The sequence below is a fragment of the Cygnus atratus genome, chromosome 2 (assembly GCF_013377495.2).
Source record: "Cygnus atratus isolate AKBS03 ecotype Queensland, Australia chromosome 2, CAtr_DNAZoo_HiC_assembly, whole genome shotgun sequence".
Taxonomy (NCBI): Eukaryota; Metazoa; Chordata; class Aves; order Anseriformes; family Anatidae; genus Cygnus; species Cygnus atratus.
Window position 1 is genome coordinate 152,018,049 of NC_066363.1, and position 228,670 is coordinate 152,246,718.

Consider the following 228,670-nt stretch of genomic DNA (forward strand, 5'->3'; position numbering starts at 1 on the left):
GGTATTGATTTAAGTTAGTCAGCAGGCTCCTCAAAAGTTCCATGCACAGAGCAAGTCCATAGAGCAAAAAAATGGTGTGCTTGAAGTATCTTTTGTTTTGCAAACAGTTTTCATACCTTACTTGATCTAGCACAATGTTCAAACAGTTCTTACGAATGAACAAAAGTTCTGGAATTGATTCTATTGAACCCAGTTAATCTGAACTCCTGCATATTAGTTTGCTTCACATCATGGAAATCTCTCCCACTTTGTAGTCACACATTTGCTCTGATCTGTGTTGAGACTGATCGAATGCATCATATATTTACCTAATCACAAATTCTATATTGCTTGGAGATCTTCAAAATCTGGGTATGCTTGTCCTTTTAGAAATGTGAGTAAGGAATTCTTCTGAAGCTTTTGCATTAAATGACAGAAAATTGGTTTTGAACTACACTTACAGTTCACCCCAAAATTAGAATAATTTTCTAAGTCAGGCATGGAGGTTTTTTATAACCAAATAAATGAACATTTATTTATCAGTTTTCAAATATGTACCTACTGTTGATTTCTGCTCCGTCAAGTATAAAGTCAAATATTGCATTCATTTTTATTTAAAAATCTTGTAATATTTAATCAGGACATGAGGTTATAAATCTAACAGTTCTAAATATTTATAGTTTACTGTCTGAAATCTCTTACCTGCACTTCAGTCTTACCTGTACTCCAGAGCCCTGAATAACTTTTTTTTTTTTCTCTACATTTTCTTCCTAGTTCCTGTATTACAGAGTACATCTAGAAAAGCTTACCTTGAGGGATATTATTCGAAAGCAGTTGGATGAAAGACAAATGGATTTCAGCAAAGTCAGTACTAAGTGATTTATACCCGCTTGAATATATACCTCACCCATGTGATCACTTCCTTTATCAAACCCACTTCAGCATTTATTAATTAATCCTTCCATGAAGTTCCTAAGAGTCATTATGCCCACAGAGTATTTTAGTAATATAGCTCCAGCCATGTAAAGGATCTATACTGAGAGGTCTTTTCTGCAGGTGCATTCACCGTATAGTAACTTGCCCTAATACTCTGTGGCTGTAATTAAATAACAATCATTTCACTGTTATTAATCACAAAATCTCTGGGGCATGTGAATGTGGCTTAGCAAGAGGTAGTGTTCAGTGACGAAAGATGAGTGAAAATTTATACAGCTTTAAACACTGGCATTCCTCGGGGTTGAGAAGTCTGCTCTTGTCTATCCACTGTGGCTCTGATCCAAAGCTGAGTGAAATCCAGGGGAAGGCCAAGTCAATGAGCTTTGGCTCATTGGCTTATTTGGCTTTTCCTCCTCAGGAAGGTGTGCTTTCTGCCAGGGTCAGACACAGGTACCTTTCAAAAATACCATAGCAAAGCTGAGGTTTTTTATTTGTTTGGTTGGTTGCTTTGTTTGTTTGTTTTTCTCAGAGATGTGTTTTTGGTGAAAGCTAGTTCATCTGTCCTGAACTTCAGCAGGTGGCTGAAGTTGAAGCTGATGAGAAAACTTAAGTCCCAGTCGACATGGATGGTGCTAGTTTTTCACTGCAGATGTCCCATCACACACCCTCTGTGAGATGCACACCTCCAGTACTAACCAAAAGCCCTCCCCAAGGCTTGCTCAAAGCCCTGAAAAAGACGCAGTCTAGACAAAATTCTCCCAAACTGCTGTAGCGAAAAGCAATGTCAACAAGGACTCCCAGAAATGTCGATGTGCCATCCTGATCCTCCCAGGACATAACTTGGCCAAGAGGACACATGCTCAGCAAATTAGGATATCACAGCACTCTTAACTTCAGTTAAGGTACTCTAGGCCAACTGTCTACTGAGCATGGAGAAGTAAAAAGACTAACAAAAGGAGAACTATAAAAATATCTACATGAAGAAAAGGTTTGGCTCCTCCAAGATCCAGTGAACTACACTTGTCTGTATTGGTTCAGTATTGACCTCTTGCCAGGAAAAGGACAAGTATTTCTTGGTCCAGTCATACCAGCTCTGTGACCAGCTCTATCAAGGAACTTTAGAGAAGAAGCAAAATGGCAGAGATTATACCAGAATGATATGAAAATAGATTTCCTACAACCTCCATGAGTTTTGATGCTTCCAGCTGGAGTCCCCAGATAGCTCAGGGATTGTCCATAGTTCATTTTTACTGTCTCGATGAAAAATTTCAATCTGACAAATCAGAGTGGGTTCAAGTGGCCATAATAGTAAACACAAGTCCTTTGAAATTCTGATTTACCCATATGCCACCATCACTTATGGACTTCTGGCAAGGCATTGAGGCTTTGCAGGAATGAAAACCCTAGAATATGGAAACATGTTTTTCTTTGGTTTTTTTTTTTTTTTTGGTGGTGGTTGTTGTTTGTTTATCTATTTATTTATTTATTTATTGTGAGGCTTACTTTTTTTTAATGGAGTCTTGGTTTTTATTCCTTTTCATATTTAGTAGTTTTTTTTTTTTTTTCCCCATTAATTTTCATTATTCTCCTGCGCAAGCCAAGCTGTGAGTCTTAAGCAAGTGTGACAAGAATTCTGTCATTCAGGACAAGTGCCTTTAGATCTTTTCACAAGACACACATAACTACATGTCACCCGGTAATTCTCTCCCCGTGAAACCACTCAGGTGGTAGTTCCCAGCCCTTTCCAGGACCTTAAATTGGAGACAGCTGTGACCTACATGCAGTGCCAGACATGGCTCAGGCATGCCCTGTGGTACCTCATACCTCACACAGGTTAGTTAGCACCCTGCAATAGGACTCATATTATTCCTGCAGGAAAAATGCAGAAGGCAGTGATTTCTTACAAATACAAAAGCTTCCTGTAGCATGGAGACCAGTGCTACAATTCAAATACATTGAAATAATAATAATTTTTAAAAATCTTCTCAAAGGGAAGCTTTTGACAAAAATATTTTTCTTTCAATTACTGAAAAACAGAAAGTCAAACAAAATCATTGCTTTCTTCCTCTCCCACCCTATGTTCATCCTTACATGTCCTTCTTCCTCAATTCTCAGGAAACTTAATGATGAGAATGACTGTAAGAAGCAATATAGATTTACTTTCTTAATCATGTCTTCAGACTTTACAATGTTTTTGTGGGATCTAAAAGCAGCTGTTGCACAAAGGTGTTTTTCACCCAGCCTTTCACAGCAGAACTGATCCTGCCTTGGGTGAGGAGAGGTGTTGCAGTGTGAGATCCCACCACAGCTTTGCAATATCATGGCCATATTTAATACTCCCTCCAATTTATACATCCACTATAACCTCATTCTTATTGCTTTCACTGGCCTACATTGCAATATCAACTGCAGTTGATGATACTCCAGTCTGTCATGATCTTTGATGCGACAGAAAGCTTAATGCTTCCTTTGTGACATTGGGCACAATAAATTAAACTTTTTTTGGGAAAGGACTATCTTTCTCTGGGGTCAGCATTCCCTATGGTGCCACCTTTCTCTTTGGCATTATATTACTTTGAACACAAATTTCTTCAGTGAAACATCAATGCATATCAGCTGTACTGCAAATATTCTTTTGTTGGATATTTTAATGGCTTGATTATGAACTTTGGGTTGACTGAGGAATCATATTGCTGCAGTGCAGCGAAATACAGGATTGTGCATTGTTTGGCTTTTTTTTTTTTTTTTTATTGTCTTTTACTTCACCAGAGGTGCAATTAAGGAAGGAAGGACATGAGTCTTGGTGAGCTCACACAAATGTGTCACAGAGTGAGAGCACCAGAGGTGTGAACATTTCCTTGGCTGAGCTCTTCATGAGATGAGTTGCTGAAGTAGTGGGAGACTCTTGATTCAGAATCATGGACAGTCTGCATGGGCTTAACCCGCGGGAAAAAAAAAATATAAAAATCTTGTCTTTAATATTTCAGCTTGTTTTAAAATTATTTTATATTTGTTCATTTTGATTATTTTATGTTAATTGTAAATTGTACTAGAGGAAAATAATTACATGCACTAACCAACCATATATGAATCCTTTATAAAATACAATTTTAAAAAGCCTTCCAATGTTCTTATTGCAGTTACAACACTTGTATAAAATGCATCTGTTTTTACACATCATTTTTACCTTGCTTTGAGGAAGACAGATTCCTAAGTTAACATCCAATTAATAACTTGTCTTGTTACAAACATTTGTAAATAACATATCACAATCTGATTTTGCTTATGCTGAGTAATGAAAGAGACTACTAAACCTGCCACCGATCTTCTGAATTGCAGTAAAATTCTTCAGTGCTCTAAACTGATTTACAGATGTTTTTAAGGCATTTCTGTTTTAATGCTGGAAGAACAAAAGAAAATTGAAGTCAGAACAGATCTTACAAGGAGTATATTAAAACCATACATGGTTCAATAAATCTCTATTTTAATACCTTAAAAAATCTTCATCGGGAGAAATAGCACTCTGAAGAAAGTCAGCAAATACTCTGTGGGTATCTAAAACTTCTTGTTATATATTCTTAATAAAGTATGTAGAGGTTTAAATAGAAAACATACTTACTGTGGGAGTAAGCAACTCTTTTGACTTGTTCACAGACATAACTTGCATTTTTCAAGAACCAGGAATAGTATTCAACACAGTACCTAAAGAAATAAAGTTAGGAGAGTACTGTCCTGCTATCTTACATAAGCATAGCTGAATGCACTTCATGCTGCTAATATTGCACTTTGAACATAGAAACAAAGAGATTCTGACCTCACCTATGACATTAAATACTGGGAAAAATTCAGCTGAGCAACATTCACCCAGTCTGACAAATGGAGGCCAGATCAGTGCCCTGGGGGCCCATCTGGGACTCAGACAGTAGCCACAGACTCAAAAATAAGCACTGGTGATTGAAAATTGTCATTTTTTTGAAATAGCATGATGGATTATTTTAAGAAGACAGAAGCAAGTGAAACTGCTGTCAGATTTTACCTCATGGCTTCCTTTCTGGAATATTTTCTTCGACCAACACAGAGGCAGAGCTGGAAAAACCTGCACAGCTCCATCACACAAGGATTGATCTTCTGCACTATGACTGTGACAGGAGGTGAGGTCACACGGGACTCTTTGAGGATTGCTTGTGGACACCCTAGGAAAAATATAACTGTGTAATAATTCATAGACTTATCCCATGAAATTCCCTGTAATTACTTATCTGGGCTAAGGGAAATATGCAGATTAAAGAGCTCACGTAGGTATCTTAAAATCAAGTCTGAGTGAGGCAGATAATTGAAAAGAAAGCCACACGCAGTCTGGCAGTTGTTAGACTTATAGCACAAATATTCTTTTCAATTTATTATTTATCATTTCTAGTTAGTTATTAAAATCCATGTTGCTTTTATTTATCACAAATATAAGGAACAACTCTAAAGATGTAATTTATTTATTGTTACTTCTTTAGGTGGAGGTTCAGTTGATGACAGCACCATACACTTATTATATTTGATATTTTCTATATAGATATGATACTTTAATGCAATAGCCATTTCTATTTTCACACTCTTTCCTACACACACCCTCTAAGTCTGAATCCTAGGCTAAATACAACAGAGCTAATAAGCAGTCAGCCTCTCACTGTTCTCTTCATCTCCTTTTTAGCCTCATTAACAAAAGAAACATGATTTATGCAGAGGTTATGGCTTTCTCTCTGTCTATTTCTGCATTTGTCTCCCATTTTCCCCTCTTGTTTCCAGCAAATTGAATCATCAGCTAATTTCAGACAACTTTTTAGAGACAGGTAAAAATCCTCTGGATAAATACTTTCCTACAGGTGTCTTGAAAACTACCAAGAAACTGAAGGAGAAGAGGTCAATTTTTGCCTGCATTGAGAGGAAGGTAGGAATCATTTCTCCATTTTACTCTTGGTCGGCTGCCAGTTGGTTAATCCATGGGTTTTTGTTTGTTTGTTTGTTTTTCCTTCAGGTTACCACTATTATGTTAACTTAAGAAAAATGCAGGAAAATGGTGTAGTGAGGGCTGGACTCCCTCTCCCCTCTCTGAAATCAAATAAAAGGAAAATATCTAGTTTATTCTGTTCATTGAATCTTCTCCAGTCAGCAGTGAGAGAGAAACATTTGTACACCAAACAGTTCACCCCAGCAGGAAATGCACCTGTGCCAGGCTGCAGATAATGTAATAAAACAGAATAGGTGATGGCAGGTTATAAGAATTGCTATGTGGGTGTTTTCCTTTTTTTTCCTTTTTTTTTTTTTTTTTTAGTGTGAAATACAATCTCCTTTCAGCGTCCCTTTCTGTTATAGAAAAGAGAAAACAAAGCAAGGTGAAAATGAGGGAAGCTTAGAAAGGGTAATACAAAACTGCAGCTGCTTTTATATTTTTTTTTTCAGTGTTTTTCTTTACTATATTAAGAGAAAACCTAACATTAGCCATAATCTTGTCTTCTTGAAGCCTTACTCTGGCACGCATCATCTTGAGTCTTTGCCTTTGCTGTTAGTTAAGTTAACTTAGTTAACAGTTGTGTTATGGTAGGTAAAAATCAAACAGCTTGCTAGAAAAAACAAATGCAACATTTAAACTGTGCTGAAAGGCTAGGACATGGCTGAAATAGGCATGTAACCACTTCACCTTAGTGCATTAAATAATGTCACTCTGCAGAGGAGATGCTGTGGGGAGGCACAATTTGGGTCTTGCAGTGTGCAGCTCGTGCTGCCCCCTACGTGCAGCAAGCTTTCCAAAGGTGCTGACCCTGTGCCAGCACTCCAAAAAAATGAGGGACATCCCTGCAAACACCACTCTGGAACTGAAAGAAGATAACCAGGGACCATGCCGGGAGAAGCCATATTTTGCATGACCTGGGTGTTCTTCTCCCTTCCACCCACTGAGTTGGAAGACCCCTAAACTGGGGAGAAAAGGCAGCAGCCATGGGATTGCTGGCTGGCTTTTCCACCCGTGAAACCAGCAGCAGGCTTTGGCCACATGCCTAGATAAACTGTCTTACCTGCAGAGCATAATCCCCTTAGACAGTGTAATTGTATTTCCAGGTTCACATGTCTCACATACTTTATAGCTTTGGGCCATCTTATGTTATGCGATAGGAGAGGTTACGGAGGTTAAATTTGGACTAATGAAGTTCTGTTGAAATAAGACTGAGTTGTCTAGTGCTGACAAGAAGTTTAATATAAAATGGCATCCGTGGGCAGGAGGAAAATAGAGGCACTGCCAAGCTGAAAGAGATTGCTATGAAACAATTTGTCTTCTTCCAGAGCTTGCCCAAGGTAGCAAAAATCATGGAGGAGTAATGGGCAGCCCTTGCAGCTCCCATACTCATGGTCCCCTCTGAAAAAGGACCACTGGCTGTGTGTCACAGACAATGCACTGTAATTAGTCAGTGATGAGCGAGAGGGAGCCCCATTTCCCTCAATCTCAGCAGTTTTGCATGATCGCTAGCACTTGACACATCTTGATTTTTTCCACTTGCTGGCAATTAGAAATGACTGATATCTTGTTTTAACAAACACTCTTCATGTTAATAACTGAACATCAGAGCAAGCAGTGATGAGTTTTTAGTATAAGTTATCCATTAAAAAGGGATGTTATATTTGCTGGGAATAATTACAACTTCCTAAAAGCTGCCCTCCAATGAATCTCAATGTCTCCACCAAAGTAGGTACTCACTATTCCATCTAACAGGTGTTAGTGCTTTGCTCAAGCTGTGCATTCTGCCAGCAGAAATTCAGCTCTATCTAAATGTAAATTGAATGACTGCAATTTCAATGTGGATTCATTTATGTAGGAAAGAGAAGTCAAATAAAAAAGTTGAAAGTTAAACAAATTGCTCTGGTTTTCATTTCTAACAATAATTTCATTTTAAATTGATGTTGTATTTACATAATACTGTATTTAATGCTGATTTTTTTTTCAATTAATGTTAGATTTAATTTTATTTGGATTGGATAGTATACTTGCATGACGGCATTGAAATCAATATTTTCAGTGCTTCATAGTCATTTTTTATCTCATTGTAATAAATTTCTACTGTGAGAGGTTTTTTGTTTTGTTTTGTTTTGGTTTGGTTCCTACAAATTCAGATTGAAGCAAAAAGATTTATATGTAGGAATTTATTTTAAAACTTTCCTTTCTAACATTTTTCTTTTCTAAGAAAATGAGTTAGTACAGGGAAGAGAGCGCAGGAAACTCACTTTCCTATGCAGAGCTTTGCTCTTGCCCTTTTGAAATTACTATGCTACTGTTGCAGGCAGATAAGTGACCAGTTCGTGCTGCACTAAAGAGCCCTTTCCATTAGGAACTGAATATCACCTCTCTTTGACACTTAGATTAAATTTTGCCATCAGCGAAAAGCAATGTTTTGGCTACTGTGAATAATTCAGGCTTACAATATCCCTCTCTGCATGCTATAATATGCACTCAAATATTTTATCAGTTGGCATACTATAAATAAACAAATAAATAAATAGATCCACTTTTGTGATTTAAGAAATGACTTCATGGAATAACGTCTTCCCTTCGCACCATCAAGAGTGTCAAGAAATCAAACTATATTCATGATATTATATCGGTTCATTTTCTTCATGCAATGTATGTCATGGGGGTTAAGATGAGGACTTTTTTTTTTTTTAAGTGAAATGAAAAAAATATCAAAAATTTAACAAAAAATGTTGAAAGGATAACTAGCTCCTTAATATAATGGTTTGAAAGGCCTCTTAACATCAAGAACTGTTTCTTGTCTCACCACCAGTGAGTCTTCTCCTTAGAAGCAGGTCTCAGTAGATAGTGTTTTACTGCAGTTTTCCCAAGCCTCCCAGGCAACAGATTCCTCTCCAGCCTCTTTGCCACTGCCTTTCTTGCAGGTCTCCCCCCATTGTGTTTGTGTGATCACTTGATGCTGTTGTCAAAATCCTTTGTATTCATAATCAGTATTTTTAATTAACTACAATAACATCAATAACATTATTTTCTCCAAGAACGGATGCCCCACTGAGTCCTATGCTCTCAAATGCTTTCTTCTCCTAATAGCATGATTGAAAAGAAAAGAAAAAAAAAGAGAGAAAAAAAAAAAGAGAAAAAAAAAAAAGAGAAAAAAAGACAAACAAACCAACTTCTGCTGGTAAATTCAGCCAACCAGAACTATGAAAAACCTGATCAGAATCACTAAAAGCTACAAAAATTAACAGCAGAGGATGCTATTGTTGGGTTGCTGCAATAGGCAATGACAATAAAACCAAGGTAAAAAGCAGACAACACCAAAGATATAAGATGTTACTTCTCTCCTATTATGTGATTATTCCCAGCAACAGCAAACTGAAGATTTACAAAAGGACTTTTCTTGTCTGACACAACTATGCTTATCCCCTCACCATAATCCTTTGCAAACAGATAAAGGTGTGTTAGAATAATCAGACAGAAGTCAGTATTTAAAATATCATTACAAACTGTGAGATTAGCAGACAATCCAAAGCAAATCTTTGGCTTTAAGCCTCAAAGCAATCTCAGACAAAGACCTGAGGTTTGCCTGCATGGAGCTGGGGAATTGGCTGCATCTCCGATGCTCTGGGTTGGTTCCAGTAGCACAGAAGGAGACCACAAGGATGCAGAGTTTCCCTTCACCTGCTGATGCTCAGTTTTTCACTTTGCCTGTTCTGTTTTGACAGAACAGCAGCAGCTTTCTTGGTCAGACTTATTAGGAATCCATACCAAAGACCCACATTTTCCTTTAACAATATCAGACAGTGCAACTTATCTTTCCATCATCCCCATCAAACTATCACAAGCCATATAATCAGCATTTCTTTTTTTCCATCCTTGCCTACTGCCCTTCTGAATTTGCTGGCCCTACTTTGCTCAGATCATCTTTTTTTTTTTTTTCTTTTCTTTTTTTCTTCTATTTCCTATGTGTTCAAACACACCATCTGAAAAGTGTTATTTGATCGGCATTTTTGTCATTTGGACAAATACAAAATTCTTCTGTTTTTATCTATAATATCAAGACTAAATGATACTGAAGAGCCCCTCCAATTTAGTCTGATATATTACCATTGCACAGCCCAGCATCTATGCTTTTGGCATTAGACAGTCACTGCACAGAAAGATGAGCAGGCAAGGAACAGATTTCCGAAATCCCCTCTGGCAGTCCTCACGACCAAGCAAGACTCATGTTCCTGCTCATCCTCTCCAAGGAACAATCACATGTCTGGTAGCAGCATAGTCAACTTCACCGTGGGGACCAAAGAGCCTCTTCCCAGAGCATCCCATCTGTTTGTAGCTCTGTCACAGCTCTGAGCAGCCAAATAGGTGGATTTGGGGTGAAAGAGGCTGAGAACACAATCCTAACGCCAGGAAACCTTGGAAATGAGCCATATGTTTATTCTGGAAAAGATGGGGACCATTTCTTCCCTTTCTAGTCTTGTTTTCAGCCAGAGACACTGATCCTGAATTAATGTGCTACAGACTGAGCTCAGTGGTAGCTACCAAGTTTCTCTAAAAAGATTATGCTATGCTGAATAGCAGATAATCACAATCCCAGTTTGGAATATAGGCATGTAGATTTTGTCTGGATCCAAGTGCAGGCAGGCTGGATTTTCCCTCCAAATACAATATATGAAATCGTATTTGTAGGGAAATATGAAATATGAATATGAAATATGCAATATGAAATCACAAAAATGCCGAAGTACTTTTCCATGTGAATAACAAAGCTGGACCATGTACCCCAGCATATCCCTCAAATTTACTTTAATTCTATTAATTTACTTCTTTAACTCCATTAATTTAATTCCTTAATTCCATTAGCATTCTATGATTCTATGATTAATTACCAGGTTAGAAGGGAGTGCAATGCTTAATCAAGAGCTGAGATACATGCAACTTCAGTTCTACCTTGCCTGCAGCTCAGCTGGCCACGTGGTTTGGTTTACAGTGTGATCACCGGGAGGAAGGATTCCAGGCTGGGAGTAGAAAGGCCTGGTAGAGGTATTAAAGGTGTCTGCAGACCTGGAGGTATTAGAGGTATCTGCAGGATGAGATGTATTTTACCTAGTTTTAGGTGTTCATGATAGGTCTCATCTCAAATCAGCTACCCAGATCTGGGTAAAAAAATCCTGCCTTAAGCTCTGTTGGCATTAGTCCACTGGAAGAGTTATTATTTATTCCCTGTGATAAACCCATGAAACCCAATTCAGAATTTATATTCTACCATTCTACCACTCTTAGCATTGCTGGAGCAAGTAGAATTTTTTCTTCAGCTCTGTGACTTCTGATTTTGACTTTGATTGGGATTTGAAGCTGAGATTTATTCCCATTGTACTTATGAACTACGCTTCTACTTTGCAAATTTGGGAGTGGGCAGCCTGGACTCATTCATACGCCCAGAATCCAAAGCTGGGGCTGGATTCTCCCAGAGTGCAGACTCCCTTTCTGGCATTTTATTAGGTCCAGTTTTTGAAAGCATATATCCTCTTATTAAATACTTTCATAGAAATGTAATTTTTTTGCCTATATGACTAGATGACACTTATAAGTGGAGTGGCACATCATCATGTATTTACTACACTGAACTCTTAAATTCCAATTATTTTGGAATATAAAAGGAAAATCTGTGTTCTCCTGGAAATCTAGCTGATAACTGTCCTTCTTTAGCCAAAGAGGAACTTTGTAGTATTGAAAATTCGGGGTAATTCTGAAGATTTCATGTGTCAGGGATAGACTTAATCATTTTATTTGTACCAATAGGAGGATTTAAAGCATGACAATTTCTTTTGGAACAAAGGAATTTTAAGATCTCCCAACAGCCAATCCATGTTAAAATTGACACGTGGAGTACATGATTTCATTATATCATAATTTGTATTTTCAGGGTGAGGTTGTGTATGATTCAGAAATATGGAAACAATCCCTTTGACATTTTGTGTGTTTTACATTCATAAAATATACTATCAAGTACATGATACATGCACATTATTTCTGCATAGGAAAATTTGTATATGGGTATACTTTCAAACAGGCTACTATTTTTGCTGTATGCTCAGCTACTACTTACGGGCAATTGAGTGAAGTTTCAGAGTCACACCGGGCCGGTAGGGTGGAGTAGGCAGTACAGAGGAAAGCAAAACTGAAGGAGGAAGAAGAATATAACATGCTTTGACAGAACAGGAAAAAAAAAAAAAAAAAAAAGGAAGTTTGAACAAGAGTAACAAAAACACACTGAAGTCTCAGGCCACTAATAGACACTTCTGTAGATATTGATGCATAAATACCTTCACAGTCTCCTATTTCTATACATATTATTTTTATTTTCATAAATGTGCTGACTGACGCACTTTGCTATTTTCCCAGATCAATCTCACCTGGCTCTGTTTGCATCAGTTTGCTGGCTTCTTGAGGAGGGATGGTCTGCATCCAAAATGCATACGTATCACCTGAGGGAACAGAAGGACACATAACATCATTCAGAAAATTTGTTATTTGTATATTGAGAAGAACATCCTGCTATGTATGAGACTGCTCAACAGACAGGGGTCCTTACCCAATACTTCCAGAGGCTTATAAAAATGGCATAATGAAAAAGGAAGGGCAGAAGCTGTATTTATTAGAACTTGGAAAGTGCATGGGCTAAGGAAAGAGGATTTAAAGAAGATATTTTTAGTAGAGACCTAGAGAATCAGCTCTATTTTATAGTCGGTTTTAGTTTCAGTGTTCCCTACCCCACCCCCGCCCAGGTCTATTCACTGGATTTGGAGCAAAATGTGAGCAAAGAATTGAGTGGCAGATCTGTCCACGAGAAGCAGGACCTGTGTTTTCCCCCAAACAGTAAGAACTGCAGGATGGCTCCTCTACCCTATGTTAGCACCTCTACAGTAAAGAAATCTACTCACTAGAGACCAAGAGTTGGTCTCCCTGAAGGGCCTCCTAACATCCACCTCTGAAACATGGCTTGGGTTGGGCTTTTGGCCAAACTCCATAGCTAGCGGGGTAAAGTAGGTTTTGGTCCTCTGCACAGAACTCACCAGGGCTGGTCTGCAAGGCTGATGATGTGGCCAAGCTCTCCCCAGCAGCCGGAGGGGCTCCAACTGTGCCTCTTGGTCTTGAAGCATCCACGTGCAGTGATGGAAACCCTGATCCCTTCACACCAACCATCTTTGGCCATGGTGGGGACCTTGTGGTGGGGATGTCCTCCCCTTTCAGGGCAAGAGGGGTGCTGGTAGCTGGAGAAGCTGAAGACAGAGGGAAGGCACCATAAATGTCCTGTGAGTGCTGGTGCCCCATGGCAACAGCAAGCATAACATGCTGGGGGACAATACTACCTAAAATACACCCAGAAAATCCCATTTGCTCCTCAAGTGCTTCCGCTGGCGGCTGACATTCAATTTTTCACTTAATTTTATTAATTATGGTTTTTATTTTTTCTTTCCAGGAAAACATGGGAAGTACCACTAAAGTTAGAAACTTTAACTGAGGACATAGAATAATAGAATGGTTTGGATTGGAAGGGACCTTAAAAATCATCTAATTCCAGCCCCACATTCCAATGTCCAAGTGTTCATAAACAAAAAAAGAAAATGTCGTGTTCCTTCAGAGTGTTTTTTTTACATAAATTATTTTTTATTTCCTAGACTTTTTTTACTACAGATGGAAAGATTAAAGCTCTTGTCTATGTGACGGGAAGCAGGCAGGTACTGGAGGGCAGATAGTGGAATTGGAGAACCGATGACATTTTTGTGGCAGGAATGACAACCAGTCACTCACTACTGAAGGTTATATAAAATCAAAGATGTTACCAATTTAAAATCAAAATCAATGTTTTTTTTAATTTTTTTTATTTTTATTTTTTTTAAATTTCAACTATTTTAATTAAATAAAGTACAGAAAAAATGCCAATAAGAAGAAATAAAAAAAACAACAAAACTTTTTCTTGGTTTAAAACAAACATTTTTTTTTCTTTACTTCTCTCTCTCCTTGAGAAATTTTGTAAATAAAACATTAAAAAAAAAATCTGGTAAAAATGCTATTGAGTGCATTACTGGCCTGATCTGAGGACAAACTTTTACCTTACTCTGTAATTGTAGTTTAGCATCACTGATGTGTGCAGCAAAGATAAGCGATCACTTGTTGAGATATTAATCAAGGAGAATATAAAGATCTGGAAATATTAACTCACTTTTAAATGTCCACTTGTGTTCTACTGATGGATCCATGGTTTTGTTTGAGTCTTCCTGTAATTTCATGAAGCTTGAAAAAATTGAATCTAGATCTTTGAGGTATGAGAAGATAATGTTAGTACACTCAGCATCCATAGAATATCATATAATAGAAAGGAAATAAATCAGTTCCTTTTGCACCAGAACCTGATGTCTTTTTAAAAGAAAGTTACTGGCAAAGTGTCTTTATTATTATTATTATTATTATTACTTCTTTTTAAACAGGTGAGAAACTTCCTACAGCTTTCAGTGAAAGTGAACTTGTCAATGATTTCCATGTCTTCCTGTTTTAATCCACGATCCAAAATAAGAAGTAGTCACTGGCAGCAATAAGAGGTCAGCATCTGCAGCCAGCTCAACCTGGCAAAGAAGTTGTGCGTGGAGGAGCCATGCAGCACGCTGTCTATTTGACTCCTTTCTGAAGGTTACTCACATAAATGCAGGTTACTTGTGCTGAGAGCTAAGGGAGATAACCCTTTAGATCAAGAATATTACAGAGCCTTCTCAGCCCAGTGCTGAATCCCGTGAAAGCTCTGATCCCGGGAGCTTTTGTTTGTTCCTCCAACAGAAGACGTCATATTCAATAATTTAAATGTTTGTAAACTTTACTTATTTTTACAAGATGGGAAAGGAGCATTCATTACAAGTGCTACCTGGGCATGGTTTTCACTGTTGTTGCTGTTTCTTTTTATTCCCCAGGATGTACTTACCCAGGTCAGATGATGCGTTACCGGAAAATGTGTAATTAATAACAGGGGACTTCTCCAATATTTTCCAAAAGTCAGACGGATTTCTCCCTGCAAATATACATGATTAAAAATATGAAGACAGACTTGTTTCTAGTATAAAAGTCATCATTGAAAGTAAATAGGACAATATTTTGTGCTAGAATGATTTTTTCATTTACCTGTTTGGCCTGTCATCACACAGATGTAGATACAGTCTGAATCATTGCTCTGACGCACTAAAAGGCAAAAAAAAGTAAAACGGATCATTGTTACTAGTTTTCATTATATGATATTATCTTAAACAGCGAAACACAAACCCGTAATAGTATGTGGCTACTACAATTAGCCAAATATTTTCATTCAGATTTGACTTTGACAAAATCTCAATCCAGCACCAAATCCAAATGCTAATATTTCTAGGAGAAATGTTTCTCCTAGTTTAAAATTTTTAATTTAATTAAAATTCTTAATACAAGCATTTTTACAAGGAAAAAAAAATTCAAAAAAATATAGCACATATCATTCCATAGGGTCATAATTTCCTAAAATACCAGCATTCAATAATAATTCAACACACTGTCAAGTAAAACATATACGTTCATAGAAACATACACACCTCTATATTATATATTAATAATATTAATATATTATTAATATAATATTAATATATTCTTAATATATTATCTATATATTATGTGTGTGCATATATATATACACATATATATACACATATTGTTCCTCTAAGGAGACTGTTTTACAACTGCAGTCATGCTTTACAGCATAAATGCTGCCAAATAAGAGCAATAAGGTTTTATATGCATTTCTATGCTTGTTTCCTTGCCAGAACTAAATCACACAAATAAGACAATGATAAATGTTTAAGAGGAAATGCAAACCTGAGAGAATAGAAGTAGATTTGAAAATTTCTGTGAGATAACTGGTGGAGTTTCCAATTGTATCAACAAGTAAAGCTGTAAAATCTAGACAACAAAATACATAAAGTTTATATTTGAAAACATATTCAACTATCTACATTATCAGAAATCATTTTTCTAACTGATCATATTTTGAATATGTGCTTGTACATTAAAATTATTGAAATATCTAAAAGTTCAGAACTTTTCTGCTGTATAGGAGTAGACTTAGGAAGCCATTGGAATACTCTGTGGAAATACGTGTCAAAGATTGTATGCAAAATAGCACCAATGTGCATAAATGAAAACTTAAATAGAATCTATCTGTTCAAGAGAGCAATTTAAAGTAACACTCTATAAAGGCTGCTTAAATATGGAAGAAGAGCCCAAGCCTGTAGGCTCTGTGGCACTGATTACCTATCTGCCACATGGGACCATGTGGGGACATGTGATTATCCATCTACTCTGAGGTCTGCTTCAGAAAAACAGATGCTGTTAGCTCAAAAAATGGTTAGTGGTGGAGCTATGATTTATTTTATTTTATTTTATTTTATTTTATTTTATTTTTTATTTTTTAACTAACAGGCTCTAGTGGTAACAGGTCAATGTTCTCATTTAGGAGTGACAGACACTACCTCTTGCAGCCTGTGTTGGGCCCACAATTTCCACTGCCTGGGTGGGTGCTCTAACAATTACATTTTGGATTTGGGGCAGGAAGATTTAAGTTTCTGCACCACCCTCCAGTGCAGACTGGGTCATTACACAACAAGGCTTGTGAGCTGTGTGTGCCGAGAAGGAAAAAAAAAAAACAAAACACAAAAACACTGTGTCTCTCTTCGGGGGTCATCACATGCAGTGTACAGGGCATGGGTTCTGGTTCCCAGTTGCTGAGCCACTCCTGATACCTCACATTAAGCAGCCACAGGATTCAATCGCTCCAATCCATCCTGGAATGTTAAATACTGTGAGATCAGGGGTGTGAATCAGGACCATAGGTGAATGATTTGCCCAAATAGCATTTGACACTATTAAACAGCTCAATGCAGGCATTAATCCTTACTTTTCACTCCTGTTTTGCTTATTGAGGTTATTGGATTCTGTTGGTGTAGAGAAACCCTTGTTTTTCTTCTGTGAGTCAACTTAGGAGAGCAAAAGTGGCTAAGATAACGTATTAAAAAATGCCATATTGTCTTTCCTGCACTGCTTTTTGTACTCAGAGAAGGAAAGCAAGGTCCTTCCACCAGGCAAGCCATGCTGCTCACTTGACTGATGGCTCCATCCCAGAGTGGCCAGTTGGGTGCAACCACCTGAGATTTTCATCAAGTTTCCCCAGAGGTTCATAGCAGCACTCACTGTGAGTAATGGCTGCTGACTTCAGTACGGTGATGCTATTTGTACAAAAATAAAAAGCCTGCAGAGCTCAGGCTGCAGCCTTCAGCTCCAAAGGAAATAATTTACCTTAAGCACATTCAATTGCCAACCTCTTTTGTGTACCTACCTGTCAAGTCATTTGTCACGTTGTTTAAACAGTAGCAGTAATGCATAGGAAACTTGCCAGGGTCAACATTTTTCAGGCTAGAAACTGTGGAGAGAGAAGGAGAAAATGGGTATCTTGATGCACATGCCACGTGAGAGGAACCGCTCCTGTGCGGAGCACGCTGAGGCACTCACTGTTATAAACGGTGACTGACACTTTGTGGAAGGCAAACGAGCTGTAAGACGTGACGCTCAGCAAAGAGAAGAGTTTTTTGGTACCTGCAGAAATACATGCCCATGCTATTAGCGGTTGGAACAAATTATGTGAACAGAATGTTTCGGCTCTGCTCATTTGGTTTCTAAAAGACTCCTGAGGTGCTGATGCTATACAGCTGCCTGAGACTCAATTCCTTTTCATTTCCACCGAGGGAAGGATCATTGGTACTACTTTTTTTTTTTTTTTAATTCAAGCAAGCAAATCTGCACTGTGTTATACAGTGCTTTCTAAAGGCATTCCATAAGTAATTATGCTATGCCTATATATAAACACTCTAATTTCTAAATTCTTTTGGGGTAGACAGCTATCTGCATTATAAATGTGCAAGAGTAACTTGCTCTGAGAGTTAATTCTGGAGGCAGAGAGCATGCATTTATGGCTTCTCCTGCTAACACCATCAGTCCTCTATCTCATTCACCGCGGGGCTGACAGCCTGCGTGACCTGCCCAGCCTCTGCAGCATTACCTCTGAGTGCCGTGCTCAGCATGCCGTTCACCAGCTCGGTCAGGTTAAGAGCAGCCAGATCCACAGACTTTGCAGGCAGCTCTGGAAAAGAAAGGGTCTCTGAGCATCTAGAAATGGCTGCTAATCCCGTTTGCATACAGCAGAAAGCTTCCAGAACGGGAAAATGAAATAAGCTGTTTATGTATTGAGGCACACTGAAAGAAACTGTGGTTAGAAAATGAATATTCCGGGAGTGCAGAGAGAAGTTGGGAAAATAACAAGATAGAGCAGGCCGTGCAATGGCAGGCCAAAATTCAGGTAGGGCTCTGTGTCCCCTGCTCCCTTGAGCATGCCCTGCAGCAGGCTGCCAGGAGCAGCACCCAGTCCTGGCGTTTTGGTGCCCCCTCGTGATGGGCAATGTGCATTTTCTTCCGAAAGAAAAGCAGGTCACTCTTCACAGATCACGAATGGAGGTAAAAGTACCTGGGAAATCCCCAGTGCAACATAGAACTGTGATGAAAACACAGATTTTATTTATTTATTTATTTATTTTTGGAGCTACCTTGATGGCTACACTACTACCACAGATTAAATTGACTGCAGCTGAGACGCACGTTTTATTTAAAAAGATATTTTCTTCCCGTTGATGTTGCTTGTCTGTTTTTTCCAAGCTGAACTTTCAAATATGTTATTTTGCCTCCCTCCCACGAAGTCATAAAAGAGTAGAGTGGTATGGTGCCTCTGTGTGTGCGAGGAGGAAGGTCTGTGTCTGCATGACAGAGAGAGAAAAAACAGAGCAGGATGGAAAGAGAAGCACAGAAAGCCAGGACGAGAACAAAATCAAATTTGTGGAGAAATATGATTTTCTAATGATATCAGTATCATTTTTAACCTGTTCCAAACTGAGCGTGTTAAGGCAAGTGATACTGGAAATGACAGCCCGTCTTACAGACCATGGGAAGGGCTCTGGGAGGACAGTAAGGAGAAAGAGAAAATGTCACCTCACATTGCTGGAAGGACAGAGGTTAAAATGGATTAAGCAGGGATTTTCATAGTCCCGAGGAGCTGCCTGTGTTGGGGTGAGGAGCCCTTGCAGCAGTGGTGGCTTTGGGCTCACAGACTCTGCAGGAGAAAGGCCCACCCGCCAACACCTCCACACCTGGCACAATACCTCCCACCCCCTTAACACCCACACACAGGCTCGAGGGGATCCCCATGGGCTGCTTGTTACCTGCGGTAGCCAGCACTGCTGCTTGCTTCTCTCTCTTATTTTCTCTTCTTACGCATGAAGCTGTGAAGTGAAGAAAGAGACTTGAGGAACAGTTTTCCCTGTTGAGCTACCAAGTGGCCCTCAGTTGAGCTCTCCATCACTGTTACTTCACTGCTATTATTCATTGTAACTCAGACACCCATGGACATAAGCACTGCAAAGCAGGACACCAAGTATCTGCAACAGCAGCTGATCAAGTGCCTAGAAATAAGCGTGTCCCAAAAGATCTGTGATGTCCTTCAACTGCCAGCTAAAGGATGAAAACAGATTAAATATCAGAGCTTGCTCCTTTAACTCCAGAATCACAATAAAATATTGGTAACAAACTGCTTTTGCAGTCTGAAACTGGGCTTGCACGCAACACTGATTGCAAGGTACGTAGAGTAAGAAGGCTAAACCAAAAGGGACCTACATGGGCTGTACGCGTGTTTGTAATTTGGAGCAAGTGTTCAATTGAGGGCCACTCTAAAAAGCTGTGGTCTGGGAAACAGATTGGAGTGGGGCTCAGGAGTTTAGGCTCACTTCAATGACCAACAAGAGATGATACAAAGCAGGGATTTAACCATTGCAGGACAGGTTGAAGAGCAGGACTTTGGTATTTAAGCTCCCTATCCCATCACTGGAGAGCTGAGAGCCTCCAAAGGGTAATCCATAAGGCTCCTCAAACGTGCCAGCACTTGCTAACACTAAACTCCAATGTCTTTCTGAAGCTTCAGTGTCTGAGTCCATCCAAGCTCCCCAGTGAGAAGTCCTCTCCTGGGAGCTGGTGCTGAGGGTGGCTAGCCTGGTGAAGCTGGTGATGGCCCTCTCTGCATTATAGCCTAATGGGCAGAGCTATCACTAGAGTGTAGGAAACTTGGGGTCAGTTTCCTCTTCAGCAAGAGTAAAGCTGGAGGAGTGGAAACAGCAGAACAAAGAGGAGATGAGACTGCATAATCTGGTCGTTTTTATCCCAGGTGGGAAACCTGTATGCTTGTCCTTATTCTTACAAAATCTATTCCTTCTACAGAATGGAGTCTCAGGATACACTTCTTATCCTTCTCTCTTTATCGATGAATACATAAAAAGGAAAAATAACCTGTGGATAATCCATGGTACAAGGCCTGTAAATCATGGCTTCTGTTATGGTGCTAATCAGCGTTAATAACAAACTCCCAGACAGTATGAGCTAAATTCAGACTGGCAATCTAGCTGGTAAGAAGTCTTCTAACTCTTCTTTGTCTTTCTGTATAAACCCTTCTGACTCCATATTCAAGGCTTGGAAGCCAAGAATAGACCTTTGCCATCATCTGCCTCGTCCTGCTGTATGGCACCAGTCCTGGAGCCCCAGCCCATCAGTCTTGCCTTTGGAGGAGAAAAGAATAGAGAACCAAATCTGCTACGGATGTGGGAACAGGGAAAGATTTCAGGCTATGGGAGCAACTGGAAAAGATTTTTTTTTTTTTTTTCCCAGGGTAGCACCAAACCATCATCCTTACCTATGTTCCAAACCAGAAAAAGACACAGAAATCCCAGGCTTATCTTCACTGGCACATGCCAGCAGAACCACCGCATTATGAACTCTGACTCCCAGTGGTTTTGGCTGCTCTAGGAGAAAGAAATACTGTTTTGGTATTGTTACTGTTAGTGGTGTTGTGCAGTTTTGCCCAGACCTTGTCCCAGAATGATGTGACCATGAGAGTAATATTAGATTTCTTGGATGCGAAGAAAAGATTGGTGGTATAAATGACAAAGAATCAGAAATCACACAGTCAGTATTTTTTGTGTATGTATGAGTATAGCATATAACTCTTGCTCTTTGAGTCTTAAATAACTGTCTGTTTACTGGGACTTGGTGAGGCTGTCTACACAGTCTTCTCTGGCAGGATGAACTGCACCCAAAGCACACTGACACACTGGGTGCCCACTCTTTTTGTTGTTGCTGTTGTTGTTGAAACAAGACGACATTTATTTAGGTTCAATCAGATATCAATCGAGCTCCTTTTCTGCAGAACTGTTGCTTACCCAATCATACTTAATCTTGTATTTCTATAGTTAATTATTCTCACCCAGCTGTGTCCTATGCTGCCTTATAGATGGCTAGAAAAAAAAAAAAAAAAAAAAAAAAGGAAAAAAAGATGGAAGGTCCTTGCTTCCCTCCATTATTATTATTATTATTTAGAATATTGGAAAATATGAAATAAATATGTAGCCATCAGAAAAGTAGGGGTGTATCAAAATTAAAAAAAAAAACAACCAACACCATCTTTTTTTTATATCATTTATCTCCTCTCTTAGTAGCACACAGTGAACCATTATCTTGAAGATAGCACTGTTTGATTAACAAACTATTACCATCATGTTTAAAATTTTCCTCATATTTAATTCAATGGAGAATTAACACATTCTGAAAATAGTTTTGTACTTAGCAGTGCTAAAGAAACCCTGCCTTGGGATGATGAAATGATACCAAGCTTTTCTGTGTTTGAAACATCTGTGTTTGTTTGTCTGATGAGTTTAAAATGTTTAAGCATTAGCTCTGCAAATTCAAACAAAGCTCTGAAAAGCTTTTTTGGTAGGCCTTATCTATTAGTCTATCTGGCTAATTCTTTCTCCTTGACCCCAAATGTATGTTCATCCACAGTTTCTGCATACCATGTACTGAAGAGTGGGGCTGAGGATGAGAGAAAGCCTTGGTCAAATCTCATTCCCCAGATTTCATACTCCGTCATCTTTATGTGGGCTTAAAAAATTATGCAAAAGCAGAGTCCAGTGTCCAGTGGACACATTTAACATCAAGAATCCTAAGCTTGGTTCTCCGTGTAAAAATGTTCAGGATCTGAGCAACGGGTTGATTACAGACTACGATTGCAGTGCTGGCCTGACACCCAGGGCAGTCTAGCCCTGCTTCCACTATCCAGTACTATGACGCTTAATGGGAATTTCAACAGATTTTTTTTTCTATGGATCTATGGACTCTTTAATCAGGGAAGACTAGCAGGTTTGATCAAGTCTGCTAACATGCTGACGTGATGGAAGCAGTGTGAATGTAGTCTGCACTGAAGTAGGTATAAAACTAATTCAGGCTTCTGGATTATGCTCAGTTGTGTGTCTCCTGTCCCTCCCCTTTTGATTTGACCATATGAAATAGAAAAGAGTTAGCAACGAATACTCAATAGTTGTGCAAAATGTGAAGAACTGTTGCTTTGCAAAGTGGCTGTTGGGGAGAGCAGGCTCCTTTTGGAGCAGGAGGCCTACAGTGGCTGGTGTATGTAGTCAATGGAAATGGCCTGAGAGGTCTTGTCAAGGGGGAGCTGTTGGGCTGTGTGTGTGGCTGAGGTCAGGTATGTTTTACCGGGTTTTTGTTTGTTTTTAAGATAAATTCACAAATTTTTATTCCTGTGCTATGAGAAGTGACTGACACCTTAACTCTGCGAGATCTCCTTTAGGGTAAGTCAAGCTTCACAAAGACAGTTCAGTGTTTATGGGCCATACACCTCCCCCTGAGCATGCTTCTAATGACCCATTCCCTGTACATGGGGTATGACCAGGCTGCATTGCACGTGCTGGCTCTGTGCGTGGTGGCCCAAGGGACACGAAACACAACCAACAGCAGTGCTGCCACTGTATAGCCCCTGTGACATAAGGCTGGTCTTGGCTGGAGGGTCTTTGTTGCTCAGACTGGGAGAAAAGCCCAAACTTCTGCCCTTCATGAGGATTTAGGCTGCGTGGCAAGAGAGAGACCCAAAGCTAGGAGGTGGGAGATAAGGACACCCGATGCTCCACTTCATCTCCCCTGGTAGTTACTGATCAATGTTTTCACTGAAGTGGGAAGACTTCATTTCTAGAACCTGCTTTGAGGAACGTGGGTTCTCCTGGGTCACCATGGAGCTAACCCCAAAGTCCTTGGTGTCCAAAAGAGTATTTTGCAGAATGATGTGCAAGCACAGATGTTTTCTATGAAGATTCACAAGTAAAAGGGGTGATAAGCTATAGATAACTTCATATCAGGGATTTGCCTTCATTACTATTTTATTTAAGCTGTCCCAGAACTGTTCATGGTGGTAGGAGAGGGAAAATCATCCGACAGAGGACTCAGTGCAGCATGAGAGAGCAGGGGCTATATGAAGAACATGTTTCCAAGAGACAGGGCAGGGGCTAACAAACACATTGGAAGAGAGAGAAGGAAAAAAAAAAAAAAGCTGTAAAAAAGAGAAACAAAATAGAGAATGAAGTACAAAGTTGTGCTTAGAAGTATCTCGTGGACATCGAGAGACAATTTCTTGCTCACCTGAATCTGCAGCTCGCTGTTGTCCTCCTGGCTGAACTGCTCCTCAAGGCTCACCACCACAGCCGAGCTTCTCCACATACAACGCTGCTTTGCAGCAGGAATTCAGAGCAGGCATTAGTGTGACCATTGCACCCACACTTAGCTGAGATTACATTCTACAAGCTACAGACTCAATCAAGTAAAATATCTGATGATTGGGACAAAATGCAAACATAACGTTGAAGGACGGATCATAAACCAAATCCTGTCTACTTCTAACATGAAAATATTAAACAATATTGCTATGGAATTAGTGGAAATGTCTCCATTCATGTGAAGGCTTGTTTTGACTGGATGCCAGCTTTAGTGCTGTGGAATCTTCTGCCCATTACAAGCTTCTTAAAAAGAAATTGCAGAGAAACTTTAATACTAACAACAGTGTTTTGGAAAGACTGCCACTAGTGCTCAACAGTTAGGCAGTGGCTTAAATTTGAAGCATTAGGTTTTAGCTGCTTTCCCAGATCTTTTCCGAGCATTACCTCTCTGAACATTTGTGCTGTCCAATTAAATTTTAAAGCCATTTGTGGCAAATATTCCTAGAATTTCTACCTGAAATATCTTATCTCTCAACAGTGTGCATATAAGTAATATTAACTCTTATGATACACGTCATGTTTGCGTTATTCTGGTTATCTGATTTCTAATTTTTAATCTACCAGGGACAAGTCTTTATTACTCTGTAACTGTATCTCTTTCGTTTGCCAACATAAGCGACTCTACTGTGATGACTAAAATACATGTCCAGATTGCAAATATGAAACCCTCCCTGGACTCCAACTCACAATCACTAACAATTTCTTTTGCAAAAGACAGCAAGATTTGCAGGCATTAAAGGAACAGGGGCCACACAACCATGAGCAGACAGATAAATTCCATAAACTGACTTTCAGTGAATATTTTTGTTCCAAACATTTATCTGATACAGGATGTAGGTCAGGCCTTTAGTTACAAATTCCCCTCTGCCACTACTGGATACATTAATACACCTTTTGTGTTGATTTTAAGCTGAACAATATTACTAGAATCCATTTTACTCAGAACCATTGATCCAGAGTTCCCTGAACTGCTGAACTGGAGGGTTTAATCCAGTTCAGACTACCTTTATGCACTCATGAAGACCTCTTATTAAATGCCTCTGTGCTATTCTAGATTATGGGATTAATTAACATGGTTATTAGCTATGCTTCATTTGAAATCATTTTAATGCGGCAGATAACCATGAAGTTTGAATTGTTTTCCTTTTTTTTTATTCCCCCTGTATAAACAACTGTCAAGTAATTTTTCCATATCTTCACTCTAAACAGAGTGGGACAGAATTTAATAGACCAATAATAATAATAATAATAAAAGTCCTTGAGTATTAATTTCCTTACCTTTGTTCAGTCTCACCATCTAAAGGTCACCTCTCATTTTAAGCACACCATGATACACCCGGTCTAAAGAAATATTCCATGTTAATATGAAAATAAGCCTCTGTTACAATTACACACTTCATTAGATTGCTATAACCACTTTTTAAGTTCAGGTTTATTTGTACAAGGATTTAAGAAAACCTCTAATAAAATTACATTTTATTTTCTATATTCTCATTCAGCAATAATAGCACAGACAATATGATTCCCTCCAAGTACATTTGAAATGACTGAGATCTGGAATAATTAATATCAACTTACCCAACTTCTCTTGACAAAGATGATTATCTTCAAAGCCTATATAAAACTGGAGGCTATCGCCAGGTCTTAATAACCACTTAGTGAAAGACTTTGAGTAGATAGGCTTGATAATCTTGCTTTAAAATCCTGTGAAATTTGTCATCCTAATCCCAGAAATACTAACTAAAGGTAACACAATCGTAAGCAAACAAAATACCTGTTGAATCCTTCATGGAATGACTCTGTGGCACAGCAGGTTAGGATTGGAAGCTCCTTTTGGCAGTAGTGACTTGCACTGCAAAGTAGAAAGGATGTTTTTTTTTTCCCCCTTTTAAAGAGACAGCTCATTTTACTGCAATTAGGCCTATGCCACCTTTGACAGGGAGAGGTAGGCCAGGCGAAACCCCTTTGATAAAGTTTTATCCATGCTTGGGGTAGCAGTTTAAACAAGGGGTGTTGAGAGACTATGGAAGAAACTGGTGTGTGTCTTAACTGTAGAAAATCAAAAGGAACAAAATGACAGATTAAATCAGAAAATTGTCTGGCATTGTGTTGAAGTGGCGGGGAAGGAAGAGCGAGCTGGTCACAACAGTGATGTAGAGCAATTTTGGTGGTGTTGAGTGATATTTAGCATAAGCCAAGAGATGATCGTCATTGGAAGCTGTGAGTAAAATTCTGCTTCCATTTGCTCCAATGGCAAGTGATCCCTCTGAAATCAGTGGATTTAAGCACAGCTTGGTTAAAAGCAGATACTTTACCATAAGCCACTGCAACATGTGAGGAATGCAGTCATTCAAAATCTTATGATAATTAAAGAGAGGAAATTAAAAGGAATTTGCGACCAGTCAGTCAATGGACTAAAAGGTGCTTTAAGAACCAGTTTAAAACCTCAGCTGAGGAGTATTCTGACCCCTGCTAGAGGACAAAGAAGACCTGGCAGATGTCATGTATACAAGCTGGCTGTAGGGAATGGTCCCCGGCCTCTCCTCACCTCCCAGATTCGTCCTGGGAAATGTTGAGGCTGCTGGCTGGCCTGGATCAGGAGTATTCCAAGACTTCCTATCAGTATCATGGTCCTATTAATGACACAGGCATTTGGGTTGCAGGGCTGTTCCCCAGCACTACTTAATTTATTATTGCTGACATTGCCTGGTAACTGGTGTGTCATCAGACTTGTTTTGTTTGCACTTTATTTAACTCTCTTCCTTTAATTGCATTGTCTCACTTTTTCACTTCCACTAGTTATATCAAAAAGAGCTGTGCTGTTACCCAAAGACACTTACTGCAATGGCTAAAACACTGCAGCCTGCCAGTGTGTCAGATAAGAGAAAGTGATTTTGCTGGTTTCAGATTTCAGTCATATCCTTTTGGGGTCTTTATTTATGGGTCATGCTATGTGTGTGTTAGGGTGGTGTCTCCTTCTGTACTGCAAGCCCACCTTCACCAAGAATTTCCAAAGCTGGAAGACAACGTATAACTGTTATAGTTGGTAGACATGAACCTTACACATGCGCACACACACACATGCACACTCTTACCTTTATCTTTTTTCACTTTGCCTTTCATGAAAAATGTATTCAGTGTGATGTTATTGCATCTAGACTTATCTGATTCTATCTGGAAGTTACTGATATGACAAAAGGCAAATTTTTGTGAATCGTGACTAAACGCTGCAGCTTGAGGAACTTGGAAACATCTTTTCTTTGACAAGACTTACTTTGCTTTTACTGACTTAATTACCAGTTGCTCAATATCTCATCAACAAGACTGGGATGAAAGTTCTCTCTGTAGCAGCTCACAAAACCAGGTATAGCCAAGAAAATGTGTGTGCTGGGATCTGTTCCAATTGTTTGATGTTTGGCTATGAGGATAATTTGACTTTCAGCAGGTTTTCCCTCATGCTGTGTTTTGCCCTGGGACCCTGTAATTTTAACTTTGCTCAGCTGCAGAGCGATGCTCAGGTAACCGGGGAAGGGGCTATTGTTCAGCCCCAACTTTGACTCTTCAGGACAATGCGGCGTTCTCACTCAGAGCATCACTCTGAGCAAGCAGCTTTCTCAGGAGTATAGTCTTTACGTGTCTTCTTTTTCCAGCATCTCTTTGTGTGGCAGAGCTGTGACCATGACTGGCATCTCAAAATCCAGAACAAGTAAAGAAGTCATTTTTAGTGTGTTCTCAGCAACACGATATAGATGCATAATTCATATAAATTACCATGTAAAAGCATTCATTTGCTGAAAACTACACAGGAGAAGTCCTCCATTAATACAAGTTAAATAAACACACTTTCAAGCCACAAGCCTCTGATTTACCTGTAAGAAAAAAGACTGGGAAGGAGGGAGAAAGCGAAGTCTTTGGTGCTTTATCTCTCTGGGCTGGGAACACAGTGTGGAGGTGATGCACTACTTTTTTCTTGTGACTTTTTGTTAAACGGTTTAAAAACACCGTGCTACATAAGCAGTTACAATGTGTGTGAGTGATGGCAAGGGCTCTAGCAACATGTTCTTGTGACCTGAACTGGAGTCAGCACCGAGCATCCCCTCCCATTCCTACTTTTCAGAAAATCTTAGCACTATTTTTCTAATTATATTTTATTTATTTTTGTACAAATTTCATTAAGTACAGTTCTCAAATGTAATCATGTTTCTTTGTTACTCTTCTTTTGGAAGAGTAAAATAAATTTAATCTCTTAAAAGGAAATTATGTATATATATTAACATCTATTTATTCCTGTCTTTAAAATGCGTTTCCCATTTGGGGAAATTGATTTAGAATTGCAAATATATCCTATTCTTTATAATAGTATCTCTTTAATCTTTTTCATTAAGATTTTGCTAAGATTGGTACTAGCACCACAAAAGTCCCTGAAAAGAACAAGTACTAAAATCTACAGCCATTCAGTTTGAATGTTTCCAGTAAGAAAGTTTTATATATTTGTATGTCTCAAGTAGCTAACGCATTTCTTTAAAATGTTGGATATTGTAAAACTTTTGTGAATTTAAGCATATTCTTAAGGAAGAGAGGAAAGGGAGAGAAACAGGAAGAAAAAGAAGGTGTGAAAACTGTGAAAATATATAGTGACAATAGCAAGAAGTTATTACAACTAATATGGAAAAGGTATAGGAGTTGTTTTTGCCATATTACAAGGCAGAAAAAAAAAACCTCAGCTGGAAAATTAGAAAGGTGTTGTGTCTTGAATACAGTTTTTTTTCCATCTGTACTCTGATTCACTTGGTTAAACAGGCCAAGATTTAGCCACCCAGTATTTTGTCAGCTGAAGACTGCTATTGGTTGTCCCACTGAAGAAGAATTAAATGCATAAGAACTGAGTAGCTGGCAGTATCTGAGTATCTGAGTAGCTGAGTAGTAACTCCATTTCTCAATGAAGTTATTGGCATATTGTGACAAGAAAAAAATATAGCAGAGTCAGCTGCCTCAGTGGGTAGAGCAAAACATATTTACTGAGTTATACTCATTGAACACTCATTAAAAGAACAAAGCTATTGCAAGCATCTTTCTGCAGAGCTCTGCCACCAAATGTTCATTCATAGCGTAAATGTTTCTCCAGAAGAAGCAGAGAGCACAACGGCTGTTGCATTGACTGCATAGTTCTGTTTCCTAGTTTATAATGCAACATGGAAACTACAGGGAATGTACTGAATCTCAAAACAAAGTTCATCTCTGGTGGATTTCTGATGGTTTTGTTTTCGTCTCTGCATGGTATAGAGATTCCACGAGATTTTTACAGACCCATGCAATGTCTTGCATTGCTCCTTTGGGTCTTCTAAAAACAACGTTCAGAGATCGAGCACCACATTTGTAGATCTTGAAACTCATAGGGCTTTGATTATATAAATAGAAGTTTCAGCAGTTAAGAACTTAGAAAATATTTAATGATTTATCCAGTGTTGTTGTTTCTGATATATGTGTCAGACACACAGCTGTTCCCTGCAAACTTACCAAAACATTCACAGCATGTCTTACATCATATTCTCTTTTCATAAGCCCTGGTCTGTGTTTTGCTGACCATCTGTGTCTGACACAAAGAAGAGGACAGAAACTTCAGTGCCGTCCTGAGCCCACTGGGCTAACAGCCATCAGGGCCATATGCCTGAAAAACCTTCTTGGAGTACAACTTCTTTAATGGCAGTCTAGCTCTCCTGCTGGTCTGTGCCATGGGTCTTGGCTGTCTTGACTCCTCCTCTCCTTTGTGGTCCAACAGGATGCTCAACGTTAAAGAGCCTTTTTTTTTTTTTTTTTTTTTCTGAGCTAGTTTTCAAGACTGTGGAAAGAGTGCTTAAAAGTCCCTGATAAGTACCCTGAGAAGAAAGGGAAGGACGCACTTGGAGAAGACTGCACTTGGAGAAGTGAATAAGCCACCACTCCTAACAGCATTGCTTGGGCTATACTGAGGGCATTAATACTGACCCATTATAAAACATTCAGAAGTCTTGGCCTCACTCTGCTCAGGCAGAGGACAATTATATATGGTCTCAGCACTCCTATATAAACATTAGCAGAGTCTGAAGAGGTGGAAATCTCCCTGGCTACAACCTGGGCTCTTATCTGAATATAGTCATCATATTTCGTTCCCATTTTAGAATTCATTTCTTAGAAGATTTCTCTGAGCAACCTGGTCTAGTGGGAGGTGTCCCTTCCCATGGCAGAGGGTTGGAATTAGATCACTTTTAAGGTCCCTTCCAACCCAAACCACTCTATGACTATGATTGTTAGAGCAGAACCAGCGCCTTAGTGAAATCCAGTGATTTGGTGTGCTTGCGTATTTGGGTGACTGCCAAAGGGAAAATTTAATGCAATATCTTTCAGTTCAGGTGAACAAAAGCTGAGTGGTTCACCTATTGTGTCTGTGAAGTACTCATTTAAATGTCATTCCTGCGGCTGTCTGTTTTGCTTTGCAAAAGAATTCTGCTGCATAGGTAGCTGTTCAGTTAGCTGTTCATTGCTAAGTAATGTTAATGCATGGTAATACTGCCTATAAAATGGTGTGAATACATTTGAAATAGCTTTGTGTTTGCTTGGAGAGAAATGCAGAGAATAAAGAAAATGCTTGTGTCACAGTTATTCTTTGAGGAAAACTGAAGCCAAGATATTCACAATTCCATGCTCTGGTTGATTATTATTATTTTTTTTTAAATATTGTCAATCTTTGGAAAATTTGATAAAATTTGTCTGTAAGAGTCTGGCACTGATCCTATTTAAATTTAAGCCTTTTAAAGACAAAGAAACAAAATAAAACATAAATCAGAAACAATTGGATGTTGTGTTACTTTAAGATTTTTTGAATTACTCCCAATTTACAGAAGTGTAGAACTTAGATCACAAACTGGACTAATTGCTGAATAGATTTTTACCTACCACAAAAATTAAAGAAAAATTTTTAGTTAAATTTCAATTTTTAAGCAGAGGTTGGTGAAAATCATGGTGCTTATGACACAGGGAATGCCTTAAAATTATCCCATTGGGTTCAGCCATATTTTGGGAAAAAGTTTATGTGCCATGTGCTCTCCTTCCGTCTTGTTCAGGACAGTTACCTTTCAGCCTTCTCTCTGAACTGACTCTTTGCACATCTCAGTCTTTCCATTTTAGGTTGTACATTAGAAGAAATTTCTTTACTGAAAGGGTTGTGCAGCATTGGAACAGGCTGCCAAGGGAAGTGGTTGAGTCACCATCCCTGAAGGTCTTCAAGAAATGTGCAGATGTAGACCTAAGTAGCATGGTATGGTGGTGGACTTGTCAGTAGTAGGCTGAAGGTTGGATTAGATGATCTTAGAGGTCTTTTCCAACCTGAATGATTCTGTGATTCTATGGTTCTATGAAAAGATATGATTCATCTCACCTAACGTAGCTATCTGAAATATATTTGTGTCTAAGTGGGTCATATTGAATTCTGTGGTTAAGAAAGATGCCGATTAAAGGCAGGCACTGCCTGAGAGAGGCACCACCTGACTCTGGTCCATTTGCAATACGACAGACTGAACCGTCCTCTGAAAAGCACTGTTTTCCATCTATTCATTGCAAAAGGGGTCTAACAAGAATAAAAACTTGTATCTTATTTGTGCATTGAACTGTTACATGACTGTTGTTACTGAGAAAAATCAGACCTGCTGCACCTGATATTTCTGATACTGATGTGTATGAGATTGCAGTTCCTTTTCCTTCCAATCATAGTGTTTTCAGGAAATATTTCCAGCTGAATGTATTTTCCACTAGTTTTCATTTTCCCACACATTTATGACCAAATACGTATATTTTGCATGGCTACTAAATGAAAGGAAGTCATAAATAATTCAATCTACTATGCATTGTATTATAATGGGACTAAGTATGGAGGAAGGATAAAGCTTACTCATAGTAAGATTTACTTATAGACTTTATATAAACTTTATAGAGACTTTATACTTTACTCATTGATAGCTTACTCAGTCCTGCATGGATGATCTTTGCCAGTGTCTGCTGGAAGGACATTTGACATCATGTTCCCTGAACGTGTGAGAATATATCATGCTTTAAATGAAAATAAATTCCTCCACATCATAATTGAAATTTCTATTTATTAATAAGTGGTGCAGTTTTTAAAGACAGAACATAAAAAATCAGTTAAGAAGTATTGTTTGCATAATATATTGAAATAAACATATTAAAGTTGTTCAAATATTGGACAGTGCCAGAATATAAATTACACATACAGTTTAAAAATTACAATAAATAATATTATAAAGAGCACTAAAGGCCACTTGTAAAAAAGTTGTGTTCCCTTGTCAGCCAGAATCTGAAAAGCATCTTTGTAGCATGGAGAAAATTTCAGTGAGCAAGGCACAAATACTAGTAATAATAAGATGCCATAACTAGAAAACAAAATGCAGTTGGCTATGTAACCTTCAATCTCAGCATATTCTGGAGGATGGAGATAGGATCCTGCTTTTTGCTTCACTTTACTTCAGAGGGAAGCTGCCAAAAGCTGAACAGGGAAGGATCAAATCTTACAGCCTAAATAATCAGAAGTAAGAGTGAGATCCAGTGTCTTCATTACCATGGTGCCCAGCTAAAGACACTTGAAAATGGCCCCTTCTTCCACTGCACTTCTGGAAATGGTCTTCGAAAGGCAACACCTGTGTTCAGTTGGCCTTCTGAAAAAGTGATACCACTTCAAATTCATGAGGTGCTGTAGAAAATTTTGGTTTGCTCTTGGCACCTAAAGCTTAGTGGAGGGGTGCAAGGATGTAAGATCTGTCTCTTTCTCACATGCTTTGCACTAAGTGGGACAAATCCAGTTCCTGCAAAAACTGGGCTCCCAGCAGGGATGAATTTGCTTCCTAATCTACATTTTCTGATTGCTTTAGGCTCTGATCCTGCAAACTGATCGGACCACGGTGCTCACCTGAAGGCCACGAGTCAGCCGTCCTGCTACACAAGGGTTCAGACAGGAATTAGTTTACGGCATTTCTGAGCCACAATTTGAAACAGAAAAATATATAACTATTTCCACTCTGAACCGTAACAATGCAGCAAAGTTAGAGATAAGAATCAAATAAATATACTCAAAGTCAGCTCAGGGACAGATACTATCAAAGTCTCCATGTGCGTAGTTCCCATTTATTTTAACAGGAGCCAAACCAATTAATTTAGCACAGGGAAAAGCCAAGGTAAGGACAACAGCCATTACCTGACTAGATTTTTTCTTAAAGGAGCAATTTGCTAAATGGAGCATAAACCACATTTTCTACAACTGTGTACTTAGCCTAGACATTCACTTCTGCATTAATGAAATATTCTTGGTTTGATTTTAAATTGAGGAAGCCTGACTGATGATAATGTTGCAAAGAGAGGTACACAATGTAAACACATATTCACTTTTCCAAAAACTTACAGATAAGCTTCATTTATAGTGACAGAAAAATCAGTGTATAAATATCTGCAAATCATTGAAATTCATAAATAAAGGCAGATTAGGACCTAATTCTGACCTAGCGCATTTGTTTGAGGTTTCTTACTGACTTAAAGGAGAGCGGAGAAAACCCCACACTTGTTAATTATAAAAAACATTTCAAGGCCTGAAATGGATTCTTGGTCACTCATAGGAGTTAAGAGTCAGCAAAGAGCAGATTCCAACAATTAATTGTTTTCGTATGCTAACTATACATAAACAAAGATGCTGGAAAGATTTAACTCCAAGAAGACTAATAGCTGTTAAACTGAAATGCTACACACTGATGGAAGATGGGTATGAAGAGTAATAATGGACCTGGATGACTCTCCCACCTGAAATTGCTAATAATTTTTTCTTTATTTGTGGAAAACCTACTCTGAGAAACGGTCTTAACCTTTTAAATGTTTCCAGGGTTAACAGCCACAGATACTTTATTTTGTTTGTTTTGCCCAGTATCTCTGGCAGACACACAAACTGCAGCTCCTCGGTTGACGCACTTCTTGGACTCAACCTCAAGTGGAGTTTTATTAAGTTTTGGTGCACATCTCAGATCTGGGAAGATTTCCAGGTCTCACCTTACTGGTGATATCTAGACACATTTACATTGCCAACACAAAGAACAGAATGAATGCACTCTGTGTTTTTTTTTTTTTTTTTAATCCAGATGATCTAGGATGACAGTGCTGCTGAGCACATCGCCCTTCTGAAGTGACCAGTGACTGGTTTCAATGGAAATAAGTGTGTTGGGTAACATAAATAATAAAATAAGCTAGTAAGACCATACTTGACCCTCCCCTAGTGTATTTTCCAGAGGACCCAGAGATGCCCACTGTACACAGCCTTAGTGAACTTGCCACCAGCACATTTAGGATGAAGCAGGCCCTAACTGGTCACTTAGCATGTCATTAAATATTTCATGATGTAACTACAGACACCTGGCCCTGTGTTTTTAACCTACTTATGGTAAATTGGTGCTTACAGCCCATTGCAAATGCAAACTTGGAGGCAGTTCAGCTGCTACAGTGCACAGATTTTAGGGTAGCCCAAATCCTGATTTCCCTAGGGCTGCATTTTTGTGTGCAGATAAGACTGATCCAAATCCTTGCCTCTGCTTGGATTTTCTCTTAAAATGAACGTGATTTACAGGTTTTCAGGCAGGTTTAATACTGAGAAAATATTCATTTTATATGACCTGGCATAGGAGAGATTAGAAACCTGAACTGAAGAATTGGAGGGGGAATTGAGCAGAGAACTGCATGGCATAGCCACTGTCAAAGGCCTTCACAAACAAATTTCTCAAATTGCACTTGGCTTTGGGCTGTTTTGATTTTTGAATTCTCATCTCTAGAAAGAATCTTAAGAAGGGCCAAACTCCACTGAAATCAGTAGGAATGTCAGGCACTTGGCATACTAGAAATATGAAACAAGCTTGTCTACCATATACTTACACACAACTTCAGAAGAAGTCTAGCAATGTTAATATAAGTTTTCATTATTTTTCATTCATCACATGAGGGTTAAGTCTTATGAGTCACCATTGATATATATTATTACATTAAAAAGATTACAGCAAGTAAAGTATAGGTATTTCCAAGAATCATTGGTGGCCAAAAGTTTTTTCTCAACATGTCAAATTACAGTGAATTACACTTTCATCAGCTAGTTTTATTCTCTTTGAGTTTAGCCATGAAACTGCAGCAAACACAGACTATTTGTCAATTAACTAATTACCAAAATTGTATCTTGTATTATCATAGTTACTGACCTCAGAATAGCCCCATGGACTCAGCTCAGTCTTCAAAGGCTGTAATTGGTGTGCTTTGTTTACTCAAGTAACTACAGCAATTTCTTCTCCCTAAAGATCTGGGCCACAAGGGTGTATCATGATTTTAGCTAAAAAGCAGATCCAGTCTTAAGAGTACAAAGATCCTAATCCTTTAGATGTCTCTTAAATAGAGAATAAATAATGAAGATGAAGGCAATGCCTACATCTGGAAAAGAACAGAAGATGCCTGGATGGAATACCTGCCATGAGATGTCAAAAGTATGAAAGAATCAACAAACACAAAGTTTACTATAGTGGGAAAAACCCAACAAGGTGTCTTTCACCGAAGCACACTCTATCCAGGCCTGTGCGTTACCCAGTTACAGATACACATGAGAATCCCAGTAGGGTGTATCTCTTTCTTGTGCTCTAACTGCATGTACCAATGGTGCTCAGTTGTATAGCTGCAGTATAACAAACAGTCACTACAGAAAAATCACTTTCTAATGTCTTTTTTGGTCAAATCCTTGTGTCTTTGTTGATCGGTGCTCTAGCCATGGTAGTACTCATTAGACATTTGGAGTGGCAGGGATGATTCTTAACAGGAAGTGGACAGGAGCCATGGTAGAGAGGCTGCACCGTGGATAAAAGGGGTGGAGGTGAGAGCCTCATCCACTGACCGTGGGTGTCTGTGACATGCCTACTTCTAAGGAAATCACCCTCAGCTCCCTTTGAAGTCAGTTGGCAATTGTAGATAATGGAGTTAAAAGTCTGATTAATCCTATCCTAAAGATGATGTATGCTTTGGTTCTTGTACCCTGCGCTCACTGACTGTATTGATTATTTTTCCACAGCTGTAAAGTGCATAGAAATAAAATTTGACATCAGATGGACACTATTTCATGGACTCCTGAACTGAGATCAGATGAATCCTGCATAGGATATTCGGACAGATTGTTTACACTAGCTGTGCAGATACTACATTCCCATTGTGGTGGTGAGATCTCAGATTCATTTTTGCCCGGTGCCCAGTGGGCTGGATGGTTTCCTTGCTCTCCCTCAACACATTTTCCAGTTCTCATGCAAAACGTTTGGCTGAGGCCTAATGAGTATACTTATACCTCTGTTGCTCAGGGACAGGACACAAGAATGGTATTTATTTATTTGTACATTGATGTTAAATATGATACACATACATGGATTTGGAGCAGTCCATTTTGAAGAGAAACTGTAAGCCAAACCCTGGCATCTTCCTGCACTGTGGAACCCCCAGGTAACAAAACAGTGAGACTCTCCACATCTGAGGAGCTCGAAACACTTGACAAATATTAGTGAATTGAGTCTCACAACTTGTATATATGTAAGTATAACTCTGAATTAACAGATGGGAAACTGAAGCACACTTGCATTATGCAGCTTACTTAATATCATGTAAGTCAATAAAAGAGTGGAGAGTAGAAACCTGGAATTTGAAACCTACATTGAATACTATTTTTTTTTTTTTTTTGAACAGAAAGAAACCTTGTCCCCATAAGAAACCAATGGGCTTGGCAAAAGTTTTTTCTACAGAACAGTATTGTAGTCGCACTTCCAGCAATTTTATAACCACTAGTGGAGATTTTCAAAGTAGCTTGAGGAATTTATACAGTAAATAAATATCAATGACTAATCTACCCCTGGTTTCATTTGGCATTGTATTTCATGGGTAGTTGTATAACAGATCACGAGAAACATTTAGTTTACAAAACTGTTTCAGTAATGTTATTTACTTTGACTCAGCTTTTTCCCTTTGAAGATTAGATCCTTTTGCCTAAGTTGGATAGAATTGATTTACTTATATTGGAAAATGGATTCAGACTTCTAATTTCCACAAAAGGATATTGCTCCTGGAACTGTTTTGACTTTGCTGCTCAGTTTACAAAGCGTAGCAAGGACGTCATATCTTGGCTGTTATCAATCCACCTTGTATTGAAGAGTATCAAATAGATATGTATCATAGAAGAAATCAGCTGTACCATTTATATAGGGTAAAGTCATGCAAACCGTGCTCAAAACTAAGCTCCTTAGTTTTGGTAGCATGAAAAAAACTGCATTAGTAAATTGTATGAAATGGTGCAGAATGACTACCACTAATTACACATGCATCTTATGCAGCCATTGGTGTTTTGAACTAGTAAGCTTTGGGTGTAGAGTAAGTGAGATATACAAAGTATGCTTACATTACACGGAGAAGTCAACCAGTGACTAACACCCCACACACTTTTAAACTGGCTTATTTGAAGGGGTCCATATTGAATCTGAAATCCCATCTCCTGTTGAAGACAAAGGCATGGAGCCACTTGGTGTAAAAGGATCGGTGTCTGTGTCTGTTTCTCCCTCTGCTAGGTAACGTTTCTCTCTCATCCATGCAGATCCCCCATTGGGGCCAAAAGGAAAGTCGTCTCTGTCTTGGGAGATACTGAAGCCACTTGGGGAGCGCTCAAGTTCCTCATGGTTGACAGAGAGAAGGGACAATGGCGTATCGCTGTCTCTTGTTAAGCTCCTTCTCTGCCTTGGAGACACTTTGTCTGAGTAAGGGCTTTGCAGGTCTCCTTGGGAGTGGTAGCTAACCTGTGAGTCCATCAACGTAAATATAGGCAAAACTGTTGGCCTTTCTGCATATGAAGTTGAGGAAGGTGTGGCTTGCAGTTTGCCAGAGTTTTGCCCACCCGTTGATAAAGGTTGTGAATGAGTCACATGACCATGTGCTGAGAAACCATAAGGACTGACTTTGTTGACTGGAACCTGCTGAAAGCTGTATGGAGTTTCATGAGCACACTGCTCAGTGTATTTGTATATTATTGTTTTTAATTCAGAATACTTGTTTTCTTCTCTCTTCTCCTTTGCAGGAGAAGCAGTTTCTTTCAATGGACTTATCTCAGCGACTTGTATTTGCAGCTGTTCCATATGATGCATATGCATATCGACAAGAAAATCCAGTTTCTTCCCCATGTCATTAACCTGAAAAATACCAATTTTATCATATTGTCTCAAGTTGGTTATTTAATAAAATAATCAATGCTTCCATAGGTGTACTGCCCCCACAATGATGTGTTGCCATCTTTATTGGTCATGGAGACAATTACAAGATAATCATGAGACAATTGCAAGATAATCATGACTTTTTCTTGGAAGCTGGACTGCAGTGGATGACAGTTTATACGCTAATTGCCTCAGATTAATTGCCTATGAATAGTACCAGCATTTTTTCAGTGTTGCTGGATATTTGTCAATCCACTGTCCAATGGCAGTCTACAACATGATGATCAAAGTTGTGATAGCATACTGTAAATAGCTATTACCAAAATGCAACAGATGGAATTACCTTTGCACACAGACCTCCTCTCTAACTGTTAATAGTTCTACAACATAAGGGTTAAGTATCAGCACTATTTTTCCTTTCTCTTTTGATAGTATATTGCACCTGAACATTTACATTCCATTATAAGATCTGTTGTGAATTATTGCAACTTGCCTCCATCTTAGTTATGTATTTAAAAATGAGAGTGTCATGTTTTTCTAAGCATAGGGTTAAAATGCATAAAGAAGACACAAAATATCCTGTGGAGGCAATACTTTTGAGTGCCAGACCTTGCAAGAGAACATTGTACTCACAGCAAAACACCAGCCATGATAAGTATGGCATTTAAGCATGGAGTGAAAAAGTCCCACTTAAACATGCTGGTATGGGTCTTGCTGCCATACGTAATTATATCCATTCAACAGGTCTCAAAATTTACTCTTCCCAGGTAATTACATTATTTCATGGAAAAGTAATCAGAGAGTTTTGTGATCATTAGTACAAGATCTGTGTGATGCTTGATCACCAGCAGTACAAATCTGCCGGGGTCAGACAAAGAATGACACATAATTGATATCAGTTTATTGTTTCTGTACAAGCACCTCAGTTTCCTTTGTTGTCATGAAATTACATACCTGTCGTTCAACTTTAACAAATTTGCCCATCATACTTTGGTCTTCAGTATCTGCTGTAGATGCTTTGGCTACATATGGATCATTTCTATAAAGAATTAATATATCTATTAGTGTTCCATTTTTTTTGCATCACAGTGAGTAGTTTATATCAGAAAACAGAAATGCCATCTTTGTGGTATATTAACATAGCTATTTGGAACCCCATTTAAGAAAGGATTGGATCTGGTTATTTACAATACAAATGGAATAAAAAGATTACTCTGTGCAATTTCAATGCATTTCTAAAGAATAGATTACTGATTTTGTGTTTAAAATTATTTTGTGTTCAAAATCAAGACTGAGATTAAGGCAAAATAAAAGCAAACAAAAAAGCTCAAAATGGCAGTTAGTGAAATTGATCCAGAGTTGGTGGAAAAATTGCAGATTTGTGAAAAATGTTGCAGTCTATTCTGATAGTAGGTCTACAGATGGACATATGTTTTGAAATCTAATTCTTTCTAATTAGTTTGTGTGAAGACTGAATATGAGTTTCATGGTCGAGTGTTTTTTTTCTCCATTTCATTAAACCAAATAGAAAGTGGCAGAGACTGGAAAAGCTGAAAAGAGAGTCTCGCCTGGATATTTAAAGTAGATTACTGAATACATTTTCTTCTACGTAATTTCCTACTGCTCATCTGTCAGATGGAGTAAGCTCAAGAGATAGGAAGATAATCTCTGCTTAACTAAAGAACCTTGATTTATAACATCATGGGATCTGAGATTGTCATTGTCAAGCTAAATCTTTATCTAAACAGTTCCAAATCAACTTCAGAGGAATTTATGTCTTTCTACAAACTATGTCAAAGTCTAGAAAACTAATTTCTAGGCACCTGTTCTTAAGATGACTTAGAAAAAAATATGTCCTAAAACCTTTGTTTTAACAGGTCCATTTCTTGTCCTCTCTTTCTGGCAAAATTCAAAAATCACAGCTGTGGATATATCTTAAAGCAGAAATTATAACTAAAACATGTCAGATTTTGCAGGTTGGGTTATCACTGATATGGCTTATGCAAATTTTGCAATCTGCTTTGTTTCCAAAATCATCATTGCCTCTTTCCATATATGTAGGGCTCTGTCTTCATATTTTCATGTTTTCGGATTTTTCACTGGGTGGGATAAACCAGATAGAGCCAAGTTAATTTATTTTGTGTACGATTACTTTTGTCCTGAGAAACTGTAACAGCTTTGGGGACAGATTGTTGATGGCTTTGTGTGGTACTTCATGGGTATTTATTGACAGATTGATAGTTGTAAATAACAGAAAAAAAAAAGTCATTTATTATTGAATTTTTGCTACCAGGATTGCAACAATACAATAACATGCTGTAACATTCATACCCAGAAACCTGTTGTTGCAGTTTATTTTCATCAGTTCCCTGTAATCATTGATTTTAAAGCTGCATCATTGAAACTCTGTGTTTGTTATTGGTGGGGGCTATAATGAAACTTTTTTCACTTCAGGAAAGTTTAAGTTTTAAGTTTACCTTAAAACTATTGGCAATTTTTATTGAGTTTTTAACTGTTTTCACTAGTTGAATGCTAGAAATTCAGCACTTCAGCAAGCATAAATACGTATTTCATATAAAATCACATCTGCAAACCACAGAGAAACTGAGGTAGACAATTAAGAAGCCATTAAGTTTAGATTTCCATTATACATCATTCTTAGGGAAGCTAGTCTCATTCTGATTCAACATTTACACATACGTATCTTATAGCATCATATCCGCTTAGTATTGTTACTACAACAGTGTTCTGTCTGGATGAATTAAGTGCATGCTTTTTGGTATGAGCAAACATTTTATTTCTGTTTTGGTCTGTGCAAAATACTAAGCAGAATAATTTCACCTGGGAGACTGTTGTGAAGGGTAAGAAAAAGCTCCTCCCTTTTGGGATTTCTTATGCTTGGGAGTAGATGGAGGTCCAGGTGTAAAAATCATATCTACTCTGAAAAAAAAGAAAAGTGCAACTGCATAAGTCCACCTCTAAATGCTAGCACATGATAGAAATGACTATGGATCTCTGCAGCAAACAGTAACAAAGACTCAAAAGGGAGTTTTGGAAATAGAGCTTAAAAAAGAATAAGGCAAAACTTGCAAAGCTAACTGGATATTTCCTAGGCACCCAAGCATTGCTGGAACACATTGTAGACACAGATTTCTAACATCATGAGCTCTCTTCAAATTTCTGAGCTCAAAAAATATTTTTGTATATGTCAATTTACATCTGAGCAAAGGGGATGTGAAACCTTCCAGGCTAATTTGGTTTTTCACTCATACGACATCTTTCACCAGGCACAGGTCAGCAGAGAATCTATCACAAAGGAAAGCTCTATGTAGTGTAATTACTGCTTTTATTGATTATCTGTGCAAAAGAGAAGGGGGAAAACTTCCCCATAATCAAATGAAGCAATGGTCAAGAAAATTCTCATGATTTTTCATTTCCTTGTTCTAACTATGAGCCAGTGCTCTCTTCTTCTGCAGCTATGCCAGCTAGCTGCTCACTCACCTTTACTCTTTGGGGAAGAGGCTTTCTTATGGAAAGTGCAGAGACGTAGCTTCTGGATGGCCTTGTACACAAATAGACCAACTATGCTTTTGCCAGCACTATACATTTTCCCCACATCCCAGAGGATTCTTACCTTGCCTGAAGATACTTTATTCTGGAAAGCATATCAAGATGCCCTGCTGAGTATTGCTCTATCACATCCTTTACATCATAAGGCCTCAATGTCTCCTTGAATTTTTTTTTATAGAGACGAAACTGTAGTATTCTGTGTAACAAACAGAAAAAAAATACTAAGTTCTTATATAAATTCCATAATGATCATTTGCAGCTTTATTGAATAATTGGTAAATACTCTGTATGTTTGAAAAGTGAACTTGTTCACTAGACAAATACTAGACAATAAAACATAAGCAGAGAATCTCCAATATCATACTATGTTTTTAAACATATAATAGTTGGCTTTTCATAGCTAATAGGCTAGATTTTCCTAAAAATAATTATATACACATGATGTATCTTTTTCAGTACTATCTTCATAACTAGAAATGGTTCAAAGCAACATATTCAGATATGGAACTTGATTTTGAACAGCACAGATCAGAGGAGATGTTGAAGCTGAAGGCATGGTTCAGCATATTATAAAGCTAATTTAGAGTGTATATGTAATGTTGAATCATTTTCAACTTGTTTTTCATTTAGCACCTAGGAAAGTTTTTGATGGGAAATGTTAATTTGTTAGAAATGTGGAAGTTAAGTAGTCAGCAGTTCAAGTTGTGAAGAAAAAGAAAAAAATGTTAGAACTACCTGAAGTGCCCTTGAAAAAGTAGCAGTATAACACTATTATAGTAGTAGTAGTGGTGGTGGTAGTAGTAGCAGTAGTAGTAACAGTGATGATGATATAAATTATTATTAAATGCCCTGGTAAGTAATAACAGAATCATAGATATAATAAGGAAGCATGCTGGCAAGATCACTTGAAAACTGTTTTGCAACCTCTTTTTTTTTTTTTTAATTTTAATTCGTTTCTGTTTATACACTTGTTCACGTGTATCTTGGAAAAATAAACAAATAGACAAAATACATATGTAAAGAAGGAAAGTATTTTATTTTTCGAATATGTCATTGACTTGGAATACACGGATTTGCTTCCTCAGTGTAATCTTCATGTTCTTCTTGGTCTAAATTGTGCAATTGCTTTCATCTGTTAAGGTTCTGACCTGTTTTTTATTCGTTATATTATAAAAATGTATATATGAACTTTCATTTAGCAAAGATAATTCTAGCATGACTTTTAAAAGCTTTTTTGACTATTTAACTCTACTGCTAATAAGTCTTTCAATGTTCAAGATTTCAAAATTTTACCTACGCCTATTCCAGCCAAAATATGTATGATTACACCAAAACTATACTTAAAATAGGAATCACACTCTTAGTGATTTAAATTTAAGATCTTCTTGATCATGACACTGGAAAGTCATTAAGAGGTTTGTCTGAAATAATTACTTCCTATTAACATTCTGGGTCTGGATAAACCGTACAGGGAAAAAAGAAAAGAAGAAAGAAATGAAAAAAAAAAAAAAGCTTGGCAGCTTGGATCATGATTGAGTTTAAGAGGAAATTACATGAATCAATTAGGTTTACACAGATTGTGGGAGAGGAAGTTTTGCAAAAGTAATAATGGAGTCTTATGGAGTCTTAGTCTTATGGAGGAGGGGTCTGTAAATAAAAGGCAGCTGTGTATTCTGTGAAAACAAGCAGATATCAGGGAAGTAAAAAGGGCAAAATTGTGGAGGAATCAAGGATGAAGTAACTTTCAGCAGGAGGGAAGCAGTTGGGTAACATAAGCAAAGCCTGTGGGACGTGGCTTTTGGCATGCTTGAGAAAACTTGAAATTTTAATATCTAGTTTTTCTGCACTCAGCTGGAAAACAAGGAGAAAACAGTGCTAATTTTAATTTTATTTGTAAATAAAGCTCAGATAATGCAGTCTTGGATTATTGGTAAAAATAATAAAATATAAACAAACAGACATCATACTTATACAGAATAAAATAAGTACTGGATTCAGATCACTCATCAGTTATGGAAGCTCAGGTGAGGGCAAAATGGAGTTACAGATAATCACGTTGTGAAAGAAATACCATGTATACAGTGTTTTTCTTTCTCAGCCATTGCCCAGTTATTACAGAGGGAATATATACTGTGGAGGAGAAAAGGAAGAATCTGACATTGGTTTTCAGTTATAATCCAGTTATAATCCACTAACACAACTTGTTAGTATGATATAGCATCCATAAATGGGGAAAAAAATAAAGCTTTTCAGAAGCCATTAATTCAGCTCCTGCAAATGTATATTCTCTGGCAATACAGGACTTACTCTGTGTTACCATCAAATTAAAATATGAAATAAGACCTTTCATCACTTAGTAATTGATTGGAAGTTATTATAGACAGAAATAATCCACACTGAAATGGGGAAGAAGGCAGGTTGACCGAGAGCCCTTGCATGGATTGGGAAAACATACAGTCATAACCAGTGACAATGGGACATTCATCTCATACACCTGCAGCTGATTTATAAACATTTCTAAATGTAGAATACACAATCATGTTCCCTGAACCTTTTTGAAGAAGATAGAGTTTGGGACACTCTAGACTTGAAATTTTTCTACTGGAAGGTGGTAACTCACTGGCCTAAAGCAACTGGCAGAATAAAAAAAAAGTGACTGCAATGAAAACAGAGCATTTTTCCTCTGGGGGCTTTTTTTTTATGTGGGAGTGAAAAATTCTGAGTGGAGAAGTAACAGAGCATCAGTGAACAAATTTCATGTTTTTGATGTTCTAAGCACATTACCAAGCCTTACTAGGAGTTTTTAACCCCAGGGATTATATCTTGTGATGCAAAACTAGAGGTGATGTATGTGACAGGCTGAAGACTGATGAAATGGAGACTTCAGCATCTATTAAAGCATGACAGACAAAAAATATATTGCAGACTCATACAATTGTAAATAAAGAAGAATTGAGTCAGCTGAGTATTTTCTGCTAAACTAGAATTCCAGCTGTACATAAATGCTACAGTCAGTAACTTGGGCAAAATACTATATTTACAGCATGTTTTATAGATAAGCTGTATATTATATTGTTTTATGACAAATATGATCTTGCAAAAAATGGCATGATCAGTATTACTAAAAAATATTTTCCTTTCTGTATATTTTGAAAGAGGACTTGTATAGGATTTGCCTGATGCTTTTCAATTATCTAGAATTATCCAGTCTATTGCATTTATAAAAGCAAGAATAATGACAATGAATCAACATGCAGCAACACAGTGGTGTGCTTTCCTGAAGCACAAACATTCGAAATCAAAGCCAAGCACCGAGGAGAAGTCAAAGACATTTACCTGACAGCTCGGATGGCTGTCTTGAATGTGGGGATCATCTCTTCCATGAGGAAGTCACTACTGTCGCCTCTCTCTTCTCCCATGGGTTCCCCTGTACCTGCATCTGCAAGGCAGGTCAAAAAAAAAAGATGTGTGAACATCTGACTGCATGATATACAGAGGGATAAGTGTAATTCATTAAAGGAACATTTCTTGCAGGTTCCTCTTTCTCTAGTCAACTCTTGAAAGAATTTTCATAATTCTGCTGGAATTGCTGTAAGACATTATTTGAGGCATCTCGTCTCAGATTCCAGCATTTCGAAAACATTGAGAACTTTTCCTCCTTTCAAATGGATTTAGAAGTTCCCACTTTTATGAACTTATATGGTGAAAAGTCTTTACCAATCTTATTTTATATAAGGCTAGAACATCTGTAGAACTACAGGCCAAGTTCTCCCACTTGCACTGCTCTGAGCTCATGTAACTTCACGGAGGAGGATACTCAAGTCCCCAGCGTGGACACCCAAGCTACATCCATGGTAGTATGGATGGATGCACAGAAGCCAGCTGGCACAATAAAGGAGAAACTGTTATTTAGACACCATTTAGACACAACAGACAATAACAGAAAAATGTGTTGAGGGAGAATGAGAGGAAAAAATATCCTATCTTGTTGTATGGACACCAATAAAAGTAAATCTGCCGAGGGGCAGCAGACTTAAGGAAAGTGGGAAGGGAACAGCAGTTCACTCTATAAAACATGGTTTTAAGGGATTTCAGTGAGGAGATATTTGAGATGCCTGGACACAGGCTAATGCAGGCTTGGATACAGTCTAGCAGGGAGCTGCCTTAGCATAGCATCCCTGATAATAAACAGAGCCATGATGGCATGTGCTTTTGGGGGGATATCAGTTCACTGCCCAATGTGCCCTGGTGTTCAAGTTCAAATGGATTGATTCCATCTCTGGCCAAATCCAATACTGACTGCTGTTTTTTGGAGGGCCACTGCCTTATTTCAAGTACTGTGTTGTCTGTACACCAGCATTCATTTCCTGGAGCTTCCCCAAATGTGCCACGTGAAACCAGGAGATGGCAATGCTTGGCCCAGAAAGTCACAAACCTTCAACAGAAGATGCAGAGGAAGAAAGTAAAATGAAGAGAAAAGGGGAGGGATAGAAAGAAATCAACACAGATGGGCTACCTTCTGAGCTTTGCCAAAAAGCGTACGCTTTCATTCGGAATGCAGTGCGAAAACGCTCCTTATTATTCAAGACAACATTCTTAGGCTCTTTTGAAGGACTTTCTTCAATGGCATCTACATTCAGAGGGGTAAATAGCTTTCCTTTAGTATTGGTACCACGAACCCGATCCAAGAGACCCAGCTTTTGGCTACAAAATAAGCAAAAGTAATCATTTTCCTCCTTTGTACACTTTTAACTTGTTTTCACGATGCTTAAAATATATAAGAGGCTAAATAAATGTTTTGTACACAAGGACACTGCTGGGGCTACCGTAATACATCAATGTAAGCAACAGCTAAGCTCCGCATATAATTAACTGCTTTTTATGAGCATTTTTTTGTATCAATGTTGAAAATGTTACCAGAGGGTTTTGCTATCCTCTCTATGTAATGTATCACAGTGCTTCAGCTCCAGTACTATGTCTGAAGCATGAGATTTATTATTAAGAAGAGAAACACTACCACTTAGGCAGTTCTATTATCTAATGACAAGGATGCTTGGCCTTTCCATTTCCTACTGGGTCTGTGGCAGGCCATTAAATGTGCCTACCAGGAGCAGAAGAAAAGTCAGATATGCTGTGAACCAAATAAATTATCAGCAAAACACTGGAAAGGCATTGCCAAGCAATTACTAGGTACATAGTAGGGCAAGCCACACAGTTCTCTCCATTATTCAATTTCAGTCTATTCTATTCTAGAAATTGAGGTGTTGTAGACAAATAGTGGTAAAGTGACATATTTTCTTCCTCTGATGATTCCTTACACTGTCCTCTTATGGATTTATGGATGAAAGACCTTTGCCCTTCAGTGACAACTGCACTGAATTGCAATAGCATCTGCCTGTCATTTTACCAGCATCATTAATCCTTCTCACAGCCCAATGACCATAACAGTCTTAAAGGCAATTACTAATGCCACTGGAAACAGCAGCACAAAAGAATTTGCTGGTTAGTGCATCAGCTTAAATACACTCTGAAAATTTTTTAGGTGAGAGATGATATAAATGGTTTATTTGCTTGTTTATTTTACTACTAAAAATATCTGTTTATTGACCATTTGTTAAAAATATAAATGTGGGGCTAAGCTTTGGGAAGAAAGCCTACTTTTTAACCCAGTCCTGGGCACTGCAATGTGGGACAGCTCTGGGGAGAGATGACTTGTGCACACATGTTAAAGTGGCACTTCTGAGTGGGAGAGCAGGTCAGGAGGGTTGAGCAGGGGGGAGAGAAGAAGCCACAGCACCTGGCAGGTTTCTGAGAGCCACTGCTGGGAGCAGAGTTGAAGGAAGAGTTGCAATGGTGGCCAGAAGAAAGAGATTTCATAGGTATGCAGAGAGGTTTTTGTGTGGTTTGTTCAGCTGAAGCCACTAAACTTGGCTGGCATGAAAGAACAAGGATGGGGAGGGTACACCCTGCAAGGACACAGTGGTCAAAGACAGACTTGTGTGCAGACTGTGCAAGCGAAGGGTCTCACTTACAGAACTTCTTATTCTTTTTTAAGGAGTTACCTTGATCAGATGGCTGACTTTTGTGTTCTACTGATGTCTTTGGAATCTGGGGGTCTCTGGTGCTACTGGTGCACCTCTTTGCCAGAAGGAGTTGTTTCTACCTCAGAGAGGCAGCATCCTGAGGCGGTATCCCACCACAGTGGAAGTTCTTGGAATATTCTTCTTAAAATGGCAAAGGTGGGATACATTTAAAGACATATGATGTCTTTGCAGCTTTCATAACAGTACTGACTCTAGTAAGAGTACTGCAATTTACAGCATACAAAGTTCCTCCTTCATTTGAGCATTGCAGATCACAAATGTTGCAGGGTTTTGTTGTTGTTGTTGTTTCTTGTTTGTTTCTTTGTTTTATTATGAATTAGTGGTGCCATCATCTTTACTATCAGATTCCTATTAATAAATCTTTGACCTAGAAGGTAAGAAAATATGAGCATCTCTGCCTCAAAAGACTGAAGCACTAAACATTTGTGCAGAATGTTTTTTTGCGCTTTCCTAATCTTGTTGCTGACAACATCACAACAGTTGTGAATGCAATTTCTGCAGCCTAGTAAATTCAGATACTTGCACTGTCATTGTGTGTATGAAGTGTGCAGGGGTGTGCAAGTATGGAAGTGGCAGTTAAGAAGGACTTGTGTGAGTATGGAGACACACAGCTAGTCCTGATATATCAGCAGTGCCAGGACTGAAGTCAATGACGTGAGAAAAGAATGGATTTGAGTGAAGAAATAGAGCAGTCTAAGTGAATGGTATTAATATTACCAAGACTTTGTCATAGTGTAGTTTCCTGAGAAATTAATGGCTATGGGGAAGATGCACAAAGTGCAGACAAATGCACACAGCAACAATCAGGGATTGCTTCCTTCTTTGTACAAAAAAATTAAAGATGCTACTTCTTGATAACTGTGGCAAATTAGTCACCACAGAATATGTAGGGTAGTTTAATGTTAAGCCCTAAGCACTTATTTAAAAAGTAGTTTCCATAGTGTTTCCTTTTGGCGTGGACTTTTGATCTGTTTGATCTGCTACAGTGCTCTAAAAGGCTAAACTAATGGTGAGTGCAAGATCCCAACATGTGATTTGCTTTTCATTCAGACAGAGAATCCTGTGATGTCTTTTCTGCATTACTGTCATTTATCTATTCTCTCAGAGGCAGTGTTTGAGAACAGTGCTGCTTTGCAAGACAGATGTCTTAACTCCATGGCACTGCTGTGAAATTTGGACTCTTCAAGCACTCATATATCATACTTAGGAAAAAATATGTACAGGAAAAGAATACAGCTAACTTGAGCAAGTTTTGAAATGGCATGACAAATAAATTTGGGGACAATAAAAGCCAACTGAATGACTTGAGTGGATTTTGGAGGGTAAGGTAGGAAAAACGCTAAAATAGATTTTACTGCAAAGGAAGGCACCAAAAATCTAGTTGAGTGATAACAAAGAGTCACATGGGAAATATAAACTGATGGGCATGAGAATTACAAGGAGTGAGCTTGTGAGGTCATCAATGTGAAGAAAGATAGAGCCATTAAGCATGCTTGGCAAGGCGGTGATCTTTGTAGGCTGAAGGAGACTGTAATGTACACTACAAAGAGGAAGAAACTCAAGAATTTTTAGGATGAGAAGGTCTATCCGGTGATAATAAAATGAAGAATTTTCCTCTAGGTAGGAAACAATTATATGTACAATAGGCTTGTTGTGGATATCAGCTTTTCCTGGTGGGAAGATTAACAGATTACCAATGAATGAACCTCAAATGAAGGTGGGGACTATATTCCACTTATACTTAGGATTTCAAGGTTGAGCATATTAGTTCAGGGGCTTCTGCAAAGACATTCAAGGATGTGAAGGAAGCTCCTAGAAGGATGAAAGCTAAGATTGAAACTCAGATGATTTCAGATTATGAGATAATTTTGTCAAAAGTAAAAGTGGCCACACACAACACATTGCCTTGGAGCAACCTACCAAACTTCACAAGATTTGATTTAGTAACACTACAGAAAAGTTCTAAATGGAAGAATATGTTTACAGCAGAGAACTTCAAAGCCAAAGAAGCAGAAAAATAGGTGAGACAGAGGGTTTCTATTGTCTATAAAAAGCAGTTAAATGTTGTATGGAAAGAAAAAAATTTTCATTACATATGGTCTTTGATTCTCTCCCCAGAAACTTGCTCAGTCCTTCAAAATACATGTCCAGATCTCTCAAAGTTTCTCCCTTAAAATTCCTTTATCAACTGTCTTCTTTACAAAAAGACAAGGAGGCACATAATGTGTTACAAGGTTTCACACAGATCAGATCAGCAGGAAAAGGGTCAGTGGACAATGCAAAGAATCCAACAGATTCATCTTGTAATTTTTCTTTTTTTTTTTTTCCAATGTAGGGCTTAAAATCTCTGCCATGAACTGACCTCAGAATAGGAGTGATTAAGATTTAATATCCTCCTCACAGATCAAAACAGATCAAAATATTCCATTGCATTCAGCACAAAAGGCTACTTATTTGCCTTGGTGTTCTCTATTGCATATCTACTAATCTAGTAACAATTTATTTATTTATTTATTTATTTATTTATTCATTTATTCATTCATGGAGGTAGATAATTTGAACAGAAGGCATTCCTAAATTCTCTTTCTAAGGTAACTTTCCCCATTAACAAGTGTCAGTTCAAGAAGAAACCATTGTCCCAAGACTGTTTGTTGCTCAGGCATCTTAGGTTTAGGAGTTAGAACTCCTAAAGTTTAAAAAGTTAAATTTCTTATCTAAGATTGACCTTCAGACACCTTTTTATGCTCAGTGGGAAGTTATTAACCTACTGAGATCTGTTTCACTTTGGGGTGACTTTTCAACTGGGGGAACTTGTCTGTTAATACTCATTACAGATAGATCTAGAAGAGAATTCATTTTAAAATCAGATTTCTAGTCTCAGCTAAAGTTACATGAGCTGAAGCCTTTATCAATAATTTAATGCTGATAATTAACCCGTAAAGTAACATTCAGACAATATGTTTACACAATAATACAGACAATTGTGTTCATATCCAGGCAGCCAGAGCAGTAGAATACTCAGAAAATCATTAATCAGCTTCACATGAAAAAAATACAACAATATGTTGTATACAAAACAAAACCCAAGCTTCTTTCCAGATAAATGGATAGCTGTCATCAGGGAAACAATGGACTTTATTCTCATTTCCAGGGGACGAAATCTGGGTCTGCTGGGGTTTTTGTTTACATTGTGCTTTTTAAAAACACTTAAGAAACATTTGTTCTCATGACACAATCTCCTTCAATAAATCAGCATGCGCATGGCTCAGTCTCAGAGTATGAAGCATGCGCAGATCACATCATCCTTCAATGAGAGTGGCTAGGACAGTGGTTCCCACCTACAGGTTCACGTACTGCTGCTTATCTTTCAGACTCCTCCTACTGATATGAGCTGCTCTTCCTCTCCTTGGGACAGCTGTCTCACTTCATTTGGCTTCCTCACATTCAGGAAAATATGATTGTGACTTCCATTGCAATTCCAGAATTTGTGGGGAATAACACATCCCAAAATATGCTGATATAACTGCAGAGTATTTTTTCTGACTAGCTTGCGATTGCTTGCCTTGCATGCCATTGCATCTGCTCCCTTGTGTTGGAATAAGTTTTCCCCAAAACTTTGCCTTTAAGGTAGAGTTCAAGGATGAGAACTCCATAACTACGGAAGATACAGACCGTCATAAAGGGGGGAAGACAGATGCATTGCAGACAGTTTGGCTTGAAATCTTCACAGCTAAAGAACAATTCAGCTCTCAGATTCTTGCTCTTCAAGAGCAGTGGGAATTATTTTGGAACATCTGAGAGAAGAATTTGGTTGCTGAATATACAAGAGATGGATGGCTTCTGCAGAAGATGTTTTACCCCTGCTCAGAATAAAGAGTGGGAACCACTGAACTAGAAATACTGTTTCAGAAAAAGTCATGCAAGGAAATAATGCAGTTACATCCCATCATGCAAGCCAGATACTCTCCTCTCTGTTCTTTGCCTAGTATTGGAGTTTCATAAGCAAATGGTACATGTATGAGAAGAAAAATAATGAATTAATAACAAAAATGAATCAAACACAGCCCTCTTCCATGTATTAACCACTTTCACCTCACATGGAGTAATAATATTCTTTCCATATTTTTGCAGTTTAGCTAATCTGTAGGTTTATTTATTCCTGGTCTCAAGCAACTGGAAGGAAAAGAAAGTCATGTTTACTCCAATATTTTTCTACATTATCCGCTGTCCTTATTTGGGTGAACTTAGCTTTGGGAAATCAAATATTCTAAATGAGATTTTCAGAAATATTCTCCTTTGAACTTTTCCCAATGGAAAGTAGCACAAAACTAATATTTTGAGGACAGCAATGAGTCCTGCTGAAAATCTAACCCTCAGAGAATACATTCAACTGATCTCTAAGAGTCCATGTGTTTTCCCAACAAAGAACATTTTGCACTTCCAAAGTACTTGAAAACTTTAGCCAATCAGTTTTCCCTTTTAAGGAAATCAAATAACATTAATTTCTATAGTGAAGAACTCACAAAAATGTTCAACCTTAAAATAGTTGACTCTAACTTCCTGAAAACTAATGCCTTCTTTGAAAAAGCCACTTTGCACCCTGAATCCCAAGGTCTAAATTTACAAGTGTCTGATTTGTAATAGGAAAACATCCAATTTTAGGCAAGGTTTCCTCACTCTCTTGTGTTTTATGTTCTTATTGGTATTTAAGTGTAGGCATAACTCTAAATCCAAACTCACCTACCATTCAAATTATTTGGTCAGAAACATAAGTCCTTACTTAGGCTCATCTTTGATGCCCTTCAGGAAGAGAAAGAGCTGTTGTCCATACTAGAGGCTTTTGCTGAGTCCTTTTTCTCATATGCATTCACTAAAGTGAATGGAAATGGGCAAAAATAAGCAGTATCATGCCAATCCATGGAGAAAATAATCCAAATTCAATTCTTTGTGAAAACAGGATGGCTATTTTTCACCAAAGGATGCAGCCAGAAATGTAAATAGAAACCATGTGGATGCTGACTCACTCTTTACTTTGCAGTGAACATTTCTTCATGTATCAACCACTAGAAGCAAACCAAACTGAAAAAAATCAATGTCTCTCAAATGTTTTGCATGGGCCAATCATTCAATGAAAAATAGAGTGCTTCACTAGCAGCTCTCCAAAAGCTGAAGGGCTTAGGCTAGGAAAGCTGTGTTGTGTGCTGATGATTTCATGTTTGTGGAATGAAGCAGGAATGAGAAGAACAAGCTAAAGTTGAATGATAGGAAGATGTTTGTGCAGGATAAAATAGAATGTTTGACAATTTAGTCGAAATCTTAGTATTTCCAATGGTGTGTCCTTCAGATTTCTGAATTGCTACTAATTATTTCTATGTCCCATTGCAGGAAGATAAAGTTCTTGCCCCACATTTCAGGTCACGGTTCAGCAAGATGTTTAAGCATGTCATTAACTTTATTCAGATGATAAAAATCTTCCACTTGTTTTCCATTTGCTGAACCAGAACCTGTAAATACACATGCAGGGATGTTGATCACTTAAAGTCAAATGCAATGTTACTTCCATGTATTTGTATTGACAGGGTTGGGACTGCAAAAGTAATGGTTTTCATCTCTTACAGAATGTTTTTCAGCCATAGATTTCTGAATGCTTCGCAGAGTAGGTTAGTATCATTTCCATTCTATGAAACAGTGAAAAGCAGTTGTTTCTAAGCAGATCATTGGCAGAGCTAGGACTAGACCCAATGTTTGCTGAACATCAGAACAATGAACTACCTGCAAGGTCATGCAAGTTTCTTTTTATGTTTAAATAATGTTTCAGTCTTATCTCCCGTTACTTTTCATGGTAGTTAGATGAGCTACCGTAGTCAAAACAAAGTGCAGGCAGAGAATGGCATGCAAAAAATATGAAGAGTGAGGCTTGATTGTTACTTGAATGTATATACCTAAGTTTTCTTGTGAGGCTTGATCCAAAGAATGACTCCCTACTAAACATGACATTACTGTAAAGTGAAGAAAAGTTATTAAGATGAGACGTTAATGATTATCCATGAAAAGCTCTATGAAAAAGAATGGGAACATCCTTTTGTTTGTAGTTAGTGTAGTGTACAGATCAGAGTGGCTTTTTTCCCCTTTCTGTTTCGGGAAGTTGTGTTAAGAAGAAATGCTGACAGTGAAATTTTCCAGCCTTGAAAAGTATGATTTTATTTGCATTATGTTGTTACTCCTGGCAATATAAAAATGCACCACATTATATGCATTCTTTTATACTCACAGAGTATGTAGGACTAGTACAGGTTCTGCCACTTAAATATCTCAAAACATCTTTCCAAAGACAGGGATATTATTTATCTTGTAGACATAAGGAAACAAGGATCAATGACTTTTCTGCAATCACGTAATAATGCATCTAGGAATGAACATGTTCTCCTGATGTCTAGTTCTACGGATGGGAAATGTTCTGTGCAGAAATTAAAAACCTGATTAGGAGCAAGGCCCTAGGAGAAAGTTCAAAATCCTTCACTAAAGTGACTGCATGTAAAAGCAATTCAAAATTCACACACTAGTCAAAATCATTGCTAACAGCTGCTAACAGTGCTGAAAAATCAAGGCCACAATTCCAAACAGACATAAAAAGTTGGTTCACTATTAACAACGTGTCCATCCTGTAAAGGCCTGTCCTAAATGTTGGGAAATATGGGTCAGGCACCCAAATATTTGCTGAATGAGAGCACTCAAGCAGATATGAACATTCATGTATCTTTTTATAAATCTTCCTTCTTGTGAGGTAAACAAATACATACAGAAGTGCAACAGCACCGGAGCCTTCAGATAAGTGGGAACAAGAGGTCCTCCTTTCTCTGCAGGTACAATTACTAACTGAGATTCCATGTGCTCGTAGTTTAAGACATCGATCAAGGAAGAAAAAGCTAGTGGCACCTGCAGCATGAGCAGACTCCCCACTAGTAAGCAGTGAAGAGCACAGCCCCAGTTCCTCCTGGTTTGGGAGCCTGTATAGGGGCACCTAGTGAAAGCGCTGTTCTTAACAGAGCAGCATGATATGTACCATGACCCTTCACTGCTTATGTGATCCAGCCTACTGTCTGGGTCAATGTGCTCTTCATCATGTCTCACTTCTTCACAGTTTCAGTTTAAAGTAAGCTTCAGTAAAGCCATGGGCTGTTGCCAAACTTTAATTGGCTTTCTGCTACCGCGAGTCCTTTCTTGAGGCCTTGCCTTGGGTTGCAACTTCTGAAATGGACTCTTCCACACTGTTGTCTCCCCTCTGTTTCTCCCACATGGCTTAAGAACATGGAGTTGTATCTCCGTGACAGTTTGTCATCCCGCTTAGAGGAGAAGTCCTCAAAGGATCTGTCACAGAGTTTGGCTCTATTGAGTTCCTAAAGAGCTTTTGAACTACAGAATAGAAAACCTGACACTCAAAGCATTATCCATCCTGAAATTTTCACACAGCCAGACCTCATTTTTATTAACTAGTTATGTTTTAACTCTTCTGGGAAAGATTTGGACCAATTCTTCTTTCTCCTTTATAAACCACTGTTCAGACAATGAACTTTATTACTACAGCTTGCCCATTGAGTACTGCACTGATGCAAGACCTTGGAGACAGAGTGCACTGATGGGCTGCTCTCTCCAGTAGGACTACATTTCCTTATTGACCTTTTATTTCAGTATAGCCTCCAACACAAACTGCAGCGGAATACAAGTAATACTTTTCACACTTAATCACTGTAGGAAGAAGACTTTTATTTTATTTTTTATTTTTTGAATTACATGGTCTGTAAATAAGAAGTTTATGAGAGATGGGAGGTGGGACTGTCAAAATAACCAGATTTTAGGGCTCAGTCCTATGTCTACTGAAGTCAGTGGATGCTCCCACAAGCACCATCATTTCCCAGTTTACCTGGAGGGCTTTCAATCCCTTTTAGTGAATGCTTATTTCCATAAAAAAGTCTTGCTAAGGCTCCAGTGCAGGATTAATGATGATTTTGCTGAAGGTCATTACTTATATAACAACATAAAAGCAACGTATAAAGTGCTAGAATGAGGGGCCCTGGGATTACAGTTTTAAAGATTCTGTGTTGAGAGTCATAATTTTCATGTTTTAATCCACTGCATCAATGTTAAATGGCTTCCACTAACCTGAAAGTTAGAGCAACTCAGAGGCTACTTCATGAACTGTTCTGTCACTGCAGGTGCAGTAACTTCTCTAGGAGGGCTGTGGTAGACGGCAAACTTCAATAATCATTTAGTTACACAATTTTAATCTGCTCTTGCATCTTAATCAGAACATGGGTTGGCTCAAAGTATGGAGTTACATACTTAAAAGGATTTCACCTCCTAAGACCTCTCCTAGATATTAAAGGCCAACACTGGATATGCCTAAAATCTCCAGATTTATACATTAATGAAGCTGAGTTTGCTCAAGTCTGCTTAGCCTGGGCTCTGTCGTGGATATGTAATACTTCAGATTCATGAGGATCCAGAAACTAAGCTCCATCCAGGTAGTCTTTGAAGAGGAGAAGGTTAGCCCATGATGATGGTGGCAGGATTATTGGGAAGCCACCCTTTTCCCAATAATTAATTACTACAGCACTTCTTGAATTGTAAGGAAACATGGGTTTCTCTGCTCTGTTAAAGGAGATTTGAACACCCATCATTCATAGGAGAACACCAAATGTGAATCTGTTATTTTCAGCTTCCTTTGTTGAAGCTATGCTGTGTTACATAAAATGTTTAAATAATTTTTTTTTTAATATATATATATCAGTCCCAGACCTGATAAAAAGTTGTATATAAATATACATATACATATATATATATAACATATATATATATATACAACTTTTTATCAGGTCTGGGACTGAAACCCAAGCCTCTTCTCTGGCAGTTTACAAATTCTACTACAATTCTTGTTGTTTTTCTCTGTGTTTTAAATGGGGATGGAAATGGAAATAGTGTCATCATGACACTTTGTGGAACTATATATCCCTTAATATCCATTGATTTTCATTGTGGGTGATCCATTGTTAGCAGTTTAGCATTTAAGTGCTTCAGGATCTCAGGATCTTGACCTAAAAGGTTAAAAATATTTTATGTGCTTTTGAATCTGTAACTTAGCCGGAGCATAACCATGAGCAAATCATTCCCAAATACGTTTGAGACCTTGCAGATTCACTGATGGTGACTGCTCTGTAGTAGTGTTCAGTGACCGACCAGTATTAGGACTGGTGATTCTTTCATTCTCTTTGCTCATAAATTCCCCAGAGTTACTGGGAACTTCCCCATCTATTTCAGCAGAGGTGGGACCAAGCCCTCAATCTCAATGTATCCTTTTTAGTACTGCCAGAGAGCTTGACTATCCTGCTGATCCATCTTAGCCTTCCATCTTACCATTTATCATCAAGAAATCTGTGAACGTGGAGAAACAACACAGAGCTGATCCCTTACACCACAACATTGCTTTGTACAGAAGCACACATGAAGCAGAACTTTAAATTCGCACCAGAACAACCTGGATGCTAAACCCTGGCTCTATAGCATGGACCAGGAGAAATCTATATAGACCATGATTAATCATAATGAACAATAAAGCTGTTTACAGACAATCAGCAAGCAACATTTTGCATTTGTACAATCAGCATTTTAGCTGTGCTGTTAAATTGGAAAAAAAAAGCAAGCAATTAGGAAATGGATTGGTTAATCATTTTTAATGACTATCTGTGGTGTTAGTAGCATGTTTTGGTTAACAGCTCATAAATCCACGAAGAACCATTTAACATTCCCCAATAACTGTATTAAAACAAGGCTATAATAATGACAGCTACATACCTGGCAGTACCATCCAATTGCTCTTTCCTTTTATACAAGAGCGGAAGCATGATAAGAAAGCAAGGAGAGAAGTATTACATAATAAATTCAGCAGATATTTTTAATGGAAATTGTTAATATCTTGCTAATTGTTTATACTTTTTCTGTTCTGTGACCACTACTGACAGCAGAAATAAAAGCCTTGACACTACATTTTCAACTACCCATAAAGCAAAGAAAGTGAAATAGCTTCTTGAAACTAATCTCTGTTACTTAGAATGGCAATTCAGTCTTTCATGAGAAGTCAGCTCCCTTGCCCTCTTTCCCAGGACCTTATTTCCAAAACACCTATTAAATTTCAGGTTGCATTTGAATCACAGAAGAACCTACATACAATGAACAAGCCTGAAATCACAGTAATGAGTCTAGACTCCAGGTGAACCTGAAAATTACTCTCTGAGCAAAACCTGAGGTCAAGAAACCCTCTAGAAATCAGTCTATAGTAGATAATGTGGGAATAGATACAGAGTGAGGAGGGATAACAAAAAGGAATGTACTGAGCCTTAATTAAACACTCGTTTTTTCTTAGAGATTTCCTTTGTGACCAATGTGAGATTAGTCCTAAAGAAACATGTTGTAGATAAAAAAAAGACAGGGGTAATATTTGTGATTTTCCCTTTGTGAAGGCAGAAGCCTAAAAAGTTTCTTCAAGTCAGTTTTGAGCAACAGCTGGTGCTGCAGTATTAGCCTGGTGAGTACAGCTCACCTGTGCTCAGACCTCTCACCTGAGCCGTGGTTTAAGAGCACATTTTTTTTTAAGAATGAGGCATAACAGCAAGCCCAGAATGAAAGTTTAAAACATATCCTTAGTTAATTAATGCCCATCATTAGCGGCTGATAAGTCTATAGCTAAAAGTTTTGGCTTTCATAGGGCCATTTTTAACTGCTAATACATCAAAGTGAGGAAGGGGCCTGTTTGACTGACAAGAAAAGTGAGGATCAGACAGATCCATCCTTTAATATATGAGCATAGATTAAGTATGAATGTTTTATGCATGCGATGCTTTCACTGAACTCTGGAGTGATGATTAAAATTAGGATTTTAAACAAACAAACAAATAAAAAAAACACCTCTCAACTCTCCAGAAAAGTTTTCTTGTGTATTTTCAATGAACGGCTTCATTGGGAGACAGTTTTAGAAATTCTTTGGCTGTCCTCTACTGAACTATACCCATAAGTAATTGGTATTGCCAAAAGGCAAGGATTTAATAAGCATTGATTGTTTTCTTGTGCCATGGCCACCTCTGTGGCAACAAAATTCTCAGTCTGGTTGAATTGGAGAAGGGAAATAAAGAATTTTCACTATAGCCTATATCTTAAAATACAGAACTGCATCCTAGAGGGTGTGAGTACAAGTGCCTGTGAAACTCAGGAGTCAAACTTTCTCAGGATCAAAATTATGGAGGAAGAAATTGAGATTTCCAGGTCAATAAACTCCAATGTCTTTGAAAAGAAAGCTGGCTGTGAGGCAAACATCTGCTTTGTTTAGCCTCAACATGAGAGACACCAAGGGAGATATCCATGTGCTCCTGCTACATCCCACTAAGGGAATGGAGAAGAAATGGATCCAGAAACCAAAAGCGTGTTTTTCGCTCTCAGACAGGAATACATTAACTGGCAACTCTCTGATACGTACAAAAGCCTCATTATATACAAAAATTCCATGTTTTCTGTCCTGACTAATACTTCACAGAAAATGGTGATGGAGAGGTGGACAATGCACTTACCTAAAAAATGGAAATGATACAATTGATTCATAAAACCTCCAGGTAGCAACTAGATCAATCCTGTTGGGGTTAGTAGCATAGTATCTCCAGGCAGCCTGGAGACAGCAAGGGAGAGACAATAATTAGTATTAGGTAAAGCAATTCCTTAGACTGAAAACAGCCATATTGTTTCAAAGAATGTAATGATTCACCTGAGTTACTATCTGGAAATTAATTACTAATCAGCCATACCAAATGAGTGTCACTATATGGCAAAATTATTAACACTGGTTTATGATCTGGGAAGGCTACTAAAGGAGAAAGGACATGAGGGAGAACCACCAACACAAACAACACAGCATACCTGACTAAACTGACTTCTCTCTTCTCTTGTAACCCTAAGCACTGTTATATGTGTCCAGTACTTCCAGAAATGCTTAAGCTAATCTACTATCTAATGCACTATTAAAGGAAATTTTGTTGAGCAACTTTCTATTTCAGCATTTAGCTTCATCCAAAATTCTCTAAGCACAAAACTACAAATATTGTGACTAAATTAGCTACCTGCTAAGTGGATATACTTTAATTTAAAAGGTGAATTCCATTCACTACTCATTTTTGCAGTCCCTTCTGTTTTCTAAGCAACATTTTTAATGAAAACTGTAATATGCCATTTGACCTTTTTCTCTTGAGGACTGGTTTGATCCTAAGCAGTCCTGAGCACCATCACTTTGCTCTGATATCACAAGAAGTGTCTCTGTCCTTCTATGAAAATGCTACCATTTGCTTCACTGCCCTCAGGGTGTGCTCCACACCTACACTGAGCAACTCTTGTCAAATTCATCAGCCCCCAGATGAATCATTTTATGCTTGAATTTCTGAACTCATAGAAAAGGCCAGAACAAAAGTCCAAGTGAGCTAAGAAGACTCTTCCCATTGATTCCTCTGTTCTTCCAATAATGTAATGGAAGATCCAACAGAATGTTTCAGCTTTTACAAATCACACATGCTATTTATGTAATTTGCCTTGATTGAACCAGTCACTGTCTATTGTGTTACTTCCATTGATGTTTTCACATCAATAACAGCATAACTTTGTTTGCACATAAAACACTCTCTCAAAGGAACTGGCAAAACCTGGATTTTGCAAAGAATTTGTTTTTAACATCTTGTTTTCTGTGATTTTGTGGCATTGACACAGAAGTTGGTTGGTTTCCAGAAGCTAGCCGATGAGTGCCTTTCTTCTAAAGACACCTTTCTTCTAAAAGATATTCTGGCAGCTGAAAGATTCCTCAAAAACTGCAAGGACCACTGGATTGTCTAACTCAATGCAAAAAAAAACAAAACAAACAAAAAAAAAACTCCTTTACAAATACTTCTTGACTCCAGCAATGGGAAATGAGAATTTGGGTGGGGGGAAGGGGTAGTCCTTGTTACATGATGCAGCAGTCTTCACAAGCAACATCTTTTCAATGAGAGAAGTGGCTGCAAACCTGAATGAGTTCAGCTGCTGGCTTTCTTCTTTTCTCAAAATGTTTTTGACGATGTTGCTCCTGGACCTTCAGTGCCAGCCCTGATCCCAGAATGCCCTGAAAGCATAGAGTGATGCAAGATTTTAGGCATTTCTTACTCAGGAAAAGTGTAGGGAGGAAGGAAGGGGAACGTGAGATGAATTGTTCTGCAGAGATGCATGGGTTAAAGGATGATCACTGCTCTGGAATCTAGAGATCTACTCAGATGTAGATCTGTAGCTTGTAAATATTTAGAGCTATGTAATATGGTCCCAACACTAATTATTAAATCAATGGGCCTCAAATCCTTTAAAAATTTGTCTTCTGTGGCTATGTCAATACCAGTAAACTAACCTGGGCCAGGATACAGGCTCATGAACTATCCTGTGATCGCCCGGACTGTTCACTTGCTGGATTAATTTTGTCCTGTGCCAGCTGGCGCTGTCTCAGAGAATGCCCACACATTCAGGGAGTATCAGGGTGACATATTATTCCCAATAGTCTGTATACAAAGCTGGGAAGAAGGTAGTTTGATAGCAGTGTGCTACTTGCCTCCAGGAAGCAAAGCATGAATCAAAGTTATTTACTAACATAGACCAGCTCAAGTGTCTGAATCCTCCTTTAAAAGGAATTTTTATTTCACTCGCAGTTTTGATCACTTCACCTTCTTTTTGCAAGCACACAGCTCTGGGCTGTGGCTAAGAGGGTAGGAGGAGGGTACTTACTGCAGGAAGAGCAAAGAAAGACACTCCAATGAGAGAGAACGTAGCTGCAATCAGCCGGCCCTCCCATGTCTTGGGGGTCTTGTCACCATACCCAATCGTAGCAAGGGTGATCTGTGGGCAAAATGACCAGGCCTTCCCATAAGAAAAACAAAGCCAGCAACGTGTCTTTAAACATCACCATCAAACCTGTGTAACTCACTTAGCTCTATGGGTGCTCACACACAACTTCTTAAAACGGGATCTTTATGATGGACCAGACAATTTTTTTCATGGTATCCTAGTCCAGAGGCACTGCACCTGGGAGAATGGATTTAGTTTTAAATCAGCTGCCTCTCTAGGATACATTTGCTGAAAGGGAATTGATGTGGCACAAAGAGTGAGCCCACTGTCAATGCACAGTTAGGAATAGGACTTTTCTATTAACATTTTGCAGAGCTTTAACAACAAGTCAGAGCTACCTCTTCTTGAAGCCCCAGTCCCTACAAAGCAAAGATGATTTTGTGAGAACTTATTCGTTTCCTGCACATCAAATGAGCAGTGGTGCGAACCAGTACTCCACTCTTCATGAGAAGCAACAAGAACAAATGTATTAAGGGTCCCTCTTGCTCAGTATCCTACCACCCATGGAAATCCCTGACATATTCTTGAGAAATGCATATAAGACATAAACAAAGTGTTGATTATCCTTTACAGAGACATCTTTCTACCTTTTCACACTTGAATCCAGAGAAACCCTCTGTGGAAGGGTCTTGCTGTCTCTTTATAGACCTAACTTTCACGAATATCTATCTACAGTGGCCAAACCTATGCCGTGGTTTGCTAGACCTACAAAACAATCCTTTGGCCAGCTCTGCTTTAGCCATTTGCTGAGGGATGTAGCTCTCACAAGCAGGATACAGCTGTTGTGAGAACTAGGTCTCCCATAGGGACAGGCTCCGCCTGTGCAGTTATAGAAACCCTCCTCCTCTGAGAGACTTCCCAGAAGCCAGGAACACAGGTTGATTTCTGAAGAGGCTTTAAGCACCTAAGAGCCTTTGTCTGACTGAATATCAACAGGGATATCAATTCTGACAATTGGCTTTAGGGGTATCCTTACTATTGGTAATGTTATACCAATAACATTCACCCAAATTCAGCAGCACTTATACTGTGGCCCCTAACATCATCTCTTATTATATACAAAGTTTTTAAGATCATAAGATATTTTTGGAGTCACTTACCAGCCCCCACCACAATGCATCTGCATAGGTTTCAAACTCTTCCTTCATCTCCACGCCATTAGCATCCTTTTCAGGCACATCTTTTTCAACCAGATAAACAAGAAACGAGGATAGGATGAGCGTCAGGAACCCGATGTACCAAGCAGTGATGAGTTCCTGCAAATGAAACAGATGGACAATGGAGGGGTTGAAAACAGACTCAGTACCCACACTGGCAGAGTAAACGTCAGAAGAGGAGAGAAGCACTGGAGATAGCAGCAGAGCTGTCACTGCTGGCTTGGTCACAGTCCATGATCATCCTGGCTCAGCACTTGCTGGCAAAGTTGCAGTTCAGTGTAAAGCTGGGTTAAAAGTTTAGCTGCACTATGGCACAGGGTTCCGCAGGGCTCTGTCCCTGACCTTGAGTCTTCTTTGCTTTTAACAGTCATCCCCATTCCTACTGCCCCCAGGCTGGATTTGTCTTGTCTGGCCAATCAACAATTCTGCCCAATTTCCACCTCCAGAGTACCAAGGCTGCAGAATGCAGTTCCTTCTTTTTAGGCATATTAAAACAGATTTCAAGGTATGTTTTCAGCCTGGAATGATGCAATAAGAACACACCTTTAAAAATGTTGGTGTTAAAACAAAACCTGACCTTGTTTTGGAGGAACTGACTACAGTGGAGTGTGTGGCTAATCTCATTGAGGTGGGAGACTCAGTGAACCAAGTTACAATCCCAGAAATGTCTGAAACAGAGCAGAGGGTGTTCACAAGCAGCTAAAAATCAATATGCCACTTTCTTTCATCTTCTGAGAATGGCTCTTACCAAAGAAACTGTTGTAGCTGAGAATTTCATAATTGAGTCTTGAGATAAGTCAACTTCTTTGCTGATTTCTGGTGTGCAACCACAGAATGTAATTTGTTGGCTATCCTTGTTATCAAAATTGTTTCTTTACTGTCTTCCAGTGAAGCAAATTTCTCTCAACCTTTTCTTATCTCTCTCATTCACCTGAGGTCCAAAGGGTGGTGATGGGGAATAAATGAGGAACAATTGGAAAAAAATCCCACACTGTGAAGCCTTAAACATTTCTAGACAATGTCTTTGGCACGTATATTTCTTCTATGATCTCAGTTTCCTGAGAAACATTTTTGACATAAGTGTTTATGTGCCACCTGCCTTGTAGCAAGTTTGTACAGGGAAGAAACAGAAGTTGGTTTGAAATGAAGCAGGGTATCCCTATCAGCCACTACAAAAATGCAAAGCCTAATTATGCTGTGCCAGCTGGCATTTTAATTAAAAAAAAAATAAATGTCAGGAATGTCATTCATGGATAAGAAAAAACAGTATGTAGCACAGACTATATTCAGTTTTTCTACACCCAGTGCAGATGAGAAATCTCATCTACAGGTTTTTTATGCAGATAGTTTTTAACTTGTAATAGTGTTTGGTGAAAATGCAAGAGCACAATGTATCTGTCGGGTGTGAGACTGAATGTCTGACTATAGCATCAAGTTAGGCTGAGGAAAGATGATTTTAGAAATCCTGTCTGTCTGGATTCACACTGTGTGCATCTTTGTATTGTCTGACCCATGTTTCCAAAGAGAAATTATACCAGTAGCTCCTTCTGAAACCACATTTCTGCTAGCCAGCCTCTTTCCAACCTTCTGGAGTCCTGCTCCATCTGTTGATCAGGCAAGCCTGTGAAGCCACTGAAAATACGTTGCAACTACAGAGGCGTTTCTGCCAAAGATTTCAACATACTTTGCCATTAAAAGGATGTCCGTCCTCTTATTCTGTGTCATGACAAAATTCCTGTTGTAATGAGCATGGGAATGAACACTCAGTCTTGTCACTTCCCAACACCACTATTGAGTAGAGGAAGACAGAAATGGTTCATAGAATGGAAGAGGGAATAAAGCTGAAAAGGTGAAACAAAAGCTTGTGCTAGAAATAATCCCAAGGCATTGCTGCACCTGTGCTTCCCCTCTCTTCCACTTCAACATCTCTCTCCCAAGATGCAGGTGAGTCCTTCAAACTCCTCACTTACTTTGCTATGTGCACAAATGGCCGATCCCAAAAGCTTCCATGTGCCACCCCGCCTGTCCATTCGGAGCATCCTTAGGATCTGAAGGAAGCGGAGGCTTCTGAGAGATGTGGCCAGAACATTGCCCTGGTTCCCAACAGCAACCACTGGCACTGAAGCAATCAGCACAAAGATATCTGCAAGGTGAAAAGAACAACAAAGCCTGCCAATAAAAGTGGCCCCATCACCCACTTCTTAATCCCATCTGGTTGTGCTGCAAATTTCGCTAGACGAATCTTAAAGCTGCCTCAAAATGCCTCCTCATGCCAATTAAACAGATATCGGCACCTGCAGCACAGTCAGAGTCATGAACAGAACCCACCAGAGAGTCTTGTAATCTATTTACAGATCAATGAACTGAACTTGAGACACTGGCTGAGCTAGCTTAGGGATGCACAAAAACCGTATTATAATGTTGGCCAAAAAAAAAAAAAATCTTATGTCCTCCCTGGAAGGCCATAGTGAACACAGACTTATAGGTCAGCAGATAAGAAATTCAGTTTTTGATGGTGCATCTAGTATTCTCTTGGCTGAGTTTTCCCATTAAAATCTTTGTAAGCACTCAGTGCCAATTCACTGATCAACTGAAGAGGTCTGAAATGCAAATCACGTTGTTTCTTTTTGGTGGTTGTTGTTGCTGTTTTTTTTCTTTTCCTCTTGTTTCCTCCCACTTTTTGATCTTATACATGTACAAGTAAAAAGTGGTATCAAAAGACTTCAAACGTTCTCTGGGCACTCATTCTTTAAATTGTCTTCATATTTTATTTCCAGCCAAAAAAGTGGCACCAGATGGATTTCAGATTTATTCACTTTCAATTACTCTCAAAACAAACTTGTGCCAATAACAAATGAAGAGATGACATTAATAAATCCAGTGGGGTCTTTTCTGTTCTTTACTCAGATCTCAACGCAGATTCATTCTCAGAGTGAGATGGCACTTTTGTTGAGAAGGCACAAGGTAATGTCAATCCCACTTGCTCACACAAGCTCTACTGCTCTCACAATGCTCTTAGAAATACAAGTATTTATACAAAGGTGCCATTTTTATGCACCATCCATTTCAAGCTATCACAGATGCACGAAGAAAATTTGTTCCAATTTTCTCTATCATCTAGACCTACAAGATGAACAAAAGGGAAAGGGTAAGAGGATGGTACGTATTTGTATAACTGCAGCACCACAGGTCCTGAGAGTGCTATGTGATGCACAAATAACGACCAATAAGTTAGTTGGCCCCAATAGTATTAAAAAAAAATAAAAATAAGGGAGTCCTGGAAAAAACGAATGAATGTGGGTGTGCATGACAGGTGCTCAGGGCAGGGTGAGATCCTGTATGTTGGCTAGTTGGTTTGTGGACACAATGGCGAGTTTTAGAAGATTAAAAGGTGAATAATGAGTAGTTTTATGGATAGCTGTATGTGGTGCCTCCCAAGCTTGAAGGATAACATGGGAGAAATCACAAAGAAACCTTTTCGCAAATGTAGACCAATATTACGAAGGTAAAACACAAAAAGTGAGTATGAAAGGGGGCTGGGGAAGATGGCACAGGGTTGGGATCTGACGGGCTTTGAAACTGAAGGCAGATATTGTATGTTTTGGAACTAAAGAAAAAAGCTGTTGGGCTCAGGACAAGGAACATAGAATCATAGAATCATAGAGTATCCCGAGTTGGAAGGGACCCATAAGGATCATCAAGTCCGACTCCTGGCACCACACAGGTCTACCCAAAAGTTTAGACCATGTGACTAAGTGCACAGTCCAATATACATTTGAAGGGTAGACGTATCCATTTGCTCACATTGGCCTGCCACCCAAGAGTCTCTTGAATGAATTGCTATTGCCAGGTACTTCAAACAAGCACTCCATGCCAGACACAGCTCCTAGCACAAAGGGCTGGGGTGATTTCAGTGCTTTTTTTTTAATTGCCATTCACCAGTTCTTGTACACCCTCCCAACCTGGCTCAGAAGTAAAAGGACATAATGAGGAAAACAGTAGTAGAGGGTGTATGCCTACCCAGCATGCACAGAGGCTTTCTGGCAAATTTGAGTCTCCCCCTCCATCCTTTGTAGCGACAGCAACACCCAGCAGCCCAGATTCTTAAGGCAAACTCTGCTCCAAAGATGAAAATGGCAAAAGTTTCCTGTATTAAAGATACAAATGAGATCGTTATACTCGCAACAACTTTTTAGTAACCCTGCACACATGGAGATAGCTGAAGCAAGAAGATGAGGTGCAAGTGTTGAGAGAGAGAGAGGAAGGAAGGAAGTAGGAAAGAGAATGTAGATTGATGAGGGTCAAGCCAAAGTGGGACATAGCTTTACAACCTGATAAACAATCTGTGTAAAGGACGTGCCTCTGTGGTTGGGTAAATGTTGAAGTGCATACCCTGCCCTGACAGAAGGGCCATTACTTCAAAACAAAAACCAACCAACCAACCAACCAAACAAACAAAAAACAAACAAACAAACAAAAAAACTTGCCATTCCATACGAAATAAGAACACGTGACTGAAAAGCTCCCTGTGCACTGCACACCTATACCCAGTTACCCACCAGCATGCAGCTATGGGTAGAGAGAGAGGGACAGGAGCAAGTATATTCACATGGTCATATTTAAGGCAATAATAAAGGTATATATAAGACAAATTTAAGGCTTATATTACCCCCTTAAGTTTATCATGCACAGAAAAATAGGATTTTCTTATGGGATGCTTAAGGGATGGGGATATTTTCAACTCTTTTAAGTGTCAGGAGAAACTGGGAATGAGAGAAATTCTCTGAGGTGCTCAGTGGAGATGGCCCAAGGGCATTGTGGGGCCTCTGAATAGCTGACAAGGAAGAAAGGGGGATTTTCCCTGATACTTATACCCACAGTTGCTGGGTGCTTCGGAAAAATCACAGAAAGCCATGTGAAAGCAGGCAGAGGAGAAGAAAAATTGTTTCAGGCTTTCTCAAATGTGAATAGTTAGGTCAGAGCAGGGTAACAGGGACCAAGAGCGAGATTCACATACCCTAGGGGATGAAGGTGTTTTCATACGGGTACTTTTTGAGAAGAAACATGCAAGTGGAAATCACCTTTGAAGCCTCTTGGTGTTTAATTCTTATCCACACCTACATGTCTCTGGGGTACAAGGGGAAATGGAAACTGAGATCCCAGAACTACTGTTGCTGGGCAGTTCCCCTAGGGATGCTTTTCTACAAGACCAGACTAAGTGAGGCAGACTGCTCTCTATTTCATGATAGCCACAGGAGCAGAGGAAATTTGTTAGGGTAATTTTTATAAAATGATTAATATGTCATTTTTATACTTAGTGGGCTTTTCCTACTTTTTTTCTCCTTTTGCCAAGTGGGAGGAATATAAAAATGACGTTGACTGTGAATTCTAACATTTATAAAATAAGCACACTGGAAACTCAAGAGCAAGGAATAAATTTTCTTCAAATCCATTTTCTCTCTTTCATGGATACTAAACAGAGACACTGCTGGCAACAATTTCAGTTATGCTACTATCAGGCACGAATTTAAGTCCAATTCTGACAAACTCCTCTGCAAGAGATGCTGTGATTTACAGAATATTATAGAATAAATCAAAATTATTGAGAGATCCCAAAAAAATGTTTTTTCAAAAATGCTCAGTTCTGGCCTGGTCAATGGGAAACTTATTGGTCCTCCAGTGAGAGAACTGTTGGGTACCTGCTGAAAATTCATTATTTAAAAGTTTCAGGCTTGTGTTTTTCCTCCTGCCTTTCTTCATTTTTACTCGTTCAGTGTAAACTGCACACTTACATATTCTCTGTACCCTTATATATTCTCCAGTATATAAGGGTACAGTCTCTGTGTCAGGACTGACGGAAGACATTTTACTGCATGCAGAGCAAATTTTCATCACTGCTGAAGGAACAGATTTGCACTGAAGGACATTAGCAGGGTGACGCACTGGCCACAGACTACTTACCAACAAGAGGAGCCAGTCTCCTGAAACAGTTTCATATTCCTTGAAAGTTGTCAGGACAGCTAAGATCAAACACCCCAAGACAATCAGAAACCTGGAGTGAAAAAAAAGAAGAAAACAGGACATTGCTATTGCTCTGTATTTGCATGGGAGATATTGCCTACAAAGTCCTAGATGAAGGCCTTCAGGAGGTGTCTCCTTCACCTCGGGTGAGCAGTGGGGTGAGCTCTCATGAAGATCAAGGGGAACTTGGAAGTCCTGGCAAAATCATGAGAAGTTCCTAAATCAGAATAGCCCACCAAAACACACATTAATTAACTCTGTTGCATTCTTCACAAAGAAAATAGATAATATTGCATTTTAGGACAGGATTATATGATATGTAATACTCAGGAGGTCTATTCCAAGCTGATGTGCTGTGTGCTTCATAAAATGGCACTGCAGTTACAGAGAAATAAATCTACTTGGCACATGCTGAGACCTGAGAAACAGTAAATGCTTCAATAAAATGCAGCACTGGGACAAACCTTCCCTTGAAAATAACACTGCTTTTCTTTTTCCTTCTCTTTTTGCACTCATTTTTATGTAGATGAAAAGATGAAAAGGCTTGACAAAGAAAAAATAGAGAGGGCAAAGTTCTGCTCTCCAGTAAACCCAGTACGTGATAAATCACTGCCCCTGCACTATTGTCTGTGAGGCCCTAGAACACAGAGATCTGTCAGAAAATTTAACTCCCACAGCTGGTAAATCCAATCTAGTCCAATCTAAAGTCATGTTGATCTGCTTTATAAAACTATTCCCAGGTTCAAGCTATTCAAAATCTTTTATACATAAAGAAGTAAGAAAAATCAAGGGAGTCTCGTAAGTGATTGCTGTGAAGCAGAGTGGGGGAAGCTCATATTCTAGTACTTTATGTACCCAGATCATGGGCATTTGAACATGTTCCAAAACCTGATCCACAGGAACAGAGGCGCAGGTGGCCATGGAAATATTTCAGAGCTTAGTGAATAAATTGGAAGGATATCTCCGTAAAAGCTCTGGATCCTTGACTAGGAATCATCAAAGAAATGATAGACGTTAAGCATTGAAATCATCCAGGGGGTGGAAAAACAAAACCAAAACAACAACAACAACAGCAACAAAACTTGTTAAGACTTGAACTAAATGTGTGTAATCCCTGTTCTGAATTTCAATCTGATACCTAAAGTGTTATTTCATTTCTTGCTGAATAAATCCCTGTTTTCTTTCACTGGGTGAAATGTCCAGAGTCCATAGTCTGGGGCTTGGAGGCAGGGGGAATGATGGCCATATGGAAAGGAGGCTCAGCTCAAAGATGTATGTCCTCTAAACTGTCTTGGGGATTTGTTTCCTTTGTGTATGGGGAAACCTAGGGCTAAAAGAGCATATTCTGACAATTTATAGAGTTTCTGCAGATGGAACAGATGGAGAGAGGCAAGCTCCAGGTATCTCTCCCTGCCTTTTGGGGAGGCATTTCCTCTAAACACCATTAATTAGTGCCTTCATGCAAGGAACGGGCAACAGTGAAACACCTCACAGCAAACCCTGAAAGATTACATTGCTGCTGCTTTCCTAGCCTTGAGCCTTGTTCAGACTGAAGTTTCCTATGCCAGGATAATCACCTGGAAAATTTCAGATCAGCCATTTTGAACAAGGTTAGAACCAACCTAAATGAATTTGCTCATGGTAACTGATTCTGGATTTCTTTGACAAGTTTTGCCTTCTCCCACTCACCAGCCATGCTCTAGAGCAAGGATTATGTTTTTGGTAGGAAACAGTCCAAAATGTGTATTTTGCCATTAACCTGCAGTGACACACATGCCATAATCAAGGCTTTAAGCAGTTAACTTAGGACCTCTGCGATGTTCCTGTCACACTTGCTTTGTCACACCATAACTTGCTGTCCTCATCTTGAAATTAGTCAAGACCCACAAGCCAAATACACTACACCTCCCTGAGCAAAATGGTGAGAACTCAACCTAGAAAATGTGATTCCTTCAATCAGCTATAAATCAGCTGTGATTTGCCAAATTACAGCCATTACAGTGGCACCATCACTGATTCTCCATTTGAAAGCTTGAGCTTGAGCTTCATGATGCTTTCCATTACAGCCATTTCTTTACACCATGTGGAAATTCAGTCACCCATCAGCTCACAAGTATCACTTAAATGATTTAATGAAAGGCAAATAACACTGAAAACAGTCCAAGGAAATTACATCATCAGCTACTTAAGACATGAATTTACGGTATCATGAAATAGAACAGTACTGTCACATAAAGATGATGTGCCGATTTTTGTCCAAAAGGAATACAGAAGATAATTCAGTAGAGAACCTGATCTAGTGGGTGGCATCCCTGCCCATGGCAGGGGGGTTGGAACTAGATGATCTTTAAGGTCCCTTCCAACCCAAACCATTCTGTGATTCTATCATTCAATTAAATAATCTGCCTAAAAATGCCTGCGGTTTTACCACTAGAGGGTATCGGTGCTCCATAAACCAGACAGATCCTGCTCGTTCCTGTTTTACCCCCCATGACACAAACACATTGCAGGTGGCGTTCAGGTGATTGTACCCCTGTATTCGATGTGCAAGAAAATGAATCTCGCAGCGGTGAAAAAGCTTGTTCTTGTTCACTAAAAAACAACAACAACAAACCACAAATATTGGCCTGAATGGGCCAGGGGCACTTCTTGCTTAATCATTCTGTGCAGCACAGCCCATGCTGCAGGTTCTGCTGCTCCAAGTGAGAGCCCACCTTCAAAAACAGATCGTGGAGGATAAAAAAGGAAAACGAGGGTGGGAGGGTGGGACTGGAGATCACAAGTCACCATGAGTGATTTCAAGGATGAATCCCAGTAGGGACATGGTTTAACCCCCTGTCTGTAAAAATTTTCTGAATGCAGCCCAGCAGTGTGCCTGCTGAGATGCAACTTCTGGGCAGGAACCACAGTCTCCCCAAAACTCACAGCCCACAAAGCCAGGCTACTGCTCCTTCCTGCAGTAATCTGGGGTGCAGTGATGAAAAGGCTGTGCTGGGGCACGTAATTGTAATCCATCTTGGAAGCATCAGATATCCTCCTACCTCACTGCTTCTGAAGGATAAACACCCACTGCAAGTTAATCAAATCACATCTCAGCAGTCCTCATTTAGCATCTGAAATGATGACCATGTTCAGAGCACATTGTGAATTTTAATCTCCATTGATGCTATGCAACCCATCACTTCCCTGCAGCCTGTCCTGTTTCTTTCAGATCTTGGTGTTTACAAAGTCCAGAACTATTCTTAAGTCCTTTTTATAGAAGATGTTACATGTGTATTTATTTATTTATTTATTTTCCATTCTCTGTTGCTCAGCAAAAATGGCAACAAGGTTCACCTTCACCAACTGCCAACTACACCTTTTTTTTTTTTTTTTTTCTCATATGATGATGGCCTAGTGATCAGAAAAACTCAGACTTGCTTGACCATCACTGAGCCTATACAGTCCCATGGAAATAGGACAATAGCTGAGTCTGTACTGTCTAATCTCATAGTTTAGAGGCAACACCGTGAGTCTGACTGTAAAGTCATAAGGGGCAAATCACAGCAAAAGAAACAGTGCTGAAATCACAGGGGATGTGCAGAGAAGAGGCTAACAGTGACCTGGGAAATCAATGGGCAGAAAGGGAATCTGAAACTTACAGTTATAATGACACCATCCAAGAGACATATAGCACTAAGGGTTAGAAGAAAGAAATGCAGTAAAAGTCAAGGTTTAGCAATGAAAATTGAGTCCTGTTAAGCCTAAACTTTCTAATAACAGCATTTCAACAGGTGGCAGTCTGTACCTCTAGATTGTAATTTAGATATGCTAAATGAGGGTCTTAATTCACTTCTTCAGTTTTCAAAATTAACCTTGCTATCATTTTACATATTTTTTCACAGACCATTAAATTATACCTATTTGCAGTATTATTCCTAAAATCTTGATTATTTTGTTGTATGTGTAAGTTATAGACCACCAAATGGTGGTGCTCTTTTGTCACTGTCACAACCAATATGCTATTCTTGGTAATAAATGTTCTTGCTATTGGGAATCACATTTAACACTCATATTTTCAAATCACACTATTTTGAGTTATTAAAGAGTATTCCAAAAACAATACATATTTCTTCCAGGAAAGAACAAGTAATTTATGACCATGCTAGATCATTAAACTAATGCTTCTTGGATGAACATCACAGATTGTTTTGTTGATAAATTTTGATTTCTTTTAATGTTTCATATTCTTTGAATGTTTCTTCCATAACTGCTTTCATATGAAGTCAACATAATGCAGATCTAGCTGAGAATTTTTATATTTTCACCATACATAGGTTCTTGTCATGTATCCTGTTCAGCATATCTTCCTTCAAATTTTAGGAGCAGATCACATAGTAATTTGCTTATAATTTATTCCAAAACTTAGCAGTTCTTTTGAAGCTGTCATGAGGACTAGATACATCATAGGCAGGTCAAACAGTATTTGCATCTGCCATCATTTTAGCAATTTTTTGTCCTATGTGAAGACCCTTGCCATTACATCACAATCTGTCTGCAAGAATTTTCTTGAGTGTATACTTACATGCAATATTAATTTGATTTTTTTATAGCTTTATGTTATTATATATGTTCCTCAAGCTAACTGTTACATTGATGGAGTCCTGATCTTCGATAGTATCATCACCTATAGTGGCATATATAATAGGACTCACTGTGGACATCAGCAATCAAATTCCTCAAGTAGACTTACAGTTAATAGAGAGAGACATATGCTTCTAATGTACAACTCATCTTGCTTTTAAGTAGACAGCTCAAGCTGGTCAGATGTACCTACAGAGACAATTTCTTCCCTAGATCTGTAAGGAAACCCTCTAGTGACTCATTCTGATGTGAGGTGGTCAAACACTGGAAGAGGTGTCCTAGAGAGGTGGTTGATGCTCCATGCCTGTCCTCACTAATGTGCTTTAACTTTTGGTTAGTCCTGAAGAGGTCAGGCAATTGGACTAGATGGTCTCTGAAGGTCCTCTCCAACTGAACTATTCTATTCTATTCTATTCTATTCTATTCTATTCTACGCTACGCTATGCTACGCTACTCTACGCTACTCTACTCTATGCTACTCTACGCTACTCTATTCTATTCTACTCTACTCTACTCCATTCTATTTTAATTCTTCCAGTACCTAATGGGGGCTTACAGAAAAGCTGGGGAGGGACTCTTTATCAGGGAGTGTAGTGATAGGACAAGGCGTAATGGCTTTAAACTAAAAGAGAGGAGATTTAGATTGATATAAAGAAGAAATTATTTACACTGAGGGTGGTGAGGCCCTGAAACACGTTGTCCAGAGAAGCTGTGGGTGCCCCATCCCTGGAGGCGTTCAAGGCCAGGTAGAACAGGATTCTGGGCAACCTGATCTAGTGGGTAGCAGCCCTGCCTATGGCAGGTGATCTTTAAGGTCCCTACCAACCCAAACTATTCTATGATTCTATTCTATGGAAATGTTTACTGTGTAAATTAGCTGAATGCTACCCTTGATGTTCAGCACTGTTTTGGATTTAATTACAAATCCTATATTTTAATAATGTTTATATGCTTTTAGTACTGAAGGAATTAGCCTACTAGCTTTACCAATCCACTTCTTACACGATCAGATATCTCTGAAGTCCCTTGCTGCAACTTTTGGTATTATATTTACATGTGGTCCAGAATCCCACTTGCAAGATTATAATCCAGGCTCTGGGCAGGACAGCTTCTTGAACAACTACTACTAAGATATCCCCTTCAGTGGAACAGTGCATAGACTTGTATTTGCTTTTGCATCTTCAGTACCATTTCTTGCAAAGCCATTGGAATTTCCTGTCTCCAAATGTTCACTTGAATCTGAGATGGTTCTGCTTTGCTACATTTGGTCCTTTCTTGTTTTCCCTTAAAACTTGTGAACTAGTTTCATTATGTTCTGCCACCTGGTAAATGCTAATGGATTTCTCTGAGATCACATCATGAAAATCCGGCAGAGTTTTGCATGATTTTTTGTTTTTTTTTTGTTTGTTTATGGTTCCCAATACAATATGGTCCTTAAACCAGGGTTCCTACAAGCTTTCCTAAATTTCATATTGGAAGAATCTTTTTCACTTCAATTATGGCTTTGGCCCATAAGGATTAAAATGAGATCTTTTCTCACACTTCTTTCAGTTTCTCCTTATTTCCACCCACCGTCCTTTTCTCTGCATCCAAATTTCAGCTTTCACAGAACATCTGCAGTATCCTACACTGATTGTTTTATGGTTGTTAATGAGAGGCTTGAGTTGGGATGTTTAATGCTAAAGAAAAAAAAAAAGTAATTATAGTAATTAAATATTTGAGAAAAAATCTTCAGAGAGAAGGGAATGCACATCAGACTTTCACAGAGGTGGGAAAACTCACTATTTAATTTTTCAGTTCTCGCATCTATTCCATTTCTCTTTCACTGCATCTATCAATTTTGCTGAATACACATGCATGTCCACAGCTCTGTGCAGGAACCCCTGGTCCAATGCCATCAGAGAGCAAGAACAGGGTAAAAATGCCACATTCAACAGGCTAAATTGCACTCTTGCTATACTGTGATGGCAGAGACAAGGGAAGATTCTCTACATATATCAGGAGGAAACCCTGGGAAGCAAGGAGAAATCCCCAAAGGGTTCCTAGTCTCAATGGCACACTAACAGATTCAGGAGGCAATAAGTAGGAGCCCAGAATGACATCAGTCTACTGGTAACAGAAGGGAAGACCATTATCAGTAGAAAACTGAGTCAGGAAACCTTTATTCACACCTAAGCAGCCTTTTGTGTCCTTGGGTTCTGCATTGGCAGGAATTCCTGTGAATGGTTTTCATTGCCGTTTTCCTAACTTTGGAAAGTTTTTAAAGAGCAAGATCTGCGAAAGGAAAGCTGTGCTTCACATAAACGCATTTAAGGTGCTAAAGAACAGCTTTTAAGTCAGATGGTTCCTTCTTTCCTCCAAGCCAAGAGCCTGGTTAAGGCCTCCTCTTTTTGTTGCCTTTTCTTCTTGTCCACTGCTAAAAAGACTTTTCTTTGATACCCTTTTAATTCACCATTGACAGTTTTCTTAAGGAGTCTGGCATGCTCATACAAAACATTTTGGGTCAGCAACATCAGATATCATGAACACCACCATCATGAATTTTCTGCTCTAGGAGATATTTCAGAACAATGGAGTGTCATATTTAGCATATAAAAGTACAAAATATAAAGCTGGAGAAACGTCTGCCTGATTGTTCTCAGCTTGGAAGACAAGTGTCATCCACCAAAACACCATTTCCATCTTGTCTTTGAGACAAGTCTTAAAGATTCTCTGAAGGTCCTAGCATACATAGGTTCCAAGAAGAGGCACAGATGTCTTATCACATGGGTGATTAGGGACAGATTGCAGGAGCAAAGGGTAGGCAATAGCAGTATTAGTTATCAAGGAGTTAGATGTGTTGTGTCCTCCTGTAGCTTGAATAAGGTTGGAAAAGACTGATTGTTGCAACTAAATATTCTGAATTGCTCTGTTAGTGGCTTTAAATTCTATTTTTATATTAAGTGAATGACATTGGACTGAACTATTGTTTGTGGCTTTTATCTGCCATGACTAGTATGTCTGTCCATGGCCTTATCTCTCTCTAGCAGCATGCTGCTAATTGAGTTGAGACACACAGCCTACGAAACACGGTGGGCCACGCAACACGAAACAGCAGGAACAACATAGAGCCAAACTGCTTTACCCAGCAGCCCCAGATGCAGTAACTGCAAATCAAATGGGATTCAGAAATGGTTCTAACAGGACATTCTCCAAAGGTCTTTAGCAAATTTGTGTGAAACCACTTGAAGGTAAACTTTAAGATTCATACATTGATTTCAGCTAAATTTTGTGCAATAAGAGTGTAGGACATTTGAATGTCAGCCTATAATTCAGCAGTCAAATGCCTGCAAACCCTGTAAAGAAGTAAAGTGAATTTAGAGTATATAAAGAGTCTAAGGTAAGAGCATTAATCATCCATGTCTACAGTTCATCCGTGTCTACATCCTGAGTAGGAATTTCCAGGAAGCTCTCTTTCTAAACATCACCAACACTGTTGTGTCCAGGTAGATGAAAAATCCAGAAGTCCACTTCCAAATGCATCAAAATCTACCCTTTCTTCCACCTGACCAAATTCCCTTTTTTGACAGGCATGCACATAAAATATATTATGTTCTCCACCAGCAATATTGCTGGGAGTGAACTTCTATCATCAGGAATACAGCTCCATCCTGAATAGCCTCTAATAATGGTCCCTAATATAAGGTTTCTAGATAGGGGACTGATAACGTTAATTTGGCAGCTGGCCAGATTCTTAGAGTGAGATGAAAAGAGAACCTTTACTATTTACCATTTACGTCAAACCATTTTGGAGCTCTGATGACGTATCATTTTTTCTATTTTCGAAAATACATTGCAAAAGAACATGCTTTTTAAACGAAGCTAATACTTCAAACCTAATCTAACTCTTTCAGATAGGTGGGATCACCACGTGAAAAAGCAATTTCCAATTTGGACTGTGCCATCTCAACATCCACCACACACTCAGCTCTATGTGTACACACCAGTACCTAATGCAACGATCTCATTTTTTACATGGAGTAGAACATTCAGAAGAAATATTGCATGGTGGCATTCCCAATGGACTTTTTTGCATGGTCAAAGATTTGTAATTAGATATGAAAAAGGTGTATGGCCACATATGAACTGCATCCCATGAGAAATTTGTGAGTACACTCTAGGACCAGCTAACACTTCAGTAGGTTTTCCATTGTAAGCAATGCTGCTGTTGTATTGTGGGGTTTTGTTTGTTTGTTCTTTTTTGCTTGTGTGTTTTAATTGAAGAGGATTTTTTGATTTTTTTTTTTTTAATGTGAAGAATGCAGTCATTACCGCACCTTTCTCTGTGTGATAACACTGCTCATCAGTTCTCCTTGACAAGTTGGTCTCTAGTCTATGATCCATTCACAAATCAGTGGAACTGCAAAATAAGCCCATATCAACCAGTTGGGAAAACATTTATCAAAATACAAAGCAGATGAGCTATTCTTGTTTTAATCACAGGGAAGAAAAAAAAAAAGAGAGAGAGAGAAAGAGAAGAAAGAAGAAAGGATCTGTGCTAAAAGACACAAGGGCTAAACTCAAGTTACATCAGCTGCGGATCCAATTAACTGTGGTTTTGTGGAGGAATGTTTACTTGGGATGCACAAATTAACAAAAATAGGAATCACAAACAAACTTCACTACAAATCAAGACCAATTTTGATTCCAATTCAACTTGACACTGTTCATATATGCTTTTTCTTACATCAGACTCCTCATTTTTCGTTCATGCTCTGTAGATAAGCAGGCTGTGCTTTGGCATTGATGATCAGTCAGGCTACAAGGCTTTACAGCTCTGGCCCATTGCCAGTACCCCATAAATGGCATTAGCTGGAGGCCACAGGAAGGCCACAGAGTACTGAAAGCAGAATATTCTTGAATATATTTTTCCTACGAAAGAATTGGAGATGTCTCAGAGGCTGTGTATTTTTCAGAAACCACACAAAAATGGCCATTTAAAAATATTTCTATGTCTTATTTCAGAGTCCCACACAAGGGACATACTTTTATCAGCAAACTATGGGCATACCTGTGCTGCTCCACAGGGTGTCCAATAGGTTCTGTTCCATATTTGCCAATCCTGTATGCAAACTGAAATCCTCTGTAATGTCTCATAGTTCACTAGGTACACATGATTCATAGAATGGCTTGGGTTGGAAGCGACCTTAAAGATCACCTAATTCCAAACCCCCTGACATAAGCAGGGATGCTACCCACTAGATCAGATTGCCCAGAGTCTCATCCAACCTGACCCTGAACACCTCCAGGGATGGGGTATCCACAGCTTCTCTGGACAACATGATCAGACACTTGTCCTATCAGTATCTGCCCATGTAAGAAGTCATTCTCTGTCTTTTTTATATGCCCCCTTTAAGTAATGAAAGGTCCCTTCCAACCCAAACCATTTCATGGTTTTATGACAACCACCTCCTTCCACCTGCTGGCCACCCCTCTGTTGATTCAGCCCAGGATGCAGTTGGCCTTCTGGGCTGGAAAAGCGCATGGCTGGCTCATGTCAAGCTCTTTGTCTACAAGAACCCCCAAGTCCTCTACACGACTGCTCTCTGCCAGTTCTTCTCCTAGTCTGTACTCATGTTTGAGATTGCTCTGGCCCAGGAGACTGAAGCCCTAATGCTTTTCCTTTTTGGAGGAGCCATTACTCCACTGAGAGTATCAGGTCAGTACTGAAGAACAGTATCCTGGCACTGAAAAATGCTGTGTGGACGAAAAATGCATTTTGGATATCAACATGAGCAGTATGGACTCCTAATCACACCATCCCTGGCTGGCCGAATGCCCTCTGCCAAGCCCTTTCTCACAGTGCAGAAATGAAACCACTCCCTGTAACTCAGACGCACACCAGTCAAACTCTGCCACAGGTTGTATACCTTTTAATACCTACCTGCATCTCAGAATACATTCTCTCCTTATTCTATATAAACACTGCAAGGTTTTTTTTAACAGTTTATTTGGAGGACAGAAGAGGTACAGGAAGTGGATTTCAACCCTAAAGTGTCAGCTGCTGTTTTGATGGTTTAACACATGAGAAGATATGTGGTCTTGATGGAAACGTGAGGGAAAGGTTCAATTGCCTAGAGGCAGATCCCTTTATAATAGTGTTTTTTCAATGTTTCATCTTTAAACTAACAAAGGTATGTCAGTACAGTATGTCAATAACTTTAAAGTGATTCAATAAAGGGATCCACAGAGGCCTTGTCATGGGGAATTTCTATAGGATCTGCACCTCCATGGGAAAGAGCAAGAGTGTCTGCGGCTCCCAGTGGGTTAAAAACCTATGGTGTTAACACAGCCACTGAGGTCAACAGAACAGCTGAAGCATATAGAATTGATAAGTTGTATGTGCTCCACTTTCACCTCTAGTTCCTGTTCATTAGTGAATTATGAGTTGCGTTAGCATGGCAAATGAATCACATCCTCCCTAAAGGTGAACTGCAGATAAGCACTTTAGAAGTCATTGTGCCACCAGAACTCTGTTTGCACAACCAAACAATAGCGCATGGTATTTGTACCTATGTAAATTTGATGCTGTTTTAAAGTATTTCTGCTGCTTTGCATTACCATAAGCAATTAATCAGCATTCAAAATTCAGAACGATCATCTGTAAGCATGTGATATTTCATTTGAAGTCTGAAGTTAAAGTCTTTGGAGGAGGTTATCAGCCTTTTCCAGACCTGCCCAATTTTATTTCTGTAGTGTTTCACCAGCATCTTTAACAATGTTGTTAAATATAATGTATGATGGCCCTTTTGCTCAACTGACTTGTTAATAACTCAGATTATATTATCCCTGTTTAACCTGACAGTTTCAAATAAAGACAATCCTATCAAACCTTCAGAAAAAAAAACGTGGCAATATGGAAGGGAATATTTTTATTTGTTTTTCTTTGAAGAAAGAGCTCTGTCTAGTCAAGTCATTTGAAACAGAACAAAATTCAGCATACGTAAGTGTATTCAGAAAAATAAAACCCAATTTGCAGTAATGAGAAGTTCTGCATGCAGAATACAATCTAGCAAAGCAGTTAAGTCTGCACTAAGCAGCTCTATTGAGACTTGCATGTTTATATCCTCAAAGAAGATGAATCTTTAGTTCTCTCCTAAATGGAACAGCTAGGACAGTTCTCTATAACAAATAAGTAATGGGCACAGTGGGACATAGCCTTGACATGACTTGCCTATTCTTAATCAACATCAACGGGAATAGGAATTCCTGTTCCTAATTTGAGCTTTTCCACCTCCTTCTGTTTTGGCATCAGCGCAGAGAGGGTTTGGAATCTCAATGTTATAGTGAATGTGTAAGACTGGAAAGTTAAATCCATTTTCAGGTACAGCATAACAGATCTGACCACCAGCTAACCAATAAAGCTCATTCAGTGAGCTGAAGTGCCCTCTGAGCTTCATTGACTGTACCAACTATTTATCTTTACTGGGATTGCAGATACTTAACTCACAGACAGGCACACAAAAATATTTGGATGCATGAGTTTAACTTCTTAATCACAAGTTGAATCTCCTCTAATTTAGGTGAACAAAAGCAGAAAGCCTGAAGCAGAAAGCAACTCTGATTTTATGCTCACAGCTTACAATGCCTCTGCCAGTCCCAAATACCAGGATGACAGAGAGGGTTTAGATCAGACATACAGAGCGTTTCCCTTTTGCTAAGCCTGAACAAGTGTGGCAGGGGATGAATGTCAGGTTTGGACTTTTTTATTGGCATTCCAAATAACAGTGGTGGTTGACATAGACTTCTAAACGGTGTAGGAAGACAGATTTTTCTCCCTCCATATCCCACCAGGACATCTCTAGGGATGGGGTGGCACACTTGCCATGTGACTAGGTAAAATATTAGGCAGTAACTTTTCCTTGGGTGAATTGAACAAAACAGACAATATCTCCAGTATCTCAAAGCACTGATTATATATGGATATACTGCTTGCCAGCAGTAGTAGTCATACAAAGGCTCAGAAGTCTGGTCTATACTCCAAGCAGTCCATATTTTTTTTTTTTAAGCAGGAAATAAAGGTTTAGGGATATGATTTTTTGTTTGTTTGTTTGTTTGTTTGTTTGTTTTAATTTATTTTTTCTTTTTTTTTCAGTGTTAATTATTTCCTAGGGACTAGTTCAAATTGCCTTTAAATCAACATGAGCATTTTCATCAGCTTTAATGAGTGCTGGAGTGCAGTTTTACCTGTTTGCCCTTTAAGATTTCTGCCTGCATTTTGATTTGATAAAAATCAGGCCAGATGCACATGAAGCACAGTCCAGGATTTACCTCAACTTATTGCAGACATTACCAGTGCAATCTCAGTGTGCTTGGCTCCCTTTAAAGTAGTAGGGAAAACTGGGGACCTTAAAAGCATGATTCACCTTCTCTATTTTAGGTATCTACTTTCAGATGAGATTAACTATGTATTAGATGTGTCTACTTGCCCATCTAGAAAAAGCCCCAGGTGACTAGGTCAGATGAATCTCACTCACAATGTCAGATAACTTGTCATGGATCAAACCCCACATTCTATCACATATAGGGAATGATAAAAAAGAGGTAAAAGGGAAGAAATCTTTCCATTGGGTCTCAGGGCACAAACGTCTAAATACAACCTTGAACAGAAGGAAGAAAAAAAGGTTGTATTTTCTTACTCTATCTTCCCAGTGTAACCACATATAGCATGTTTGATACTTAAATATTTGTCAGACTGAAAACTGAAAACTCATGAGATGAAATCAAAATTAATTATGAGATATTCTTAAATACACTTTTCTCCCTCCCTTATTTTTGTCCCTTTGGGTGCATGCATTCTAGTGTTTTTCCATAGCTAAGACAACTATTAAAGCAATTCTTTCTAAAGAATAAAAGTTTGTTTTCTCCTATGAAGGTAATGTTAGAGAAAAGTTGAAGAACCAGGTATTGCAATCCCCACCTCACCCAGTAAAATTATGAGACCTGGTAACAATTACTTTGCAAATTATTTGAATTCAGAGAGTGCTGTGGTAAGGCTGATGATAAAGTTAATTACTCAAAAGGACAACATTTGAAAGGCTTTGGTGGTGTATACTTCACATTAAATTCTCAGCATCATTTCAGCCATTGTGACATTTTAAAAATAAGCACAGTTACAGACAGCTTTCTTGTAAAGTTATTAGATGCATCTCAAGGTGCCCACTTTAAGTGTATTCTAAACAGATGTAATGTGGCTGTGGATATTGTTTATCTAACACAAATGATTCAACATGCCTGTAATAGAAAGCATATAAGTTCTGCATGCACCATTGTTGGAGTTATGGGGCAGCCTGAGAAATATTTCATGCTTTAGCCTCTTGAGGGAACTTGTGCTCCCTCCTTCCTCCTGCATGGATCACTGTGTTCCTTCCTTCACAGAAGGTCAAAAGAATACAAAAGCATGTGAAATCTTTCAAACCTAAATATTTTTTGCCAGGAATTTCAAATCATTCTCCTTATACGAGGCACAGTTCCTGCTCTGTTTGTGCCACACTGTGCATGAACTGCCTTCCTCTAGGATCTGGACAACTAAAGTTAATAATGCAGCAATCACCTTGTACATTCAGGTACATCTTTCTACTTTGCTCCAGTGCTTAAATTCACAATATCAGCTTTATGTTTTCTGTCACTTTTTAGTATGTGGAAATTTTTATGCTGGAGGATACTGTCCCATACACATTTTTTCTCTGTTCCTGAAAGTATCTGTTTGGCATTCTGGCATGGCTTTTATTCATTCATTAGTTTACAAAGCACATGTATGTTCATTTGTTCTTTATTACTGCATTAACCTTTCCATTATCCAAAAACATACCTCAAAATCAGGGTCTATACTACAGGCATAAGGTCCAGCAATGACTTCATAAGCTGATTTGGTAGCAATTTCTATCAATCAGTTATGTCTCATAGACCAAAACTTCTTGAGATAGATAAAAGAAGAAACAAGAAGCAACAGCTTAAAACAGATTGGATTCGGGGGTTATTGGCTGCTCTGCATTTGCTTTCATGGTACAGAAAGCTAAATAGATTGGGCTCACACAAACAATTGCTTCAGCTAATTTTCCTAATTGATATCAGTGCATTGTGTCAGACATTTCTTGCATATGTGAGTTTCCTTTATTTTCTGCTTCCAGCTAGGAACAAATTAAAGATAGATATATTTTCCGGGATTTGCCCATTTAAAATCCATACTACATTTTATTTCACAAGTATATAGCTTAAGTATTTTTGGGAGTGACCAGTTCTTATATCTTAATGACCCTCTAGAGTCAGCATGCATCAATACGGTGTGTATGTTTTTGGTGTTTCTAATTTGCTTTTAGTTCTCACTGTTCTAGTCTATTACCAACAGACAATCTCCCTATGCTGAGTCTGTTTTGCCTGTGGAGGTAACGGGTGAGTGATCTCCCCTGTCCTTAGCTCAACCTATGAGTTTTTGTTTTCATTATATCTTCTCCCCCGTCCTTTTGAAGAGGTGGAGTGTGAGAGCTGTGTGGTTGTGCTGAGCTACCTACTGGTGTGAAATCACCACATCCAGCTACCAGCACTGAGGAGAACTAGCATTAAATGAAAGAGTATGACAAAGTTTTCCTGGGTTATCTGTCTGTCTACTGTTTCTCCAGGTTAACAGTGCCGCTCCCAAGGAAATTCCAGCTGGAGAACAGTCAGTGAAGCCTTTGGAAGAGTTTCTCCTTCCTTGGTGCCTAGTGGCGACTGAGAAAACTTGAAATACCATTCTGAACATCCAGGTTGGTGAATTAATCAGACAACAATCTGCTTCCAGTACCATCGTATCTTGGCTGAAGCTAGTTCAGATATTTCTACATCCCACTGAAACCTGTCCCATAGTCACATTTTTTGTTTCTTAAATGCAGTACAAAGGCCACCAATTAAAGTAATGACAGCTTGAACAGAAGTGTCACAAAATCCAGAAAGTCTTTGATGTGCAGGATGACATACTTCAAGTATTTTATCTTCCTATTCTAAGTTAAGCCAAGCAACAGATTTGGCATCAGAAAGGATTATCTCTTTCACATCACACTGGCAGTGAGAGTTGGCTTAGGCCTGGATGTTTTCTTTTCTTTCCCCTGGAACACAAGGCACTGCCCATTTCTTAGGCTTATCTGAGAATTATTTTGTTATAGCAGAAAATGATAAAGGTCTCATCCTTCCTCATGTACATTATAGTTGAGAGTGCTGGTCTTTAATACAGACTGAAGAAAACAGCTTCAGGCTCATCACAGAGGTGCTGTTGTCATTGTGCAATGCATAAGTCGATAGTTTCAGATATCGCCTAGAGAAAACACCTAATTTTCTGTGATTGCTTATGTCTGAAGTTGTTTGTCCTTGTAGCCTTTTCCAATGAAATGGAGGACCCCATCTTCACAGCCAGGAACCTGACCCCAGTGGTTTTAACTCCAGCATATGCAGTGGCCATGCCATTGAAATGAATACAGAAAGAAGAACATCTGTCTCCTTGCTCCATCTTCTTGCACTTCCTCCACTTTCGCTGCCCCAGCATCTTTCCTTGGTTCTCAGGACATTGGTAAGAAGCAGATGAGGGAGCACAAAGTGTCAAATGTAAAGTGCTAAATAAAGGAAGCAGACATTGGTAGCTTTATTCTCCTCTTCCTTCATCCCCTTCATAAGGATTAAAATATCTTTTGATGAATAGAGAGAGTATCTTTTTTACGAGAACTAAAAATATTACAGGAAATTAAATAGGGCTGTGAAGATGTTAAATCGAGAAAGTATATTCAATCATTGTAACATCTTTTATGTCAGATTTAGTTCTGATTTAAGCTCAAAACCTCACAGCAAATGTAACTTCGGAGCCAGAGTGTATGTCGGTTGCTATATTTATAGATGGTGTTACAGAAGTGTTCTTCCCTCTTTACATGCAACTAGTCAGTAGACAGTATGCCAGTGGGTAGTACTCCGGAATACATCTGCTTGGTATACCAGCTCTAAAGCATCAGGAAGGTTTAGTTTAGCAGCTTTAACTGCATGAGTTGTTGACATGGTTAGATGTGAGCAACCAGAAGTGATTTAATTATTTTTAATATGAATACCTAATTACTACAGGCAGGTTTGTGCATATGTGTGCACATCTGAATTTATTTTGTGGTAACTAAACATCCTTTGGGAGAGCTGAAAAAATCTGAACTAACTTGATCATCACCTCTACCCTAAATAGGATTTCCCAAAATGCTTGAAGAAATCAGACAAATCAAATTATTCACTGCTTTTCTGAAGTCTTTCTACTCTTTAGCCAAAAAATAAAAATAAAAAGAGAGAAAGACAGAAGTGACATCTGTGCACTGGGGAATGAAGCCTAGACAGAAACATTTGGGAAACTTAAGAAAGAGCATGAAAAAAAGTAAGAGCTTGATTTTATGCTTATGGAAATTGCTGGCAAAGGTCTCAGTGCCTGTAACTGAAAGATCAGAACTCAAAGCATGAGCCCAAGAGAGGAAGAAAAGAAACAGGGTCTATGATGAAAAACAGCGGGCACAGAGAAATGGTGATAGTCACACAGAAAAGCCCGTAGCCACTTTCATGAAAAAAGCTTCGTGCTTCAATGACCTACACACATCTGATGTCCAGTGCATTCCCTCTTTGGGGTAGATGGCCACAAATATACTGTTGCCATGCATTGAACTCCAGGCATTCAAAGCTGCTCATCATTTTTCTTCGACATTTTTTTTTTCTCTCTCTCTTTTTTTCCCCCCAGTCTATCTGGTGTCAGCTAAAGATTTTTTACCCTACCAATTCTGAATAGCCATTTCTCTGGTGAATGAGAGAAATCTTAAAGAGCAATTTAAAAACAGATCTTACGATTGTAAGAAAACCTTCATATTGTAGTAGCTTGGAATACAGATGGCAAATTGAGATGCCCTTTAGCTAACACTGTAGTTTCGTGTGCTTTCCAACAGGCAGATATGTACAGAATAGGAAAAACCTGCTGGAGCAATGAAAGGCTTGGAAGCAGACAGGATTTAGCTAAGGTTGTTTTAGGAAAAAGAATTAGTTTTGAATTTTACTGTAGCAGCTGTGAAGGCCTGGGGCTTTAATCCTACAAATACTTTAAGCATTCAATCTGTACTGGATATTGCAACACTATACAATCATTCCCTGTTCACGAGAGAATTCTTTTCTGATTGAGATTTATGAAAAGAAAAAAAAAAGGCAAAAAAAAAAAGCACATGATTCACCTCTCATTGATCAGCTGAACTACACTACGCTGCAGAGCTTGTTAGGCTGTAATCCTTTTGGGGGAGTTAAATTTTAACAGACTGCTGGGGTTATTTCTGGTTTGTCACGTGCAAACTGACTGTAATCTCGTTGGTACCCACTGAAAAGGCAGGAAGGATGATGGCTGTGCTACAGCTGGTAGTGAGAGGTTATTCTTAATTTTGATCTGGCAAATGAGTTATCAACCATCATGAATGACAAGATTCCTTCTCCCACTCAGCCAGTGATGAGCAGACTTTCAAACATACTGTCTTAAGAAGGGAAAAATACCACACCATTTCAAAGACCAGGTTAAAAATCTCAGGTATTCATTGCCACATAGTAGGACAAGACTAAATTGCATCCACCTCTTTCAGCTCTGCCATCATAAACTATTTCTTAAAAAACTAACAAATAAAACAAAGAACAACAAAATCGACAAAACAGCAAAACAGTGCAGTTGTTGTTTAGGAAGCAACTGACAGTTAAAGAATAGGGAGAATGTTTAACCTTAAACTGGAGGAAGAAAAGTGATAGAAAAATGGGGAGCTTGTGAGTGTTTTTGGCTAAATCAAACTCCAGATCAAATTAATTGACTATGGAATGGAGGTCTTTGCCAAGGTGCAAGAATAAATGAGGACACTGGCCACTGGAAAAAGCTTCTTGGGACTGAAAAAGGCTTCATTTTCATTTAGAATGCAGTGATTCAATAAATAAGAAAAGTGGAGATCATCTCATGGGTTTGTGGAATGGCACACCAGAGCAAACTAATGGAGTAAAGTTTTCCATCAATATCAGCACTGACTTGAAACAGTGCTGTTTTCAAAGTCGAATCATTCTGAGGGAAAAATAAATAACAAATGATTTCTGCAGTAAATCCTTCCATTCACCCTCAAGGAAATGTCGAAGAGAAACATGTAAGAGGATTGCTTCATCTAATTATATAATGCGAACAAAACTCTGAATAACAGCTGCAGCATGAAGAGGGCATTAGTGTTAACTCTTCATGCCAGGCATCAATGCCTGATGATTATCACTCGCTAAAAACATTTTATTGCACATGCAAAACCCAGTTGCTAAGGGGACCTAAGAACTAGTTAGAGCTAGAACATGGCAGGCATTTGTGTTATGACGTCTCTCTGCAAACCTACTAAATTTAATGCAAACATTTGTGGTGAGATGTATAATCTAAGTCAGGTACGATTTCTACGGTCTTGCATGTAATGACAGAAGAAAGGAAGAACAATAAAAAAGAACAATAAATGGTCATCAGACATGTCTACATTCAGAACAAGACACCGTTTTCTACATCATGGTGCCAAACTGAAACAATTACATTTACTCTGCACATCCATGTTCAAAGCATTTTAAATCATGCTGCTGATGAAGTCCTACAAAACCTCTCTATGGTGCATGTTCTTTTGCTTTCCACAGACTGACAAATGTGAGACAAAAGGTTAACTTGCCCACCACTAAAAAGTTTGACCACTGATGACAAGGGAAAAATCTAAAGGAGGAACTGAAATTGTGGGGAAGCGTCATTCCACACAAATACATGCTAAAAGTCTTCCAGTTACGCTTTTCTGCCTTATAAGACTGGCCACACAATTCAAGGTACAATAATTCAAGTAATCTGCTTGACTCTAATCACATTGCTTAAAATGATGTTTTTATCTTTCTGGTATCAGTTTGATGTCTGTTAGTAAGTATTCTTAAAGCACTAGGTCTCGGTATAAATTTGCAGATGTAGAGCTGAGATATATCCACATGAACAGCTTCTCAATGGTCTCACAGTGTGCCTGTGATTCCCATAACTCTGAGATGCTCCACAGAGGCAGGACCCAAAACTGCAGAGGGGAGTAATGTTTGTGCTTCCCTTACAGTGAACATTTCTATCAGGAGGTTTCTATTGGAAATGGATTAATAATAATGGAAGAAATTCAATCTGATGTCTTCATAATTCTCCTAGGTGACGTCAGATGGTACCTAATGCTGCCTTCCCTGAGTTATACAAGTAACCCAGCATGCAGCACAAATCTGGAGTTCAGCTAAAAGAGATAGACTCCAGGAAGAGTATATTTACACAGGGCCAGTATCTCCTGTAAAATTCAAGGAATGGGTAGGCTAACAAAACTTTAATTAAAGGAGGTGTAATAGCTTGTCAAGACAGTCCTGAAGCATGAGACATGAGGCTGGTACACAAAACTAATACCAAAATAAATAAATAAATAGATAGATAAATACGTTTTCAGTGTTATTAACACACACTAGCTCAGTAATTTCCTTTGTATGACATTATTTAATCTGAAGCCAGGATGCAGTCTTGGAATATGAATTACCTTGTGGTAATCCTATCAATACCAAACACACACAAGTGCTTTTCAATAGCACCTGGTGTCTTTATACAGCCTAAACTGAAACCTTCCATTGCTTTTCAGTGCTTATCACCTCAATGTCTAATTTCAGGAAAAATCTCATAGCCAAGAGGAGGTATTGAGTAGGAGATGAAGGTTATCTGCCAGTTAACAATTAGGCTGAATTTTCTAATGGTGCTGGTAATAAATCACTAAACACAAAGGAAACCTTGCAATAAAAGAGCCAGTGGAGCACAGTGTAAGGACAAGGTGCTCCGATGGTGAGAGCAATGCCTCCTGTCCCTGTTCCCTTCCCAAGCACCATGGGACCCAAGCAGTGTCTGCCAGCATAGACTATTTTGATGGCCAGAGCTGCTGGTGGCACACCCGTCCCACTTTGAGGAGTGGAATCTTCCAGTGGAATGGGGCAAAAACCATCTCTGGTACATGCAACATGGCACCTAAGACTACAACAACTCCATCTGGTGTACAGTGGCTGCTTTGACCTTGGTGAAGGAATATGAATACTTTCTATCTGCCTCAGAAGTGTCATTTGGTATCCCTCTTCTTCTCCCTGAGAGCCTAGCACCTGGTTACTTTGGTCCCCAAGTCTTCACCAGTCTGTACTGATTTTGAAACAACAAGGCAGGATAGATTTTGCAAGGGGATCTTAACCCACAATTTTAACCTCGTCTCTCTGCACTGTTTCTCTCTTCCTTGGCAATTCCTCATTACTTGCTGTGTGTTTTCTCCAGCAGACTCCTAGCCTACATCTGTTGGTCAGTTCCTCTAAATCCCTTTAGCCATGGCTTTGTCCAGAAGCTGCAAAGCATAAAACATTACATCCCATCACAACCACAACCCAGAACTGATGACAGCTCCAGAGAGCATCTCAGGCTGTAAACCTATATCTGGTATTTAGGATTCATTTTATGTTATCTTTACACTGCAGGCCCAGCAGTAATTTTAATACACGAGCAAACACAAAGATTCAACATACCAAAGGAGAAAACATTCTCCTGGGATATACACAAAAGGCAATTTAGTGTTTTTTGCCTCTAGGGCTTGCCAATGCCAAAAGATTTTGAAATTTATCCTGTAACTGCCCACTAGTTGGTTGTTTTGTTGATTTTTTTTTTCCATCTTGCCGCTTCCTCCTTTCCAGCCTGAGGACACATGGTACTTTACACTACAAAGAGATACAAAGTTTGTCCCAGAAAAACAAACAAACAAAAAACAAACACATTTTTTACTGAATTAAAAAAAAAAAAAAGTTGTTTTGTCTCTCAAAGCAACTCTTTTCTCACCTTAACCAAACAGTGCTACTACCTTCAAAGCACCAAAATGAATTCTTCCTGAAATAATTTAAATATTTAACTTTCATTTTAAAATACATCCTTCTGGCTCTTAGATATTAACACTTAAAGGGGTGAAGTCTGCCCTCACCTTCCAGCTCTCTTGGTTAATCCCTGCTCTGATGCTACTAGGAAAGATAGGCTATCTGCAGTCTTGGGTGGACTAAAATTCAGACCCCATAAAGTGCACCTTCTTTCTGTCTTCAGGTTACAGAATTTTATCAACTTTCAGCTACTAGATGTACGAGCTGTATGTCTGTATATCTCATTTCAAGTTAAACCCAAGAGTATATAGTCAGTGAAGGTCTAACTGATTAATAAATAATGGCTGTGCAGGGGAAGGTAGGAATTCAACACCTGTTGCAAGTGCTTCCAAGGTTATCAGAAGTGCAATCAGGCAGACCATGACGAGCAGCTCAGTCTGTCAGACAGGAGGACCAAGGGCACAGTATAGGCTTGAAGAAATGAGTAGTGTTCCCTTATGACAAAAAGTCATTCTTTGTTAATGAAATTTTAGGACTCAGGTGATTTAAATGCATTTTCAATGCCCCGTGTTTCTCTCTGGGAGGCACCAGAAGTGTTTTAATGGCAAGGCAGTAGGAGCCAAGTAAATGTCACAGTGAAATCCTCTGAAGTTGTCACTTGCCGTGATGGATAGGCTCCAAGAGGTGATACAGCTGAATCTGACTTGGCTCCTTCAGACAGAGCATGCTGATACACGATACTTGGCAAAGCCAGGAGTCCCCAAACCAGCCAACCCAAAATATATCTGTGAACGCGCCCAAAATCCGTTCCAAGCTATCCCCTAAAACTGCAGAGGCCAAGGGCTCTTAAATGCAGAAATGTGTTTCCCAGTCTCGCCTCTATTTTCTGTTTCAGCCATCTGTTGCTCTCCTGCTTTCACCAGGGAGAGTTCAGCTCTCCCAGACTGCAGCAGCACACTTCTGGCTCTTGTGTAACGTGGCATGACAGAGACAACATGCTGCATCTTGCTGAGGGCCCCAATAGACTTTCCTACAAGCTTGGCCCACTGCCATAATAATAAACAGGCTTTCATAGTAGATGGTGGTCCCAGTCCTCAAGAGGAGCTATCTCTTACGGAAGCCAAACACAGATATTCAGATAGAGTAGGCTAGAAGAGAGGCTAGAAGTACTGCAGGTAATTTCTGGGGACTTTCAATGCAGAAGGTGCCTCAGGGAAAACAGATTTCCGAAAGGGCAGAGCAGGCACAGGCCGAGGAGGAGGCCCAGGGCGAGGGAGAAGCAGCAGAGGGCCCAGGCCCCAGGAGGAGGAGGGCAGGAGGGGCTTCAGGCCCACAGGCAGCAGGGATTCCCCGGCAGCCCTGCAGAGCCCCCGCTGGAGCAGATCTCCACCCTGCAGCCCGGGGAGGGCCCACGCCGCAGCAGGGGGACATTTCCTGAGGGAGCTGCGGCCGTGGGGAGCCCCCGTGGGAGCAGGGTGTTCCTGAAGGGTTGCAGCCTGGAACAGGGCCCCCGCTGGAGCGGGGCCACAGGTGAGGAGGAAGAGCGCAGCCCCTATCCCATCCCATCCCATCCCATCCCATCCCATCCCATCCCATCCCATTCCATCCCATCCCATCCCATGCCCTGCACCGCTGGGGGAAGAGGGGTCAGGATGAAGGGGGGACATTGAGCATGGGAAAGGGAGGGTGAAGGAAGGTGTTGTTTTAGTGTTTGTCTTTGTTTTTCACTATCTGAATGTATTTTAAGTGGAACTTAATTAAAATAACTTTCCCCAAGTAGACTCTGTTTTGCCCACAATGGTAACCAGTAAGTGATCTCTTCATCTCGACCCACGGTCTTGTCCACACTCTTTTCTTCCCCTGTCCTGTTGGGGGAGGGGAGTGAGAGAGCCAATGGGTGAGTTCAGCCCTTAATCAAGCTTATCCCACCCCACTATTCAGTATTTTTCTGTTCATTCTTGCCTGGATTGTACAGTCTCATGAAGAGAGGGGAACATGCAAGGCCCAGGTGTGCATGGATGCTTGGAATTAATGCTTTCAGTCCACCCGTTTGCCTCTCAAAACTTGAGGCAGCCATCACTGGTGAGTCCCATTACCCTGAGTAGGCCACGTATAAGTTTATTTATTCTGAATATTTTAATGTTTTCATTATTACTTAATCCAAAGTAAAAAGGAAAAAGATATTACTGGAACACTCATTCTAGTTGATCTTCACCTATCTAAGTGTCCAGAAGCTACTTGATGAACAATTAGTGCTGTTCATGCTCTACTAGACATTGTTATAAAAGTCTATGTGTTCTTTGCCTTGAAAAAGGGAGGAAAAAAAAAGATTATTTCAAAGTTGTAGCTGTAACCCAATTATACCCCATGTCAGAGCAGAACAAAAGCAAATGTGATTTTGGCTTCAAGCCTGCCAGCATCATTCAGTGCTTCAGTGATTTTATTTCCCCTATGTCAGCAATATTTAAATTTCTCTGTAAATTATTCCTGGTAGTTTATTCATATCTAAGCAGCTGGGTTGTGGCACTGTGCCCTATACTGTATCAATGTAGGGTGAGCACCATGGAGCCACAGGGCCACAGAAATCATCTACCAATTTATGTCTGACTCGGGCAGAATTTATTTTGGGATGACACAGAAAGAGGAAGACCACATTTGGCAGCAGGAGGAGAGCTGCCGCTGCCTGGTGTATATATGGGGCACGCGCAAACTCCATGTATGACAAGAATAAAAGGGGTAGATGAAGGATATTTTACTATAGCCAAAATTTAGGCCAGAAGTCTGAATGAGTTCTTAAGCTAAAGTAATCAATGCATCATTATCTTAATAGGTTGCTATCATCTGGTTATGGTAACTGGCCATGCATACATCTGTAGCCCTCTACAGATTGAAATAAAACATGATAGCTTAGAGCAGGAACTTCTGAATGATGGAGTCATCGATGATTTCAGCCATGGCTTCAGCTTTGGTAATAGCTTTGGCTAGGTTGGCAATTATGGTAATAATCTTTATTGTGCTGCTTTTTAGGCAATGATTTTAGTGTCAGTCTCCAGGGTAATGTCTGAGCAGATTAATTTATAATTGTTAGTAATGTAGCGAAGTGGCACAGTGACAACCTTTTTCTGGGTGGATGTGAAGAGTATTTCAATGTTTTATCAGATAAAACTTCCCTGTAGCCACCAAAGGAAGGCTTTGGTGTCCAGTGACAGTGAAGGATTTCATGTTCTTAGTTCTGCTACAAATGGACTTCCTTACCCTTAGTTTACTCATTTATGAAATGGAAACCCTACAATTTATTCACATTTCATACCAATGACATGTTTGCAATTTCAGCAACGTAAGATGAAATCAAGAAATGTTAGAATGTTATACTTCTTGTTACAGGTTTTTTTGTTTTGTTTTTTAACTCATGCAGGGTATCTTTGAATAAACACTATCACCGCATCCTATCTGGAAGGTCCATGGCAACAGAAAAACTCTCTGAAGAAGTTGCTGGAAATGCAGAAAAAGGAGTCCAACATTGCCCATCCTCCTTTCATATTGAACCTATACGCTGTTTAAAATCATTCTGTGCATTCATCAGCCCAGAACAATGCTCTCAACAGCATCTGCAGAACTTCCCTGGGATGTGCCCCACACCTGAACATATGGGCTGTGAGTATGCTTGTGCTTCAGCTCTTGAGGGCACTGCACAGAGATAAGGGGCCATGAGATTCAGCACCAGCTGTAGCAAACATTGTTCAGACAAATCTCTGGCTGACTCTTCTTGTGTATATTCAGCAGAACAAGAAGAATAACTTTCCAGCTTCCATTCTCATGCACTGCCTGACACTGGACCAGTCATTTAACCTCCTTTTGCCATTTTATGCTTGAGTTAAATGTATGAAGCATTTACCCTCCCTTTCTGTGTGTTGTAAAGTTTTGGTAATTTATACGTGTTAAATGTTTTGGAATCCTTAGATGAAAGGTGTTAAAGGATCATTATTAATATCAGTATAAGAAAGCAAAACCTATAACATAACGCAAACAACTTGAAAGCAGCTGTGTGTCCTTTGTTAAGTATGGTTCTTAACAGCATTGGTTTAACAAGTTTATTTCTCTTCTGTTTTGAGACAAGCATGATCACAACATCATCATTTGCTCTCAGATCATTTAACAAGGACTATAGTTAGCACTAACTGCATATTTCACAAAATGAAATAATGATCTGATACACATGGTACCCCAGATTTTGCCCAAATTGATGCACGCAGCCTCTTGCAGAGGCACATGGAGGCCTTGAATTTCAAGCTCTCCAATGTCAGATAATTTATATCCATACATATCAAAAGGGTGATATCTCCTGTCAAGTGATAACGTCCTGGTGAGGTACCCTCAGTTTGGTTACATAGGGGTATACATTCATTCATTTGATAGGGCTGATCTGGTCCATGACCCCAGTGTGAGCTTTCTCTGACATATGCTGAGCACTTGGTTCAGTTACAGAATATGACTTCCAAGCACCTACCATGTCTCACAGTACACAAAGGTGCTCCTATCACTTGACAACACACTTGATTGCACTTATGTGACAGAGGACATCGGACCTAAAGTTAGCTGATTTCTTAGCTACCAGTCGTGTAGTCTACCTAGCTCTTGGGAATGACAACATCAGGGATTACATTGCTAGGACAATTTCTGTGGTCTGTAGTTCACTCCTAGGACACAGACCTTAAAAAACATGACAGCAGGTGATGGTAATATGGTCTGGATCTGTTTCACAGACACGCCTACACTACATAATTCCTCAGCTTCTCTCTCATCCTTCGCAGTCAGTCTTTTCTTCTTTGATCTGAAACACCATTAGTCTAATTTTTATAATACTAACCACATGCTCCGGTTCCATAAGTCTTTGTGCAGAATTCAGTTCTGCCTAATGACTGACTGCATGGTCTGCAGCGAGTTACCTGGAGGGCTAATTGTTGTACATTATGATTCGAGCTTTATAGAGCAAATTTCTTTATTACTACGAGAAAACCACATCCCATTGAGAGCCTGATTTGGTAACTGAAGCCAGATGAAAGAACATAGGGATTTCTTTCAGTAAGTTAGCCAATAGAGATGTGTAAGTTAGAGCAGCTTGCCCAGATCAGGGCAGAGAGGATTTAGGATTGTCCTGTTGGATTTAGTGAGTACCAGATGCCTTGGAGAATTGTCTCTCAGCCCTCCAACATGGGTTGCAGTGCTACAGCTGATAGGTACATGGCCTGTCTAACAAAGACCAGACTATTTGCTTCTGTAGCTCTTCTTTATGCCTCACCAACCTTCCTTAAATAGGGTAGGAGCAAAGAAGGCAGGAAAAAATCAAAAAACAGGCTTTCGCAACTAGGAAAAAAAAAAGCCTGTGCATCCATTGGGCTGAGAGATGACTCCCTGTGTTTTTCATAGTCTGGTCACGTTCTCTAATTTCTCTGGTGATTTGTACTTAATCAAGGCCATTCTCCTTTGCTGCCCATTTCCCTCCCCTGTCTGGCCCAGGGATGAAGTCACAGGCTAAATTTGTGATGATGACTGTCAATGACATAGTTATAGGCTGTGTTTTGGTGAGGAATAGATCTGTGTTTTTACTGCAGGGTCAAACAGGAGAAACTGAGTGGGTGAGGTTAAAACCTTTAATATTTTTAAGGAAACTAGCTCCTTCTCATCATACTAGATGATAAAGCATGTAGAAATTACCCCAGATTAGAGGGGATCATTGAGAAGAGACACATTTCTGAGTGTAGGGTGTAATGCACTTGAGGGATTTATAGGAAACTATTTTCCGTTCCCCCAGTCCTCCTGGCACTCTACTTCAAGCTAATTAAGCGTAAAGAAAATTACATGCAACTTCAGGATGATGTAATGCATCTGCGTAATTGAGCAGTGCATTGTCAAAGAGCATTCAGTGTAATGTTATGTATATTTGATGGAACAATTTCTACTATTAATATTCACTGAGGATTCCTAAAATTAACTGTAATTATTGAGGGAGAGGGCCTAGATATGACTGAGCACAGCTCAAAGAAAACATCTGTTCAGTGCTCTGTGCTGGGCAAAACCACAAGGATAATGTTAGTCTGCATTAGGAAAGTGCAAGGTAACAAAATATAAAAGGGGGCAATTGAAAAAGAGAGATGAAATAATGAATGGCTTCCAATTAAAACCTAGTTATAAATTGTACTGCTGACCCTGAGAAATGAGAAAGCTGCAAGCTATTTACCCACAGTTACCTGCCTCTGTAAGTGTTGAAATAGCAAAGCACATCAATTTTTCTTTTTTTTCTTTTTTTTTTTTTTCTCCCCAGGAAAAATTCCTGTAACAGTATAATTTAGGGTAATAAGCAGGAAGTGCATCTTATGAACAAAGTGACATGTTACCATACGTCTGTACTGCAAATCAGTACCCTAAAAACAAACACCTCATGTGAAGGAAGGTTGTGAGGCACTGCAGTATGTTCTTTCATTTATTACACGTAGCCACACAGAAGTACTTTTTGATTCATTAACAGACCCGGTCAAAACCTGGCACAGAAAAGCTTGTCGTTTGTCTCCTGCTAGCTTGTAAAGTTTCTGCTGATTTTCACTAATGTTTCAAAGTTTGACAGCTCTAATGAATTCATTTTTCAAGTGAATGGAAAAGGCTCCAAAAAGCATGTACTCAATGAAGTTGTATTTTCTGTTACTAATGCTGCTACCTTTCTAGCATTAAGTTGTTGCCCTATCTCAATAACAAAATCTAGGTCTGGAGATTAGTTTTCTATTATGATTGTGTCATATCCATGACAGTGGAGCCTTGATATTGTCATCAATACGAAGAAATGCAGTGAGGAAGGTTGAACTGGCCACCATCTACTCTGTTTTTTGTTCTCCTTACACCAAGCATATGTTCTTTTCTGGGTTAGGAGCCAGGTCTGGTGGATCTGGCTGAATAACTACATATTTTCAAGTGTCCTGGAGGTATGAATATACAACAGATCTAGTGGGCGTCGGAGTTGTCAGCATGTGACATCTGTGAATCTTCAAGGCATGGATTTGTTCTTTCTTGCTCTTTCTGACCTGGTCGTGAAACAACTCCCTGGCACAATTTTGGGTTGCACACGTTGCATTTTGCTAAGGATCACGAGTCCTCATCAGCTGTGGTCAGTCAGCAGCCAGGAAGAGCATGCTTTGCTCATTCTGCTGTCTTATCATGAACCTTATCATAGGTCACCCACTTTAAACTTCTCTCCTCCCAAACCATGGAGTAGTAATGGCACATTTCATTCCCCGTGTGCTTGTATTTTGATCGTGATAGGTTGGATTCACATCTACAGATGCTGCTCACACTCCCTTTTGTTCAGAACTGAATTCTGACACATCTATTTCACAGTTGATCTCATTTGGCTGAAGAACACCATGAAAGGCTACAGTCAGCCATTATTGTAACTATCAGCACCCGCCCAACTGCAATGGTTGGTCTTTACTCCCTCTTGGGCCCCATAGAGATGCAATGATTTGTGGAGATGCAAAAGTAGCCTTTGAAGCTTTGAGGGAAACATAAAATCTATCACACAGGCAACATTTTTGTCCTGTAGTAGCAAAACATCTGCCTTAACATTGGTAGTGGGATTTTTAAACCTGACAGGCTATGGGATTAAAGGACCAGTGGGCAGCAGGCAAATTACAGGAATATAAATCATCTGAGGGTAACTGACCTCTTGAGTCTTTACATCCCGGATGTCATAGCACACCACATAATCCTGGGCAAAAACAAGTCACACTATCTTGGTTGTTGTATTCGCTTCTCCTCAGGTGCTTCTAATAGGAGAGTATCACAGAGTCTCGCTCCTTAACTAGCTATAACCCTTCTTGTTATCATCCTAAAATATTTATGAGCAATATATTCACATTTGGTTCTGTCAGCATTGTCCTGTTAGCTTAATAATTGCTTTTGCCTCCCCGGTGATCACACATTGATGTACTGACAGACAGCATATATTTTTGCAGCCCCCACTTTGCTGCTGTTAAACAAGCTGATTCAGTTTCTCTCTCCTCATAATGAAATAATCTTTCTGTTTGCTTCATTGTCGTATAGCCCACCTCTGTGGCTGACCTAGTTTGAACTTCTGCACTCTGAATAAGGACAGTCAGAATGGTATATCGGCATGGGTTGTGGCTTTCTTTGTGTTTGGACCTCTGGAAATTTTTGAATAGAGTTTGGGATCCTTTCTAAGTGACCGAAGGCCTATAGAAAACAAAGCTGATTTTCTGAGTTGGCTTTTTGTTCACTCCTTACAAGTCGTCCCTGGATCACAAATGAAAAAATACAGACCTGCAGTATTTTAGATGAGATATCAGCGATAGCTTGCTTCAATATTTCTCCCTTTCCACTGGCAAAATCATGTCTGATGCATCCTGTAAGTACATTTGGCCTTTCACAGTCACCTTACATTTTCTGCTTATCTCTTTCTTTTAGAAGAAAGAAACTCTTACACACCTGTGTGCTGCTGAGGCCAGACTGCCAGGTGGTATCTCCACAGATCACCTTCTCAGCATTTGACTACAAGTAGCCTGCTGACTATTCCTCATGCATGTGCTGTCCCTCATTTTGACAGATCTACTAAAAACACTCTTATGACAATCAATATGCCAGTTTTTCAGGATTCTGGACAAAGAGCGTGATGTCCTCCTACTGTGAAAGCCTTATTTCCCTTGAGATTTGTTTCCATACTTTATGTGATAAGTTCCTTTTTTATATACTTACTTTGTATTTTTTGGCTTCTACCCAGATAAGCTTTACTCTTGGCCTCACTTTGCCTGCATTTCTGTTCTTACTCTCTTTATTTATATTGATAGAAAACCTTCTGTGATTACTTTCAATTTCTTTCACAAGGTTTAAGTCAGTTTGCTTTGCAATTGTCACATCAGGTCTTCATTTCCTGTAAATACACTTCTTTTCATACTCAATTCCTTTTCTAACTCTTAATCTTAATACCCCTTGATTGAACTAACCCCATGCTTAGTTCAAATAATATTGATTTTTTTTCTTATTCTGATTTTTTTTCTTCCCTGTGGCTCTATATCTTGATAGTCATTTGTACCCTTGGCAAAAGAAATGTGGTTTACACCACTTTCAGTTCACTGAGGTTTCCAGTCCCAATGGCTTCTGAAACTACTCCCTCTCTTCTCAAGGAAAGATCTGTTGAAATCAGAGCTCTGTAGGTACAGGTCTATTTTCATTTATTCTAAATTTACTCATTGCCAGTCACTTGACTTGGTAGTGTTTGAAAAAGACAAAAAACAACTTTCAACAATGACCTCACTGTTTACAAAATAAAATCTAAAGTGGCATTTTCTTCTACCAGTTTAGTGACTATGTGATGAAAAAATGTCAACTACACAATCAAGAGTAGCCTGAACTTTCTGTTTTTAACTGCAGCTCTTCTCCAAACTGTACTGACGATATTAAAATCTTCTTTACTGATTGTCCTTAGGAGCTTTTGCCCCTTTAATAACTTTACAGAGCTTTGTGTATATAATCAAGAAGGACCTACCCAAGGGAAGTTGTGACACATTCTCAGCACCACCATAGAGGAGTCATGTAGAGTCATCCCCAACATGATGTTAGACAAAGGTAATTTGGGCAATTACTTCTTTGTGTTCAAAACAGGAGGAGATACAAAAAGGAATACATGGAACAGAATAACTCTGTCAAGTGATTTTGTTGAAAAGATGGCACTAGATTTTGTTGAAAAGTGGCACTAGCTGAAGGATTACACTGAAGATCGTAGATACACCAGGAGTGGATGTGTAGTGAGATGGTATGCAAGGAACAGAGATGCAAGATATTAATCAGAAGCATAAGTCCTTGGTTTAATGAGTCATAATTTTATAGACATACTCACTACCGTTATTTTTATGCCCGTCATCCTTGAACAGGTGATTGACTTCAATGCCTGTATGTCAGTCATTACAGCAACTCCAGTATATTTTTATTCCCATAATTGCTGATTTTCTGTTCCACATCAGTGGCTCTCATGCCTTCCTTCTACTGCCTGATTCAATGAACAAACATCTCAGCAGCTTCTCACCCTATTTGGATCAAGCTATCAATAACACTGTTTTGCCTAAAGCATTTATGACCAATTTGATATACCCATTTGTCTTCTGGTAAATAATCAAGACTGAGCTGTTGCATCCTTTCTCAACAGGGCCCATATATGTGTGTGTGTGTGTGTGTTAATAGGATTAGCTTTGTCCTCTGTGCTGTTCATTGTGCTTCACCTCTGTTGATAATTCACTTCATGAGTAAGCACTTGATAAGTTACACCAATTTCTTTGTTCAAGTTTGGTTGATACAATCTATACTTTCACGTGTTTCAAAAACTTCTGACTTAAAATTTCAAATGCCATTCTGCCTCAGGTCTCTTTCCTTACTTTGATATTATTATTGTTATTGTTTTTTGTTTTCTTTTGTTGTTGTTTTGTTATTGTATTATTATTATTATTATTATTATTATTATTATTATTATTATTATTTTCTGTAGCTATGTCTTTAGAGTTTTTCTTCAGTAAACTGAAAGGACTGAAATATTTTCTTTGCTTGGCAAATTCTGCTTGCTTTTTCAAGGACTGACTTCAGTTCTGCTGACCATTATGCACTAGATCCTTGTATCAGTCCAATATGGTCTCTCTGAAAAGATTAGCATTGCCTGCCCTTTTTTCCCCACCATGCAAACTTGGATCTTCAAGATTAGAGGAACTATACTCCTTTGTGGGTTCATCTTTTTGTGTGGTCTGTTTGGAATCTACTTGCTCATGTGTTTCATTTCAACTGAGAGTGTAGGTTTCTATGACAGCATTTCATATGCTGCTTATTCCAACAGAGCAATAAATAGAAACTGTTTAAGTACTGAGTTTCAGAACTACATTCAATTCCTATTTACTAGTTCCTATGCCTTTCAGAAGTTGCTGTTTAAAATCTTTCCATCTGTTAATCTGTATTTCCATGGAGTTTCAATTTGTTTTTTAACTTTTCCACTCTTTCTTCCATAGTGTTCTCTTATTTCATTGCACTACTAGTGCCACTTCTCGTTCAGGATTAACTCAGACCAGACAGGTTTGCAGAGCTCTGAGCTATTCATTGGTGACTTTTTAAAGGACCTGATGAATTTTCTTTAACTCTTCCAGATCTAAGTATGAACTTTAACCACGGGCTTCTGAGTGAAAGAAGCAGTGGCCATGGGAAGCCTCTTGTATTGTGGAAAAAGCAGGACTGATTTTATGTAACTCTCCCCAGCCCAGGCTTCATAGCCTAGTTGGAAAGAAAGGGAGTATCTCTAGCCCAGTATTAACACACAAACAAACAAACAGACAAAAAAACCACACTCCCAAAGCAAATCAGAAGGTGGCCTCTTCTCATCTTCTCATGACTTTTTCTTGACTAATTCACATGTTCATCTTCTTGTAATAGCAGACTTTGCCTTTGGGCACCTAACTCTCTTCACGTATCAGACAGTGGCTATGGGGCATCACCTAAGCTGTGAATTCAGCTGGTTTGAAAGGTGTCGAAAAGTATATTCTAAAGCTATGCTTAACTTTCTGTGTTGGTCTCTCTGTACTCACAAATTAGTTAAAAATCACATTCACAGAGTCAAAGAATCACAGAATGGTTAAGGTTGGAAGGGATTTCTGGAGGTCATCTGGTCCACTCAGAATTTGGCCCAGAGGGATATCTGTAGAGAAATGATACTAGAACCTGGGGGTCCCAGCCAATAACAATATCTGGAAAGATAATTTTGTTGTAGCACCTCAAAGCTGGCAGGTTGTTTCAGGACTTGTTAGGAAGCATAACTGTCATTTTGTCTCTGTTCCAAATTGGAACAGATCATCAGTAAGAACCCAGTAATGAAGAGAGCCACAGGACTGTGGCCTTCGGAGTGCATTAGAAATTAATCATAATTTAAGTCTTCCTTAGGGACAGTTCCGGTTCCCTTGGATTTAATATGGGGTTGAGAGTCAGGACTTGTGGATTTTGTTCCAATTTCTGACAGTGAATCAAACATTGTTCTCTGACAAGTTACTGAGGCCAAAGTATCAACACAGAAGCAAAATAAATTATTTAAAGTTTTCAGATGATGAACTGCATTTGGGTTATAAAGGATAGACAGCATTATTTCCAACTTGCTTCTTTTTACACAGAGGGAACTGTGCTTAACTTTGTTTCCGAGGACTTTATAAAAAAATAAAATTGGATTCCTTAAAAATAAAAATAAAATAAAGGAAAAAAAAAAAAGATGCTCCTCTGAAAATCAAAGCAAATGCCAGAATTCATAGAGTTAGTTCATGGGTATAGAATGACATTGTGAGCTTCCTTTGTCGGAAAGTTCCTTTCTTGACTTAAAAATGAAGGACTTAAATTATGAGAAAATGTGAGTTTCCATTTGGATGGTGAATAACAAAAGGAATATGCTACTCCATTTTGGCATCTTCTTTGAATCCTCCTTAATGTCCAAAAAGAGCAGAATATGCTAAATCTGAAAGCTGATTTTTATACATCTTCCCTAGTACATAAAGGACATCTGCTCTGTTTTACTTTAAGAATGAGATGGCTTTCTGCTTAACCTAAGTGCTTTATACTTGATCACTTTTCCTTGAAATGCAGTTGCAAACCTTCCACAGGTAGGATAATTTCATCAGGGTATTCTTGAGCTGTTTTGTGTCTGCCTTTTACATATCACAGTCATCTTCTCATCTCTTTCTTTAATGGCAACACATCTTTGTGTAGATCTGAGGCTCAAACCACAGCTCTGAACCTGCCCAGCGATCTTGATCCAATTGAGGGCACTTACCTCCCTTTTCGGAAGGAAAGCTGAAAGGTGATAGATTGCTCAGGAAGACCTAATTGTATTTGTGGGTCATTTTGATAAAAAGCGGGATAGGGAGGGTTCATACCACATCTTTTATAGCAGACCTGACAGGGCGGTGATTTCCAGGTCAAGGTGGGAGGTGAGAACTCAATTGAGGTGGGTGAAAAGGCAGTAACCTCCTTCTTCAATATATATGCTTACAAGGCATGGTGTCTACAGTTTGAGAAGACAAAAAAAATCTCCCTTGCCATTTTTCAGGCTTGCCTGAATACGCAATATCAGAGAAATGCCCTCTTGGCTCAGACCAGTGGTCCATCTAGGTGTTTTGTTTCCAGAAACAGCAGTACAAAATGCTATGTAGGAACAGTATTAAGGGTGGAAAATATTTTGCAGTCTACTCCCTGCACTCTTCCAACATACGCATCTGTTGTATTAGCAATGTTGCTAAAATCCAACTGTAGTAAGGAACTCTCCCTAAAAGTTTATCTTGCTTCTATCTGGCTCAGTCAAGATGATTTTATTATACATTTGTAAAATGCAATTTGGACGTGAAAACTTGAATGATGGTGACTGACCTACAGTAAAAGATGATGTTTTGGGCCATGTACCTGGTGAAGTCTGGTTGAAAAGGGGCAGGAATGTGGGATCCCAGTGGCTACAGGCACAGCAGAACTCATGAGTCTGGACTGAATAAGCTATAGCATAGTGTTTGTATGGCAGGCAGCATAAATTTGTGGCCTCCAAGTTTCTCCGGAAATAGGAAGAGGATGCAGTTGGGGTATGGTGATGGAGGTGGCTCTCTACTTTCTATCTAGAGACAGGGCAACCTGTCTCTCCAAGCATCGGGGCAGGGTTACTTCTAAGACTAAACACAGATGTCTACCCATGTGCTCAATCCACGGGTCTGGTAGATGTCTAAAGTTTCCATTTGCATTTGTGGAGTTCCAGGACTTCGTTTATTTTTACAGATGCGGTTACCATTTGAGCTGCCATGGGGGATTTTCTTTGTATCCTATCTACCATCCCAGACTGATACTTTGGGTCATCTTAAATGGCACTAGATGTCTGCATGTATACAACAGAGTCCAAAATGACAGCTCTTTTTTCTCCACCCCCCCCCAAAAAAAAAAAAAAAGGAAACAACAACAACAAAAACAAAACAAAACAACAAAAAAAACAGCAAACATACAAGCAAACAAACAAAAACAAACATAACTCCTCACTAACATGTTCCCTTATTCATAGTGTGAAGGTTGAGTTTAGTGGGTAGTATTGGTGGTTGGGGGACACTTGTATCAGATGATCTTGGAGATCTTTCCCAGTCTTAATGATTCTCTGATTCTGTGACTGCATCTTGACATCTTATACCTATTTTTAATGTCAAGTTCAGGTAAACTCAATCTTCTGAAAGTCCAGAAATGGTGAGTTTACCATTTTCTCACACAACCTTAAGTGAGGGATGCCTTGAATGTACTGATGCTTTCATCTTGCCTGAGATCTGCATGAACAGGAGGTGTTGTCATGTATGTGTATATGTGTGCATTTGTGTGCACGTGTGTGTTGTTAATGAAGTTCTGGAATTGAATATCCTCTATTCTTACTTTCTCATCCAGTGTTTGACCTCTAATTTCTGATTGTAAAGGATGTTCCATACACTAATTTATTCTCAAGAAAGCTTAAAAATACCATCTACCCAGAAGTGCCAGTCTTCTTTCAGTAAACAATAACTTAATTACATTATTTCTTGAGCTTGTCATAGCATGCCATTCCACAAACCCCCTCGTGTTATTGTCCTGATATAAATACATACTCAGCTCATTTGCTCAAATCTGACTGTTGGCAATCACAGCGGGAGCTGGGAAATAATGAATTTGATCACACGGTAAGGTAAGGAGGTTAGCCTAGCTTACAGAGAGGCTTTCTGAATACTGTGCTTCCATTAACCCCCTAATGACATCCTCAGGTGAAAATTTTTTAACCTAGAGCATAAATATAAGAGCAGCATGCCTGTGCTTGCTGGAAATTGGATATGTTCACAGTATTTAGTTCACTTCCCTTGTGACGTAAGTTAGGGTGCTGTTTTCTGCCCTTGGGCTTCCAAGACCTGCTAACAGAGGAGTTAACACTTGTATAGTGTTCATCAGAATTAGTGCCTAATTCAGTGAAATGTCTAAGCTAGTTAGCTGAGGTCCTCCTTGGAGAGAAACAGGTGCCTCTACAGGAAGAGCCAGCGGATCTCAGATATTCCTCACAGGGTGAAATGAATTGCTGTATTGCAGCAATTTTAATTTGGAAGTCTCAAATTAATTCAAACTCGCAACATCCCCCTAGTGTGCTGCAGAGTTGTGGTTTCTTTGAAAACAGAAACAGAGGAAAAAGAAAGTTAAGCTGCTTGTCTTGGGCATCTAGTGAATCAGCAGCAGCTGGCAACTGAAGTGACAAGCCCTGGCTCCACACTGCAGTCTCTAATCAGCTGATATGAGATCTCTTTGGATCCTAAAGCCTGTCCCTTTGGAAACACAGAGGACTATGGCAGGGAATTAAATGAGTGTCTTCAGATTAATGAGGTCCCACTTTGGCAGGAGGGACCCACTGGTTCCTCCCTGGGTGGTCACTGGGGATCTGCGTGGGGAGGGTGGGCAGAGTCTGCAGCTGTGCACCTGGGAACAGTGCTGGAAGTGCATGACGAGAGGCTGATTCTCCATTTCATGAAGGGCTCTTATTCTGCTCTGGCAGAATAAAAGTTTGTCAACATGGTGTGGAAATGGTCCTGCATAATGTCCCCTGGCACAGGCTGCTGCAGTGTTGGAAGTGTGGCTGCAATACACCCCCCTGCAACTGCTCCCCGGTTCCAAATTTAGCCTCTGCCTAACACAGATATTGAGGGTATAGAAAACAGCCCAAGGTGTTGATCACTCTGCACACCTACTGAGAATCTGCTCCAGAATGTGCAATACTTGTTTTATTGCTCACATTTCAATTGCTGCAGAAAGCTGAGCATATGCAGCCCATGGGAGCTGTGAAACTGAGTTCATGGCTGGGGGGAATCCCTGTAAAGAAGTGAACTGAATGCCAGAGAGAGCTGAGTGCTTTCTGCATAGGGGAGCAAGGGTGAAGAAAGGAAATTCCTCCTTTAAGGTTGTCCCAAAATAATAATCATGAAGCTATTCTATTGTATTCCCAGTGTAAGGATGAGAATTTATTCTGAATAATCAAACTGGAACCCCCCATAGACCTCAATTGCACAGAGAAGCAGTTCTTCTGACAAATTGTAACAATATAACATGGTTTTCAGCATTTTTCTTAAGCCCCAGCTCCTTGAGTTATATGATTATAAAAGAATTTCTGTTTTTGCAAAATAAAGGGAAAAAAATCTGTTGATGTGACAGCTATACAGAAAACTGGGTATATCAGATGTGGAAGCTCCAAATTCAGAAATCTGGTAACATTCATTAGTTTAAAAGTTTATGACTTCTTAATTTTTAGTATTTGGGGTCCATACTCATCACCTCATTAACACCACTGGGGTAGTGGACAAATAATGGCAGGAAGCTAGCAGATAATTGTTCACATTGCAGCATCCGTGCTGAACCGTCTCCTCTTTATGTATCAGTATTGTTCAGGAGAAACACAAAATATCAGGAGCAAAGCAGATCTCCATTCAGTATCCCAGAAAATGATGACCAGTCTCTAAGCCATAAAATATTCTTGCCTAAGCAAAAGAAAAAACTGAAAAACACATTAACCTCTGTGACAGAGAGCACTAAGGCATGCCTTCCAGACTGAAGCAGCTCTGTGTTTGGCATTCTGCTCACGAGAACAAAGAACTGCAAAAGCTGTGGCTCGTGCCATGGCTATGTAATTCACGACCACTGCACAAGGCCTAAAATTGGCCCTGGGAGCACCAAGAACTCTAACAGGCTTCAAGTTTGGAAGACATTGGAATAGCTCCCCGCCATACCCCAGTGAACAGAAGAATGTAATTGTGCGCCTTGTCTGCGCTATCACTGTTCCCGCATGCTCCCACCACCTCCTCCCTGGCAGATCAGCCCACTCCCGTGGCTCCCAGGCACCAGCAAAGTACTGCTCAGCTCCTCCTCATCTTCCCACCACCCCCTCCCAGTATTTAATTCCACTTGCTAAGATTCCAAGAGATATAAGCACGCTAAACTCATCTCTAAGACTAAAAACTTGTCGGAGACTTGTGGTTAAAATTGTTCATGAGTTTGGTCACTGTGCCCTTCATTTTAAGAACACGGGTTCAGTCATAACCAGAAGTAGCAGCACTCTTCACTGGGGTGGGAACAAGGTTAATTGACATGCAGCGTGTGGTGGCTCTATACAAAAGTGACTCCATAAACAGGACTGTATCGATACAAACCGATTCAGTCAATGCAATGACACCAAACAGTTATGGACGATAAAATTTCCTTCTTCAGTCCACAAAGAGTGCACTCTTGTTATGCTCAATTTGGAATCTGTATTCCTAAAGTCTATCCAGTACTTAACCCATTGCTAAGAGAAGGACCCAGAAGGCAGTAAACAATGATTTTGTCATCACTTGATTTAGCCAAAATTTGCATTGAAACAATCTGTTTGGGTTTTGTTTCTTTGTTTTGTTTTTATGACTTGGAATAGAAAAGTGGTTCTTTCAACCAGTCTATGCAAAGAGCCTGAGACCTTTTCTCTAGAGCAGATGCTATTAAATACCAGTGCCTTGTACAAATAATTCACTCATTTATGGGCTGATCCAAGAAGTAATGGGCAGTTTTGTTAGTATAAACAGTTCCCCTGACTTAAACCTGTGTGTTTTAATTTTGAAACATGTATGTGTTTGAACTACAGATTTTAATCTAATTTTAATCATTGTGCCTTTATCTGATGGAAAATTGTTCACTCCCAGACATGGCATAGTCACACAGTGTTGCTGTGTTTGTAAACAAATCTCTCAGTTGTTTGTAAAGCTCTTAAAAAATTCAACATAAATGTTTTTGCTAAGTTATTTATTGCTGTGCCAGATACAGCTGTATGAAATGCAGCTTCTGGTGTCACCAGTGCCCTATGAAATGAATGTCTATAAATCATTCTGAGACGATCTAGAATGAAAGATCCTATGTAAGCAAAGACATAGTGGTTCAGATTCTCAATGTTCAAGTTCAAGTTTATAAATGGACTTTGGTCAGCTTACTCCAGAGGGGAGTTTGGACTTTTTAAAATAGTTATAGAAAGTAAAAGAAAAATCTTAAAGGGGTTCAAAGTAACTGTCTACAGTTCAGATACTACATTGTTCCTTTGATCTAAAGTCATATTAATGCTGAACAGCTTTCCTTAGAAGTTTGCCTCCCATATTTGCACATAATGACCTTAAAAATCTCCCGGTTTTGTTTTATTGTTATATTCCTTCTTTCTCAATAACTTCCAACCTTTTTGTTTTGTGAATAGCCTTTTTTTTTTTTCAGAGGCGTAGATATCATACAGGGATTTAGTACCTTGATTTGCTTTTCCTAGTTAATTTTAATGGACCATCCCCGAGGTCCTGCAGACCCCAAGTTGGAAACTACAGTTGTGTTCAAAATGAAGCAAATCTGTTTTGTGCCCAGGATGCTGAGAGAGAGCAAGAGGGGAGGGGAGAAAGGGAGGGAGAAATGGAAGGAGAAAAGGAGGGAAGGGAGGAAGGGAGACAGGAAGGCAGGCAGGCATTGAGGCTGAAGAAGTCCCAGCCTAATGTATTTTATAGGGTACTGGAAGAGTATCCTGCCAGATAATGTCATTTTAATTAGACCTTTAATGATTAAACCTGAAGGAATTTTATAATAATTTCATTTCACAGTATTTCTAAGGTCCCTTTACTTAATTTGATGTAGACGCTGAAGTCTGCTGCTTTTCACTGTGGATAAACCCCTATGAGGTTGGTTCTGCTTTGAATCAATTATGCATTAACTTTACTCAAAAAAAAAAAAGAAAAAAAAAACAAAAAAAAAACTCACAACCAAACAAAACAAAAACAAGAAAGAAAAAAGAAAAAAAAAAAGAAAGAAAAGGCAAACTAAAAGAGGAAAACTAAGAGGGGAGGAGAACAGGGCTGCAGCACAGGTTTCTGTGAGGTGGACATCTTTCATCTCAGAAAAATCACCTTCAGAATCAAGAGGAAGAGCAAGAAAAGAGGTGATGGAAGTATATTGAGAAGATAGCTGTGCTTATCTCAATATTTCAAAGCTCACTATAGTTCAAAGGAAAGAAACCCAGCAGTTTATCACTGGTGTGTTACACTGCATTAGATGAGCACACAGGTGCAAACACTTGCAGCCCCACTGTGTCACCCATGAAAAGCCACATCCCAATGGACAGCTTCTGACCACAAGGACTGAACAACACGCAGATGAAAAGGAGTAACCCAAGAGAGAAATGCTGGTAGCATGACACCAAGCCCAAACTCTCAAGTCGACGCCTCCCAAGCAGGGAGCTACTGGCTTGAGCACTGGGGCTTGGACCAGTGCCTTTCACTTGTGCAACCACTGCCACGCTCTGGAAAATAGGGCTTTGCACATCTTGCACTTAATCAGGAATGCTTCAAAGAAAAAGCCCACCCTGCCTGCGGCCCCTCCTCCTGCACAGCCCGCAAGACTCGGGAAGAATCTGTCTATACAGGGCAAGAAGAGGGAGCAGCCTGTGAAGTCACTAGGAAGGCTCTAGCATGCTTACTACCCCCCAAAAGCAGAAGGTTTATAACATTTATAATGTTATAAATGTTATAAACATTTTCCTGTCATGCCAGCTGATTAGGATCTATTTCAAATGCGAGCTCACAGATCTCCGGAGCAGTGGTGCAGGGCTGTTTGTTTTCCTAGCAGATTGTCTCATTTCATTAAACATTATAATAACATGATTTGGGAAACTTCTCCGGCCTTAAAACCTTGTTATTAAAAGAACTTGTCTTGGATGGCTCGGCTGGGTAACTAATGCTTTCAGTGACAATGAGCAGTGACTTAGTGCAAAGTACTTCAAGGGTTAGCCTGTACAGTGTTCAGATGAGAGCTGCTCAGTTTTCTGTCCATGTCAAAGGGCTTTACTGTTTGAAAATCTGTAAAGAATTCCCTTATACAACACAGAGGACAATGACAGCAATGCTACAGAGTTATATAAAACAGGACAAGGGAATGATGTTTCCACTCAGAAACGCAGGTTGTGGCTAGATTGGCAGAGTCTAAGCATATATGTTCAGAGGAACTTCTGAAAATAACTATATGCTTGTTCACTCGTAGGGGTGTATATATAAGTATACCAGGAACACAGGACTGGGTGAGACCAGCTGGGCCTCTCCTCAGTCTTTGCAAATGCAGGTAACTATGGTGACATTTCATCTACAAGCACCCACAAAACCTCTGCTCCACAAGGCATCTTTGCACACTGTAACGATGTAGAAGTACAAAGGATCAAAAGTCACCAGGACTACACAATAAAGCACAAAAGGACAGGAGAGGTTGAGGACTTTGTTCCTTAATTGCAAAAGCTTTTAGGTGAACATGCCCTGTTCTTTGTGGGTAGTGGATTATATATAAAATGACTGAAGAAGAAAATTAAATAAATAAATAGAATAAAACAAACAAACACCTTTTGATCATCCAAAATGGAGAGCACTTCCTCCAAACCATATATCTGATAGTCAGTTTAACCCAGGTTGTATAAATAAAACTCTGCAACAAGTCATCTACCACCTGTAGAAACACCGGCATGTTTTGGCCATCATCCAATCTTGTGCCATAGCCGATCCCTCCTGTTTCACTAAAAGCTTTCAATCACTGTTTTCTAGGCAAGTGATGTGCCAAGGGTGGAGAATATCCTCCCAAAATAAATGTTATAAATGAAATAAAAGCTGATCAAGGCTCAGCCGAGGAGAATCACAGCACTGAGCTGGATCCAACTATGGTTTTGTATCTGGGTAACTGTGATGGAAGGACTTTATTCATAACCAGATCCAGACTGTGGCCTCTATGCTGGGTAATGTGAATGGGAAAGGAAGGACAATCAGTAAATATCCCTTGGGAGTTTCATGCAAGATTCCTGCATGCTCTTCATAAAGAGCAAAACTAGCAATAGTGATGACCCTGAGTCTTATTCCATATATAAATAAATAAATAAATAAATAAAGTCCTCTTTTCACTAACAAATCTGCTTAGCGACAATTATTCTCATATGACCTTGGTATGAAGGCTGTTCATTACCACAAAACTTGTGTATTCAAGTATACAAAATAGCTTTTTATAAACCTATTCAGCTGAAGTGTTTTGCTGTACTGAAAGACACAGAGCAAGGATACTGCCATCCATCAGAACACCAGAGGGTACTGAGCAATTTTCACTATTAACAATTTGTGTTCTGTCCTGCAGAAACTCAGGCACTCAGAGGTGGAAAAAAGCCAATGACACTGAGTGCCTCACACTTGAAAAGTGAACTCCAAAAGCCTGGGAAAAAGAGAGTTAGCCATTCTCAGAGTGAAACACCAGGCAGGCAAGTTCAATAAAGTTCAGTGAAAAGAAACAGATTCCCAAAGATATTTCAAGCTTCTACATTTCAAAACATCCTTTACCACAAAACACCCAGTAATAGGCAGAGAACAATGCTCCAGTATCAGGGAGATGGAGAAAAGTCACATCCATACAACAGAAGAGCAAAGGGGGTGAAGAATGTTTTGTCAGGAAAGGTTGTTTCGTGATTATTCCATAAAGAAGAAATTCTGCTGCTGTAGATTCTGCTGTTGGTTTTACCACACATATTGAGTGTGTCTTTTGGCAAGTCAGATGGCCTGCTATTGAAGCACTTGCTTAATTTATCTGCTTTCCACCATGCATACTCATTATTTTAAGTATGCACCTGAGTCAACTTCAAGGATTTGCTTAGTATTATACAAGAATTTAAGATCTCTGCTAATTAAGGATAGGCTGAGACACGTAATTAAGTGTTTTGCTGAATCATGCTTAACATGCACAAATCGCCTTGCTGGAAAAGAGCTTTAACAAAACTTTCCTCTCCCATGGGGAAAAGGTACATTTCATGTGTGAGGATTTGAGGTACAACAGCAGCAGGTCATACTAGTAAGCTGGCCCTATTATCTTAGGTTGCCTCCAAAATGGCTAGTTTGCCTAGGGTCTTCTAGCAGTAGATGAACAGAAAGACACTTCTTGTGGGGATAATTTTGCCCATTTCTAGAGAAACCTGACCACTTCCAGCCGCTTCTCACAAGCAACTCTGGAGGTGCCTATATCTCTCCCAATGAACATAAGGATCCTAACACAAGAGACTTCTCACCATACTCACCTGGCATGCTGAAAACTAGACAGAATAAATTTTGGTTGAATTGGCAAGGAGAGGAACAATGTTATTTATTAGCTCACTTTTTGTTAGTCCTGATCTGCTTGTGATTAGCAGACTTTGTCTTCCTCTATGGTTGAACTATTCTGGTGTAATCAATAGTCAGTTTAAATTCCTTATTTTTCAGTGGCACTTGATTACCCACTAATCTACATACATATGTATGTTTTTATAACTTTCTCTGCATTTATACATAATTTCACAACTGAGTGAAACTAAGATAGGAACACTTTCTCAGAGCAATTTCTGTAATAAGCCTTTACTTTCCAAAGCAATCCCAATGCAACTAATTTACTCCAAAGACCCAGCCTCCACTGAATAACCATTAACAAAGAATACATCTGTAAGCCTGAACATGGAATCTGGTACAGACACACGTTGTATGCCTTCAATAAGAGATGTGACAGATGGGGAGACAAAACTGGGAAGAAAAAACTTCTATTTGAAAAAAAATGCTTTGTAAGATCTATGTGGAATTTTTGAGAGGAAAGAGAGTTGGCAGATGGAACAAATCTAACTGTCAAAAGAACTTTTTCTTCTGTCACATCTGGTGATCCATGGTCCAACAGAAGCAACAGTTCTAGTTCTACCTTAGGTTTACGTGGTATATTTCCAGCAATACAATACATCCCAAAAATATGGCTCCTAGAGATTTCCGTGTTGAGTACTTGATTATAACTTTATCCTACAAAGCAATTGCTAAAAAGCTGTTACTGCCTAATGGCCCTGTAAAAAAGGCTGGTGTCATCCTCACTGGATCTAACCAATGTTTTTTCTAGTGGTCATGACACATAGGACACTAATCTAATACCCAAATCTTTCTCATTTATTGCCTGCATAACACTGAAGGAGAAATGATTTTGGTGGAGGCCTGTGGGTGGTATTATGACAGAGAGAATGACAGCAAACAACACCTGCACATCAACAGGGATGTCCAATAACAGGGATATACTTGTAGTGCTCCGTTTCACAGGCAGTGACCATCTCCACCACTAGAAGACTGTAAGGACAGTGATCTTAATACTTTATGCTAAACTTGTCTGCAGGCAAAAGACTGCCAAGGCAACCTCTCCAGGTCCTTTCTATCCTAGCATCATACCTGCTTTGGGGATAGGAAGCTGCAAACTGGAGGTCTGTCAGACTGTGCTTTTCAAAAGACTGAAGATGCTCAGCAAAGTAACTGAAATGAGTTCAGTAAAGGAAACACTTTGAAACTAAAATAGACAATGCCCAGATACAAAGAGCCTACATGAGTCTGCCAAAAGTCCCCATACTAATTTCGTAACACCTCATTTCACTTTCATTCACATAAGTACTTGATCTTACCCTCTATGCACTTTAAGTGAATCAACTTCTGTGGCAATCACAAAGAAAGGAAAAACTACAAATTTGCAGCTGGAGGTACAGAGGAAGCATCTCTGCTTTGTTGCATCTTCTCAGCTATTGCCAGAGATAAAGATAATTCACCAGGGAAATGAAAGCCATTCCGAGAACTTGGAGTGGGGAGAAGTGATGAAACACCCAGCAGGACATCAACCGCATTAGGAGATGGAACGGAGAAAACTATGTAAAATAAGATTTCCTAGAAAGGGGCTATAAAGAACTGATGTGATAAAGAATGATTTGGCTACGTGAAATATTTCTTCCAGAATAAAATTTGATAACTGAACACTCCCTTAGAAAATATCACTGCACTCGATAAGGAAAAAAAAACAAAACTACGGTACAGTCCTCTGTGTACCACAGCTCGCCTAACATCTGAATAGTTCATATTCAGTAATCGTTTTGACTCCTTCGCTAAGGTAGGTAATAAGGTATTAGCCTTATTTTGCTGAGGAGGAACGAAACCATAAAGTGGATTAAGTGAGCTACCCGAGAGTTTGCAGAACTACTGGCTCACGATAGGCTCATTTGGGATGTATCCAGCAAAAGAACCGGCAACAGCTGAACTGAGAATTAATCCCAGATCTCTTGAATCCAATTTACCAGATTAAATTTTATCAAAACTGTTACTGGGACTTCAGGACTTAGAGATGTGTCTGCACATTTCATTTGTTTCCATATGAAGGCGGATGCAAGTTCAGGGTGATGGCTTGGCAATAGAAAAAGGGAGTACTGTCCTCAGTGGTTGAACACAGGAGATCTGTCCACCTCAGCTCTGCTTTAAATTCTGTGCAGAAAACACTGTTAATATCATAAAGATATTAGCTGCTATTTGTGACATTAAAAAAATTACCTCTGCTTAATGGAAAGCTTCTTTGGGTATGAGTAGGAAAAATAGATAAATCATAAGAGCAACAAAATCAGCCATAACCCCCAGGAAAACTCAGGCTGAGCATTCCTTCCTGCGTGCATGCTACCAGTGGACTGTTCCAGCTAATCTCCAATGAAAGCCCCAAAACTTCGTGCTGAAGAGTGAAAAGAAAACAGCTAGCTCATCTAGCATGGAGCAAAAGCAGCCTTAGCAACTGCCTAGCAACTCCAAGCGGAGGAAGGCTGGAGCTCCCGGTCAGCAGGATGCTCGCTCGCGGGGGCGAGCCCGGAGCCCGCGCCAGCCACAGCCCAGCAGTCCCTGATGAATGAACCGAACCTCAGCCTTATCCCTCTCCCAGCCCTAGAAAGGCAGGGCATTTCTGTCAATACAACAATGAACGTTCATAATGTGTTACATTTTTCCCTAAAAATCTGTTTTTCTAAATCCTCTGCCCTGCCAGGTAAAAAGACTCTTAGTTAGCAGTAATTCAGTGGTTAACAGCCACTTCCAAGACTGACTTTTTATTTTATCTTCAGTATATATCATCATGATTATTTTAATATTATTTTTACCTTTTATCCTGATTGTAGAAAGGACAGGTGGTTGTGGAACCCTAATGGTCATCTCAAATTCCTCCATGGAACATTGAGCGGGTGTAACTTCCACTTTTGCAGTTTATACCTTTCATAGTTCCTTTATTAACACTGTTACTGAACAGAAATATTACCTGGGCAATATATTGGTGCCCATTAGTATCACAGACTGAGCATTATACATCATATTGTAATGTCTCTGATATCACAGCCAAAATGGTTACAGGATGAATAAGGCTATTAACTCTAAGGACTGTGAGCAATTTGTATTCAAATGCTGCTCCACCTTGAAAAATATCCTTGCTGTGATCTTTGAGTTTGCAAACCAAATGTTAGCACTTTCCAGGTGGAAAGATGTTTCTATGAAAAATGCTGAAAGCAGAAGCAAACTGAGAAGCGTAAGAAAAGTGTTCATTTTGGATGTCCAGGTGGGAAGTCTTTTGGGGTAAGAGCAATTATTTGCAATGGTTTTCAAAAACTGAACACAATTATAAATAAACCAGTGAGGCAATGACCAAGAATTCATTTCCTTTTACCCAATGACTGTTTTGATATTTTAGTTTCAGAACTAAACTGGCAGGTGTCATTTCTGACAGTGAGGTCATTTAAATTACAGACACAAGACTGTAAGATTTACCTCGAGTTTGCTACCTACTGCAATATGTTTATGCAAATACATGGGATTTCTACAATCCCTTCTTTCTATATATGTATATATATATTTTTTTTCCTTTTCATATTAAGTAAGTTTTAAAACGAAATGCCTTTACTTTTTAGTTAGGTCAACCTAATAGTGTTTTTTAAAGCTCAGATCAGTTGTCCTTCAACTGGTAAACTCCAGAAACACTTATTAAGAAACTAGAACTGTAACATGTGTCTTAGAAAGCTCTTCATGAGAGCAGCTGGGATTTCACATCATACCTCCATAAAAGACTCTAGTGCTCACTCTAAGTGCCTTGATTTCCATTGATGCAGAGGTCAATTTTTGCCACTATTGTTGTGTATTTTGTTTTTGTATTCATTTGCAGCCTAAATTTCCCCAAAAGCCCGTAAAATGTCCTGTTTAAATTGGCACCTTGCTTTAATTGCTCAGTGCTCTATACTTAAGCAGTGAAAAATACTCAGATAGTCAGACCAGATCCTTCATCCCTGATGCAATCCACTGTAATACACTGGTATTTCAGTTTGCTAATCTGATTCTCAGTGGAGATGTAGGATTTGAATCTGGTTTGAATGTAAGGCATGAGATCAATCCAGGATATTCCTCCAGTTTCCACAGTGATATGTATCCATGTAACAGAAGTGAAGTCCAAGAAAGTTGCCCTCTCTGTTATTGGCTTTTGGATAAAAGTGTTCAAACCTTATTTCATTTACCGGTTTAATGCAGATATTTCTAGTTTCATTTGCTTCCTGTACATTTAGTATCTTCCAAACCCCACCACATGCTAAGAAATGAGTATGGCACAAGTGACCTTTCACTGTACAGCCAAATACTGGAATGAACCTATCAAATATTTTCTTTTAAATCTAAACTATATTACATTTGAACTTAATCTGTCAAGAGCCGAAGGTGTTGCAGCTTATTTAATGCATCTGAATGCAAAACATTTCTAAATGTTTTCCTGTTTTACAGAAGACAAAGAATATAGCACTGACATTTACAATTTTAGATCAGCCCCCTCCACCCTCATCCCTCTCATGTTTGGACCTGAATTACTTTTCACCTCCCTAAAACTGCACAGGTGCTAATGCTCATCATTGCTGATCCCCAGCAGGAGCTCTGTGTATTTCTTTGTCTAGGTATCCCCACTCTGATAGAAAGGATGAGGCAGTATCCAGCTACTTAGTATAACTCCCTGACCAAGTGAACCTCAAATAGAGCAAAACAATGATTTAATGACTTCTGGGTATGGAATGGGATTTCTATGATCTCCAGGTTTGTCCCTACAAAATCCCTCATTTTAAATACCAAAAATACTGATATTTGATATAGAATTAGTTCTTGGATTGATTTTCCTAATGCTAAAATAGCACAAAGCTTCTAATGCAATCTTCTTTGGAGGCAATGATGAGGAATAATAAAGCTTACACAGTATTATGGGAGTGAAAAGGGCTGGAGATCAAGTGAGGAGGAAGATAGGGTGTTTATCTGAAAATCACAAGTGCAAATGCTGCAGTCTCAGTCTTCCTTTAACTGCTAAACCAAGTTGTTATTTCAAAATCACAGTTGGTTTCCCTATTTCCCTTTAACATCTAGATCAGAAATTATAATAATTCCTTGAGCTATTTAGGGACTTTGCTATCTGCACAGGCTGCCTGCTGTCTTTTTTCACCCCTTCTTAAGGAAAGAAGGAGGTAAGTTATAACAGAGCCTAAGACCCACAGATCTTCGTGCTTCTTCAGCATGAAGTAGGTCTTAAGGAAGTAACTAAAATAGCTGCAAAAAAAGGAATTACTAACCCAGCCACCTGCAGAATTCATTGCAGAGAAGCAGGAAGAGGACTAGGGTAGACTCATGTGTCTGTGGGAACAAAGGGGGCTGTTCCCCATCATTTTACTCAGGAAATCAGAGACTGTGGTTGTTGGATAAGCACAAACTGAAAAGAGAGGAGGATGATCAGGGCTCACTGTTAAAGCACTTGTTGGCTGTCTTACTCCAGTGAGGCAGAGACTCAGTGGGACAAAGCATTAAATTTTTGTGTAGGTCAGGCTCCCAGTCCTGCTCTGTCCTGTTGTGGCAAAAAAAAAAAAAAAAAAAAAAAAAAAAAGTGTGTAAATCCAGACAGGATTTAAATATAAAGCTGCGTCTTACAAAAATGTATCTATCTTCTTGTTACCAGTGAAAACAAACAGCATGAGTGAAATGCCACAGGGGAAAAAGAAAAAAAAAAAAAAAGAGAGAGAGAAAAAATTCTGAATAAAAGTCAGGAAAACATCATGAAACAAGATCTGCTGGGTTGTGAAGTAGACTCACATTTAACCAGTGCATTCAGAACTGGTTGATTTAATCTAGGCCAGATAAAATATGGTAAGGAATAAATTTCCAAAGTGCTTAGAAAGGGCTAAATGATACACCATTTTGACTTCAGCATGCTTTTAATTTATGTCACTGTGAGCCAGCAAATCTACCAGACATACTGATTTCAGGTCTTTCTACTTCCAGGACTGAAGAAGCAATAAACATCATCAGAGGTTTCATTATGCATCATAGAAAGGAGGTGCATTGAAAAAAAAAAAAAATCTTTCTTTTTTATTTTTTTTAAGCCATCTGAGATGATTGTTGTTACTTTTTTCCAAGAAACTTTCTATTTTGTTAAATTATTTTTGAATATGTGATTTTTTTTCACAAGGCACTGTAATTTATATGCTGGCTTATGAGTTTTACAGGTGAAACCAGAATCTTTCTGTCTATTCTAACTCCAGAATATACAGCAATAAATGATACACAATTATCACATTAATGCTCCATTTGAAGACATCTGTATGTCTCTCAATACGATATTTAATTTTAATAAACACCAATCTTTTCAAACATCACCCTATTTAAAAAATTGTGTTGCAACTTGCAGAGAAATGGTTAGATTCATAATGACAACAACTACAGAAAAAGAATCCTTAATAGTAAGACCACCAGTTTCCCCAGTAAATAAATATCTGCATGTAGGCTCAAGAGATCTGTCTGGAAGCGCTGCCAGCTGCCATGTAGCAGCGTAAGCATGTACCAGCTGCCTCACAATCTATAAAGAACTATATTCAATCAGCAGACCAGACAAACCTTAGTAAATTACCACATCTTTGGATCTGTGGTGGTGAGACTACAACGATGGGAACCATTTCAATCCCACAGTTTTCATACTTATGTTTCCATGCACCTAGCTGACTTCTGCTAACTATAGATGTTTCCATAACTACCTAATTCCCATCTGCTTCACTTTGAAAGTAGAAGTACCATGGTTCCTTCCCCCCCTCCCCCCCCCCCCCCCCCCCCAAACTGTTTATGTAGATCTCTCAGTTGGTAACAGTTTGAACAGTTATGGGCATTTGGAAAAGTGCACAGTATTCATATTGGACATAAAAAGCTACTTTTAATAAATTCCGAAAATTCCAATGCCAGAATAACAACAAGGGTCAGCAACAGCTGAAGACTCAGCTCTTCTAGTCAGTGACAAAGAAGCATCACTTAAGCAGTGACGTTCCGGTTCTCCAGGTGGTTTTTATCAATGAATGTCCATAAACCTGTAAATGGAAATTTACAAAAGCACTGAGATAAGTTAGTTCCCAATGCCTTGATCCAAAACCCACTCAGATATATAAAAAGAGTCCCATTTGTTCCAGGCAGGTATGAATCTGACCCTATGTCCGTTTAAATATTGACTTTTCTGCACAACATTTCCAACACGCTGACATTTTGAGCCAACCTCAGGCCTAGGTGGTAGCAATGAATGCTGCCAACAAAGTGCTTGTCCTGATGTTCCGATAGGGGAGTGATAAAGTACAAGAAAATATTGTTCCTGCTGTGGATGCTAAAAAGGATTTCCCTGTGCTCTTCTTGCTGGGCTGTGAAGTAAAGGAGCTACGGCTTTTTTTCTTTTTCTTTTTTTTTTTTCTTTTTTTTTCTTTTTCTCTTTCAGCTTCATTTGTGTCACTCTCTTATGGTTTGTCCCCCCTGTGAGCCTGAGTCAGAAACGAAGCCATGTCATGCTTTCTTTCGGGTTCAGGCCATGTATTGTCATGGGTAATGGTCACCCGTTTGGAAATCTGAAGTTGTCCATAGAGATTGGCATTAAACCAAGGATTGTATTTTATTCCCAGACCCTTTGCACTTGGTAACTAATAGTCAGTCAAAACTAGGCATGTTAAAGCCATAAAACACAATGCTGCTAAGGGAAATAACATCCTATCCAGCAGCACGAAATGGTAAGAAGTCTTTTAACTTCACTTATGCATGATTGTTACAACAATCTCACAAATCATTTGTCTGGCTCATGCTGTCACTTCTGCCTTGACTCTTCAGAACTAGACTTGCTCCTTTGTCAATGGCTAGCCTGCTGCTTGGCTCTGTCATTAGCAAATATAGCACATATTTGCTTCTGAAACCCAATCCATCTTCCAACTGCACTGGGCAATGTTCAGAACAGCCCAGCTCTGGCGTCAGCCTGTGCAGCACTGCGGCTTCTCAGCTACCTCCTCGGTAAAAGACCTCCATGCCTCTGCTAACCCCATGTCTCCACCTGCCAAGCAAGTCTTTCCCACAGCCACAGATTTCACCTGTGATGTTCTGACCTCATGCTGTTTTTCTCCTCCTGTGTATAGCATTCATTTTGATCGATACTCTCACTCTTCCCTGTCTGCTATGGAGATTCCCTAACAGAATCAAGTAAATTTGGCTTTTCTGCATGTTTGTTTTGCCTGGCCTCCTTTTGGTATTTTTACTGGCTGTCTTTAATCACTTCATCTTACTCAATTTAGCAACTACGTGAAAAGCCAATAGTAGTTACTATTTCTGGTGCTCCTGTTTCCTGGCATTTAAAGTAAAAACCTTAGCCTTTCTAGGTTGCAAAGGAATGCCTGCAGCAACAACTGAGCACAGACATATCTACAAATAATGATGCCTAGGGAAACAAGACTCAAAGGCAAAGCTTACACAGCTTATGCCCAAGTGCTTCTGTTCCATGTGGGATAACTGACATTATTCTAAAGCAGAAAGGGTCAGAGTTTTGGGGAAGTCTCAAAAGGATGTTCTTTCCTACATGGGCTTGAAATCAGCAGGCAGAATGGGGCATGAATAGCTCAGGAGGGAAAGTCATACAGGGTAGGTATGTAATGTTCCCCAGCAGAGGAAAGAAAATAGAGAACAATAGTGATGCTGTAAAGATTATTTCAGCCATCAAAGTGAACAGCTTTTGTGGACCGCCTATGTAACACTGAAGATACAAAGGTTTCCTCTTCTGTTGCTTGCCTATCTGCCTGGCCTTGCAATAGCACTCCTTGTGCTACAGACATAAAGGATGGCATAGGCCAATTAAAGAAATAATGTTTAGTTCTGTGTAGAAGGATAATTCTGGCCATTTCAATGTCAAGATTTATTTTTTTTTTCCCTTCAGTGATTTAATCTGGAACATCCAGATAATGTTTATATACTGCAAATGGATTTCACCGAAAGAATATGAAAACTGTAAACAGGCATGTAAGTGAGAGGTCAGAAAAATTAAGTAGGTATTTTGCTCTGTGTATATAAATATTCCCTGTCTTTTTCTTGTCTGTTCTCTCTATCCAGTGTGGGTACAGAAAGCTTGCTGGCTGAAGGGGGAATATATTTGTGGAAAAAGAGATTGGTGGAGTTTGGAAAATCTTTTGGCAGTGAAAGTGAGGAGACCTCAAAGAGGTCAAGTTTGGATGTATTTATAAAGATGAAACTGGCTGAAATCAGCTCCATTGGCTCCACTTCAAGCTCTTCAGGCAAATTTCTCGTAGCATGGAGGCCCTTAGAGAGTCCTGGAATCTGGCTCAGTAGTTTTTGTGACATCTCTATTTTCAGAACCTACATGTTGGGCCTCATCTGCTTGGGTAGGGCTGGTCCATGTGGCAGTAACTGTAGTGCACTGTAGTGATTTCTTTTGTGTTTCAAAGTTGCTACTTCAGCTACCTGTACTTGTTGGAAATCAGCATGTCTTCCCTCAGCCTGCTAAGAAGTAAGGTGCTGATATCTCAGGTAGCTGACTTAAAGGCATCTTAGGTCCCCCCAGTGTGATGCTGTAGCCTTTTCTATCACTTAGTGTAGAATTTCTGTCAGTGTTCCTGTGTTTAATATAGCCCACACTGGGGACCATAAAATAGTAAGCAACCTCATGTCTCTAGAGATACTGGCACTATGAAACCTCATTTCTGATGCTAGAATTCCTAGAGAGCCTTCATAAGCTTGAAGAATGCTTCATTTTTAGGGACTCAGCTTCTAAATCATGTCTGTTGCTATAAAAGTGATACACATTTAAGCTCCATACTGTTCATGCATTTTTTAATATTTCTATTTAATTATTTGCTTGCTTGCCTGGGCCAATTTCTTTTCTCTTAATAAGAGCAAAATGAAGTTAAAGTGTATGCATTATTAAATTTAATACGAAATTACAATTGAATTACAAAGTAGCAGTCATTTCTCTTATTTATTATGATGTACTGGTCTCTCTCATTCACTCACAATGTCTCTCCTTTTCTGCTTGCAAGATACGGGAGAACTGGCGTAATAAGCTGTCTTTTACAGTTGAGATTTTCAGAGCAACTTCAGATGTCTGGATGTCCTCATCCCATTTAATTTAATGAGGACTGAGAATCAAATCCCTTAAGAAACTACAAAAACTTCAGAAGGGAGGGAGAGTCCAGCAGCCAGGGCATCTGTGTGCCGCAGCTGCCTGGTCCATCAGGGGCTCCCTCTACGATTTTATGGGTAACCTCAGTTTCCTATCTGCAGTGGGGACAACACATTTTGTCACCCAATATGGGGACCTGTGGGTTGCATGGGGAAGAAGACATTAAAGATGATGAATTTTTAGCCTGCACAGAGACAGGGGTGGGTATCTAATACAGAAGTCCATAGTATTTTATTTCCTTGCACTGACACTACAGTCCTGGCATTTTCTACATATTTGTCTTATTGCAGAAAGCTGTATAAATCAATATGACAGAACCTGCGCTATTTAATAGAAGAAGACATTAATCCCCTAAACAAGAGAGAGGAAAATAATGATTCTGGTAGAAACTCTGAGAAGAAAAAGAAGCTGTTTAGGTTAAGAAACCATCTTGTCCCAAGGACTTAAATAAAAAATAAAAATAATAATAAAAAAGTAAATATTGGCTAAGAAAATTTTAGACAACAAAATTGGTATTGTTTAAATTGCAGATGCTGTGAGAAGGAATTTCTGAAGGAGCAATGGAATCAAAAATACATAGCATGATTATGATGTGGAGTCTATAAGGTGCAGCAGCAAAGAGTTGGATATAAAAAGCAAGATCTCTTTCAATCCTATTGTACTGAAAACCATGTAAAATTCCTTTCAGAGTGAAAGACTCTTTATAACCACAGTTACTTCTCTTATGTAATTCCTACATAATTTTGACTGAGAAGTGGAGAGATGTGAAGGGGAGCAAACACACATTGGTTTCTGAGACATACTGGAAATAACTGAGGACCATAAGAAAGAAAAGAAAAAGAGGTAGGAAATGTTCATCTATTGGAAAATGCAAAACAAAATCAAAGGCTGATCAGAAATATCTGACTGGAAATAACATTCAAGTGTCTTAAGATGAACGAGTAGGACAAATGTCTAAAATGGATGGACTGGATTTCCCACTGCAGAAAGATTTCATTCTGTCTCTCTCTCTCTCTGTAATAGCCTTTAGAAGATCCTTTCAGACCCTGAATTCCATGCCTATGAATATGAAGAAAAATATATTAATGATAGAATGACTTAAACAAATCTTTTTCTTGTCTTGTCCAAGGAATACAGATAGTATGAGTGATACCAGATTAATGAAGGTAGCATTAATTTAATCTTGCCTCATAAATTAGGGGGGGGGGGGGGGGGGGAAGAGAGAGAGAGAGAGATTAGGAGCAAAACTGCTGTGAATCTGGAATGAAATTATTTTCCCACTGAACTTGAGAAAAAAGGAAGAGGAGAGGAGAGGAGAGGAGAGGTTGTGGCTCAGTTACTTGATACATAGCAGCAAAAGGAGCAAGTAGAAGATGTGACTGGAGACCAAAATTAACTTGTGAACTAGGCCAGACAGGACAGATTTCAGTTTTTGCCAAGATAAAAACAGCAAAGATCAAACTTTGATACTGCAGTACACAGTCCTGAATTTTTGCCCCTGAAAACCCTGAGATCTGGATCATACAAAGTTCTGCAGTATTCTGAATTTACCTGACATGTATAAACTATTCTGCCTGAAAGTCCTGAGTGTGGTCTCAGCCCCTTATAGAAAACTCACAGACTTCAGTGAGTACCAGCCTAGTCATAAAACTCTGCTCCTCTGGATTTATTTGCAGGATTAAGGATTGTAAATCCATCTCACTGGGGAATGTCTGGCTCAGATGCTCAGCAACTGATATAGATGCTTTCCCATGTAGGTCATTGGACTGGATCTGCTCCAAGTCAGTAGCAGCCAAAGGTAAATGTTATCTCATTACAAAAGCCTACAGAAGATCCCATTAAAAACTTTAGATGGGTGATGGCTATTTTACCTGATTCCTTATGTTAGGTCTAAAAATGTCTTGCAAATGCCATGACACAGAGGTTATTAGTTTAAAGACCAATTCTCAGTTATCCAGGATAATGGTGGGTTCAAATAACTGGGTTAACAGAAAGAATTGGTGATACGCACACAAGTAGCAAAGCTCTGGCTCCTAAACGGAGTCAGCCTGAATCTGAATCTGGCTCTGAATGGAGTCAGCCTGGGTCCAGCAGTGCTCATTAGCTTCCAGCTCCAGTCCTCTAGGATTTGGATTAGCTCCTGTCGAGCCACTGCCCACGCCAGTGCCCTGCAGTCCCGAAGGTGAATGTGCACCCCGTGTGAATGCACAGAGCCTGCTCCTTTGCAGTGTCTGCTGCTAAGGAGAAACCACTTCCAGCACAGTGCAGAGAGCTTACATTTAGGAGGACCACTGTTGCTCAGCAATTGCCAGGGTTTCCATCACAGCAGCTCCATGCAGAAACACTTGAGCTGGCTCTATACAGACCTAGCTCAGGTGATCACTTTGTGCTTCATTCCACACACATGTGCCTCCAGTAAACCCCGCGAGGAGCATAACTCCACTTGCGCAGGCTGAATAATAGACTTAGCAAGCAGGGTCTGGCACTGACAAAGTCCTTTAGTCAACAGCCCAGTGCTCAAAGGAAGGATGAGTTGCCTGTATTATGTTAGTGGAACGATTTAATGATCGTAGCCCAACACATTTGCAATGGAAAGCCACCACCATACTTTAGCAATAGTCTTCCACCTGGCTGGCCCACAGATGAAGCTGCTATGATGCTGAGACCTCCAAATTTTACCAACAGTTGCTGAACATCCTGTTTCCAGAAGCTGACAACCCTTCCAGCTTGAAAAAGGAGAAAGGCAGTGTATGTGGTTCAGCACTCTCCTATTTTAATCCACAGAGCCTGACTGCTGACAAGATAGACTGTTACAGCCCCTTTAGGGCTCTTCTGCATGCTTGTGCCAGTTTTTAATCTACGGATCACTGACATGATGGAACATAACGGCAGCTTCAGAGCCCATTACATTTCCAGTTGTCAGACGGAACACGGGGAGACTTTCATCAGCAGACACTTGGTATAACGCTACATATGGACATGTTCGTGAAGCCTTTAATCTTTCATACCACAAAGGTACAAAACATATCACTCCACTTTTTTATTATTATTACAAAGGCCAAATTACCAAGTATAATAAAACAAAATGATTTCATTAGAGTCAATTTTTTCTCTTTTCTAAGCTAAAACATTACAATTACGAGACCACCATAGATTCTGACTGCTATTTTTGCTCCTTTGCCTTGTATCTGATTAGAAAATAGTTTTTTAAAGGCTGCTTAAAATCGCTGTGCACCATTACAACTTTACCGACAGATCTCCCTTCCAAGCACATTAGTGTTTACAGGTAAAGGGTTAAGAGCTGCAAAGCGGGATCCAGAAAGGTAACTCAATAGCATCCTGGTTAACATGCAGCTTAGAAGTGCAGTAGCCTATGCAATCCATGCCTACTTGTACCTTAAAGATTTCAGCAGTGAATTTCAGATCTTCTTTCCAGTGCCCATCACATGAATTACAGTGGAATGGGTAAAAACTGGCAGCTCTCTGATTAAATGATTGACAAGAACAGAGGTGTTTCATGACCTAGCAGGTGACAGCAACAATGAATACTAAATGTGTTTTTATCATCAAAGCATTGATTGTCTTGGCTTTTTTCTGGCTAACAAACAAACAAACGAAAAACAGAACCTTTCCAACTTTCCATCCACTTAAACAAGTTCAAAAGGGGAAGGCTATAGCTTTTTCTTCATGAGACAGGAGTTGAAATGGAGAATTTGTATGGAGGTCAGGATGAGTATAAAGGCTCAGTAAAATAAACTTCCTCCGTAGCTTTATTCACTTCAGCTTCTTTCCCTTGTGTCTCAACTCATCCCTTAAGAAGACAACCTTGATGGCAATATCTTGAGAGCCACTCCAAAGTAATTTCAAGCAATCACCAGGAGGCTGAAAGCTCCCAGCTTACAAAGAAATAGCAGCTGTGTGAGATTTGGCCCATCTAGCAGGATGGTAGCCAGCTTCTCCAGCCTCCTTTGCAAGCAAGTAGCTTACCCACTTGAAAACAATTCATTGAGGCTCCACAGGTTCTGAAGCCCAGCTGTGTCTCTGCCTTCTTTTCCCCTGAGGAATCAACATTTCTCCAAGGACAAGTAGGCAGCAGTTGATGCTACTGAGGCAAATGCCAGTGGAAGGTGCTGGCTGAGAGCTAGCAGGTAAGGAGCAAGGGCACCCACAATAGAGCTTCCTCACACTCGGCATAATCATGGTAGAACAATACTAAAGGATATCTTGCTAAGTTCGTTACTGAGGGGACTAAGTTGTGGACAATTTTCCTGGACATTTGCAATGATCCAAGCCAACATCCAGATCCAGACATTCCCCCCTACTCGTGCCTACAGTTAAGACTTGTCAACTGCTAGCTGTGCCATGTGCTTAACCTTAGCATTTTGGATCCAGCTCATCATGTTTCACATAGGCCATTAGAAAACAATAAACTTTAGCCATCACTGTCATCAGCCAGGCTTCAGCTCCCAAAGTTGGGAATTCCTCTTTGGAATCTTACTTTTGTGTTAATGAGAGAGGCTCCAGATAGATACTGGAGATGAGTCTTGAAATGATGCAATGACTCTTGTGGCACCCAGCAAATTCATCTTTAAAATACTTTTTTACTATTTGAATTTATTCTCTCCTTACAAATCTCATCCAATATGCACTTGTCTACTGATAAACCTCCTCCCCCCATGCATGTACATTGCTCAGATAAGTGTTTTAACAAGTGTTCAGGATTGATAGGTTAAGGGGTGAATATATATATTCATAAGTAAACAGATGGCTTTTCTCCAGAAGAAGTCACATCCAGAGTGCATAACTTAGGAAGAGAAGCAGCTTTAATGATCAAATAAAGTATTAGACCTGGAAAATAAATCACTGCAAAAGACCATTCATTTGTTTAACATTTCAGAAAGCTCACAACATAAACCCTTGTTCCCATATCCTATTTCTGCACTCCAATTAAGCTGATTTTCATTCTTTGTTAATGTTCATCTGTGATATCCTTGAGCTATGAAACCAAACACCTCCCTGCTCAGGAAGCCCTACACACTGCTCTTGCTGAACCTGATACCCTGCCCAGTCACTGATCCAAACAGTACGGGTCCAAATGCTGAGTTCAGCAGAAATGAAGCCATGCTGTCTGGATTTCTCTTCCATGAAAAGCAAACCCAAACCATGCAGTAAGCCTGAAAACATAGCCGGTCCCAGCCTGTAGGAAGAGTTACAAATCTCAGATCTTGAAAAGAACAAGATAATAAAAGTAAGAGCTATTTTTTACACCTATTTTACTATTTCGACACACTGTGATGCTGGCCAGGGCAGGAGTTCAGCCCCCATGTTACCACCAAACTCCTGACCATGCTTCCAGCATGCCACTGCCATTACTCTGCATGCTTGGTCTGGGCTGTGCCTACATGGAGTGATGTGATCATGCAAAAAATGCTGATGCCCATGGCATGGATTCCCAATACTGACATGACAACCCAGTTCATCCTCATGCCTGTGGTTCAAGGATACCCCTCTATTACACTGGAGAGACTGCACACTGATTGACAAAACGTCCAGATGAAATAATGGCAAAGTTCCTCGGTTCTCTTGAATGAACTATAATTACTGTGCCGTCTAGAAAAGTAGCTCAATTAACAGAGATACATGCATGGGGGATTACTGTGGTAAAGAACACTCTCCTTCTAATGACTTTCTACAGGAATTTTTACACAGAGGGGATTTTAAACATATTAAATGCTGGGCTATGGGAGCACTGCAGGTAAAGCTCAGCTGCGTTATTGAATTTTGAAAGAAAGAGCAATTTATATTACTGGAACATTTAGAAACAATTGAGGCAGAGATAATAAACGATTAATGACTATCAGTAAATGGTTGGTCAGTGGTTATGATAGTTATGAGTCTAAGAGGTCAACAAATTTGTTAAAGTGGTGGAATTGTACTGCATACAAAGTACATGCTATTCCTCTTTGCAGTACGCTTTTAAAACCTCTTTCTTTTTACTTAACATTTTTTTAACTATATATAAAAATGAACCGAATATTAATACAAAAAAAAAAAAAGAAAGAATGAAAAAAAAAGGATTGAATTTTGTTGGATCTACTGTAAAGATACAAGGATTTTGAACTCTTGCCATTCATTTTAAGTCATAAAGTCAGGCCAGGATCCAGCCCAGCATCTGCTGTGTCAGTGAGAAGGGCAGCTGCAGAACACACATATTATTTATTTTCTGAGGACTTTTTCAGCTTGCCTCTCTATATTTACATTTGTTGTCCCTTCAATTTAGTCCAAGAGAGGTTTCTATCTGTCTCTGCGGCATCACAGACCCCTGTCTCATCTACTTTCTCCCCCCTGCATATTCAAACTTTCTTGCTTGTAATGGAAAGTTGCAGCTACCCTCCACTATTGCAAAGATGGATTCAGAATCAATCCCTACCAAAGCAACACATCTAGGGCTACTACCCACCTTCACGGATGGGAAGCATCATTCCATGGACACTGTCAGTCTTTATTTGGCTATAAAAGTGATTCACTCTTCCTGTTACATTGCTGACCTTTTCAGAATTACACCCACAGCTCACCCTGAAGCCAATAAACTCTTAGAGCGAAGGCAAGTAAACCCGCCTAAGCCCATTTTAGGACTCTCTATGTCTGAAATGCCTTTGCACTTCCAGCAGATCTTGGGAGGTCATGGTACAATGGAGATGACACATGCAAGAGCTCCTCCCCAAGCCCAGGAATGCTACAAACCATGCAAGAAGAGCAGGCTGACAATGCCAAGTTTATTTCTGAGGACAGGTAGATGCAAATGCCATCTCTCTACATAATATACACCAAGTACCTATTACCATGTGTGGGAAATAAATGCACAGTTGACATAGCTAAGGTGTCCTGGCTTTGTTACACCTGAGCTATTGCCCAGACTTTCACTACTGAATCAAAAAGAAAGTCAAGGGGGACCAAATGTAGAAGGATTAGGATAAGGCAAATTGCATCCTAAACTCCAGTGATCTTACTGGCTAGCTCTTTCCTCAAATAGAACAGGAAGGCAGGGACATTTGCTCCGTTATGAGTGTTTATTTTGTAGATCACTGTGTTACTTAAGTGAATTTCACTCTGTTTAATAACAGTCAATGGAAGGGAAAAGATATTTCCCACTGCAGTTTCAGTCTGCATATAAAGGCTGTGTCAAACTCTGGGGTTTCATCTCCCTTTACCATAAAAAATGCTGTCATTTTGTGAGCCCCACAGTGGGGAATGGGTTCATATGGAAAGGTGTCTTACATCTGCACAGTCCTGTATTAAATAGTGAAGCAAAAACTTCTCACAGTATTTCACAGTAGGCTTTGTTTGATTGATTGTTTTCTCTGCAACAGAGCTGCTTTTTATAAGAAAAGATGAGAAAAGCCAAGCTATTGTCAGTAAGATTCAATTTTTTGCACAGGAGGAAACAAGCGTATTGACAAAAGTCAATCACTAAATCATGAAGTTGCTAACCCTTTTACTTAGATGCCTAGAATGTAGGGTGTGCTGTTCGACAGACATTCAATGACTCCATCTCCTTGCTGTGGAGGAAAATTCTGTACCAGGGGGGTTATATGATGTTCTCGGTTCCCCCTGAAGGACTAGATTTCCCCAAGGACCCCACTTGGGATGACTTGGAATTCCAGTTGGTCTGTCTTGAGAGGCACAAATCTTGAGTGGCATTCCCAACAGCGTTAGACATTCTAAACATAAGTGGCTGCTGCAGGACACACTCTAGAGAAAGAAAGTCTCATATGAATATATTGGAAAGCAAAAAGTGCTGGACCAAGATTCACCCCAAGTGGCCTAAAGTACTTATTTACAGAGCCTAAACTAAGCATAGTGTCACGGTAGGCTCTTTTATATGACAGTACCATCAATTTGGTTTGGTTTTAATACCAAGAGCATCCTTCATGCTCTATTGAGGACTACAAAGATAACATAGATGGACTCATAGATACCTCCACGGTGCTTCAGTTGGTGTGGTTTATGCCCAGACACATTGGCAGAACTTCAGAGAAACCCGTCCAAGTTCAGTTCCCAACCTGGGACTATCTTGGTCACCCGCTGCTTTTCAAACAAGAAGCACTGAATGTGGCAAGGACCACTGAAACTGAGGTAATGCAAACAGCTAGAACAAAATAAACAAAGCTTTATTATTAAAAAGCTCTATCGCTAGCCTGAGATCAAGATTAGATGCATATTATCCTCTCAGTCAGGTGCTGTCTGCCCAACACGGTTATAATTGAGGATAGAGGTGATCAAGGGAAATTATTCATATGTTATTTCAGATTCAGGTACAAATCAGGAACAAATTATTTGGTTTTGCAGCCTTTCTGTCTTATCTCATTAGAAAGTGAATCAAAGGCAGAACCACAGCTTCTTAGGAAACTACTGGAGCTACAAGAGATAGAAAATAATTAAATGACACCCCACATGAGCTAAAACAGAAACTTTTTATGCTTCTGAGCTTGTTAAACTGGCCAATACCTGAACATAGGAGCTTGTTAGTTTTAGGTAAATTATAAAGGCCTCTCAACAAAGGCACAAGGTATTTCTCAATGGTCCTTACCCTATCTTTAATTTCAAAGAGCATGTATTCTTTAAGGATTAGCTACACTGCATGCAGTCACTTTATAAAATCCTACTGATCTAGTGAGTTCTGTACACTGATTTGCTAGGTCTTGTTTTCTATTTAGTCTTTTGTTTTGTTCCTTCATCATGATGCTCTCTCTTATACTTCATCTGACAAATTATATTTATTTACACTAATTCTGTATTGAAAAATAACTACATCTCATAAAATTACACCATTAAGATGTGAAGACCGGAAAATGTCTACGAAAGAAGAGCTGTGGAGTTCGTTATAAAGCATAATCAATTTTTAGACGGAAGTGCTTTGCTGTCCATAGCATCCACTTCTCCATTTGTCGTTGTTGTTGGTGGTGGTGTTCTTTCCTGTAATTCAGCAATGTCCTTTTGTAGTTATTTAACCTTAAGTCTGTCTTTAAATGTTCGAGTCTACACTTAACTGTCCTGGAGTTACAATAGTTAAAAATATTTCTGAGTTAAAAATGGCATATATTGGGTAGAATGAGGTACAAAGTGACAGCTAGAGAAAACCATTACCCTGTCATTGAAAAAAAAAACAAGTACTTCTCAAAATGCGGACTTCTGTTTGTACTGGCTTTCTTTTCCTCATGTTTGGCATAACAGTAGCACTATCACTCATTGCCACATTGGAATGGCTAATATTGTTCCTTAGGAAAGCAAACTTCCATCATTGTCATTCAAGTTCATACACACAGAGGCACAGAGATGTAAGCCAATCAAATAAAAAGACACAAAAGAACTTAAAACATGTCATTTTTAACATTTCAAGATTTTAAGCCAAGACACCTAAACCTGCGTATTTCAGGCTATCTTTAACACAAATAAAAGATATACATATTACGCTTTTACATGCTGAATGGTTATTAAAATGCCTTTGCAATTTACTGCCTAAAATAGCACAGCCATTATGAGATACATACATGCTTAGAACACCTATCAGTTTGCTAAATACAGATGTAGATTCTGAATTTTAGGTAAGTGCCACTGCTATTTGGCTTTGTTTTATGCAGCATTGAACACTCACAGTTATTTTTGCTGAGACAGAGAAAATAGAGGATACAAAAGGTGCTGGAATGACATTTGGGAATGAAGCTGTGCCTATCCATAAAAGTGATACAGCTCAGGCACTGCCCTGTATTTACCTACATTATGTCCTGGCTGTACTCCTGCATGACCTTCAAGGGCAAACTTTCTGAATGAAAGAGAATGTCTTCAGCATGTCCAAGCCATCCTTGGTCTCTGTTGGGACTCGTTGTAAGGTTGCTAACTGGCATTAAACAAAGGCAAGTTTAACTTGGATTTTAACTTAAGTTTGGAGTTTAACTTCAGAGAACTTTCTATTAGAAAGTGGTCCAAAGAAAGCAATCTTTGTTACTGTTTTCCGTTTTGAAGTAAAAGAGGCAAGCACATGTGAAAGATGGCACCCAGCAAATGAAGTACTAGACACACCTACTGACAGATGACAAGAGATAAAAGGTGGTAAGTGGACATGAGTTGAGTGCGGGTTCACCTGTTTCCTCTGGACATCACAGTGGTGGCAGGACAGAACAGCTATGGTCTTGCATGCCATCAGGAAACAGACCTTCACTGCATGAAAGGGAGGAAAGCCAGCCCAGCCCAGAGCCAATTTGTTCATCAGCTTTAATTTTCCTCTCCAGAGGGCAAGCTGAGACCATCTAGCTTGTTAGAGTTATCAGCCTTGTGAGGGAAATAGGTAACAATCCTAACTCTCGCTGTCATTACACAGCCACAAACAAGGCTGTAATATCCTAAAGAGAAAATATGACACACACTCCTCTGTGCCCTGTCCTCATATCATGGGTCACCATATGGTGGAGGCCCTCAGAGAAACTCACTGCTCTCTCTTTTATGCAGACTGGCAAAACGTGGCTGGGGAGCGAGTGCCTGACTACCACTGTCTGCCATCTTACTACGATGGTCAGCAGAGCTAACCTTGTATGAGACAAAGAAAAGGCTAGTACAGATTACTGCCCAATACACCCTCATTCAGCCCCTGTTTCCCTCCTGCAGATAACAAGATCCTCCCTAGTTGCGGCAAATTGCAAACAATGCTTGTAGTCATCTACCTTCAGCCCCCGTAGAAAGGATTGAAGTGAACATCTTAACCAATCAACAGGCAATTCACTGGTGGGATTGCAGCCTTTGGGCCACAACAGAATTGGTCCAAGTGGAGCATTGTGCTTACAAATATACCATCCAAAATAAAATAAAATAAAATAAAAATAATAATAAAAAAATAAAGGAAAACAAATACAAGTTTCTTAAAACTTCATGGACTGTGAGGAAAACTTCAAATTGGGGCCTTTCTAATACTGAAACACATGGGATGATTGCTGTCTTCCTGTGACTGCCTTTGCTGTAAGAGCATGAGTTTGTTTAATGTTGGTCAGCTTCTGTGGACTTTTAAAAAGTTTACAGGTAACTTCTTCTGAAAATGACTCCCATCCACCACTGTGTTTGGTCAGTTCCCACTTGGTGGCACCTGCCATTTTCCTAAGCTATTTCTCTATTCCATCTTCAAGGTAATTAGTAAAAATGTCAATAACTAGGCATGGTCCCAGGCCAGATACCCATTTAATCTTATTTAGTACACACCATCATTCATAATAAAACTCTTTGAATGGTTTTCCAGTCTATTATGCAATCGTGTTCAAGAAGTTTTGCTCAAGTCCAGTATCTCTAGAGGGTTTATCATAATATTGCAACAGCAGTTTTAGTGGGGTGCCTTGTCTTATCTTGAAGACCAAAACTTTAACATTTTTTTCCATACAGGTTCATCTAAAGCTCTCTACTTCCTTTCTTCATTGCCTAGATTCTTCTGTAATGATGCCTCTAGCTTTCTGTTTTGCCATCCCCTCTTCCCAGCACCAACTTTCCATTCCTTCTGTCATTTGTCTGTGATGTGGTCTGTAAAGTCTTTTGAATGCTTATTTTTGTGTGTGTAACTGTCTGAGTCCACCAGAAAGTCCTTATTCCTTGAATTTCCACTGCCAAAAGAGAAACTATGCACCCAAATAAACTGTTTGCATTACAGTCAAATAAGTCAAATGAGAATCCAGCTAAACATTTTTGATTGAGGGAGCTTTTGTTCTTTATTATTATTATTATTATTATTATTATATATATTACAGATAGAATACTACACTATAAACACTTGTTCTTCAGAAACAGGTAAGTTCTTGGCATGGATATATTTTGACTTGGACCCATAGCTGAAAATCTGCCTGTGGTTTGAACCCAACCTGCTACCCCATGAAAAAGCCAATATTGCCTTGGGTGGAAATCAATTCAAGAATAAGACACATATATATCCACATAGGTGTATGCCTGCATGCCAGGTATTTTAAGCTCTTATTACAGCCAAGACGTTTAGTCAATATAACCAATGGGGCCTGAACAGTGATTCAGTCAACCAAACACAAGCTAGAGTACACTGAATTACTCCCTAGGCTGCATCAACATTACTGACCACATATCCATGGAAAACAATGAGATGCTTAGACACAATGGGCTCATTTTAATTGTCCATTTGCACCTCTACCCAGTGCCATTTGGGATGATTCAGGATATCCTTCATTTACTTCTGCTTGGGGTGCCTCATACAGCACTAAATGACTGCATCACACCTCTGCATGAAGTCCTATAAAAATAAATGTTTTCTTCTCTTCCTTTGGACTAAAGGACCTAAGCTGGGCTAGCTGAACCAGGAAAATAAAATAGTGTTTTTTGTAGCCCTGCTCTAGGGTATATGTGACATTTCTGTATGTGACTCAGGGATACAAAGCCAGGAAGAGCTGACAGAGTCATGAACGTGGCAAACAGGGGTTTCACTTGTTTGTTCCTCTCCCTGTAAAGGTGGTTGTAACAAGTCTGGGATAATGCCTGGAGGTACTGAACTACTACACCAGCAGTTTATCTACAAGCCCACTCTTTTTCTTTTATGAATTCCTTTGGATATCACCCTGCTGTGCATTGGTCTTGCTTCACTACACTGTATAAAGAAACCTTCCATATATGTCATGAATCAGCAGAGATTATCGAATTCAATAGGAATGTGTGCCTGAGAAGCATATCTGACATACAGAATCTTGTCTCCCACTACGTGGCAAGCTGCCCTGTTTGAAAGCCATGGGTCTCATTAGCACAAGGGCAATTGACGATGTTGTGTAGGTATTACATTTGAAGAGCCCTGGATTTCAGCCTCACACTGTTGTTCAGTTCTTCTAAATGACTTACTGCAAGCATGGGGGGAGGCGGGAAGGGTAGATAATCTTTAAAAACCAGCTTCCAGAAGTGTATCTGTTGTTGGGGTTTCTGACTAGGTCTTTCCCAGGAATGGCTCTTCATTTGTTACCTGCCCTTTTTTCTCTGCCCTTCTGTTTCTGAGGTTTGAGCCATATTTTATGCCAAAAGCCAAGTTCTGTGCTCTTAATAGAACAGTCAGCAATGATAGCTATGAACCCTTTCCACTGACATCAGCAGGAAGTTATATGCCCATTAATGCTATTAATTTGTATATTACCAGTGTGAAAGAATGATTAGCTTTGACAAACAGATGAACCATAGTCTCCAAGGATTTCTTGTGCTAAATAAACTTCCTCAAATTTTCAAAATTTTTGGAAAGAACGCCCAGATCCATAAAGATATTTCCCTGCTTGGGTCACAGTGAAGTTAAAGGGAGCCCAAAGAAAGAGTGCTTTTGTGGATCTTGGCCAATGCGCCTGAACTCCAGCCCAGCTTTAAGGACTGTAGGCAATGGCAAACTTCCCATAAGGATAGTGGAACAAGGTTCAAGAACTACTTTGTTGTTAAAACCTAATATTAAGGTGGATCCTCAGCTGAAGTAGAGTGTCCCAGTCTTGTAGAACACAGTGGTCCTTGAACAATCAATGTTCACCTGGAATTTTCCCACTTAGAATCATAGAATCATAATACGGCTTGGGTTGGAAGGGATTACTAAAGTTCATGTAGTTCTCACCCCCCTGCCACGGGCAGGGACACCTCCCACCAGACCAAGTTTCTCAAAGCCCCATCCAGCCTGGCCTTGAACACCTCCAGGGATGGGGCATCCACAGCTTCTCTGGGCAACCTGTGCCAGTGCTCAGATGTTGTCTAACAGGACCTGTTGGCAGAGGCTGCACTAGAGGCCTGCTAGACTATGGGAAGAGTGAGACAGGAAGAGCCTGATGGAGCAGACTTTGCACACCTTCTCCATCAGAGGACATTTCCATGGAAGAAGGAGGATGGAGAAACAGAGAGGTCTGGGATACACTCACGTTTGCTGAAGTCTACAAGGTATTATTGAAATATTCCCACAGACACTCTATATAAATGGATCAGTAAAAGAGAAGCTAAGAATCCAGCTAAAACACGGTGCTGGGTTATAGCATGCCTCCCCATCAGTTTCCCTGCAGAACATTAGGTAATCGGCTTTTAAATATTTTATTTGCTGTGAATTTCAAACATTTCCCCAGTGTGCTGAAATGTGCCAAGGATTGTGGCTTTTGATATTTAGGCCAAAATCCAATAATCTGTTGACCTGTCAAATAAGATATTCCCAGTGTTTAATAATAATTTTTAAAATCCTGTAAAAGTCAATTCAGAAATTATTCCTGCTAAACAGACACTAGTAGCTGCTTTAAATCCTTCACTTAAGGCCTGTGTGGAGGAGAGTAAGAGATAAGACCAAAGCCAACATATCCTTTGAGCACAGTGATCAAAGTGCCTAAGAGACACTTCAACAGAATTGCTGTTGCTGTCAAAATTCTGATGCTACCCTAATGTATTCATAGTGCACCGCTGGAGAGACTACTGAAGCATTTTCTCTTTTTAAAACACCAACTTCTCATCATAAAACACACCAGTGAGACCCAAACCCCATAAATATCAGTGGATGTCTGACCAGCTGATTTTAAGAGGCTTTGGATCAGATTGCTAATGGCCTGACTGGACCATTAATGTTATGTTTTTAGTAGGACGGAATGTGTAACCAGTCCCATTGACAAGAACAGTTTAATCTTGGCTATTAAGTGTGGTGATGTGTTTACAGACGTCCACAGCAGTCAGAACTTGTTGACAACAGTGACAAGCTGTAGCAGTACTCCCAGAGACTAATGGCATTTTTTCAGACATGAGTTGCAGGATAGATGAGCTGCAAAAGACTCTTAAACTGTTGATCCCATTACTGAGCATACGTATCAGTACATATATACACAATGTGATGGTGACAGTCCTCCTTGTCTCCCCAGGTAAACACTTTATATATTTTTTTTATAAGAGTTAAGCGCATTCGAGCTGAACTGGGAACTGAAGTCTTTTGAAAGCCAGCACTAATAGGTGGCAGAATAATAATTTGAGCTTTCTGAGTCCACTAGAAAAAAAAAGTATGGGCCTTAGACAACAGTCCCCATCATTACTGAAATCAGAAATAATCACACGATCATGCTGAAAGGGTAATCAGGAAGGGAAACTGATAATACACAATGTGAGCTTGATTAATAGAAAGAGAATGACCATGTTTTACCTTTCAAACTCAGTTAGCAAACAAATTAAAATGACCTTCCTAGTCAGAAGCAAACAGCATCTTGAATTATTTCTGCTTTGGTGGTATTATTAGTAAAACCGGTGTCTTGTGGGATTAGCAGAGATTTAGACTGAGTAACACTTGTACTGGGGAAGTGCTAGTGGTTTCTGTTTTCTGAATAAATAGGAAAAGAAGAGGTTCCTGAGGAATACAGTGGTGGCTAAGAATTAATGCCTGTGTACGAGAAATGCAAACCAAGTCCTAAGCCAAGAGTCTGGATAAGTGTGCTGTTGTCCACTGCCAATGCAACAAAGCCTGGACAGAAAAAAAATAAAAATAAAAATAAAAATAAATCCTGAAATTGCTCACATTTGAAATGGGGTTAATTCTGAGTTCTCTAGTGTGTACATGTGCCTGAAAATATCTTGGTTTGAGGAAGGAAGACAAGGTAAGCCAGAGGAAAGATATTTGAAGTTTGTTCTTTGCCTTATTTGATTTCCTTGTCTTTCTCGTGCACTATTCAATACTGTCTGGTTGTTGTTTCTCTCTAGGCTGATTCAGCCTCTCTGCCCAGATGGTATGCCATCTCACCTCCACAGCAGTGGGGACACCAGAGCCTTGCCCACAGCTCAGAAAGACAGCCACACTGCCATCCACATCTCAACACAAAAACGGGGTTAAAGTACACAGATGACATGTGGATAACACCTTTCCCAAAAATAAGGTGCTGAAAGTCTATCCACTTGGTTTCTCTGAGCATATCAGAGCTGTTAACATCAAGATGGGTAAAAAAAAAAAGACAACATATGGAAACAATATGGAGACTAGTGCCACTATCCTCATTATCATTCTAGCTGAGGGAAAAATAAAGCTGGTTATCTTTGGAAAAAGCTTTTCAAAATCAGAAAATCACAGAATGGTTGAAGTTGGAATGATGTCATCTGGTCCACACCCCTGGTCAAGCAGGGCCACCTAAAGCCATCTGCCCAGGAACAAAACAAAAAAACAACTCTGCTGGTAGCCGCAGAGCAGCAGTCTCCAAACAGCAACCCCAGCCAGCCTTCATGGAGGAACTTCATTATACTGCAAACTGGAACCCCCAAGGTTTTAAACTTCCTTAGCAATTGCCTTCCTTCATGCTGTTTCAGTTCCCTGAAAGGGAAGAACAGGGCACAGTGAATTAGGAAATGTTGAGCCCTGCTCTCATTGATTAGGGGTGTTTCTTCACACTTTGTCTTGTTTTCCTGGTGCTTCCCAGCCTCTCTTTGGGCACTGTCAGAGACGGAAGGACAGAGAGGGCAGGCTGACTAATTCCAGGGAATGCAGGACACTGGGAGGTGATAGGGAAGCAACACTGGTTTAGACATGATCAATGTGGTGAGGGGGAGGGGTTGGGTGTATATCTACATGCAGCCAGAAAAACTTGGACAGACTAGGAACAAGTGGATGGAACTGATGTATTTTATCTTCTTCTAACCAATTATCACTTAAATATATATATATACATATATATATATATATATATATATATATACTTTCTCTTACAACTGCAGATGTAGGCAAAAATAAACTGGAAAACTGGGAAATGCACCAGAGTAGTAACATAGGAAACAGGCATCTGACCCAGTTAAAGACATCTGACCTGGCTAAGTCACAGGCTAAAATGGTGACCTCAGCAGAACCATGGTGTTATGGAAGTACTCCATCTGGAAGGGACATCAGGAGGTCTCTAAATCAAGTTCCTGCTCAAAGCACTGAAATCAGAGCAGGTACATTGTCTGGTTGAGTCTTGGAAACCTCCAAGCAAGCACCAGAGATCACACAAGCTCTCCGTACAACCTGTTCCAGTGTTTAATTATTTTCTTAGGGAAAAAAAAAATGTCTGAACTTCAGTTGTTCCAGTTTATGACCACTGTCTCTCTCCCACTGGAACTCAGTAAAGAGCCTTTCTTCATTTACTTGCTAACCTTATATGCAGTGAAAGGCTGCCAATAGTTCTCCTCAAAGCCATCCCTTCTCCAGGCTGAACATGCCCTGTTCCCTCAGCCTCTCCTCACTGGGCAAGTGCTTGAAACCCCTGTCATTGTGGTGATTCTTCACAGGGCTTATTCCAGTGTCTTTCTTGTACTGGATCCCAAACTTGGACACTGGACACAGTACAATAGACAGTATCTAATGAGTGCAAAGTAAAAGGGAATAATCATTTACCTCAGTCTACCTGTTATGCTCATGTTAACACAGCCCTCCCTATATGCTGCAAACTTTCCTTCCCATCAGGGCACATCTCTGACTCTTGCTTGACTAGGACTTTCAGGTGCATATTTTTTTGTGTGAATTTATTTTTTATCTGTTGTATACATCCACTCTTACAGAAGCTATAAGCTATATTTGACCAGAAATATACCCAGCATCTGATTTCACCACTCCAGGGATCATGAGATTAGCTCAACAATTGCAGCTGGAAACATAATCTGTACTTCTAAAAATTTGGCAAGTGAAGGACACCACAAGACAGACTACAAGATCCACACCACAAATATCTCCCGTCACAGCTACCTCTCTGGTCCAGCAGAAGTAATTTCATCTGCAGATATTGCCAGAAATCTGCTCACAGAGAAACCCTCCCTTGATTCTTGATACTTGATTCTTAATTCTTGATTCTTAATTCTTGATTCTAGCAATGGCAGCCTCAGTGCTCCCAGCTTTCCAGCACCTTAGACTTTTTTCTGCTACTCAACACCTTATAAGAGGTATCAGTCTAAGCATAGTCCAGCCTGCCAACCAGCAGTCACTGCAGTATTTCAAACCTCCCTCCACACTGCCCAGTGGTAGCAGCAAGACTTCTGAAACCATCTGCCAAATTGCCAGCACAGGGTACCATGACTTCCAGTCCTCCCGCCAGCCAGCCCCTGCTGTGGTGTTGGTGTAAGGCTGAGACACTTGGCTCCTGAGCCTGGGGAACTGAGCTCAAAGTCATCTCACTGCCTCTTAACTCCAGCAGGGTGTTGCAAAGCTGCTCTGAAACAAGACATGGCCTATATGATTACCTGACAAAACAAACATTCCTCACCAGTCAAGGGAATAAAGCAGCAAACTTTTGGGATTTGGAAGTCCTATTCTATCTGCCAGTCACAGAGATGAGCCCCTTTAAGACCCAGGAGGCATTAATTAGCAACTCCGGCTCTGCAGGAGTTATTTATACAGGTCATCTCTGTGCTCTGTGTTTTGGCTGTCCTCTTCTGCTTTGTACTTTGGATGCTCTTTCAGGGTTTTCATTAGTAGAAGTTCAAAGATGCTGCAGAGAGGCCTCATGGTGGCCTACACGTGCAGAGAAATGTGGCAGGCGCTGACCTCCTCTCTGGTGACAGTGCCAGGACCAGAGGGAACGGCATGGAGCTGAGGGGAGGTTCAGGCTGGGTGTTATGGACTATCCACTATTAAACTATTAAAGCTAATAAAAGATCTTAATGTCTAGAATGTGGTTTAAACACATTCCTACTTAAAAAAAAAAAATGTTACTTAAAAAAAATAGCCTTAAATATGTCTAGATATTCTTATATTTCACAGAATCACAGAATTAAAGAATTGAAGGGGTTGGAAGGGACCTTGAAAGATCATCGGGTCCAACCCCCCTGCCAAAGCAGGTTCCTTAGAGCAGGCTGCCCAGGTAGGCATCCAGACAGGCCTTGAATATCTCCAGAGAAGGAGACTTCACAACCTCCCTGGGCAGCCTGTTCCAGTGCTCCGTCACCCTCACCGTGAAGAAGTTCTTTCGCATATTGGTGCGGAACTTCCTGTGCTCTGTCTTGTGGCCATTACCCCTTGTCCTATCCCCATAAACCACTTAAAAGAGGTTGGCCAAATCCCTCTGTCTCCCACACCTCAGGTATTTATACACATTGGTGAGATCACCTCTCAGTCTTCTTTTCTCCAGGCTGAACAGACCCAGGTCTCTCAGCCTTTCCTCACAGGGAAGATGCTCCAGGCCCCGTATCATCTTTGTGGCCCTCCACTGGACTCTTTCCAGGAGATTCCTGTCTTTTTTGTACCGGGGAGCCCAGAATTGGACACAGTAATCCAGGTGAGGCCTGACCAGGGCAGAGTAGAGCAGGGGGATCACCTCCCTTGACCTGCTGGCCACGCTCCTTTTAATGCACGCCAGGATCCCATTGGCCCTCTTGGCCACGAGGGCACACTGCTGGCTCATGGGCAACCTGTCGTCCACAGGAACCCCAGGTCCTTCTCCTCAGAGCTCCTCTCCAGCAGGTCATCCCCCAGCCTGTACTGATACATCTGGTTGTTCCTTCCCAGGTGCAGGACTCTACACTTGCTCTTATTAAACCTCATTTGGTTTCTTCCTGCCCATCTCTCCAGCCAGTCCAGGTCTCGCTGAATGGCAGCACAGCCTTCTGGTGTGTCGGCCACTCCTCCCAGCTTTGTGTCATTGGCGTACTTGCATAAGATTTCCTGCATAAGATATAATTCTGCATGTAGATTTGCAATTATGTTCAGAAAATATAACTTACATGACTTGCAAATGAATGCAGCAGATAAATGTGAAATGCACTCTTGCATTTCTGTTTTAAAAGAAATGTCTTGCAATGGATTTTTTAGGGGGCTAAACCAACACATCAGTATTTGAAAATTTCATCCTGTGTGTCAGTAACATCAATAAATTTATTTCTTCCTTGCTCCAGAATAAAATCCACGGGAAGCATACAGTACTTTCTGTATATTCCAGATCCACTGCCCTTTTCTGTTCTTTCCATACTGTTGGTAAAAATATGCATATTACTAATAAGTACTTCGTCAATAGAAGAAAATTTCGTGGAAGAGAAAGATTTCCCATCCCTGACGGAACATTTCTCAGATCTACAATGGTATGTTCAGCCACAGCTTTTTCCTAAAAATTCCCCTTGCTGTAAATGCTGCTGATGCACTGAGTCCATCCAAAATAACAGCAATTTTCATGAGGGTTGACTGTAAAGCACACAAATGCAGACAGCTTCTGTCAGGCCAATATTGCCAAACAAGTTCTTCATTTAATATGTAATAAGAGACTATATGTGCTGGCTCAGAGCATGTGGGCAAATAGAAAAGAGTTTTATATTGTACTTGTATTTGGTAAGGGCAGAGGGAACATCATATGGCCATATGCAACTAATGAGATGAGGGACTACATTCATGACTTGAAAACAATAAAGAGTGAGAAGGACTGAGTCAATATGTTGGGCTAAAGTCAATTTACTAAGGGCTTATTCATGTCATAAGATAAGATTCCCAGCACACAGTTCTGAAAAATGCTCAAGACAACCAAAACACACAACATCATAAAAAGATGAGTGATAGCAATAGAAAAAAGGTTCCTTCTAGCTCATCCAGGGAAAATGCTCCAGCCTCAGCTCCAGTGTCAGATCAGCTTTTTATTTCCACTTTGAGTCAGAAGAGAGCAAGAAGACAGGTGCATCTGGCCCACGCTGCTCCCAGAGAACCACTGTGATTCACCGCTTGGGAACAACCAGCACCTTGAGCCTCTCAGATTTATGCAATAGGTAAACCCAAGTGTTAAAAACAACCCTGTAAAAGGCTCTTATTTTTCAACATCTTTGTACCCCTTTCTGGGTTTGTGCTTTATGGCTATTCCTTCTGATCTTCCTCAGAAGATACCAGCCAGATGGAGACTGTGGATGTATGTAATGTCAGAAACTATTTACATCTGACCTACAGAAGCCCTGATGCACAGTGCAGTGAAGTCCATGACAGGCTTTTCTTTCCTTCCTGTAGTGTTGGATTAGTTTTGAGAAACTCAGACTTACAATGGGAAAGAACAAGCTGCATGAGTAACCTTGGGACACAAAATACGTTTCTTTTACCTTTGTGTTTTTAGGGGTAGTTGAACCTATTCTTTCAATCTGAAATCATGTTTTCACCCCAGAAACTGGGAGACACAGTCACCCTTGTATACAGTCCAAGTAGGACATGAAAGCCTTGGGCAGTGACGCATAGTCACAAACATTACATTTCCATCAGAACAAAAAGTAGGGGATAGAACAGAAGCAACAGTAAATCTTGCTTCTAAGAAAGCAGCAGTCTTTCTCATTGTGAATCTCTCTTCTTGATGCATGTTTTAGCTTCTGTTTACATCTTGTTTTCTTGTGAAATATGATTCTATAATTCTATGGTTCTATGATTGAAGATGGAAAATCTCAAGTTTGGGAAGGTCTATGTCAATAGATCTGAGGGACGAGAGCATCAACACACAACACTGAAGGACTAAATAAGAGGTGAGGTGGTGGAAAGTCAACCCATTTAGTCCTAAAACTAAACTTTTTAGAGACATTCTTGACTCCTATGTCACCACTGTTCAAGCTGGAGAGAGCAGGAGAGAGGCAACAAGTAACCTTCCAGACTCCCAGAGTACCTGTGCCACATGCAGTTGGCAAGCCACAGCTGTGACCGAATGACTTCCTGATGCTGGCCTAGAGGGATGAAAATCAGAAGAAAAGTTTCATACTGACTAGAGCCATTGGTGCCTTGTGGGCTGCAATGAGGAAGGGAATTTGGCAGAAATGTCCACTCCTCCCCACTGTCGCTGACTCAACCTCTCTCTTGTCACCAGAAAAGGTATGTGCCTACCACCTGACTTGATTTGCAGACATGCCCTGTCCTAGGACTGACAGTTTGGGTCAGAGATATGATGGTTTCCAGGAGAAATAGGAAAAAACAGAGAAAACAAACAAAAATCCATCAATGCAAACATTTGATAGTAAAATATTGCCATGTTTTGAAATTTCTTTTGTAAACAACATCTCTCATTTCTTTCTCCTGGAGATGATTCCTACAGAGTCTTTTACACTGGATACAACTGCTTCTGGGGAAGAAGAAAGATAGGAATGAGCTCTGTTGCTCCTACTAGGATCCTAACCAGTTTCTGCGGACAGAGTAACAACAGAATACGCATAGGAGAGAGAAAAGAACAGTAAAGATAAAAACTGTAATTTCTGATTTTGGTGCTAACTCTTGTAAACATGCTCACTGTAGGAGACAGACAGACACAACATACTTTCAGGCCACCTGGAGACCTGGCAAACTTATGTCATTATGTTGCTCTTTAGAGCAATGCTATTCAGCTGCCTTTTCGGTGATGAGTTTACAGCCAAATGTTCACTGACAATGATCCGTTTATAAGCACATAGCAAGAAGAAATGGGGGAAAGAGTAGAAAGGGAAAAGAAATGTAAGATAAAGAGAGAATGCCCCTATTCCTAGGTGTGTTCAAGTTTTAGCAGGAGCCAATCCAAGACCAGTCTTGGATGACTCCCTTAGGTTCATCCAGTCCTGTATCCTTAAGCATGGTCCTTGTTCTGAGAATGTCTGAATGAGATGGACAAGAAGATGTATGAGAGAGGCAGACATAAGGAGACACGTCAATAAATACGTTCAATTTGCAAGTGAAATTATCCCCACATACCCGCACCAAGTGCCAGCCTTGCAGATGTAACTGGAGATCTGAAAGTCAAATTGTGACCTTTATGTCTTCTTCCCCTTCACCAGGAATAATGGTATTTGTGATATTTGTGATCAGAATTTAGCTGATTTTTTTTTTTGGTAGTAATACTTGAAGCAGAATATCATCACCTCCCTCACCTAGAGATATGTTCACTCTATGAATCAGATTTTGTGTGTGGCAGACAAGAAACGTGCCTGAATCACACAGAAAAGTTAGATTTAATGACTCACTACATGCTATTTTTACACAGATCCATGGGTTCTTCTTTTATTTTTTACAGCCACTTTTTGTATGATTTGTGTTCAGCTCCATTACAAGATAGCTCAGAAAAGCAATACAGGTCAAATTAGAGACTCAGATGAATTTTCACCCTGTGACTGATTCAAATCACCTAGCAAAGTGCAGAAGATGGACAGATCTCTGATTAACCTTGCTCTGTTATATGAATTCACTGCTGAATGCACCGACTTATCTTTGCTATAGAAACACCTACGGTGATATCTATTACCTACACAGAAGCTTAAATAATGACAAAAACTGTCCTAGATGACCTAATGCATAGTTTTCAAATGCAGGCTCTATGAATCTAAGATGAAACTACTAGTCAGAGAGAAAGGAGGAAAAAAATGAAATAAAAGGAGGGCAAAATGGGCCAAAAGAAATATAAGAATGATCTCAGCACTGCCTATAATGTGTTCTAATAATAAATTAATCATCTGCATGATAAAAATCCATAGGGAAAGCTATTAACATAAACGAGGCAAAATCTGACTTTGAACGTCTTTCATAGAGCAGTTTCCTAGGTTAGTATATAGGTCGACTGATACACTGAAGCTCAGCATTCAGAAGAAGAGCAAAATGAATCATATGGCAACTCTAGGCTCTTTAGTCAATAATCCATTAATGTAGATAAGCCATACTTGATTTATGGTTACAGACATTCAGGGACATTATTTTTCTGTCATTGGAAGCATGGCACATAACTCACAAGAAGTTAAAGGAAAATACAGTTATTGACCCCTCTGTGAGACAATGTCTGCAGTGAAGGTGGAAGGTTCTAGATCTTCCTGCAATGGTTAATTGCACCACCAAAAAAGATGTTTCTAGCACTTACTCATAGGCCATAGCATCCTAAAGACTGAATTCTGAGAGTCATCAAATGTCTGGCCTGTCAGTTTGGTTTGATGATAATGCAACTCCCAGGAAAATCCATGGAATATTTTTCAAAAGTAATAAACCATAAGGTTTGGATGAAAAGTATGTAAGGATAAAAAGGTTGATTGTCATAGCTAGTAGGATAAAATAAAATGTGGAAAGTGATATTAAATAACTCATATATATATATATATATAAAAAATGAAAAAGAGAAAAACAAACAAACAAACAAAAAGAAAACTAAATAAAGAACCACAAGTTGAATATGAGTAAATAATGTTACCGATTACTGTTTTCCACTCAGCAGTCAACTGTAGGAAATTTGTTGTTCAAATTTGAGAGGGGTAACATAGGACACACATTTGATGATTTTCCGAGTTGTTGAAAACAGACAATGGAATTTACACAGCTAAACTAGTGTATACCTGTTCCAGCTCATTGCCAACGTCAGGGGAAACTGATTCTAGACTCAATCCAAATTTATTTCTCTTTGGTATAGTTAGGAAAATGAACTTCAGAAAGCTGTGTTTTTTATAAGTCTTCAGTTAAAATGCTTACATACTTCCCAATTCATTCTACAGGGAGAAACATAAAAAAAAAAAGAGGACGTGAAAAGTCTTTGAGAGGTCATCTAGTATACACCCATGCACCAAAATCTACTCTTATCTAAACTTCTTCCAATTACAGCATTCACCGCTGAAATATATTATTTGGATGTGTCAGCTTCTTGGCAAAATGTAAGCAAGTGAAAAAAAGAGTAATCTTTCCTCTGAGTTAGGGTTTGCAATTGAATCCTTTAACATTCTGCTCATGTTAGGCTATTTTATTTTTCTAATGTAATCTTCCTAGCGTCCTCATTTTCAGTTGAACTTTAAAATATGAAATCAACACTTTTACTGAATTTAAAACTTCTTACTGAAATGTCTTTCCATGTTCATTTCTCTTCATTTCAGAACAGAGGGCATTAACCTTATGCACTTCTAGACAGCCTGCAAAGTCTTTAAACAATAGCAAACTTGGTGACAACACAATCTAAAGCATGCATCATTATAGGCACTACTGACCATGAGAGATGGGGCAGAATAGAAAACAGTGCACGAAGGCTTTGCACATTTACCCTTTCATTGCTATCTTCACTTTCCCACTGAAAGAAGAGACAGAGATTTCTAAAATAATTCTCAGTATGACCTTGCAGACAAAGCAAAAAAGTCTTCAAGCACCAAAGCAAGGAGTATTCACTCACTGGGTTTGCAACTAAACAGTATTTTTAATCTGAAACAGTTACCTCTGTGGACAACACAAAAAGCTTGAGGATATCTTCTTCAAAAACCAACTGAAGAAAAAATTTTAAAAAAAGAAAGAAAAAAAACTTTCTAAAATAAATACCCTTATTTTCAGTCTAGATTATCATAGTCTAACTTTGTATTGCTGTTTGGATCGACATCAATGACCATGTTCACTTTCAAACAAAATGGCTGTTGGTAGGACATATGACTCCCTGCAGTATGAATGCCCTATTTTCCAACTAGAAAATCTGCTGCTTTCCACTTGTCCTAGAGCAGCCAAAAATCTACTTACTAAATAGTCTTAGCTCCTACCGTGTGTGCCCTACTTTGTGATACCAAGGTATGCTATTATCGGTCTAATCTACCATGATTTCAAAGGAACAATATTATTAGCCATCCTGTATGTCTAAACACTATACCAGTATGCTCTCTCAAGGCTGACTGAGATTCCCTTAACAGTACTAAATTAATCTATAGATTATAGCCAATCCTTGGAACCATATTTTTAATTATTTTTGTATTGAAGGTCTTCCTTTTGACACATCTCCTTATCCTGTGTGTTTAAAAAGGATATATTGTTCTGAATTTCTAGACTCCTGACTAAAGTAAACTTCATAGGAAGATTTAGATAACCTGTAGCTTTAAAATCAAGAGGTAATAAATGTTAAATTCATGATCTAAAAGTGAAAAGGAATATTTTTTCATCCTCAAATCGTTTTTTTTTTACATGCACTCTGCCAAACATTCTTCCTGTCAATGGGAATATGGTAATACAACCTCTTTCTCTATGAGATGGTTGATCACTGGCTTGCTTGATAAGGAACTTCTCGTTGATTGGTGACACAGGATTCATCTTATTTCATGGGCAGATCTATAACTGTAGATATCTATTCTGCACAAATCACCAAAGGCTCCCATGTAGTCAACAGAGATCTAACTAGGGTGTTCAATGGAATTTGGGGTGAAATTCATCTTAAATGATTCTTACTATTAATATAATCTGCGATTTATATGAACACGCTTCATACATGGCAAGATGACCTCAAGAAGAGACAAAATGAATGGTACACCTTATCTACACTGACTACAATAACAGCCTTGATTAAATCTTAGCAGTAGATAACCCACTTCATAGATACCTAAAGATTTTATTAGGGGAATTTCACCCCAGGTGTTTAAAAATTTAGGGTATTTTCCCCATACACCAATAATTGCAGCTCATGGAGAGAGACACTTCCATAAGACAATATGTCCTGTTGTGTGAGATACTCTCCCTGAGACCACTGCCTTTCAGAAGTGCTTATCTCTCTGTACGGTTATAACCGGAGCCTGGATGACTAGTGCAGTTTGGGAACCTACCTATCAAAAAGCTAGAGCCAGGTGAGGTGAGATCTGCACTTATGTTCTATGACCTTAATGGGCAGGGACATTAAATTGGATAAAAATAATGCTTTTAAGAATGATTGTGCACAGTGGATCAGCCACAGTTCTGCACCAGGAAGTGCTATGAGATGGTTCCTCAGTAAGCAAGCTGTGCCATGTTTTTCTTTCACAGAATTCCTCTTTCCTTCCTTGAAAGTTTGCTGGTCACCCTGTTTTTAAAAAATAATTGAACTGAACAGTTTCCAGTGTCAACACTGTGATATAATGTCTATCTGTTTAACAGAATGAGGGGGGCATGACCAGCTAGGAAATCTGCAAATAGACTCACTCGTGTCATCTCTTTGCAGAAAAAAAGACCTCACACTCTTCTTGCCTTGCCCAGCATGTATGTAACTCTCTCTTCAGGCTTCCTAATATTGCTGCCTGCTCTGCAAATCTTGTCTGTCTGCCACTCTGCTCTGAATTTAAAACATGAGGTAACCATGACAAATCATAACAACCTTAATCCTACCAAAGGCAAGAGAAGAATTAGCACACACCTGAGACTGCATTTCTAAGAGATGTGGTTTCACAGGCTGAGCACTAAAAAGACCATACAATGGCATCCTGCTGTTTTATGCAAAGCAGTATGAGGCTTTGTTTCAGCCTTTCTGAGGTTTAGTTTTCAAATCCACACTCCAATATTCCTATTTTTCTTATTTGCATGATAATAAGTGCATGTATTTTCTCACCTGGTAGTGGTACATGGTACATGGCATTTTTATCTAATTATTCTTTAAAGTTTGCACAAGAAACTGCAGAGATTGTGTTTATGGTAACAACATGGATGAAATAAGCCCTGCTTATCATGATGTTGAGAGGTGCTGGATATGGTTCCTTGATTCTCTAGCCCGAGCTCCAATTAAAGCAGCCAACAGACTGCACACCTGCTGAGAACCATCAGAGAACACAACAGCGCACTGTGGCTCCTTCTCCCTACCATGGCCTGAAAACAGAGTGACAAGAGCTCTAGCTAGCCTGGCACAACAGCTATAGGGGAGTTTGGCATGCTACTCTGATGAGCACACTGTGTGGGAGCATCTGCCCCTGGAAGCAAAAGAGAAGAAACAAGAGTGAGGATAATGCAGAAGCACTCTTGGACAGGCCAGAGAATCCTACGGATGCACAGGCATGAACAAACGGTCATTCTGCTCCATCCCCTGTAATCCAATCAGCTAATATCCCTTTTTAATCAGCTACAATCAAGTTAGCATAATAAGTGCCTTCTCTGTTTACCAGTTTCATCTGTCCTCTTCCATTCTTGCATTTAAATCTGCAGTGCAGCTATGGCTGTTTTTTAATGATACATGCTAAGTAGCTTGATTGAGGGTTGTCCCAACCTTCCCATTAACCTTAGGGGAAATGCACCCACATAGCAACTTAGAATCTGCAAGGGACTATCCCACTACTCTCACTCCTAGTTAATGCATTGCCCTCTAGATGACAACCCCTACCTCTCTGAATATTCACGTATCGTCATCTAACATGAGTCGTGCACAGATCTTGTACCTGTGCACAAATAGAAATATGGAGGACACTGAAGGAGAGTTTAGGCAAGAGTAGCTGTCCTTGAAATGTAATGTGTCACCTATGTTTATTTGTACAAGAAAGGCATTAAAATACACAAGATATTTCAAAGACTTAAAGGGCATTTGTAGCAGTAGTCAAAGACAAAGTCTGCTTTTTAAGAATTTGCTATGGATCTTCCCATTAATGCAACAAAATAATTCTTTCATTTCACAGCTCGTGATTCTTTGTCAGATTATTGCACAGATTGCTTTTTTATTGTTCAGTGGTTTCTAATTGGTGTATATTGTGGGAAAGGAAATATCAATTCAAGAATGACTTAGAAATGCAAAATAACTAGGTTATTATCCTATTTTACAGTAAGACTTCTTTTAATAGTCAATCATTTCTGCTGTTCAAGCAACCCCTCTGAAAAGGGATTTTGTCCTTCAGCCAGAATAAAAGACATCTTCATGCTAAAAATAAAAGAAATGGGAATCACTTGCTGGAGCTGGAATCCTCCCCTGCAAGAAGGCTGTGACAGCACTGAGGCTGTCAGAGGAGCGTTGTGATGGAACAAAGACAACAACAGTCCTGAGACAACTCCCCTGCACAGCAGGAGGAAAATATTCATAAGGGTCTCTATTTCTTAGAAACCACATAGTGATGCTATGTCTAATGTCAGGCTCACTTAAAATAAAACAAACCTTCTCATCAGCTTCACAAAGCTTAGCCAGATTTTCTAATAATTAATCCCCATAAACCAGCATAGTCCAGCTACGCCAGTGTAAACAGGGCCAAAATCAGGTTTTGCAGAGTAAAATAGAACTTAATTAAAGCAATAAACTGCCAGTCTTTTGCCTTTATTTTACACTTTCCTTGTTCTCCCTATTTTCTCTCTCTCTCTCTCTTTCTTTTTTTTTTTTTTCCTGAGCTAGTACCTATCTGCTGCGATCAATCAGAACAAATCATGGCTTCAGCTGAGCAGTATTAGTATGCCGTCTCTCAAGATCTGGCACATACAAAATTGGACATTCCCAGTGTAAGAAATGTTTACCTAAAGACAGTCTGCACCTGCACTCAGATAATGATGACGACTAAAATGGGAGATTCCCCTTTGTAATGTATCAGCTTTTCAAAATATACCTAAGCAAGCTGCTTTGTGTCACATACCAGCTCAGCCACCAAGTGTGCAGCAGCTAATTAAAATGCACAGCTCCAGCTAGGAAGCTTGTTCTGACTTCTTGCTATAACTGGCAGGCTTCAGCCTGCTTAGATAAAAGATGATGGGGAAAATATAATGCAATGTCAGACAGTTCTCTCTCTTTGGCTTTGTTCCTTTGCTTGCACTCAGCAGAAGCCAACCTACAAAGGGACAGAAGTCTGTAGCTACCCAGTCTTTCTCTTCTCATCTTGCACACAGTCCTCCAGTTCCTCAGCTTTCATCCTAACAAGCAAGCCTAGTTCAGATAAGTGCAAATCAGTTTTTATTGTCATATTTGAGAGAGTCTATACACACAATGTAATGACACCAAATGCATTGGCATTCTCAGGGGACAGGTGGAAAGGCCACGGGTCACCTGCCTCAGGGGCAGGTTCTTTTATGTGTTGGCTGGCATTGCAGCATAAATTGCAGACATGTTCAGAAGACTGTCTAGGGTGTGTTGATGACATGAGACTTTGAAAGACCGACACGCCTCCAACCAGGCCTCTCCGAAAGCCAAAAGGACTGCACACGCAATGCACCCAGCTGCCAGGTCTAACTGCAGCAGCTGGAGCAAAGGCAGTGCCCAGCAAGCTCTTGCTCCCAGGATGAGATTGGTGGTGGGCAAGGAGCATCACCAGTCTCAGAGATATCTTGCTTAAAGACACATAGGATCATAGAATCATTAAGGTTGAAAAAGACCTCTAAGATCATCTGGTCCAACCTTTAACCTAGCACTGCCAAGTCACTTCTTGTAATTCCTTTGGCCTTCTTTGCTTCCTCCATAACCTTCTTCTCTTGGGTAAAGCAGAAAATAATAGAGTGAGAAATGGTATGAGGCACAGAGGTGTCTCTGTAAGAGATGTTCCTCTCTCTGAGAGGTTCTTCACTTCTCTTACTGTGTTGGACATGCAGGAAAGCATGTTAGTTCTGGTCCCCTCTCCTTTAGTTGAAAATCAGGTTCACATCTGTTTTTATATAGCATTTACTGAATGACAAAAAGAGGGCTCAGCTGCCATTGTACAGAGTACATGAAAGAACCTCGAAACCATAATTACACAGTAATGACAATACATCCCTTCCTGTCTTTCAGGATTAATTGTAAAATACAGGCAAGCTGTAACTCAACACTGTTCCAGTGATACCTACAAATATCTCAGTGTTAATCCTGAACTGTGCAATGCCATGATGTTCCTTAGTATGTCTAGAACATTTATTTCTTTTCTCACAGTAACAGCAGCATACAGACTTTGGGCCTGTTCTTGTCTGCTAACTCCGCTTGATTCTAAAATCTGGTTTGACATTGCCACCACTTTCTCTTCATGGTGTTTTTTTCTCAGCTACTACAGAGACAGCAGCTCAGATAAAATGATGCCAAAGTAACTCTAAAAGAATGGAGAAGCCTGAATGGAAATACATTAGGACTGAGAAGAGTCATACTGAAGGTAGAAAGCTAGACATGATCTCAGAGAAAGGAACGATCTGGATCCACAAGGAAAAAGTCTCCATTTTAGTGAGGTCTGCCTTTCTGGGTTCTGCTGTAAAGAACTCTGAAGTTCCCTAATTCCTTTCTTGGCAATTCGTCCATACACTGGTATGCTGCTAGCACGCTGCAGGGACACAAATTTCCATGATGCAAGTCGCTTATTTTTCCTTAGTCCTTCTCTGTTTGTTTAACTTTGTCTATATGCTTCCCATGGCAATCTCCACTTTGATGACAGAATTATTAACAGTGGTGAGGGCTGATGGGGAATCTCAAGCAGAGTAAACACAAACACATAGTGTGTAGCACAGTGTTTGTTATTGCACGTGTCATGGTAAAGCTTTATGAAAAGAAAATGAAATGTTCCACTTCTTATAAAGCTGGTCTCATGGGAAGTAAGCCATTCCATCAAGAAGCTTTAAGAGAATACTGTAAATTAGTTTTCTAGCCCTAATGAATTAACTTTTATTACCACTCATATCCAGAAATGTATGTGACACAATAGCAAGTTTTAAGGTCAAAGCATTCAAAAGTCAAGAAATTACCAGAAATGGAATAGCCATTTTACCCTCTGTTCTTTTGTATTCTATACCCCTTCTTCATGGGTACTATGATAGTCTTTAACTACATAACCACACACTACTTTTCCCACTGGGCCCCAACCTCATTTGTTGCATATAAAACATGATGTGCACCGACCAGGTAGCTATTCAATACTCCAATTTATTGTCATTGCACAATTTTTGTCATGACTCATTCAACCTCTGCATAGTTTCAATTCATTATTAACTTTTTTTTTCTGAGTGCATCATGATTGTCCTTATCTGCTTGAAGAGGAACTTATCTTCATGAGACTTCAAGAATATCATTATCCCTGTTTTAAATATGGCATGCTGGGTCTGAGAGAGATGCTGTTAGACACACTGTTAACTTTGAGAGCCCAGTTTGTTGTGCCTATGGCTTGATATTTCTGAATATCTGACATTTTTGTAGCACTTCTATCCACAGTTTGTTTCACAGACACTTGTGGACAAAGTATTTAGCAAAAAAAAAAAACTAATTTACTGAGATCTTGGCACAGGAAGTGCTCATGTGAAGAATTAGATCTCCCAAACAAGGATAGTTACTTCTTGTCCACTGATGATGAAGGGGGAATCTCCTTTGCAAATAACCTTGCAGCAACATCTTTGTCTTGGATTGGTAAAGCTCTTCTGCTCAGTTCCTTCATTCCAGCTGACCTGCAGCCCTACATGACCACTCCAGCATGCACATAATTCACCGATATCATTATGTCATAACTGCATATAAAACATTTCTCATATATCATAACTACACTAAAAAGACTGCCCCATATAACCAAGTCTGCAGCTACAGGAATAATTTCTATTGACTGTTTACAAATGTCTTATCTAAGCACAATTTTATCACTGCAGGAATAATATTTTTTTTTTTGATCTCCTGTCTGGTCATTCCACCCAGGATGTTAAACAACATATCTAAACATACAAACTGTGTCTAGTCAGAGCAGGAGTCACCAGGGGAGATCTATATAACTGTCTGAAATTTCCAGCTGGATGGCTCCTATAGCCCTCAGTCAGTACTTAATTCTGAAGGTTCAGTTAACACCTACTTTCAAGTCAGTCCACTGTCCAAAATTAGCTCCTAATCTCATCTTCACAGATGACTAGCCAAGTTCCTGGACTGCCCAGAAAACAAATGACTTATGTAAAGTGGGTGTGAACACACAGGCTACACCACAACTGCAGTTAAAGAACAACTTGATTTTCACACATTTAACTCACCAGTAACTTCAGTTCCATAAATCTTGCCACCAGTTCCCACTGACTTCATCTAAAGCTACCACTGCTTGACCTTTCTTCAGAGAAACACCAAGCCTCATATGTTGCACACCCCACGAAAAAAAATCACTTTGGGCTAGGTATAACTTATCAGTCTTAAATCAAGGTATGTTTTAAGGCTGAATCAGAATCTGGTGTGTGCATGGGCAGTCGTCTGGTTAACGATGTCATCTTGTCCCCTGCCTTATTCATCGTACAACTAGAAACCTTCAGAAAATCTTCACTTTACAGTCTTAATATCCATCCCCTTCAAGAGTGAGACAGAGATCCTTTTCTCATCTTCCACACAACCTAAGTACCAAAATAAGAGGCTCTGAGAACATTACCCATTGTCTTTCTGTTCCTGAGTGCTTACAAACTAATCCTAGTGTCAAGGATCAGAAACCAAAGGGACAAATCTTTCCAGACCTCTGACTTGATGCTTGCCCAGTAGCATGGGGACAGGCTGAATGCAGAGCCTTACAACACAGTAGAAGAAGAGGATGGAGTAAGTCTAGCATAGTCAGAAATATAGGAGAATTCATGCCCACAGTCTCCAGGAAGACCACAGAAAATATGATAATCTTTGACAGATTCAGGCAAATTTTCACAATGCTGAAACACCCAAACAAGAGGTTAAAGCCACAGCTGTATTTCAAGGTAGGCTGGGGAAATTTAAACCTAAACAAAGCAAATGCAACATGTCAAACTTAAACAAACAACAATGAATTTTCTGGGAAATAAATGGCTGGTATGGTTTATGGAAAGCTACTTGCTGCTGTCTACACAGTCTGCTTTTCCCATACTTACGGCAAGGGTGGTAGGGACCGCTTTACCACACCTGCCCTGTGGTTAAAAGGCTTTAGTGTTGGTGGATGCTGTGCAGGCAGATGGAGCCCAGCGCACATGCAGAAGGAGATGTGAGAATGTTTCGTGATATACTGTCTCCTCAATAGGGACAAGGGTTACTTTGCTGACTGGGATTTATGAGAATAGTAGGACTTTTATGGTTTGCATTAGCCAAATATGCACACAGGCCTGTGCTCCTTTCCCCAATATTCAGTTCGCCATGCACCTTTGGGTGAAAAGATAATGTTTTGCTTTGAAGAAACTGTCAAAGGAAGAAAAGGACATTTAGACACCAAGTAACAATAGACTATGGCTGAGAAATGCACCCCTACAGAGACTTAGTCTCTGAGAGAAAGGGACACTGTGATGGAGAGGAAACCTCATGAACTCAAACCCGATGTTTGCAGACTGCATGAGCAGGAATGAAAGGTAAGCTGCTGTTAGCCCTCTTAGCTAAAAGCAACATCCACGCACCATGTAAAATTAAATTTAAAATGGACTAATGTGGCATTTGCTACTTGACCTCTTCTTTTTCCGTGTTAAATTCTTTCTCCTACAGGTCTGGGTTTTCCTGTTTTTTATGATAGGGACTATTTTGAATTGTGGGAATGTACCAATCCTAAGCATGTGGTCCTGGTGTCTAGCATGGATTTGGGTATTATTTTAATTAACAGCAATGGCAGTTGCGACTACCAAGAGGACTGAAGGCCAGCTTAAAGCACCATTTAACATTAAAATAAATTAGATCTCAGGAAATGGGACCACAAGTACATAATACTTTACGGACAGACACTGCTAAGCAGACATCTCCACTGACCTGAACAGATTAATTTAATATATGCATGGCACTCCCCTTTTAAAGCATCACTCATACTAGAAGAGTGTTTTTCTCTATTCTTTTGACTTTGCGCCAGAGTGAGGGAGAAAATAGCCAGCCAAGTTGTCTAGCTTTAAGAAAACTAGACCTTCAAACATACTATCACCAGATTTGTGCAGTAACATATTTTGTAGCAAGACTGGTGAACCCAAAAGCCATAGGACAATTTGTGTTTTAATTCATGCAGCAAATGGCCTTGTGAGAAACTCAATATTAACTCATTTATCATCTTCTCTCTCTTTCTTTTTTTTTTTTTTTCTGTTCAGCTCACAAGCTACAGCTTTATTTGCCGCCTAAAAGCTGCACTACAGATAGCTTGAGAGGCAGAATTTGAAATGAAAAATGAATACACCTTAGAAACTTAGCACCTTGTGTGGTGATCTTGTCAAGCTTTACAAACTAAGCAGAATTGAGTTAGGTCTGCTGTGAAAAGAGAGCTATCAGGAAGGTGAGGCAAGAGCAATCTTGGGGATTCAGAAGGTGACATTCAGCTTTACTTTCACCAGTGCAGCAGAGAAACATCTCCCTGGTGTGGCACTGGGCAGATTATGAAGACAAACCATAGGATGGAGAATGTTAATGCTGTTAACTTTGGTTCTCAAGGCATTAAAGGGAATTTTTGCATTGAAAAGTGTTATGAATGCAGTATTTTCATCACTCCATTCACATTGCATCCTCATTTTGCAGTATGTGCAAGTCTTACTTGTAGTTTCCGACCACTGAAGCAACAGTACTCATGTCTACAGCAAAGTCCAGTGCTCTCCATCTGAGGCATCTTGTGCATTTGTGTGTCTGTTTTCTGCTAAAATAAATGAGCAATGCAGCTGTTACAAAGCTTGGCCTGCTTAAAAACAAAATGATATACTTGCAAGGAACAATATAATATATAATATATATATAAGATATATGTCAATTGCAAGCATACAAGACTGAAAAGAAAGAATACATATATTTATATATATATATATTTGACATCCCTACTGGTACTAAGATTTTTATTTTTTTAATTATATTTAAATTTTATGCAAATATAATACCCCTTTTGAGGTCATTAGCACATTCCCACTTCGCTTGGTTTCATTTGAAACCAAAGATTACATGATCTGTCTTCCAGACAGATCCACCCTTTTCTCCCAGTGCATTTCTACCCTCTTCCAATTTGTGATGGATTTAAAGACGAAAGAGATAAACTTGAAGACAGAAATTCCCACAATCTTCCTCGGAGTCAGTATCCATAAAGAGGGAGGGGACCTGAATGAGTGCTTGTAGTGAAAGAAAAGCTGCTCTGGAAATTCACTTACCAAAGTCATGTTACACAACCACGTACCCACGAGCTGGCCATGCAGAATGAACACAAGCCAACCAGCCAGCAAATGCTGTGTCCCTGTCTAAGGCATGCCTGCCACATTAGCTGCCATGCGCCCAGTCAGCAATGAGGAAACATAGGAGATGGGTTGAAATATTCTGTGTCTAGAATGGAAATCTTGGTATTTGCAAGCACTGCTGGGTTCAGAGAGAGAGGGCTCCTGTGGGGAAAAAAAAATAAAAAAATCCATGTTCTCAAAATTTAGGTTTTTAGTTACACTGGAATGATTTTGTTAGATATTTGTTCAATATTTGCCACCAGCACAAAATCCCCATGACAGTTTTAAGATCAAAGTGCCAAAAAGCTCAAGTCCGATGGTTCCCAGCTGTCAGACTTACTGCAGGTGCCAAATACTGCAGATGAAAGCTAGGATCAGTAAATCCAAAAATGAAGCTCCTTACAGACAGGGGTGGAACAAGCTGCAGCCCTTGAAAACATTTTATCTGGTAGGCACTTTGTTATGACTGCTTGGGTCTGCTCCACTGTTCAATTCAGTTTCAGGTGGTACCTTTAATTTTCTGTTTAACTTTTTTTACTTTAGGAGTAAAATTTCACCCTGGAGGGGTTTCTACCTCATTTCTGGGATGGACCTTCATGCCTATTAGTGTTATGGCATGAAAGTGGGCTTTCCAATCATTTCCTGGTATTCTTTATGCTTAAATGCCTTTGTTACTTAGCAGGAGAATAACAAAATCTTCCTTCAAGTAGAAGAGGGTCCTGAAAAGCTAAAACCTCTGAAATTCCTAGCTGAAGTTATATACCTTCCCAGCAGTCTGTTTTCTATTTCAGTAAAAGTCAAGACGCATTTAAATCAGCTAGTGCACCCTCTACCAAGCCAGTGTCTTTGGCATGTACACTTCCATAAAACAGGCTAATAACAAAAAAAAAAAAAAGCTACTGTTTCATAAAATTAAAGAGGATGGATGGTCTTGGTAATAGACATGAATCCGATTCTTACCAGCTTCCTCAGCAAATCAAGTTATGTCACTGAGGCAACTTTTCAACATTTGCCACTAATAGGAACAGCAAAGTCCTCAGAGAGTTGATCTAGCATAACAGATGACAAGAAACACATGGGGCAGTTGGTTATGATAAAAGCTGCACATCTGTAAACACTGAGTGATCTGCACAAGAAATGAACACAAATGGAAAAAAAAAAAAATATATATATATATATATACTTTCTCGTGGATGCAGTAGGTTAAGTAGGTCAGATAGAGGTCTGAGGGGTGCTCCAGGAAGCAACAAGAGCAGGTGTCTGGGTGCAAAAGGCAGGCAGGAGGCTGAGGTTGGGGAACCTGACCTCCCTCTTTCATCAGCAATGACCCAAGCCCAGCTGTGTGCTTTGAGCTGTTTCCCTTACACCAGCAAATTCATCCTTTGTACTTCACAGCTGCTGCTGAAGCAGTGTGTGATGAGGAGAATCCGAGACAGTGCTGTAAACTTATTTAGACCACCGAGTTGCTGCCAAAGTATCATATATTTCATCTAGACAGAGAAAACACTATACAAGGGATGCTGACAACATCATAGGTGATATTAAATGGTATCGGATGGCATAGCAAGCCCAGAAAAAGAGAGACAGAAAAGAGTTGTCACTTTGCAAGCTGTTAAAAAACAGCTTTTGCAGAGTCTAAGGATGAGTACATGACATTTTTCGGTCTTTACCTTCCATACCTTGTGGGGAAGAAAGTTTGATCATTTTCACTTGACAAAACATGGCTTGCAACTAATGTAAATTCTCATGTGTTGTGTCCAAATTTTTTACCTAAGAGATAACTAACATTTTAAAGACTTGACAAAGGCCTCTTGCCTATGGATTTATATCTTTATAGTGAACTTCCAGAACTCTTTACTGTATAGTAATTTGTGCTTACAGAGTCCTTCTTGGTCCTCACCTTAGACCCAAAGTACGAAGACAGTTGCCAAAGGGTAAAGGTTATAGTTGGAGGGAAAGAAGGTCACAAAGTGGGTGACTGTCCCCACTGTCATACTGGCTACAAAAGCATCATACTTCCACTCTGGTCCCTTCTTTTATAATGATTTATATCTATTTTCTCCTATCCATTCATACTCATGAAATACTTCAACAGTATGCTGTACCTGAGACATGGTTCTCCCTGACTGAGCCTACTGCATAAAAAGGTAAGAGGTATAGCAAGCATTTTGAGGATGAAATTTCCAAAGCCATCTCAAAGATTCAGATACATACCCACTGAATATCTGACTTTGGTTTTCGTCAGGAATGTGACACTTCACTATTACATGTCTGCAGTTTTGTTTCTGTGTCTTTTCTGGACAAAAATCAGATTTTCTTATAACTGTGATTACTTGCGTAGTACACAAAATATACGGAGATATTTATCTTTTCAAAAAGAACAACAGTTAGTTTTGGATGGGGAACAATTGATTTTGGCTTTACCTATGAAAATTTATTCAAAAGAACTATACAAGGTGGTAAACTTGGCTAGTGAGATATGGTTTGAAGTACAGACAAAAGAGGGGAAATCTGAGAAATGTTCAGTCCAGGTAATATCCCAATTCACAAGCATTCAAATAAGTTTCTTGAAAGCTACACTGAAAGCCTCTATCTAGGGATATCCCTTTAATTGGCTATTATTTGCATGTACTGGTTCGTCTTTGCACAGATACCTTCCCAATGACTCCTGGTTGTACGTTGAGATGCAGCAGCAAGCAAAGGAAAAGTTGAGATGTTTCCCGTGAACACCTTCATTCAAAACCCCTGTCAGTCGCTGATAATGAAACGAAGCAGAACAAAACAAAAAGCCCAGAAGGTTAAGAAGGGCATGGGGAGTACCGTTCAAAACAATTGCTGGACCTGGACAGAAAAAAAAAATCACTGTGAAAGTATGATCTGAGACACACGTGCATTTGAATCAGACCATTTCTGATGTTGGTGAATAGAGGCCATGATTGAAAGCAGTTGCTAGAAAAAGGACAAGTCTTTCCTAAGCAACAGTTTGTTCTGCAAACACCAGGCATTTTATACATCTCAGTGAAGTATTGCAAAACATTTTGCAAAACATGGACAAAGCCTCATCATGCTTAGAAAGGCAATCAGTGTAATTCAGAGAGGAAAAAGCTGTTGAGAGATGAAGTTTCTTGACAGTAGTCATACATTGCTATCTCCTCTAACTCCTCAGTTAGTAGTTTTCTACTGTGTAGCGACTAATTTCCTGAACCCTCTGACAGCAGAAATTGTGTGCAGATTCATGCTCTTTCCCTATTACATTTTCCCTCTTATGAAGCTTCTCAGTACACACTGCCTTTCAGGAATACATGGTGGTCTCTTTTATTCCCTGCATAATCCATCACAGGCCTGAGTCTGGTTGTGTGGACCAATGGAGTGCCCCCAGCATCTCCAAAAGAGGTCATGCAGCCTACACTGCTCGACTGGTCCCAGAAGAAAATGTTAATCTAACAGAAGCTATTTAATTTAGTCTCTTAATCAATATATCAGGAATATAAAATACCATTTAACTAACCAACATAAGAAGGATTTATAGCAGCCCTAGGTACTAAAGAGGAATATTAAATAACTATGCCCTTCCTTGATTTAGAATTTAGACCCCAGTCCCTCAAAGGATGAAATAGTTGGTTGTCTGCCTCCTCACCTACTGGAACTGAAGTATGTTATGAAGTAACTAATGAATCAAGATAAATTTAAATATAATTCTGACAGTTTCACTTTAAAAGCAATGGATAACAATTTTGACAATATATTATAATCTGTGCTGTCATATTACTCACAGCCATAGTTTACCACAGCATCATAAGTGGTGCTCGTGCACAAAATGTGCTCCTTGGTTCTACCAACCACTTCCCGAGGGCTGAAGCTGACAGCTTATGCTTCATATAAAGGGCGGACAGCAAGAAGTGCAAACATGACCAGCCACCACCAGGCAATTGCAGCACTCATTAAGCTGCACTAATTCACTCCCCGGCTCCCCTGTGACCATTGCCCAAGCCACGCTGTGTGAGTAGCCCAAGGTCACGTAGAAATATTGTGGCAGAAAAATGAATGGGCTGCAGGAGTTCCCTGGCTAGTGAAAGCGCTCTTGTTGCTGGATCGTCCTTCATCTGTAATCGCTTCCAAGGAAACCTGGACAAATGCAACACTGAGAATGCCAGTGAGCATAAAACATTACAGAGAGGTCAACAAGAGCTCAGTTTTTCACACCCGTCCCCTAGTACTGCTATCTCTTCCCAGTAAATCTTCGGTTCAGTACCCAAATGCTGAATTGCAACTGGGAGCAATGCAGGTAAGCTGGAATATAAGTCTCTAAGTATATTTGTCCAAACTAATTCAACCCCTTTCTTTTGTGTCCTTGACACTGAGACAGGATGGAAGAAAATGTGTCATTTGATGACACATTACTTTTCTCCATCTTAATCCATCTTCCCCAATGCTTATTCAATAGTTACATGACTTGAATTCATCACGTCAAGTGTACACTAAAATTGAATTAAAACAATCTGAGTCAGAAAGCATACAGATGCTCATATGTTTCCTATAGCTAAGAACATCCTGTTACAGTAGCACAGCTGCAAATTTTGAAACATTTAAAAAGAAAATTGCTTTGCATGGGGGAAGGGAAGGAACAAAAAGATGCCTGAATTTAAGCAATTCATGCTCTGCATTATGCTGGCTGGTGTATTTCTGAAGTTTTAGAAATGGGAATGCTGGGTAGAAAGGAGGAAAATTCCATTAGTGCCTCCGTAAAGTGTTTTAAAGATGTTCTATAAAGTGTTTCAGCACTGAAGAGCATTTTCTAGCCATGTTCTGCATGGGTAAATTAGACACATTCTTCTTCCACTGAGAATTTAAAATATAATTGAAGAATGCGTGTTCAGAGTGGCTTTAAGAAAGGGATTTCTAATCAAATCTAGGTGACAAAACAATGCTGGGGACAGATTCTCAGCTGGTGCAAAGGACAGTGTGATGTTGCTGAGAATCTGACCAAGAGTACCTGAATTTTTTATAAATATCATTTGTCATTTTTACATGTATTTGCATGACAGCAGGGGGGAGGTTACTTGCATTTACTGTTTATTTAATAGCATTAAGAACTGACCCAAGGCAGAACACAAAAGAATGTGCTGAACAGAATTTTATCAGGGAAAAGGATTAGACAAGAAACAGTATTTGCAATCAAGACCTCCTCCACATAACTACACTGCTGTACAACAGAGACAGCAGTCACAATCATAATTCAAGATTTGCCTCCATGAATTTTGCCCTGAACCTAAAATACTTATGAGAGAATGAGGACCCCACCTTTTGCATGTTCAAGCTCTTGCCTGTGCATTTTGTAAGGGTATCATTTACCTCTATCAGTTCTTAAGAGCTGACATGTTATAATCATCCAGATATAGCTTCTTATTCATTTGGTCTTAAATATATATATATATAGCATAGCATCAGGGTTTTGTTCCTGCAGAATTTCTTGTTTGTCTGCATCTTGTTTGACACAGAATTTCTGTCAGAATAATACAGGTGAAAATCTTGGCGTCACCAAAAACAATAGGTCTTTTTTATTTGTTTTCAGATGTAGCATAAGAGAAAAGGGTAAATTTTTCATTTCAGCTCTTTGGAGGAAAACTACTGTGAAGTTAGTCTGTCTTTTGTCCTATTTAATAGTGTGTTTTCTTGTGTTTCCTTTTCATAGGCTGCAAATAAAGGATAAGATTGAGAAACACAAATTTCTGGGAACCTGTGGGAGTCCCCGTCCCTTTGCCCCTCTTTACTCTTGCAGAAATAAATATATATTCAATCAGCCAAGTCTTTTGTCCACACTTTGTTCTTTCTGGGTAAATAGTAGCAGCTTCATAAGGTTCAATCCTCTATGGCAATGGAAAAATAAAAGTCTCCAAATCACTGCTGTGAGCATCTTATGATACCTACAGTCACAAAGATGGGGAACAGCACCTTCTGTAAGAGAAAATCGTTACATTTGCTTTTTAAAAGCATAATTCTTAAAGAATAAAATTCGTTTGTGGTAGGGTGTTGAATAGGATCCCCATGAAGCTACCTGTAGCACCCAACTAGACTGAACGGTTCTGTGGCCACTTTGGCTGCAAAAGTTCCCTTTTAGCCCAGGGGATATGGACTTTTAAGTGAAGAATGTGAGCATGCCCCATGGATGCAGGTATGATTTTAACTCTGTAGGTTACAAGGCCTTTGGAAATGGACTGGTCCATTTGGATTGAAACCTCCTCTTTTGGAAAATGCATCACAGGCTGTTTAGTGATTATATATTTCCAGGACAACAATGTCCTGCATTGCCTGAGAAGAACAAATGCAACACTCAGCTGTCTTGTACAGCTGATACATATTAAATCATCAACCTGATCTGCCAATACTCCCAGGATTAATTTCTAAAGGCATTTTATCCACGTTCTAACTTGGCTTTATATCAATTAACTTGGGAGACATAACAAGATCACAACAGGAGATGAAATGGCTGTGTCTTCACATGCCCCAGTTCTTAACCATTGAATTTTCTAATTAAAAATGCATAAATAAAGAAGACATCCAAGAGCTTGTAGGTTCTTTTAATGAAAACATACAAATAAACTCACATAAGAATATCCAGAGAAATAACAGTAATGCTAACCAAATGTGGATTCATTAAACAGTCGCTTACAGCACAGCTGGAGCTCCCTTTTATTCATATAGATTAGGATTAAAAGGTCATTGTGTGTAAGTGAAAAACATGGTTACAACTTTCTTAGAACCATAGAATCATAGAATCATAGAATCATAGAATCATAGAATCATAGAATAGGTTGGGTTTGAAGGAACCTTAAAGATCATCTAGTTCCACCCCCCCTGCCATGGGCAGGGACACCTTTCACTAGACATGGTTGCTCAAATTCAGACCAGGTTGCTCAAAGTGCTTCAGTTCTTAAACTGAAATACCTGAAAGCCAGAACCTAATTCCTTATTTGGGTACCTTCACAAAAAAAATGCTAACTTCCAGTGCTGTAGGGTGTTTGGGGTATCAATGACTTCAAAAGATTTGGAACAAGTTCTAGAGAGTCATAAATATTAAGGTTTTTATATTATATTTAGGTTTTTACATCATAGGTTTTGACCTTTAGGTTATATACAAATATGAAACCCTAGTAATGATAGTTTCATTATTACTTTAAAACATGATGTCTCTCAGACAGAATTGAAGAAAAATATTATATCACTGCCTTCACTGATTTGGTGAGCAAGGCTTCTTTAATGTTTCAAGATAATGATTTGCAAGCAGGACAAGGTTGTTTTTTATTATATCATGGTACTGCTCTGGCCATTGTTGGCTTCCCAGTAGCTTTCTGGAAATCAGTCTATACTCCTAATTTTGAAGTGGGTAATACTGGTAAGATGACGAACGTGATGTTAAATTCAGTTTCATGTTCCTTAAGAAGCACAAAGAGGTGAAGTCTACCTCAAAGTTAATCCATGTCATTCCCTGGAAGTGCTGGGCTCTGTATGTCAGTAGCTAGTTGCTTGCTTTCACTTTACTTTGTAAGTTACAAGAGAAGAATCTCTTTTCTAAAATAAGGCAGTAAATGTCACATGGCATGTCCTCTAGTGTCCTATCTGTCCTTGAGGAACTGTTGAAGAAGGCCTTGGTCCCCTTCATATCTCATCTCTTTCTACTACCCTATGTAGTTATTTCAGATAACCTAGGACTTCTCATTGTAGACTTATGTTTAGGCAACTGACTCATTTCATCAAACATTTCCATCAGGCAGTGCTGGTAATTCAAGACTTTTGGAAAGCCAATATTGGTTTCTGACTGAAGAAACTGATTACTTCAGACAAACTTTACAAAGCAAATTAAAATGTTTATATACTCCAACTACTCCCAGGAGAAAGCTGTAACATCACCAACGTGGTCCATTCCACCATAGGGCTATATCTCTCAAAGTACAGTTATAGCCTGAGAAGCAGCTTCTATTTGAGGAATTATTTCATTTTTCTGCCTGGAGATGAAACAATTCATACGAAAAAGGTTTCTGATTTCATAAGTAGCACAGAGACAGTGAAAAGCCAGAGAACTGCAACCTGTCTTTTCCAACAAAATACAAGGAATAGCATTAAACCATCAACTGCCAGTTGAAAAACAAAGAAAAAAATAGTTTTTTTACATACAATCTTTACAAGAGACTGCAATACTAGAAAACATTTAATTTCAAAACTCATCTAGACATTAATGGAAGTGAAACCAGATAGGCACTGCAAAAACAAGAACCCAGAAGTATCCTTTGCCTCCAGAAATTTCTGATCCAGAAGCCTCAGGAAACCGGGAAAGTATCCTCGGAAAACATCAGGATATTGTTGCTATATCTCTTTCCCTGCATCCAGTTCAGGTGAGTATTGGGAAGATGAGCTGGTCAATTTTCCTGATAATGAACACTCTTAAATTAGCACAGTGCATGTGTAATAAATGCTGCAAGTGTACACTGGGAAGAAAGAAACAATATTGACAAAAATAACTGAAATGAGTCTTGATTTCCCTTCATCTTTATTGCTGTAGTTTATCCACATCACAGGGTGGTAATCAGTAGGTGCTAACAGGTGCTAATCCCAGGCAGTAGACAGAGGTACGGTGCCAGAAGCTGGGGAAAGAGATTTTGGAACTGGTTAGACCATGCAGACATTTTGATAGGTCATGGACTCTGGGATGCATAAGAAGGTTTATGAAATTTGAACTTATCATTTTTCCCTTTTTCTTCTGAAATAAGTGGTTCTTGCAATAATTTTACCTTTTCATCCAGTGATTCTGAAAAGTTCTATTTATATGCCTGTGCTATTATCTTATTTACCCAAAGCAACTTCCAATTCTGCTCTTTCATGTACTCCACAGCTGTGCATGGTCCCACTGCTAGTGCTCAGCCCTGCAAGGCTTTGGCATTCTTAACAAAAGATTAATTCCCACAAACTCAAGTGGGAAAAAAAAAAAAAAACAAAACTGCTTCAGCACCATCAGAACTGGACTTTAATCCTTACAGGAAATGGCTACAAGAGAGTGGTGTTTAAACTGTGGGAGTCAATCACCTAATTTGTGCTTATGCAGCACCTAGCACAATAGGGGTTCCCATTTCACTTGATTCGTACATGCAACACTGTAATAGAAATAAGTAATAATAAGATTGCAGTACTGATCTTGCTGTTCCCTGCCACTGGTTAATGAACTCTCATTATTGTATTATGGAAATCCAAGTGTGTGTTCTGTAATTAGTCTTCTATCTGCCGCATACCATAACTAGTCCTTTCATTCTCCCTAATGACACGCATCCTAGCATGGGGGCTTACAAATGCATTATTCTTTAAAGACAGACTCTATATGTTTCACTTCTTTTAATTATCCTCATTTTTAAATATGTGAAACAACAGTACTTTCACATCTGGTCCTCCTATAATTTTATCTAACAGCTCCCCACACCCTCAGAAGGAAAATCTTTCAATTGCAAATTAGACTTTATTTTTGTAGGGGCAGACAGCTATTTATTCATTCAGCTATTTCCTCTAAGAAACAAAGCAGTCCAGCATTCACTGAGTTAAGTGTAGGGTAGCTGCTGCCACTGCCAGTGACATCTTTCAGACCCCTGGGAATATGAATTCTTCAAATTCCCCTAAGTAAGTCTAGAGCCTCTCTACCAGCTTCAGTGGGAAAACGGAGAATGGGATTGCTGGTACCATTTGGTCTCATATTTCCACTCTTCTAGCTCCTGCAGCTAAGCTTATCATTGCTGAGGATGCAATATGTGCCTATTTGTCAGGAAAGAAACAAGAAGAGTCTGACAAAGTTGGAAGATCTGGTGTACTATAAAATACCTGGCAATGCAAAGCACAATTATATACACAAGTGACTCCTGAAAACCATAGATCTTAACTGAGGGTTCATTAGGTTCATTACCTAGAATAAAAAGGTTTTTCGCAAGACAAGCAATATCTGCATTAAAGTAAAGAAACCAGTTCTGGTTAGTTTTGACTAAAGAGAGGGGAGGGAAGAGGAAAGTGAAGAGCAGGCAGGAACAGAATTGCAGACACTAGATGAAAGGAATAAAGAAGCTCGTGGTGAGAAAATATCTTCATTAGGTGTCTTAGGTTTATTGGTGACCATATGATGCCTGCATTCAAAACTTCTGCTGACAAGCTTACAGCACTCACAGTTTTGTATATTACTGACTGATTTCCTATACAGATGGCATCAATCAAGTCTGTCTCTCCCCACGAGGCGAGTCTGTCCAGGTGTGCTTCTCACAGCCCCTTCCAAGAAATGGGTGCTTTGGGTGTCAGTCAGAAGCTCCTGAACTTAAAGAAGAAATACCAAAAGTCAAAAGAATCACACAGTTAATGTGATGGGACCCAGAAGGGTCATAAATGCTCATAACAGAAGGAAAAGGCATTGTTGTGCACACTGTCACGAGGCTGTGAATCATTGCCCAGGCAAAGTCAGACATTCTTGCAGCCAACACGCATCTTCAACTTTGAATCTTCATCTTCCTCCCTAGTGTCTTTCCTAATGGTTTTGTTCTTGCATTCTGCAGGCTTTGCCCATACAGTGTATTTCCCTTGAGGAATCAAGACCTGCTCTGTTAACAGAAATGAGCAGCTGGTCTTCCACAAGCAGGGATTGCCAGGAAAAAAAAAAAAAAAAAAAAAAAAAAGGATTTTCTAGCATTTCCCACTAATATGACTTTTGGCAGGAAAATGAGATTCACCATTCACAATAAAGCCATTTTTTTAGGGATGCCTGTACCAATTTAAACAGAAACAAAACATTTGATTATAATGAAAAAGGAAAAGAGAGAGAAATGGCACAAAGAAATTGGTTGATAAGCCCCTCCATCAGCCAGGCTCTCCCTGGTGTTTCCAGTTTCCTGTGGGAGTTGCTCCACTTTACATATATAAGAGATGTTGTGCAGTTACTACCATGGCCTCTTTTGTTCCTCATCAACATCTCAGGCACTGTTACATACACCTGCCATGCATGACGTGGTTCCCATGTTTAATGTAGGGTTATTTTCACCCTGCTTATGTGGTTCTTCAGCTTTAGCCAAGACATTATAGCTCAGAGATGAGGTACATATTGTACATATGGTCCAGAGGGTCCATGATTTGAATCCCACAGATCAGGAAGCAGAATCTCAGATCCCATCTCCTATCATTACACCATCATCTGAGAAGAATCCCTCTTTGAAAGATTTGTGCTTGGTCTGATGGCAAACAGGGAAGTCTTGCTTCCCACAGACTTTACCAAGCAGGAAATCACTTCTGTAACAGCTTTAGTTTCTTCTAGAGATGTATTAATGACTAGATTTCAGTCTAGTCTGATTTCAGATTCAGGATGTCCTTTCCAATATTTATAACTACATACAAACAAAAGAATTTGTTTTACTCTAATAATACTCATTTTGATTTCTCTCTATTTAACTAATTTACATGAAATTCATGTTTTTTTGATTTGTTTTCACCTTGTGAGAGAAAAATATCCAAGGGAATAAGGGCTGTCTTTAAAAAATAATAATAATAATAAAAAATAAAATAAAATGTTAGCATTGACCAAAGATGCTTCACTTTTTTGTCTGGGTTGCTCATAAAGTTGCCTTGGCATGAAAGGACTCTAAGCTATAGCTTCTGCTCTAACAGGTTATTTACATCTATGGTGTACAGACAGCACAGAAAATCAGTTAAGTAAATCCAAGTTTCCCTAGAGGAGCTGAATTTACTGGACATTCAATGGTCACCATATGCATTGGACATGAAAACAGTAGCTCTGTATTGACCTCAACAGCAACAGCCAACAGTCAGCCTTAGTCAGCCTTCTTTAGAGCATTTTGGAATGAGGCAGAGAACAGTGGGTGAAATGATCACTGCTCCAGTGGTGGTAACTAACTCCTAACTCCCTGTTTGCTGGCTACCAGACACAAACCTATCACATGACAGGAAAGGGACAAAACAGAGAAGGCTAGAGGTATAGACCCACTCTGTAAACATAATACCCTACCTTGTGGCTGCACAACTTTTTCTTAAAGGACAATCTCTACCATTGCAACAGCACTAGTCCAGGCAATCTAGGGGACTCTTCCACAGCTGCACCATGTCAGTGCTCCCAATCATTCCCCTACCTCTTCATTTCAGTAATTCCAGCCCGTTATATACAATTATACCACCTTGTACCATCCTCTGTAATTCCCCTTCCTCCTTGCTGTTTACACTTTTCAGAGATGCGTGGGTTGCCCACAGCAATAACTTCACTCTGGCTCATTAACATTTAAAACCTCCAGCTAAATGTCTACAAGGTTACTTTTCTTCTAAGCTAACCTAATGTATGAGTTTTTCTATGCAGTTACACGTTAAGGGAATTCAAAAATACAGGAATTGACAGGAAAATGGAAGACATAAAAGAAACAGAAAGAGTTTCCAACATAGCTAAAATGTAGCCTAGGTTTTCTCTATTTTATCTCTCAATTAGCTCATTTCATTGCTATCTCTAAACTCTTGTTTAGGGCATTGGAGAACATTAGGACAAATAAGAAGACATGCATGTGCTATTTTCTGTTACAGATTTTCTGTGGTCAAGTTACCCCCAATACAGAGAATCAAGTCTAAATCGTGATATACACTGAACATTTTACAAAATGAAATAAGAAATTCCATTAGCTCTGATTATCCTGCTGGTCTGTATGTTTCCTGATCTAGTGCAGTCACAAACTCCTGTTGTTTTAGATATGCAAATAGTTCATTAGTAAGGGCTTTATGGAACCAAAGAAAAGCCCCTCTGAGAAATGAAGAACTCTACATGTGACACCCAAATTCTCTCTTTCTCCTTTTTCCATCAAAAATTAAACTATCTTTAGGGAAGAAAGAGCCTGAAACCAGAGGCATTTTTCTATATAAAAATAGTCCTGCTTTCTATTCATCCTTGAATGACTTACGCCACACAGGTGTTCAGCTGTTACATGGAACTGTAATGAAGACACCTGCTCAGTAGAGATCGGTGCCAGCAGCTCTGGCTGGCAGATGCGTGCAGCTCATCGGATGTTGCTTGCTGGGGCAGTAGTAAAAGGAAGGAGAAAGTTCCTGCAATTCCCAAGGAAATCAAACTGTGGGAAGCAAGTAAGCAGAATCAGCCAATGAATGAAACAATCATGTGAAGGTCAGCCATGGTCCACAGGATGCTGAAAATGTGATTCTGCGCAATCAGAATGCCAGAAAACCAAAAACAGCCGAAGTTCTTATTGCTTTAATGACACTGGTTGTTTGGGTTTTGTTTGTTTGGTTTTGTTCATTTGTTTGATTGTTTGTTTTTTGTTTGTTTATTTATTTATGTTGTTGGTTTTTTGTTTGTTTTTGTTGTTGTTGTTGTTGGAGACCACAGTTCAGAAGATCAGCTTAGACTCTAATTTCCTGTATTTGCAATAGACTTTTGTAAAAATAGGCTCCTTTCTCTCTTAAAATGTCAAGAAGAGGAAATATTTTCCTATTTTTAGTAGAAACCCTGCAAGGTGTGTGGAGCAGTACAAATGAATGGCACCAAGGACTCAATTAATTTACCCATACGTACGTATGGGTGCCATTGGTGACACTGGAGCTGGCCAGGGCCCCTGACGCATCTGCAAGGCTGGCTTATTTGGCACAGGATCAGAGCCTTCTAGGTGGGGAAACTGGGGGCAGCTAAGATGCCCTAGGGCATCTCACATGGTCCATGTGGCTGAACCTGATGCTAAAGGAAAAGATCACTTCTTCTATCGGTAGATTGCTGTATCTGAGCAATTGGCCTTGGCTTGTTTTTATATTCAGTGAAGAGAAGGAGGTGCAGTTAGATCAGAGTTTTCACAGCTTCTCTGCCCTGTTTTAGGGTAAGAGAAACCTTTCCCCAAAGACCTGTCTCTCCTCACTGATTAGACTGGGAGCTCAGATGTGGGGTGGTCTAACTGAAAGTGGGATATCTAACCTGCAGGCATGTAACATCTGAGCATCATTTGCTACTGATGGCTACAAAAGCTGAAAGCTCATGCCTACATCCCCCTACTTGTTGAAGAAAGGCTTGTGTATAGGCAGCAAGTTTAGAACCATTCATCCCAAAGTAGATGCTTGCCTTTGCTGAGATGATTTACGCATTCACCCAGATGAACATCGCCTGAGGGTTGGTCTAAGCTGGAAAAGAGTGCTGAGAAGAGTAAAGATACACAACTAAGGGAAAATAAGATGTGCTACCACCGTCTGAGGTCCAATGTTATAAATTAAAGGGGTAAGCATTCACCCCCTGTAGCTCTAAGTGTTCCATAAGCCGTTATTTAGGTTAGGAACTCCAGAGAAAGATTATGCAAAAGAAAAAGGGACAGAACAAAAGAGAGGGACCTAATCTGTGCCCACTGCCTCTTCTTAGAAAACTCATGCTCTAAGTGAAGTTCTGCTGCTCTTGCATCTCTGTATTCTCACCCTACCAAGTTTAGTTTGAAGTTCAGAGTAAATCAGCTTTTTTAATGAATCATTTAGTACCTTCAAAATAGTAAAATATCCCACATCATTAAGTTAGCTCTGATTAATGTTCCATAAAAGATTTCTGCATGTATGGATATCTCCTGCAATATTTATCACAACCCCACAAGTGGCTGGGTCAGCACTTTTATGGTGAACCTCTAAAGCTTCCAGTCTCACACTGGTATAAATCAGGAATAGCGTGGAAGGCTCAGAATATTTTTCTCTCCTGCGTGGGAGAGTTACAATGTTATAAAAATATTAATTGTGCAATATTTAATGGTTTCAAATTTAGAAAATTAGTCTTGAGGTTGCATGTTATTATTCCTCATCATTTTTGTGGAGAACAAGAACTGATTTCCACCCTATTTCATTCACTGAGTAAAGGAAATATATGCATTTTCATTAGGGTTCCTAATCTGGAGTGTTCCTGCATTCTTACTAAGGAGGGTTACTTGGATAAGGGTTGGATTCCACAAATTCTCAAGGTTTTTCTGCCCTGGATGTCCACATGATCACCTCTTCTCCTGGCAAATCAAGGAATAATTTTTCTTTCTAGGACAAATTCTTCTGAGATACTTAAAGATCAACTTTTATCCACTCTTCGCCTAGAGGGTGTTTTACATCTCTGAAACTACTAGCCTTGATGCAGCTCAGGGAGTCAGGCAAGTATCTCTACAAGTAGACGATTGCTCAGTGTAATCTTCCTTCAATGCAATTCAGAGAATGATGCACATTTACAGACTCACCATTCCAAAAAGCAGGCTGTGAACGGGTGCCAAAAAGTTGCCCTGGCCTCCCGGTTAGATGCAAGGTGAAGTGTTTTGTATAAGATGGATTTCTTGTGACTTCTTCCCCTATAGATCGATTTTATGAACTATTGCCTGCCAAACTCAGAGCAGCAGCGGGGCTAAAAAGCAGAGCTAGCGGGAGTCACCTAGCCACAATTATCAACAGCCTTCAGGTTCAAGGGAATAGTGATATCCCTTTCTTCCTACACAGTGAGACCATCATTGTGCTGCCCTGGCTCTCATCCTTCATCATGTATCAAGAACGGTTGTTGAATGAGAGGACAAGACTGACAACGGTCAGGGTCTGGTTTGCTGTAAGTGCACTGTGAGTGTTTTCCCCACCTGGCCCTGGCTGAGCATGCGGGGAATGAGAGCCATTTAAATGCCTTCAGTGGAGGTGTCCATCTGGGAGCAGCCTGTGGAAACCCAACACAGCCAAGGGAGTTCACAGAGCAATCCTGCAACACCACGCTGGTATCTGCCAGCCCCACAGAGATGCCTCAAATATCCCTGGGCATTTCAGGTAACATTAGATAACATTAATTACGTGTGTAGATAAATTCAGATCTAGACTTCCATTCGCTATGAGAGTGTAAACACCTAGAGCACGTTGTAGACATTCAAATGCCTGAATCTGAAGGTGAATCATACCCCTGGGGCTCAGCTCGGGAGCATCTGAGGAACTTTGAGAGAGCTAAATCCTTCTGGACAGGCTGCTGGAGGCTGGTCTGGATACTCCAGGATAGCTCAGATGTTTCAGAGGGCTGAATAGTGAGTGTCTTTAGCATCTTTGGTCAGTGAGTCAGCACTGAGGCCAGTTGCAGAACAATCCCTAAGTTTTTTGTTTGGCAGACTTGTGTCCTTTCATCTTTTAATCTTAAGCACTATTAGTTTAGTTATGCATATTTGCATATTAAGGAAGGACTTTAGCCTCACTTCATTTATTTTCCATAGGAAAAGTTGAAAGCAGCAGTCTGTGCAGTACAGATTGTTAAAAATGAAATATTTCCTTTGGTTGTCAAAAAAAAAATCCCTGCATTAAAAATGAAAAGGTTTCCAACAAAATGTTAAATTAATGACATCTCTTTTCCCTATTCATGTCTTTTCTCTTTGTCTCACACTTTCTTTTTCAGTGATGAAATAGAACCAAAAAGAAGAGAAAACAGAAGCTGGGATCACAGGAGAAAACATAGAGCCCCCAACAAAATGAGGGAGAAAACAGCGGAAAGCAAATGCTTTTCTGAGCTCTTCAGATCAATCACTACAACAAAAGTTTCTTTCTGGAGCCCACTGAACAGCAGTGATTTCAGCTGTCTGCTTGTTTTCTGAAAAGAACTTTTAAATGAATTTTCAGCTACTTTCAGACTGAACTAAAACAGCAAATGGCCACCCAAATGTGATTTCCCATGTGAAAGGCAATTCCTTCGTTTGCTTTAGAAGCCCTTCATGTTACTGCAAATATTTATGGACATTATGACAAACCAGACAGAGACTGGCCACTACACAGGTAGTTCCCAAACAAGAAGCTTCATATTCATGCAGCTCAGATGCCATTTTCCAGTGCTCTGCTGCTTGTCCACAAAGCACACCTGACTTTGCAGTCCACTGAGCTGTTTCAGGTTGCCCTGTCCATCCTAGTATCATGATTTTTCTCCTTCCTTTTGGTATATGGAGGGCAAAACATGTCCTTGGATACACCACATATCTAGCAGTAAGCTGCACTGTCGTCTAAAATACATACTAGTGACTGAAAAAATATACTTTCAAACCATTGTTCAAGCTTTCTACAAAGTATCAAGTCCCAAAATAGCGACAAGTCTACTGTGCAGATAACCAAAGACAGTATATTCCCGTCTTTGTTACAAACTCTGTTTTCTTCTAGTCTAGTTCATGTAAACTTCCACATTCCGATGTCTTGATATTGCACATGCATATTGCATTGCATATTGCAAACTGCTCCATGACCTGAATGAACATGGGTGTGACAGAGGTTACGGACCCCAGTGACATGTCCTGCGGTTTCTCAGTGACCTCTGATAACAGAACCTGGAGTCTTGAGCTTTGATCTCTGCTTCAGCCCCTCTATAAATGCAGGAGTTCAGAGGCCATTATGCTCTCCATTATTCACTTAAATGGGAAGAATATCTGAACATATACTGAAAAAAAAAGGTCCAATATGCACAAGGGCCCTAATACAAAATGAATGTGGGAGGCTATCTACTAGAAAACTGCAAAACAAACGCTGGGGCTATGTCCACGTTAAGAGGTAGAGCAAGCCCAGGAAGATCAGATTTGCAGGCTGGTGCCACGAACCTGATGTTGCTGCATTGTGCATCAAGAGGTTTTACATTAGATTGTCTCCAGTCTAATCCATGGGACTAAATGCTGGTTAGTGTGTGGAGTGCGTTACGTTTGCTTAGGGGATGCATTTTTTTAAAGAAATCCAGTTTATGCATGACTGCTCCCCTATGCAAACAGAAAACAGTAAATGGAGGTGATTGGGATATTTGCCCTAGTAGGGCACTCTTGTTCCAAACTGGAAGGGTAATGTAAAAGTGTCCTGGTAAAACAAAAAGGAAGTTGATGGCCATTTGTTAGTTAAAACAACCAACCAAAACAAACAAACAAACAAAAACAGTAACAACAACAAAAACCTTGACATGTACCATTCTTTTGCAGAGATTTTGCCTCAGAAAACTTCTTTCTCCCTTCGTAACACAAGGGGTGATGAGGCAGACTGAAAACCATTGTGTTCAATTAAAAGGCAAGCAGTTGGGATTTCAGTTTAGGTTAGGTGAAATGGAGGAGAAATCAACTTCTTTAGACTGATAGGGCTATCACTAGTCTAAGGGGTGGGAAACAAGGCCTGTGGCTTCTCCATGGGGTCTGGCACAGTCTTGGTCCAGAGAGGAAACCAAAACTGGGGCCACAGTTACTAGAACTGTTCATTCACATTCACAGAAAACCACACACTTGATTTGCAGAAGCAATTTTTACTGAATATATGCTGAAGTTTCCAGAAGCTGAAGCTCACTTCTGTCAGTGAGCCCTATAGCCTTGTTCTCACAGATAATGAGTGTTGTTGCAAGTTTTAATGCATTTTGGAGTGACTCCTGAATCCTTAGTTCTTCTGATATGTTTTTAAAAATCGTTCTTTAACCAGGCCTAAAATGTGTTTGACATTCAGTTCTTTTGGGAATGGGTTAATTAACAGGTTTTTCATATTTACTGTGTAGGTTACAGTGCCACCCATAACTTGTCATTTGTCTCAAATATACAAAGATTTTGTGACTCAGATCTGTTGTTCCTCCTTTGGACTTCTCACTATCGCATTACATAGACACTAAATGCCTTTAAAACATTTAGATGGTCCTGAAGTTAAAAAAAACAGGATGAAGAACACCGTTGCAGAGAAGTTATTTGCATATTATTGGGAAAAAAAATGGAAGAAAAAAAAGAGAAAAAAAGTCTTTCTCAAACAAAGGCAACATCATGAAAAGGCAACGAATCTGAGAAAAAAAACTGTGACTGGAGCTCTGCATTTTGAATAATGGATTTGTTCTTTGTTCAAAAATTTTCTGTCCTGCAATGACTTTAATTCTCAGTGAGAGAGCTAAGTTTATATTACACTAAATTTAAAAGCTATAAACCCAGATGTTCCCTGATGTACTTCTATATTTTATCCCGAATCAGATTATAGTGGCATTGAATATAGTTATGTGACAAAACCTGTACTATATTATGCCATATTAATCCCTCTGTGAGAAAATAAATATTCTGCTCCCATTAAAATGGATCTTATTCATAGAAATAACCAATAAAACATTCTCAGCCATGAACACAACCTGAGAAGTCTGTGAATGTATTAACGAAATACATTAAGGAAGTATAATATCATCATAATACAGATCATGCTTCACTTTCATCAGATTTATTTTATTTTTTCAAAACCAAAGAGAGAGAGAGCTCAAAGGAATTTGCCAAAGTTTGATACCTCAGAAGTCATTCATCTTTCCAGTCTTGGCATGCATACACATGCCGTAGGATACTCCAGGAGAAGGAGGGGAACACACAGCTAGCTGGAATTCCTGAAGGCAGCACAGCCCACGAAGTCCACAGATGATTACCTCCTAGCTGCTGTCTTCTGCCTCTACATCTGTTCACAGGAACTACCTGTCCTTTCCAATAAGGCTGAGGTACAGATGGTAAAAAGTTCTCTCTCAACAACTCCTTTTGATGTCACTCTGAGTTTTCTACCAAGCAAAAGAGATTAAGAAAAATCTGATTTTTCATCTGTAAACTCACACTTTCCAAAGAGCTCTGACCCATAAAATTCCAGCACTTTGGAGCTGAATAATTTTCAGGTTTGGAGGAAAATGTTCCTTTTGGTTGGTAGAAGACAGCATCCTACCTGTGGCCACACAATGCAGGGTGCTCTGCGCCACTCCACTTAGGAGCTTTTGGGGACAGTGTCATCTTGTCTGGACCACACTTCAGCCATGAGTCCCTATACACTGACTGGGGCCCAGAGAGATAATGAGTAAGTTCTAATAATAAATCAATGAAAGACTCAATGACAGAAACCAGACTTCTGATTCCAGTTCAGTGAATTCTTTATTAGAGTGAGAATATGCAGTTACTTAAATCCTAATAACCTGCCGGACAATCCCCTAATACACACAGCAGTGCTGTGAATCTGTGGACAGCTGAAGCTCCTGCTGTCTAAATTGTCATTCACAGTTGGAACATGAATACTTTTAACCAGCTTTTAAAAAATTAGTCTTATCAGTAGCAAGCCCATTTGCACAATTTAAGAGCAGATTCTCTCTAATTAGTCCACCATCCACAGTTGTACAGACCGAAAGCTTGCTTTTGATATTGTATTTCCTCAAAGTCCACAACCCTAATAATTCTAATAAATACAATTTGCGCCCAGATCAGGAAATTGTTTTCCTGTGAAGTGTTTCTTCTTCTTTTACGCTGTTCTGCTTATTTTATTATGAATTGGTCTTATTTGTTGGAGCTACTTGGGATTAAACACCCAACATAGATAAATAATATGCAATGCAGTATTCCTCCCTTATTAGATTTTGGACCCCTGGAACTCAAAAAATAGAATTATGCCACTATTACATTTCATGTCTTTCTAATGGTTTATTAAGACAAGCGAAGCAATACTTCGGAACAAACTTAAGTCAATGTTTTGACATGCACTGCACCTAAGAGAAGACTCAGCATCCAACAATATAACATAAAGACTCTTAAAACTACTGCCTGCCTCCTTAGGCTAGGATGGCAGTCAAAAAGCTCTGCTTAACTTAACTTCTCACATCCTCTTCACCTTCCAGGCACCCGCTTTGCTTATTAGTTGTGTTTAACTGTTAAGATCCCTGGGGAAGGTACTGTGTTGTATATTTTGCGTTGCTTGCAGAGTACCCATTAGATAAGGTCTTTATACTTGAGAGATGCTATTAGGCACTATGACAATGAATCTAAGCAGCCTTGCCAGGCATATAAATCTTATTTTCCTCTTCACCATATGCTGCTCCTTCTTCCTCTCATTTTACAATAGGAACAGAGGGTAATGTAATACAGTTTTGTGTATGAAGGATCTTACGTGTTCAACAAGGACTGAGGAAAGATGATCCCAAATGCCCATATTCTTGCGCAGAGAACACATGGACCTGGTGGCCATACTGGGCATTGCTAACTATCTGCATGGTGCACCAGAACTTGTCCATATGCCTATCCTTTCCTAGTAGGGTTTTCTCAGGTTTCTTTCTAAATGTTTTGGAAAAGAACTTGACAGGTAGATGCCAGAGGCTAAAAGCACTGTAGCAAGTTTGTCCATGTCGGACTTGGGTTGCTACAGCAGAGAAGAGAAACTTTATGTGGCTAGGGCACTCAGACCAAATTCACCTGAACCAGAGACTTCAGCACAGTGATCTCGTCTCCGAGCCCAGGAAAGGTCACTGCAGACGAGCACACAAGGACTATCCATGCTGACATAACCCTGCCTAGGGCTCTTAAATGGGTCAGAATAAATGTAGTTTCATGCTGATATTCAGGGTAAAGACTGTCTGAGAGAAGGGGAATGCAGTAACAGAATCACAGAATCACAGAATTTTAGGGGTTGGAAGGGACCTCAAGAGATCATCAGCTCCAACCCCCTGCCAAAGCAGGTTCCCTAGAGCAGGTTGCCCAGGTAGGCGTAACCCATTTTATGGTGTGCTCTGTATGGATGGGGTTTATACAGAGTCAGAGGGAATTAAGTGCCCAGATCCATCCACTGCATTTAGACAAACTTTCTAACTTATGCTTTCTGGCATATTCCCTATAGAAATGGAAGCCAGGTACTACTTTTGCATAACAGCACCAGTTTCAGAAACCAAAGATAAGAATATACAGGTGAGGCTAAAAATATCTGTATGAACCTTCACAAGAGAATGAAATGTAGCAGACAAAGGTATCATGTTTACAGCTAAATGCTCTTTCCCACACTTAAGGCAAAATTCCAGTTCCGTTTAAAGCTATGAAGAACTTAAATTCACATGGAGCCAAGATTTCACCCCAGTTTCCTTTCTCCCGTACTATGTCTTCATGGAGAAGTAGAAATTAAATCCAAATGGTCCATATTTGATGTATAGACATATTTTCGTCTTCTGAGACTTGCAGAAGAACTCAGTGTTAAATTGTGTACACACATCCTGAGAAAAGAGATGTTGAAAATTTCCATAGAAAAAAAATAAGGATATTTTTCCTTTAACTATGACCAAGCCTAACATAATAAACTGTAATACAGGCCTCTTTAAAACAGAGATGTACGTACATATGTATAAACATGCAATTACATTGCAATTTGAAGCTCAGAATATTACCTATTATATTTGATAGGGTAAGGCCAAAAGGCCACCAATAACAGTGCCCTGGTGTCCAGTAATATAAAAATGCAAAGCAGCAACTGGTATCTACCCTGCAGAAAGGACTAAGGATTATTTTCACATTTATTTTCTTGAATCCAGAGCAGATAAAATGAAGTAAATATCCTGAGATTTGGTAAACAAAATAAAATCATGTTGTAGGGAGGAAGAATACCTATGCACAGAACGGTATTATAGACCTTTTCCATCACTCACTAAATTAGCTTGATCCTCTAGCTGCGTTAGCAACATGCTATAATTTAGAAAGTTATTCAATAATTGCACACACATAAACCTTCATTTGACTCCCCTGTGCTCATGCATTGCAATGAAGCCCTTAATTACAAATGAACATATATTATTATTTTCACAGTGTTCACAACTCAATGCACAGAGAGAATGGGGCACAGTAGACAAAACTCTATATAACATTTCCTTACATCTGCACCATGTATAACCTTGCTGCACACTTCAAAACCCTGCTAGGAAAGCAAGATTATTAGTTTCCTCACATCCAGTGCTACATACCTCTGCAAGCTTCAGATACACACAAAAATGTCTCTTCATAACTCTGCTGCCACATGAGTGGTCCTGGATTTATTTTATTGAGGGGGGAGCTGAGACCCAGAGGACTGGATCAAAAGAACAATTTCATTTTTGACGTCTCAGAATAAGGACATGGAATTTCATTTTTCTCAGACTTTTCATCAATCCACAGCACAGCTCTCATTGACTTTGGCTGCAGATAGAAGTGATGAGCACTTCTGCAAGTTAGATGTGCTGTCCCGCTTCCTCCCACGCGCACACCCAGCCCTCCTCCTCTCCAGGGCATCAAGGAGGAAAATCATCCTGCGCTCCTCTTCAAGCCTCCTGCCACTCTCTGGAAGAAATTGTTTCCCAGGGAGTCCAGCTGAGACCCTGCAGCTCCAGAAAAAAACAGAGCTGTCAGAATCTGGGAACAAGTTAGCTGCCCAATTTCAATGAGTTTTTTTCTGAGACCGGGATTTCCAAAACTCACAATTTCTCCATTTATGGACTCTCCTCCAGGGGCAGCAAAGAGAACATACCAGATAAAGGCAATGTTTCTTACCAATACTGAACGCACATTAATAAAGATGCTATAAATTCCCATGTAGCATCCTCCTTTAACAGCGGGGGGAACAGGGGAAGAAGAGGGGGGGACTCTAACTGAATTTCCTGAAATAGCTTTTTTGTTGTTGTTGTTTTTTGTTTGTTTGTTTATTTGTTTGTTTTCTGAAAATGTAAGAAGTTCTGGTAGCAGACTTCCACCTGGGGAAATATGACCCAATTATCAACATTTTGGCAAAGCTGTCTAACTAGCATTAGTGACAGACATCAGTAGCAGCCCTGCCTATATTTGACACAAAATGAGCTCAAAACACCTGGACCTGTCTACTTAATGCCAATAGAGGATACAGAAATGCAGCAGTTTTGGGGACAACAAATAAATAAATAGATCAGATTTCTGCTCTAGCCATTAAGTCTCTTGTTTTAGCTTGTACCTAAATTTTAAAAGGCAGGAGAAAGATGGGACTAAGGGGGATTTTGCATTCTGACTGGAACAGCTGGGTGAGCTCCACGCTCCCATTGCCTGCTCCTGCCTCTGCCAGCTCCTACTGCTCGTGCTGATGCAATCACCCCAAAATATAACGTGTGACTTTTTCTTCAGGCAGTCAAGAATCACCTCATTAATTAACAGTTAAGGCACCGCTTCCAGCTGCCACTTCAGTCAAAGGCAATTCTCTCCTCACTTTTGCAAGAAATCAGGGCCGGGGTCAGGAAGGGCATGCCCAGAACCACATTAAAAACAGCAGGAAAGGGGACTGCAAAGTGCTGACAGTAACAGACATGAAAAATATTATCACGCCAATATATCTGGTTATGGGTTTGAGTTTCTCTGCATGGAAGTTGTCTGTTCTGAGCATGCATTTGGTGTTTTGCGGGATGCTGTGTATTCATAATATGCTATCCAGACATACCATGGTGAGGTCTACAAACCAAAGCAGGTATGGGATGGTTAATAGTATTCTCCAGACAGGTATAATAATGTTTTGCTCACCCTGAGGCAAGCAGAAGCCAGCTAGGATGGCACCAAGCCTAAGCTAAGGAGCCTGCTGAGATGGGTGCATCAGCAGAGGCTGAGCAAACAACTCCCACCTTCCTGCAGCAGGCCCAGCCTTCCTAAATGGGCTCTCACACTGCACTTTTTATCAGTACATCTGAAGCATTCAGGAAAGGAAGGCTCAATATCCCACCTACGCTGGGGACATCATGCCATGCTCTGGGCTAGCCAGCAGGGCACTGTCAAAGCTGAGCATCGAAAGCTGCTCGTCCAGGCTGAAATCAAGAGTACTGAAGTGTGCTGTAAAGCCACAGTGCTCGGCTGGCAATGCTTTTAACTGTGGCTTTGTTGAGTTTTGTTTTGTTTTGTTTACGTGCCCAAAGACCAGCTCTTGGGAAGGATGGGATAAATATTCAGAGAAATGTCACTACCTAGATTAAATATACAATAAACAGTATGATGGAAAGAGGCTCATTTAAAAGGGGATGGTTTGTTTTTCTGATTACGCTGTGCTTCCAATATACTCTGGCTGATAACAAGAAGCTTCTGTTTACTTTTCTCATCCCTATTTGTATTGAGTTGGGCTTTTTCACAGGCAGTGAAGGGCGTATGATACCCACACGGAAAGGGAAATGAGGTGCCTGTGTAACATCCCAAACTTCATCCTCCATCTTATAAACTCCATCACCTTCGAGCTGTTAGATTTAAGAATCAGTCATTGGGAAGAGGTGGGAAGGGAAGTCTAATCTGTTGATCTGTTAAAATATGTTATCACTTTATACTGTGAACCTTGAACAGGATGTGTGTAGGCAGTTGTTTGCATCTGCACAATGTCCTATTCATGGCTGGAAGGAGAGGGAAGTTCAGCACTGGCAGGGGGAAGTGGGGATTGTTTTCACCCAACTGATGTGCAAAAAAAACATCTTTTACTTGCAGAAAAATTCTGTGTTCTCGTACATCTGGCCCATTTGGGCACATTTACACTGTCAGACAGCTTAGAATCACAGCTCATGCCCAGGTGACCACTGCCTGGAACAGCAGTGTAGATGTAGCCCTAAAGGTTGGCTCAGCTGTGGTCCCTGATGAGCTCTTTGGGCACTGCTTCTCCAGAGCAGGACTTAACATCCTGTCTGTGGGCTCCTTCAGCACTCAGAAAAAAAAAAAAAAAAAAAAAAAAAAAACACTCAGTACTGCTTTCTCAGCTGCAGTCAGTTGAGGATGCCAAAAGGAGGTATTAACTGCTGTATATTATGTTTGTTGACATCAGCAATCGATATGAGTGTATGTGAGTAAAAACCCACAAACATAAGTACAGTGATTCCACCTTACACATTTCCATCAGTCTCTCTTAAGCCACGTGGAAATAGTACATCAGGCTACTGGTTCACATTGGGAAGGTTTCCCTCCTGTCAGCAAATCACAGAAAATAGCTGAAATGCTGATGTGTTTCAGCTATTTTCTGTGATTTGCTTTTTCAGCCCAAGATCAGATTTTACAGCTCTTGACTGTAGCTTGAAATCCAATAACCTTGGTGATGTATCAGATGGCATCTTTAGCTTCAGCTGTGGTTTGGTTAACTTTGGAACATCTCAGCTGGGTACTGTGAATGACCTGTTTTGAACATCTTAAGTGGAAATTTAAGACACAGCCTTTGGTAATACTGACACAAGTGAAATAAGATTGATATGGCAGCAGTTTTTTCTTCCCTCAAATGTTCCTTCCCTCAAGTTATCCAAAGAAATTTTAATTCAGGAATGACAGTTTCGATTAAAAATCATTTTCAAAGCAGTATCTGAAATTCTCAATGATGAGTCAACAATCTCTTTCAGTTTGGTCATAGAACTTGATACTTCTTGTTTTGCTATTTCCAATAGAAAATGTTCCTGAACACTTTCTAAAATGAAAAAAAATGTAATTTTAACTTTAACTTCCAGTTACAGACAAGTACATGAAAACATTGAAATTTGTCATAGTGAAGAAGCTTCGTTTTTCTTTCAGCTCTGCTGCTGGTGTAAGACCAGCGAGGACTATGCAGTTTTCTTGCTCAGGTAAATGAGCTTTATTTATTGATTGAGGAACACTCAACAAGCCTAGGAAAAAAATAGCAATTAACAAAGAAAAGGATGATGGAAAACCTCAGAACATACAAAACCACTTGTACTTTCATTTTTTTTTCCTCTTAACATTACTACTGACACTCGTTTGTGGTTAAGGATAAATTTACCCCCTTTCCCAGCAAGTGTCACCAAGAAAAGTTTCATCTCCCAGTCTCTGATGAGAAGCAATGAAAATGGAAATGGAAATGTGACAGATAATACAGTAAGTCTGTTTTATTCCTACGTGGAACACTTTTGTGCAACCAACTGCAGAAGCTGCTGTTTTCACCTACAGCTGAGAAAGGTTCAAAATAGATTTGATTCCTAGAATGATGTCAGGCTTGAATATTGAGTTCTGGCCTCTCTGAGATGAAACGCTCTGTGAAACATTCCTTCTGCTGCATGAAATTGCCCATTTCAGAAATATCCCCACTAGGTCTATCAGTGTCAGAAAACTTCAACAGAGAGTAGTCGGGGTCAACCTACAAATGCAATACACATCCAAAATGGAAAAACATCTCTGTGACTTAGAATTGTAACTGAAGTGCCTGATCCTGCAGCACAGGCATTTTCTTACTTGTGCCAAAGAGATGACATTGGGACCTTTCATTACATTTCTGACTGCAAGAAAAACATGGGGATAAACTTTGTCCTCAGATTTGCACTGTGCTGCTTATGTCACAGCTTCTGGAAAACACAAAGCCAATGCAGCCTAACGGCTCAAAGACTGGTGGGTTCCTGACTTTTAGAAGAAGTCTTGTGATGTTTGTTCATTTGAGTCTTGACTTTTCAAAGCCTGAGAGTTTCCTTCTGAGGCCTTACGATGTCCCTGACACATCTCACTGTGCTGGGACTTTGTTTTGAGTGGCAGAAACCTACCTGAAGCCCTTTTTGTTGAAAACAAAATACAGTAATCAAATGTAATCAATGTCTTTTCCAACTACAGGCTTTTATCTTGATGACACCTAGCTGAAAGGGATCCCACAAGCTTCCTGGCTCCACCACCCCCTCCTCACTGGACCCATCAACCCCATATGCTCGTCCACCTACATCAATATGAATGATGCGGATCCATGAATCATATAGCATATAGTCACATCCAGAAGCACAGCCTCAGGCTGAGCAAACCCACCCTCTGAACTTTTTCAAGGTCAGTAGGTTTCTGCTGTGGGGTCAGCTGAGTCACTCTCTGGAATTCATTGATTATGCTGTATTCACACCTAAATTGTTCAGTGCCCTTTGAGCTGTCCCCCTGGCATCCCACCTGGCCTCCAGCTGACCAGTTCAGAAGGCTCTGAGTTTTCTGAAGGTCCCATATCAGTCTCAAAGCCTGCATCTGCCCACTCCATGGTGATGTCTCATATGCTCAGATGCCTACATACAGGCATCTGAACCAGGTCAACACTGACTAAAACGCAAGCTGAGACTACAAAGCATCTCCCTGTAGGTGTTTTAAATTCAAACTGAATGCCTTCGTAATTTTGACTCTTAATATTTGTCCATCTGTCTTGAAAATGGGAGAAAAAGCAACTTAAATAGTCAAAAACAAGTGTACCATACAGGTTGTTCTTTTTCTCCTATAGCGTTGTTTTTTAAGTGGTTGAAGTAGATATACTGTAGTCAAAAATGTGTTATTCATTCATAAAAACAGAAAGGGGAAAAGAGGGAAGTTTCTGTTTCCACAGATGTTCTCCTGAGGGCATAAATGAAAAGTCCTGGTAGCCTTCCTTAGTCTGTTATACCGTATGTTTTGGCAGAAACAATATCTTATTTTAGATATGTGGAACTTTTAAGCTTTGAGTTCATGCAGGGAATTCTTGACTTCCTCCATCACACAGGCCGCAGTTCCTCTCCACAGACCTTCCCTCAAGCACACAACTCTATTTGATAACTCTTGCTACATTTCTTGGAAACCTTTTGACTTTTTTTTTTTCAACAACCTCTATTAAGCTTGGACTGCTTAATGACAGTTAACTCTACATACCAAATTAATCAGCTTCCTTGATATTCTTCTACTCCCACAGTCAGGGTCCCATTCTCCATGTTACCCACTGACTGACTAAGGTTCCCCAGCAAATTATTTTGAAAATAATTCACTAGAGGACATTCTATACGTATTTTACCACATTCTTTATATGTAACTACCATCTTCATATTACCAAGAAGGGAAAGAGTTGCTTCATGACTTCAGCAGCATTTATCATCCATATTTACCAAATTAAAAGTAAATGAGACAATACTACAGCTAAAACTTTCTTTGCTCCTCTTTTTTTTATTCTTTCTTTCTTTTTTTTTTTTCTCTATGCTTTAAGCCTTTTGCCACAAAACAGAAATGGGTCTGAAAGCAAACCAGCAGACATTCAGGGCTGCATTAATTGGGCTCCCTGTCTCTTTGCCACAGCAAAACATAGCTCTGTTTACAGCCAGATGCTAAGAATTAATTGCATCCGTGGCTGAATGGAAACCTGCAAGCAGCTTCTAGTGCAAACAGAAAAACAGAGATACAGAGGTTATTCTTTTCATACGTCAAGTGACAACAGACTGGGAAGCCTTCTGCAGTACCCACCAACAAACCAACAAACTAATTAGAATAGAGGACATTTCTCAGAATAAGGTGGTGGAGTTTGTGGTGGTTTTACCCAGCTGGGCAGCTGAACTCCACCACACACACTTGCTCACTCCCCCTGCTCAAAGGGAAAGGGGGAGAAAATACAATGGAAAGGGCTCAAGGGTTGAGATAAGAACAAGGAGTTCACCCTACAATTATCATCATAGGCAAAACAGACTCAGCATAGGGAGATTAATGTAATTTATTACCTATCACTAAAAAGCTAGAGTAGTGACATACTTAAAAAACAAACTAAAAACACCTCCACAGGCTGCAGCTCCGGCCCGGGGCCTGCTCCTGTGGGGGCTCTCCATGGGCCGCAGCCTCCTCCAGGCCACATCCACCTGCTCCACCGGGGGCTCCTCCACGGGCTGCAGCGTGGAGATCTGCTCCATGTGGGACCCATGGGCTGCAGGAGGACAGCCTGCTCCACCAGGGGCCTCTCCACAGGCCACAGGGGAACTGCTGCTGCGTGGCTGGAGCACCTCCTGCCCTCCTGCTGCACTGGCCTTGGGAGCTGCAGGGATGGTTCTCACTCCTTGCTCTCCCAGCTACTGTTGCACAGCAGTTTTTATCTTCCCTCTTTCTTAAATCTTCCCTCACAGAGGCACAAACAACATCACTTATTGTCTTGGCTCTGGCCAGCAGTGAGTCCTTCTGGAGCCAGCTGAAACTGGCCCTTAGCTAACATGAGGCAGTTCCTGGACTGTTCTCACAGAGGCCATCCCTGCAGCCACCCACTACAAATACTTTGCCACATAAGCCCAATACTGAGTTATATAAATAATTAGGGGGCAAAAAGAAAAAAAAATAAAAGAAAAAAGAAAAAAAAAAGCATATTCATTGTCAGCTCCCCTGGCCCTAGATGCTCCATGCAAATATTGCTGCAGGCCCAGACCACTTCAAACTTTACACCCAGTTTAACCAAGCTTAATATCATTGATAGTAATGGTGTCACTCCAAGTGGAGAGGCAAATTCTCCATTCCTGATTACCACATATTTCCTCAGGTCCCTGATCCACACATAGGAAATGCTCATTACTAAGTGAGCAGTGTTCCCTGGGGTATTACAGGATGGAGTTGCCCTCTGGTCCTTTACCGTCCCCTCCACGATCCTCTGATTTGGTCATCAGGACTTTTTTTTCCTGCTTGTGATACAATGACAAGACAACTCTCACCATCCGGACTGCAGTCTGCAGTAAAACAGCTCTTTCGGTGAACTGTTATAGAATTATTGACCAGGAAAATAGAAAAAAGTCAGCTGGCTAACTGATTGCATAAAAGAATGATTAATGACAATATTTGAGCTATTTTCTTGCAAATGAGGTTATTGTGAAGGACACACTGAAATCAACTTTTTTCATTTACTTACTCCATTTTTAGGAATTAATTATGGGTCCAGAAAGCAAGACATAAAAGCCTGTTAAAACTACAGAAGATATTAACAAAGTGGCCACAAGCTGAAGCCATGTACTCTGATAGAAACTGTCAAGTTGCACGAAAGGGTGAAAAAACAAGGTGAAAGATTAGCTATAGAAATGGCAAAGCTAGAAAGATTGCTGTACCATTGCTCCTGAGCCAATGTCGTGGTGGATATGCTGAGGAGTAGAATCGTCCGGGCTAACAAGGGTATTTGGGAACCGTCACTGGCAGTGGGAGCTTAACCCAGAGCAGCAGATCTAGCAGCAGCAATGGGACTCCGGTAGAAATCTCATCTAAGATTTGCATTTATAAGGCCCAGGTGCTCAAACTGATCTGGAAATTCTGGTATGTGCACCAGCAGGTCATTGCCACGCTGCAGCACGTCTCATTGCATCATTTGTTTTATGCCTCTGGGACCAAGGAGAAAAAGAAAATGGTGGTGACCCACAGCATCTACACTAGGCTACTTTCCAGCCAATGCCTGTGTCTTACACACATGGAAGTGCAGTTATGACCAGTCTTTTGTCCCCAGATACCACAGAATAAACCAAACTGCTTTGCCAATTCGCATGACATCTGTCCCCAACATGTAAGGGAAAAGACCTCAAGACAAGTGGTGCTTGTGGCAGGAGAGGAGCATGGCATGCTCAGAAGATCCCTCATAGGTGGATCATTTCCCCCACTTCAACCTCACCTCCCAGTGACAGCTTAGCGCTGCGGCCACTCTCCCATCATCTGGCTAGACATGGGTCCCACACATGGACCACTGCAGTCCCATCCCCTGAAGAAGAAAATCCTTCAGAGGTCAGACCCCTAAATCCAGAGGGAGAGGAAAATTTGGACATACTGTGCATCATCTGAAAGGGAAGAGTTAGAACCAGAAGGAGTGAGATAAAGGGGCTCCAGCTACGATCATCAATGAGCACAGATATTATCAATGCACAGCAGGTCTGAGACTATTCGTGAATGCAGGTATGACTCAGCCAGTCCTGCTGCAGAGACCATGCAGCTGATATATTCTTTACATAGAAGATAAAAGTTTAACGAAAAAGCCTACAGACCCAATAAAAAAGGCAAAATCTGATGTAGGCACTGACTGCAAGAGCAGAAAACATCCAGATAAAATTTTGTAGCTTGATGGAAGGGGGGAAAAAGAAAATAAAAATAAAAATAAAGATTCACTCATTTTAGTGTCATTTCCAGAGAGATTTAAAGGCTTTGGAAAAGGAGAGTAGCCAAAATGCATATCCAGGACTGACAAACTGAAAAGATAAGTAAGCTGGACCTACAGTTTTGAAAAGAGACTGACACTGATTACTTTGTTCTGAGAAGGGGACTTTCTGATGCGGACAGTCATGCTTCTTGCACGCCTGAGACAGGCAGCTCAGACCATCTGCATTATAAAGTCGATGGAAATCTCAGAATTATGAAACTATGTCCTTCCATGGACAAAGGACTATCAGGAAATGTTAGGACAGGATAAAACATTAATGAGATGGACACTTCTTAGTTTTATTGGCAAATGAGACTGGAAAATAAGAGGTACCAACAGAAGCACTAATAAGAGCTGTACCATACAAAAGGTCACAATTTGAAACAACATCAGAACTTGAAAACTCCCATGGACCTCCTTCTGATGCCTGTCCAAATGTGTTTGACCCAATCCCAGCTCAAGCAGGTGTTTAAATACAGGCTTAAAATTAGAGCATTAAATATCAGATGTCTAAAATCATCTCTAACTAATAAGAGCATGTCTGACTGTTTGTGCTATTTGGGTATTGTGTCCCTTTTAGGCAATTTTAGGGAAGCCACCCAAGGTCAGCACGACTTAAAGATATCCTCATTTTCTTTGTGTGATGGATCTATGCACATGTTGTAAGCATTTAAGAGTTTTGTTAATATAAAGCTTTAATCTCCTTGTAAATCACACCCCATCTCAAGACTGGAGACAATAATGTTTTCCTTCCTTCCATCATTTGTCTATCTTTTTAATTGCAGTTTCTTTGGCTGTAAAGGCTTTGGTTGCAAGGGTTGAAAATTCCCTAGAGCAAGAATTGTATCTCATTATCTATTTTAATAATGCATAACAAGGGATTGGCAATATCCTAAGACAAAAAGCAAGACCAAACAAACAAAAATATTCTTTAACAAAATTAAAACCTTCTCAGATATACATTCCCTGTTCCTCAAAAGATCAAAAACAGATGTTTTTTTAAAATAATACGTAAAATCTTTTCAGAAAGTATTTCATCTTTTGTTCTAAACGGCAAGAGCTGGCATATGTGTTTTGCTATTGAACGGGGACAGAAATTCTAAGATACTAGCCATAAATGGTTTATCTTCCCAATAAATTAAAATTCTCAAATTTATTCCTCTTCCCTTCCTCTATGAACAGTCAGGAAATGCATTTCACCACAATGTGCTTCTTGAGGAAGAAGTAACAGCTCTTACAAAACCAGAGACTCATGCCATATGAATTCTGCAACATATATCTGCTGGTAATGCTGACTCATGATGTATTTACAAGCCACATTCACAGCATTTAATATGCAACATTTAAAGTATCAATATGTGGATTGAATAAAAGGGAAAAATAGAAGGTCTGAGAGAGAGCTGAATTCAGATCTTCTTTTCAAAATGTACCCAACTCAAAATTCCCTGAAAAGAAAAATAAATAAATAAATCTGTACCTCAGCTCAAGCATGGGGAATTCAGTCTTGTTTCTTTTCAGCAATACATTTCTCCAACAGACTAAACTGCTTTATTTCTACTCATGCCCAGAAGTTCCTGATTGCTCTCCAGAGAGCCATCAGCTCAGGTATCCCTCCTTTGGGACAAACACCAGGGCATCCTAACAGTTCATGTCAGGCGTGGGTCCAAGTCTTGGGCTTGCCCTTATGTCCCACCTCTTCCCATGCCTGCTGCCACTCTTCTCACCCACAAGGATCCTTCTTTTCCTGTAACCCACACCTATCCCTGTTGGCCAATAATGAATGAAAAGACGTCGTCTCCACCTTATTGGTGACAATTTCTCACTTTTTAAAATTTAAGGAAGGGGGAATTTTGGCAGCTCACAGCTGAGCATCCAAGCCCTTGAGAGGGGGCCTGGTGCAGAGAACTTTGCCACCTCACTTCAAGGCTCCCAATGGTTTTTTGCGAAGTCCCTTTTTGGACCTCAAGGAATGGAGTCCTTCCACTGATGGTCTCTGCTTTGATGGTACATTGCTTCTGGGATAATCCTTGTATCCCTTTGATGAGGATTAGGTCTGATCCTGTCTCTGATATTCATTTATTCTGTGACTATTTCTGAAACATGATGGCCTGTTCAGTCCTGGAATACTGGCAGGATGAGCCCTCTTCCTGTTTTTCACTGTTGTTGTACTGGTGGGGCATGGTCTCATGCTTAATCCTACTGAAGACTAACTTTGCCTGAGAATATATCATTTCCTAGTCTCAATTTCTGCAGCTGACCTGCATTAGCTGTTGTCCTGAGAGCTGCTGCCTGCCAGGATTAAAAATAAATAAATAAATTTAATTAAAAAAAAAAAAATTGCTTCTACACCTACCTGCATCGCATGAGTTTAGAGGGAGACAGGGAAAATCATTTTCTCTTTGTCTTACACATCAACCTCCTTTGGAAAGCACTTTGGGAAGCCTTGCAAAGAAGGGTTATATAACAGCTATAAATTATTATTATTACTGTTACTATTATTGTTGTTGTTATTATTATTGTTGTTATTGGTTTTGCTGTTGCTAGAAATTCTCCAGACAGGCTTGATAGCACAGCACAATGCAACACTGAGCAGTCAAAAAAGAGGTTTTACCCCAAGAAATATCTTTTAGACAAGCTTAGTGATGAAACACCTAAGTGTCACATTTTGCTGTACCATTCTATGCAACACAAAAAAAAAATATGAATTAATCCTCACACCAGCAGGAAGGGAAGAAATGTCAGTTCAGATCAGCCTTTAGGTCTCCCCAGTTACAACACCTCACCTTCCTCAACAAAGATGTTGAGAGGACAGCGTAAGAAGCCACACAGCCACCCAGAACAGAGGAATCTAACCCCAAGGCAATTCTCTTTGTAACTTCGTGTTATTTGGAAGCTACAGCTGAAGGGATGAGGCATTGTTCCTCGTGCAAGGCAGGCAGGTAGCACCTTGTCAGTCTGACAGCTAAAGGAGACAGGGATGCTAAATGATTTGCTGAAGGCATTTGGGCCATGCTTTTATTGAGGAAGCTCCCTACAATGTGACCACATCAGTGGAAATTCTGTAATGCAGTCGTCTGCACTGACTCAGGGCTTAGAGTGCTGCAAGCCCCACCAAACTCTGTTTTCAGATTAAAATATGCCACCTGCATGTACAAACTGCCCTTAATGACATCTCCTAGCACCAGCCCCTCTAGCTCAGACCCACACTAAACCTCAGTCTTGCACTCGATCAGCAGAACTTGAGCAAAATCCTGGTCCAATGGCGTGAGATTCTGATCCAGCTGAAGCTTGTGGCGTGATATATTCTACCTGCAGCAGAGTGATCAAAAGCAAATCACTTGGGTGGGGAGAGCCTTCTCTTTCTCACGGCTCCCCTAACTCACGCTGTGCAGCACTGCAGCAGTCAGCAACAGGCTGGGCTGTGTCACAGGGAAACCCCTCTGCTCTCGTCACAGATTTATGGCTGCCCATGACAAGCAGATGTATCTTTAGCTCTGGCTAGAAGACGCTTGTGAGGTTGTCTAAATAATTCATCTTTAAGAGCTGATGTCAGCCTTTCCAAAGCCACGCTCCACCGGGAGCTGCTTCCTGCAGCTAACAGCCCCAAGTCCCCACCGTGCATAAAGCAGCCTCCGGCTCATATGGAAAACATGCAATGAGACAAAGGCAGCTCATCGTACTGCATTGCAAAAGCCAGGCATAATGAATACATTCACATGCTTGAGACCGACCGCTGCCTTATTTTGCTCCTACTGTCTGCAGTACTGCTGCTGTTTTGCTATTTGCACAACAAACACGGCCCTGATCTGCTCGATACGCTGGAATCAATATTGCTGTTTGGCAGGCTACGCAATTATGTGCGGCAATGAAAGCTAAAAGAAGATAATTGGGGCTTCCCAGGTAAACAGAAAGCTATTTTATCACCACTAGGACCCCACTGGTAAAGGATTGTTAACAATATTCTAATAATTTCTTCATCGAGTCCATAAATGGAGATACAGCACATCTTTCAAGAAGATGCTAGGCTGGATGTAAAGGTTTCGAATGACTGAAAATCTGTGCTCTTACAAAGCCGTGACACTTCCAGCCAGACCAGCTGCATTGCACCCATTTCACAAAGGACTAAGTTCAGAGCCAATGCTGAAGTGACTTCTGAAGGTCACACAGAGCACACAGCGGAAGAAGGAAGATGCACTCCACCTCAATCCTGTTTCTAACCAAGACCCAAGATTGAGTCAAATGCGTCCCACGATTCTGCCTGTGACACTCCAGCCTCAGCCCTCTTAAAAACCATCCAGACCTCTTCAGTGTTTTAGTGATGCAGATGAGGGAATGGTAAGTACCAGCTGGTTAATAAAATCTTGGGCAATGTCCTCGGCTCAGATGGTGTGTCCCAAACCCATTAACAGCATATCCCAGAAGGAAATACAGTTTATTGAATGGAGATAAACATTCAAAGTGAATGAAATAAACAAGCAAGTTGAATAAAGCAAGGGAGACACTGCCTCCTGGCTAATTGAGATAGAGACTAGACTCTGAACAAGTCCCCACCAGTAAAATCAGGGGGTTGATTTTGAAAAAAACTTAGCTGCATGTCCTTTTTCCTTTGTGAAGGCTTTGCCTGCCTCTTCCCAGACAGTCCATTTTCAGGCACACAGCGCCTGCACAGCTACGAGGCAGGGAAACCCCCATCTGCTCCCCTTGGATTTACACTCAGCCATGACAAATGACTCCGGCTTCAACTTTCTGCGAGGAGACGCATATAGAAAATGAGGTCAAAAAAGGCTCACTTTAAATTATTCATCGTGAAAAATGTGCCCTGGCTTTTTCGAAGACTGCGCAGCCAGAGAGGAACCACCAGCTCCCTGGAGCCAGAAGAGCTGAGCTGTGCATCTGCTCTGCCGCCTCTCGCTCGGCTCTGTGGGAGGGACAGCGAGCGCAGCACCACAGCAGGGCTGTGGGAGTGGGGGGATCTGGATGACTCTGTTCCAAGCGCTGCCAACTGTCTCCGTGTGTCAGCCCAGGAGAGTCGGAGGCATCGATTCGGAGAGCAGAAGGGACTGGGTTGATGCTAGAAAAATCTCTCCGCAGTGAAATCTCCCTGATCTGCGCTAGGCGAGAGGTCAGGCTGATTGATCGGGGTGGGGGGAATGCAGGAAAAGCTCTGGGGGCCTACTAGGATCATCTGGTTTTGTAGCATAATACAGGCCAGGAATTAACACACAATTTTTCTGGAATTCAATTCTGTTATTTTTGGTTAGACGAAATAGAAAGAGAGCTATCCTCAGTGAAAAAAACTGCCGGCAGACAGTGTTTGCAGTGAATCACTCACACTTTCAACACATAGACCTTTCTTTCTTCGTACACAGACCTTAATTCTTCACCATTCAAATGTCATTGACTTGACTTTGCCCGTCCTTGTGTACAGGGGCCTCACTCCTCATGGTTATTTGAGTTTGACTGAAGCACAGTATTCATTGGTGGAGATGGCGTGCCAGGTGTTGAAAGGCAGAGAGAAAAAAAAAATAAAGCAAATAAAACAGGAAAACAAGACTTGAGCACTGATGGAAGCCAAAAGTTTGAAGTCAGTACCAGTGCAACATGGCAAAAGGCAGAGAGAATCCTCATCACAGGATGTGCTAGGCTGGGAAACTCTGGGGCCATAAAATCAATTGTATGTAATCTGCAGCAGAGATGCTGTTCATGCTGTAATGTATTTGCGTGGTTTGTTGGCTGTTTGTGTAGGCTCGTTCTCCTTCCAGCTGACTTCCTCTTTCCAGAAGGATTAATAGATTCTCTCATTTTCCTCAGGCTTCACTTACTCTTTCACAAGCACCTTACGTGACACAACATCCTAATTTCAGTTTATTTTTCTGAGCAAAACATGGCATGTCTGCAGTCTGGTGCTCGGCGACTCTAAAACACGCAACTGCTTTGGTATAAGCCAGTGCGCTATTGATCCCCACTGGGAAATTGCAAAGGGTTATTCCAAAGTGTAAGCAACTGCCAGGGTCCCATCAGCTCCGCAAACCCCCACATCTTAGCGTCGGGCTCTTATAATTACTTTATTGTGTGTCGTTACTAATCTTATTTTAATTAATTTTAGTACATCCATATACTTTCATCTCTGCCTATATCATTTTATTTTGAGCATCAAGACAAACAAAATTCTAAATAATAAAAGCTTTCTTTCTAAACTGATACAAGGACAGTGTTTTCTCAGGAACTACCACTTGCACACTTTTTGCCTGGGACCACTTTTCAGAGACCAAACCTAGAAGACACTGATTGCAGGGATGTGCAAACACTACTATCAGCAAACGTGTAGTCTTGTTCTATGGGTTACAGCTGTGTGTAGCTACCTTTTTTAATGACTTCCAAATAAGCGTTCCTTGCAGAGGGCTATTTTGTAAATGAAGTACAAGGAAAAAAAAATCAGAAAATTTATTCCAAGCATAAAGGTTAGAAGAAAAAAATGTGAAATCTTGACTTTGCCCAGCATACCAAAATGCTCCCCTACGTGGTGTGTACATTAATTTGTTAATCAGATAATGAGTCTCATCAATGCAGGCCACAAAAGAGGCTGGAAAGACAAAGGCAATATCAGTTCTGCACTGAACACCATCACCTGCAATGGGAATGAATATTAGAAACAGCCTCACAACCTCTCAGTCCTGTACTCTGGGAACTGGAGCCCAGTCTTGGAGGGCAGAAAAAGTCCCCAGTGTCATTCATTTCAGTAGTAGCTGAAGAAATTTAATGCCCTCTGGGAGGTACGACTCTGTGCATGAGGTTGGGTCTTTGTATCAAATTGAGAGCAAAGGAAGGAGGGAGAGAAAATAATGCTATAATGACAAACACCGAACAGGCTTTATTTACTCTCCTGGAACTACATAAATACCAGTCTGCAGCCAGCTAAATGCATTGCCTGCTCAAACGTTTTTATAAGCATGAAATTTACTCAGCTGTACCCATAACTTAATAGGCCAATTATTGATAAGAACACACCATCTACACCAGGATTAAGAGCTAAACACAGGATTTCTTAAAAATGTATTGAGAAATAAAAAAGCTATGTGGTTGTTACAGTTAATAATACCAGCACGAAGGCAATGCCTGGAGACATCAGCTGGGATCAGAAACAAGTGCACCAGGAACTGTGTAAGAAAAGGGCAGGACAACGTACACCCAGATGGGCTGAGAAGATCAGAAGAGGCAGAAAAATGCCAGAGAGGGACAGCATGCAGACAGCAGGAGTACTGAAAGTGTAATGCAAGTGCCACGAGTTGCCTAACCCCAGCTTTCTCTATGGGAAGGTAAAATGCAGAGATCAGGAGAGCAGCGTGGACATTGCTAGGAAGGTGAAGGGGAGACCAAAGGGTAGAGGGGCAATGCTGGAAAGGCCATGATGAAGGAAGTGGGATTTCTGGTGAAGTGATAAATTAATGGTCAGTCGAACAGTCAGCAGCCAAGATAAGGATGGCCCACCTCACAGGAGCACACAGAGAGCAGAAGAACATGTTGGCACCTTCTCACCAGCCCACAGACTGGGTGTCCTGGGAGCCTGCGGGGGGTCCAGCATGGATTCACTTCTGTTAGGATCCCACAGGCTCTCACAGGCTCCCAGCTGCTTTGTTCCCATTGCCTTTTTAAGATCTGCAAGTCTCTGAGCCTGGTAACACTTCTGCTTACTTAGCAGTCGCTTTTCCTCCCTCAGCTGTGGCATTCTGTTCATGCCCTCTCAAGGGTGCTTTCCTCAGCTTTCCTTATGTCCTTGCTGATCTGTTCAGCAAGTCCTAAATCTCACAGCGCAGCTTCTCTTTTCATCACTGAGAGGTGGGAAGTGCACCACAAGTCACACACGTTGCCTTCTACTCCCAGCAGCAGAATGATGCTTGAACTACACAAGTAGAGCCGTGTATCTGCTTGTGTCTGTGATGCAAATCCCAACCCATCATCAGCATCTGAAGCCCCAAATGGACAACAGTTCAGAGTGAAAATTAGGAACCCACCTGAACGAGTGTGTGTGTGTAGGTGCCAGCCCCTGAGCAGGCCACCTAATTTTTCCTGCTTGCAAACACCTCTCTGCAGGAGCAACCTGACTCTGGATTTGCTGCTAGTCCACACATTGCACGTGCTCCAGGGTGATCACCTGGTGTTCTTGGGGGATGAAATAGAAGTGCACCCTCTTCAAACAATTCATGGGAGCAGAATTCCCTAGTGGGGGCACAAGACCAGTGCTCACCTCTTGCTCCAGCAGAACCATCTGTCCCAGATGTCTTCATTGTAATATCCCCAACTGATGTTTGGCAGAGACAAGGGCTCCCTAAAATTACTCTGAGATTTTCTGCCACAAGATTGCTAGGATTTGGCCACAAACTCATATAAGGGCTAGTTCAGACTGCCTATAGAAATAAGAGCACAAGGCGTGGGTGGTAGGATCTCAGGTACAGCACATCGACTGACCTACTGCATCTCTGGTCTGCCACCACTAAAAGAAGGCTGTTTTTTTTACCGATCTTCTCCATTTGTGTTAGTTGGGACTGTTGTTTTGTTGTTGTTGTTGCTGTTATTGTTTTTTTTTATTTATTTATTTTATTTTGTTATTTTGTTATTTTCAGCATAAGAGTGTATATAACTATTTGCACCGCTAGATTCAGACAGTCCAAGCTTGTTCCTCCACGGAGTTAGGATTCATCTCAGAGAACCTACTGCATCAGGGACCAGCTCTCCGGAGGCTCATGGCTTCATTCCTCATCTCCCATTTGGGGACAAATAATCTCGAAAGACTTTCAGGGAGCACAGGGAAAGACAATAGACTGTCATTTTAAGGAGTCCTAAGGTATAAGGCACTGGGCACATAATTATGCATGCTGTTCACTATGCATTGTATGATTGCAGCTATTTTAATTATTCATTTGCATATGTATTAATCCATATTATGTATGAACAAGTGGTACTCGCAGAGACAAATTAGGCATGCAATACAATGGCTAAATTGTTTAAATAACATGAATGTTTATCATTCAGCTCCCTGTGTGCAAGACAGGGCTGTTAATAATTAGTTTCCTACCTCCAAAAGAGCACACATGTTAATTAATTAATAGTTGCAAAGCACTTTGAAGTTGCAAAGCACCATAAGAAAGCTATCCATTATTATGTACAGTAAATGTACTTCTAAATGAAATAATTTGGCTATTTAAAATAATTTCCCTTCCCAAAATCCCCTAGAATCTCTTATCCGTAATATTAATTAGCATCTAATAAAACGATATGTGTTTAAATATTCATTTGGAGTTTCAGGAGCAGAACTAGTTTTCCATCCCCAAAGTGTACCAAGGATAAGACAGAGTAGCATATTCAAGTACATGTAGAAACACAGTTGTATGAGCCAGGTACCACAGACAGGGTGAAGAAAAAGATCCAGGAGAGAAGAGGGACTCCAGATTTATGCTAGTCTGGACCAAGAGACTAGGGTTTAAATAGCAGCTCCAAGGTGACTTGCTATAGCACCTTCAAATTGTCTCATGACCTTCATGTTGGGATGCATCAGTCATCTCACCAAATTGCAGCCCCCTCCTGAGACACAGTCTCAGGATGTATCAGAAAACAGTTCTGGAGCTTTTTCACAAGTCATGTACCAGCTTTTATCATGGCTATACTGTCCCTTGTCTCTGGACTTCAAGCCTCAGAAGCTCATGGTGTACAGTACTTTGGTGGTTTCCTGTTACCTCACAAGGATGAGTGTGTTCTCCTAACTCATATCCTAGGTGAATATTTATCGAACACCTGAAAAATTGCATGAAATGTGAAGAGGAAACCAGGCTAACAAGAATGAAATATCACAGCAGGCCCTCAAGAGCTTGCAGGTGGCTCTAATTTGCTGCTGCAGGAGCACTCTGAAAGGAAAACAATCACCACCACAATGCCTCTGTGCTCCCTGAAAGAGGTGTTGGATATTCAGAAGGCTGAAAAGAGGACTTCCAGCATGGAAACTTATGGGGTTCACCTTCTTAGGATTTTCCATGCCTTCCAGGTGCCAAGAAAGTTCTAAAGGGCTTTGTGCTGCAATGAGGAATGGGCCCTTAAAATCTTACGAAATCTGTCAGCCTGGTAAGCCCTCCTCAGGGACACGGATGAAGGTTACCTCTCTGAAAAAAAAGAAATCTTGCAATTTCCACATCCTCAGGCTTCAGTGTTTTGGTATTTCTTAGCTGTAGCATGGTTAAAGGATAGGAATAAGCTCTCCTCCTGCACCTGCTATCAACTGACTGAATGTCAGCAAACAAGACACTTCATTTCTTTGGTTCGTACTTCCACATGAAGAAGGAAGACTGGATATCTGTTCTCAATTCTTAAATCTCACTGGAGAAGTTAGTGACTTTATCCATAGGCATTAGCCTGTAAAGTACAGAAAAACTCATTATAGGTACCTCACTTGAGAGCGCACTTTGATGACTGCAATCAGTAATAAAACTTCCCCAGATATTCTAAAAATAATAGTTAATTTATTGCAAAATGAAATCTTCCACCCAGCACAGTGTAACTTAATAGTGGACCTCACTTTGTTGGCAAAGAAAAGTCAACTGATAACCTAAAAATGAGTGGTTGCTTAGATACTGATGGTTATTAGAATGACCTGATTACTTTTGTTGTGTGCAAATAGAACATACCAGTGACCAGCCATATAAGAATTTCTAAAAGGGCTAATTTTTGCCAATCTACTGAGATGATCAGCATGACTGGCAGGAACTCAAATTTAAAGTGAGAAATTCTAATAGAAGACTGTAGCAGAATTTGTCCTCAAATTTCCTGCTTAAGGCTCCAAAAGCCAGAATCCTTGTGCTCTGCTGGAAATATATATATATAGTAAATATTAAAAGGGGATATGGAAGTGACAGCAAGGCATTTTTTTTTTAAATAAATTACATTTATAGAATCAGTCAGAAAGCAGAAAGGAAGTAGCAATTAATATAAATTTAAAAACACATGATTGATAATGGAGAAGTGAAGGGAGCAAAGAAATGACCAATACAGCTGGAAATAATTACAGCACATTTTCCAGTGTGGATATTGCTAGATGCATACAGCAAAACTGTTCTTAGGGAAGTAGAAAAAGCAGATTTTTGCAAAGGATAGATATTTCTGTCTGTATTTCAAACTGAGCAGGAATTTTATACCGAGGGTGGAACAGAAAGTTTGCCATCTGTGATGAAAAGAGGATGTGAGGTAGCATTTGCTAAAATTAAACATTTTTTTAAAAACAACAGATATATCTTGCACCAAGAGACTTTAAGGGATGGAAAAGTCTCAGCAAAGCTAATGTTAGTTTCAACAAATCTTGAGAAACAAGGAAAATTTCAAATGGCTGCAGGACTGCCAGCATCGTTTGAATATTTTAAAAGTGCAAAAGATGTGAACCTAGGTAATTATAAACCAACCAAGCTGATGCTGATCCTGAATAAAGAATATGATGCTGAATTCTAGACAATATCAACAAAAATTATGAAGAAAAATTGTAATTAAACCCTTCAGCATGTTCTCATGGCAAGTGGGTTTTGCCAAACCATCCCTTTTTGGGATTAAACAATAATTGATCAATTAATTATAGTGCTTGGATTTAAAAGCATGTGACTTAGTAGTACCACATAGCATTCTGACTTTAGAATTGCAGTAACATACAATAAATGGATTACAATTGGCTTACTGATAGATCTCAAAAGACAGATACTAATGGTAGATAGTTTTTAGTATAAGATCTGAAGAACTGGTCTGTGATCTAGCACTGTTTTCATTTTTATCCCAACGGCCACTGACAGAATGCCTTTACCAGTAACGTTTGCAGTCAGTAGGCAGTAAGCAAGAACATGTCATTATTACAAAACATATCAACTGCCCCGTCTAGAAAGCCAACCATGATCCCAAATAAGGTGATTCAGATGGAAATTCTTCATAGATTATGGTCACACTATGAACTCTTGCTACAATAATAAAAAGGAGCAGGGGAATCTTATTCATGAAAGGAATATCAAACAAAAGTGACTGTATATAGAGACAAACGAAAGAAGAAATGGGTTTAATTTACAGCAAATTCAGATAGACATAGATGGAAACTGTTCCACAGGAGAGGTAAGGAAATGGAGATAGAGGGTCTAAGATAATATTGGCTCACCGTCATTTAAGATTTTTTAAGAACAGGTCAGGCAAATGCCTTTCAGAAATGACACAGCTAACATGAACTGCTTTCACTTTTGATATAAGGGTGGACTAGATGACCAGCTCAAGTCCTGTCCAATCTTACCTACACTCAGTATAACCTCAAAATGTAAGACTTTGTATTCTCTAGAATACCACTAGTCTGGGTGTTTGGAAGAACACAGAAAGACTGAGGAGAGTTCAAGGAAGTGCTATAGAAAGATAACATACTCAGGGGTTTCACACGGTCTTACTCTCAAAATCCATTTCCTTCCAAAGTGGAAAAATATCCTTCAAGCTCATTTAATGAAACTGAACTCCAGAGGCAAGAAAAGGTTACTTTTCATGTTTTTTTTTTCTCAGCCCTACACCACTATAGTGATTTTTTAATGTTCCTAAACTCCACATGACGTCTAGTGAAGCTTGTTAATAACACAGGATAATCATCCACTGGATTCTAATGAAATTTTAGAAGCTATTAAAAAAAAATAGATTAAAATATCCTGGATGTCTATTAGTTACTTGGAGTTTCTTCCTCCTCCTTCTCCATCAAATCATTGGCCCCAAACTTAACACAAAGGGGCTAGTCAATCACAGTCATTTTTATCTGATCTCTTTGTCATCATTTATCTGCACAGCTTTAAAAACAAAAGCTGTACGTGGCAGCATCAGATGCTTCCCCTTTGTGCATGCTCTCATCACCTGTCCCACTTTTCTTGTTAAATCTCTTTGACGGGAGTCTTCAGCACTCCTGCAAAATAATTTATGCATTCTTCCCACCTCTGCAACTACCTTGTGACAAGAACAAGAAGAAATCAAGGAGGAGGCTGTAATTAATGCATTTCCACCGTCTGAAATTAATGCCACAAAATCAGTGCCCAGCCTTGTCACAAACATACAGCGACTTTGTCTCTACTGACAGAGCAGTGCAGCTACAAACATGGATTGCTCTGGCCGTGACTCATCAGTGAATCCCAGTCACACCTTAGTCCATGTCTGGGATTAATTCTGCAGTTTATCGTAAAGGAAGACTATAAATCTGATATCTGTGCAAAGATAATCTGTTTGACTGATCCCTTCCCAGAGCTGGAGCTTAACGTCACTGAACAACTCCACACACTTAATCCTCAAGATGTGATATTAAATATCAGAGCAAACCCTTCCACCCCCAAACAAAACAAAACAAAAAAAACAACAAAAACTACAACAACAAAAAGAAGTTAATTTGTTCCATTAAGGTTATTAAGGTTACCACTTAGAGGAAATACTGATCTGTTCTCAATAATACAGAGAAGTGGAAATTAGAGTTAGGGGTGTCCAAGGAGGAGATCTAAGAAGAAATGTATTAAGTGAAGAGCAAAACAGCAATAGAATTATGCCCAGAACATCTTCAAGCAGTTTGGAAGAGTTCATAAGGGAAATTATGGGAATTCATAAGGAAATCATATGGGAACTGCTAATCAGAGAGGCAAAATCTCCTTGGCACCATCTCAAGGAGCTGGGCTGTAACAAATGTTGTAGCCTGCTTTTGTAAAGCAGGTGAGCCAAGACTTGTAGGCTTCACTGGAGACATAGGTGAGGTGTTAGTGAAACACAGGCTGCTGGGCACCCCCTTGGTGCCACTGTCTCTGCTTCCCAGCTCTCAAACCACAGAACTGTATGGAGACCTCAAGAGTTTCCAAAGGTCGGGATCCAACTCATGCCAGAGCCTCCAAGTTTTGACATTTCCAGTATTCTACGGTATAAAGTAAGGAGAAAAAAAAAAAAAAAGGCAATTTGTATATTTTTAGGCACTCTTCCTGCCTATGTTACTCTTCCTATAATAAATCATGAGGGAATAAAAAGAAGCCAAGTTCAATTTTAACTAGCTATTTTCAAGAAACCTTTAGGAGGATAAAGTACATCCATTAAGAAGGTCTCTCACCCCCCATATTTCTGGAATCTCTCTCATTTGTTATAATCATAAACCGGGCAGGTGGGAGGAGTGTTCTTACCCTGTGTGCTTATGCAGTGCCTGGGAAAATTAGAAGCTTGATCTTGACTGGGGACTTAAACACATTAATGCTAATAAATCACAAGACAGTAAGGGTTTGTCTTAGTTAACTTCTCGTTCATATATTGTAGAAGACAGTAAAAATTGTGAAGAGGTCCCCCAAAAAGTCACAAGGTTGGCTTTTGGTCTTTTCCTCTTAGATCCACAAATGTTATCTGTTCAGTAAGCTGTTAAAATAGAATATGACTGCTCCCTTTAATTATGCTGGGAAAGTGAGGAATGGGGGAAGCAGAAGAGCTGTTTGAACTGAAAACCAGTATTGGCAAAAGACAGAAATGAATATACACAGGCTGTGCATAAATATAGATATGGAATTGAAAGGTTCTGAGCCACTAAAATAGCGAAAGCCTTTAAGAGCCTTCAAATAGCAGCTGTGGGAGCAAACCAGCGGGATCCACGTACCCGGCAGAGATGTGCGGATGTGCCCAGGCACTCGGCACACTCTTCACTCTTGGGAACTGCCTGGCTACAGAAGTGTGGACCTCAGTTCAGGTTAATTTGCAGAGTATTGCAGCCTTTCTGCCTCCTTCTCAGCCTCCTTCATGACCCCTGTAGAGCTCCATTCTGTAGCTGCTACAGACACCTGAGCTAATCATTCAAAGCTAGTGCCAGTCCAGTACTGCACTGCAGTCCTGTTCCGAGTCCAGTATGGACAGCCTCTAATTAGCTTTCACAAAGACTTTATTCATTTAAGGAAAAGATCACATTATGTGCTTGCCTTGGATGGAAGAAGACAGAACTCAGTCACTGCAAAATTTCCTTCCTGTCCTGGATTCTCACTTTGCTGGCTGCTTCTTTTCAGAGAAACAAATTAAAATCTCCTCATCTCAATATTTCAGTCATAAGCTTGCCAAGGGAGTCTGAGAGTTACAAAGTTCTCCCGATGTCCAAATGAAAGCAGAGCTTTCTGAGCACATCAAGGAAGGATCCAATTTTACCCCGCGGCTGTACATCATGCAGACCAATGCAGTCCTCAGTCACCAGGACACTCGCCAGGTGCTCTTGCAATATCACAGAAGTAAATGGGATATTGTCTCACACAATATCTACTGAACAGACTTGTCATTTATTCCTCTTAACTACATCAGCTATTTCTCCTTCTGTCCTCAAAATCTCACCCACACCATTTTTTTAGACGATGAACCTGTTATGTTTCAAAAAACTTCTTCTGCATTTTTGCTTTTCTGGAAAGACACAATAGCAGCAGCCCTTTGCAGGCAAAATCTGAACCAAGTCCCTGGGAGAAATGAGAAGATTATGATTCCTTTTTTTTATCAAAGTAATAAAAATAATAATCATAAAAATGCATATTTGAGAGACCTGGAAATATTCACTTTCCAGTTTTGTATCTTGAAGGGTTTATGCACACATCTCTGTGACTGCTTGGAAACGTAAACCTTCCAAAGGCAAAAAGAATAAATAAAGATTAACATATATGTAAAAAGCTGCTATAATTAGCACAAAAAGAGTCTTGTGGTTAGAACTGCAAGAAACACTACGAGTATCTTGGGATCTGTACTGAAACTGAGATTCAGGACCACTTTTTGAAAAGATAGACAGGTCATCGCTAATTGAAAATCCAAGAATGAAATGTGTTCAAATTTCTTTTAAATGGTGTTTCCCTAACAGTGATACAATAAAGACACTGTAGGTTTAAAGGGATTTATTTATTTTTTTCTGTTTATGAGCACGTACAAAAGAGGCATTTATTTGGAAATGGCTTTGCAACTTTTAACTCCTAAACAGGTGTTAGCAATAAAACTATTTTTTGTAGAACAATGAACGTGCTTCCTGCAAACACCTAGGTACAGACAACGCCAGCAAATAATAGATATATGCTAAACATTGTGCCTTTCTGCTTAAAAAATAAATAAATAAATAAATGTTGTTTTATAACCTAGAGGAAAATAGGAATATTAGACTGATCTTTATAATCTGCTAATTTTCAGTACCTACCTTTTCAGTTTTCCTAGCTATAAATAATCCTCCCTCACATGACCCAGCACACCCACAGATCCCTTGTGCCTCCACTCGCGTAGACACCCCAAGTATGCAAGGGACCCTGATCACTCTTTTAGATCCTTCCTGAGCTGGCCATATATCAAGAAGGATGTGGACATGGGAATGGGCATGAACCAGGAGAAGCCACAGAGGAGCCGTGTGCTCCAAAGGGCAGTTATCCTACAGGCACGATCTCCTCTGCTGTAGGATCTGGTCCTGACTGCAGAGCATGCCACACCAGTATCACGTGCTGCAAAACCATAATTAACATTTAAAAGAGCAGCTACAGTTAAGTCCCTGCTTGTAAAAGATGCCCAAACCTGTTTTCAATAAAAGCATTTTAATTGCTTTAAAGGTTTTATTAAAATCCCAGCAGACCCATTATAGTCAATTGTTTCCAGCCTCTACCTACCTAGTAATCACTCAGTTCACAATAGTGAAAGATATGTGCTCCATTACGTGCTCTCCTCTCCCTCTCTCTGGTAACCGCATTTTTTTTTTATTGACTGCTGTTCCCCAGGTAGTTTAGCAAATTTGGATCATCAACCTCTTTTGCTAACAATAGTCTACTTTACATTGAATTTAGGTGCTCAGATATGAAAGGATTTAGGGGATCTAAAAACAAGGAAAGATCATTTTGAAACAAAACAGCTTAAACACTATACCCAGAAAAAAAGACAATTTATAGAAAATATTATCTTTGAAACACCAATGGCAACTTTAAGCAGACAACAGAAATTCTGGGTAAAATATTCTTTGCACTGGAAGCTTTAAATCTCCTACAGTTGAAAAAAGCTAGCAAATCCTCACCATTCACATAATCACCCATTCAGCTCTTCATGCCATGGCAACAATGTCATTAAGTTAAGCATCCTGTCAAACAGAAGAGGCTGGTGAGGAAGCACTGCCCCGGGTTGCATCAGAAGCTCACGGCAGGCAGGTAGGGTGGCATGGCACAGGGAGCTGCAGTGAGGACGTGTCCTGTTCGGGGGGACCATGCCCCTGCACCCAACAGCCATAAATGGCCCTGAGAGGTGTAAAAGGAGATGGCAACCTGGAAATACCTCTTCAGTCTGAGATGTAAGGGGCTGAGCCTGTGCCATGCAGGGCTGTGAGCTTACCCGAGTGTTCCTGGCAGTGACAGTGCTTGCACGAGTACTGTACACACCAGGGAATAAGGCTGATAGATAATATCGGTGGTGAGATAGTAGCATTGGGCTAGTCTTGGAAACATTTCTTTGCACCACATTTAGTAGTGGAGGCTAGCAGCTGTTTTAGTGGCATTAACACACCCAAAATGGGGAAAAAAATCAGCGCAAGATGACCTGGAGATTTTTCTCGTCTACAATATGTGTAGCCACACTGTTTGACACCAATAGAGTCATTTGTGAAATCAATGGTGGCATTTAAAATAGTTATACTTCAAGCTAAACCACAAACAAATACACTGAGCAGGTTCTCCTGCTGCCTTTCTCAATTTGCCAAGGCTGAAGTGTAGCATCAAAACTTTAAGTATCTTGGAAGATGTTGGTTTTTTTTTTTGGAGGAGGTCATTTGTTGATTTATTTTATTTTATTCTATTTTTTAAATGATTTTTAGAAGAACTCATGGAAATCTAAAAGAAGTTTTATTCTGCTTCCTTTTGATGTTTTCAACTGTTGTCACCAGAACAAGCCCTCTTTATTCATTCCTGCACGACCACTATTTTTCTAGCCAGAGATTTAAATAAAGCAGTGAGCAGCGATGTGCCATATCGGCATTTCTAAAATTAGCTGCACACTGATAATTCTGATTTCCAACCTCTGCTCCTTGCTGCGACAGAGCCAAAGGACGTGACACTGAAAGCTGCTGATAGGCAGAACGTCTCATGGCTTTGCCAGAAGTATTTTGGGGGGGTATTTTTGCATTATAGGCCTCTGTGAAGCAAGTTCATTTCTTAGTCCACTTGATCTTCACCAGAAGATGCAGCCAGCTTCCAGCTCAGCTCGTGATACATGGAGATGCCACTGTTTCTTCTGAGAGCAAGCAATATGCTGCTCGGAGCTGCTAACTCAGTTTTCCTTCCATTCTTGTTGTCAGTGAAATCTCCAATGCGCTAACAGGCTAGTCAAGGATCCTTCTAGAAAAACCATCTGCAGCTGAACCGAGAGAGGTACTGGGGCTCATTTTTTTTTTCCACTGAGACACAACAAGCATCTCGCAGCAGAAAGTGCTAGTTTGCACACTGCTGAAGTGAGCTCTTCAGAGCCCTGCAAGGTACCCCTAGGATCTCCCAATATTTGCCAGCTGAGGAGCAGACACCGAGCAGAGGTGCCCTTTTTGGAGCGTTTCATTACCTCTTGCAAAGCACAGTATGATATTGCTGTTAGGAAAGCTTTGCCATTGCAGGCTGGGCTTCAGCACAGCTCTGAAAGCGGAGCACAGCCCAAACACTAGGAGACCATCTTGACTCAGAAACGTACCTCTGAGTCATGGTTCCTCCTGCGCTTTCTCTTGCTTCTTGCTGGAAATATCAGTTTGTCCCAGATCTATGTCAGCCCCTATTGATCATGTGTCAAATCTTTATTGTGCATCAGTGGCCCTGGCATAAGCTGGAAGATGCAAAGGTGGATGAAGCTACCTCAGTGACTATTCTAATAGTCTTTCTTCAAATTTTCCTCTCCTGTGGCATGTACAACATTAATAACAGTCTATACTGACGGCAAACTGGGAGCACTGGCAATGATTTTTGTGTTTCACCCCTCTTCCCCTGGATCTGCCTCTTAATTCCTCTCTCACTGAAATTGTAAGGTTTGGGGGGCAAAGATCAGTTATTCTGAGTTCACACAGATTTTAGCCTGTTGAGATCATAGACTGAAACTGGGTTCTTGCTGCTACTGCCACAAAAAACATCTTTAATTAAAGTCTTACTTCTGAGGAATTGGCCTTCCATTTTCTTTGCTTTCTCCTCCCTCCCCTAATTATTGAAAAAAATAGCAAAGTTCAGAAATTGACCCTTTGTCTTCCAATTGTCACTGTCATCCAACTGTAACAAGTTTCGGTCATCGAAATTACAAAATCAACCCCCTGCGTTGCCTTGCCAGCCCTTCTGGCCCATCTCTGCTCACCGTAACTTTCCTCCCTGGTTGAAGCAGACACCTCGCACCCCGAGCCCCTTGCTGAGAAGACAGATTGCTGCTTGCGAGAGCTAGACGGGCAGGTGTAACCCAGCACCTGCACAAACACTGCCCACGTTGCCTGAATGCAGCAGCACCACGAATGGGATCCAGACATATGCAAAACTGGCTTTGCTTTCCAGAGCTGCCAGAAACAAAGCCAACCACAACCTATCTGTGCAAATCAACAACATAAACAACACACATGAGCTGAGCACTTGCCAGCTGGAGGATCACAAACCCACCTTGAGATCTGTGCATAGGATTCAGCCCATACATCTCCCAAAATGCATCAGCACCTGCTATTTTTCACCAGCTCGTGGTGGCCCAGAAGAGGGTGAAACTCCCAATATTTCACAATTCTGTGTTCCCAGCCACCTCCCTAGATCCTCTGCATTTCCATGAGAGATGGAAACTCAGCAGTCCAGGAAGGGCAGAAATGAGACAGATCACAGACAGGGGAACAGACTAAGCACACAGCATTTATCTCCTACCTTTTTCAGTCCCCAAGTGTCTGCAGGCCCACAGAAACATGAGGGAACACCTTTTGCTAGCTGTGAGTCCCACCTAGGCTTGGAGTCCATTCTCTAAAGAGGAGTGACAAAGCAGAGGTGCCCTAAGAAAGTCTCCTAATCTGTGGCCTAACTGAAGACACTGCCAGCATGGTTGTTATAGGGATGGCTTTTGAGCGTTGTTTCAAGGCCAGTTAGAGGGAACAGACTTCCCATCAGTACCTGACTTTTCATTCTCAGTGTCTTCCCAGATCACCCCCCAATTGGCTGAAACCCCAGTGCTCAATAATGTTGAAACCATTCCTATCCCTAGAGTGACAGCACTCTCTTTTCCACCAGTGATGCCGACTTCCCCTACTTACTAGTACACATTTTTCACACTCTTCTTTTCTATCCAGGGCTGTCTGTCCCCCAAGCAAGGAAGGAGCAGTCTGTGAGAATCAGCACCATGCTCCTTCTAGTCTTCCCTTGCAAGAAGCCTGTCTCTATGCCACACATGCAAACTGCTAATCATACTGAGACCAATGTTTATTACGCTAATGATAACTATTTTCATTTTAAATTATGCCTGCCTCAGCTGGCAATGTCTCTGAGGAGGTCAGGTATGTCTGAGTCTCACCAGAAGGAAGGTTGGAAGATTTACGGAAGCAACAGAAAGGAACCTAAAATGTTGGCAGGAGCCTGGGGCTCTCTGGGCAGTACGAGGATGTCTCCTGGTTGTTCTGCATCACCCCCAAATCCTTCATCTCTGCTTGTCCCTGAAAGTACTTTGATAGAGCGTATAAATACATTATAAATAATAATTTCTGAATTCATAAAAAGGCACTTCCTTACTCCAAACAGAATATGAGCTGCAGTGACTGTGTGGTCCTCTGCTATTTCAAACACACGTTCACAGGTATGTCAGATGTAACCTTTGCCATCCCATTCATTTCGGCTTATCACATGACTGCACACTGCTAATAATTTCCTTATCTCCACTAAAAATGATTCTGGGACTGAAAAGGGTGCCATGACTTCAAGATTAGTCTCCAGCTAAAAGCTTGATTTTATGCTAGATTTGCTGAATCAGAACAAGACGAGTGACTTTCCTCTACCTAATCTTAAAAATATATATATAAAAAAAAAATATGCAAGGAATGTCCTGTACATGATATACACACCAGAAAGAGGGAATTATAATTGGTCTTGCACCTCACTACCATGTTTCAGGGTGGTGCATTACATGAGTTGCAGAAGTAAAGAAACTTATTGAAAAATATGCTATCAGGCCATGTGAACAGAGAGATCTGCTCTTACTAAAATCATCACCCCACTTATGTTCCTTTCGCAGTACTACAAACCCTCAGGCTTACCATCGTTTCCCTTACTCCCCCAGCTTGTGGATAACCCATGGCAGTCACAGCTTTCCTTAAAGAAAGGAAAAAGTAGAATTCTTGCTTCACTCTTGCAAAGAAAAGCTGGAAAACCTGATCAGGTGGTACGAGCCTGAAGAACCACAACCCAACCATTAGAGAAAATCCACACCAAGGTAGTTGTTTCAACAAGCAGTGTTTAAGACAGATATGGTTTTAGGCCTGATTCGGCATGGGGTCCTTTCCCCTTGCAAAGGTGCACGGATCATGGAAGAGGTTTCTCCAGGACCATGCCGCCAAAGCCACTGAAGCTCTAGCATCAGGGAGAAGGAAGAAGAACAAGGAATCACTTGTGAACCTTTTCTGAGCCATCACACTGCTGCACAGCGAGGGCTAAATGGGATGCCATCATTGGCTTATTTCTGGGTCAAGGGGTCAAAGCTCTAACCTTGTTTTCTCTTTCTAGATAAGCATGTGTGGTTGTTATTTGAGGTAACAGGCAGACTACTCCTGAGAGCGTTTAAGAACAAGTGCAATCTGACTTCTATCTCATTGACATCCCTTTTTATAGCTCAAGAGCAGATGAAGCTATTCCTCTCGTTTCCCCCTAAAGTTACATTCAATATGCCTTGAATATGGTGTTCCTTTAGTCTTCCTCTTTATTCTTTAGACCTTCTTCACAATCTGTAGCTAAACCATGAGTGTCTAGGGGAGAGAGGAAGGCTCACTGTCACAAACAAATTGTCACAAAGCACACTGCCCTCTGATTTCAATTCTGGCCAAGATGTCTCACTGCTGACCAGGTCTTAGGGTTGTTCTCAGTCCACCCCGAGTGCACAAGGTCTACCATGTAGGTCAACAGCAACAACAGGTTTTAGACTAAAGATGTTTCACATTTACAGAAGATGTGCAACTCCAATGTGCACCAAAAGTGCCTGTAGAGCAATGAAGCAGCACCTTCGTTACATAGCTCCTAACTTGTTCACCTACCCGAGTAACCTTAATTCCCCTCCTCTTTGCATTTCACCTCTTGTAGCCCAGTTACTCCTCATCCTCCTCCGTTTTGCAGCTTTATTTCCAACACTCCCCTTGCCTCCTCCTCCAGCTCGGCTGCTGTTTTATCATCATCACTGGAGCTGCCTTCACAGCTGCCAGCTTCTTCCCTGTAACATTGCTGCTCTTACCTCACTCTAATAAAGCTCTGACTTTATGGTTTTGTTTAGGTGTGTGGTTTTTTTTTTAAATGAAGTGGGTTGAAAACCATTCCTTTTTTCCCTCCGGACAAAGCAGAAAACAGACAGATCCATCTGTTCTCCTTGCAGGATCAGTGGCAAAGAACTGCATGGACACCCAAAAATTACATCCCACTCTTCAACAGAGCTGACAGCTCTGAAAGACTGACCATATTGTAATTACTTTTTACATAACTCAGAGATATAGCTAGATATTTGTGCTTTGGGGAGGACAACATTGAGTTGGGACCCTTTCCAGGCAGAAGAAAAAAAAAAAAAAAAAAAGAAAAAAAAGCACACAACATTTTGACAATTATTATCTAACTATCAGTAGGGCCTAAAGCAACAATTTCTAACCCCCGTCCTGCAAAGCTATACTACATGATCTTTGATTTCTGCATGCACGCAGAGCTTGGGAGACATCAGCAGAGTCCCACAGGAACACAAGCTCAACCTACCTCAACCTACAAGATTTAGGTACAAGACTGAATCAGGATCCAAAGCTGCAAAATTTGGTGATGTTGGTTCCTCTGTTTACCTTCTCTGGAGGGAGAAACGTGTCCCAAGACTCAAGACAGTTAGAGATTTTAATATTTGGCAGTCACCTTAAGGGCAAAAAGGATGGATCTCTTTTCACCTATTGTCCAGAGAATTTTGTGAAGTTATTATCCCCACAAGGCCTTCAGCAATGTGATTAGGATGAAGTTCATTCATTTAAATTTACTATTTATAATGCAGTCATCTGTGTCTAAGCCATGCATTAATGCTCCTATTATAGAAAAAGGAGATCTATTTATTTGGTATCATCTTTAGTTATCAGGGTGTGATTTATCGATGTCATCATTTGCTTCAGAATGAGTTGAGCAATTACCAGTATGCCCATATCTGTGATCTCTACCAACAGCTGAGGAGATTGAAATGACTTGGTGTAGACACCTCCAGGGAAGAAACCTACATTCACTTCTAGGAATCCCAGCCCTATTCTACTGCTGTTATTTCTATTACAGTTATTACTTATTACTTATGCTATGTTACGTTTTAATATTAATATTAAGTTAGGAAACAAGTGAATCTTCTTCCTGAGTTACTTCATCACTCATTTGTTTGTTTATCTGTTGCTAAATTAAAATGCACACACACACATATTCCTAGCTATAACTCAAAGTCCTGCTTAATCACAGCCAAGGATACCCGGAATTACTGACTTAAGCCCGTCTTTTGCCGCTACGCTACAGCCTACAGCTTTTGTTTGAGGAATTCGCCAAGGTTGGTTTAAAAATGGTAAGTGGAAAATTGGTAATTTGCAAATTCTTCCAGCAGTAATCTTTCCTGCTGTTAAATCTTATCTCTAGACTGAATCTATCTTGCACCATCTTCCAAACATTACTGTGTCATCGTTTATGCAGTTAAAAAGTCTTCTAATAACAAAAACTATTAGCCTTCATAGCCTCAAACAAATACTGATGCAGCACTCAGATTAATGCTTATAAGCACATTATCTATTTTAAGTTGCTTGGAAATTAACTCATGGTAGAATATGTGAAAACAAGCTCTGCCAATGAAGATGAGCACGGACACATTTCCATCTGCCCCAAAATCTCTTTTCATCATTCATCCTAATAATGTTTCCTTTAGAGTTACTGTTTCCAGAAAACTATAAGACATAACTCTATAATAGAAAAAGTGTTTTATGGTCTCCAGCAAAATGTTGCTTATGAGGTGATAATGCCCTGCTTTGGTCCCTGGGAGCAATGATGTGTTCTCATCCCTCTTGCTGGGGATTGTGATAATTCAGGCAGCAAGACATGGCCTTCAGTCCTGGGTATATACTCATTCACTAGAGAAAAGGTGTTGTCCAGGTATTGTTGCACCAGGCACTCCCATCCTTTATTTTTTCGGGATATCAGCTCTGGCAGCAAATAGGGGTGCAAACCAGGACCTTGCATTTTTGCTGGGACTCTGGGAGCAATAGATGCAGGTGTGGTTCAAGCTGGGTAAGAAGTATCCTGCAGATCTTGAGTTAGTCTGCACGTGGGGCTCCTAAAACCCTTCCTCTGTGCCTGGATACACTCAAGGGACAGATATTAGCTCAGACACCAATAAATCGCTCATTCCCTAACACCGCCATCACCCCTAGAGCAAAGAGTGATCATGAACAGTGACTCAGAAGTGTGTGGGTCTGAATCACAGCTCTAAGAGCTCCTCCTACAGCGATGTTGCTTGTACGGTGACGCTAACTTAGGGCTGTGCCCAGCCACACGCTGGTCCAGCGGGAGCACCTCAACACCGGATGCTGAATTCTGCATCAAGGAGCTGTGCAACCGAAAAAGAAACACTAATGATGATGAAACACAAGGTGACTCAGAGAGAATTCCAGCACCTAGACTGCCTTGCATGATATGGACAAAGTAATTCCTATTCAGTCCCTATTCCAAGGGAATGAGAGGCCCATTTTTAATGCTGACATAGGTCTCTTGGGTGTGTTAGCACTACCAAAGCAAGTTGCAGAACCAAATGTTTGCTAGCTAAAGTGAACTCAAAGTCCAGTATTAAAAAGACCAAAAAGTAAATACAACTATTTATGCAAGTCCAGGTAGGAGACAAAATTGTATCAGCCCCATCAACCTGCTATCAGAGAACTTAGGCCACCTCAATTTGAGTCAGTTATGGCTGGACTCTACTCTTGTAGTGGCATAGAGCATGAGAGGCTGAGGGGTCCCTCAAAAAGCACAGCTGGATGGCTCCCTCAAGTGATAATCCAGCAAACAGTTACTGGTGCTGCACTTCAGCAGGCATTAAATGCCATCAAAGGAAGAAAATGGGAGCAGGTGAGGAAGGGACAGAGACAAAGAGATGAGAAAGTCAGGAGGAGCTGTAGAGTAGGGAGAAATTACTAAAGATTGGACGATTCTGCCTCCTGTACTTGGAGAATTTGATGAAGAACTGGTGGAAATGTCAAATTACAACAGCATCAGTAAAAAAAATTGAGAAGTCCTTGAGAAAGGACTATTTTCAATGAACTTAGTTGATTACCCTAAAGATTATCCCTAGCATTTCCAGTGTCAGCACTTCAAATACAGATGACATTGGTGCTGGTTAGCCTAGCAGCAAGCAGCTTTGTTTGTGGTTAATATGAGGGTCATTGCCTCCATGGTGGGCTGACCAGCATCTCTGGCCAGATGTTACAGTTCATTTCTGTCTATGCATATTCAGGATTGAATGGAGTGGGGAGGGAAGAAGACATCCCATAATTCTGGCCCAGAAGTCTTTCTGTTATAAGAAATATATAAACTGACATACTGTGGGGAAACAAAATAAATAAATAAATAAATAAAAATAAATTAAATCTATCAGCCCTCACAATATAAAAATTTTCAAATCTTAGAGATGCACAAAACTTAACATGACACAACTCTGTGGAACAATTTGGTTTCACTTTAAAGTGAGCCCTGCTCTGCAGATTGGACTGGAGACCTCTGAAGATCCTTGCTATACTAAATGGTTTTATGGCTGCTCCTTCCTACAGCCCCAACATCAGGATCTACACCAAAAAACGAGCAGAGAGATGGTGCTTTGTTTGCTCAGCTTCCCCAGGCTCTCTCTGGGGAATATCCTCTCTCAACACTGGGGAGTAGGGAGAGAAGGAAGACTCCACGTCTGCATAAGCCAACTCCTGAGGCAAAGGAAAGAAGCCACAAACACCACGGTGTGAGTACAGCTGAGTCCCTGTCAAGTCCCTGGGACAAGTCAGTGCTCCCTCACTATCCTGCATCTCCACCTCTCCTGTTTCCCCCATTCCTCAAGCTCTCTTACCTTACTGGGAGTTTATTGTGGCAGGGGAGCTCCTCACCAGAGGTGCAGGCCCTTAACCTGGTCCTCTGTCACTAACAGAAAATCAGTAAAAAAAAATAAAAAAAACTTTTGTAGTGGATCCAAAACATGCTCACATTGCAGCAGCCAAATCCAATTGTTCTTCTAGCTTTAATAGATTTACTCTACATTTGTACTGACATGACTAAAAGGGGTTGCTGGCTCAGTATTTCTGTGAAAACAAGCAAAATACAAACTAGCAGCTGTTAAAGGAATACACCACCACCTAAAAACTGCTCCTTGTGTCAGAGGCATTTTCATGCTTTCAAATACGGAGTAGCTCTCTGATGATTTCAGTGTTAGGTTCAATTCTTGCTACTTATTCAGCCGGTGTATGAAGGTGAGTATGCCCTCTGAAAATACTGAGTGCTGCTTACATACCTACAGAGTTTCCAGCTTCACAGAGGAAACTATAGCACATAAAAATTGGTGTTGTTAAAAAGACACCTTCTAGAAAGCAGTGCTATCTGTTCATTGATACGGGGGGCTGAGTGGTAGAGCAGGAGGAGCAATGCCAGTGGACAAAAATTCAGGAACAGGAAGAATTAGGACTGCTGCTGGAAAACTCCCATCCCAGTAACTCCTATGCCCAGGTGAATCCCAAATGGCCACAAGAAGGTGCCAGGAAAACCAAGTTGATCACAGCCCTTGGTTTTGAAGCTTAGTTCAAAAGGTAGTTAAATGTGGGTTTGAGCATGATCTCAAGTTCAACTGCAATTGTGATTATAAAATAAACTCCAAGCAGCATCAAGAGCGATGTATGGGAGAGCTTAGGAAGATAGACCCCACGGCAAAGCAGAGACCAAAGGAAGGTAAAGGGGTAAACTCAAGATTCCCAACTAGGGAAAGATCTTAAAGCTACTGAAATCAGCAGCATAAGTAGAATACCAAAACTGAGAATAGCTACACCATCATTCTTTTCTTTGACACAATGTCAGGGATAACTGTGGGCTTGTCATGGCCTGCAATAATAAGCAGCCACATATACACAGCCCTTCAGGAAAGGGAATCAGAATTTTATGTAGAGCCTAATATTAATAAAAGCCTATCTAAAAGTAAGACTAAAATTTCTCCTGCCTTTATAGGCAAGACTCATCTGTCTGAAAGTGGCTTTTACTGCAGACTTTTGCTAGATATCAAGTCACCTTGGCTCATACTATAGACAACAGAATGGAGCTGAAGCTGTGATTTATGCCCATGTAAAGCAGACCCCTACAACTGGTTGGATGAATTGCACCATAAAATGTATTGACTTTATTGACTAGATTTCCACTGACTATAAAGAGAACTGAAATACCTATTTCAGGCACAGAACATCACATGTACATATCTAAATTTAGTTATCTTAATGTGGCTCTGAGTCCCGTCTCTCAGGTCAGGTGAAAAGTTTCCCATCCCTCAAGTGTTTTCAGCATAGACACCTAAATTCAAGTTCATCACCCAACACAGCTTCTGTAGTCAGTGAGAAGTTTCAGGCACTGCAAGAAGTGATTAATCTCACTTATTTTAGAACCATCTTCAGGATTAGATTAACTGCACTCCAGAAATTTCTATTTCCTATTTTTCTTCTGCAAATACAAAAAGAGTCCAGACAGCTACCTCAGATAAGGCGCTAGATGGATGGATCCCATTGTGAATGTTGATAAACAGCCTCTCAAGCCCTGAGGGAAAGCAGGGAATACAAGTTGTTTTAAGTAATTTAGCACTGAATAGAATAGTGTGTTTGAGAAGGTGCGGTGTGATAATGCTATATTCTGGGAGCAGAAACTGCCATGAACGTCAGCTGGCAGACCTCTGCACAGTGTCATTGCACACAGGACCTGACAAGATAATGGAGCAACATCTCCTACAATGAGTTAGACAAAACTGGGAGAAATGTCCAAATAGCAGCAACAATGCAACTAGCAATATCTTCTGTGTTGTACAGAAATCAAAAGTTTGGTACTGAACGATCAGTGGTCTCTTTCTCATGGATTAATACCACAGAAAATTATTGGGCTTTGTTAGCGTGCCGAGATAAGGAGCTGAAGTATCTGAACCTCTGAGAGTTTTATCACAACAAGGAGTGTTGAAACAGAATAGGCAAAAGCCTTCACAAAGTCCCATGAGCAAGAAAAAGATAAGATATAGAAAATAGAAGGTGTCATAGACATGCACAAAGGGTGAAACCCAAATTATTTCATTGGGGTAGGATTTCCTGAGTCTTATCCCAAAGAAAAGTGGCCATTTGCATAGACCCAGGAGGGTATCCTCAAGGTGGTAAGATCCCACATAAAATGGTTATGCCATTTAGTTGTCTTGGACTGCAACCATGGCACAGGTCATCTAGCCATGCTGTGTTACTGGCCAGTGTGTGCCACTGCTCGGGAACATCCCCGGCATGGCTTTGCCAATTAGTCTAGACATACTTAACGACTGTTGTAGGCATGGGTGAAGATGCTGCCACACTGAAAATCTGGTCCAGAGCCATGGTCCTACGCATCTGATGCCACTGTGCAGACAATATCTGATCAGGGAGCCTTGCCAGTTGTGTGCATTGAAATTCTCCCAGCAGCATCTCACAAGCAGCAGTATTAGCAAAGGTAGAAGAGCAAATTCCAGTTCTTGTAATTACCTTCCTAAATTAATTCCCCTGTAATTTCAATCAGCTGCTCTTGACATTCCCTCCTCAGGGTGTAATCCCTTCTTGTAAATGCTCTGAGAACTGCATGGAGAGGCATGAGGGGAACAAAGATAAGCAGAGCTGATGCTGCACTGCTGAGCGCCTGGTGGGCAGCTCCCCACCATGCACTTTGGGGATTTCACTATCAGACCCTCAACAGCTGTACCTACTTCTCCTTCATCCCCATTGAAAACAGAAATTTTTAGATTTTTTTTTGCATTTACAGTCAGTGGGAAATGCCCTGTAAAGAGTCTTGTGTTTTAAGATGAACATCTCTGTCCTTCATTTGAAGTAAGGTATAGCCTAAACCGAATGGTTCCTACAAAATATATAAGAACTGGGACTTGGATGGATTGGGGCATTTAAGCTTTCAGCATTGCTTCAGCTCTGCTTTGGTGGAGGACAGCACTAGGAACACTGAATTGTTACATCAGTTACAAACTTAACATATCAAAAGGTTGGAAATCTGAGATGAGAAGGTAAACAAATTCATACCATTGAACTGAACAGATAAAAGTAGCCCAACAATCAGGTCTAAACAAAAGGAAATGAGGAAATAATTGCTGTTTAAACATAGGTGCAGTGTCTCATGAAGTCCTAGTTCTTGTATTAATTCAGTTGACTAGCAGAAACTAGATGCAATTAAAAACTGGCTTCAGAGATATAAATAAAGCCATAACAAATGATATCATATTAACTAGGAGGGGGAGAATTTGTTATTTAGTGAAATGCTGAATGGATTTTCTTAGTTCTGGTTTTATTAAATGCTTCCTTAATGATCTATAAAAATAATTAAATTGAACGTTAACAAAATTACCAGATACTAATCTGGAAGGTGATCAAAACACCAGTGAGGACAGAAGAAAGTAAATATGAAAAGCATCTGAGATTAGAAAACAACAGTGGAGAGTCAACACAACCAAATACAGCTTGGCAAGGGAATGCGAAACACATCCATACAGCTCTCAGCAACAACTCTGAAAACGAGGAGGACAAATGAAATGCAAATATCCAGAAAATGACATAAAGTCTAGAAAGTCAAAGGAAGCAAAAGAGAACAGCTAACATGGACAGGATTAGGGTTCCTGCACTGTTGCTGCCATAAAAAGGACCACCATGTACCAGCAACCTAGAAAAAGGAAATTAGGAAAGATTTTGGCAAGATTTATATATGCAGAAAGAGGTGAGAGCACACACCACCCCAAGAGACATGGAATGCTTCTGAAATCAGGGTCTCAGCATCTCCCAAACTGAGACTCAGCAGGGTTGGAGAAATGCGTCTCCACTTCAGTATGGTTTTTAAGACCCACCTATGAACCAGAAAAAGTCAGCAACGGGTTGGTTGTGCAGAGGAAGATGATGAAACCTAGTGCTGCCTTCCACCACACCTCAGTTGTACTCCTTCACTGAGGCTGACCTCAGTGTCACCTTGGGTAGGTTTCTCCTGACTTCAGTGGCACCTTTCACTGGCTCCAAGTTAAACAGGCTCTTAAGTAGTTTGCATGCTTGAGGCTGGAGAAGGCAATTTACTTATTTCCAGCCTGAAAGTTCTCCCAAAGTGCCTCTTTCTAAGTAGGTTGCCATGAACCTAAATATCCCTGGGCATGTCCCTCTCTCCACAGAAAATGTTAAATTTCCCAGCTATCACCCTAAGACAGGAGGAGGCATATACATAACAGCTCTCGTGGCTCATATTCCTTGTAATGCTATTAATATTTAAGTTATCCGTTTTAATACAGGATCTGCCCGAAGCAGTAGAGGAAGCAATGGCTCCATGGCTCCACTTCTTCTGTAAAGCTTCACACACAAGAAGGGAATCTTGCATTATTAAATACAAAAATAAACATAATTATTTTTTATACCATACAAAGCTGATCATAATAGTGTCCTACCACCCAGCTGCCTGGCTATATCTAAGGTTACTGCTATATCATGCTTCAAAACAACATATAAATGATCTTAATGCTCACGTGACTGATTTTGATTGGGAAGTTTCTTTGAGCTGTTAAAATTATGACCAAATTACTCAAGTCCAGACCTTGTCTTTGAATGTGCATTGTTATCACCTGACCTTGCACACACATCAGTGCTGGAAAGGACTTCTTACTGCCCTAGTACATTCATGCACAGGTTTGTACCCTGGCTAAGCTACAATTAAAGAGGATTTAGTCACGTAATGTTTGAGGATGGGGAGCCCAAAAAAAAGAACAGGAAGATACCAGGTGAGTAGCCTTTGGTGGGATGTTTGGGAGACGCAGGCACTGCCAGGGCACCTTCATGTTCACTTACACACTGAAGCACACAGTGGTATATAACAAGGTAGATATGTGAGGTTTTTTTTAATCCAGCTGTTAATATACATCAGCTTCAGTTACTATTTTTCCCATTGGATTTGTCTTGTAGGTTCCTGTGTTCTGTACCAAATGAAGTAAAACGTGTGTGGGGAGGCCCTCCCTGCTCAGTTTTAAAACATCTCAGATGAAATTAAGAAATAAAATCTGTGTGACCTCTCCACCAGGCAGCTGACCCACAGGTGCCCAGACCTGTGAGGTGAAAGGGGCGAAGTGAGGCACGAGAAGAGACTGAACCGAACGCTGCCTCTGACCTGAGCCCAGCTGTTGTGCTGGGGACACTGCAACACACCTGGCACAGGTTTTTTTCTGGAAATGGTGCCTCCAGGACTGGCAGGGCAGCACTGCGACAGTGCTACTCCTCGCTTCTGAGTTTCTCAGAAGAGGAGAAAAACCCAGGTTGGTGGCTGCTGGAGGGGCTCTGCTGCATCCCCTCTGGACAGGATGGTGAAATTTGGAACAGTTCGGTTTTATAGAAATGACAGCAGGGACTCTGGCACCTTTCTGAGAGGCTCATTGCTGGTGGAGTTGATGGTGTGAGGAGCTGCTGAGGGTTTGCTGTCACTGCTGGTGCTGATGCTCCCCAGCACTGAGCTCTCTGCCCACCTGAACGAGCCCAGCCGCCGCTTCACCTGGCCATGACCCGCAGAGGGGTGCCCAGGGACCCACACCCCTGGGGATTTAGGGCCCGCAGAGGAGAACATCTGCACTACAGACATCCGCGTGCCTGTACCTCCCACCAGCTCTCCCAGGCAGGCGTTCGCAGCACCAAAATTCGGCAAGTTAGCGGCGTAGCCATGGAAACACCGAGCACTGCAGGCTGACCGACCCGGCACCGATCCTGAGTGGATCTCACTGTCGACACCAAAGCCCTGGTAAGGAGTTACGGGGCTGTAGGTGATGGCAAGCTGAAAACACACATTTCTGCCCAGACCCCTGCCCACCAGAGGGCCAGGCCTGTAGTTTCAGAGGGAGTTCAAAAGTTGCTTGAGGAAGCACTGGGCACCCACGAGTTTTGTTGCACCTGCCAAAGTGACTCCAAAGCAGGACCGTAACCCACTGGTGCTCCACAGCCAGCCAAGATTTCCCCAGGCTCTGCCTCCCCTTCCCCACTGCCACGAGCAAACGCCAGCTCACAGCATTGCTGATCCTGGTGGAGGAAACAGTCACATCCCCACACCAGCCCCAGGCAGCCCCTGCAAGTCTCAGCAGAGCTGCGGCAACAGAGGTGTGCAGTAAGGTCTCCAATGAGTAAGGCTTTGTCATTTTTTACAAAATACAGAGCAGAATATATATTCCATGCATTACGATGGATTAGGATAAATAATTAAAATGGGGCTCGCACTGGCAAACGCATTCACAAAGGGAGCTTGCTAATGGACCAGGCTTGCTCTCCTGCTCCAGGGACTCACTAAGAGACGAGTCCATGCCAGACAGGCCAAGGAAGGGATCCGATTTATCCTCTTTCTTATCCCCAGCCTGTTCCCAGCTCACCTCAGGGTGATGGCTCGGTGCATCTTACAAAGCATCTCCCGAAGGGCCAAGAGGAAAATAATGGAAAGTTCCCAGACACCCAACCTGTTCCTCAAGTCCCTCAACACCCTTTCCCACAAACAGCCCACCCAGGATCAGTCATGCAAGAGGTTCCCAGAAACACTGATGATCGTATCCCTATGCCTCCTCTGTTTGTTCCAGGTGCTAAGTGGTATTGAGAGATGATTAGATGCAAAATAGGCAAGGACGTTCACGTGTTCCCCATGGTTTCCCCTTTCCCATCAGGAGGTATGCTGTGGTGATCCACAGCAGTCGAGAGCAGCCAATATCGCACACTTTTCAAAAACAAAACAAAAAAGGAAAATCCAGTCCCGAGCCTTTCCCTAGTCTTATTTTTCTGTGAAAGTAACGGCTGCAGTTGTCTCGGGGGATGGTATGAAAATAAGAATATCTCCTAGCTACCTCTCCTTCAGCCTCTCTTTTCATTAAGTCAGGCTGAAAATTTTCCACAAATTGCCATTGCAAAGTTGATCTGAATTCTGTTACCTTCCTGGAGTCTGTCCATCATCCACCAAATTCCTTGTGCTTATAATTAAAAATAAACTAAAAAATCAAAATCTTACTTGCTTTTTTTTTTTTTCATTCAATTCATTTTTGCTTCTGTGCATAAATAAAGCATTTGGGTGTTTCATGGAGGTGAGCAGGGCTTGAGTCAGTCGTCCTGGCCAAACCACTCATCCCACGAGGCTCAGCATCAGGGGATTCCGGCTATACAGCGTGATTCTCGATACAAAGGAAAGCTCAGTGCATCACGGGAGCTGTAGTTACACCTACAGGGAGAGGAGCTCAGAAAAGAGCAGGGATAGGTTGTAACCTGACCTGCCGCCCCCAGGAGCCATTTCCAAATCAAAAATCTCAAAGATTTAAACAGTTGTGTGTGTGTTTATATATATTTTTATTATTATTATTATTATTTTCCTGCAAATGTGCAGGAGCTCAGCTTTGAGGAAGTGATTTTTTTCATGGGAAATTCAATATTTTATCTTATCAACCACTCCATCAAGATATTGCAGTATTGCCACCAGGTCTGAGACCACTGGTGTTCTGGCAGGGAGAACTTTAAAGGTGTTAGGTAAATCTTCTGCCCAGCAGTACATACAGGGAATAGATGTTTTCAGAAGGTGAAGGAAACGGAGTCAGCTTCTTTGGGACCAAATCACCTTTCTCTTTGCTATAAGCAGAAGCCTGGTGCAAATTCAGATGTGCAGAACAAGGGAGGAGGAAGAATCACAAGAAATCTCTCTCCTATTGCTTTCTGCAAATCACTGCCGCCGAAGGCTGAACGCCAAAACTGCCACCAGAAATTCCCCTGCATCTTGTCCCTATGGCCTGGTTGTGCCTGATCATGTTTTTGCATTCTCATTCGGTTATTTCAAGGGATTGAATCATTTCAGTAGATCCAACTGCACCTAAAGCAAAGGGAACTGTTTACACCAGGGACTGTGTCAAGCCTTATTTATGTGCACATTAGAACAGGGAGATGCACGAAGGATCATGACCCCTTCGCAGCCATATGGGCATCCCTGTACAATTTAATGAGTTCCCATCTGCACTACCCTTTTAAAAGGTAGGTTATTTTTTTCAGGCATCCAAAACTTTTGCAAAAACCTTTGCAAAGCCCCTTCCTGCCCTCACACAACATCCTCAGTGTGTCTGAAAAATGCAAGCCTCTTCCATCGGCAGCTTCCCACCTCCGAAATCCTGGGATAGGCAGCACCAAAGTCCTTTGAATCAGCTCTTCCTTAAGCACCTTATGAGGAATCCGTTACATCCGCCCATGCTGCAATCCCTTTTGTTCCTCAGCTGTTTATTCTCTCGGTCCTACATGCATGAGAGCAACTGTCTTACTCTTAATTTGATTGTATTGCAAAAATATTGATATCTGCTGAAAGGTGACTCTGAATGAGATGAAGTATGATGTTTTATTAGGATAAATGGGACTTTCCTTCCTAAGTAAAATGGCAAATTTGTAGACTTTGTGGAAAGGTTGGCAATCAATCTCTCAGCAACCCAAGAGAGAGTGTAAAGTGTTCTCGTGTGAAAAGCAGCAGTGGGGGGCTGCCGGGACAGCACTGCACGGTGTCACAGCAGCACCTCCAGCCTCAGAGGGACTGCTTTTCAGAAGGAAAAAGGCTAAAAGACAATTCATCTGAAAGCAAGAACAAAGACTTCAGACATCAACTTAGAGTGCTGCTTCCCTGCTGCACTGCTCCTGCTCTCGAGCAGGTCGTTGCTCTCCAGACACAGGAACGAGCTCAGAAAGCTGGCAGCAAGATCTCAGCACGCTGCTCCATCACTTTCGGCAGGTTTCTTTTGTAGGGCCTGATCATGTAGTGAGGTAGGAGCCCACAGCTTCTGCCGAGTTCAAAAAGGAGACGAGACTGAGCAGAAACTTAGACTGCAGAACACCCTTGGGTGGCTTCGGAGGGGATGGGCTGGCAGAGCCCAGGCAGAGCACTGGGTGGCTGCTCGAGGTGCTCTGTGCTCACACCTTCTGCGGGGCACAGAACACTTATTCCAGCTGGAAACATTGCCATGCTCTCTGCTGACCCAGCATTGCTCATCTGGAAGCCCGTTCTCCTCAACCTTAATGCCATAAAAACAGAGCAGCATTCCCTCATCTCCCCATCAAGTCCAAAAAAGTCTGGGGAGGATCTGGCCCAGAAAGCACATTTGGGTTCCTGCCTAGAGGATGGTGCCTTCCCAGCTGATGTTCACATGGGCACAGCAGAACCTTCACCAAAAGAAGTGGAACCATGGGAGGAGTTGTGTGTTTTACTTCCTTTTAGGATAAGGAGTCCTAAAGGTGTTTTTTCAGTAACGTTGATTGACTGACCAATACCCTTACTGACCTCTGTGGGAGCACACCACGCTCACATCTCAGCATTTTGCAGGACTGTGCAGCCACCAAGGAGCTGTTGGCCACACAGAACATTGGGTCCACTCCTAAGAAGGATCAAACCCTATAAAATTACAATTTTTCCCATTCTGCAATCCACGTTGCATAAGAATTTTAAGGGTAGCCACACACTTAGACAGCTAGTTAATATGAATGTTGTAACGTGAAAATTTTTATACCCATTGCACACAAATGTGACTTAGCCCACCTTAGCCTCTCTAGCCCCATCCACCACCCTATTGTTTGTTCCCAGGCATGAGCCTGGGCGTGGATTTGACTCAGCTGCCACGGCTATCCACAAACAGAGAGATGCCACGCTCTTGTAAGGCTCTGGCGTATGCCAAAGCTTCATTTATGCAGCCTGTGTGGGCTGAGTGAGGCAGGAGGAGCAGGAGGTGTGCCTCCGTCCAGACACGGCTCTCCCCAGGCAGGAGCAGCGTTATGCAATTTCAAGCACAACCCAACAGTGAGCTCTGTACAAAAAGCCTCCCCCAGCACAGCATCTTCCCCCAGCCCCAAATGCTGTCTCTCCCTGCCTGCTACCACAATTTATTCCAAAGGCAAAAAAAGGCAAAAAAAAAAAAAAGATGATGGTAGCTGGTGTCCACATTGTCACAGAAATCAAACTGGAAAGCAGGAGCCTTTGTCCCAAGACACACTTTGTGAAAACACTGAGAAGAGGGGGGGCAGCAATAGGTGAGTGGCACATAGCAGCACTTCAATAGTGAACGCTGCCTTCTACTTCTCGCTCAGGGCTAAATCCCTGCAAGCATCCACGAGAAATTTGCCAGAAGGTAGAATCACAGCCCTACACTCGAGGTGTTTATCTGCAAGTGCAGGAACTACACTGGTGATCAGGGCTTCCCAAAATCCAGCTCCAGGCTCGCAGCCCATACAGCTCAGAGCACTTTGTCTTTTGCAAATAAAGCAATTTCAGAAATCACTGCTTAAAGCCTCTATCACACAGGGCTCTGTATACATTACAGCGTTCAAGAGAAATAGTACACCACGATCACTGATAATCCTTTGGGTTTTCAAACACATTCACAACAATAAAAAAAAAAAAAAAAACACATTTATTTTAACAAGACTCTGCCAACTTCGTTGTATGCTGTAAGCAGCCTTATTTTTTTCTATATTCTTACGAAAGCTTAAGGGATCTGAATTTTTAGGAATGCCAGTGGTCATTAATTTACCTTGGCACCTTTGGGCCAGAAAACGAGTTTGTTTCATCTCTGCCTGTGGCCAGTTCAACTTTCTGGTGGACAGGGCTGCAGTGCCTGGGCTTCGTGCCCTGTGGGGTGACACTCAGAGGACCGAAACCCGATGGCTTTCGTTTGCCACGTTCGGCTTCTGTAGGAGCCGGTTCACCGGGGGTTTATAAAAGCTGGTTTAGCCACATGTAATGCTGTGCGCTGAACTGAAGCTGGCAGCGTCCCCTTAAGCACTTTGAGCCTTAAACCCACTCAGCGCTGGCTCCTGCTCCCCTATCCCGCTTCCAGGGGTTGAGGCGCACAGGTTTGGGCACAGCGCCCTGAGGCGACGCAGGGGCACGGCCCGGAGGGAGCCACGGGCTCAAAAGAAACCGTTTGTTTTGGGGAAACCCAAGGGAAAAAGATAATAATAATATAAAAAAAAATAAGAAGAAGAAGAAGAAAAGAATAATAAGAAGAGAATAATAGTAAGAAAATAGTAATAAGAAAATAATAAGAAGAAAAGAATAATAAGAAGAAAATAGTAAAAAAAAATAGTAAGACGAAAATAATAGGAAGAAAATAAGAATAAGAAAAAGGAATAAGAAAAAAGAATAAGAATAAGAATAAGAATAAGAATAAGAATAAGAATAAGAATAAGAATAAGAATAAGAAGAATAAAGAATAAGAATAAAGAATAAGAATAAGGAGTCAGAGTAATAATAAGAAAACCACTCAGCCAGCGCATCCCTTAGTGAGGTCCCTGCCATTCCCCCGGTGCTGGGAGCGAGTCCCCCGGCCGGGGATGATGAAGCAAAAAGGGGCCCCCAGGCGCATCCTCCCGGGGATCCCCGGGGGCCGGGGGTCCCGCTCCCGCTGCTGTACTCACACGAAGCCGTGGTAGAGCAGCGCCCAGCCTCGGGGTCGCTCCAGGGCGTCGTAGATCAAAGTTTGGACCCGTCGGTACTTGGCGTGGTTCCTCTTCACCGGGCGGCTCAGGGGGGTCTTGGCCAGCAGCCCCAAGCCCGGCGGGCTCCGTTTGCCCCCCTCGTCCTTCCCGCCGCCCTCCAGCAGCAGAGTCCCGTCGCGATCGGCTCCGGACCCCAGGGCCAGCGAGCCCTGCTCGGGGTCTCCACCGCCGCCACCTCCGCCGCCACCGCCGCCACCTCCTGTCGCCGCCCGGCCGCCCGATGTCGCCGCCGCCCCGCTAGCGCCGCGCCGAGCCTTCAGCCCCATGGCCGGGCCCCGGAGGCGAGCTGCGGCTCGGCGGCAGCCCCGGGAGCCCCAAGGCCATGATCCGAGCTCCCCGCCCTCCCCCCCACCCCCCCCAGCTCCCCCCCCGGATGGTTGGGTGGTGTGTTTGTGTATATATATATATATATGTATATATATATATATATACGTGGATAGGGGGTATATATATATACGTATATATATATAATAAGGGGAAGGGGGGATGGAGGGGGGGGGGGGAGGCGGTCACATCCCCCTCAGGTCATC

The 228,670-nt window shown here is 40.2% G+C and overlaps 2 protein-coding genes across 2 annotated transcripts; both read right to left on the reverse strand.

The window, feature by feature from the left end:
• Positions 1-4,271: 4,271 nt before the first annotated feature.
• HHLA1 (HERV-H LTR-associating 1) lies at positions 4,272-20,853 on the reverse strand. Its single transcript, XM_035556278.1, has 16 exons — positions 20,778-20,853; positions 19,261-19,320; positions 18,051-18,131; positions 17,504-17,587; positions 17,331-17,414; positions 15,815-15,898; positions 15,098-15,154; positions 14,901-14,987; positions 14,151-14,243; positions 13,000-13,197; positions 12,864-12,866; positions 12,340-12,411; positions 12,033-12,104; positions 4,952-5,108; positions 4,535-4,617; positions 4,272-4,315 (listed from the first exon to the last, which is right to left on the reverse strand). The coding sequence occupies exons 1-16, from the start codon at positions 20,851-20,853 to the stop codon at positions 4,272-4,274; spliced, it is 1,335 nt and encodes a 444-aa protein (XP_035412171.1).
• Positions 20,854-37,235: 16,382 nt separating this feature from the next.
• Positions 37,236-228,406, reverse strand: KCNQ3 (potassium voltage-gated channel subfamily Q member 3). The gene is made up of 15 exons (XM_035556250.1): positions 228,060-228,406; positions 68,737-68,827; positions 66,796-66,922; positions 64,746-64,918; positions 62,719-62,874; positions 61,499-61,609; positions 60,756-60,851; positions 59,284-59,378; positions 57,518-57,544; positions 46,081-46,268; positions 44,901-45,003; positions 41,629-41,760; positions 40,836-40,934; positions 38,949-39,033; positions 37,236-37,973 (listed from the first exon to the last, which is right to left on the reverse strand). The coding sequence occupies exons 1-15, from the start codon at positions 228,404-228,406 to the stop codon at positions 37,236-37,238; spliced, it is 2,568 nt and encodes an 855-aa protein (XP_035412143.1).
• Positions 228,407-228,670: the final 264 nt, after the last annotated feature.

Coding starts and splice junctions, on each gene's coding strand:
- HHLA1 (XM_035556278.1), bottom strand. CDS start 20,853: ATGCGGTGGTTCTGCTGGCATGTGCCAGTGAAGATAAGCCTGGGATTT. Junction 18,132..19,260: donor AGCAGTGCTGGCTACCGCAG/GTAACAAGCAGC, acceptor TTTCTTTTCCAG/AGCTGCCTGCAAAGTCTGTG. Junction 4,618..4,951: donor TCCAGAAAGGAAGCCATGAG/GTAAAATCTGAC, acceptor TTATTTCTTTAG/GTACTGTGTTGAATACTATT.
- KCNQ3 (XM_035556250.1), bottom strand. CDS start 228,406: ATGGGGCTGAAGGCTCGGCGCGGCGCTAGCGGGGCGGCGGCGACATCG. Junction 66,923..68,736: donor GAGACTGGCTCCTCTTGTTG/GTAAGTAGTCTG, acceptor TCTTTAATACAG/GAAACTTTTGCCATTTTCAT. Junction 64,919..66,795: donor AAAGCCTCTGTGCATGCTGG/GTAGGCATACAC, acceptor TTCACCTTGCAG/ATATCTTTGTGCTGATTGCT.